Below are 241441 nucleotides of genomic sequence, written 5' to 3' on the forward strand. Positions count from 1 at the left end.
ACATCGGGCTCTCTGCTCAGCGGGGAGCCTGCTTCCCTCTCTCTCTCTGCCTGCCTCTCTGTCTACTTGTGATCTCTGTCTGTCAAATAAATAAATAAAATCTTTAAAAAAAAAAAAAGAATACTATAGGCAGATGTGCATTTCTCTTTCTTTTTATGTTCAGTTAGCCACTGTATAATACATTAGTTTTTGATGTACTGTTCAATGATTCATTAGTTACGCATAATACCCAATGCTCATCACAACACATGCCCTCCTTAACACCAACGCCCCTCCCCTCTGAAACCCTTAGTTTATTTTCTGTAGTCCACAGTCTTTCTTGGCTCATCTCCCTCCTTGATTTCTCCCCCCTTCAGATTTCCCTCCCTTTCCCCTATGGTGCTCCGTGCTATTGCCTATGTTCCACATATGCATGAAACCATATGATAATTGTCTTTCTCTGCTTGACTTACTTCACTCAGCATAATCCCCTCCAGTTTCATCCATGTCGATGCAAATGGTGGGTATTCAACCTTTCTGATGGCTGAGTAACATTCCATTGTATGTATCTACTACATGTCCATTTCTCAATATGGAAGGATCTCTCTGGGTCACAGGATTCCCAGCTTACTTGTCAGCAGGAAAGGGTCAGCAAGGCAGCACTCATTCAAATGTTGGGAGTCAGAGAAGCTTGTGTCCAGGACCCTGCCATCTACCCCTTTTTGCCCCCTTTCCTCTCAATTAGAAGCTTATCTTTCCAAGGCTCTTGCACTGTTTTTCTCCCCAGTAGTCCTTGTTCAAACATCCTCAGTTAAATCTTGGGAAAATGTTAAGATATGAAAAGATAGGATAAGCTTACCCTAGGAACAAAGCCTTAGGGTGAAATCCCAGAAGGCTGACACAGAGATGATGGGATCAGGGCTGTCCCGCTGCTCCTCTAAGTGTCCCCCCAGCCCACTTTGGACACAATGACATTAACATTCCAAATAATGCTGTTATGGGCTGAATGTTTGTGTTCTCCTCCACCCACCCAAAATTCATAGGGTAAATCCTAACCCAAGTGATGGTGTCAGGAGGTGTGGTCTTTGGGGGGTGATTAGGTCAAAAGAGCGGAGCCTCCATGATGGGATTAGAGTCCAGGTAAGAAGGGGAAGAAAGCTCACTTTCCCTCTCTGCTCTTTGCCAGGAGAGGATATGACAAGTGAGCCATCTGCAAACCAGATGGCCCTCACTGGAACCCAACCATGCTGGCACCCTGATCTTGGACTTCCATCCACCAGAACCATAAATTTCTGTGTTTATAAGCCACTCAGACTATGGTACTTTTATATAGTGACCCAAACGGACTCAGGCAAAGGCCATATAGCTACCAGCAGCCGCATCATCCCCATCATCATCATTGTCATCACCATGGCGAGGACTACAGGGAGACCAGGGAGGCACTCAGTATCCAAGTCATCTTGCACTCTCACTCAGTCCCAGCTCAGATTACTGTCATAGTGAATATTTAGGTTGCAGACCCAATTTAAGGCCTTTAGATGTTATTAGTTTAGTGAATGAAAAGAGGAAATCGAATCACAGAAATATGACCAATAGACATTCTGGCCAAGCTACATAGTTAATGAAGGGTAAAGCTTGCATTTGAATAGTTGACAATAGAGAGGTCCCCTAGGTTTTTTGTCACCACCCCAGGTTTATTGAGATACAATTGACAAATTCAAAATTGTATATATTTAAGATGTAATGTGATAATTTGACATGCCTATGCATCGTGAAGTGATTGCCACAATCAAGCCAAGGAGATGTTGGGAGACAAGGAGACTCAGGATATACACTCTATCCATTACTGAGTACAAATGCATCTCTGCAAAAACCCAATGAGTTATTTTTAATAGGAAGTTTGTGGGAGGAAGCAATGATTAAGAGTGGTAAGTTAATCAATAAGGTTTTGCCAGTGCCTAGTGGTATGACCACAAACAAGTCAATCGGCATTTGTGGACCAGTAAGGAAACTGCAAACTCACATCTTTCCAAGAGAAGTAACCAATAAAGGGATTAAGGAATATGGGTGCAGGATAATAGGAAAGCATGTGAGGTTATGGATATCAGTAAAGCTTCTGCCCCATCTGTCGGTTTTCTAATGCCACTTACTTTCAACCTATGCTGGCCAAGCCAACACGTCTGTTGGTGAAATTCAGCCACAGGTCAGGTTGCAGATCCATGAAGTGAGTGCAATTTCCAGGGTGCATCGTCGATGGCCAGAAGCTAATCCGTAACTTGGAGTAACTGAAGGCATTAACTCAACATTTTACAGTAACAGCTGATGGAGATGCCAAGCTCTCTGGCTGAGCCAAGTCATCTGTGAAATGTGGACACCGTTCAATTTAAATAATAGAACAGGAGCAGCCTGGATTTGTGATTCTGCGTGACTCCCTGCTTCATTCAAATTGGACCCACTACACCGTCTGATTTCTCAGCGGGCGGTTTAGCCTCTAGGAGACATTCCACATCCAGCAATAAATCTTATTTCCTCTCAGACTGAAGAAGACAGCAAAAGCCAGATGGCCTTCAAAAGCTGTTCACAACGCTGGATGATCCAAGATGGATGTGGCCGACTTTTGGACTTCTTCTCCTGCACCACAAGGTGGGGCTGAAACACAAGAAATGCTTCTTAAGCGGGCAGGCGTCACCAACTTCCAGAAGGCAAAGATTATTTATCTCCAATAGCTGAATAAGAAAGGAAACCACAGGCCTCAGATGGGCCCTGCGAGGAAGGCCTCCATGCACAGCGAATTCCTACTTCTTCCTAGCAAACCCACAGATGCCTGAGTTCCAGGAGCTCGAGGCTGCTGGTAAATGAGGCCTGAAAATTCAAAGGAGCTTAAAGAGCAATTAAGTCACACTTCGATCTTGGTAATGAACCCAGCACTAAGCAATGGGCTAGGTAATTAATATAATTGAGCTCAGAGCTGAAAAAGCCACCAAATCTATGTTGTAGATTCCACACCTGTTACGGGCTGTGTGTGTTTGCAGGTGAGCTAAGCAGTGAAGGAAACCCTAGGAAGATCCTGCAGGAAACTGTAAATGGCTAGTCTCCTCCCCAAAAGCCAGGGATCAAAGAGAAAGAAAAGAGGACAACCTTCCCCACAGTCCTTCTAGAACAGCTTTGTCCACTTGTGGCTGTTGGGTACTTCCTGAAGAGAGATGGGCTTAAGTTTAAAATACCCTAAGTTTAAAATTCACACTGAATTTCAAAAACAAAATGTGATCCCATTAATCACATTATATATTGACTATATGTTGAAATGACAATATTTTGGATCTACTGAGTAAAATAAAATATTAAAATTAATTTCCTGTTTCTTTCTTTTATTTGGTTCCTAGAAATTTTTAAACTATATATGTAGCTCATGTTGTTTTTCTATTGGACATTGCATCTTGGGATCTAGGTACTGGCATAACTGCACCACTTTTAAAGTATTGAAATACTTTGGGGGCACCTGGGTGACTCACTTGATTGAGTGTCCAACTCTTGATTTCGGCTCAAATCATGATCTCGAGGTCATGACATAGAGCCTGGCCCAGGGCTCCACACTGAGCATAGAGCCTGATTATGATTCTCCCTCTCCCTCTCCCTCACCTCCAACCCCCGCTAGCAGGTGTCTGTCCATGCATTCTCTAACTTTCTCTAAAAAAATAAAATAAAATAAAGTAGAGATAAAGTAAAATATTGAGATACTTCCATACCGGAGGGATGAGAACACTGCCCTAGTCCCTAAGCCCTTCCTATGTCCCCGCTACTCTGGCCTCTCAGTCCCTCGGCCCTGAGGTGCCCACCACTCCATCCGCTCAAAATTCTTCCATGGAATGTAAAATGAAAAACTGGGCATTTCTTATAACAGAAAAAAATGCATTTCTACCTCACGACCTAGCTACTCTTCTTCTAGGTATTTCTCTCAAGAGAAATAAAAACATATACCCACAAAAAGACTTGTACTAGAATATTCATAGGAGCTTTATTCATAATAACCAAAAACAACCTAAATATCACCAAACTGTGGTATACTCATACTACTGAGTACTAGTCAGCATTAAAAAAAAAAGAACTATTTTTTAAAAAGAACTATTAAAAACACAATATGGATCAAAGTTACCAGATTTAGCAAATAAAAATACAAATATTGCATGGGATATACCTTTACTAAAAATTATTTGCTGTTTCTCTGAAATTCAACTTTAGCTGGTCATCCTATCCTTTATCTGGCAAACTTAACAGGGCTTAATCCTAAAAACATAATATTAAGTAAACTAAGTCAGATGCAAAGAGTAGATCCTAAATGATTCTTTTTCTATGAAGTTCGTCAATAGGCAAAATTATTATTTGCTGGTAGAAATTAGAACAGTGGTTGCCACTGAGAGGTAGAAATTAAATGGAGTAGAGCCTCAAGGAAATTTCTAGGGTACTAGGAATGTTGATTGGGCTACATTTAGCGGAAGTGATCACTTTGGACACTTCATTTTACCTTAATTTAAACAACAACAATCTTCCACGGATTCTCAATACTTGTAATAATGGCTTACAAGGTCCTTCATTCTCTTGCCATTATTTACCCATTAACCTTCCATTATCTTTAATGAATCCTACAGGTTAAGTGTGTTAAAACTTTTACTCATTTCACCCTCTGCTTTGGCTCTGTCTCCTAGAGGCTCAAGACTTGCTAAGAGACATAGACCATTCTTTTCTGGTAAATTATACCTTGCAATCTACCTCCATGATACCATTGTCCCATTGCATTATTGCCACTGCCTACACCACACTAAACTGCAAATTCCTGGAGGGCCGGGACCTTTCCTCTGTATTCATGCAGCACAAGATAAGGCACTTAGTATCAACCATAACTGGAGGAACAAATCATCCAGTCTAATCTCTCTCCTTAATTCCCTATACCTATTATATTTTTTCCAAATACAATATTAAACACATGTGCATGTAAAAAATATTCAAATGGTCAGAAGTGAATGAATGAAGGGCACAGTTTCCCTAACCAGAAGCAACCACTATGTTTTATTCTAACTCATTCCATAAATGTTCTAGTCATAAGCAAGTGTGTGCCATTTCTGCATATATGTACATATTTATATATCCCTCCTGTTTATATAAGTGGGAGATACTGTGCACTTATTTCAAATTTGGTACTCCTATTCCCCATGTATTTTTTGTCCTATTCTTTGCCCCCGAGAGGTGGCCCCTGTATACCTCATTACCCAGCCTCCTTGGTTGGCTGGTTTCCAGTTGGGTTTACCCAGTGAGAGACAGTGGAAAGGGTTTAGAGGATAGGAGAGTGAAGTTTGGGTGTCTCTTCTTGCTGCTTTAGCCCCATATTCCTGGTGGTAACAGCACCCTTCCACACCATAGCTCCTGCATACAGCCCCTACCCCAGGCTCCAGCACCTTCAGCCCTTTCTCTAGACTAGGTTTCCTGGAGACACACTGAGACGGAGAGGTGAATGCAGATGGCTTATTGAGGAATGCTCTTTGGATACACACCTATAAGGAAAGGAGGAAAGCAGGACTGACCAGAAGGAGAAGCTAACATGAAATGCATTTCAATGAGAACTCAGATGATACTACAAAGAGCTCTGGAGTTGGGATGGCCCTTCAGAATTGTCCCAAATTGAGAAGACAGGGCTGGGCTTTTGCATCCCTATGTCAGATAGTCATTGACCATAGCTGCTCCCAAGGGGGAATATAACCTGAATGAAGTTGTCCCCTATAGAGGCTGAGGGCAATCAAACGAAGGGTCATCTGTGAGTCAACAAGGGTTGGTATTTTCAGCCCCTGTGAATGGATACCTCAGCCCTGAAAAGGAGACCTGGATGGAGACCCTTAGGTTCTGCTATAGGATCACAGCACCTTCCCACTGGTACTGGTACAGCAGCTAATGCCTCCACCCACACTTCTGTACATCACCCACTCATTTGTCCCATCAGGGGCAAAGTCTGTCTCCTGATGGGATCCTGACTAACATATTTACAATACACACACACACACACACACACACATACTCATACTTAATGTGTAGTGAAACACATTACATCTCAGTCAGTTATTGCGTATTTTTTTGCTTTTTTAAGATTTTATTTATTTATTTGACAGAGAAAGAGAGAGAGAGCACAAGCAAGGGAAGCAGCAGGCAGAGAGAGAGGGGGAAGCAGGCTCCCTGCTGAGCAGCGAGCCCAATGCAGGGCTCCATCCCAGAACCCTGAGATCATGACCCGAGCTGAAGGCAGACACTTAACCGACTGAGCCACTTAGGCACCCCAAGTTATTGTCTTTAATGGCTGCAGAACAACTCACTGTATCAATATAAATAATGTAGTTACCAAGTTCCTTTCTTAGACACTGAGGTGGTTTCTGGCTTTGTTCTTACAGACAATACTTCAATGAGCATTTATGTACATCTTTGTACACTTCTATAAGATGAAGATACATTTTAATTGTGAAATTGCTGGATCAAAGACATGCACATTTGTGATGAATGCTAACAAATTACCTGTGAACACCATGTTGAGTATGTGAGAGAGGCTACCTCCACACTTGCTGACTGGGTGCATGCTCCCTACTTTCAAAGCAGCCTGTTTGGTTCAAGTTCTCCCCAGCATGAACAGTCCTCTCATCTGTCTCTTCTGCCTTCCCCCAGCCCACCACACCCCACCACACACACACACGTACACATGCACACACACAGGCATGCACACATCTCTTTGTATACAAACTTACTGCCGGACTGGAGGAAGACCTCTCAGACCGTGTGTGGCTTCACCCCCTTATTTCCCTCACGGTCTTTCTGACTTTCCTTCACGTAGATGGTCTCATGATACTTGCCTCTGAGGGCTATAGTGGCAAGTTGATAAGTGGAAGATTGCAGATTTTCTATCCGTCCTCTCTCCCTCCTGAGTTCAGGATGTCCTTAATAATTCCATTAAGTGTCAAGAACCAGAAAACTAGAGGTTAACCTAGAAAAATGAATCCTATCATAGGTGAACGTACTTTACTGTGTAATCAGTAATCAGACCAGCGTCTTCCATTCTGCAAACATTCAGACACTAAGTATGTGTTTGCTGCTGAAAGATACTAGTAATCTGACCTTTACACCCCTTTAAAGCCATTACAACATCTCAAAGGAAGACCAATCAGATTTCAGACTAAATTCAGCTTCATCAATTTTGCCCCCTCAGCTCCAAATTCTCCCTCGAATGCCCTCCCGTCCAAGCATAACATATAGATACAGTTCATTTGTTAATTAGTATGTCAACTATACTCTCTAAAATTAGTTCTGGAACATTCTTGGAAATGGAAGAGAAGTTATATAATCTCAAGAACACAAAATGGAGGGACACCTGTCATTTCATCTAATGCCTTAATCTCTCGGTTTTAAAAGGAGCTACATTTGATTTTAATAGAAGTGGAGGTCATCCAGCATGATCTGATAGGCTTGTCACCTCCCATCACACTTTGAGGCACAACCTATGAAAAACAGACTGACTGAAAGGGCCCAGGAGAGGAGAGCAGAAGTTGCGCCACAGTCGACTTCCAGAAACTGAGGCAGGGCCAGGTGCCTCAGGCTGCAGAAGTACCATGTGAGGGCTCCATGCCATCCTGTCACCAGGAAGACATGACCCTGGGAAACAGAGCAGCTGCTGCTCTCTGGAGCCAAGTGCAGTAGGGCTGAGCTACCAGGAGAATCTGACTGAATGGGAGATAGGTGGTCAGAAGTTTTAGGTGCCCATCCCAGCTCTGTAGCCTAAAGCAGTTCCTTAGACGCTGGAATCCTCAGTTCTCTCCTCTATAAAATGGTGATAGAATCACTGCCTGGCCTACACCATGTGGCTTTTACGAGGATCAAAGGAGATATTGGATAAAAGGCACTTTGTAAGCCAAGCAGGGCTGAAGAATCAAAGGGGGTTATTATTCCCACCCTCCACCACCCCCCATAGCACCTGCCAGCCCGCAGGCCCAAGGGGAATGGCTTAACCCAGTGTGCTCAATGCAGTAGAGATAACTCCCATCGGAAATAAAGCTGGGGCTCACTGTGAGTCAGAGATCTCAAGCTCTTCTTCCAAGACCATGGATGAGCTTATAATCATCTGCCCACACTCTCGTGGGTCATCCTCAGAGGTGATTACTCCAGATTATCAAAGTCAGGAATTCATTTTTGGCCAGGAGACAAAGCAAACCAAACTGACCCTGTATTTAAACCTGACATAGAAACAGAAATAGTAATTTGGGGCTAATCAGCACAGTCCCAAGTCAGTCAACAAAGCTAATGACATTTTCATCACACAGAAGAGTAAAACTGCTTAGGAGTTGTTTGCATTCATGGTCCCCCATCACATTTCCCATTCCTTGTTGAACCCACTCTAACAAGACACTTGTTAGACAGCTCCTCCCTCCCACTTATCAAGCACCAGTTTGTCTCCACACTGGGGAATCCTCTCACCGGACCCACCTGTCAGATGGCACAGGGGACTCTCCCCTCTTCCCTGAATCACCTTCTCCCCTGGGCTTCGGGGACGCCATTCTTTGTCCTCCTATTTATCCATTTGCTTGTGCCTTTTTGGCCTCCTTTGCTGGTTCCATCTTATCTTCCAGATTCCTAAATGACTAAATGCCCAGACTCAGTCCCTGCCCCTCTTCTCTATGGACAATCACTTCCTAGTGGTCTCCCCAGACTTGAGGCTTCACTTTCTCTGACGAATCCCGAGTACGTGCACAGAACTCTGACTTCACTCCTGTGAATCCATTGTCTGCTCCATATCTCTACCTGGACATTGAATAGATATTCAAACTTAACACACCTATAGCAGAACTTCTACCTTACAACCTGCAAAATTTCTCTCATCTCAGCAAATGGCAAATCCATCCTTTCAGCAACTGAAGCCAAAAGCTTTGGAATCACCCTCGCTGCTCTCTTTAATATCCCATGTCAACCGTGTCAACGGATCTTCCTGGCTCGACCTTCAAAGTATATCCAGAATCTGGTTACGTGTCATCACCCCTGATCAGTTCCAATTCACCCTCATTTTCCAACTAAATTACTACAATAGCATCCTGCCTTGTCTCTCTACTTTTCCCCCTAGTCTTCTATAGTCCATTCTCAATACAAAACCTGGAATAATCTTCTTAAAACACTAGTCAGATCTTCTTCCCTCCCTCCCTCCCTCCTTTCCTTCGTTCCTTCCTTCTTTCCTACTTTCTTTCCTTCCTCCCTCACTTGGCCTCTCTCCCTCCTCCCCCTCATCACTAGGTGCTGTCAGCCTCATTTAGAGGAAAAGCCAACATCCTTACAATGGCATATAAAGCCCCATACATAAGCCTATAAACCCCTTCACTCTCTGATCTTATGTCCTCATCATTCTCTCCACTCCACCCACCAATGCCAAGCACAGTCCTGCCTAAGGGCCTTGGCACTTGGTTCCCCCACTTTCTTGTTTGCACCATGCCTCTACTCACAAGTCACTCCACCAGTGAAAGCTTTCCCAACAATCATAGTTTAAAAACTCCTCGTACCCTGGCACTCACATCCCTCTTACCTGCCTTTCTTCTACTGTATGTGTTTGTGTGTGTGTGTGTGTGTGTGTGTATACACACACGTACATGTGCACACATACACATGCATGCACACACGCATGTTCGTGTGTATATATGCGTGCCTATACATGCACACATACACGTGTACACACATAATAGACATATACACATATGCACATACATACACACAGTATATTTGCTGTTGTCTCTCATCCTTACTTAAAATCTAAGCTTCTACAGGATACTATGTGCCTGGCAGATAGTTGACATCTTGTTATTTTTATAATAAATAAGATATAAGTATATTTAAACATTCAACTTTCAAAATAAAAATATTACTAGCATTTCACATGACTTCTCAGCATAAGAGTCATGATTTTTAAGTTATATTCCATATAGTTATCTAGGTTTCAGATGGAGAGACAGAGAGCATCTCTGCTTTCATAGTATGGACTTGATATATGTGAGCAATGCAGTTTCAACGTTCTATCTCACAGGAGTTTATGCGACATCACAAACTTAAAAGGCTTTATCAAAAATTCCCAAGACATGAACAGATGTTTTTCCTCAATATTTCCTTTTAGAAACTCACATGAGAGAGCTGATTAAAAAGATAAAGTATTGGGGCTCCTGGGTTGCTCGGTTGGTTAAGTGTCTGCCTTTGGCTCAGGTCATAATCCCAGTGACCTGGGATCCAGCCCAGAAATGGGCTCTGCGCTCAGTGGGGAATCTGCTTCTCCCTCGGCCCCTCCCCCTACTCGTGCATGCGCACATAGGCGTGCGCACGTTTTCTCTCTCTCTTTCTCAAATAAATAAATAAAATCTTTTTTTTTAAAAGCAGGTAATACAAGTTTAAAAACATGCACGTAGCTCGTATCTAAAATATATAAATTTGTATTTAAAATCAGTAAGAAAACATTCAATAAAAAATCTGTCAAACACAAAAAGATTTCAACAGGATAAAACAGATCAAAAACCACAACGAAAAATGACAAACTGGGAAAAATCACTTTAAACTTATAGTACAAGGGGCAGATACCCCTAATATATAAAGAGTTTCTAAAAAATAGAGAATAAAAACACCATTAACCCTAGAGAAAAAGAGTTTACAAAGAATTAAATTCAAATGTCCCCTAAATATATGAAAAGATGCTTAAGCTCACACATAGTAGGAGAATGCAAATTAGAACTGCACAAATAAGCCTCAGTGAGTAGCAAGTAGGTGACTTAATCACACAGAGAGGAACTATTTCCATGGGCTAAAATACAATAATCTGAGTGCACATCCTGATAAGTGACCTTCAGATGAGAAGAACTGCAAAGTTGTGTTTCAGTAAACGTATTACCAGTAATAATAGTAATATCATTATTTTGAAAATATTAAACACAGGGCATGATAGAGCAAATGCGGTCATTAGCAAATCAGGATTTCCAACATCAAAGAAAAAAGTTTAAATATAAAATCAATGAAGTTAGGTTAAAAAATGTGATCCTCAATTTAAATTAGAATTATCAATATTAGCACATGATGCATTTTCTGTTGAAAAAATAAAAATATCTGTGTGGGTTTTTTTTAAAGATTTTATTTATTTCTTTGAGAGAGAGAAAGATCACATGTAGGCAAAGAGACAGGCAGAGAGAGGGGGAAGCAGGCACCCTGCTGAGCAGAGAGCCAGATTTGGCAGGGGCGGGGGGGGGGGGGGGTGCTGGATCCCAGGACCCTGAGATCATGACCTGAGCCAAAGGCAGAGGCTTAACCTGCTGAGCCACCCAGGCGCCCCTAAAAGTATCTGTTTTATAGAAACAATCCCAAGTGCCCAGATTGTGGTCTAAAAACCATCCCCTTGTGCTTCTTGGAGGAATAGTCAGTTCCAGATCTGGGGCAGAGAATGTACAAAATGAGTCAGGCTAAAACTTTTTGTCATAAGAAGAAGTAAAGAAACTAGCAAAGACTATGAACTTGTATCATTAGTACTTAAGAGTCAACTTGATGGAAAAATTTGGGCATCAGAAAATACCTGTAAATGCTGAAACCACCCCCTCCATGCCCCCAGCTTAAAATCCATGATTTCATGATATCTTCTCCAGAGGCCGGGGGTGGGGGAGGGTGGGGGAGGGTGGGGGGGGGGGACGACGGCGACTCATTGGTGACATCTGGAGGATGCCAGAAAAACCAACTTTTTTTCTGAAACTGATAAAGAATTAAATAAGAAAATAAGTGTCTTGCTTTTCTGTTCCTTGGGGGAAAGTGATAGTTGACAAAAGGAAATTTCTCTTTAAAGAAGTATGTCTATATGAAGGAATGATAGAATTAGAATATCACCATTTTGCACCCTCTAATGTAATAATGAGCATAGGTAATGCTAATAACTAGCTACAAAAAACATCAGGTGAAGAAAATATTATGGGGAAGTTTATAATGGATAATCATACTGGACCTACTCTTCAATCTTAACACAAAAAAAAATCAGACAACCAAACATTTAATGCATCTTGACGGAAGTACACACAACCAATGAATTTTTTCTTACCAAAACAATCACACCTGAATGTGATCAAGCTCTAGGTATAACTATGTGTTTCCAGGTAATACAGGGTACAAAGGAATATATTAAATAATACCAGGGAGTTACAATCAGCAAGAGAGGATATAGGATACAAATCTGATTTCTTTAACAAATAAATCAAAGGAAATCCTAAAAGAGAATTGAGATTCCTATCAACCAAATATAATGCATGTAAGAATTTTAAAATATATTTTTGGATAGCAATATCTACAATTGCACTGTCCAATAAGTATACAATGGGAACCATATGTAGAACCTTAAATTTTCTCATAACCACATTAAAAAAGAAAAAGAAAGAGAAGTTAATTTTAATAATATATTTGATCTAATATATCCATAGTATCTTCTAATCATTAAATGATCATGAAGTATATGATCAATATTTAAAATTATTCAGTTATTTTACTTTTTGTACTAAGCCTTTGAAATCCAGTGTATTGTACATTTTATACTTAAAATACAGCTCAATTCAGATTAGTCACATTTCAAGTGCTCAATAGCTACAATTTCTAGTGCCTACCCTGTTGGGGGTCAATAAAAAAGAACGTTTCTGCTAAAAATAAAGTTCTGCTTACATATTAAATGCCTGTTTTCAAGGGGCAGGAGTGATGTCATGAATTTCTAGATATAAATAATGATGCAGGAGAGTTCTGTTCTGAACCTGTCTCCTTCCGGCCCACAGTGTTTTCTTCTGTGAAGTCATGGGGTTGGATCAGATCATTTCCATATGCACATTCACTTCTCCATCTCCATAAAGAGGCAGGATCTGGGCCTGTGTCTGAGACACTGGCTGGGTGACTTTGAGCACATTGCATGGCTCATTTGAGTGTTTGGTCTCTTCATCTGTCCCATGGTGATGGTGGCTCCCTCCGCAAAAGCACCGTCCACCTAGACTGCCTTCTGAGCAGTAAAACAGCAATCGAGGGAGCAGGTATTGCCCAGAGGCTTTGACCGGTAGCACTAAGCTGTAACCCAATCAAAGACAGTAACACACTGGGGAGAGAACAGGGGTTGGTCAGCCGTAATCCATTTACAAGAGGACTGTCATGGAGGTAAATACTGTCTGTGCCCAAGTCCGCACTGTCTAGAGGCAATTCCTTAGAGTGGCAAAGTTTGAACCAGGCTATCTTCTCAAATGCTATTACACACACATTACTCAGTGAACTAACATGGTGCCAATCCCAGGAACCTCAAACACTTTCCAATTAGTGGTATTTGGCTTTGTGTTGGACTTAGCTACAGTTTGGAAAGGAAGACTACCAGACGAGCTGGCAGGTCCAGTCCTCTTGGCTGTTTTATTGCCCATACAAATCAGTATTTGCATTTTGGCTCCTATATCCATTCTTTTGGGAATTTTAGCATGAGTCAGAGGTGACAACTCCACTGGGACAATGCTAAGGGGCCATGCCAGCTCCAGAGCTTCCCATAGGAGCTGAGGTTTATGTTGGAACCAGCTCTGGAGCCCAGACAAGCCTCCCAGAGCCAGACTCAGCTGTGAGCTCTCAGCAGCCAATCCCAATCCCCAGGGGAATGAGAGTGCTCAGGTCCTGAAGGGTGTCTGGGTGGCACACTACAGCATCTACTATGATAGCAACCATATATGCATACGTTTCCCTCCCCCTAGGACAATCTTAGAGAGAGAAATGGCCTTAAAGCACAATTACTAGTTAGAATACTATGGGATCTAATTTTTGCTTTAAAACTCTTTGTCAACACAGGGACCCCATTTGTCTTGCTTATCGCCATCACCTCAATGCCAGGATACCTGCCACATGGTGTGTGCTACATAAAAATTAGTTGAGTGAATACATAAATTAACAAGAAAATTCTTAAAAGTAGGTTCTGAATTTATACTTAATTGGATATCAGTTGGTCCTACTGAACCATGAACTTCTCAGAGCAAGAGCCTTTCTTATTTGTTCTTGTATTTCTAGAATCTAGGACAGCCCCTGAGAGTGATACACCCCCCCACCCCCCCGCCACCATACCCCCACTAAGCAAACATTGTTTGCAGAATAGTTTGATTACATGCCCACATCATAACAGCAGTGTGGTAAGAATCTAATCTACCATATACATTGTATATCCAAATTTTACTATATACTTCCTACTTTTTTATAATACTGGGATTCACTTTATGGGAGCAGAGGTTAAAAATAATCTCTATTTTTTTTTAAGAAACTACTACACACTGGACATTTTGCAACTACTATTTCTAAATCTTCCAACAATACAGGTCACTAATAACAAAAATGAAGCTAAGAAAGTTTAACAAATGAAACTAAGTTTACTCACCTAGTAAGATGGTAGTTGGAGGAACCAGAGGGTCAAGCCTGCTCTGTTGGACTCCAGATGCCATGCTTTCTCCTGTATTCTGGTCTGTTTTCTTGTTAACATCTATCCCCAGTGTTCAACTTACCAGGCCCCAGGTAGTTACAACAGCCCTTAGTGCTCCATGGACTTCCTGGGGCACGTTCCTATTCATAGAACTGTCCTGGCTAACTATTCGCTGAGCTGCCGTCTCCTCCACTGAGAGCCCCCACCCTTCCCAAAGATTTCTTGAGGAGGGGTGGGAGAAGGGAGAAAATTCCCCTAAGGCAAAGCCAATAATCCACAAAGGAAGTTTACCTCTAACTTCCTCAAGAAGTCCAGCTAAGAGGAGACTTCCTGTTGCCTAAAAACAACCTGGGGATTTTCAATTTTCAGGTCTTTCTGGAAAGACCAGGATGCCTCAGGTCCTGAAAAAAGGTTTTCCTCTGAGATATTTCATAACTGTCGCCTCAGTGGACTTAGGCTAAGGTAATGAGGAGAATCCCTGTCTTGAACACCCACAGCTTTACAGCTCTCTCTCTTTCTCTCTCTCTCTCTCTCTCTCTCTCTCACACACACACACACACACACAACACACTTACTCTCAGATTTCTTTACAACATCGATTCCCAGTTCCATCAGAGCTGCCAGCCAAGGATCCTTGATGCTTCTGTTGAACCCTTTCCTTGGTTCACACCACTTCCCAGGGCTTTAAGAACAAAGCACAGAGACAGCTCTTATCCCAGCTCATGCCTCTCTGCTAGTGACAGCTAAAATGCCACATGGAGGAAGGTCCTGAGTCAGTCTCATAAAATGCCACTTGGAAGTCATAGCTGTTTTCAATCTTAAGCAAAGGGGGGTCCTCATATATTATCCCATTTTATCAGACAAACTGCCACTCTATAGTTGCATCCAGAAACCTTAGCTCATTCTGTCTCTGTGTGTAGCATGGCAGTCTCCTTGACTTCAACTGATTTCTCCATCAGTCCTTGTTCACACTTGACCGTCAGAGAGAACTTCCTTCAAGACATGATCCTGCCCAGGAGTTCTCAAAATGGCACCCTTCCAGCAACCATGAACACTATATGAAACTGGACAGTTGAGCCCGGCCCCTCATCTTTTAGTGGTTAATATAACCAGTTCCATCTGTTCTTCTTTGTTGTGATGTCCTAGGGTCCTTTGGGCTACACTTAGAAATGCCCTATTAAAGCTGTAGATATTGAGGGTCTTTCAGATGTAAGCTGGAGGAATAACAGCTTGTATTATCACATTAGGCATTTTCCAGGAAGGAAAAACATGCATGTCTCCATGGGTTTGTAAGTTTAAGGTGACCTACTTGACCACAATTAATTATTTGTTATAGAAAATATGCTGTTGGGGCACCTGAGTGGCTCAGTCGATTAAGTGTCCAACTCTCAGATTTTGGCTCAGGTGGTAAGTCAGAGTCATGAGAAGGAGCCCCACACCGGGCTCCATGCTGGGCTGAATGTGGAGCCTGATGGAGATTCTCTCTCTCTCTCTCCCACGTCCTCTGTCCCTCCCCCGCCTTAAAAAATTTGCTTTAAAAAAAAAGAAAGAAAATGTGCTGTTTACCAATGTTTGTAGACTATCACTTAGAAAAATTTATTAAATTCTAAATATATATTATAAATATATATTTTTTTTATTTTTGCAAAGAGAGAAAAAAAGTAAATGACTCTTTAGGACAAAGAATGCATATAGAAAGAAGGAACTAATGTGACAAACCTGCTAGGAATAGACTCCCAGAAGACCTGGCAAGGAATTACCCTCCCCCAAGAGTAAATCTGAAAGAGGTTGGGGGAAGGCAGAGGGAGGTGAGAGCCCTGAGCTGAAGCCAGTTAGTGTTCAATACACAAATGCGAGCATTTCGCTTTCTGCCGAATTTCAGGCCGGCCTTCCAAACAGCTCAGATGATGAGTTCTTAAGGAAATAAATAAAAGTTCAAATTCCCATAGCAATTCAATTTACAAAGTGAATTCTATTTGATTTGTGGAGGAACAGCTTGTGTTTTGTTTTGTGTCAGAGCCTCTGAATGGCAATTCCAGAAAAAATGTGCTGAGTCATGAATCCCTAAGGGTAAAAGATTTTGACAAGAACATGCGTGGGGAAGGGCAATATTGTGAGAGCTATTACCAGTTAGGGATAACAGAAGGCTCATTCTTCTACCAAATGAGGCCCTAGGAGACAAGCATTTACCCCACACCTGTGCCCAGGAACATTTGACACCTCCAGCAGATACTGAGAGGCCACACACTAAGGAATACAGATAGCAACAAAAATAATAATAGCTAATATTTACCAAACAGGTGCCAGGAATGTACATGGGTAATGTTATTCAATTCCCCTAACAGCCCTAGGACATGGCCCATAGATAAGGAAACTGAGGCTTTGAGAGGTTAAATGATAACGTTCACAAATCACCTAGCGCAGGACCTGGGCTGGGATTAGAACCCAGAAACCATAACCTTAACAAATATGTGTCCTGCATCTCTGAATATTATCCATGTACTCATACATCTCTGATCATTTTAACTGATTGTAGTTAAACTCTTGACTCAAAGAGGCATTTTATTAACTGCCATCCTTCAGCCACAATTGACTGCAGACCAAAAGGTCCTAAGATCGTTATTAATGAGGGAAAAATTGTATGGCCCTGCTCGTGTAAACTGTGTACTTGATGTGTTTAAAATAATACTTCTAAGTAAGAGAAAAAAATGAGGCATTCTTTCCTTCAAAGGGGGGCTTTCCTTTATTTCCCAGAACATTTCAAGTTAAGATAATCCCAGATTGATTGCTAGAAGTGGAGGCTTTCTGAGGTCAGTGGACTTTTCCAGCCAGCAGGACACAGCTGACAGCCCCCAAGGTCATGACCTCCCGAAGCGTCAACGCCTGGTTCCTGGGAACGGTTCCTCATGGGGCTTTGAAAAGTTGGTGGCTGAAACTTCTCTCTTGATGACATGGTCACCCTAGAAAAAATTGGATAGGCGACTGGCTCCCGGGAGGCTTCTCAGAGACAGTGAGGCAGAGGCTGAAAGGAGGAGGAGTTCTGCAACGTCCCCAGTACAGCTCCAGGCACTTGGAAGTTTAAAAAATACCATTTGAGTCACAAAAGAAAGATCATATTCTAATCAATGTAATTTCACTGTGTTTTTTTCTTCTTCTTTTTTTCATTAAGTGTGTTTTTAAATGTTAATTCTTGGGGCGCCTGGCAGGCTCAGTCCAAAGATCCCAAGGTTATGAGTTCAGCCCCTAACACAAACAGATACTTCAACTTTTAAAAAAATGCTAATTCGGGGCACTTGGGTGGCTCAGTGTGTTGGGCCTCTGCCTCCGGCTCAGGTCATGATCTCAGGATCCTGGGATGGAGTCCCGAGTCCGGCTCTCTGCTCAGCGGGGAGCCTGCTTCCTCCTCCTCTCTCTCGCTCTGCCTGCCTCTCTGCCTACTTGTGATCTCTCTCTGTCAAATGAATAAATAAATTCTTTTTAAAAAATAAATAAATTAATTAATTAAAAATGCTAATTCTTAGGAAATGGGCAAATCTTGAATAATTATTCACATAAACATGACTTTACTATTCACTAAAGGATTGGCTTTATAGTAACCCTCCCACTGAAGTCCCATTTCCTAGTGTGTTGGAAATCAGAGGGTTTAGTGGAAACTTTCTTCATTTTGCTTTTGGAAGCTACTTATACATGTTGTCCATATCATGATAATTATGTTTTGTAGCATATGATGAAGACTATAAAATCCCCACCTCACAAGGCTATAATGAAAGATAAATAATATAATGTGCCTAGAACTTATTAAGAAATCCATTAATGATTGCCAAGATCATTATTAAGAATCTCGAAGAGAAATCTATCCCCTTTTCCTCAAAAGGATTCTGTAGTATTGTCATGTTAGCTTTCTGGAAGGCAATGGTCAAAATAGTTTAGCAGATTGACTTGAAAATGTTGAGGCCCAATCACCCAATTCTGGGGTCTGAAGTGAACATGTGGTAATTAATTTTTCTACATTCAGTGAAATGTCACTGCAATTTGGGGGAGGAGGATGGCCAAGAAGAGAAAAAGCAACCAAACCAATGCAAAACAAGCCAAAAAAATATTTTATTTTAACATAAAATTCATTCCCTAGACAATGGAAAATGCACACACTGGATGACATTAGTAGACAAAGGGAAGATGCATTTGGACAATTATCAACACTGATGAATGCGAGGATGTCATGAAAGTTAAATTTTTTCAGGTTATAGGATTTCCTGAATGCAGTGTTGGCAAAGAGGAACTTTCAACACTAAAACGTTCAGTTTAACTTTTTAAAATGTCACTTGTTTTATTTACTAACCTTGACAGTGACTAAAGAATGAGGTACAGAAAACTTTCCAGAAGTTTGAGTATGGAGTAGAAGTCCAAAGGCACTTTGGAGCCCCATTATTGCATTATTGAGTAGGATTAACTCAGTTATGAAATTCCCCCACACTCCAGGTTTACTGCATAGAAAAGTACTATTTACCTACCTCTCTGAGGTGTGGTGGGGCTTCATGATTATAAAGTGCTTTAGGCGCCTTCCAAGAAAGGCAACATAGAAGTATAAAATCTTACATATTTCAAAAGAAATGAAAAGACAATTTTGGCAAATAGGAAGAGTCCTATTTAAAGAACCACAGTTGGCTATTTCTAAAAATCCCTCACCTCAATGGTTTATTGCTTTTTTGTGTTTTATTTAAGAGAATGACTCTTTCTCTATTGCCAGTCTTATAACAGCCATTGTCGACCCGGCTGTGTTGTAAGAATTCCTTGAAGAGTTCACTACAAATATTGATGCTTGGCCCACAGCCTAGACCTACAGAATTAAAATCTCTAAGAGTAGTTCTCAGGTAACTATATTTTTTTAAACCATCTAGAGGATTCCAACTTATAGCAAGTTTAAAAAATATATTTCTTTAGAAAAATGTCCATTTATTAAACATTGATTTTCTTCCAAAAAGTTTTTATAAGATTGAATAACGTTGGATCAGGGTATCAATTTCTTACTGCCTTTTTCTCTTCCCATATCCCACACAGACTTGGAGTACACACACACACACACACACACACACACACACACACACACACACACGTTTTAGTTCTGGCCTTGAATTAAAATTTGATAGTGGTAAAATCTGATAGTGGCAAGTAAATGCTTCGTTGAGAAGTTATGCAAGGATTTGCAGTTCATTCCCACTGTGCCCGAAGCAAATGGATGTTCCCCCTTTGCCAGAACGGAATGGTTTATGCATTTCCAATTTGCAAACAGGTAAAATGAGCACTTCCTGGGAAACACTTCCTGGGAAACATTCGTCGCGTGGATGCTGACAGAGAAGAGTGAGCATGGTTCTGGCAGCCAACCATGACACAAGGCTGTGGGGAGGGTCCCTGTTTGGAGACTGCCTGCCTCTCAGGAAACACCTTAGGAATTGAAACGATTTAAGCGATTTAAGCGCAGTGGGTCCAAACAGGGGATGCCGCCTCGAGGTAAATAAAATCAAACAGTGAAAACTAGTGACTATAATTTAAAATATCTTTGGAAAAAAAAAAAAAGATCGGCTTGCTCCACCACAATTCTTAATGCCATTGAAGTAACTGTTTTCATGTCCTAGCCGGTGTAACGTAGAGAGGAGAGTGATTTAGTCCCTAATGGCCTTCACATAGATCTCATCACGCTGCCTGCATCAGGTTTAAAACAGAAGAGCCCCCTCTGGATTCCTTGCAGGGGAACTAATGTAGCCTACAGAGAAACTATATTTCTTTACGCAGAGAAAGCCTTCCGAGGCAGGCCCAAATTTTTACAACATCAAGAATCCATGAGTCATAGTAAAACAGAATAGTCCCACTTCTTGCAAAAAGAAAAAAAGGGAAAAAATATATACAAGAGATAGAAGCTACATATACAGTACATAGAGAACGGGATTTGTTAAAAAAAAAATTTTTTTTTTTTCATTCAGAGTCAGCCACAGTGAAATCTTGCTATGAGAAAAGTCTGTAGTGCCTTCCAGCATTCCTCTAAACATTAGAGGTAACTTTGTACAGAAAGGTTGTTGGAGCCGGCTTGGGCAACAGTTTGTTGAACGTGTCCCAGGAGGGCAGGGCGGCCAGCAGCAGGACGCAGCCTCCCAGCAGGACGCAGAAGCCACTGAAATAAAATGCAGTGTCATAGGTCTGGGTCCAGTCATAAAACCAACCTGAAAAGAGAGTAAGAAAAAAGTGAATTGGATAGAAAGCGTATGAAGAGGAAGCCTCTTCCTCCACTAATTTCATCAGTCTTAGCTACAGTCTTAGCTACGCGGTAAGGACCAGGTTACATAGTACCCCATGTACTTTCTAATGGACTATTAGGAGTTAGCAGAGAAGAACCTCCCGAAAACTTTGGACAAGGATAAACAGGTATGTTGAGTTTCTCCCAAATAAAAAAAAGGAACGCAAATCCCTGAGCAAGTATGCTGACCTTTTCAACTTTATCAAAGTGATGATGAATAAATCATTACCATGAGACAACTATGCAGGTTTATTTTGTGCTAATCTGTGCTACTCTTACAATCTGGATTTCTATATCCAGGGATATTACAAAGAAGAGCAGTGAAACAGGTTGACTTTAAGAAATATCTTACCAACAATTGGTGGTCCAAGGCTATTTCCGAGTCCAGCAAAGAACATTAATATCCCATAGGCATGGGCTAATTTTTCAATTCCCACAGTCTTTGTGGTCACATATGGGAAGATGGACCAATTACCAGTCAGAAACCCTAGAATCCCAGAAAGTATTGCCAATGTGACATAACTTTTGGCAAATGGAATTGCACACAAGGCCAGGCCCATGCTTATTAAGGTAGCTACGTAAAGATATAAGGTATTAATCCACTTGAAGTCAGCTAGTATCCCCAAGAGGAGTTTACCCACTGCTGTCATAATGCCAATAATGGAAATAAGAGGCATAATAAGCTCTTCTTCTTTCACATTTGAACTTCTTGCCACATCTTCCATAAGCAATGAAGGTGGGAATCCTCCGATGTCAAAAAGAAAGATAGCAATGAAGAGCGCTGAAAATACTTTGTTTTTAAAAAGAGCCACAGTTTCTCCGCAGTAGTTTTTATATAATTGCCACTTCCTCTTGGCAAGCTGTTTGCAAAAGTATGTCTGTTCTGCAACTTTCTTTTTGTACGACTCGGCCTCTTTTGTATGCGCCCCTGTTGTTGGGTTTTTATGAAGTAGGCTCTCCTGCTTCTGGCCACCACTGGCTAAGGCGCTCTTGCAAGTTTCCTCAGCACCGTAGCTCCTTCCAGGAATGTTTGTGTTTTCTTCCAGGTCCTTTTCTTTCTCGCTGTAAATGGAGTATTGATCTGGTACACTTTCCAGAGCTGTTTTTTCAGGCAAAGGGCAATCAGAGGACTGGAGGGGTCTCATCAGGCTGCCGCAGGCTAATATATTTAAAGCTAAGGCACCCACAATCAGCAGGCATCCATCCAGCCCATAGAACTCAATCAGCAACCTCTGCAGAGCAGCATATATAAAAAGTCCGACACTTGAACCTAAAAAGGAAATGGGAGCTATTCAGTCTTAATCTCTTACAATTTGAGACTCTCAGAACAACCATTATTAATACTGGCCAAATAAGAGTAGTAAAGGGAGAAGCACGGTTATATTCCAATAAACCTTTATCTATGGACACTGAAATTTTAATTGCACATAATTTTCACATGCCCTGAAATATCCTTATTCTGATTTTTTTATTAACCAAAAAAATGTAAAAATCATTCTTCGCCCATGAGCTCTCCAAAAAGAGGCAGAAGACCAGCTCTGGACTGTGGACATTCGTTACGAACCCCTGTGCACCACGGGACAAGATCGCTTCCCTCAAATATTTGTTTCATGCACACCATGTTCCTTTTTGTTGATGAGGTCACAATATTTCACATACTTTTATTTTTGGTTTCTTTTCGATGTTTAAAAACTTCTGCTGTGATTTCTGCTTTGCTTGTCCTCTTTCACTGCATGTGGATGCTGTAGGTTGAATGTCCTTGTCCCCACCCCAGTTCATATGTTGAAATCCTAACCTCCAACATGGTGGTATTAGGAAGTGGGGCCTTTGGGAGGTGATGAGGTCATGAACCCATGGAGCACTCATGAGCGGGATTAGCACCCACAGCAAAGAGACCTCTGAGAGACCACCTCCCCTTCCACCATGTGGAGAAACAGCAAGAAAATGGCACTCTGCAGCCTGGAAGAGGTCTGTCACCAGAACCCCACCATGCTGGTATCCTGATGTCAGATTTCCAGCCTCCAGAATAGAGAAATACATTTGTGTTTTAGTCCATGGGACTTGTTATCACACTAAGTAGATCCATGATTTCTCCCTAATTTTGTCTCACTGAGCTCCCTGTGACTTGAAACTAAAAACTCCTTAATTCTGCCAATTTAGGTGTCCAGAGTTGATCCACTTTTACTTCAGTGTTCCATGGCCCAAGCCCTTAGGCCTTCCATTCTAGACTGAGTGAGAACATACAGCATATAATTTCTGCCATGGTCGGCACACATAAATTTGGACATTAAGGGAAACCTAGGTCATAATTATAAGACTCCATGCGTTAGAGCCCTTGCTGTGTATCTTACACGGATGCTCCTTTAATATTCCCAATAACTTGATGTGATGAGTACTATTATTCCCATTTTACAGTTCAGAAAACTGAGCTTAACTCAACAGTTAACTGGACAGAATGGTTAGATAACTTGTCTGTCACCAGACAGCAAATGAATGACACAGGCAGGATTCAAAACCGGGTGGTCTGGGTCCGGGGTCTGTGCTCGTTGCTACACTCTAATGCCCCTACAAAAACAGACAGCAGATAAGCCCTATTGTCCTTCAGGCTCATGCCTGCCCTCACACTCCCTCCCACCCCTGTGCAACAGCCTGTAAGGTTCTTTGAACTGCATTCCAACTGCTTTGGGTTCTCCGTCTTCTGTTTTTGCTATTTCTTCTCCCAGTTGTGCCTTAACCTTAACTGTGTCCTCAGACTCTGGCCCTGTCTCCTCTCAGACCATGATTCACATTTCTCACCTGGCAATGCTTCCTTTAACCACCTTCAGTAAATATCCCGCTCCATTTAATTCAATCTGGAATCACTTTGTTGCCACTAGGTTAGCCTCAGGAATAAAACATTCGTTTGGATTCTGTTGCCAGAAAGATCATTGAACTTACTCGGTTTCTCTGGAAATGTGACCTTCCAGGACTACGTGCTCATTAGCGAATAAGTAGCATATGTAAATGTACAACTTTTACCAAACTTGGCAGCTCTGTCTCCAAAGCAGACTCATAAAGTTTTTGGCCACAGAAAATTTGGTAAGTTCCCTAAACACTGTAGGAAAAAGTCCATCTGAAAAGTACAACATGACTTTAAAGCATCAGAGGAACTCCGGAAGGCTGTTATATTTACATCCCCCCCCTGCCCCCCAGTGATTATCTCTTGATTATTAAAGAACAAGAGTCAACAGCCTGTCCTGAGGATATGCACATGGCCAGGGAGATGCACTCATTAATCAGAACTCTTGAAAAAACTGTACACTCTGCAGTAAGTGGAGATGGCAAGATGGCGGCATCAGGCTTCCTGACAGAGCCCGGGGGTCTCCACTTTTCCTGGCAATTCTCCTACCCCTCTCAGACAGAAGGGGCCTCACCTAAGTGCTCTCTGCTTCTCTGAGTAAAGCTCTCACCAGCTTGTGTCTCTCAGTTGACTAAGCCCATCAGCTTTTCTTTCCTTCATTATATTGGTCATCAAGTTCCCCAGATTTTTGTATATGTATCCTAGGATTTTCTGGAAGCTGTACACTTATTTACAGTTGAAAATAACATTTCCTTCTTGGACTAGAGTTAAAAAATGGTGCTCCCTAAGGGGGAGCTGGGAAGGGGCTGGTTAAACATCTGTGTTTGGTAACTTTTGACTTTGATTAGAAGGATGGATGGTGATAATGCTATATTTATTTTGAAAACGTACCTGTTGAAATCAGGCCAAGGGCAAGGCCTCGATGGCTGTCAAAATACTGGCATGTAATGGTCACTGTTGCCGTGTATAATAATCCACATCCGAGTCCTAAACATAAGAAGACATTGCATAAATTCAGATGGACTACGGTTCTTCAATGAAAAAACAAAAACCGAGAAGAGTAATTAAGTATGTCCTGTAGGTTGTTCTGTTTGTGACTGGCTAAAACTCTTCGGAGCATGGACTCCCAGATCCTTTACACTTAATGAATATATTTGGGTAGGCTCAGTTCTCACTCCACACCCATCGTAAGGTTGGGTTCAAATTAAAAAAATAAATAAAAAGTCCAATTGCTAAAGCATGAATGAATAATGCAAATTTAAATCAAGACATTATGGGCAGAGAGAGAAAATGGTTACATTACCAAATAATAAAATTTTATCCAACATGCCCCTTCTATCTCTCTTCCAAGTCCTCGCCCTGAGCTCAGCATCCCTTCCTCCTCAAAGAGCTCTAAACAATTTAAGAAATTTCCCTTCACTGGTCCAAGCTATTTTAGGAGGGCTATAATTTGCACACCCCAGTCTACAAAACAAAGGCCCCCCTGCAGGTCCTCTGGGGTTCTCAGATCATCCCAACACAGTTGTGTGAGTTTTTTCCTTTCAGAGATGCAAACTACCTTATTTAGGAGTAAAATGTCTTTAGTTTAAGATATCTTTGAAAAAAAAAAGGAAGCAAATAAAATAAAATATTAACAACTGTCAAATTTAAGTGGAGCATACAGTTGCTATATGATTCTCTACTTTTCTGTAGATTTGAAATTCTTTTATAATTAAAAAGAAAATACCTTACCAAATTTCCCTTTCTTGAGATCAAAGGACAATACTTATCTCTAGATCTTCTCCAAGGCTTTTATTTATTAACTTCATCTTTTCTTCCCTATTTAGCACCTGATAAACCCAGTTTGTCTTTCATAAAATTTTCCTCTGGCTTCTAACTTATGACTTTTTGCCTTTCTTCCACAACATTATCTGCTCTTGGGGATCATTCTATAAAAAACACATAAGCCATAGTTTAAAAACTGGATTTTAACCATTGCCCATTTAATGAGTTAGATCATTTTCAGTACTTTTAATTGGTACCTAAACTATGATTAGAAAGAATACATGGGCTTTGCAAATATACTCTATGTTTTAGGAAATTAAGACTTTAAACAATCTAAGACCTTGAGGATCGTCTGGGATTCCATAAAAAGTCTTCTTAAAGAAATGAGATAAACTAAAACAATTACACTTTAAGTAAACTTTTTATAACAAAGTGCCCTTTTTATATGATTTAAGGGGAAAAATATCAACTAAAACATGAGTTGGATTGATTTACACAGTTACTACGTGTATATGGGACACTTTGCGATATGAAATAAAACTGATTCCAGACAACCAATTTCAAAACCAAAAAATATCACCCTTAACTGAAACTATATGTCAGAAAGCCTAGGGAGGGCGAATGAATTTACTTTTCTGTGATTTGCTTGTTAGGGCTCTGTCAAATGTTAGGCATTAGAGACAAGGGGAAAAAAAGACATTTCTGATTGCTAAATGTCAATGTCAGAAAAGTTGAAGCAGCAACTTTTAAACTTTTAGCCTGAAACAAAAAAAGCCGTTTTTAAAAATTATGTCACAGCCATGGGTTTCAGTTAAGTTTATTTCACTTTTTTTTTTAATGTCGCAGAAATTTGAAATGCTTTCTCCTTAAACTTTTCAAAAAGGTAGTATGATAGGGCACCTGGGTGGCTCAGTGGGTTAAAGCCTCTGCCTTCGGCTCAGGTCATGATCCCAGAGTTCTGAGATCGAGCCCCAAATGGGGCTCTCTGCTTGGTGGGGAGCCTTCTTCCCCTTCTCTCTCTCTCTGCCTACCTCTCAGCCTACTTGTGATCTCTGTCTGTCACATAAATAAATAAAATCTAAAATAAAATTGTTTAAAAAGTGCAGAACATGTCATTTGCAACGATGTAGATGGAGCTACAGAGTATTCTGCTAAGTGAAATAAGTCAGTCAGAGAAAGACAAATACCATATGATCCCTCTCATATGTGGAATTCAAGAAAGTAAACAGATGAACATATGGGAAGGGGTAAAAGAAAAAATGCAGAGAGGAAAACAAGCCATAAGAGACTCTTAACTCTGGAGAAAAAACTGAGGGTTGATGGAAGGATGTGGGTGCAGGATGGGCTAATGGGTGATTATTAAGGAGGGCACTTGTGATGAGCACTGGGTGTTGCGTAAGTGATGAATCACTGAAGAAATGAAAAAAAGAAAAAGAAAAATGCAGAATAAATAATTGGGCTTAATATAACAGAGTATGAAAAGTATGTTGATGTGGTACCAGGTTCCACATTACAATTAACGTTGAAAAACCATCCCTCATCAAGTTTTGATATAGTACCAAAGAAGAATATCTATAATTACCTGAAAAGGCTATTAAAAAATCCTCCCTTTTCTACGTACATCTTTGTATGTGACTAGATTTACTTCATACACTTCAATCAAAAAAACAGATTGCAACAGATTATGTATAGAGCCGATATGAGAATCCAGAAGTCTTCTAAGAAGCCAAACATTAAAAAGAGATTTGCAAAACTACAAAATAATGCAGCTCTTTTCACTAAATTCTGTCTTTCTTTTGAGAAAATAGGGGTATTTTTTCATAATAATTACATTATTTATGTTATCATGTACTGGATTTGTTATTCTCTTTAAATGAATTACTAACCACATATTTCAAATTCCTCAGCTTTTAATACAGTTAATTTTAACAGAATAAATATCTACAAGTATAATTTCAAAAGCTCCATGGGGTCCAACAAAAAGAATAAGACTAGAATGAGTGAAGACTATCTTAGGCATCCGCCTGCAGTATAATTTTTAAACTAAATACCTATATTAGCAATTCAAAGCACGAACATTACTGAAATATTATCATTTCCCTTTACTTAAGTAGGTAAAAACAAAATGTACTTACATGTTCTGACATTTCCTTTCCACACCTTATGTTCCATTTCACACACCTCTGGGCAAGATCACAACTTCCGAGGCCTCTTTTCCCTCATCTCCTCCCATCAAACCAGACCCGTGCTCTTTATCATACTCACTACCTAAGTTATCAGCCTTCCTCTGGGCCCCGCCACTGCCTCCATTCACCTCCTCATCTTTTCTGAGCTGAATCCTGGCTTCCTCATCACTATCTCAAACATCCAGTACTTTTTCCACCAATCTGTCTTCTTTTTTTTTTTTCTTTTTCCAACAATCTGTCTTCAAAGCTGCTGTTATACAATTATCATTACGTCACACTCCTACAGTCAAGTCTGTATAAAAACATTTTGTCGTCCTTTGGTGCATACCAGGCTTTGAGGTGCTTGCTCCTATCCACATGACTTCTGTAGTCCTTAAACAAGTATCTGTAAGAACACTCTTATCCACCCTCTATCACACCTCTGAGCATTTGCACTCCTGTAGCTTCCTCCTTCCACCACCCCCCACTCCCCTTCGAAACCCATGCCCACCTGACCGCATCCTACTTGTCTTTCCACACACCCAGCTCACACTTAAACTCCTGCATGAAGTCTGCTTCAGCACCCCCTCCCCTATAGGTACATACGACACCGGCACGGAATATTGGTTTCATCCACAAGTGGCAAAACTATAAGTTTATCCCCCCAACTAGACAATGGGCTATCTGATGGTAGGCTGTGTCTTATTCATCCAAGTATCTTGGTTCCAGGTCCAAGCCCGGCACAGAGTATTTCTAAAATCTGATGAATGGGGGCATCTGGGTGGCTCAGTGGGTTAAGCCTCTGCCTTCAGCTCAGGTCATGATCTCAGTGTCCTGTGATCGAGCCCCACATCGGGCTCTCTGCTCAGCGGGGAGTCTGCTTCCCCCTCTCTCTCTGCTTGCCTACTTGTGATCTCTCTCTCTCTCTCCTCTCTCTCTGTCAAATAAATAAATAAATCTTAAAAATCTATATATATAAATTAAATAAAATCTGTTGAATGAACTCCCCATAGAAGTTAGTCTACTACCTTTCCCCATAAATCTCATTTGAGCTCTTAAATTTTTCTCTTCTTGTCTGTGTCTCTATACATATAACAAACACAATCACTCTATATGTATGTACGTGTGTATTATATGTATTTTTTATTTTATTTTTATTTTTTTTAAGATTTTATTTATTTATTTGATAGAGTTCACAAGTAGGCAGAAAGGCAGGCAGAGAGTCTTCACCCTGGGACCATGACCTGAGCCGAAGGCAGAAGCTTAACCCACTGAGCCACCCAGGCACACCATATGTATTTTTTAAATAATTTCTTTATATCTGTTCCCCATTTCAATGATGCTGATTTTTTTTTACTTTTTATTTTAGCCAGAAACTAAATCTTAGCTTAAAAAATATTAAAGAGTTTTTCTTTTACATTAATTAATTCATTAGGAAAGCCTCATTAGAAAGACAGAATTAGAATTATATGGTTTGAAAAAAGATACAACTAATTTGCTACTTCTATGCATTAAAGGATGATGATGCTTTGGGCAAATCACACTAAACTTCCTCATTTTCTCATTTTTCTCAATCCTTACATATAAACTAAAAAAAAAAAAAAACCCACCTACATCAATTAAACTAATAAGAGAGCTATGAGGAGAAAATATAACTGAAGTAAAACACTCTGATATAAAAAAAAAACCCTCTGATATTATAAAACGCTTCAAATTTAGAATAAGTAAAGCAAGCATCTCTAAAGAACTAATATGTGAATGAAAGCATGCAAAGTGGAAGTCTCATCTATTTTAGGAAGACAGGCAATAGAACATCTGAAATCATATATGTATTTTTGAAAATGTCCATGAATTTGTTTTAAATATCCTGCCATTATATACATATTTTTGCATGTAACTGAGTGGATATCTATCAAACCCCTACATTTATATATGAAAACTTTTCCCTGCAGTATTACTTTAATGAGAAGGAAACATTTTAGTAACAGTGCACTTTAACATGGCAATCTTAAAAAACAACATGGGTGAAGCTACAGAATCTGACACTGTGTGGTCAGGGGAAGGGTCAGTGCCCAGGACATTCCCTGTTTGGCTACTAGAAGTCTCATATCCTGGAAAACCCAATAGTCCTGGGCAAACCAGGATAGTGGTCACTGTAGTGTAGGGACTTGTCTCACTTATTTGGGGAGAATTCCCCTTCTGTATGTTTTAAAGCAAGTATTTGAACCACCTCTTGGAATAGCTGAGCCAAGACGATTTATTATCCTGACCAAAGGTTAGGACAGGCAATTGCATATAGTATTCCAGAAAAATCTACTTCTAGAAATGAAACTATGGGAAGGTAACTTAAAGCACCAAAAAAGATAAATAAATTTAGCATATCCAAGTGCAGCCCCTTCTTTAAAAAATATTTTATTTATTTATTTGACAGAGAGAGAGATCCCAAGTAGGCAGAGCAGCAGGTGGGGTGGGGAGAGGAAGCAGGCTCCCCGCCAAGCAGAGAGTCCGATGCGGGGCTCGATCCCAGGACCCTGAGATCATGACCTGAGCCGAAGGCAGAGGCTTAACCCACTGAACCACCCAGGTGCCCCCAATGCAGGTACTTTTATGCTACTAGCTTTAAACATCTGCATGGAGAGCTTAAAAGTGCAAGCGGTTGGCTAGCATTTTTAATAAACCGGCTCTGATTTTTGTAGCTTAGCATGAGTACCCTTAACATGACATTGACTAGTTATGAGCACAGGCTTGGCAATCAGGTAGGCTTGGATTCCAATCCCAGCTCTAACTTTGCTGGCTGGGCGACTTGAGGACTTGAGAGTTTCCTTAATCTCTAATTCTTAGTGTCTTTATTTTTAAAACAATCTCCACAAGATAGCTGTAAAGGTTAGGAGACATAAAAAATGTAAAATATTTAGTATCTGTGCCTGGAATATAATAAGTACTAAAAAATAAACCATTGTATTGATAATATGTTTTCACTTTTCACTGAGTGTTATGGCATTATATCAATAACAGCCTCAAACTAATCAGAAAATCACAGTTCCTTATTACAACTAAGCATCCGTGAGACAAAAAAGAACATCATTAATGATATAACCATTAAAAATAAAACAAAACAAAATGACTTATTAAAACTCTAATGGCTAAAATGAACCTCAGGAAATGACCTTCATTACATTTGCCATAACTGAGCAAACGTGGTCTTTTCCCTCCTCAATCTCAATAACCTGAGCAGATTCAGGACATACACAGATATTACCATGAACACACAGGAGGAGAAAATTGAATTTTTCCAAAAACTGAGAAGGAATAGTAAGAAAACACTACCAAGGTAGCTAAATAACAATATACTCTGAAGAAAAGAGACAGAAGACATTGATTTTGAGTTGTGCTTTTCAGAAAAGCCAAAATAAATTATTGGGGAGACACTTGAACAACTCAGAAAAGCCAAAAGAAATTATTGGGGAGACACTTGAACAACTCATTCAGCACATATTTCCCACCCCCCAACCCCCACCCTGCACCCAACTTCATTTTTCCTGATTTAATAAAGTAATTGAGAAAATAGAAGCCTGAATTCCCAGGTTTGGCAGTGTGGCTTGCAGTCACTTGAAAAAGGGGAAATGGTCATTCTATGGTAGCTATTAAAAACTGGGGCACCTGGGAGGCTCAGTTGTTAAGCATCTGCCTTTGGCTCAGGTCCTAATCCCAGGGTCCTGGGATCGAGCCTTGCATCAGGCTCCCTGCTCAGCGGAGAGTCTGCTTCCTTGCTTGTATTTCCTCTCTCACTGTCTCTCTCTGTCAAATAAATAAATAAAATCTTTAAAAAAAAAAAAAAAAGAAAAGCTGAACAAGATGATACTTTTTAAAACATCAGTTAAATGGTAAAACAGAATTATGCCCATTAATACACTTTAGTATCTTTTTTGGTATTGTGTATTATAATTAAACATACTAAAAAGCTTTAATTTCTTTTTCTATCTTCTTAAATCTGTCATACAAATATTGCTGATTCAAAAAGCTTCCTCAGTAGCAAAAAAACTGCTGCTGTGGTCTTGAACTAAGTGTTCAGAAAGGAATTTAAGGGAAGGGATGTATGAAACACCTCCTCGTGCTCCTCTATATACATTATCTCATGAAAAGGTGCAATAGCTTCATGAAGTCATTCAATAAAAATAAAAAGAAAAGCTCAGAGAGATTAAATAATTTTCCAAGATCACAAAACTAATAATAACGGTTATGCTAACTAATATTTTTTGAATTACATCCTCAATTCACAAAACCTGAAGGTGGATGTCATTATTACATTGTTTTAAAAATAAGAAAATAGGGGGACCCTGGGGTAAGCTTCTGCCTTCAGCGCAGGTCATGATCTCAGGGTCCTGGGATCGAGCCCCGCATTGGGCTCTCTGCTCAGCAGGGGGCCTGCTTCCCCCTCTCTCTCTACCTGCCTCTCTGCTACTTGTGATCTCTCTCTCTCTGTGTCAAATAAATAAAATCTTTAAAAAAAAAATAAGAAAAGAGAAGTTAAGTAACTTGTCTGGAGTCACACAGCTGGCAAGTGAATAAGTTAAGTTTAACCCACATGATTGGAGTCCAGAGACTGCCTCTTGGTGTTGGCTCCTTCCCTCCCCATACTCTCGCTCTTAAGAGACCATCTAGTTCATCCTAGGCAAATGAAAATGCTTAGTATACAATTCTGCATAGAACTGGTGCTCAATGAATTATTATCATTAAAGTGAATCTTTCTGGGCACCTGGGTGGCTCGGTGGGTTAAAGCCTCTGCCTTTGTCTCAGATCATGATCCCAGGGTCCTGGGATCGATCCCCACATCGGGCTCTCTGCTCAGCAGGGAGCCTGCTTCTCCGTCTCTCTCTGCCTTCCTCTCTGCCTACTTGTGATCTCTGTCTGTCAAATAAATAAATAAAGTCTTTAAAGTGAATCTTTCTTATTTTTTCTAAGAAATTCAATACAAAAAGGAAAATGCATTTAGAACATAATAATTTCCTGTCACTTCCTTTTCAACTGGAAATTCTAAGTGATGATACAATGGAAGTATTATTCAATATTATCTCATTTATTTATCCCAGAAATATTCAATGAGCCCTGGATTATGAGCATACCGATGAAAAAAGGAAAGAAAGAAACACAAAGATGTTGACCATGGCATTAAGGATTAATTATCTGCTGGCTAGGAGTAGTTCACAGGGCCCCAATAATTACCAGTGGAAGCGATCTCTTTATTAACTGAAATCCAACCCAATTCTTTTATTTGTTTTATTTGTATTTATATTTCACTTGACTTTATTTAGTCCTCACAAAACCTGTGTGAGGTAGGTTTCCCAGCCCGCCTTCACAGATGAAGGGACGGTCATTTGTCATTTAGCTTGCTCAGGCTCACAGAATCTCAGTCTCCTAACCCTAAACCCAGCACTCTCTCCAAGAGCTGACAATTGCTTCTTAGTTTCAGGGATTCAGAACCTATTGCCAAATCAGAGTCTTCAGACATGAGCCTGTTTTCTGACCCAGAATCATTAAGTGGAAGAGAGACCAGCATTCCAGGAGGAAAGACATTACAGTAAATGCTATGATAAGTATGTAGGTAATGGTACTGTAAATGCTTCCCTAAGTTAACTATGGCCACTTATTTAGGTAATTGTACACTAGTGAAAGTGGGATACCTTTTGACCATGGTTGGACACAGAACATGAGCTGGCAATGTTAACCAGGGGCCTCAAGCATTTACATGGCCTTAGGATCATGGCCTGGGTCTGGCCCACAATGGATCCACTGAGTCCATGGACCCATCCAAGTTCCTGATATTTCATTGGCTCACCCATTCATGGTGATGGGTATAACCCTCTACATTGTTCCTTAGCCAATGGGGTATAAGTTACCATAGTGGAGAAGGCCAAATGAAAACCCTATAACGTTACCACCAGACAAGACAAATCTCAAGTCCTATCTAATTAATTGAAAATCATGGATTCACGGAGGTGGGAGTGGGGGGCACAGTTAGTTCTCAAAAGGTTCCAACAACATAAGCCAAATCAAAAATAACTTCACAGGTTGATAAAGCTCCCTCCATTGCTAGAGAAATTGAAATTTAGTTATGGGAGTTAGCAAATACTGTCTTTTTCTTTCTATGTATCATTAGATATTCTTCCAACACAATGAAATGCATATAATTCTTAGACATTGCAAACAGATTTTTTCTTCTTCGAAATTTATTTTTATCTATAGGTAATGCAAATGCTATGGTATCACTCACTGATCATCAGTTTTTGAGTCCGTAACAACTTCATATGCCTTGATTAACCTTGAAACCATGTGGAGGAGGAAAATCCCAAGAAAATTTAAATGTGGAGTCCAGAGTTTGGGGAAAATGCCCAAATCATATCAATGGCATCATCATTCAATTTTCTATGTAAAAAGGGATTTATCCTAAAAAGAACAATCCAATATTCATGCATAAACACAAATACCTACATTTTTATTTTTATGACTTTAGACAATAAAGCAAAATGATTATTCAGTGGAACTCTCAGATTTTACACAAGAGACTAATGTATTTGTACCCACAGTCCAAAACTATATTAAACACTACAGGAAATATAAAACGCCAAAAATGTACTGCATCCTTTCAAAGAACTAACATGGAATTCAGGTCTCAGCAGTATTAGAGTATGTAGTTAAATTTAAAATAGACTTCAAGGACTGGAAAAGCACCAAAAATAGTTAGAAAAATGTGAAAGAGATTGGTATCTGGCGTCAAACTGAGTGGATTCAACCCCAAATCTCCCTAGTTCTATAGCTTCAGTTAGTAATTTCCCTTCTCTGAGCTTCACTTTCCCTCTCTGTAATGTGAGTTCTTATGAAGATTAACTGAGGTCAGAGAAAGAATTCAGCACAGAGCCAGGCACATAGGAAGTACTCCGTGCATATTAGCTGTTCTTATTTCTATTATGTATTATTCAGGAAACAGTTCCAAGTGAAAAAGAGGAATATCGCTCGTCAACAAAATTAGGTTCTCTCAGACACTAAGAAAACCTTCGGCAGTTGGCATCATCTTTCCAAATTCCCTACCAACAGCCCCTAGGAATAATCTGATGAGGTTGAACATTGGATACAATTAGTATAATACATCACAAAGGCGGCTGCCCCAAACATGTCCTCGCAGGCCGCGAGCCCTCTGTTTTTCCTCTCCCGTAACCAGGATCATCATCATTTATCCCCACCATTCAGTTTTTCTTCACTCTTGTCTTATCTTTTAAAAAAATTATTAATAATAACAATAGCAGTAATAGTAATAATAATAATAATAATATGTTTTAAAATCTACTTTTTACTTCTGTGGTAACTTTGCGATACGGGCCCTGGAAGCACAGGATGTTTGGAACACAAACAACTCAACAGGGCCCTGCTGAACCAGCCAATATGAAAGGGACCACTCCCTAAGTCAGTAAGAAGTGCTGTTAGTCTCATGCTCCCGCCCCTTGCCTTTTTTGCGCAGTGCTGAAATGAAAAACCTTCTTGCGCCTTGCAAGAGAACATAATGTGCATTGATAAAACATGTTTATGCTTTCAAATATTTTGATTCACTGGGCAGACATGTTACTACGGCAGTAATTTTTAGTGACGTGTCATTGAAAGTAAATTATTTTCAATCATTTTCATGCCGCGTATTAACTGAATAAACCTGACGCTGGTAAAATGATGTTTAACTCTTGAACCTTAGAAAAATTATAGTGACCAGGTTTCTTACCTACAACAATGCCATAGGAAAAAAACAGAAAGTAGATATTGGGGGCAAAACTGCTCAACATCAGGCCTCCAGCTACCATGAAGCCACTGAAGATTGTCACAGGTCTTGCTCCAAAGGAGGAGACACAGAGGCTGCAGACAGGACCTAAAATAATAAATGAAACCTTCACTTATTTAACAATAACCTCCTTCCCACAATCATAAGATCCATCCCATCATAAATTCAAAATGATTCTTTCCATCATACAATAACAATAAAGTAAACATCTACCATGTGTTTACTACGTGCCAGACACTCTGCCAGATACTTCATATAAACAATCACATTTCATTTTAATCTCACTGCAGCCCAGGAAGGTAGATACTACCTCATTTTTTGATCAGGAAATTAAAGTTTCCGGATAGTAAGTTTCCACATAGTTAAGAAATAGGCATTCTGGAGTCAGACCTTATTCAAATTCGAGTTCTAATATTTGCTGGCAATATGATCTCAGGCAACTGTTCTGATCTCTCTGTGCCTCAGTTTCCTCATCTGATGACTGTAATGACTGTAGTGACAGTACCACCTCATAGGGTTACCATGATGACAAATGAGAGCACAGATGTCAAGCTGATCCCAAGGCCGGACACAAGGACGTCCCCAGTCACTGCCAGCTCTTCAGTGATGAGAACAGCAGCAGCCACCAGAATAGTAACAGAAGAAGACGTAAAACCCATGCAGTCTGACTCCTGAGTCCAGCATCTTATCCATCATATTATGCTGCGGATTTTGCCCCCTGCATGTTCCATGCATTTTTACTACCCAGCGCTCCTTTCCAGCGCAAGGGCGATCATACACTGATGAGGAAAACAAGCTTGATGACTGACTGAACACAACCAATCATGACCCTATAGAGGGATGCAGGGGGTGGTTATTCATTTCCTAGAGAATATTCTGGCAGGTGAGGCCAAATGGAGAAGCACCGCCCCCATATTCCAGTATGAGTCCACCAGTACCACTGTCCTACAGTCTATGTGCAACCCGGAATTTGTGAGAGGAAGTACACTGTTGAGTGACAGGTAACAGTGAGGCTACCTGGATCTTATGGAAAAGTGGGCGACATGGATAACCATGGCAAGTAATGGGACTTAAGCGATAGTGAAATTCTCTCCCACTAGAAGTGTACCTAGAAAGCACCTACAACTACAGAGCTGAGCTTATCAGAAATGAAAGGACATTAAGGATTATTCAGCCCATTAGTTTCATTTACATGGAAGGAAACCGAACCTCGGAGAGGTTGTCTAAGCCCATGGCAGAAGAGAGATCCCAGGATTTAAAAGCAAAGAAAAGCACATCTTAATTAAGTTGACAACAACCTTTCAAGATACAAATTATTATTCCCAATTTTTAAAAAATGCAGTCACCAGGATGGCTAAGGACAGACAACAGTGTTAGCAAGGATAGGAAACGATCGGACCTCTTATGAAGTGCTGGTATTGTCTCCTGAAGCTGAATATAGCATATTGTATAGCCCAGAAATTCTGCTTCTTTGTATATACTCTAAAGAAATTCCTGTACCAAAGTATATAATGTTCATAGCAGAACAATTCGGAGTTGCCTAGAAACCCAGGTGTTCATCAGCAATAGAACACAGAAGTGAATTCTGGTATCGTCATACAATGGACTATTATATGGCAATGAGAACGAATGATCTGTAGCTACACATACAGAAGTATCTCATAAACATATGTGGAGAGAAAGACAGTCAACACAAGAAGGAATACCTTGTATAATTGCATAATTTGCAAAAATAGGCAAAATTACTCTATGATTAGAAGTCAGGATAATGCTTATCTTTGGTAACGGGTAGAAAGTTTAACCAGAAGGGGGCACAGCCCCACTTCCAGGGTACTACCAGCATTCTGTTTCTTGATGTGAATGTGCTTATTACATGGGTATAATTTGTTTTGTGAAAAGTTCACCAAGCTGTACTCATGATATGCACACTTTTCTGTATATATCTTTCATTCAGTAACCTCAAACAGAGAAACAAGTTTCATTGTTAGTAAGTGACAGAGCCAGGATCCAGCCACCCCAAGTCCAACATTCCTGCCAATACCAGAGAATCTCTCAAGTGCATACTTAAGACCAGGATATGACCACTGAGATACCACAGAGCTCTCAAAATGTACAGCTCTCCCAAATTTCTCCCTGGTCATGAACTGGCCCCTGACATTTCAGGCCTTCTGTGAAAGCCGCTACGGAAGGGCAGACTGATACAGTTACACAATACACAGAAGAGAATACTCCGTGCCAGTGTTTTAAAAGGAAAACCCACTTGAAAGATCAAACTTATCCAGTAGTTGTGTTGTCTGTATACCCAATGAGAAATACTTAGACACTTCAAAAATAGAAATGATTTTAAGGGTCAAATTTCATAAATGGATGGGTAACATCATAAAAGCATGATCCTTCCATGTTGTTTACCAACCTCGTTGACACTGAGAGTTAGTGTCAACAAATTCAACAACACAAAGGAATTAAAACACAGAGATTATTATTATTGGCATACCTGAAAAGTTTCAAGTTCCATCCTCAAAGACTGTAAATCTATGCTCTTTGATACATGATAACTCCACGAGGAGATGCAAAGTATGGGAAACTAGGGGTGTGGATGAAGGGTAATAATTTTCACAGCATGTACAATTACTCTGTAACTATTACATGCTAAAAAGTACATAATTATTATCAGTTATGTGGTAAGTTCATAAATCATTTGGGTCTAAATACATGATTCTTTGAAAAAAAATTAAGCTCAGGGAAGACATGAGCAGAATTTCTTTGATGAAAAGAGCAAATTGAAAACTCTTTTTAAAAATTTCTCTACTTTCATACTGCCATCTGCTGTTTACTTAGAAAAATATCTTGGTCTCAGAGATTTAAAACAGAATTTTAGAGCTGAAAGAGGCCTTGGATAGAGTCCAAACACCACATTTTTAGAATGATAAAACTGGAACTCAGAAAGATCTTGCAATTTGACCAAGAATCCATAGCCAATCAATGAGAGGGCTAAGGCCAAAGTCAGCTTAGCATTCTTCCCAACTGAGAAGTATTTCAAGTGACACCTAAAAATCAAAATATTAGTAAAACTCTAATGTACATTTGTTAATATCTTACAGCTTAAGAGGTCCTATGAATTTATGGCAGATGAAAATGTAACATCCATGCTTGTTTTGGTGTTTAAAAGTTCAGAGCAAATTATTTTATTCTCATCCTAGAACCACAGTATTTCTAGATTCTGTTTATATGGATTTAAATCACAGTAGCCCCGTATTTCATCAATAACAATCAGGGAAAAGTATAAATGGAATTGACCACTAAGTCACATCTGCAAGACATGACACACTTACGTGTTTAGCTCTTAGTAATAGCAGGCAAGTTTCCCTAGATGAGAAACCATAGAGTACTCCTCAGTGCTGGACGAGTTTCAAGAGATAAATACAATGGAAGGACAACTCTCAGGGGAGATTACTTACAACGCTTCAGGTCTTGTACTTTACAGAAGGCGCCTTTGGAACAAAAGTTAGTTTATTCATAATATGAGCCAGTGCTTCCCTCTATGGAAAGTTGTAAAATTTTAGAAAAAAGGAAGAAGGAAGCTTCATCATCTGTGTGCCAGTTTTTAATTTTAACAAGCAAAGTCAGTTTTTAAAATGCAACAGCCTTCTATTATCTCTGCCATTTCATTTAAGAGAAAGAAGGGATCTTTTAATAAGGAAATAGTGAGAATACATCATTTGCGAATAAAATGGAAGATAGTGAGAAGATAGCGGGAAGCTAATACATACCAAGGATCAATGCCTTCATATTCATTTTGCCTTCAGTGAAAATGTTTCTCGAAACTACAATTGTGTGTATACTGGCGTTTGGGAGACATTATTACTATTACTATAGTCTGGGAGATTAATGTTGACAAGTTGGGGGAACTGAAAGTTCTTTAGTCCTTGGCTAAATGTTAAGTGACAGAGCCGCCAGTCAGCACAGAATGGTCTCAGGATGGTAGATGGCGGTGCGGGGCACTAAGAGGGGAACAGCTCTCTCCTTCCGAGTGTATGGTATTCAGGGCTCTTAAAGATATTCTATTCTCCTAGCAACATTTTTGGCACAGTGGGGACACATTCACTCAAAAAAAGTAAGAACCTGTATGTTAGGAAATAACCCTACAAACTGAGGTAAGGAGCAAAGAAAGTGAGGAAGATAAGGATGGGATTTTGAGCCCTGCAACCTCGTAAGTACAAAATGAAACCAAAAACATAAAATAATTTGTTACTAGTCATCTGCAAATCAGACTGATTGAGGTAATTTTCAGCCAATTAAGGGAATAAAAAGGGAAGTGAAAGTGAAAATTCTAACTGAAAAAGTGTTTTGTTATGATCACGGGTGAATTAAGAAAATGAGAAGAATGAATTATTCTAAGGAAGTCAGAACGATCTACAAGTAAGTGGTGAAATTGTTTCCTTCAGCCCTCAGGGTAATTTAGGAAGAAACAACAGAGCTACATTTTTGCTGGCTGTTCAAAGTAGCACGGAGGAAGAATCCATTTCTTAAAATTTTAAAGTATGTTGGTAACATTATATTTAGGTCTGCATTCATTAAACGAAAAACTAAGTATTTGCTCACTGTCTTCCCTTCACTATTTACCAAGTGTCCTCTCGAGCAACTCTACACAATAGAAATACAAGGACTCGGACACGTGAGCCACATATGGAACTCTAAACTCCCTCGGAGGCACATTAGAAAAATAAAAAGAGGTAAAATTAATTTAAGTAATACATTTTATCTCACTCAATACATCTAAAGCCTTATCATTTCAACACTGCAATATCATTAATGAGAAATTTGATATTCTTCTGTTTTGTAGTAAGGTTTTGAAATCCAGTGTGAATTTTTTACACTTAGAGTACATCTCAACTTGAACTTGCCACCTTTCAAGTGCTCAATAGCCATATGTGGTGGGTGGCTGCTGTGCTGGACAGCACAGCCCTGGAGTCTCATATCATGGCAGAAGCACAGAGAGGAGGACACACAATCTAAGACCTAACCCAGAAGACAAAATAAACACACAAGGGTTCAATTAAAATCCAAGGTCACAGACAAGAGGCACCGAAAGAAAGGCTCAAATCATGTGTTTAGGGATTTCAGAAAAGGGAGAGCGCCATGGGCCAAAAAAAAAAAAAAAAACAAAAAACTGAGCCTTGAACTGGGCCCTAAAATGTGGTTATATCCACAAAGGGATGAAAATTCTAAATGGAGGAAAACCGAAACATAATGTGGTTTTCCAATTTGTCGTTATTATAAGATAGCTTTGGGAAAGAAAGCATGCCTTTTGGGAAACAAATCACTTCCATGCACTTATTTCTCCTAAAAAGTTTCAGAATCCCAAGAGTGGTCAGATGGCGAGGCCTACCGCACTGAAGCCATAAGTAGGCTGACAGCACAGTGAGAAAAAAAAAAAAAAATAGAGCTGTAACCAGGTTGTATGCTGCCAGCAGAGCAAGCATTTCCTAAGAGAGCAGATGACGGAGCCAGGAAAGTCTTACCCCGATACCCACAATGCAGGGAGCCCAGCAAACTCTTGTAGGTTCTCACCCCTTGTTGCTGCTGAGACCAGAATTTCAAGTTCATCTCCCTAAAGGAAGAGAAAGGCACTAAGCAGCCAAACCCACTCAAATCCTTGATCATGCATACGGCTGCCTTGCTTGCTGGTTGGTTTGCTGATCTATAAAGAGCACGGAAAGCTTAAGCAAAACCTGCAGTTATTCTCACCAATCCTGGAAATGCCTAGCATCCTGGGAACTGGCCGATGCAACAGAACCCTTGCAGGAGGCAGAAATTCAGTCCTACTTGAAGGAGTAACAGTGCCTGGGAGTAAAATCGTCCAGATATCCTCTAACACCACTCTGCCAGCACTCACAACTCATTCAGCAAGGCCAATTGGCGAGTCACTATATTAAGCTGAGCATAGATTTATTGACTTATTATCAGTTTGCAGGCCTTTGGAGAAATTAAGGAGAAAAGGGAGGGGAGAGACTGTTAAATCTGCTTAGAGCACAAAAATAGAGAACAAAAGGTCTCCCTGCTGTTTCAGCAACACTGTTGTCTGAAAAACGGCCCCACCCTTCTTGAATTTGAAGAATGATGTCTAAACGAAAAGTGTTTGAGCTCATCTGAAAACAATGCAGGGCCACGATAGCCCCTGAGTTCAGTTAAGTTCCTTCCCTCCTGTATCAGTCACATTTCAACCAGAGAAACAGAACCAGAAGATGTGTGTTGGGAGATTTATTGCAAGGAACAGGTTCATGCGATTGTGAGACCCAGCGAGGCAAGTACAAAACCCATAGGGCAGGCCACCAGGAAGGGCAGCTCGACACTCTCTGGCACAGGCTGAAGCTACAGCCTGAAGACGGAATTTCTTCTGGGAAAGTTCATTTCTGCTCTTAAGTCTTTTTAAATGTACTGAGTCAAGTTCACCCAAATTATTTAGGATAATCTCCCTTACTTAAAGTCCGTTGATGGTGAACTTGAAGCACATCTGTAAAATACCTTTACAATAACACCTACACTGGTGTTTGACTAACTGGGGAATACAGGCTAGCCAGGTGGATACTGACCATCACATCTCCCAATGCAAGGCCTCCTTCTGCAGCAGGATTTACTCTACCTGGCGTACCTGCAGTGCAGGCTGCAGACCTTTGCACAGAGGGACTTGGTGTGGATGGCCTTCTCCCTGACAGCCCACCATGCACAGCCCGTCCTCCCATCTGGCCCACCTAACAACCCATCTCTATAAAACTCCAGACATTGCTTTGCCTTTGCATTTTCGAAGTCTGAAATTATCAGTAAGCCTTTTTTCTATCTCTTCCCTGAAACTAAAATCCCTGATAAGCACAGAGGATAAGCTTTGGAATCCCGAGCACGGAGGAGATACGGATGTGTGTAACGGAGGTGAGCTCGTTTACTATATAATCCCAATTCCCAGCTTTATTCAACGCAAGGATCATCTAGATAAGCAAATAATTCAGACGAGAGGAAGAAGTATTTTCCTCTCAATTGCTCGAGTTTCAAAGAGAAGGAATGAAGAATTAAGATGATGAAGAGTGTGAAGTAAAGGAGTGTATGTCTTGCATGGTTCGAATATTCTACTGTTAGCTATTGTCCAAGTCTAGGTTTGCCAGAGAAAAGGGGTGGGCCTTTACATTTGAGATGCTCAGGCACAATCTTACCAAAGTTCCAGTTCTCCCTCCAGTCCATAGCCCAGAAATATCTTTGTCTCTCATTCTGAAGGGTCCCTTTCTTTTGCGGCTTCCACAGTTTGGTCTGAATTGCTTGTTGAAGTAATTTTATTTGTGGCTGATTCTTGTCCTCTAATAGCCAATATTTGTTGAGCACCTGCATCTCAGTCATACCAAGCACCATCTCCATTATTCTACATAACAATCATAGAAGGTAATACTTTTATTGTCCCCAATTTAAAGATGAAGAAATGGGTTGAACACGTTAGCAAAACTGGAGCCTGGGGGACCACTGTTCCTCCTAGAGGATGTGCTTTGCCTTGGGCGTCATCTTTGTGTGGGCATCTTAGGCTCTATATCTTAAGGACAATAATGCCTACATCAGTGCATTGTCGGGAGAATCAACTAAGATCAAGTAAGTGGCTGGTATTGAGCCAAGCACACAAAAGGGTGCTTAGTGAACGTAAAGGACAAGCACAAGAACCACAGAATTTAGATGTTGCTTGGCAAAAGTACTTACTCTTCTGTGCCTTGCTCAGTTATAAAGCTTCAGACATTGGATCACAGAACTGAGGATGACAACTACTATGTTTTCTCTGGACAAAACTGGGTAAAGGCAATGATTCATGTTTCTCAGATATAATATGACCCGCCTGCATCATAATCATCTGGGGAGCTAGTTAAAATGAAGACGCCCAGGACCACCCCTCCTCCCCCCACCCCACTGCACTGATAGGTAGGAAATTGCCTTTTTAGACAAGCTTGAGTAATTTATATACACTCTTGAATTTAAAAGCAAATACACACACACACATACATATATGTATGTGTATAAATCCCATCTTTATCAAAAAATGTATGAATGTAAATATATATACACATATGTATACATTATATTTTATCAAAAAGATGCAACGACGTCCATTTTTGTGGGGTTTCTTTTCACCAGAATCAGAGTCAGTGGACACTATTTTTCATGTTTTATATAGCACGAACAGTGCTACAACCAAGCAGAAACCTACAGTAGCTCCATTTACAAATAAGTCAAAGCAAATCATACATTGGAGAATTCTCAAAAAGGGCAAGATTGAAATCTAAGTCAAGAGGGTCTAAGCCAATGGTAGTTCCCAATTGAAAATCACTTTTCAGGTTTACAAAAATTCATGTATGTGGGCCCCATCATAGATTGACTGAATTAGAATGTCTGAGGGTCGAAGAAAGTAAACTTGATTGACTCCTCTGCTGTTGTTGTCTCAAAATTCTTAATTTTTAACAAGGGGCCTTGCATTTTTACTCTGCAGTGGGGCCTGCAAATTATGTAGCTGATCCTGCCTACAGATGAACACCCGGGGTGCCCTTGAAGCAGAGGGAAGTTGGAGAAAGTGCAGAGCTGCAGTTCAGTTTGAGTCTCAGCCTGAGTTCTGACAACCAGGGCCCCATCCATCCCTAAGGAGCTCTCAGATTCTCTGAACCCTCAACTCCTACCTGGACAGACTTTGTGAAAAAATTTGTTCTCTGAGTATGTGCTAACTGAGGTATATATCATTTCCATCATCCTTGACCCTTGCTGGAAGATGAGTTAATGGCATTTCTGTTTAACTTAGTATCTGCTAATAGAAATGGTGACTAATTGGAGAACATTAAAAAATTCTGTCCTACCACAGACAAAGGGCTGATACCCAAGATCTATAAAGAAATCCTCAAACTCAACACCCAAAAAACAGAAAATCATGTCAAAAAATGGGCAGAAGATGTGAAGACAGACAGACAGACAGACAGAAGACTGATACTTCTCCAAAGAAGACATACAAATGGCTAATAGACACATGAAAAAATGTTCATCATTAGCCATCAGGGAAATTGATCAAAACCACATTGAGGTACCACGTTACACCAGTTAGAATGGCCAAAATTAATAAGACAGGAAACAACAAGCGTTGGAGGGGATGTGGAGAAAGGGGAACCCTCTTACAATGTTGGTGGGAATGCAAGTTGGTGCAGCCACTTTGGAAAATAGTGTTGAGATTCCTCAAAAAATTAAAAACAGAGCTACCCTATGACCCAGCAATTGCCTACTGGGTATTACCCCAAAGATACAGATCTAGAGAAAAGAAGGGCCATCTATACCCCAGTGTTCACAGCAGCAATGGTCATTGTCTCCAAACTGTGGAAAGAGCCAAGATGCCCTTCAACAGACAAATGGATAAAGAAGATGTGGTCCATATATACAATGGAATATTATGCCTCCATCAGAAAGGATGAATACCCAACTTTTTTATCAATGTGGCTGGGACTGGAGGAGATTATGCTGAGTGAAATAAGTCAAGCAGAGAGAGTCAATTATCATATGGTTTCACTTACTTGTGGAGCATAAGGAATATCATGGAGGACATTAGGAGAAGGAAAGGAAAAGTGAATTGGGGCAAATAGGAGGGGGAGACAAAGCATGAGAGGCTGTGGACTCTGAGAAACAAACAGGGTTTTGGAGGGGAGGGGGGTGAGAGGATGGGTGAACCTGGTGGTGGATATTAAGGAGGGCATGTATTGCATGGAGCCCTAGGTGTGGTGCATAAACAATGAATCTTGGAACACTGAAAAAATTAAATTTTTAAAGAATTATTTCCTCTTCATACCTGATCATTTTCGAGAAATCAGTACTTGCAAACCTGTATATTAACATATCAGTTATCATCCTTTTGTACTTTGACAGCTTTGCAAACAATCCACGTTTTGAAAAACTCTTTCAAACAAATCTTGAGCAAACTTTTCCTGTTTCTCTTGAGTTCATAATGACAGTATTATTTTCATTTGTTTAGTTATGTTTAGTTATCTTATCTGGCATGACCAGATGATCCAGGATTGTTTTTCAAGTCTTGCTTTTAATTTAACAAGGTAATACATTAATTGGAAGCAAATGTTTTTGTTTTGTTTTGAGAAATCCCTTTTAGGAGTACCTGGGTGGCTCAGTTGATTAAGCAACTGCCTTCAGCTCAGGTCATGATCCTGGAGTCTTAGGATGGAGTCCCTCATTGGGCTCCTTGCTCAGCAGGGAGTCTGCTTCTCCCTCTGACCTCTCCCCTCTCATGCTCTCTCTCTCTCATCCTCTCTCTCTCTCAAATAAATAAATAAAATCTTTTTAAAAATCCCTTTTAGAGATCAGGAAAGACAACATACTCAAAAGAAGGTATGGCTAGTGTATTTTGTTTTCATGAAATCATTTCAGAGCTGAAAATTACCTTACAAATCACCACGTTCAACGTCCTTATTTTCTCCCTATGTTCCCACAGAACAGAGATTGTGATTTGTTCAATGAACCACGTCAACTTTGTAGCAATAGGAAGAGACTCCGGGGCAACTGACCCCAAACCATCCTAGCACACCTGTGCTTAGATAGTTCCAACTAAATTACATGATCATTAAACACTGCTGCAGAGTTCAAACTATTACTTCAGAAATAGAAGTGCCATATGATTTTCATCCTTTAAAGGTAAATTAAAACCCTCTATTATTCTTTCTAAAGATGACAGGAATCACATTATATCATATATAAATGTTTATGAAGAACATTACTCTTGGAGACATTATAAAAAACCTTTGAAGACAAATATATCACATCTACGTCATGCATAACACTGCATTAGAATTCTGAATAGCATCACCATTGTGAGATGGGACAACCCCTTGCCATGTCACACTTCTCTTATGAAGGGGACACAAATGATGTTCATACAATTTCATCACAGTGTGCCTAAATTGCAGAGGACTAACTTTGAATTATACAGGATCTGCTTACTATTGCCTGACATCACGTGGTCCTCTGGTTACCAGCATTCACTGGACATGCCTGGATCTATGCCCTCATCTCCCTGTGAGTCTCTTAAGGGCCGGAACAGTGTGTTTAATGTTCATCTTTTTATATCCATGATCTATCACACTGACTGGCATATAACAGCAAATAAATGGATAAAGAGATGAATGACAATCTTCTAGATCCCTGTATTTTCACATAGATTTATTATAGTGAAAAGGTACTAAAATCTCAATGAAGGCAGGGAAATATGTTATACCTAATATATATATATATATATATATATATATATATATATATATATATCTTTCTATGCCTTGCACAGTGTTAGTGAGGCAGCAAATTTAATTCAACGATCGGGGACTGAGGAGAAGCATACATTTATCCACTTACTTGCAAGCAAGCCAACTCCACTTGCAAGGGATCCGACCCAGGCTGTTTTTCCTTTTCCTTCACCAAAGATGTCCAGCCATTCTATGTACAAGACTCCAACAGCCAACGGTGATCCATAACACAAAAACTGAGTGAAAAAGGAGACAAGCACAATCACCCAGCCCCATCCACCATCAGGTGACTTTTTAAAATCCATCGTAGGTAAGAAATCAAGGAAGTGTTCTTCTGTAGGTCCTAAGTGAAAAAAAAGGAGAAAAACATATTTAGAGTGTGGTAGGGCACAGTATTTTGGATTAAAAATATCTCCTCCTAAATTAAGTCATAAAAGTCTTTTTTAAAAATACACATGGAAAAACATAAAATTTCACTGACATATCAAGTTAACTTTAAAAAAAATTTTTTTTTAAAGATTTTACTTATCTATTTGACAGACAGAGATCACAAGTAGGCAGAGAGGCAGGCAGAGAGAGGAGGAAACAGTCTCCCTGCTGAGCAGAGAGCCCGATGCGGGGCTCGATCCCAGGACCCTGAGATCATGACCTGAGCCGAAGGCAGAGGCTTTAACCCACTGAGCCACCCAGGTGTCCCAACTTTAAAATTTTTACTCTTGATTTGAGAAAAGAATACATCCACATGATTCAAAAGAAATTTTTTAATTGCAAAAAGGCACAGTTTGAACACCTTGTCCCCATCCACCAGGTTTGGTCTCTTGCCACGTGTTGGCTCCCCCAGGAAGAAGATTCTTAGTAAGAAGAAAGTTTTTTAAAACTATTCTTTTCCATTGGAAGGTAATAGGCTGGAGAGGAAAAAGATAAGCAGCCATGTAGTGTCAAGGAAGGGGACTTCTAAAATGGGATGCCCGTCAGAGTTGCTCTGAGTTAAGCATAGAGAGTTGGCCCATCACACTCCCATGTTGGTCATTCGCCAGGTTCAGGCCATCCAGGGAGTGGGCATGACCATAGGTGACGAGGCTCCCTTCAAATGAGGCAATCATTTCTGTACGGCTGTCAGCGGAAGGCACCCTGCCAACAGTACTGTGTGCAGCTAGGGCAAGGAATCTCTCAGTCCCAAAGGGAGTCTGGAGGGGAACTGGCAGCACATCACAACACCCACCAACTTGAGTATCCTCCCAGACTTTCTTCATGAATGTACAGGAAATTTCCTCTTTTTTGACAAAAAATAGCATATTGTACATTCTATTCCAAACCTTGTCTCATGCCCTTAACATCCCCAAGATTTTTCCCTATCAACACAGAGACAGCATCCTTAGTCATTTTTTTCTTAATTAAGCACGAATTATCTCACTATATGGTTGCACACTTGTTTATTTAGTTACCAAATAGGCAAAACATTACACAGCCTTCTAGTCTCTTGAGGTGTTTGGCTATTGTTATCATATATTATCTAGTTTATTATCTAGATTATTATCTAGAACTATTATATAGTTCAAGAATGAAAAAGAGGGACCAAAGGTATATAATCCACACCTACCTATTTCTCACCTAACTCCCATATCCTCCACAGGAAACCAGTGCTTCTTGTTTCTTTCATATCCTTCTAGAGTTTGTTTATGCATATATTGCTAACTCAAATATAGCTTTCCTCTATTTTTTACACAGAAAAATAGCATGATATAGATGTACATATATACATATGTATCTGTATATGTCTCGCTTTTTTTCACTTAGAAAATATCCTGAAGATCTTTCCCATCGATGCATAGCGACCTTCCTTATTCTCTTCTTTGTGCTGCCCTGTGTTTCAGTATAGGGCTTTCTCTTAATTCAACCAGTTCCCTGTGGTTTACAATGAAAACAACACTGCAGTGAATAACCTTACATATACATATATCTTTTTGCATATATGCATATCTGTTAGGTAAAACCTAAAAGAGTAATTGCTGAGTCAAAAGCTATGTACACTGTAATTGTAACTGGTATTACAAAATCGGCTTCAAGGGATTAAACCAATTTATGTCATCCCCGGCAATTTGTCGTGTGTGCTAAAACTTTTGGATTTTTGTCAATATGGTAACTGTAGAACAGTATTTCATTATAGATTTCACTTGCATTTTTCAGCTTTCCCTGAATGTTGTGTGTCATCTCATAGATGAAAAGCCATCTGTAATTCCTATCTAGTTCTTTGGTATGTATATATGGGTGTATTTCGGGATTTTCCATTCTGCTTCATCGATGTGCCTATTCATTCACCATTACCACATTAGTTTAATTACTAAGTTTAAGGTAATTTTAAGTACTCTATTCTTTTTGCTAATATTATAATTGGGGTTATTTCTTTGTCTTTTGTTTGTGTGCGTAAAAGTTATTGATGTCTGTATGTTAATTTTGTGTCCCACTACCTTACTAAATTCTCTCGTTTGCCTTAGATGTTTGGACAATTCTCTTGGGTATATACAATATATAATACAATAAAGTTCCACAATCATCTACTAACAGTAATAGTTTTACATTTTTATTTTGAATTTTTATACTTCAAATTTCCTTCTTTTGCCTTTGCATCAAACCGGGTATACAGGATAATGTCAAATTGAGGGTATATGTCTCTGTCTGGCTCCTAACTTAGTCAGAACACCTTCAAATGCCAAGGTGCTGCCTCTGGGGCTTAAATCAATTTATTTCACAAAATTAAGAAAATATATCTATTTCCCTAACTTTGAGTGTTCTCATAAAGAATGCTTAATATGTTTTATCAAATGCATTTCTGGTGCACAGGGAGATGATTATGATCTCTTCCATAGAACTTTAAATGTAATAAAATCTGTACTCTCTTTTCTTCTCTTTTCCTTTCCTTATTTGTCAGAAAGAGAGAGAAAGCACAAGCAGGGGGGAGCAGCAGGCAGAGGGAAAAGCAGGTTCCCCACTGAGCAGGGAGGCAAATATGAAGCTCAATTCCAGGACCCCAGGATCATGAACTGGGCCGAAGGTAGACACTTAAGCCAACTGAGCCACCCAAGCACCCCTAAAATCTCTATTTTTCTACCTTGAACCATCCTTGAATTATTGGATTAAATCATCCTTGGTTCATGCACTATTTTGATTATATCAGCCTATTTGGGGGACAGGGGAAGGATTTTTAAATTGATAAGTGAGATTTTTCTTTTTGTTTTTAATTTTTACTGTTTTTTTTTATCAAAGTAATATTTTAAAAGAATGTGAAAATATAACTCCTTCCAAAGTTCTAAAACAGTTTACATGGCTATGGATTTGGAGGGCCAAATCTCGACCTCCCTGCCCCCGCAAGGCTTCCCACTTAATCTACACTTCCTATGTCCCTGTACAATGTCAGGTTTACAGTTTCAACAGAGTCTTCTTTGACCACAGGTTTTTCTAAGCCATTCCCTTGGCTGTTGTTTCATCAGATAATAGCTAAAGACAGTGGAAAATATCATTCAGCCATTCATGCATGTCCCTAATTAGACGGCGGAGCATTTGGCTATCTTAAGAGAGTCATAGTTACACCCACCAATTTATCTGGGCTTCAGTGAATGTCTTCACTCTGACATTCAGAACACTAGGCAAAAATCACATTACCACCTGCCACAGGCCTTTGTATAAATTAACTTTTAGTATTTCCTAATTGAAAACTGGAAGATGTTACAATTTGTACACAAAACTGCAGAGTCTAAAGGCCAGCCTCTCAGACCAAATGATTGTGTTAGCAAACAGAATACTGCAAACTTCCAAATATCTAAATCCTTTGAAATAACCATCAGAAATTAACTCTTTCTAGTACCTACTCTACTACAAAAGCAAATAATATAATGCTGGTCCTTCTTTTTTTTTTTTTTTTTTTAAAGATTTTATTTATTTATTTGACAGACAGAAATCACAAGTAGGCAGAGAGGAGGAAGCAGTCTCCCCGCTGAGCAGAGAGTCTGATGCGGGGCTCGATCCCAGGAGGATCATGACCTGAGCAGAAGGCAGAGGCTTTAACCCACTGAGCCACCCAGGTGCCCCTATAATGCTGGTCCTTCTAATGACAATTGGGTACTTTGCCATATTTCTTGGTCAAAATTCCTTTTAAAGAAAATATAGTCTTGATTCCCTAAACTAGATACTATATGATAGCAATAGCCAAACGGCTAGAGAGACTAAAAGGCTATATAAGAACAAATGCATATGAGACTGTTTATTTAAATCTTCAAATTACAGAACTTCAGGAAAAGTACACAATTACATAGGCAGAACACCAGAATCGCGAATAAAGCCAGTATTTTCTGGAGGGTGGGGAAAGTGAAGGGGTGAGGAGAATCTCCCTTGCCAGTGTGCACACTTCAGGAGATAGAAATACCTTTATACACAAAATACCTTGCTTTACTTTGCTTTGCCTAGGGTGACATTTCAACACACAGGACAAGAGCCAGAGAATTCTTCTCACCATAAATATTTGGGAGAACAATCTTTGAAATACAAAGCTCCCATGTATATCAACTCTGACTAGAAAGACAAGTTTTTACAACGAGTTGGCTAACAGTTTCTAATCTTTAATTGTCTCATAGTTTGATATACATGTAGTCTCAATAGAACATGCTGGAAAATACCATTTCGTGATTTCTTGTTTTCTGTCAGGGTAATGAATAACTTCCTCCTACAGGTCCCTCTATTCCTTAGGTGTTTCTCACCTGCTATTTCTCTGACATTATATATTCTGCAAGTTGATTTCACAAATAGACTAATCTTTATTCCACCACCCCCCCCCGTAATGGCTCCCAATTTCCTGTGGGAGACTTGGATCTTCTCTATAGATAGACAGTTGGTAAGACTGCTGATTAAGATTCCTTGATCTTGACCCATAGGACAGTACCTAACCCAAGCAAGGGCAACAGGACCTCTCTCCCAGGTTTCTGAATCTTAGGTGAAATGCCATAAGAAAAAAGACAGACATTTGAAGTTTATTGATTTCAAAGATAGTACACTGAAGAGATCTTCTGCCAGTTCCTACTACCTTGACTACCTAGGGGATACCCAAGATTGGTTTCTCCAGGCTTTCGTTTCACTCCATGAGCAAACCCAAAAGATTATTTGTGAAGTTAGCTGGTGTTTGTTTCTTTTACTTAGAATAGACTAAATAAATTTGAGTGTGCAATAATTTCAAATTGATTATTTTAACTTTCTATACCCTACTTGGTTCCATTTGGGCCAAAGAGCAAGTTTAGGAATATAGTCTACGGCCACATAATATAGGAAATATAGACATGTCATATTTTTTTCTGAAATTAATTATCCTCCCTTCTTCATATCTTATGATTCCATATATGATAACAATCTCTTCTCTGGCATTATTTTAAAAAAAACTTCAAAATAACTGAAATTTCCACTAAGCACACTTACACTAATATCTACAGAAATGCAGCATTATAAAAGGGATTTTTACACAATAAGTTTTTTGATCACTTACAAATTAAATTATATTGCCCTAGATACCAAGTGAACTCAGAAGAAATATGACATGGCCTTAAGATAGCGTGTGATCTCTGAGTTCCAAAGAGGTGTCCGGCTATTAAACATTTGGGAGGAAATGAAATCAGGAGTGGAAGGCCTTATGAAGTAGGTTCCTAAAGAACAATGGAGAGATTCAGGAAAGCATGGCTCTGGCAAGAAAAACAACATGCACCTGGGTGTGGAATCAGGACTGGCCTGCTACATTTGGTGGAAGGTAAAGAAGGCAGGTCTTAGAGGACTCACAGAGGAAAACAAGATTAGAAAGGTAGCACTCTCAGTTGAAATTGAAGAAGAAAGTATCTCAGGAAGCCTATACTTACAACCCCAAGATAGGATTTTTTTCATATTTTACATAATGTATGCTGGCATTATTAACCCACTTATATTATCTAAACGATGTATTTTTTGTAATAAAAAAATAATAAGTTCTGTAACATCAGAGAATGTTGTTTTATTTGGACTAGTGTGCCATGAGTATATTCAAAGTTTGGGGCTCTTACTCATATAACTGTAGGAAAGTATGCTTCTAGGAAACACACACATTGTAGCATATTCTAGTACATTCTTTGAAAATTTGGAATCTTTTTTAATCAGAGTGTTCACAAACCCAGACTTTGCATAACAAGACACTTTATAAAACTCAAAATTACAAGCCACTTTGAGAAGACCACTCTTTGTCACACTATAATCTAAGGGAACATCACAAAATTAATGTTAACTTATCATTTAAGTGCACTTCTTATTTTTAATTTAAACATTAAATATGTTCTACATATTACAAACCTTGTTTGGAGTGGAGGGAGGACAGCATGAAATAAAACTCACCATAGCAACATATTATTACTCAAGAAAATCAGATTATCATAGTATAAAGGACAGTGTATCTCTTAACTCTAGAATTTGTTTTGTCAAAGGCAAATTCCAACTGTTGATGAAAGTCTACATTTCACTCATGGTGATTAAGCTCTAATATCTTAGACTGCATTTAGTTTCTGTTCAAGTAATGCCAATTCTTTGTTATTTCCTTAAGCATCCACTGGCTGAAAATGTCTATTCTCCACATATAGGATCCCAGAACTGCATATTTGACATTTATGAACATTCACTGTTGACATAGAAGCTTTTTGTCCCTGAAATGTATACACACATACTATACTACTTTTTGCCAAATTGGGAGTGATTTACAATTGATCTTACTTTCAGTTGACGGTCCCTCTTGCCTTTGTTCCCCCTACGATAATAATTTTTAATAGCTCATTTTAAGTTTTTATACCAGAAGGCATTTTATTTATTATTCATTCATTCATTCATTTTTATTAACATATAATGTATTATTTGCTTCAGGGGTACACGTCTGTGAATCATCAGTCTTTACACAATTCACAGCACTCACCATAGCACATATGCTCCCCCATGTCCATAACCCAACCACCCTACCCCTTTTGAGTGTTACCTATATCTCAGTAAAGATTTCTAGATACATTTTTTGCTCAAATCATAGGAAGTAAAAGAGAACTTTTTTTTTCTTTTGTTCAGTCTCGATCACTGCCAAATTACCTGATGCTGAAACACTTTTTTTTTAAATTAGGAGCATAGGATCACATGACTACATCCTGGTGGGGGAAATGATTGATTCCAGGTTGGTTTTGTCTTGACCTGGTCATCCATCAGCTGTGTCAAAAGTCTAAGTCAACCTGGCCTTTGTGACTTTCCTCAGTTACATTGATGCTACTCTTGTTAAATGAAAGGCTCTAAACCAGAGGCCAGGATGAGGCAAACTGCAACCCTAGCACATCACTGTTGGGGATGAAAACATGGCAGCCACTATTGAGAAGCGTTTGACAGTGGGCATGAGCATGGACTGTCAAGGGCCCAAGGTTTCTTTCTGGGTAATGAAAACGTTTTCAAATTATTTTAAAGTATTTTAAAAATAGATTATGATACACTTTGCACAACTCCTGGTTAAAATCAACGGACCTGTACACATTAAGTAGGTGAGCTTTATCACAAAGCTCTTAGAGTAAAACACATTCGAAAGCTACTGGATATTACGTTTTGGTTCTGACTCCAACGCAAGCAACAAGTTTCATGAACTACTGCTCTGTGGGAAGCAGTTCTAGCACTGACATCGCGCTTGCCCAATGGTGACTTCTGCCTTCCCAAACATCAGTCATGGATCCTCCACCACTGCAGTTTGGTCCAGGGATGCTGGAAATTGAGGGGGAAAAAAATGGGGGGAATTCTCATAAAAAATATGAGTAAACAAATCATTCTTTGTGTTAATAAAAATGAAGACAAGGAAATAATTATTTGGGAATTCTAAAAATATATAGGTAAAAAAAAATACCCTTTAACATATATTGAGGCTCATAATTCAAATGTAAGTTAATTAAATTCCATTTAATGGGACACGAGCACAAGAGAGGCAGTTCAGAGGTACAAGTAATTATGCCTGTGGCCAGCGCTCGAGTCCGCCTCCAGCTCGCCTATGACGCCACCTCTTTCACTTTCCTATTCTCAAGTAGCTTCGTTCTACAGTGTTTGAGGAGTAAAAAGTGCAGCATGTGTACTCATCACTTGCAAAAGAGTCAACACACTTATGACTGATTTTTGGTTACTTGGGAGTAGCATAAAGATTTAAAATAGTAGAAATTCCCTCTGAGCCAATAATATAAACTTTGAAGTGAGTCTACTCCACTTGGTGATTCATATGTTAGCGAACACAGACACATTAACACCAGTGTTAGTCCTTTAAACGTTAGAGTCAGTGGATGAATTTTGTCACTTTCCAATGACATGTCATAATCAGTACAGCTTACGATTTCTCTTCTGAAGTAAAATAAACTTAGTTATATATCAAGGTCTTTTTTTTTTACATATATAAACTTTTTTTATAAACATATAATGTATTATTAGCCCCAGATCAAGGTCATTTTTAAAGGAAAAGAAAAATAATCCACCTTGTTGTCCTTCTAGAAAACTATTAAAACTCTTTGTAAAGTCATATTGAGATAGCCTTATTTTATACACACACAGACACACACAGAGATTTCTATATTTAAAATTCTGTAAGCATTTTCTACAAAATGGCAGAGCTATAAAAGAAAGCCAACTCCAAATAACAACTTTAATACCACCGTGAACTTAATTGTGGCGGCCTTAATCGGACTGTCTCAGAAGTTAAAAGAAATAAGCCATTTCAGACTTCTGGTATATTAAATATGGAAGAAAAAAAGCCAAAATGAGGTTACAGAAATCAAGATATCTGTTAGAAGTTTACACTTTAAAAATTAATGCTATCAGCCAAAAAAGTGCGAACAACCCAAATGTCCATCCACTGATGACTGGATGACTGAAGGGTCTAAAGGGGAGAAGCGCTGGTTCATGTTCCCACATGATGAACCTTAAAAATATGACACTAAATGAAAGGAGCCAAACACAAAAGACCACATATTACAGGATTCTCATTTATATGAAACTTCCAGAATAGTGAATCTAGAGACAGGAAATAGATTAGGGGTTGCCTAGGTTTAGAAGGTTTGGTAGGGGGGACAGGAAGTGACTGCTAATGGGTATGAAGTTTCTCTCTGGGGTGAAGAAAATGTTTTAGAATTAATTCTGGGGCGCCTGGGTGGCTCAGTGGGTTAAAGCCTCTGCCTTCGGCTCAAGTCATGATCCCAGGGTCCTGGGATTGAGCCCCGAGTTGGGCTCCCTGCTCAGCAGGGAGCCTGCTTCCCTTCCTCTCTGCCTGCCTCTCTGTCTACCTGTGATCTCCGTCTGTCAAATAAATAAATAAAATCTTCAAAAAAAAAAAAAAAAGAATTCTGATGATGGTTGCACAAGTCTGTGAATATACTGAAAACAATCGAACAAACTTTAAATATGCATTATAGGGTATGTGGGTTACATTTTTCATAAAGCTTTATTAAAAACTTAATGTAAACTCCAACTGTATATATTTGCCAAAATTCATTATATTACACACTTATAACCATCGAATTTTACTAAAGGTAAATTATACCTCAATAAAGCTGACTTTCTGAAGGAAAAAAAAACAATTCTATAAACACACACACAGTTACAATCACCAGATATATGATCTGACCTGGAGGTAAAATCGACAATTTTTTTTAGGTCTTCCACCCACGGGAGGCCCCTACCCCGGGGCCAATATAGTCCTTCTCCCCACACATACTCCCCCAACACACATGCCCAGACTTTTAACCTAGAAAACAGGTTATACTAAGGAAATGAAATCAGGAGATGATGTGTTGCTTATTTCAACAAAGCAAAGCTGCTTTCTGCTCAGGTGCAGGAGTGACCACACATCATAAAAGAAGAATCTAAGTGATGAAAATGAAATGTAAATTCAGGGTTTCTGGAGTACATCATGGTGTCTGGATGTTTTATGTCTATACACAAGAAGGATGTAAAGAAAATGATATGAAGCAAGTTAACATTTTCAATTGCATAACAGCTTCTCTTTATTCCTCTTAATTTTACCATAAAGATGGGGTAGAGAGGAAGAGGGAAATTTTTCCAATATGTGGTTCCAATTTCAGGAGCTTTGTTATTACACATATATATTTGGCTTCTAACCTAGTCTATGCTACTTACCATGTGTTTTTGAGCCAATTACTTAATATCTCTGAGCCCCACTTTTCTCATCTTAAAATGGGATAACAGTGAACTTCAAGTGCAAACTTCAGTGCCTAGCACGCAGTAAAAAGGTTTAATAAATGTTAGCCATTATTTTAAAAACCATAAAGGATTCCTGATCACTTGATAGCCTCTTCAAGAAGTAGTTACTAGTTACTCACCTGAGAGTTTCATAGCAACTAGTTACTGAATCATATTTAAATCTAGGATTCTAAGACTTTTTATTTTTTTTATTTTTTTTAAAGATTTTATTTATTTATTTGACAAACAGAGATCACAAGTAGGCAGAGAGGCAGGCAGAGAGAGAGAGAGGAAGGGAAGCAGGCTCCCTGCTGAGCAGAGAGCCCGATGCGGGGCTCGATCCCAGGACCCTGAGATCATGACCTGACCTGAGGTGAAGGCAGAGGCTTTAACCCACTGAGCCACCCAGGCACCCCTCTAAGACATTTTAATCTTTAGTTATCTCTTAATATTTAGAATATTTAAACCAAGATCTGGATATTACCAGATTCCAACTTGAATCATTCGAAAATCGTGTTTCCTACCAGATTTAGTTTCCTTTTATTGCAGGTTGAAGACCCAAGAATTTTTAGTGTGTTTTAGTGTATTAGAACCTCATTAACTGCATTTTTAAAAAATCACCCTGTGATTCTACGGACACACACATCCACAGACACACTCTGAAAACGGCTGCCCAACCACTGTGGTCCTTGACTGGACTCATCTAGGGAGTTTAAAATATCTGTGATGGATGGCCCCCCACACACTGCTCTGGGATAGGGTCTGACCTTCTCTGTCCTTCCATTGTGCAATCAGAGTTGAGAACCACTGTCCTACAAAAAAGAGCAACCTCTGACCAACCATCACATCTTCTTTCCCAGCAGAGAAGGAATACAGGCGAAGGAGAGAAGAGGTTGAGAGCTGGGGACGAAGTGGGAGACAGGAGCACATGCAAACTCTTACCTGAGCCTGCTGGCCCCAGTGTAGCCGCCAGTACTTTTCTGCTCTTTCAGCTCAGCCCTGTCATCTATAACATGGCCAAGGACAAAGCTTATTTACCCCCAAAGCTCCATTGACCCAAAGCAAAAATTGCTATAGGAGTGATGGCCATGACAAAGGTATTTTCTTGATTTTCTATAAAATGTTTGAGAAAGCGCAAAAGGGGATCATTATCTATGATATAAAATTTAAAAGATGATTACATCCATTTATCTGAAGGTTTGCAAAAGTTTTTTTTTTTTTTTTTTTTAATGAAAACAGGAGAACATAGCGTCCGAGAGTGTATCGACTCAAAAAGCAACCTCCAACATGTTAATGTGCCCTAGTGAATTGGAAGGCTAGAGACAAGTAAGCATCCCTCTCCAAAGAATCCTAACTTGACAAAACAAGAGAACAGAATAATTGGACCTTCTCAGGAGAGCACGGTTTTTATTTTTCAGCTACCCCAGCGTGCAGAGGGAGAACAAAGGAATGGACGGTTGCCTGCTCTCTCTTCATTTGTGACACTTGGCTCTGTCCCCACTGGTGGTGGCCTTGCTACTAACCCCACACTTTGATGTGGCAACTCCCCAAAATCTGTTGGCTGGTTTCCGGCTGGAGAATGAGCAGAGTTCCACCCTTGTGGCTCCAGAGAGACCAAGCACCCATTGCCAGCCAGAAGAGAGAAAATTTTTCCTTTCTCCCTCTGACCCAAATGGCCAAGCCCAGGCACACTACTTGTAGAGAACACTCAATCACCCATAATGCCACGCTTCTCTAGCACAGCAGCCCAGCCAAAACCTGAGGAGAAGCAGCTCCAAAAACCTCCAGGCAGTCGGTGCAGAAATGGTCACCCCACCTCTCTGGGTCCAAGTCACATGCCCCAACAGAGGGCATCTGCAGTCCCCAGCCTCTACAGTCCCCAGCAGAGCAGGCATGCGGTTGGCAGGTGAAACTCTGAGCAGATTCTAATGATGATGATGATGCCGCTGCTAGACGGTGATAATTCTAATAAATCTGCCTGCAGAATGATGGCGTCACCTAGTGCTTTGTTCACATTAGTCAAGGAATCTCTCAATTTGAGGAAGGTAGTGGGAGAGAAGCTGGGATCTTCTAGGAATGGTATTGTGAGGTCCCCAAAAGTGGTTAGTGGGATTTCCACTTTTCTGTTATGTCAATAGCAATAGCTTCATACAAGTACATACACAGATATTTATATCTAAAAATACAGGAAGATCTATAATTCTAGAAGTTTTAGCGTAAAGGATAAGAATGTGGGCTTGTTTGCACATCCCATCTCTGATACCAGCAAGTGTGACCTTTAGCAAGTTCCTGCAGTATCTCTGTGCCTCACTTTCTCCATCCATAGAGGAGGGGATGATAGTATTTACTTCACCAGACTATTACAATGATGACATGAGTTACTTTACATCAAGCACTTAGCACAGTGCCTGGCACGTAGCAATTTTAATGTACATTATTATTTCTTATCCTTTTAAACATAATCATTTGTCATAAAAACGTTCTTTTTTTATCTTGGCAGAGATCCTCTCAAAATCTGAAAGTACTATCCCTACAAATACTGCCGACCAGAACAACCACAGCTACCCCTCCTTCCCCGCCACAATAGTGCGCACGCACAAGCACACACACACACACACACACACACACTCACTCCACTACCAAATTCCTCCCTCCAGAAAAAAAAAAAAAAAAAAAAAAAATATGGAAATGACACAACATGGATAATTTCCTGACAGTAAGAAAAATTCAGCAAATGGGAAGAAGGAAGTCTCAGTGAGGAAAGAACACAAGGACAAAGACAGTCTGCTCTTAGGTCACCAACAGTCAAGAAAAGACAGAACGAGGAGGTGCTGAAATCCAAACAAGGTTTGCTTTCATCTCCTTTCTTTTGTTCTCTTTCTCCCTTTCATTTCCTTCCTTCCTTTTCTTCCCAACTCAGGAAGCCCCACAACTTTCCAGCACCTTTTCCAGCCGCTGCTGCACCTGGTAGAGTGGAGGAGAGCACTGATCACCAGAGCGGGCAAGTAACTTTTAAACTCAGCTCCTTTGCCTCTCAAAGAACTACAAGAACTCGAGCTCCTCTTTGTATTCTTCACACCCCAGTTTTCTAATCTTCCCAGTTCAAAACCCCCTTTCCTAGTCCAAAGACTCCTAAGATCTTCCTTTCTAAATCAGTTCTCAAGGAAAGGTTGTGACTCTATGTGCATCCAAGGAGCAAATGCAGAATCCTATTTTAAGGTTGTATCTGCACTTGAGCTTGTTTCTAATCATCAAACCATCCTAAGCACACTTAGTAAGAAACACATACTTACATACTAAGCACTTAGCACACTAAGACCTGCAGGACTGACTACCGGGCAGAATCACCTTGGGAGCTTAAGAATGACCCATGTCTGAGCCCACCCCCCAGCAACGAAAACAGGATCTCTGGAGGGGAGACCAGGTTGTTAGAGAGCTTCGGGTGATTTTAACATGTGATTCTGAGCAAAAGAAGGGGACAACAGCACTACCCATCTTAAATAACTGCACATCCTAACGTACAATCATAAAATGAAAGGCATGGCTGCTTTTAGTTATTTAAATTGATTTTCTTTTTTTTTTTTTTCCCACTTCAATCACAGCTATGGAAAAATATTTCAAAATGTCCTTAATCCCAAAAATGATATCATACTTTGCTAGGAAGTCCCTAAACAGTGGACTTAAGAAAGTTTTCAAAGGTTTAAATGTACTATTACTTAGCCATATCATAGAATAACTTCTAATTGCCATTTTCTATTAACACCTCCTGTATGTCAGACACAGTGCCAAGGTCTTTCAAATGTTATCTTTTTTTTTTTTTTAAAGATTTTATTTATTTATTTGTCAGAGTGAGCACAGGCAGACAGAGTGGCAGGCAGAGGCAGATGGAGAAGCAGGCTCCTGCTGAGCAAGGAGCCCGATGTGGGACTCGATCCCAGGACCCTGGGATGACCTGAGCCGAAAGCAGCGGCTTAACCAACTGAGCCACCCAGGCGTCCCATCAAATGTTATCTTTTTTAAAAAAGATTTTATTTTTTTATTTGAGAGAGGAGAAGAGGGAGAGAGAGAGAGCATGAGCACAAGAGCATGAGCAGGGGTGGGGGAGGGGTACGGGGGTGGAGAGCAGACTTCTCACTGAGCAGGAACCCTGTCATCCTTGCCGGGGTCTCTATCCCAGGACCCTGGGATCAGGACCTGAGCTGAAGGCACAGGTTTAACTGACTAAGCCACCCAGGCGCCATTCAAACGTTATCTTTTTAATCTGCATACAACTCTACATAAAGCTTAGGTACTTGTTAATAATTCCCATTCTACCCCAGCGTCCATAGGCTTTCTGTCAAATTCTATTTGAAGCCTTTCCATTCCACCTGAGGAGCTGTTGCCTAATGCAGGTTCATGAAGAATGCATGGTTGCATTCTTTTACTTTGGGAAGTTGATGGTAAACATTTTTTTAACGGATGCTCTTTGATTTTAAAACGTTTCAGTGGATGTACTTTTTTTTTTTTAAGATTTTATTTACTTTGAGAGAGAGAGAGAGAGCTGAGGGAGAGGGGCAGAGGGAGAGAAACTCAAGCCCACTCCACGCTGAGTGTGGAGCCTGACATGGGTCTCAGTCTCACGACCCTGAGATCATGACCTGAGCCAGAGCCAAGAGTTGAATGTTTAATTGACTGAGCCACCCAGGCTCCCCTTTAATGGATATACTTTAATATGACTGAATTTGCTAACATCATCCAGGGGCTTACACTGAACAAACAGATGTCTAGATAAAAATAATATTTTGACCACTTCAGGACTTTTGAGAAAAATACACAGAATATCATGGTCTTCAAATCTCCTTTGGCCTCTACTCTTAAAAGTCTTTACCAGAGACATTCGTACTCATTTCATAAAAGTTTTTTTTAATATTTTCATAGCACAGAAAACACTAGATACTACTAGTCAAATCCATACACATTTAGAGCCAGCATTAAGTGCCCTAGGCTTCCATGCGATGTTGCTTACACCACTCTTTTCTTCTTATTTCATTCTGGTGTGCATTATAGTTAGCCATTTACTGACTTTCTTCCCTTTCTCTTCACTAACAAAAATTCCTGGGCTAAGGGCACATCTTATATTCTTTACGTTCTTTCTGCTTCTATGCATACAATAGGCACTCAATCAATGTTTGTTGAATGTAACAGAAAAGAGTACTAAGCAGCAGTTTGGGAAGCCCACAAGCTGTGGGCTAGAGCAGTGTTGTCCAAACTCTGCAATGCATCTCAGGTCATGAAATCAAGTGTGGATTGTGAGTACATTTTTTTTTTTTAATTGGAACAAAACAGGTAAGAATCAAAAATGTAAGAACAGCTTCTGCATGGTGGTGAGGGCTCAGTGGCAGTATGGGAAACCGCGCCTCGGGGCGTGTGTGTGTGCGGGTGTGTGTGTGTGTGTGTGTGTGTGTGTGCAGGGCGCACAAACACATCGCACTGCGGGTCACTGTCAAACAGCCACAAGTCCCTGCGCTAGAACATGGACCCTGGAGTCATTTCTCTGGGGTTCGTGGTTGAAACCAGCCCTTAGCCCCGAGACTCACGGCAAGTTCACGATCTTCCCAGTTTCTTCATCTACAGAATGGAAAGAGCAAGAACTCCAACCTCTCAGGACTTTTAGGAGGAACACAGGACACAATCCACGAAACCCGAAGCCCGGGGCTTGGCAGAGTGAGTGCGCACAGTTCTCCTCACTGTTGTTGCGCCTTTCACAGGTTTTCTGAGAAAAACTCAAAAGAACGCGCTCCCTGTCTCCACTTTCTCACCTCCTGATGATTCCGCAACTGTTGTCTGGCTCCCACGAGTCCACACAAGAGAAATGCTCCGGCTGTGGGGCCCCCACCGCCTCAGCGCAGAGCCAGGTCGGGCTTGCCTTCCACCACCCTCCTGACAGGGTCCCACCACCGCCCCCCCACCAACTCTTCTCTGCAAACCAACGCCCCCTGGTCTTCCAGACCCACCCAACCCCACAAGCTCTCTAGCCTCACTGGGGGACCGCATATCTGCAAAGGATGGAGTCCCAAGTCTCCATCCGCAGGCCTGACCTCTCTCCAGAACTCCAAACCCACAGGTCCAACTCATTTATCATTTTCTATATCAAGATCCCCCCTGGCTGGGTTCAGGCCCCTCCCACTCCATGCAGCCATCAACCTCCTCCTCCTGAATTTCATCTGGAAAACCAACACAGCCAGGCTTTCATGGGACCAAGCAGAAAGTGCCGTCTGCATCCCGTCCCTGTTCCTCCTCCCCTGGGTCCCAGGTCAGCCAGGACCGGGCCTACCAACCAGGAGCTCTGCGGTGGACCCTCCCTCTACATCTTCTTTGCAAATCCCTTACAGCCGCCTGCTCACAGACCCTTCTGCTTCTGCTCTCTCCCTGCAGCAATGCATCTGCAGGCTGCGGCCAAACCAGGCTTCTCGTCATCTCAAATTCCGCCTCCAACTTCTCAGATCTCTCAGCCATTCCTCACCACCCACAGTGTATCCACTAGTAGGGCACAAGCTCTCTGTTTATTTCATTAGTATAAGCACATAAGAAAATCCAAGATTTTTCCTGCCCTCATGGAGCTGACAGTCCCCCATCAATGAATAAGTATTCAAAACTTAAAAATAAAAATGAAAAATTTGTTCTAGAAATCCATGTTTTGTCCATTCGTTAGATATTTACATCTTTAAATACCCAGCAAGTTACTAGATACCTTTTGTTTTCCTCTAAAAATCTGCAACAATCCAGCTCCCAACTACACCCCTTTAGGATGTCCCACAAGCCTGTGGTCCCCAAGCCATTGTTGCAGTTCAGCACATGAGCCCCGCTCCTTCTGTCCTTTAGAGAGGGGCCGTAATGCCTATCTCCAACCTGCCTACTGACAAGCTCCTGCTTTTCCTCTAAGACTTAGCCTCAAAGGTCTCCTTCTACTTAATGCCGTCCTGACTCTCCAACAGTCAATCTTCCCTCCCCTAGTATCTCACACCAATTTGGACAATCTTGCTATTACAACATTCATCCCAATAAACTGTTATTATTTGTTACTATTTGTTAACTTACAAGCCTGTCCCACATCCCAAGCACTAAGAATTGTGTCGGACACATAGTAAAAGCTCAATAAATCTTTATGAAATTAATGAATGCTAAAAAAAAAAAAAAAAAACCTACTTACCTAACTCTATTAAAATGATGAATCAAACATCTCTCACTCAACAAAATGAATTAAGTGCATTTAGAAGATAACACGCCTTTATTTAGAAGAAAATGAATTCGAAGGCATGGCGGAACCAAGACGGTGTGGTCCCTGCATCCCTGGAGATTAGAGGCTGCTTCCATCATTGAAGCTGAAGGACTAGCCAAACACGTGCGTAAAAATAAGGAAATTGTAGGGTTTTTTCTCATTCAAACTTTTTTTACCAATATAATATCAAACGCTATGTCTTTAACAGTCAGACAGTTACCTGATTCTCTCAGATTTGGTTTTAAATGTTAAACATGATTGACACACTGCAGTGCAACATGGTAGGGGGGCAGGGGCAGGGGGCACTTTGGGAGGTGGGGGTGGGCGACACATTCCTGGAGCCAGAACAAGGACAAACTGTGGCTCACAACTGTCTTCCAGAGCCTTCTGTTTGTCCTCTGTCCTCTTGAAATCAGCTCTGTCACAAGAAGGTAAGTGGTTTCTCTAAACATGCCGTTCTTGTTTTATTTATTCAAATGCTTCCGTCTCATTGTCAACATCTGCTCTGAACTTTTCAGTTAGAATCAGACTCTTTTGTTTGTAAAATAGTTCATTGACATAAAGTGAGGAACACATCCTAGCCAGTCAAATCTAATAAACTGACCTTTAAAAAAAATTTATATTAAAGAATTTTCACTGCAGAGGAACCAGAGTTATTAAAGGTAATTTGGGATTGGAATCAGACATAAATGCATTACTTTTTGTTTTCATTTTTACTTTGGGGTCCATATAAGAATGTTTAAAAAAAAAAAAAAGCCCTAAACTGCTGAATTAACACAACTCAAAAGCTACACCCTCGATTCAGTATGCAATTCAAGAACATTCCCAAATACTTCCAAGTTTAAAAGGAGAGACAGACTACAACAGTGAAACTTTGCCAGGGTAAAGACGATGAAGATTTCTTTGTCCGAGGGCCCTAAGTCAGACTACAGAGTACAAGTTGCCCAAGGGGGAGCCAGGATCAATTTCCTGACGGGTTATTATCTCACGTTGGAGTGAGAAGGAAAATGTTTAGAGAAATAGCTGTGGGCCCTCGAATTAAATCACATTAATCATCCCCAAAAGAGATAATTAACACAAGTAATTAACTGCTGGAACCTATGAATTATGAAAACAGCATGGCCATCAAAAAAGGACATTCTTTCTCTTTAAGGCCTTACAAATCGATCGCAGTCCAGCACTTAGCAAAGAGCTCCTCCAAAGCTAAGTTATCCTCCAAAGCATGACTTAGATATGGTGAGTGTTATGCTTCACCAAAGTGGAAGAAATAGGTTAGAGATAACACGGATTGAGTATAGGATCATGGAAGCCTGAAGCCAGAAGGAGCCTTAGGAATCATCTAGCAAATTGACAGCCTTCAGACCAGATCTGATCTCTAGATCTTCAGAGGCATTTTGTTGGCCTGCACAATTTTTTATTTTATTTTATTTTATTTATGTTTATTTTACTTTTGCAAATTCTGAATGAATTTAAAACTGGAAGATTTCACATAAAAATCATACTTTTTGGATTCTCTTGAAAATCCATCAGAAGACCTGGCAACACTGGGCCCTTATTCCCACATAACAGTTAGCTGGAACTGAGTAGCTTTCATCGTCACAGAATGGACATGTTCTCTCCAGTTCCTTCCACTCTCTAACATCTCTCTGACACAGGACCAAGGTTGACCTGCATTGAGAGTTTCACCTATGCTCTCCCCACTCTACCCATCATCTGCCTTGCCTGTCTCCCCTGGCTGAACCCTGTGAACTTGCTTCCACCAATCTGGGGGTAGTGTGGTTAGAGGAGAGGCCAGCACCCAGGTCCCTCACTGACTAATCCAGTGAACAGTCACCTACTTCCAGTACTGCTCTCAGGCTCAGAAGAGAAAATGGCTGAATTTGTAAACCACGCAGAGTCTGAGAAAAGATGGAAAGATCTAGATTTAACAGAGTTAAGAACAAGCAAGTGAGAGCCAGACACTTAAATTTGGTATAATCCATTTCCCGGCATCCCATACTCTTATCATGTGTCCTATGCTACTGGGATCTTGTTTCAGCTTTTCCCTGAAGTGGTAGCTACTACTTGGGCCGTGCTTTGAGTGATATGGTTCGTGCAGTGATGGTATCTACACCAGTGTGTTCTTTTGCTTAGTATATGTTTTGCATAATTTGTACATGATTATATAGAGTCCAATCTGTTGTCTGAGCACACACTTGAGTATGTCATGTATAAACCAGTATTTTTGCTGTATCACTTTCAGAATAAAAACTCAAGACACAAGGCAACATATATGGGATGCTGAAACACAAAAAGGTCTGGTGCATTCGGGAGGGTTATTGGGAATAATGAGAAGAATATTTGAAATTGACACTCTCCCAGAGAATCTGGCAGATCTGGTCTTTGTTTTTAATGTTGTCATATTTGCTAATGTTTTACTCATCCATAACCTACCTCTTCTCAAAGTGCTGAAGAGTTTCTTTTGAGTGCGTCATAAAAGCACAAGATCATAGAACAGTTTGAAGATGTGTTAAAACATTTAAATGTCTCGGGCGCCTGGATGGCTCAATCGTTAAGCGTCTGCCTTCAGCTCAGATCATGATCCCAGAGTCCTGGATGGGGTCCCACATAGATATCCCGTTCAGCCGGAAAATGGCTTCTCCCTCTCCCAATCCCCCTGCTTGTGTTCCCTCTCTCACTGTCTCTCTCTGTCAAACAAATAAACAAAATCTTTTTTTTTTTTAAAGATTTTATTTATTTATTTGACAGAGAGAGATCACAAGTAGACAAAGAGGCAGGCAGAGAGAGAGAGGGAAGCAGGCTCCCTGCTGAGCAGAGAGCCCGATGTGGGGCTCGATCCCAGGACCCTGGGATCATGACCTGAGCCGAAGGCAGCAGCCTAACCCACTGAGCCACCCAGGCGCCCTAAACAAAATCTTTAAAAAAAAAAAAAATTTAAATGTCTCATCATTAATTTGTAAAGTAAAATTAATCAGAATGATGAGTAAGGTACAATATGATGACATAGTATATCATATATTTGAAAAAGTGGACCTTAAAAGTTCTCATCACCCAAAAAACTGTATGTGTGATGATGGGCGTTAACTAAACTTACGGTCGTAATCACTTCACAATATATACATATATCGAATCATTATGCTGTACATGTAAAAGTAATACAATGCTATACGTCATTATAACAATTAAAATAATAAAATCAGAATGATGGGAATGAGGATGCAAATTTAAAAATACAGAAACACTTCTACTGGTAGCAAGCTCAATTTCTAACTTCTTTTAACAAGTTATCATGTATTATGCCCTTGTTACGTGACAGTCCAACAATAGTTCAAAGGATGGGCTTTTAAGAGACATTTCTTGGCTTCAAATTCTGGTCCCATCATCTGCTTAGCTGAGTGACCTTATTAACATTATCAGCCTAAGATCAAAATTATGCCTTCTTCCTCGACAAAATAAGGCATGTGGCTCACATGACATATCATCTTTAATAAACATTAATAATTATTATTATTGGCAGTGGAAACACAGAACAGACAGTGGCTCTACTCTGCATATTGCTCAGGAAAGTGGACGTGTCTTCCTATCCAGAGTTTTCATCAAACTAAGAGTCGGTATACCATAAGACTGCAGACTTGGAGGAAAAACTATCGGATTTATATAAAGCATTAAAAGCTACTTGAAATATATTACTCTTACAGTAATGTTTATAGGAAGCAAATACTATTGAGATTTTATCCCTTTATTTATTTTAGGATATAAACAAAACTGAGGGTGCCTGGGTGGTTCAGTGGGTTAAAGCCTCTGCTTTTGGCTCAGGTCATGATCTCAGGGTCCTGGGATCCAGCCCCACATCAGGCTCTCTGCTCAGCAGGGAGCCTGCCTCCCCTCACCCCACCCCCGCCTGCCTCTCTGCTTACTTGTGATCTCTCTCTCTGTCAAATAAATAAGTAAAATCTTTAAAAAAATAAAAAATAAACAAAACTGAACTTCAAGGTATAAACTATAGTTAAGGATGCTAACTTTGTTGGTATAAATAATAATAATAACAATAATAATGATGTTCAATCACATTTTTAATTTCTTCACATGGCTTGTCATATTCTCCCCAATCTAGCCCTATCCTACCTCCCAGCCTTATCTATCTTAAATTCCAGGCTCCAGCCACTCCAAACTACCCTGCTTCCTTCGGACACATTGGACTTCCAGAACTCTGTGCCATTCGCTTGTTCCAGCAAGGCTCCCTTCAATGGAGGAAATCCTCTTCCTTCTTCAAATACCAGCTCAAACACTACACCTGCTATGTAACTTTTTTTAGTTCTTAACCTTGAATGAACCTTCCCTTTTCTCTGCCATCAACAGCACACTAATGATGTTGCTGCCATATGACTCCATTTGTACTATCTTGTATTGTAGATATTTGTAAACATACCCATTTCCCACTAGACTAAACTCTTTGAAGGCAGGGACGGACCATGTGTTTTTTGCTTGAACTCAGTTGTTAAATACTAGCTCAATCTCATTAGCTACAAGGAATATGCTGGTATCGGCAAAGCATCTCCCAAAGAAAAGGCCAACTAGCTCAAAATACAAGTACTCTTGCGGTCAGAACAATTTCTCAGAGCTAAAACCAACCTGAATCTAAGAAACTATCAGGACATACTAAATTAACACAATTTTATGGAACAACTAAATATCCTACTGGGAGGGAGGAAGAATCCATCTGCGATCTGAACTACTACCCAGATAATTGGAGATTTAAAAAAAAAAATACACCCAAACTAATTGTGACCCAGGAAATTGGTCCCCAAAATGTTATATGAAATAACTTACTGCTTAAGTATATTGTTTCGTGTAAATCCCGCCTAAAGAGCCCGGATGGATTGACCTGTGCTGAATGAATTAGACCTGGCAACCAAAGAAGCATTGATTTGTTTTTGATGACCAAGTTTTTAAATGGTTGTCAGCTCTTTCCAGAGCCTCCCACGCTGCTGACGGCTGAGCAGGTTACCCGCCGCGAACCACAGATGGAGCGGTAAGCTCCGAGTCCACCCAAATTCCCGCCCGTGTCCAGGAGGCCGAGGTGCCGTGCCTCCCGTGGCGGTCGCCGGGACTGACCCGGTGGTGCTGAACCTGGCGCGGCGGCGTAGAAGCAGCCAGACCCGCGCGCAGCCTCCCGCCCGCCCCCGCGAGCCCTGGAACACCCGGGTGCCCCGGCCGCGACCCTCCCTGGGGCGGCAGCGTGCACCAGCGAGGTACCTGGAGTCCCCTCTGCTCTCTGAGAAAGAGGAGACCAGCCGGTCGCATTGCCCCCAACCCCCTCTCTGCCACCAGCTGCTGTCTCGGGAGTTCCGAGCCGGACCTCCTCCCTGAGCACGGTCCTTCCTCCAGGACCCCTTTCTTTCTTTCTGTGTCTCCCTCTTCCACCTCCGCGCAAAATAACGCCCTGAGATTGCTGGGAAAACTTGCCCACCGCGGAGAAGCACCTTTCCATAGGGGCGGGTATCCAGGGCTGGGCGCACGGAGGACGCTCAGTCCCCGGTACACACCCCAAACCAGAAACCTGTTCCAAAGTGCTTGGCCGCGGGTGACAGCGTCGCCGCGGCCGCCTCCCGCTCCGAGCCAGAGGAGTTTACTTCTCGCCTCTGGGAGGCAAGGCAGCGCGGGTGGCCGCCGAGCCTTGGCGCCCTCCCGCGAGCTCCAGCCCTTTACCTGGGTAGCGGCCTCGGCCGGGGCTCCGGGGCGCAGCTGCGGGCGGGTGGTGCGGTGAGAACCGCGGCCGCCGCTCTCCCCGGCTGCTCGGGGCCTACAGGCAGTATTTATCCGGGGGCCCGGGCTCGGGCCCGGCCCCGGCCCCTGCCGGAGTATTGGGCAATCGGTCCCGCTATGCGCGGCCCCGGGAGCCGCCGCCCTCTGCCCCCGCCGAGCCCCGCGCGGGCGGCGGCCGCGTGCAGGGAGAGAGGGAGCCGGCCCCCTCCTCTGGGCTCCACCTTCTCTTCCTCCTCCTCCTCCTTCCCGGGAAGTTCTTCCCCGCGGTTTGCCCCCTGCCTCTCTCCTTTGCGGGGCACCCTGGCCAGTCTGAACCGGTTGTGACTGCGCGGGTGGCTGGGGGAAGGAGGAGGAGGCGGAGGAGATGGAGGCGGAAAAGCGGGCGGTAGGGGCGCTGCTCCTGCTCTCGCGGCTCCGGCCCCCGCCCGGCCCGGGGCCACTAAGGCCTCGGGAGAGCAGGGCACCGCGGTCCAGGCGTCCTATCGGTGCGCACACGCGCGCGCCCCCCGGCGCCTCTGCGCCCCTGCCGCCCACCGCGTGCCCGCACCGGCTCGCCAAAGACCCAGCGTATTTGCGGAAGCCCGGGTCTAGCCGAGATGAGGTCGAGCCGCCTCCGGTCTCCTAGTCTCCTGGGGCCGCTGGGCGCCCTCCTGGCCAGAGCTGTATACCCAGATGGCAGCGATCCCAGAGAACCGGGCACCAGAACTTTGTGGAGTCGGTGCTCCTGGGCAGTGAGGAGTGAGGATGCCAAGTGCTGTCCTTTGTGACAGCTCCATGGGAAAGGAGGGCGACCCTGCAGTGCGCACGCCGTGCTGGGAGAGAGGGTGCATTTAAGTACAGTTCCGTCTGTGGGGCAGGTGCACTGCATTAACATTACACCTATCTGTGGCTGAAAGGTAATGGCCATGGGAGCTGAACTGGATATGTGCTGTATCCCCACAGAGAGGCACTGCAGCAGAAGGGGGACAGTTCCTAAGTACCAGGGGCTCACTGGTGAGGGGAACCCCTAAAGTGATAGGCGCTTTCGGTGTATACAGTTTTCCATGCCTTCCACCAGTTCCTCAAAGAGGCCTAGGGCCACTATTCATTACCGAGGTGAGAATTCCCCTTATACCCTGAAGCCTCTGGTTCTGACCTAGGCAAAGACTCCACACTTTGCAAAGGTTTCTTTCCTGAAATCGAGATTAAGCTGCCTCACCTTCCTGAGCCTCTGTTTTCTCATCTTGGCTGCATGGTATGGTCTCCCCGAAATGAGAGCTCCAAAAATCCTGAGGACCCTGACAGCACATACCGAGTTTTCTTACTGATAGGAAAACAGTGGTTCATCCCCTTTGCCCCCCACCATTCCTTTCGACCCAATTTACTGACTTTCAGGTTATGAGGAAGAGAATGACCAGTGCTAGTTGATACTGGGTGTTTTGTTTTGTCCTAAGAGGGCAGAAGATGGGGGGCAGGGAATGAAGTAACCGTGAGAATGAGAGGGAGGTGGTCCCAGGAATGGTTCTGGAAGGGAACACAGAGAGGTGATGCTGTCAATAAGATCATAAATGTATTCCTGAGAAGGAGAGAGGATAGAATAAGGGCTTCTCACTATGTTCTATTTTTGAGTTGGTTTGTGGTTACTCAATGGTTCACTTTATAAGAATGTATTGACCTGCACATTGATTGCATGTGTCCTTTTCTCCATATGTTTTGATAAAAGATATTTTAGAAAGTTTTTTCTTTGATTCAAATACCCTGTAACCACCAAAAAAAAGTGTCATCTTGGTAGTTAGTTGGTTGAAGAAATCCATGTATATAAAATTATATTTTGAGGACAAGGAAACCCTGCTTGAAAAATATTTGTGTTCACCAGTTGGTTTCTGAAGGTGCCTGTCCCTGTTCTCATCTCCACCGAGTTTTCCCAGATTTTTTTTTCCCTAAGATTTAATCCTTTATTTCTAGAGAGAGCAAGCCCCAGCAGGAGGGGCAGAGGGAGAGAATTCAAGCAGACCCCGTTCTGAGCATGGAGCCCGATGCGGGGCTTGATCCCAAGACCCTGAGATCACGACCTGAGTTGAAACCAAGAGGCGGTCACTTAGCCAGACTGCACTCTCCAGGTGCCCCTCCCAGATTTCTTTAACAAGAGTCTATGACCAGAACTCCCATGTCTGCTCAGGCCAGTCCATACTTATCAAGTAAGAACTGAAAATGAGCTCATTTTTACACACGGGACCATGGTTCCAATGTTAGTGTAAGACTGGATCCCAAAGACTGGGTCCAAAACTCACATGGCTGGGGGTCCAGGCTCCTACTGCAATGAACAGAGCGGTCAGAGGAAGCCCGGAGGACTTCAGGAGTTTGGAAGGTGGCTCTGGGAGCAGTGGATGCTGGCTTAGGGAATTGCTACCATTACTAGAATGTAAGAATTGCCCCTACCCACTTGTGAAGGTTCATTGTTCAGTCACACCTCAGTAGAGCAATTAGACATGCAAGAGAACTCAGAAATGTAGCCCAGCCCTGACACTTTACCCATGAGTGGAATTTAACCCAGAGAAGCTGGGGATGTTCTGATCTCACACACTCTCCCACTGCTTTCACAGTGCAGAGGGAGTGGAGAGCAGGTTGGCAGAGACAAGACCAAAACCACTCCTTATCATCCAAAATTTTCGTCCCCAGTGACTGGAAGAAGCAAGATTTGCTAGCGAGGTGAGGGTCAGATGAGTTTCAGTATTCTGTCTGGCTTTACAGCTGTGTGCAGGCCTTGCCTTTCGGGCCTTTCTTGGGCCCAGAAGCGTATGTACTTGCAAGACAGAGTAAGAGAAAAAGACAGGTCATCAAATAAGCTTTGTTTAATAAAACTCTCTTGGGAAGAAAAAAAACCTGAATGTGCATTTAAAGAAAAATTGATATAAAGGCAGTGCCCTGGACTAAGAAGTTGGTCCTTTGTCTTGCATTATTATTATAATTGTTTGGAGTACTTATTAAGAAGCTGGTGATTTGTGAGACAGCCTAAGGCCCACCCCCCACTTAGACCATTTGCTGATTTAATCTTTTAGAGAAAAGACAGAGAAATTAACCCAAAATTGTTGTGCAGACCTCACACCAGCCAGGAAGCCAGAAATGTGGAGGGTGGATGGAGGCATCGGGTGTCAGGGGAGGGTGGGACATTTGCACAACACCTGAGCCATCCGTCCAGTGCCTGCCCAGCTGAGCAGCCTTTCCTTCCTGACTTACTACAGCAGGACATATTTCTCTTCTTTTGTACATGCTGCTCTTCCCCTGTTTATGAATGATGGCATAGCTACATAGACACTACATTTGAAAATAAAAATAAAATAGAACTTAGAGTTTTTACAGCAGTTAGCTCAGATCTAGAGATCATTCTATGAATTCCATTTCATTCACTCACACTCTAACAGACAAAATATCAAAAACAAAAACAAAACCCAAAAACAAAACTAGAAGTGGATAAGCCATTCTCTCACATACTTACAGAGATTTGTTTTTAAAGACACATTTTCAAATGTTAAAAATGACCTTAAAAACATACTACATCATATTTATACTTGTAATTCTCCAAAATATTGTTTCTTCTTTTTCTTGCCTTTACTTTCATCCCATTATTGGGCTCAAATGGTTTTTAATCTTAGGGGAGGGATAAAGAGGGATAAATGCTGTTCTTTGAGTGCCTGGTAATTGCCAAGAACTATGCAATCTCATAGAGTTATGTATTGTTATCAGGTGAGAAAACTGGAATTCAGAGGCTGAGTTACTGGCTTGGTTGGTAAGTGATGAAGTAGGATTCAGGCCCGGGTCTGGCTGGTTATTAAACCTGTGCCTTTCCCACTCTACCTTATGAAAACGGTCCAAGGCTGGTGAGAGCTAACATTGTGGACCATCAGCTCACTAAACTCACTACAATCCACAGTAAACCGAAGTACGCGCTATCATAATCATCCACGTTGGCTGCTAATGAAAATGAACCAGAGAGAAGTTAAATAATTTGCCTCTAATCACACAGTGAATGACAGGAGGGCTGGAGTTTTAATCTAGGCATCCATGCTCTGAACCACTACTCTATATCCTCATGGAAGTGGAAATCAGAAATGTAAAACTACATAGAATGTGTGTCCTTCTCTGTGTGTGTGTGTGTACACATATATACACTTTCCACTCCACATCCTTCTGCCTTGCATTGCATGGTTTCAAGGCTATAAAAAAAATAATTACATTTTTATATGTACCAGTTTCCAGAGCACCCAGTTTATATCCACATATGGGACTCCAGACATCTACAATGAACTCATTGTTTGCACAGAGCAACAATAAAATCCTGAAGGCAGGTACCTGGTCTGTCCTGTTCATCACTGCTCCCTAGGGCACAGTGACAGCAGTAGGGAAGCACTTTGCTTAATGAACTTTTGCTGATGAGTGAGTAGCCAAATGAGCCGTGAATGCATGAATGCATGCTCAAACTGTTAGTGACTTTTTTGCTGCAACAGTGCCCTTACTCTGCCAAGCTCTATTCTATTACTTTTTTTAACTGAAGAACGATAGACATGCAATATTATGTTAGTTTCAGGTGTACAACACAATGATTCCGTATTTACAGACAAGTATGGGAGGGTCACCACAATAAGTCTAGTTACCATCTGTCACTATATGAAGTTGTTACAATATTGTAACAACTGTACTGTACCGTAAATCTCCATGTCTTATTTATTTTGTAACTGGAAGATTGTACCTCTGAATCCCCTTCACCTATTTCATCCACCACCTCCCTCCCCTCTGGCAACCATCAGTTTGTTCTCTGGATCTATGAGTCTATTACTGTTTTATTATTTTTTTTGTCTGTTTTGTTTTTAGATTCTACATGTAAGTGAAGTCATATGGTTATTTGTTTTTTTCTGTATAACTTCTTTCACTTAGCATGCTACCCTCTAGTTTCTTCCATGTGGTCGTAAATGGCAAGATCTCACTCTTTTTTATGGCTTGGTAATATTCCATTGTGTATATACGCCACGTCTTCTTGATCCATTCACCTATCGATGGACACTTAGGTTACTGCTATATCTTGGCTATTGTAAATAATACTGTGGTGAACACAGGGATATCTATAGATAGATGATAGATAGATATTTCTTTTCAAATTAGAGTTTCCATTTTACAGATGGGAAACTAAGGCCCCATGAGGTTCAGTGAACTGCCCAAAGTCAGAGGGCAACAAAGCAGCAGAGATGGAAGCAGACAGGCAGCGTGAATGCAGAGGCCACGCTTGTGAGATGAGGCTATATGGCTTCCGCCTTTCCCCCGTTCACAGCATTATCTCAGGATCAAGCACCGCGCTTGTGCATAGGAGAGTCTCCGAAACTGTACTGAAGGAGGGAAGGAGAAAATTCCCTCATGTGTCCAGGACAGTTTCAGACTATTTCTCACATTTTAATTCACTCACGGAATCATGTCTGTTACAAATTCAGCTCGTATGATTTATGATGTAATCTTATTGGATAATAGATCACCAGAAAAGGCTTTAATCCCAAAGGCAGGCTGTCAGGTTCAAATGTACCAATGAATTCAATGTCTTTTTTTTGAAAACACAGGTGGAATTGATTAATGTTGTTTTAAAAGAAACATAAGGCCACTGAACTGAACCTTTTTGTGAAACAGAGCCTATTTTGTTCATGGGGCTCTGCCTTGGTATCTGACTTACGTGCTGTGTGCTTCAGACAGCCGTGAACAATGTTTCAGCCCCCAAGTGGGAAGTTTTAGCCTTCCCTTCTTCACCACATGATGTAGGTGAAAATGCCTGACCTCTGCTCTGTGCACAGGGTCTATGTGGCCCAAGACCGCGGACAATCCAACTAGTTTACCACATGGTTTCAGTGAGTAAACATTTGGGTTTTTTTGGGTTTGAAAAATGGTCACCTCTTTTGGCTTGTTGAGCCTGATTTCAAACATGGTAACTAACCTATGAAACTCGAAGTTATAAAGAAAAAAATACACCCTTGAGGGACAAAAGTGTACAGTCAACCAAGTTCTGTAAGAGTTTGGGCATAGGCGGAAAAAGTGCAGGTGGGATCAGCCCAACAGTGCGAGCAGACTGCTCCCACCACCACAGGTGCGCTCACGTGGGAAGGTGTGCTTGGCTCTCGCCCTCCTAACCACACACTGGACAGCTTCTTCAACTTTCCATCTGAGTACTTGGCAGTTGTTCCAAACCACAGGCAAAATAGCCAGCGGTACAACTGAAATGTGTTTGAAGTCCTCTGCTTTATTTTAAAGGTGTGAATCCTGTTTTCTACTCAATAGCCATAAATGTTTTATTATCATAACAATATTTAATATTTACAATAATCTATTCACTGCAACTTACCTATGTTCCATTAATGGTGTTTAATATTCATTTTAAAATTTCATAATTGAACATTTAATAATAATAATTAAATATAAAAATAGTTCACATTTTTAAGCGATTTATATACATAGAGTGTATTAGTCAAGATCCAGGCAGGAAACAGAAGACATCCCAGATAATCAAGTGAAGGAATCTTAAGGGAAATAATTTTAGCACTATGGGCAGGGTTAAAGGCATAAACAAGAGGTATCCAAAGACCAGACAGTGGGACGTGATTGCTGCTGCTGGGCCTTAAGTAACAAAGAGAAGACCTAGTGTTACCAGTACCTAGGAAAGCAGAGCTTGCAAAGGACAGACCCCACCCCCTGATCCCCCCACCGAAGGGAGCTGAGAGGAGACATAGTCTGAGTGTCAGAGACAAAGTGCCAAGACGAGTGTGGAGAGAATATCCCTGCCTCTCACTGCTCTCATGCCTCTCGATGGTGCTCACCATTGGCCAAAGCCAAGCTGAAGCCATGCACCAAGAAGCCCACAAGTGGTCAGCCTCCTGGGTCCAGAGCAGGACAAAGATGGGCAGAAACTGCATTGAATGGGAGAAAGTGGCAAATGGAGATGACCAGAACCACTAGGGGCTGTGCTAAGCACTTAAGAAAATTATTTCCCCTATTTTATAGATGGAAAAAAAGAGGTAGTGGAGTTTAAATCCAGGCTGTCTAACTCTGGCATTCTGTGCTCTTAACTGCTACACTATTTAACTAAGCTGTATTTATTTATTTATTTGTTTATTTATTTGAGAGAGAGAGCATGAGCAAGGAGAAGGTCTGAGAGAGAAGCAGACTCCGCGTGGAGCTGGGAGCCTGATGTGGGACTCGATCCCGGGATTCCGGGATCATGACCTGAGCCGAAGGCAGTCGTCCAACCAACTGAGCCATCCAGGCATCCCCACTAAGCTGTATTTAAAATAATGTTTTCTAGTTAAAAAAAAAAAAAAAAGCTTAACAATAAAACAAATGCTATCTATTTGTTGTAAGACTTAGTGATCACCACCCTTATTCTGATAAATTTATCTTAATCTCATCAGCAATTTACCTGATGGTTAATCTCTTCCAATTTATGTCAATTCTATGATCTACAACTTGCAACCCGTTTTCTGAAATCTGTTGTCCATAACACAAATCCCCATGCATGAATTACAAAATATATTGTCAATTCTTATTTATTCTTATTTACTCATTCATCAAAAATTCTTAATCATTTATTTTGCGCTAGGCATTACACAAAACAAAGGGTCCTACTATCTAGGAGGGAATACTGACAGGTAAATAGTGAGGAGAATGTGCTAAGTACCTCAGTTAAGGTACCCATGCTGCATTAAGAGAACACAGAAACAGAAACACAGCTTGGGTAGAGAAGGAGGCATCCCAAGACAGAGGTAAGAGCATTTACAAGGTCTTTACATTTACAAAGTCTTAATGGCATGAAAGCTTCTTATGTTAGAGACTACACTGAGAACTACAGTGGATAATTACAAAGGATTAAGGATAAGTGTATTTGTGGGAAGTAGAAAGTAAACAGGAATAGAGCTTTTAACTGCAAGCAATAGTTCCCATCTCTTGGCAGGATTGCATAAATGGAGAACCCAAGTGGACATGAGTCCACTTAGAGATCTAGTTGGCAGGGACTCATAGTCTCATCAGCAAATGAATGGGCTCTCACTATTTTCTCCCTTCTTGCAAGATTCTGTTCAAGATTCAGAGTTCCAGAGGAAAGGTATGACTGACGTTGGCTTGGGCAAGATAACCATCTCTCAACTAGGGGCACATGAAGCACTCCATGGAGTGAGTACCCATAGGAGAAGATTCTCCAAAAGCAAATTGGATTTCTGACTAGCCAAAACACAGCAAATATCTTCTCCAATGGGTTAGACCATGTGAGTTCTTGTCTCCATATGAAGGCTTTATCTGGGAAACAAAGAGGAAGCACTGAAGGATTCTAAACAGAAGGGTGACATGGTTAGAATTGTGTTTCAACATGATCAATCTTTGAAACCACACTGAAGGGTAGACTGAGAGAGAGACTAGCTAGGAGGCTGATTAAACAGTTGAGGAAAAAAACTTATGAAGATGTAAAACCTATGAAATTATGAAACGATAAGGGGACCAACTTGAGAGATTAAGAAGTACCACATGAGGATTGGTAAAAGGAAAGGTTATTGTGGCCTCCAGGTTTCCCCTAAGAGCTTTATAGGGAATTGTTGGAAAATTAGGGACACTAATAGGAAAATAAAGGGACACCCTGAAGGACCCTCATGCAATAGGCCAAATTTCAAATATTATATTCATTGTTCCAATAAAACACGAATAGTTTCCCAAAACTCCAAATCTAAAATATGTCTCTGAGATTTATTTTGCAATTTGAAATGGTACAAAATTCTTTGATCAGATTCAAGTTTTCTAATTCTTGGTTTGGATAATGTGGTCATAGATGCGTGAACACGGGCAATAGAGACAGAGAGCAAGGAGTCTATTCAGAACCAGTCCAGTGAATAGTGGTGCCTGCAGAGAAAATGCTCAAATTTCACTAGAAATAGGCCTGACTTGAGCAAGAAGAATCAGGGTTGATTATTAGGCTAAAGAGACCTGAGAGGAAAGTCAGATCCTTTGGCAGTAACAAGCACACATCAGTCAAACCCTAGGTATCCACCTGGCTCTGAAGGAGGCATCTAGCAGTCTTGCTACCCACAAATCCAGCACCCTGTACTTAGAGAAAAATCATTACGTCTCTAAATCAAGAGCAGTGTGACCCACAGTACAAATACTTGGATTGATCACACAGACTTTGGCACCCACCAGGAAAAAGCTGAATGAACTCTCAACACTACGTACAATGATAATTATGGGCATTTCCTTCCATTGAATCCTGTTCCTCCAAACATCCTCAGAGGCTTGAAAAGGCTGCTTCTGAGAATTTTAACATTCCTAGGATACTTTGTGGCTTGACTATTTCTCTTAGCCACCCATGGTCGTAAGTCCTTCTTTTGAGACTGCTGAATCTAAACGAGTTTTAGAACTGGGAGGGGCCTTAGAGATTCACAGGTGCGACTTAACACTCACCAATCTACTCATCATTCAGATGGAGAAACAGAGGATCTAAAGGTTGAGTAATAAGAAGCAGAGGGAGTAGAAAATAGGAGCACAAGCCAAGACTCCCTGTTAGCTTTGTAACCTTGATGAGGTTCCTTATCCTTCCTGTGCCTGTTCCCTCATCTGTAAAATGAGTAGAATAATCTCATATGGTAGTTAGCCTTAAAACCAAGAAGACTTGAATCTTTCCTCAGGTGTCAACATGGGTCCATTCTCTGTCAACTATGGTCTTAATGAACTCAAGGGCTGAATCCTGGCTTAGGTGTAATTCTTGGAAAGGCTGTTAGTTGAACTTTTCTTTGGCTGGTCAAGATTATTTTTCAACAGATTCTTTAGCCAATAATGTTACAATATACCACCAGATAAGTCAAGAAATTAATATTGCTGTGGAGTGAATAAAGAAACACCTATTGGAATTCTCGTCATGCTGACAATGATAATCTGCAGTAGATCTGACTCCCTATGTGCAGCCCAAATAGTATATGTTGGAGAAAGTAAGCTAATGAATATCAAAAGCCAAAAATTCAATCTGCAAAGGGTCTGCTTATGGAAAATGAACTATAGGAATCATTTGTGGGGCGCCTGTGTGGCTCAGTCATTAAGCATCTGCCTTCAGCTCAGGTTGTCATCCGAGGGTCCTGGGATCAAGCCCACCTCGAGCTTCCTGCTCAGTGGGGAGCCTGCTTCTCCCTTTGCCCTTCCTCCCTGCCCATGATCACTGTCTTTCTCCTACGATCTATCTCTCAAATAAATAAATAAAACCTTAAAAAAAAAAAGAATCAATTACACCACACAGTATTCCTCCAACCACGTAGCTAATAAAGTGAACCTTCTGAAGTAGAAAGCAGAGAGGAAATATCCAATACCTAGAACATGCCTGGCTTAGAGTAGGTATCCAATGAATAGTAATCAAATAAATCTAACCTCCATCAATGAAAAAGTATCTCATGTTAACTTGGATTTTTTTTTAATTGGACCTAAAGTACTTAAAGGAAATGTCAGGAATTTTTTATGTAATTAATTTTTGAAATGAAATGGATAATAAGGAACACAGATAACAAGTTGTGATTGCAGATAGCATAAAATAGAGATTTAAAGAAAATTATTAAAGGTTTTAAAACTCAAATCTAGAGGAAAGGGCAGATGCTTTCATCTTTAGCCCTTATTTCATGATCTACCTATTTAATATTTGAAATCATAAGGATTATCAAGGTAACAAAAATATTCTCTAGGGGCACGTGGATGGCCTCAGTTGGTTAAGCCTCTGACTCTTGATTTTAGTTCAGGTCATGATCTCAAAGTCATGGAATTGAGCCCCACGCTTGGGATTATCTCCCCCTCTCTCTCTGTCCCTCCCTCCCCCCCCACCCCACTCACACTCTCTCCCTCAAATAGAATTTAAAAATAAATAAATAAAATTTTAAAAATATATATACATATATATATATATATATGTATAAGTATATATATCTTTTAAATGTTCTTTCTGTCCCTAGAGATCAAAAGAAAACCTTTTCAAAAACTTAGATGTGGGGCAGCTCCTTTGTGAAATAGTCTGGCAGTTCCTCAAAAATTTAAAATTTTTAAAAAGTTTAAAAGTAGAGTAATCATACAACCCAGTAATTCCACTAACTGGTAAATATACAAAATAAATGAAAACATATGCTTTCGCACACACAAAAAATGTATACATGAGTGTTCCTAAAAGTACCATTCATCATTGCCAAAAAATGGAAATAATCCAAACGTCCATCAACTGATGAGTAGATAACTAAATGGTGATGTATCCATGTAATGGATGACCATAAAGAAGCCAAATACAAAATATTATATATTGGGTGATTCTATTTATATTAAATGCCCAGAAGAGGAAATCTATAGAGACAGAGAGTGGGTCAGTAGTTGCCTGGGGCTGCTGGGGGAGGGGTCATTGGGAGCAGCTGGGAATAACTGCTGATGGGTGCTCGTGGGGTTTCTCTTTAGGGTGGTGAACATGTTCTAAAATTAATTGCGCTGATGGTTACTCAGCTTAGTAAATATACTAAAAATCACGGAATGGTACACATTGTTGATGAATTGTATGGTATGTGAATTATAATAATAAAGCTGTTATTTAAAAAACCACAGCAGATACAATTTTTGCTCTGCATGTGGTTTTTAAAAAGCTATCCTAAAAACATGGATTTTAAAGTTAACGAGTCAAGCAATGAAGCTCCCTCACATTGCAACAAGTTAGGGGCCAGATATGGTCAGCCTGGAGTAACCATGGAAAAATCACACTCCTCAGAGAGTGTCGGTTGTCTGCTCAATATTTATTGAGAGTGTGCCAATACGAAGGACACAGAACATGAGCTATGCTCCCATTCTTTCTACAGTTTGCCATGAGAAAGTTTCAGTAACCATCCAGGTTATGCAACAAATATTGAAGAAGTCATATAGAAGCTGATTTTTATCAATGCTAAAAAAAACTCCCTACTTGTTCACTAATCTGTAGTCACACTGGCCTTCCTACTGTTTTGCTGAGCTCTGCCTACCTCAGGGCCTTTGTACATACTGTTCTCTGTATCTGAAGTCCTAACCCTCAGGCTGCTCATCAGTCGAGGCTCTGCCCCAATGTTGCTTTCTCAGGAAACATTTCTTAGACCCTCTGAGCTAAAATAGTCTTACCCCACATAAACTCTCTCTCTCATTGCTTTATTTCCTTCACAGCATTTAGAACTATCCAAAATTCTCATGACTTTATCAGTCTGTTGTCTGCCTCCCCCATCAGAAGGCAAGCTCTGTGAGGACAGGGCCCGCGATCTTTCCCCGTGCCTACAGCAGCACTACCAGACAGGCAATGAGTGCTTGTTAAATATTTATTGAGCAAATGATCTCCATAGTGCAAGTTATAATCAACTTCGTAAACAACACCCAAAGGTCAGTCTCTGTGCCTTGAGAGCACACCAGTCCAGGGACACTGACCATCCAGAGAACAGTCTATAGCCAGCTCCTGGCTGAAAGAGCAGATGCCCAGGCTGGAAACCCAGTTGGCCTTCAAGGACTTCCCGTGCTCTCTCACTAATCTCTCACCGTCATTCCCGGTCAGAAGGCAGAGCACACTCAAGGGGCCTTTCCTGTAGGTTTATAAATAAGTCTGCGTTCATGGCTGATCCCAAACTGGCCTACATGGCAACACGCCCTCAGTTTGCTCAGTTAGTAGGACTGCTCCCCGTGGGGTTAGCAAATAACCGTGGCGCAGAGAACAGCCCAGAACAAAAACCTGTTCCGCGTCCTCACACAAACACCACACGTTGAAGATTCTCTCCCAAACCTCGGTCCCAGTCTCTACAGCAGCAGTCCACCCCAGTCCTGCCCCAGAGCGCTAACTCGGAGTAGCTACCTGGCTTATTTTTTTTTGTAAGTCATTTCAATCAAGTAAACACTGAAGTTAATGCGTAAACTGTAGAGTGCTTGCCACTCAAAAGATGTTAGTACTAAGCCCAAGCAATGGGCACATTTACCAAGATGTCCCTTGTGAGTTCTTTGGGGACAAATTGCTCAAAATAGTATTTGAGATTTTTCGATTATTAAGAAATGGACATGAAATAATTTTATGGACATGACTTCCATTTCTTTGTGTATCGAATGCAGCACAATAATCCAAGACTTCCTTTTTATAAAGACTGACTTCATATTTGATAACATGCAGCAATGGGACTCAATGATCGGAGAGTACATATGCCCTTTTATTATAGACAGAAGCCTTAGAAAGACCAGCGCTCGTAAGGTAGATAGTCATCACATTGCAAGGTGTCACAATACAGTAGGTTATATGCAACAGGTTGCCTTTTACTTGTTGCCTCCTTCAGCATAGGATTAGGCTGCTTCATTCAGTGCAAACTTCTTGCCCTTCCAAGCAAAGAGCCAGTGAGGAAATTAACCTCTATGACTTGATGTGAGGATAACTGAATGGTCAAGAACAGAGTTCTAGAGGCAGATCGTTTTGCGTCGAGGGTCTTGGTTCTCTCACTTTCAGCGGTGTGACCACCGTCGGGATGTCCTGTGTGAACTTGGCCATCGTACTTAATTCATCTGAGCCAGCATCTCTTCAACTACAGAGTGGAAATACCTCATAGATCTGTTAGTACAGATTAAATTGCATAATGTATGCAAAACATTTAGCACAGCCCATTCCAACTTCAGGTGTTGCCATTGATGAATTAGGAGGATTCTAGCAAGCAACTTCTGACCTCTCTCCTGAAGTTCTCCAAGGACTGCAGAACTGGGAAGGATGCAAGGACACTTGAGTTGATACCGAGATTATGAAATTGACAGCGTGTAGACATATGAGCTCAGGCATGGCCAGACGATTCATATGTATTAGTGGCAAGTTAAAAAAAAACATCACCCAGTTCAGCTGGAGCATTGACTATAACAGTGCCTGTGGATGTTAAGTTCTATGAAACTCCATAGAAATTCATCCAAGAAAACACACGTTACCTAATCCAGGCTGCAGACCTGCATCTGTGCAGTGGATATGGTTGCCATTTAGAAGAACAATCCATTTCCAGTTCTCCTAAAAGGAGTCATGGGTCCTTTACCTCCCAGAGTTACTCCTGTCTTCTTGATGTTTATGACGTCTTATTTTATATAACTGTTTTCTGTAAGGCGTTTCTGTGTGTTTCCGTTCAGTTCGTTTAAAATTCACAATATTTCTACGTGTTCTGAAAAGCAGGTAGTATTTATGCCATTTTTGGTATTTCTTCATTCTGTTCTATTTTAATTCAGGAGGAGTATGAGACCCAGAGAGGTTAAGCAACTTGCCCAGAGGTCACGTTATCTGTCCACTAGCCAGACAGTAGGAACACTTAGTCCAGTAAGCTTCCTTCCACGTAAGTGTTTCTCCAACTGTAGCATGCATATGAATCACTGGGGATCTGGTTACAGTGCAGCTTCTGAATTCAGTAGGTCTGCGGGGAAGCTAGGGTTCTGCATGTCTAACAGGATCCCTGGACTCTGCTGCTGGAGAACGTCCTCCACGACACCACACCCTCCCAGGCATATTCTGTCTACTACTCACCCCATTGCAATTGAACCCTTTGGGTATCCATTCATCCCCCCACCCACTGGACTCTGAGCTCCCTGGGAGCAGGAAAAGTATGCTTTGTTCACTACTTTGCCCAGGTTATCCAACACCATGCCTGGCAAAAAGGAATTGAATGAATATTTTTGAACAGTGAAAAAAAAAAACACACAATATATTTCTGATTATAAAGCCAAGACTCTACTTATTGCAAGAAGATATTTACCAGTGTTCCTTTGTTGTCGCAAGTCATACTGTACCTAGCTGTAATTGCCAGGTCCCAAAATAACATCCCCAAAGGAGGCCTGCACTGTCAACAGGTTTAGACCTACACCTCGCCCAGAACTCTGCTGGGCCAGTGGCAAACAGTCACACTCGCAGGGAATGGGTTAATGTGAGGTCATTCTGAGAGCAAGGGGGGCATGTAGGACAGGCAGGTGACTGAGACCCACTAACATTCAGCTTGAAGGAAGCCAAGTCACCTGTGCTTCTCCCTGAGGATGCTGATAACACCAGTCTGTCACAGTTTTCAGTTTTCCATACACCAAGAACTATGCTAAGCATTTTGCATGGTCATCTCATTTCATCCTCTCTACAAACCTGGGACACAGGCATTTGTTTTATAGGTCAGGGAGGGGAGACGCAGGGTTATTAAACTATAGGAGGCATAGCCCAGATTTGGACACACGTAATCTGGCTTCATAGTCAGTGCTTCTAACCACATTGTCTACTGCCTGGAAGCAGACAGGGGGGAAGAAAAACAATTTCTAGAAGATGGAGTGACTTTGCTCTCCTGTCAGTAACCTGATAATATAGGCCCGCAACAAATCCCAAATACAGGGAAGTGGAGAGAAACCCATTATACATCAACAGGACGTGACTCTTTTTTTTTATTTTTTAAAGATTTTATTTATTTATTTGAGAGAGAATGAGTGAGAGAGAGCATGAGAGAGGAGAAGGTCAGAGGGAGAAGCAGACTCCTTAAGGAGCTGGGATCCCGATGCGGGACTCGATCCTGGAAGTCTGGGATCATGACCTGAGCTCAAGGCAGTCGCTCAACCAACTGAGCCACCCAGGTGCCCAGGACATGACTCTTATATCCAAAAGGAAGGGTGTGAATATATAGTGTAGAAAAAGTAGGATTTTCTGTTACAGCAAGTGTGCAAGGAGTTTGACTCTGCTTGGCTTATGGTTAAATACACAACACCACTGAAAGGTTAAGTAAGAGTCGGTTAAGTAATAAGTCTCAAAGGTCCCAGATTCCTTTCACACTTCATTAGGCCTCTTATGAAATCTTGCATTAATGATTGGGCCAAATCTGAGAAAATGGTCATCACATGGAGGAAATCAGAATTTGGTGAAGCATGTGTGTCCAATGTAAAAAGTCAGAAAGTCTAAAGGACAGAGTGACCTTTGCTTTTCAGAAGCTTAAAAAGCAGAAGTTCAAGAGTTATATTTTAACACTGTCAGAAAATGAGGAAATCAAGAAAACAAGTAAAAATCAAGAAAACATCGTCAAGCAGGGTAATTGATGTCTCTTTCATAAAAGATTTTTAAATGCAGAATAAGAAAATAAATAGTGGTGATATAAAAGTACAGCCCTAAGGGGCACCTGGGTGGCTCAGTGGGTTAAAGCCTCTGCCTTCGGCTCAGGTCATGGTCTCAGGGTCCTGGGATCGTGCCCCTCATCAGGCTCTCTGCTCAGCAGGGAGCCTGCTTCCCCCTTTCTCTCTGCCTGCCTCTCTCTCTGCCTACTTGTGATCTCTGTCTGCCAAATAAATAAATAAAATCTTAAAAAAAAAAAAATACAGCCCTAATGACTTGACTAAAACATTGTGCGAAGAAGCTGAGCTCTGCAGATTGGTTTTTAATCACACTCTTCTTCTAATTATTTACCTTTGGTGGCAACATAATGTGGATTGCGAAGGCCCAAGACCTGGTTCTGTCACTTCCTCGTTTTGGTCTCAAGTTAGCATATTTCTCCCCAACATCCCATTTTTCCTTCTGTAAAATGAGGGCAACAAAGCTGCCTCCTAGAATTATTGTGAGCCTTACATTAAATGACATACTGGGAGCCTTTAGACCCAAATAGAAAATCGACACATTGCTCCTGTTTTCTCTCCTCTCTTGTAACTTCTATTTTCTTAAAAGAATCTCTTTACGGTATTTCTATTCCTAACTTTAAGTTCTTGTTGATAGAAACATAAAATCGTCCAGGGTTCGGAAAAACATACCTACCTCCACACAGATGAGATAAGTGTGTAAGAAAATGAGTATAAACTACTGGCATATCGTATGGAAAGACTGTCATATGTTAAGCTTGGTGTGTTAAAAATAGAACCATATAAAATTTCATGTAGTTATGCATCCTGAAAAAAAATCACCCATACTTACACTTACAAATTTTAGTCAATATACCAAATTACAATCATATTAAAAAGTCAAGAAGTTTTATAACTCAGTAGTGTAGATTTCTGGGAGAAAAAAATCAATTTTTATAATGTTTTATAAACCTTATAACCTAAGCAATACACGATATTGTTTTGATTGTAATGTCCTTTTGGCTTCTAGAATATTAGCAAATTAAAATCACTCAAAGAATTAAATTACAAATTTTATTCAGTGGAATTAATGTGAAATTTACATGTGAAGCAAGGGAATTCAGCTCTTTAGGAAGTTATAATGACATATATAATACACATAAAGTCAACAAAGATAACAAACAAAATTTTTAGAAGTCTTCCAAGAATTTCATCTTCTGGACTTGCAGGAATAGTAGTAGACATTAATATCCAGTTTTTACACATCATATCCAGAATGCTCTTGCTCCCTGATGGGGGAAAAGAGAAAAGTATCTTGAAATAAACATATTTATAATCCTGATTCTTTAACCTCAGTGGAATAGTTGTACTGTAAAAAATAGTGATGAGGGAATATCTGTACACATCTGTAACCCACCAATAAACTAAAATACTTTTCCCCCTAATTAATTAAAATATTTTCCACCCACTCATTTTGACCACTTTATGTCATAATCAGACATTTTTCTCCATGTCAAATATGCCTTTCTTTCTAAAAAGGGACAGCTTGGGGCACTTGGGGCTCAGTCGGTTAAGCTTCTTGCCTTAGCCTCAGGTCATGATCCCAGGGTCCTGGGATTGAGCCCTGCATAGGGCTCCCTGCTCAGCAGGGAGTCTGCTTCTTTCTCTGCCTGCTGATCCCCCTGTTTGTGTGCTCTCACTCTATCTCTCTTTGCCAAATAAATGTACAAAATCTTAAAAAAAAAGAAAGAAAGAAAGAAAAAGAAACAGTTCAAGGAACTAGCAGAATGACCACTCTCTTGTCATGTTATCGTGTAATTAGTTTTTTATGAAATCTTATCTACAAAGTTATTTACCATCATTTCTACTGGCATCCGTGAAATTGCCATTCTTCCCACCTGTATGGGTGGCATCACCAGGAAATGAGAATTAGAAGACACAGAAAAAGGCAGGTGACAAAATTTTTTTTAATTAAACAACAAAAGGTCTTTTTCATTGTCCTGATCTTTCCTCAAGATCCTCTCTCTCATTATTTTGGTCACTTAATAAGATATCAATTTCAAAAAATATTACGGAATTTTAAAAGGTATTAATGTGAGTTCTGTGCAGCACACTGCTGGAACATTTTACCAAATGAACGCCTGTCAGGGAGGGAGTTTAGAACCGTTTTGAACTCCTTTTTCAGGAATGCAAGGTCAAATAAATCAAGCAGTTTTCAAAGACTTGCATCAGAGTTCCTTTTATACACTCAAAAGAAGTGTCAATACTTTTTAAAAGTGGCAATGTTGGAGTAGAAGAATACTTTTTGCTATTTTCACTCAAAAACCAAAAAGGCAGGTTGAGTTGTAAGAGAGAGGACTAGATGAGGTTTCTACGGTATTGTTTTCTCCCATTTCAGCAATCTGGTTTAAGTTCTGTAATAACTAGCCCCGTTCCTGGAGGAGGGAATGACATGACCCAAACTACGCAGCAGTCACTGGCAAAGTAAACACCTAGAATTTCCCTGACATTCAAAGATTCCTTTCGCCTATGTTTTGGAAGCAATGGGTGAGAAGAATATACAAGTTTGTAAAGTGATTTCTTTCATTCCTACGGCCTCCAGCTTGTGTTTCTTTCATCTGTGCTCTGAAGGGCACTTTTACTTTCCTTCAACAACAGCAAGAGGCTGAGATGGGAAGTGTGGGAAAGACCAGGTAGCGGGTGGGGACTAATGAGTGAGTAGAAACCCATTTCTCACCTGACTTAATCCCAGGTAATGGTAGATAACCCCACTCCCGGGGTTCACTCCGCAAGCTCTTGCTAGAACAAAGTGCATTCGGCGCAGGTGGTCTCTTAGCAACCTTGGTCCCTGTGTCAAAGCATATTGAAAGGTTTTAGTGGATAGTGAGGTAGTGTACAAAGTAGAGGGGCAGGGAGCCTGCTTGGAGAAACCTCTAAAAGAAGTCAGGAAGATGTCAAAGGGCAGACTTCGGAAAATATGACACTTTAATTTTAATTTATCACAGATTTGTGCAGCTAAACAGTGAAACTTTAACAGAAAGGTTAAGCTGAATTTTAAGGCTTTCCTGGCAGGGAAAACATTCACCATGTCTTTTAAACATTTCTCTCTCTGATTAAACATTTCTCTCTCTGAGAAATGTTTAAAGATACATACATTTGCAACTAGTAAGTAAATTCTAAAGACTTAATACCCATTACAGTGATTATAGATAATAAAACTGTATTATAAACATTAAACTTGTTAAAGACTAGGTTTTAATTGTTTTCAACACAAGAAGAGATGATAATTATGTGGTATGATATAGGTATTGGCTAATATTACTATGGCAGTCATACCGTACAACTCAACCAAAAAATTCCCTAAGAGTTATTTTAAATATATTTGCTTCAGTACCTTCTATGACAATGAACAAAACACCACTGTCTACATAAGACCATAGTTCATGTGACTGTATGTCTGCTATAAATTCTATAAGTTTTAGGACTTTGTATCACTTTTATGAACAAATTAGAAAGTGCAGGAGTAAATCTGTTACAAAAGACCAGGCTACAAAATTTAGGCACCAATGGAAGATTATTTATCCAAAAAAATGATGGTTATTATAACTACAAAATAATAAAAACACTACTTAGAAAATTATGTTTAGGGGCACCTGGGTGGCTCAGCGGGCTGAGGCTCTGCCTTCGGCTCAGGTCATGATCTCAGGGTCCTGGGATTGAGCCCCACATCAGGCTCTCTGCTCAGCAGGGAGCCTGCTTCCCCCACTCTCTCTCCCTGCCTCTCTGCCTGCTTGTGATCTCTCTCTCTGTGTTAAATAAATAAATAAAATCTTAAAAAAAAAAAAGAAAATTATGTTTAGTATTTAAATATGATTGAAACCCATACCTTATGACCACCCGTTACACTCCAAAGTACATACGAGATGCATGAATATCCGCATCAGGGCACCCACTGTTCATCATACTCTCCACTCAGCAACAACCCACATGCCCATTAGCAGATAAATAGATAAATTCATATAACGGAACACTACACAATAATGAACATTAAGCTACAGCTACATACAAAAGCAGGGGTAAATTTTATGATCATAATATCGAAGTCTTAAAAAGCAAGGCCCCAAAAGGGCTCCTGGCTTGGCACAGTTGGGTAAAGTGTCCAACTTGTGGTTTTGGCTCAGGTCATGATCTCAGGGTCACGAGATCGTGCCCCACCTCAGGCTCTGCACTCAGTATGGAGTCTGCTTGAGATTCTCTCCCTCTGCCCCTCCCACTGCACACACACTCTCTCTCTCAAATAAATAAAATAAATCTTTTTTGAAGAGTGTGCAATTAAGGGATGCATATGTGAATGGCAACTGTGTAGGAGGTAAATTTATCAAGGAAAGCAAGGGATTGGCTACCATGTCAGGATGGGTGACTTCAGTGAGGGTAAGGGAAGGGATAAGTAGGATGAGGAGCTCCCAGCACTGTTTAATTTCTTGTTCTGGGCAGTGGTTGCACTGGCAATCACTTTTTTTTTTTTTTTTAAGAGTTTATTCATTCATTTGACAGAGATCACAAGTAGGCAGAGAGAGGAGGAAGCAGGCTTCCCGCTGAGCAGAGAGCCTGATGTGGGGCTCGAACCCAGGACCCCGGGACCATGACCCGAGCTGAAGGCAGAGGCTTTAACCCACTGAGCCACCCAGGCGCCCCACACTGGCAATCACTTTTTAACCATTTGTTAAACTGTACCTATATGTTTTATGCACTTTTCTGTATGTATGTTAAACTTCACAACCAAACTACGAGAAAAAAAAAAAAGGAAAGGAAAGAAAAGAACACCAAGAAATACCTACAAATGATCATAGTGGTCAATTTTGGAAGGAAGGACAGTATGTGATTTTTTTATCCTTCTGTTTCCATTTCTCCCATTTTCATTTAAAGGGACATCGCTTGTTTATACAACTTGAGAAAATAAGGAAATTAGTTTCAAAACTGCCAGTCCTCTTCTTTCTCCATATATAGAAAAGTAACGTATACTAATTTTATTTTGTCAAACCGATCATTTAAGCAAGTATGAACTTGGGAAAATTAGATTTATCCATGAAACATTTTAATTGAAAACATATCGGTACAAATGATATATTTTCAATTAAAATGTTTCACTGATAAACTTAACTTTCCTTGAGTTCATTTTAAGTCTCTTTTGCTAAAGAACATGTTCTTGTCTCATCCAAAACACTCATGATCAATAGGAATATGGGTGGTTCCTGTTTGGTTCTTTTGCTTGATGATAGATCTGCTTTTAGATTTCAGTCACTGGAAGGACACAGACTTGTATCATCACAAGCTTACTAATGTGCTCAGATTTTACTGTGGATTAAAATTATGAGTGTCATGCACCTTGATTTATGTTTTGTCTAATTCTTACATGGCTAGAAGGTTTATAATCGGGTGTTTTTTTCTTTGGGATCGTAGGGACATTTTTTTTGGGGGGGAAGCTATTTAGCAACAGCAGTTCTAAGGGGAAAAAAGATTCCTAGTGTTTTTTTATTGGGTACAACATGCACCAAAAATACAAATTTCAGGGGCACCTGGGTGGTTCAGTGGGTTAAAGCCTCTGCCTTCGGCTTGGGTCATGATCCCAAGATCCTGGGACTCTCTGCTCAGCGGGGAGCCTTCTTCCTCCTCTCCCTCTCTCTCTCTCTCTCTCTCTCTGCCTGCCTTTCTGCCTACTAGTGATCTCTGTCTGTCAAATAAATAAATAAAATCTTTAAAAAAAAATTTTCAAATAAATTGGGACACTTTTAAGAGTATGATAGACCATATTGAGTATGACTATTTCGAGACCACAGGCTTATCTTGAATATAGTATTTAAAAGTCATAACTAAAATAATCTCCAATTTCTAATCTAAGACATCCCTGATTATTTTGGGCCTTCGTGTTGAAATTTCAGAAGATTGCGAATAATTTATCATCTCATTCGCAATGCTTCTACCTACCTTTCTTTTCCCTATTTCAGAAGGTACTGGGAATCAAATTATTATTTTTTAGAATGTTGTACTGCAAATACTCTTATCTGTTTTTTAAAATTTGTATTTATTTTATCTTTTGACTCCAGAAAGAGTCCAAATAGTCTAATTCAAAGTGACCTGTTCATTGTTTATCAGTGGTTGAAAAGTGGTATCCCACAAAGTTGGACAAATGGAGAGTAGCAATAAACTTTGGTCTCTGGGAATGGAATTTCACTGTATGCCCTGTTCTTCCTCCTGCCATCAGTTTGTAGGCTCTTGCCTTTTTTTTTTTTTTTTTAAGATTTTATTTATTTATTTGACAGAGAGAGAGACAGCAAGAGAAGGAACACAAGCAGGGGGAGTGGGAGAAGTAGAATCAAGCTTCCCATGGAGCAGGGAGCCGGATGTGGGGCTTGATCCTGACCCCAGGATCATGACCTGAGCCTAAGGCAAACACTTAACGACTGAACCACCCAGGTGGCCCTAGGCTCTTGCCTTTAAAACCTTTATGAACTTGTTTTTATATAAAATGGGGCTTCTCAAATCAACTCTGACTTCTGCAACCATAAGAAGAGTGGATTTGCTAAATGGCTTGCACCTCCCCCACCCACCAAGTAAGACCTCACCATTTTCTCAATTTCTCTCAACCTCTACTATTTCCCCTTACTGGGCATGGATTCTTGGTCAAGACAAAGAACAGAACATACTTTGGAAAGTCTCTTTTCAGTCAAAAGAAAAACAATTTTCATTGGATTCAAGTTTATAGTCTTAAACTCTTGAGTCATAGTTCAAAAATATTTTCTTTTTTGACAAGAATTTGTTCACCCTACTCCTGTTTCCATCAGTATCTAATGGTCAAGATAATACCGAGCAAAGTTGCCTAAAGACACATGTTGAAAAATGACATGTAATTGAAATCTGTCCATTTTTACCTAACAGGTCACTCCAGTAAAGTACAGTAATTCCCATTTATTGAGGAGCTAGCCTGTGCCAGGCTGTGGCCACATGCCATGAGAACATGGAGCAACTACCCAGGGCCACTCAGTATTCTGTGCTGGGTCCTAGATTCTCCTAGCCCAGGGCTCCAGATGGCACCATCTTTCAAATACATAGATTTACTAATATTTTCAAACAAGAAGTTACTTTTGAAAAGATCTGTTTTACAATGGAAATTGACCATACTGAAGTGGAAATACCCGCATGTAATTGTTAATGGCCACTCTTCCTCTTCGGTCCCAACTCCTTTCTGTGTATGTGAACTGTTGGTCAAATAATGCGATGTACTGTCTTGCAATGGCTCTTCTGGGAGAGAGAACCCTGAATCTGCCGGGATATCTCTACAACAGTCAGCTGTCTGTTCACTCACATCAAAATACCCTGCTCTTTGTGAATGGGACAGTCACAGACCACCAGTGTGACCTTATTCTAGCAACCAGGTTTGTTGAAAGTACAGGTTTTAAAATATATTTATTAGCTTTTTTATTTGCAATTTTCTTCTGGTTTATTATTACCTTGTTATCGATCCACTTATCAACCTTTGACTGACAGGTTTTTTTCCCCCTTGACCTCCTTAAACTTAACTAGACAAAGAAATAACAAGAATGTTTTCTGCACATGATGGTTGAGCGATGGGTGTAGAATCAGACTGATAGAGTTTCCCTCAGATCTGTTACTTACCATGAAACCTTGGACGATCCCTCTGTGCCTTCATTAGTGCTTCTAGAAAATGGAGATGAAAATAAAGTACCTATTTCTTAGGGCAGAATGAGCATGAAATGAGATGATTCTTGTGCCGGGCAAGTACACATCATAAGTTATGGTAAATATTATCATAATTATAATCTAGCATATTACCTCCTAGAGGGTATCCTTGAATGAGTCATTCTTCTCGGGCTCTCTTTAAACACCTAAACACACAGAACTGTCACACACCTTTGAAACCCAATGGTACCTCCTCTGTGATCTATCCTGGCTTCAATTCTGCCGGAGGAAGACTTCCGGAAGGACTTCCTCCGGCAGAATTGAAGCCAGCTTGTCTATCCCACATTTCAACTCACTACATTATGATTATTGGTTTGCATACAGCACCGCATAGACTGCGATGAGGATGGCTTTACCCACCTTGGGTCCCAGTGCCTCACAGTATCTGACACCAATCCATTTTCAACAAATATTGATTTAATAGCTGCATGTCAAGTAGAAGTGTTTTCAGGAGACTGGAAGGCCATTTTGTTTAAAGGACAATTGCAACAAGAAAAACATATGTATTAAGTCTACCTTTTTCAGCCAATATTTGAAAAGTAAAATCCCAAAGTTGGGTGCTTTCTACATGGAAAATGTCTCTTTTCAAGTTTATGTTTAATAAAATTATCTTTTAGACACTTCAGAAATCATATGGGACTTATATCTTGTTGGTGTTTTTGCTTCTGTATTTGTGTTTTGCTTGTAATTAGGGAACCAAGTCTAGTTGCTGGAAGGCAACCAAAATTTGGCAGCTGCCATAGGGAATTTTAGGATAGGAACGTCCTGTTAGGATGGCTACCGTTTCTAAGGCATCATGGAGATCTGTCCCCTGTGGTCTCTAGAAATGGCCACTGGTTGTGGCAGGGCAGGAGACCTTCAAATTTGAGTCATTTAGAAGTTAACTAAAAACTCAGACCTATTCAACAGTATTGTGCGTTACATAAGTTTCTAAAATTTGAGTTCAAATTGCATTTTTTGAACTAACAAGCCTCCCTTAGATTCTGCCCAAAGCCGAATTATGTGAGAAAGGAAATTTAACACACATCTGAAAAATTAATTCATCAATGATACGAGTCTTGTATGAGAGAAATCTTGTTGAATGAGAATCATAATAAATAGCATATGGCTTTACACTTAAATGACTGCCGGCATGATCGTTGTACCTTGTTTCCTGCTTGAGATAGGATTTCAAAGAGATTTTTCTCTTTCCAGCTAAGAAAAACAATAGTAGTGAAAGGTCTGAAATATGACAGAAATGTTGGCTCTGGGAAAGGTATTTGAGATTTTGACACTTCCCATCGGACCAATGAGGCCCAGAGAAGGACGGGAATTCCAGAGACTTGTCCGAGGCTCCTTCCACAGCTACTGTCTTTCACAAAGACCATCACGATGGCCTCAGCCACGTTTTGATGTTTGAGATAAATCGTTTCTGCATTTCACTCGCCTATTTGGAGACACTCTACCTTCCTCACCTCCCAACTTCTCTGATTCTGGCCAGGGTCAGACCAGAGAGTCCAAAACCAAGGAAGTTGCAAGCAAAGACTGGAACACTTTTGGCAGGTCACAACTTGACAAAGTAGACTTCCTCTGAGGACAAAAACTGTGTGCTTGGTCACAGACGGTCGGTCAGCAAAGTGCAACGAGGAGAGAACATAGATTTTAGAGCCAGACCAGACTGGTTTTAGATCCCGGTTCTAGCTGGTATGACCCTGTAGCCTCAGACCCTGCCCTTAACCTCACCTGCTACTCAGAGATGCTATTGGTCCTGCAGGGGATTGAAAGGATTTTATTCGTCACTATCATTAGGAAGAGCCTATGAATGCTTTGATTGTCATCGCATAAAGCCCGAAACCATGAGTAATTAGCACTCCTATTTCCTTAGTTCTAGAAACTGAAGAGCAGAGAGGTTAAATAATCCACTTCACATAACACACCAGGGATAAACGGGGATCTGAATGAAGGTCTGTCTGGCCCCACAGCCTTTGCCGCTGCTGCTGTATCTCAGGATCAGGAAGAAGGGAAGCCAGGAGCCCAGCATGCTGCCTGGTGCTCGAGCAAACAGTGGCTGTTGCAGTGAAGCCGAGGAATCAGAAACATGGTCACTTCCCCGCCGCCCAGCACCATGGAAAGCGTAGTGACTCCGATGGAGGAGAGGAAACAAGTGGATCTAGAGATGGAAAGGGGAGGTGGAGACAGGCATGCAGATATGTGGGCTGGATTGCCTGGCAGCACTCCCGAGGGTCCCCCTGACCCTTAGGGAGCTGGGGGGCTCCCCAACCTGGGTGGATCTACTCTCTTCAACTCTCCCTCTCATGCTTTCTTTCTGTTGATCCTGTGCAGTTGGGGCCTTCCCAGGCCATCCTGACCATGCCTCGAATTTTGTTAAGTAAATATCTTGGCCCTAAAATGAGCTATTTTTCGACACATGAACAAACGTCTCTTAATCATCCATTACCAAGACTTCTGAAGGTTAAGATATCTCACTGGCACATTCCTGCCCCAAATAGGAGATTGTGCATTGCCCCCAAGTTACGGGCACTTAACATGAAGAAGTCTTCTGGAACCACAATAATCAAAATGTTATCAGTCTTCTCCCTGACAAGTTCCCCGACCTTCTCCATGAATCACAGCTATAGTGTCCTCTTACAAGGCCAGATGAACTGCCCCGAGTCTGGGTGGGGATCAGCTCTGCAAGGTTTTAGGAGGAAGCCCCGGCACATATTTGTCTGGCCGTGGTGTGAGGAAGCAGGAGTGAGACAGAGGGTGTTGTTTGTGAGGTCTGCGTTTTTTATCTGCAGAATTCATACAGCCACACAATGGCCCTTCCAGGCTGGGGGCTGGTGAGTGGAGGAGAGTGGAGGCCTGTCTGGAGGTCTTTTGGAGCTCTAAAAAGCATCTGGCAGAACCTTTCAAACTACTTTCTGCAACACACACGCTGCATAAATTCTGTGGTGGCAATTTTGGATTCATTAAGGCACAGATTTGATTTCTGAAACCATTTAAGTGTTTTTTGGAGTCAAGTTTAGCTGAGAAGGTAGGTGGCTGGGGGGAGAACAGAATTTCAAGTTAAATGAAAATCTGTGAGTCTTTAAAGGCAGAATTATACTTCCAGCATTTAGCACAGGCCTTAGAAGAAACTATGTGTTTAATAAAAAGTAAGTGGGGGCACCTGGGTGGCTCAGTTGTTTCAGTGTCTGTCTTCAGCTCAGGTCATGATCTCAGAGTCCTGGGATCAGGGCCCAAGTCAGGCTCTCCACTCAGTGGGGAGTCTGCTTCTCCCTTACCTGCTGGCCCTCTCCCTGCTCGTGTGTGCTATCCCATGCACGGGCTCTCTCGCTCTCTTGCAAATAAGTAAATAAAATCTTTTAAAAAAGTAATTGGTGAAGTGGGAAGTCGAGGGGTAAGGATGAGGCGCCGGTTTAAGGTGCTGTCCTTTTATGCCTCACCAGCTCATTACTTAGAAGGTGAATCTTAGGAGGAACCCTGAAAATTCCTGAATCATATTCCAAGAATTTACAGCCTTCCAAGGGGAAGTCTAACCAACAATGCCTGTTTTTGGTGGGTCAATTTTGGATGCGAAGGCCTGTGGAATCCGGGCCCTGTCTGTCTTCTGTCTGAACTTCTCAAGTACCACGGAAAAAGCCCGTTCTGACTTGTGCCTGAGTTACTCACAAAATGACTCCTTTCTCCTACTGTATAGATACAGAGTTCACTGATGCCTTGCTAACCTTGCACACAGTAGGAATTAAATAAATGTGTGCATGATGAAAGCTTGTAGAGGAAAGCAAGAATCTCATCTCCTGTTTCCTCCAGGCACAGAATCGATCTGGCAATGGGGGGGAAGCAGTCCCTTCTAGCCATAGAAACACATAACCGAAAGACAAATGTTAGAATACGGGTAAAGCTGGTAAGTTTATGAAAATACCAGCTTACACTTTGAAATTGTTTTGGGAGCTTTGGCGTCTGCCTTGATGCCAAAGCTATAGCCTAACGTCCCGAACTGCCAACCGTATGCCCCAGCCTCGACCTCCACAAAGCTTGCCCATCCTAAGAGGAAACCAATTATTGTCTCTCTACCATTTATTTTTTTCTTCATCCTCCTTGTTTTTTCCTTCCAAGATTTAATTTAAATTCAAGCTAGCTAACAAAATAGGGTAGTTTTGGTTTAGAAGTAGGATTTAGTGATTCATCACTTACATATGACACCCAGTGCTCATCACAACACGTGCCCTCCTTAATGTCCATCAACCATTTACCCCACCCCCTGTCCACCTGCCTCCTTCGTCTCTACCATTTCGATTAATACTTTCTGTCAAAGACCACCCTGGAGTGTCTAGATTTGGATCTGAAACAAACAAGAGATGATTAAGAAGATTCAGGAGACATTCAAATGAGGGATTTCATAAATAACGTTAGTATATTTGGCCACTTATATACATTATGAGAAAACCCCACTCCGCTCAGAGACCTTAGGACTTGCTTGAACTTGCACAGTTGGTTAGCGCTCCAGGCCAGGGCTCCACACCAGGCCACACCGGCCTCCTTCCAGTTCGCTGCAATGCCTCCCTCACACATGTCACTTAGAAGCCTGATGCCCACGTTCAAGAGCACCAAATACATGTAGCCAAAGCAGGAAGCTGCATGCGTCCCCCGTCCGGAAGAATGACTGGATTGTCTGGTTTCAGCTGAGCTCGCGAGGACCAAGCAGGCCCTCGTTTTCCAGACAGAAAACACGGTGACCTACTTTTCAGGACTCTCAGAAGCAACCATTATAAAGGAGGCTGCAAAGACAAAGCCTTAGGCTAAAGGAAAACAAGAAGGCGATGAATCGCTGGAACGAGGCAGGTGCCGTGTCTGAATGGAGACTCCAGCACGGAGGAACGACAAGACCCACATCTCCTGGGCAGCCCTCCGTGCGTACACTCTCCCTGGGTGAGACTTCCTTTCGCAGTCACTGGAGCGGCGGGAATACCAAGCATACCACCAGGTGTGGGCAAGTCATTTAAGGATTTATTACTCCCTTGCTTCTCCTCCTACCTTTACTTAGCCAGAAGGAAATGAGAAGAAGCGAATTCTAATTCATTCGTCTGTCGTGCAAACAGCCTCATACACATTGAAGGGAGGTTGAAATAGAGTGAGAGAAATCAGCTTTAGGAGCCTAAGTTTTGGCTTACTGTATTCTCCCCCTACCAGAAGCAAACAGGAGTTACATAAACTTCCCTCCCACATCCACATTGCAAAACGTCCTAGAGTTTAAAAACCCAAACTTACTGCTCAGGGGCTCGGTAAGTGAAGTCCAAAGCCAAGGAGAATGATGTCTCTTCTCTTTTGTGAAAAACACCATATGCTCTTAGGTGGGTCAGGAGATGCGCTGGGCTGTTATTAATAACTGGCTTAGAGCTTCATGAAGAAACATGAGCCAGGCTGTCATGGGAGGAGGCAAGTGGAAAGGAACTGACAGGCACAGGTGGGATAAATTACAACCAAAATATGCTTGGACCCACACAGGGGCTCAAACAGCCCATGAGGAGGGGAACCGCTCCCCCGCCCCAGTAATCAATAGACCCTTCTGTCAGATGTTCTAAGAATCAAACCATAACTTACAAGAATACCGTTTTATTCTCTTGGAGAACACCATGACTCATTTAACGTCATACTACCCTTTGTTCTTCTGAGCGATCCTTTTCCACGGATAGCTGAATATCTTTTCACATGTATCCATTTTGCCTTGTTTACCCTGACTTCCTCCTGTTTTTAAAATATATAAACAAATGGATTTTCAAAAAAGAAAGAAACACTTAACAAATGGATTTTCAAACGCACGTTATCATTTTGAGATCTAGTTACCTGTGAGCGTATCCCTGTCTTCCCCTTAAGGAACCCAAAAGAATTCCAGGCAAAGTGTATGTATGTGAGTGTGTCGGGGGAGGGGAGCAGGCCTCGGGATAGTATCACACAAGGGAAGCTGCAGCTTTGAAGTCCGAATTCGAGAAGCAGAGTCACAACCTGGCTACTGGTTACAGTGTGTCTCCTTTTGAAAAACTGTATCTCACAAAAAGCCCAAAAAAGATACGCCTCCCTGGTCCCCAACAACTGATGTTAAACAGTTGTTTAAACTGATGTTAAATTGTTTGGATCATTAACAGCATGTCTTCAGACCTAAATTAAATTAAACACTAGCTATCCCTGTCTGTCTGGGAGTTGAAAAGGAAACTGACCATTAGACAAAGTTATTGAAATACATAAGGATACAAACCGAAGGGAAAAAAATCTCATCAAATCTCCTCATTCTTAAGGTTCTAGCCATCTGTCACCTTGGCTCAGGCCTGGTGACTGTCCTTTTTCCAAACTAAACCCTTTTCAACCAAATCCTGGGGGTGAGGGGAACTCAAAACCCCTCACTACAAATAGTGGCCCCTCACTACAAATAGTGGAGTGCTACTTTGCTGAGGCAACTGTTAAAAAGAGAAAGTAAGGGGCGCCTGGGTGGCTCAGTGGGTTAAGCCTCTGCCTTCGGCTCAGGTCATGATCCCGGGGTCCTGGGATCGAGCCCCGCATCGGGCTCTCTGCTCAGCGGGGAGCCTGCTTCCTCCTCTCTCTCTCTGCCTGCCTCTCTGTCTACTTGTGATCTCTGTCTGTCAAATAAATAAATAAAAATCTTAAAAAAAAAAAAAGAGAGAGAAAGTAATATACCAGTGACCACCTGTTTAAGAGATGGGTAGGAGGGAACAGAGTAGGTACAAGGCCTTAATTTTCTTTTTTATTCACTGATCAGTTACAATTCTTGAGTACCCACTGAATATATGTACCTTTATAGAACACATTCATGTACTATTGTGAATACATGACGTACATCATAAAACACAAATGGAATTTTCTTAAAGATGAAATTTAAAAATAGACATTCTGATATCGTCTTAACACCCCCTCAAGGGTCATTTTGACCAGTGCCTGCGGCCCGAGATCCCACTCTGCAGATGACTGGGGAGTGGTTCCAAGCCCTAGCTCTCACTTACTACCTGCTATGGGTTGAATTGTGTCCCTCAAAAAGATATGTTCAAGACCTCCTTCCCAGGACCTGTGACTGTGGCCTTATTTGGAAATAGGACCTTATATAATCCTCGTATAATCCATTTAAGATGAGCTCTTACTGGATTAAGATTGGTAATACTGGGTCCTAACCCAGTGACTGCTGTCCTTAGAAGAGAGAGCAATTTGGACCCAGAGAGGACACCATGTGACAAAGGAAACAGAGACAGAATGGTAGGTCCACGAGCCAGGAACACCGAGGGCTGCTGGCAGCCACTTCAGCTATGACAACACAAGGAAGAATCCTCCCCGGGTCACTTCAGAGAAAGGAGGGCCTTGTGGACACCTGGATCTTGGGACTTTCAGTTTCCAAAACGGAGACAATACATTTCTGTTGTTTTAAGCCACCAAGTTTGCCGTCATTTGTCCCGCAGCCCTAGGAAACGAATATATTAATTATGTGATATTAGCAATGTGACGTTAGTAATGTGACATATTCTTCTTGTGCCTCAGTTTCTTCATCTGTAAAATGGCAATCGAAAAGGGATCAGGTTGTTTCAAGAAATGAGTGACATAAGACATGCCCTGTCCTCAGCATGGCGCCAGGAACACTCAAAAAATAGCTTGCACTTTGGGAAGCTTTACAAGCAAGGACAGGGGCTGGCCAACTTTGGTGGAGCACTCCTTCAAAAACTCGCCACTCGGCAACTTGTGTGGGGGCGGTGGGGGCGGGGTGGTTGGAAAAGGGGCAGTGGCGTGATACTGCTGGGCTCTACCTGAATCCTGTTCCCCTGAAATTGTTCACCACTTTGTGTTCTAGGAAGAGGTTTACCACAAATAACCACCCTTCTACAAATGACTTCGACAAGACTGGTGGGTAACTCCCTTGTTCACGGCAGCAAGCCCAGACACAAACCCTCTCCATTGCCCTCTGTCTCAGAAACGGTCAGCTGAGCCTTTTGCCCCCACTGACTAATCTGAACAAAATACCTGCTAACGATCCTTGACCGAACTCTACTCAGGCTTCTCTCTCCACGGTCCCCTGAACTTTGACCCACCTGCATCAGAATACAGAACAGCCCTTCCTTAGCATGTTTTCCAAAAATAAGTTGACCACAGACATTCTCTGATCAGTTGTCTAATCATACACCCTCTCACCTAATTGTGGACACCCAGTCCTTTCAGCTTTGTTTACTCCTCTTTATTTAAAAAAAAAAAAAAAAGCCATTTTCTTTTTCCTTTTTTTAAAGATTTTATTTATTTGACAAAGAGAGAGAGACAGCGAGAAAAAGAGCACAAGCAGGGGGAGCAGCAGAGGCAGAGGGAGAAGCAGACTCCCCGCTGAGCAGGGAGCCCCACATGGGGCTGGATCCCAAGACCCTGAGATCATGACCTGAGCCGAAGGCAGATGCTTAACAACTGAGCCTCCCAGGTGTCCCAAAAAAGCCATTTTCTGCCTGAAATTTGAGATGCTTATAGAACTTTTGATCACTGTTTTCTGAATTTTAATGGGTCCCTGCCATATTATGTCTCTTCTTTTTAATATTTTAAAATGTCTTTAATTGTGGTAAAATACACATATCATAATCTTTACCATCTTAATCATTTTTTTAAAGATTTTATTTATTTATTTATCAGAGAGAGATACAATATAAGCAGTAGGGGGTGGCAGGCAGAGGGAGAATCAGGATCCCAGCTGAGCAAGGAGCCCGAAGCCGGACTCAATCCCAAGACCCAGGGATCATGACCCGAGTTGAAGGCAGACCCTTACCTGACTGAGCCACCCAGGCGCCTCTCATCTTAATTACTTTTAAGTTTCCATTCAGCAATGTTAAGTATATTTACACTGTTGGGCAACAGAGGTTCAGAACTTTTTCATCTTGCAAAACTGAAACTCCATACCCGCTAAACGGCAACTCTCCCCTCCCCCTTCCCCCCAGCCCCAGCCCCTGTCAACCACCTACAACAGTCTTTTCAAATAAAGTCTCTCCTTTCCTGAATCTAGATTTGTTTTTCTTGGACGGTTTTCTGGTGCCTTGTCTTACATAGAGTGCCGACCACCCCCCAGACCCCTCGGTCTTCACCCCGGTGATCATGCTGGCTTCTCAGACTCTTTGCGTCCTGGGGGTGTGGCATCCATGATGGTGAGTGGATCCAGGGCTCTGGACATTTGTGTATTGTAACACTCTAAGGAGCTACACTGATTCTTTCAGGCAAGGAGAATTTTCTCTGTCTCTTCTGCGAGGCTTCTTCCATTCTTCCTCTGCTTCTCTAATGGTTTGTTTTGTAAGGAAGTACCCTCAGCTCCTCCACTGAGGTCTGAACAAGGGGTGATTGGGATTGTGTAAGGAGAACTAGAGGAATAAAACAAGTAGTATCTTTTCTGTCTTCTTTAAGGTCTTATGTCTGATTAAATCATCTAATCCCCTGGGTTACTGGATATATTAGTTTCCCTGGGCTGTCATCATAAAATACCAGATCTAGAGGCCTCAAGTCTGAAATCAAGGGTCCGGGGCAAGGGAGGGAGGTGTCCTCCTCTGGAGGCTATAGGGGAAGAGCCCTCCTTGCCCCTCCCTGGCTCTGCACAGTCACCTTCTCCCTGTGTGTCTCTATCTTCTCTTCTTATAAGGACACCAGTCATATTGGATTATGGCCCACCCCAATGACCTCCTCCTAACTTGTTTATCCCTATAAACACCCTATTTCCATGTAAAGCCACATTTATAGGTACCAGAGTTAGGACATTGACATGTCTTTAGAGGGGACACAATTTGATCCAGGACAATAATTCTCTCTCTGGCACTGCCCTCCTCTTCTCCCTCCCTCTACTTTGCCACAGTGACACTGATTCAGTTCAATATCTTAAGTAATGGCCAAATTTTCCTGAAGACCCCTTGGTACTCGAGTGACTTCTTGAGGAAACGAGACAACTCCTCAGTCTGGTCCTCACCTAAAATCTTCCTTCCTATCATTCCCTGTCCCTCATGGCTCCTTCTTCCTCCTTTTTACTAAGTCTGACCTTCCTTTAAATTCCCTTGAATTGTTTGATCTGTTCCCCTTCAAAACCCTTCCGTCTTCCATCTCTCTATCTACCCTACCCTTCCCCGCTGGCCACTCAGCTCCTATAGTCACTGGAGCTAGAGGTGGCCCTCCCCTTGTCAGGGTCCTCAAGGGGTTCAAGGACCCTAAGAGCAATCACCCGAGGTTGAAAAATGAACTGGACACAGATGGGATATTTAAGACACTTAGACGGGCTTTGGACACACACAGAGGACCACTTGGTCCCTCTCAGCCCTTTGTCTAAAATTTCATTCACAGTTCAGAAGATGACATATCTCTCCCTCTCTCTCTCTTTCTCAAGTAAAAAAAAAAAAAGTTACCCTTGAATGAAACTCTCTGGGACACACAATTGCAGAAAGAAGTAATACAAGATAACCAGGATGCACCCTTGTTAAGGGAAAGGAGAGTAGATTTGTCCTAAAGTAATGACTGGGTGTTTAAGAACGAGGAAGAGAAACATGTAGGACAAAATCTGAATGGATAGAGAAAGTTGTAGAAGTTTCATAGAAAGATAATTTCATTTGTCATGGTCAATGCTGGTGAAAGTTTGATGGGCTTATTTATAAGTTTTTCTTTAAAAGAGCTTTAGTATCAGGGCACTTGGGTGGCTCAGTCGATTAAGTGTCTGCCTTCGGCTCAGGTCATGATCCTGGGGTGCTGGGATCCAGCCATACGTTGGGCTTCCTGCTCAGCGGGAAGGCTGTTTCTCACTCTCCTCCCCACTTGTGCTCTCTCTCATTATCTCTGTCTTTCTCTCTCTCAAATAAATAAATAAAACCTTAAAAAAAGAGAAGAGTTTTAGTATCAAATATTATACTGATGCAAAACTAAACTTTTGTCTTTGCTAAATGAATGAAATCTTCCTATTTGGGAAATAGCTAAAGTTCTTTACGATCATGTCTTATTTATTTATTGATTGATTTGCAGGGTAGGGAGGGGCAGAGGGAGAGAGAGAGAGAGAGAGAGAATCTTAAGTAGGTTCCATGCCCAGCACAGAGCCTGATGTGGGGCTCCATCTCACAACCCTGAGATCATGACTGGAGTCAAGGCTCAAGAAAGCTTTTAAAAGTCCATTCTGAGATTTCTTATGAAAGCTTCCAACAAAGCAAACTTGAAAGGCCTGCACATTAAATCATCATTCTTGCTGCACCTCTGCCAATAATCAAGTCATATCTAATGAGACTAGCTTTATTTTATGATTCAGAATGATCTTTCCTTGTGATCATCTTTGATCAAAAGGGAGATAACTCTCGAGAGAATTTTGTGTTTCAGTGGAAAACAGTAGCACAACCTGTGGGTTATCAGATTCTGGCCCTGTTCATTGTTTCTGAGCTAGCCTGGGCGTCTTTGTAATTGCCTGTAACTGAGGGATATGCACTCCTGTAAACTGAACTCGATCCTATCATCTTGCACACATTGTCAAAACTTGTTAAATTTTCACTTCTGTTATTTTCCTTCAGTATCTGTGTACAACCATCCAAACTAATATTTCCAATTTTTCTCCCCCTCCCCACCTTGTCTTGGCATCACTAAGAACGAAAATATGACTTAGCAGATCCTCCTTGGGACTTTAGTTTGCCTTGTCATTGGCTTCTTCCCCAGCATCTGAGGCAGCAGTGCAACCTAAAACCTCTGTAGGGCCGCCTGGGTGGCCCAGTCGTTAAGCATCTGCCTTTGGCTCAGGTCATGATCCCAGGGTCCTGGGATCGAGCCCTGCATGGGCTCCCCGTTCAGCAGTGAGCCTGTTTCTCCCTCTCCCACTCCCCTTGCTTGTGTTCCCTCTCTCACTATGTCTCTCCCTGTCAAAGAAACAAAATCTTTTAAAAAATAAATAAATAAATAAAACCTCTATAGACCTCAAAAGACTTCCCCGCAGCGGCCCATGCACAGACCAGATTTCTCCCTGGAAAGGGCATTGTCTGGTCTAGCAAAGAAACCTGGTGAAATGCTCAGGTCATGTGTGCCTTTATATACAAGGCAACCATGACCACGGACAGCATTTCCAAGAGCACTGACATCTTAGCTTCGACAAGTGCAATGACCAGTGCTGGATTACCATCTGCCTCTCGGAACCTACTGGAATACACAGCCCCAAGGCAACTCCTGGCTATTTACCTAAAATAACTATTTATTTTTAATATTTCTCTATTTCACTCCAGTCAACTTTCTCTTCAAATGCCTGATCAGTGGGATTCTTAGTCAACCGATCTTATCTACTACCTCTCAGTAGACAACTGTCTGATGTTTCAGAAACAACACCAATGAGAGTCTTCCGGAGACTATTTTTTTAGATGGTTTTTCCACTCTGGAGATTTAAGACTGCCTCTGAGTTGTTAGTGATAAATGATATCTATTCATCTTGAACAAAAGAAGGACTGACATGGGGGTACCTGAATGGTTCAGTCGGTCAAGCATCTGTCTTTGGCTCAGGTCCTGATCCCAGGGGCCTAGAATCGAGGCCCCAGTCGGGTTCCCTGATCAGTGGGGAGTTTGTTTCTCCCTCTGCTTCTGCACCTTCCCCCTTGCTTGTACTCTTCCTCTCCTCTCTCTCTCTCAAATAAATACATAAAATCTTTAAAAAAAAAAAAAAAGGGACTGACAATGCTGAATTTCTAAAAATTTTTGAGTGTAGTAAAAGACACAGGACATTAAATCTACCATCTTAACCATTTTCCGGTGTATGGTTCAGTGGTGTTAAATGCATCCACATTGTTGTACAACCAATCTCCAGAACTCTTTCTGTCTTGCAAAACTGAAATTTTTTGTCCCTTCAAAAATAACTCCCCATTCTCCCCTCTTCCTAACCTCTGGTAAACCACTGTGCTACTTTCTGTTTCTATGATTTTTTTTATGATTTTATTTGTTTATTTGACAGAGATCACAAGTAGGTGGAGAGTCAGGCAGGGCAGGGGGTGGGGGAAAGTAGGCTCCCCACTGTGCAGAGATGCCAGGCTCCATCCCAGGACCCTGAGCCCTGATCATGACCTGAGCCCAAGGCAGAGACTTTAACCCACTGAGCCACCCAGGCACCCCTGTTTCTATGATTTTGACCACTCTAGAGACCTGGTGTGAGTGGACTTGTACAGCATTTGTCTTTTGGCCACTGGTTTATTTCATTTACACAATGTCCTCAAGATTCATGGGTGTTGTAGCATGTCAGAGTTTCCTTCCTTTTCAAGGCTGAATCATATTCTATTAAATGCATTTACCATGTGCTGTTTATCCATTCATCCATCAGCGGATGATAATGTTGAACTTTACCTGAGCCTTATGTTCCTAGAAAACAGTAGTCAAGAAATCCTCTCACACTTTTGTGCTTCAAAATGGCTTTCTAAAAAGAACCACAGTTGTTTTATGACTTAGGTAAGACCCATGGATGGCCAACTACTTATCTAAGACAAGACCAGACACATACACTCCAACTTCCCCTTCTTTGTCTCATAAAATGGTTAGCTGAATTGTTTGCTCCTACCAACCAATCTGGATAGAATACTGGCTAAACTTTAGTCAAGCTTCTCCCCTTCCCACAGGCCCTTGAACTCTGACCCCCAGATTAGAACGCAGAACAGACTTTCCTCACCACCCCAGTCTGCAGAAACTTGTGAGACGCTTGCTGATCTTCCGTTCAGAATGTTCTCACCATTGCAATAGTCCCATCTACCTATTGCAATCGTCTTCGCAAATAAAATTTCTCCATACCTTAGTCTGGATTTGTTTTTATTTGACCGGGGTTAATGAGAAAATGCTGAGAGGTGTACTGCTAGACACAGACTGAGAACCATGGATGTGGTCCCAGACTTTAGGCGATAATAATTTCTTTTTTTTTTTAGAGTTTTTTTTTAAAGATTTTATTTATTTATTTGACAGAGGGATCACAAGTAGGCAAAGAGGCAGGCAGAGAGAGAGGGGGGAAGCAGGCTCCCTGCTGAGCAGAGAGCCCCATGTGGGGCTCAATCCCGGGACCCTGAGATCATGACCTGAGCCAAAGGCAGAGGTTTAACCCACAGAGTCACCCCAGATAATAATTTCTTAATCCCATTTTCTAGGTAAGGAGGTGGAACTATAAGAAGGCCAAAGGACAGGCTGACAGTCCCAGCACCATGACAGAGTGGGAATCGGGTGCTATTGCTGATCTCATACAAAACAATGGCCTTTCCAGCGTGAACGTGCCTAATCTTGGTCAATATTTGTAGTTGATGAAAACTTTCTCCAGTATTCTAAGAAAAGGGAAATGGATCCAAGAGTGGAAAAAAAATGAACAGAATACCCAGAGCTTATAGGAACATCGTTCCATCCATGGAAATGAATGAAAACATCCAAATGAGAACCACCAAGTCTGTTTATTCAGAGGCTGCTCCAGCAAGGGAGCTGGCCACCATCACATACACTGGGTGGAGACTCAAAGGCAGGCAGAACACTGGGAATGCTTTACAGTGCATAAAAAAGAATTCCCCAAGTGTGGCCTGACTGGAGGCTGGAGGCATGGGGCTGCCGTACATAGGCTAACTAAAGTTGGGGAAACCTATGTGACTGGTTAGGAAATACATGTTGGCCTTCCTCCCGTGGGTCCTAAATGAGAAGTGGGTGCAAACTGGAGGCAAGCTGTCGGTACAGAGCCCCGGCCGTCTGCAGCCGTTGGCCGCGGGGGTTATGAGCTGGCTTCCGGGACTGCTTACGGTTCTGGCCGGCTGGCATTCTGGGCCGACTGCAGCAGGCTGCAGGTCAGAGTACGATGTTTTTAAGTAGCCTGATCCTTGTATAGTCATCCTCTCAGGTCTCTCAAGGACTCTGCATTCACAAGAGGCCTTCATGCCAGCCCCGCTAGTGATCCCACACTCAGAGCAGGGATGGCGGCAAGAGGCTTGCAGAGGAGAGAAAGCATGTAGAGGCTAAGTGTGTTTCAATGGTCCTCACCCCCACCCCCACATTGTCTTTTTTTTTTTTTTTTTTTTTTTTTTTTTTTTTTAATTAAAAGGTGAAAATCAGAACCTGAGCATCATCTTGGCTTTCCAGGGCTCTCGGACAATTCACAGACTAAGACCCACCTGCTTGCCTTCCATGGCTTCTCGGTTCACAGAATCTCAGAAAATCCAAAGGACTTCAGCAGCCTCCTCACATGGCCCTCATAGTTAGCAGGCTGGGAGAGAGAGTTCCAGAGATTACAGTGCTTAGGTTCTAGTCTAATTCTGCTGAGACCTCCTTGAGGCAGCAGGGGGGACTAGATGTCCTCAAGGAGCTCAGCCAGTGAGATAAGTGAGTACACACACTACACACATTCCCAGACCTACCATGCACGGTCTCAGCTCTGAGATCCTAAATGCTATTCCTTATGTCTAAAAAACCTATCCTTTCCCTAATTTCTCACTGTGAATTCCCTTTTGCCCCTCAGTTCCTCGTTGCAGCATTACCTCTAGGAATACTTTCCCACACCCCAGACTCCTCAACACACACATATGCCCCCACAGAGTGCCTTGAGCTCACCTTTCCTGGAGGGCGTATTCTGTTCTGCTCCAGATCTTTTAGCCTCTTTGCCCCAAATAATCATAAGATCCTGAAGACCACCCCCTCGACTTAGTGCCTATTGTCTGTCTCATTCCTAACACTAAGCAGCCCCTCAGACATGTGGAGGTGTGCAACACAGAGGGGAAGTGCGTTAGAAAGACTTGACTGATGAAGGAGGTGTGCCAGGGCCAAGTCCAAAAGAAGAGGTGGGACCTTGTCCAAGAGTCAATGGGGAAGGCATTTGGGGCAGAGCTATGAAGAGGAGCAAAAGCCTGGGGAGGGCAAGGGGTGGATATGGGGAGGGTGAGAATGGCCTGCAGCTTGCATTGTTGAAGGAAAGGGACAAGGCAGAGGCGACCATAGATGGAACTGAGACGTGTGGGGTCCAGGGGGATGGGCATAATGGGTGAAGGGGAGTGGGAGGCACAGGCTTCCAGCTCCAGAATGAACGAGTCATGGGGACGACTGGCCGGCATAGGGAATAGAATCAGTGGTATCATCTAGCATTGTATGGTGACCCATGGTAGTCACCCCCATGGGGAGCACAGCACAGCACTTAGGTGTTGTCAGCCTGAGACTAATGCAACTTTGTGTCTCAACTGTACTCAAGTTTTTACAAAATGGGACTAAGTAGGGCTCTGTAAAAACCTTCATGTTCTGCTTCATCGCGTACTAGCAGTTTAACTCCAAGTAAGTGATTTAAGCTCTCTATGCGTCAAGTTCCCCCCTCATAAACTGAAGATCATAGTAGTCATCCGCCTGTAAAGTTGTTGCAAGGATCAAGTGGGCTTACATGCGTGGAATACTTACAAGAGCCCAGAGTAAGAACTAGGAACATGCTTGCCAGTCTTATATTATGTTAAGCACATCATCCCATGGGCAGGAGGAGGCTAACACTTCTCTTCTCAGCAAGGGTGAGATAGGGTCAGCTTTGTCCAGAAAGACAAAAGGAGGAGAGGATGGTGGATCGGGACCTGAGGCCAGACAAGGAGCTGGGAAACCATTTCTTACAACAGCCCAATGGGCGCTGAGGACAGACCTGACCTGGGGCAGGAGTGGAACAGGGAAGAAGGGTAGAGTTGCCTGCAGCGGGTATACAGTTGGAAAGATTTAGTGCCTCACTCAGACTGGGTGGAGAGAGACCGCAAGAAGTCCAGAACACGTAGGCAGCTGGGTGAGTGAGGTACAGAAATTCAAAGAGTCTCTGAGCCCTTCCTATGTATCAGGCCTAGAGCTGGGCTTGGAAGCAAAGATGCAGAGGAATTGGTCCAGGGACACAGCAAGCCAGCCTGTGGCCACAGGAGACTTGAAGTTCAGTCTCCCAGGTTATGCACTTTTCCAACACATCCTCATGCAATCCGAGACATGGGTCCTTCCCAGGGATAAGACTTCTGACCCGCACATCACAGCTCTGCACCCTGGAGGAGCCACGGGGAACGCTCCAGCATGGAGGGAGGTGGGGTGGGGAGCGCTATGGACTGGCGAGGGCAGTTCATACCAAAACAAAAATAGCGCCTGACCTCTAGCCCCCCTCCTTCTGGCAAATTTCTCTTATCCCATTCATTCTGATGCAAAAATCTTACATACACTTTGCCTCCAATTCCCATTTTTATCAGATCTCTACTGTTTGTTTTCTAAATTTCAAAAAGGGTTATAGTTTAAAACTGCTATTGAGGTGACATAATGAAAAAAAAATCCTATTGGAATTATATATTAAAGCAGTTTTTCAAGCACTTTTCCCAAATTTCATCTCAAGAAGCTGTTTGGGCTCTTGTTAGTAAGGGGAACCCAGCTTGATAAATCTGCGTTGAACGAAGAAGTCAGTGAAAAGCAAAAATCCTGAAACAGTAAACTTCAAGAACCAATGTGTCCCTTCTCACAAGCCCATGGCCCCTCCAAGCGCCCTCAGCGCAGCAGAAGGAAGTGTTCATCCAACTCAGGTTCCGAACATCCCTGCACAATCCCGTTAGAGTCACAGAGAGCCTGTGCGTGTTTTTACGTGGCGGAATGCGCAGGGTCCCATGTGAGCACAGCTTTGTTTGAAGAAGGCAGACCGGCTTCTAACAGGAAGCTTCAGCCAAAGGGAAGGTAGCTGGCAACTTGCAACTGGCCCTCAGTCCTTGATAATATTTGTCAGGAAGCTAACTTCCTGTCCTTAATCAGCCCAGTATTTTTTAAAGCGATGAGAATGGCCTGGGCATGGTGGGGGGCAGTGGGGAGGAAGTGACAAAGAACAGTAATCAAAAGTTTTTGCCCATTGTCTCTGCCCTGTCAGCTCCATTTGGCCCCATTTCTTTTCTTTTTTCTTTTTCTTTTTTTTGGCCCAGTTTCAATTTCTGGACACACTGGGGGAGAGTGACGTGGCTGATACAGCAAGGCAAGCCACGGAGAGTTCTGCTCAGTGTTCCGAACTGATATATCACTGCATTTTGAAGACGGGAACTTCGTAAGAATCAAGCACCTAACGAATTCGTTAAGAAAGCACAGGGGAGGAGATTATAAATGACTCAGAAAAATCCTGAAAGGAATCTTACATATTTCAGATGCGGTATTCACACGACGATGCTACTGCCAACAGAAAATAAGTGGCTTTGGAAGGAAGCCATTGTCTTTTTTTAACTGCATGTTCAGAAAGGAAAAACTTAAGAGAGATGACAAGCTAGATGGACAGCTATCATCAGAATTTAGGATCATGATGATCCTGGTGTGATGAAGTGAACAGAGGAATACATCATAACAGTTCTCGTATCTTGAGAGCTTGCTTGTTGTAAGTGCCAGGTCCCTGCCCTGAGAGCTACATATAGAGGAACATACCTGTCCCACACACTCTAAGAGGAAGTCTCGAGAATGGATGCCGAGTGGTTATGCAATTCACCCCAGGATCTAAGTGTCCACAGATGCTCGCACTCGTGCTTTCAAGATATACAGGAGTAGCTGAAACAAAAGTATGTTCTGATGCAAAAGGCAAAAAAAAAAGGAGGCACACCTCATATCAACTGAATTGTTTATTCTGGTCTCTCTGTTGCCAGATTTGATGAGATGTTACCTCCCAGAGAAGGAAAATTCTCAGACACTGATTAACCTCGAGAGGTCAAGATGGATGAGTTGCTAGAGCCCTCTTTCAGGTGGGCTCAACTTTCCTTTAGAAACGCAAAGGGGCTGAGCCAAGCTTATAGAAAATTCCACTTACCATGCAAAAAAACAAAACAAAACAAAACAAAAAACCCAAAATGCAACTCAGGGTATGGGTTTATAGGTATTTTGGTCAACCTGGCTCAGGGTTGAAGTGTAGGTATTTCCCCCCTCACCTTTGGAGGGATTCTCAATGCATAAAAAAGGCCAATAACATGAGTAACCTGCACTTTGTCTAAATGGTAGGAAAATCCATTTAATCATTGAACATCTTGATGCTAAGTGAAGGCACTTTGTTTTCCTAAAGTACACAGAGAATAAGTAACATAAAAAAGAACTTGGTTTTTAAATGCTTTAGAAAGAAAACCACTCCTCTTTTCCTCCAGGCTGTTGTAATTCCCATCTCAGTAATGCAACTACAGATAACTGAGCCAGACTGGTTTCTGAAGTATTTTCTTTAGGACCAAGGAAACCTAGGACGTCTTCAGATGAGGGGATAGAATTTGAAGACGGGGTTCTTCAGATTAGGAAAATGACTGGAAGTCTGAGTGCCAGTAGAATCTAATCCAACTTTTGCTGATTCATGGCTCAGTTGTCACTGTCCTAGACTCCAACCCAGCCAAATAAGCAATTTCTACCCTTGTGGAGAAATTAGGAGGAGAATAGAGAATATTAGAGGTTTCCTCCACCCTACATTTCTTTTTTTTTTAAGATTTTATCTCTTTATTTATTTGACAGAGACAGCAAGAGCAAGAACACAGGTAGAGGGGGTGGGAGAAGGAAAAGCAGGCTTTCCGCTGAACAGACCCCACATTTCTTTACATTTAGTTTTAGTAAACCATTTGGTCTCACAGCCAAGACTAATAGGTGATGATCCCTTGGAGCTCAGAGTATCAGAAATGTGCTGCCCACATCCGTGTGGCCATTTAAAGTTCTTTAAAATTACCATTTTTTTTTAATTTTATTTTTTTCAGTGTTCCAAGATTCATTGTTTATGCACCACACCCTGTGCTCCATGCAATACATGCCCTCCTTAATACCCACCCCCAGGCTCACCCATCCCCCCATGCCCCTCCCCTCTAAAAAGTACTGACCTAGGGCTAGTGAGACAAGCAAGTCAGAAGCTTCTGCAAAGCTCTGACATTGTTAAACTGGGTATGAAGCCCACCAGAGAGCCGGATGCTCAGAGAATTCTGCACGTCACACCTTGATTTACACCCCATCATGCTACCCAGCCTGGGGTTATACATTGCATAACCTGATGGGCTTATCCAATGAGTCATGAACACTCACCACAGAGAAAGGCCAGCAATTTTAAAAACACCCCAAAGTTGAGCCTCATATTTCCAAAAAGAGATTGAAAAGCCAAAATGAAACAAAGCCTAGTGATTTCCTCTCTCTTGTGTCATTCTTGAGCTCGGGGGTCTCTCTCGATACTTGGTGAGTGTCTTGATACTTGACTGATTCTTCGGAAGCCTCATCACTGATGGACCTTGGTCAGGACTCTCAGGCCTCTTATGGTCCCAGAGTTCCATAAGGTCATCTTAAACCATGACAACAAACACCACATCTCAACTAAAAAATTTGAACACCCTGGGACAGCTGCAAGCTGTCCTTTCCCAAGCCAAGGGGACGCCCCACCAGGTGAGCCCCATTGTCTGCTGAAATGTGCACATGGGAACAAAAAGAGAATAAAGGAGAGAACATGTCCTTGTGTTTCACTTTACCAGGATATCAGTTCACTTGCTCGGAGTCCGCAGTTCACAAAGCCATAAACTTGTTTTCACCACAGAGCAACTTCTCGACATTGTTCGCATTTTGGGCGGTGGTGAATGAAATACTTACACCTTCTTGCAAAAATTAGAATTTCCTATGGTGACATCTCTAGCACTGTCCTTCTCAAAACTCCCTTCTTCCTTTTCATCCTTAAAATCTCTTGATCCCCTCCCCCTCCTTTATTTTTGAAAAATGTATTATGAAAATCTTAAACATACCCAAGTAGAGAAAAATCTATCATGTAATTTAGGCAATCAGCATAGGGCCCATCTTGTTTTATCTACACTCACACCCTCTTCTTCATTCTCCCCCACTAAATTATTTTAAAGCAAACCCCAAACATCTTATCATCGCATTTGTAAATATTTTATTTATGAACTCTCAAAGATGCAGATCTTTTAGAAATAATGTTTTTATTTACAGATAAAAAATAGGCTGAATGTATCACACACATCAATAAGAAGAAGAAAACATAACAAAGCAAGACTGGAGAGATTTAGAAACTCTGTGAAGTCATGAGTCAGGCAAGAGTTAGTTCACCTCAAACCTGCATCTTCTGCTGCTTCAGGCTTTGCCCTTTCCAGCTGTACTCTGTGACCTCTCTGGCAACCTGTCCCTCCCATGGGGTTGCTCTGCAGAGTAAGCCTTTGGACTCAGATTTAAGGAGAAAGCTCCACGGGTACATAATCTGTCTAAAGCCCTCGAGAAAGGTCTCATGGTAGACCCAGAATCTTGGCCAGTTGGGTTTCTGTTCCTATGGCCTTCCCTGACACCTTCATTCCAGGGTCCTGACAATTCTCAAGGATTGGGGCCCCAAGTTCTCAGGGAAATAGCCACTGACTAAGAAAAAAAAAAGAGAGAGAGAGAGAGAGAAAAGAAAAAAGGAACTAGCCATAATATCATTATCATAGCTGGAAGGAATTCACAGTACATCTTTCACACAGCTAAGCAGGGAGAGTTCAATCCATTTCCCCTTTGATCCAAACATCCTGGACTCTCAGATGCCGGACTGAGCCTGGAGAGAGACAGGCCTTGCTTCCAAGAGCAGTCTCCTGACAGACACACAAATAGGTCAAAAACCTCACCAAATGGGGAACCTGCGTGGCTCAGTCGTTAAGCCTTCAGCTCAGGTCACGATTCCAGGGTCCTGGGATTGAGCCCTCCATCGGGCTCCCTGCTCAGTGGGAAGCCTGCTTCTCGCTCTCCCACTCCCCCTGCTTGTGTTCACTCTCCAGCTGTCTCTCTCTCCGTCAAATAATAAATAAAATCTTTTTTTTTAAGTTTTTTAAAAAATTTATTTATTCAACAGAGAGAGATCACAAGTAGGCAGAGAGGCAGGCAGAGAGAGAGAGGAGGAAGCAGGCTCCCCGCCAAGCAGAGAGCCCCATGCAGGACTCGATCCCAGGATCCTGAGATCATGACCTGAGCCGAAGGCAGAGGCCTAACCCATTGAGCCACCCAGGTGCCCCAAAAAAAAAAATTTTAAAAAAAAAAAAAAAAAAAAAGGACCTCACCAAATGAAGTTTGCAGCTTCCCCTTCCCCTCAGTCTGAGTCCCATGCCCTCCACATTTTTTGCCACTATATCCCCAACAGCTTCCCAAGGATTTTGTGGCAGCTTCCAAGGGCCACAGCTCTGGAACTCCTTGTCTGTGAGGCATGCCTCCCAACAATCCATTCATTTTGTCCCCACATTTCTTTTCCATCAACAGATCCCATGTTATGGAGCCCGATGATTTACTGTTTGACTTGCTCCAAGGTCATTAACGGTGTCAGTTTATAGTCCAACAAAGGGGGGTGAGATATGGGACAGCCTCTCTAGTCTGGACTGATTTCCAAAAAGTCGGGTGAAGACGAGTTCCCCGCTGAGCCCTCAGGCCTACCCCCAACCCCCGCACCCCACGTGATGGGTCTGCTTCCCTGGAGGGAAGTCCTGGCCCCCTGTCAAGGCTGTAGACTGGGGTGTTAAGGGAGGTAAAGGCGGAGTTGGGGGGAGGGGACGGGAAGATCCCTGCTGCCAGAGATCCTGTGTGCTGAGGCTCCTGAAAGGAGCGCACCAGGTCTAAGGCATGGTCTTGCACCTGACACATGGGAGCCTTCCCACCAGAGTGGCTGCCTCACCGTCCTGAGATTCCCAAGAGAGCCTCACCACCTTTTGTCCTCTGCTAAGTCCAGACCCAAACTTGCTGTCAGCCTGCAGCTGGGCTCGGGGCTTGAGGTCCCCCCAATAAATGACTTTCCCCACTGTCACTATGTCCTCCTTTGCAACAGGATACAGACACAGCCGAGGCCTTGCCTCCTCTGACCTCCTGCCGCCCCACTGCACCCTGCTCCCAGCCAGAGGCACCTAGAACAGGATCAGGCTCTCTGCAGATTACTGTTAAATGTCCAGGAATTCTGTCAGCTGGCTGTTGAACACGGACACTACTAAAAATTACATTACATAAATTTATGATTTAAAAGGTTATAGTACAAACAGCTAATAAATACTGAAAACATTATATATCTTAGTTGATTTACTACATTTTACTATTATTGTGCTTCTAAGGCTATTTACAGCAAACCTGTCTCTATGGTGAAAATACAACAGAAATGGTGCCCGGCAGCCTAGTGATCCCCAAGTTTGGGGACTTCACACGGAGGCCCGAAATCACATTGCTGGGGAGCATTTACACTACAAAAATTGACACGCGAGAAGAAGAAAGGCTTATAGTCTCTCGAGAGCAGAAAGTAAACACTTACCAGCACACCCCTGTCTGATTGATCTCCAGGATTCTAGACGCCCAGGGACATCCTCAGCCCAGCTTGTGGAAAGCGCACTGTATACTAAATTTAAAGAGAACAAGGGGCATAGTAGTACCACGGCGAAGGGAACCCAGGAGCGCTTTAATCCTAACTATCTCCAGTTTGGGCCAACCTTCCCTGTGAGGCTCACCGGACCGACCCACTGACCGCAGGCCCTTGGGTACTGATGTCCCGCTTCAGTGTTCTGGGCTGGACACGTGCCGGGACCTGCTGGTGGAGGCCTCTCTCCACAGCCGCTTCAGGGCTCACCTCCCGCTGCCCTGCTCCTCACCCTTCTGTCTTTCTTCTCCGCACACACAGTTCTGGCCATCTCAAACTTCGTTCATTCCTCAAATACCCTATGCCAGGGGTTTGCAAACTCGGAAGCCTGCAGGGACCGTGTGGTAGCAGCTTGGTGCCAGACTCTGAGGAGGGCATGCTGTTCCCTGCCCTCCTCCCTTCTGCCTGCGCCGTGGAGGGAGGAGGCCCTGCCGTGATCTTATTTGCCAAGAGAAATCAGGACTCTGTATCTTTGTAAAAGAAGAATTTCCCTCCTTTGAAGGTAGAAAGTACTAGAAATTTCCAGAAATTGTAACTACGTGAGGTGGATATGCTCACCTCCCTTACCCTGGCAATCATTCTACAGCATAGACGCATTACCAAATCAGTACGCTGTGCGTGTGACACACACTGTGTGTGTTGATCGTTTCTCCATAAAGCTGGAGGAAAAGAAGGTAAATAAAACACATTGCATTTCTTAACTCCTGGGACATCCACACCCCCCCTTTTTTTTCGTGTGTATTCCGGGCTAAACCAGCCCACAGTGACAGGTGTTGTACTCAGAGGCCACCAATGCGAGGCCCCCCAGCCTCTCAGCCCGCCTAGTTTCACCACATTCATGCACCTTGACAGCAGCCCTCATTAAACATGAGGGGTCCCTTACACCTCAGCCTTTTGAGAAAGCCTCGGGCACAACCCAGAAAACTCAAATGTGGGGGTGGTTCTCCCCCAGGGCACCTTTAGCCAACAGATGAAAGGAGTTGGTGAATCCAAGTCCCTGCATTCCTGCTCTCTGGTGGGACAATTCTGAGGCACCTCTAAATGACTCCTCAGGGACACCCACGGGGTTGAACTCCAGGTGGCCACAAGGCCAACAGGCTTACCTGCACACCGTTAAGTGGTCAACTTTGAGTTCTCATTCCCCACTCTGGAGTCACCCCAAGCAAGCTTCCTGTGCTTACCCAAGTGCTTGTCTCGGTTGGCTTTCGGGGAAACCAAACCGTCCACGTGGATGGACGCTCTCACTGCGGGTTTTCGCATGTGCTGTCCCCTCGTCGTGAACACTCCTGATCCGCTCTGCAAGAATCTGTTCAAGATCAGATCCTCTGGAAGTCGTCTCCGACCCTCCTCTCTTCCAATGCTGTGCGATCCCACTGCGCCATTTCCCTAAGCACATCACTCCCGCACGTGCAAACTCTTATGAAGCTACAATACAAAGAACCTTACACTCTCTTTTAAGTTTTAAGGACATGTCCATTGGATCCTAAGGCCCCATCCCCATTCCTGTTTTACCAGGTGCAGAAAGGGAAGCTCAGGAAACCAAATGTAGGCTGGACGTGAACTCACGGGACAGCTTCCAGGACGCTGACTACCTTAAACCTGAAGTTCGGTGCCTAACATTGCAGTGACTAATGGGAGGAGCTGAGGACTTCCAGCAGCGGCTCCCCAGCACCCCAGCAAAGCAAACCTCAGGGGAGGGGAGGGAGGAAGGTAGCTCAACTAGGCTGAACTTCAATTTCAGGAGTTGCCTTTTAAAGGAATATTTAGAGAGCACAGAGATCCACAGAAGACGTAAGTTGCAAGTTTTTTGTTGTTTTAAATTTCAAACCTTAGATTTTTTTTGTCTCTAGATGTTCAATCTGGGTCTATTTTATATTTTACGTTTTTCTCATCATGCTCACACCTTCTTCTGCCTTCTTGAACACATGGAGGAAGTTTTCACATCGCTGTCTACTAATTCTGTCATCCATTTCACTTCTGAGTCTGCCTTTTCCTTTTTAAGAAGAAAAAAATTGGGGGGCTGCCTGGGTGGCTCGGTAGGTTGGGCGTCTGCCATTGGCTTGGGTCGTGGTTTTGGGGTGCTGGGATGGAGCCCTGCATGGGGTTCCCTGCTCAGCGGCGAGTCTGTTTCTCCCTCTCCCTCTGCCCCTCCCCCCGCTCTTAAGTGTGCTCTTTCTCTCCAATAAATGGAGAAAATCTTTTAAAAAAATTTTTTTTAATTTTTAAAAAAAAATTAAAAAAAAATCTTTAAAAAATTTTAAGTAATCTTCTGGGGATAATTAGTAATCTTAAAGTTGCACTAAATCATCCATAGGGTATCAGAAAATACAATCTTCAGAAAAAGCTCTCAATCTATTTAGTTCAATAGCATTCATTGTAATATGGAATTAGGGATGATATCAGAAGTTTGAGGGTCAGGAATCCAATCTCTCATGTTGTAATAAAAATTAGACACAAAACCTTAGAAATCAGACATGAAAAATTAGACACACACTGCCTTCTTCCTCTATTTCTAGAGAATGTTACAAAGTTTAGGTCTGGCTTAGATATCAGTGACTGAATACAACTGTATTTCCATGCGTTTTTAACTTAAATAAACATTAAAACAAAGCCCCTGGGAGCACCTGGGTGGCTCAGTTGGTTAAAGCGTCTGCCTTTGGCCTTGGTCATGATCTCAGGGTCCTGGGATCGAACATGCTCAGAAGGGAGCCTGACGCTCCCCCCCTCTCTCCCCCCTCTCTCCCCCTCTGCCCCTGTTTGTGCTCTCTTGCTCTCTCTCAAATAAATAAATAAAACCTTCAAAAGAAAAAAAAAGACCCAGATTTACATAGAGTTTTATTTACATAAACACAAAATTTCCATTAACAGTTTCGATTTTAGATAGACTTGGTGGACACACTGCCTCTAAAAGGTATTAAAAGAAGAAAAGAAGTACACAGGTAGTGTAGACTTTACTTGTTGTTAAAGCACTTTGTTTCAATCTTGTTTTCATCACACTCTGCCTGAAATTAAAATGGCTATCCCCACTATACAGGTTAGAACACTGAGGCTGGCCAAAGGGGCCAAGACTTGAATTCCGAGATCCTGGGCCATTACTTGGGCCACATTTTCCACTAATACCTAGTAGCTGTCAGGAGTAGAGAGGCCTTGATCGAAAGTCAAACTAAAATCTTTCATTAACTCATAGTGAACATGGAATCTGGCTGAAGCCTGAGTGAGGTCAAGGGTCAAAGTCCATTTAATGCTTTTATACAGAAAAGGGCCTAGATTCAACATCTGCCCCCATGAGACTGTATCACAATCAGGTTCTTGAAGACGATGCTCCAAAGACGGGATCCTGCTCAGTACCATGCTCCTGCCCACTGAATGCTAGGGGCTTACGAAGGTGCAGCTGACCGATGATACAGCCCCCAAACGTGCATAACACGTCTCCCCAAATACCCATTGTGTTTCTTCCCAAATGAACGCACGTAGGAGGAGTGTGTACCTTCCCGTGTGAAGGGCTGCACTGGAGGCTTCCATCTCCAGGTTTGTCATTTTAGCAAGGCAGATAACCTGTCTCGCAGGGAAGGAACTGGATTTCCAGATGGACTAAGGAACCAGCTCATTTAAAGAGCTGGTGCACAAATCTGGAAGTGATTCTGGAGCCGTGCTTCCTACAAAGGAGAGGGGGAAACCACAGAGATGGGCATCAAGAGTAAGCCCACAAATATAGTGGAGGTCAGACCCAAAGCCCAAGTATGTGTGTGCACGAGCGTGTGTATGCACATGTGTGTAAACACGCACACTTGTTTATATGTAATATACTTTGGGGAATGTCAGTTTTCATAATCTCCTAGGTTTATGGTTTTAAATTGAAATACAACACGGATTTGGAACAGCGCACAAATTATAAACACATGGCTCAGTGACTTTTCTCAAAAATTCAATACATCCGGGTAACCGGCACCCTGTTTATGAGACAGAACAGTCCTAGCCCCTTCTGCTACGTTTACTTTCTAAGTCCTTACGTTTACTTTCTAAGGCAGCCTTTAGGATTAGAATCAAAGTCAGATGTCCATCAGAAGCAACAGGGAAACAATGTTTAATTTTCCGACCCAAAGACCAGAAAGAGAGGTTTTAAGGCTCAAGAGGTGCATTTTAAAAAATTATCTTTATTTGGGTTTCTGATTCAGCACATGTATCAAAGACTAATCAACATAAAGAAGTAAATAAGACATTAATTGGAAGTCTTACATCTCTCTAAACTCTGACCAAGAATGTCAAGATTGCCACTATTACCAGAACTCCAACCTAGTCAAGTTGTAAACAAGCTACCATGAACATACAGTGTGCACAGAGATGCAGAGGCAAAGACATGCTAGCACTTGGCTCTCCTCTCTTCCTTGTTGATGTCTTTCCACTTGACAGTCCACTTTTGCTTTCCATGCTGAGTTCCAAATAAAGTCCAACGGCTCAGGGTCGACCTGATCCAAACCTCTTCCAGAGGAATGCATTCTTTTAAACTGATGTGCCTGCAACTTTGTTTTTGCCAAGATGAAGTTCAGATCAAGATGTACGCTACAATCTCGATGACGGTGCAGACCAAGTCAAGAAGTGAAGTTGAGCAATAACCCGAGTTAAGGCATGAATGCACACATACACGCACACACACGGCACGCACGCTATCCTGAACTTAGGCTTCCTCCCACTGCCTCGTGAGAGGCATCCAGGGCCTGGCCGTTAACCAGGATGCCAAGCATTCTGGAAAATGCTCCCCATAGTGTCATGCTAACAGCTGTGTGTGTGTGTGTGTTTAAGAAAAAGGTAGAAAAGAGAAAACAAGAAACCAGAAACGAAAAACCTAAAAACCCCTTAATCTCACAATGGCTCTCGAGCATGGAACTCGCGTAGCAGCGTCAATGGCTGGCTCTTTAATAAATTTGGAAATCAAAGGTTGTTTTTACTATGTATTTCTTTGGTAGTTACCACTACAAAGTTTTCAGTGTTGGTTACCTATAAGACAAGTACTAGACAGAAGATCAAGTTACATAGAAACGATTCTTCCGTACTGGTAAGATAAAAAGATTGCACTCTTGAAGCACAAGTTACTACGCTTTTACTTGCCTTATTGGGCTTCCTCTATAAGCAAGGCTTCGTGCAGGAGAAGTTCATGTCTACCTAACAGAGGGCGATACATAGTCTATTTTCCTACAATTGAACAGTTAACAAAAATTCACATTATCAATGATCTCTGGTCAAATCAGTTAGAAGCCAATTACCAAGGGACAGCAGCATTCGGTGCCAAAGCCACATTCTGGTCACACACTCATCCCATGGTTGTGCTCACTATCTCAGGAGCTCAGAATTTAAAACTCCTTTCAATTAACAAGGAGCAAGTTAAATTAAATCTTCCAATACTTCCACCATCTGCCAAATTTCTAGAATTCTGTCCAGAATGCCAGCACGCTTGATGAGAGAAAGCAGTTCAGAGCCCAGAGGTGTCAGGTATTAGAGAAGTTAATTTGGTTTCATATAAAAGGCATGGTAATCTGGCAACAGAGTACTTATCCTATTAGCAGCACAGTGGTAGCCAAGGGTCTCTGTCCACAAGACAGGGTAAGGAAGCTCCTAGAAGCTCCTGGTGCGCCCGCCTGCCCTCGGGCCAGGTCCTGACTGGACAGAGGCCTTCAGGGAATCACTCCAGGGTGCCCCTGGGCACGTGGGCCACAGGAATGGCAGGAACCATATTCAGCCCCCACCGAGAAGCACCCGTGGTAAGTCAGCTTCCCATGGGTGAGGGGACTCCTGCCTCCATGGGCTGGGGGTCTGAATCTGATGGGTCCCTGGCACGTGTACTGCCCGTGCGTTGACGGGTGGCACCCGGGGTCAGAAACCACTTGAGAAGGACCTGAAACAGCATAGATTCTAAAGAGTAGTGTTTGTTCTATCAATTCTGAATGTCTGCAGGGAGAGGCAACTCATTTATGTTGACAAAGTGCTGTCTGAAGGAGCTGTATTTTATTTTGAAATGAAATGACGAGTCTGGGGGAACCAGCACTCCATTTCTGCAAAGTCTGAAAGTCAAGAACCTGTTTCTAAAAGGCATTTGTCAGCAACGGTTTGCTCACGCCAAGTGCTTTTTCATTCACCATACGGCAATGTTGCGACTTTTGTGCTTTCAGGAGGTAACAACACTATTGGCAGGAAGCGAAGGGAAGCTTGTTACATTATGGACATTCTCGGCTGTGTGCAAGCCACTATCCAACAGCACTGAATTCTATCAGCTAGCGAAAGAGTCTTGTAAACATAGACCGTACTTCTCCTATGAAAAAAACCAAGAACTGTACCATGAAGGCAAAATGGGTTTGCCTCCTCTCAGAATTCCTCGGAATGGCAATGTACCAGGAGGGGCAACGGGCTGTTGGTGAGGTCCCTGGGTTTGCCAGGACCCCATCTGATCAAATTAAAAACCTAAAGCCTCGATAATGAAAGGCCAAACTTCTTCCCCTTATTTGAGAACTGTACTATGATTATGTATATTACATACAGATTATAAATAAAATTTAGATCGACCAATTGGGGAGTTAGGGGTGGAAGCAGGAAGAGGTGAAAAATCCTATTGTTGCTTTTACTCTCAAGTTCTTAAAATGCTAGTCAAACACTATTTTCCGACAAGACTTGCTTCATTCTGTAATTTTTAAATATGCATTCGAAGGCAAGTTTCTATACTGTACACTATCAAATATCTACAATGTCACGGTTCCTTATTTTTAGGAGTGTATTCAATAAAGAGCTAGCTATTAGAGATGGGTGTCACAAAACATGGACTCTTAAAAATTACTGATAAATTAATTTTCAGTTCTCTGATTATATCCAACAGATACACATTCTCATCATAAAATATACATTCTCTAGTAAGTTATTTTCGTCCACAGCATATATAAATATGCAAACACAGGTGGTAAAAATCACTTTACTACCAAAGTACAAAACAGTTACTGCTGAAAAGCAAAAATAAAGATGTTGCAAGTATTAAGAAAAGAGTGACTCACAGTGTTCCACTTCCAAGTGAAACCAAATGATTTATTTGTGCTAAATGAATGGAAATGATGTATTCAGAGTATACTTGTTTGTACACCGCACTTGCTGATACTGGGCAGCATGAGCGCTTGGGCTAAGGGGCTCCTTTCCGTTCACCTCTGGTCTTTTCTGCCAAGCAATAAAGGATTCTGTGGCCATTAGGCCATGATATTCCTATAACGTTCATTTCAAATAGTACTTTCTAATAGTATTTTGCACCTTTAAAATATTTGTTCAAACTCTATCTTAGGGGAACATGAAGAATGGAAAGGGGAAAATAGCTGTTTTTGTTACAATCACGTTGCTTTCTGCAGCAGATATCAAAGAGTGTGTTCTAATCCACCATCAAAACCACTGGTGGGCAGGACAACATTTACTGACTCGTGTTGGAGGGCCCGTCTGGGTAGGTTAACACTAAAGATAAGGAATCACACCTTAATATACACTAATTATCCATCCCACGTGTATGTGGAAAAGGTACAGCCATGTGACCCATTACTTTTAGTCTGTTTCACAAGAGACATGGATGTTGACAGATACTGAAAGTAACCTATAAAAAGTGTATCTATAGAAAGCTCTATTAAAGAGTATATTGTCTTGGGCACTGACGCATCTAACTTTCCATTCTACACCGAAAGCTAGATTTTCAAAGGTCTGAATTGTAGTGCTGAATTATTGGTATGTTTGGTAAACACCATTATAATGGGGACGGGGAGGAGAGGTAACAGCTCAGTAATTTTCTGCAAATTCATGAAAAAAAAATATAAAAAAGATATCCCTTTTTATTTTACAAACCTAAAAGCCAGGAAAATGAAGCTCTGGGGCCAAGCAAAAATTGCACACTGCTGCTGAATTACCAAATATTGAATAGCAAATGTTCCAGCCAGGGAATGGACGTACATGTAGATTCAAGTAAAACACTGATGGAAAAAGTCGTCTGTTTAGTGTTGTAGACCCACAACACTGGCTGCGTTTCCGACAAACACTTACAACACAATTAATAGTGAAGCCTAGATAACCTCAGTGCAAATCAGTCAGATCCAAAAATGCCAGGGGAGGAAGCCTTTGGCGTTGAGTAGACGGCTCCGCTGTACGAGTCCCAACATGAGATGCGGACTAAGCACATGCATTAAGGCTGGGAGGAGGGGTGCGCCGGGTGTTGCGAAGGGGCGGGCTGCGAGGTGGCTGCTGACGGGGCCGCGGGCTGCATGGGGGGCGGAGGTGGAGGCGGAGGGGGCTGGACCGGGGTCTGTGTGTTGGGAGACGGAGGCGGTGTGGGCCGCTTGAATTTGTCAGGACTGTTGCTTCTCCGCGGTGAAGGCCTCTGTAGACGGGACAGAAGAGCAGGTCAGTCTGGGTCCAGACGGCTCATTTCTAACAGCCTGATAAGCCAGGGGAGGTGAGAAAGGGGAGCGACAGAGACAAGAAACTAGCGAGCTCCTTGTCTACCCCTATTGGTTTCTGAACTACTAATGAAAACTTCCACAAGGTGGAGTTTGCACCTACACCTTTGAAAAAGCCATGCAAGATTACCCCGAAACGTGCACTGACCAAACTAGTGGACTTGGCCCTTCGATGGGACAGTCCTAGAATTAAGAAATAGCTGTCTCATCCTCCACTCTAATCTTTTCTGTCCACTGTATGTCCCGAGGTTCCTTCCACCACTCAGGTAAGTTGTCAACATCCTGAAAGATGTAGCTCAACCAAACGTGTCTTTTACATAAAATCCAGCAAACCAACAAAACCCAGAATCTGGATACCTCCTGCTTTCGTTGAATAAGAGGCTTCTTTTAAGGATTCCGTTATCAGAAATACCCTCACTTCTCTCCTGTTCTCAAACCCATGTTAGCTACATTTCTAACTGTTCTATTAGTCAACCTACTAACCAGCTCTAAAGAAAAAACTCCCCTGAGTGAAGTCTGAACCAAACACACTTAAGGCTCCTTCTAATTCCAGGAGAGAAAATTTGGAGTGAAATCAGAAATAAGGCTAGTCTCAAGAAGAATACTGAGGATCAGTGAACTGTGAAGATGCGGACAATAAATATTTTAGACATTGTGGCAACCAGCAACGATTCATTATGGCAAAGAGCTGGCCGGGGTTTAATTAAGGCACTGGGCAGAGTTCAAATTACATTTCACAAAGCGTCATTTTTCACAGAAAGTGAAGCTGAAGTTTTGTCTCCCGGGAAGGATTTTAGTTTCCAAACCAGAATTTGGTATCAAATTGAAGGAAGTCTCTATAGTTTGAAGGTGAACTAATGGTGGGAGGGAGAAGAAAGGGCAAGGTCTAAGGGCATCACCCCTGGTCTCTTGAGGAGGAGCTGCTGCCACCACCAACAGAGTCAAGTGTGGCTTCCTCCCCTCTGGATACTTACTGTGATGCCATGGGATGCTCCCATATGCTGTACATGAAGACCCGGGGAATTGTAGTAAGACATTCCGGCTCTAGTCAGTGAAGTTGGTGGCGTGAAACCAACTGTGTGACTTGCGTATGATAGACCTGAAATATAACCATGACAAGTATGATGTCAAACTCCATTCTCTGGTGTCTCCAACCATTCAGAAGACTTTAAAATGCAGAAGTTCTCAGTCACCAACAAAAATGAACACAGATAAGACTGGTGAGCTCACCAAATGGTCTCCTGGATAAAAGGGGATATAAAAGTCAAGTCCTAGAACAGAACAGAGAGCCCAGAAATAGGTCCACACATAAACAGTCAAGTAATCTTCAACAAAGGTGCCAAGAATACATAATGGGGAAAGGGCAGCCTCTTCAACAAACAGTACTGAGAAAAGTGGATATCCACATGCAAAAGAATGTGGACCCCTGTCTTATACCCTATACAGAATCAACTCAAATGGATTAAAGACTCAAATGTAAGACCTACAACTATAAGCCCTTAGAAGAAAACACAGAGGAAAAGTTTCATGACATTGGTCTTAGCAATGATTTTTCAGATGTGACACCAAATGCAGTCACAAAAGCAGAAAATAGACAAATGGAACTCTGTCAAACTCAAAAGCTTCCATAGCAAGGGAAATAATCAACAAAAACATAACCCAGGGAATATGAAAAAATATTTACAAACCATACATCAGATAAGGGATTAGTATTCAAAATATATAAGGAACTCCTCCTACAGTTCAGTAACAAATAAATAACCCAATTAAAAAGTGGGCAAAGGACTTGAACAGACATCTCTCCAAAGACCTACAAATAGTCAACAGGAGTAAGAAAAGATGCTCAACATCATGCAACATAATCCAAAATAGACAAGATGTATAAACCACCTAAATTGAACTCAACACCCAAAAAACCCCCCAAAAAAATCCAAAAAAGGGCAGAAGACATGAACAGACATTTTTCCTAAGAAGACATACAAATGGGGCGCCTGGGTGGCTCAGTGGGTTAAAGCCTCTGCCTTTGGCTCAGGTCATGGTCCCAGGGTCCTGGGATCGAGGCCCGCATCGGGCTCTCTGCTCAGCAGGGAGCCTGCTTCCTCCTCTCTCTCTACTTGTGATCTCTCTGTCAAATAAATAAATAAAATCTTAAAAAAAAAAAAAAGACATACAAATGGCCAGCAGACACATGAAAAAAAGCTCAACATCACTCGGAATCAGGGAGATAAAAATCAAAACTACAATGAGATACCACCCCACACTGGTCAGAATGGCTAAAACTGACAACTCAGGAAACAATGGACGTTGGCGAGAATATGGAGGAAGGAGAACCCTGTAACACTGTTCCTGGAAATGCAAACTGGGAATGTACTCTGGAAAACAGTATGGAGGTTCCTCAAGAAGTTAAAAATAGAGCTACATTACGACCCAGCAACCGCACTACCAGGTATTTATCCAACAGATACAAACACGGTGATTTGAAGGCGCACAGGCACCCAAATGTTCATAAGACCATTATCAACAGTAGTCCAACTATGGAAAGAGCCCAGATGTCCATCAACAAATGAATAGATAAAAAGATGTGGTACACACACATACACACAAATATTACTAAGCCATCAAAAAGAATGAAATCTTGCTTTTTGCAACAATATGGATGGAACTAGAGGTTATCATGCTAAGTGAAATAAATCAGTCCACAAAAGACAAATAAACATGATTTCATGCATATGTGGAATATGAGAAACAAAACAGATGAACACAGGGGAAGGGAAGGAAAAATAAGACAAAAACAAAACAGAGAGGGAGACAAACCATAAGAGACTCTAACCATAGGAAACAAATTGAGGGCTGCTGGAGAAGAGGTGAGTGGGGGGATGGGAAAACAGGGATTAAGGAGGGCACTTGAAGTAATGAGCACAATTCTTTAAGCTATTAAGGATACTTTTCTTTTGGCTTCCATGGCTGAAACTTGCAGCCACCAAGCCTAGCTTTATGTGTCATGTCCCAGAATTTGTCTGTGTCCTCAACATCTAAAGTCAAGAATTTATTTCATTTCTTGATTTGACTATCAAATAGTGCTTTCTATTTGGCATGCTTCCATTTCAATTGTGGATGTGGGGTTCCCATTTACAAAAAATGAAGGTTTGGAGTAAAGTCTAAGTCCAACTAAGTGGCTGTGTTTGTTTTGACCACAAGCACTTCATTCAGCCGGAGGAGGAAAGAAGAGGTTTTATTAATATAGCTCTGATGAATACAACCCTAATTCTGTTTCTTATGAAAGTGATGAAATTTAAGAGAAAGGGTATGAAAGTGGATTCTTATCCCAAGACAGAGAAGTTCATGATAATAAAAAAAGATGCAGCCTATTTTGTATTACAAGGTTAACTATTGGTATGTTAAACATGAATCAAGAATCTTCAAAGACTCCTTACTATCTACCTAAACTGAAGAAAAAAAAAAAATTCTCTTCTCTATTATAAAGGCCTCTGCACTTGGCTCCAAACTATCTCTTATACTGTAGGTCAGTGGTTCTCAACACACAGTATCAAAGCCCTCACTCAGGCCCAAATCAAATGATATCAGAATCTATGGGAACAGGGCCTCAGGGCAGCCCGTGGTAAGAACCATAGTGACCCCTACCACTCTTGATCCTGACCTCTACACTTCACTTCATACCATGCCCTTTGCCTGGGGTGGCTTCTCTGTACTTTCTCCCCTGTCAATCAGGACCTCAATCAGCCTCTGAAGAGGCAAACAGCCTAGACCCTAGAGCCGACGGCCATATTAGCTCTAGTTCTGTGACTTGGCACTGAGTGACAGTGGACTTCAGATCCATCAACTATAAAATGAGATTACTGAAGTGGCCTCACAAGGTTGCTGTGGGGATGAAATGAGTAAATGTCACAAAATGCTCAGAGTGCCTGGCCAACGATGGCCTCATTAAGCTTTGGCTCATGAAGCTCCTTTACGGCGGATCTCAAAAGTGCTCTAAGCTGGTAGCTCTCTCTTTTCTTTGAATCTCTTCTTAAACTATTGAGATTTTTTTTCAATTACAACTTTTCATTTTGAAACCATTCACCACTCGCATGAAATTGCAAACACACTACAGGTTCCACCAAAGAGTTCTTCCAGAAGCACAGCACAGTGTCAACCCCAGGAGACTGACATAGGTCCCCAACTAGTGACAAAGGCACAGGCTCAAGGTGGACTTCACCAGTGTTTACTGCACTGTTCCCATGTGCACGTGTGTACACAGCCCAAAGTAATCTGATCACATGGGTAGATTCGAGTAACTCTCATCACAACCAGCCGCAAAACTGCTCCATCACCACACACAAAAAAAGAACCCGAGTCAGTCCTTCCATGTGTCACACCTTCCCTCTCACCCTGTGCGCCAGCAATGACTGACCCATTCCCTGTCACTATAATGTTGTCACTTTGAGAATGTTCTAGAAATGAAATAGTACAGTATATAACCCTCCATGGAGTGGATGTCCTGCAATTCGGCTATTTCATCTTCTGCATGAAATTATTACACTTGGCCTTGCAAAGTTTCTTAAAAAGAGTCTCTTGTATTTTCCCTCCCAGCCCCTTCCCCAGGCCCTATGGTTGATGATAAGCTCTTAGAGGCCAGACCGTATCTTAGTACTTTTTGTTTTCCCTTAAGTTCTAATCATCATACATCTGACCCTCCGGCCCACAAACACAATACAGGATGAGAATCCAAAAATACCTGGGTTGAAAATGCCAAACCCCAAACACCAGTCCACTAATAAATCAAGTAGTATGGTTCTTCGAAGCTATTGCTACAATAAATTTCTCTTGCTCTCATAGAGAAAGGCATTAACTAAAGTGAAAATGGTAAGACTTGTTCTGCTGTCCACAAGCTCAAGGCTGCAACTTTAAAAGATGGTTAATGAAAAGCAATTCATGACAAAAACCACTCAGCAAAATGAAGCAAGTACAAAAGGTATAATCTGGTATGAAACCAACTATCTAAAGGAACATTGCAGGAGGAGCGGGTAGGAAAATGAGGCATCTGGAAACACTAAAATATTACCACTACCTTTGGATAGGAGGATTCTGGATGATTTTATTTCTGCTTCTACCCTTCTGACTGTCCCCAAATTCTCTTTATATCTTTTTGCCAGTGAAAAAAAAAAATATAGAGCCAAACTAAAGACAGATACATTTTCTTCCTTTTAAGAGTTTTAATTTTAGATTATAATTTTAAGGTATTTTAGTTCTGTAAGTTACACCTAAGACCCTGGTCTTTGCAAAACTTTAACTATAGACACAATTTCCTCTTTAAATCTCCCTAATCCAGCTCTGTCCCAATGACTCCATCAGCACCGCTCTTGCAAGGTCAGCGGTGCTTCTGAGCTGCGGGCTGTGACAACCATTCTCCAGCCCTCATTGTACTTGACCCTGGAGAGCCTTGGACAAAGCTGACTCTCCTCTGGGTGAAAGGTGTTGTCTTAACTTCAATGAGATCATATTCCGATTTTCCTTCCACTTCTCGGTCTCCTTCGCCAGGTTTTCTTCCTGTACTTGACCTCCAAATATCGCAGTTGCTTCGGGATCAGACAGGAGGGCTTTGCTCTGCTCCCTTTATCTACTAGGACGAGGTAGTGTCTCACCTATTTCTGTGGTTTTCTTCAAAAATAAACTTTTAATTTTAGAATACTGTTAGGTTTACAGAAAAGTGGCAAAAGTAATAAAGAGGGTTCCTGTATGGCCCACGGTCAGATTCCCTTATTATTAACATCTTATGAGAGTATAATACATTTGTCACAATTAATAAACCAAGGGGCGCCTGGGTGGCTCAGTTGGGTAAGCGTCTGCCTTCGGTTCAGGTCATGATCTGGGATCCTGGGGTCGAGTTCCCCATCGGGCTCCCTGCTCAGTGGGGAGCCTGCTTCTCCCTCTGCCTGTCACTCCCCCTGCTTGTGCTCTCTCTCTCTCTGACAAATAAATAAATAAAATCGTAAAAAAAAAACAACAACAACAACTAATAAAGCAATACTGATACGTTATTATTAACTCAGGTCCAAACTTCTCTGGATTTCCTGAAGTCTTACCTAATGTCCCTTTTTGTTCCAGGATCCCATTTGGATGCCACTTACTATTTCATCATCAGGCCTCCTTAGGTACCTCTTGGCTGAGGCAGTTCCTCATTTTTTTCTTGTTTCTGATGAGCTTATCATATATGGGGTGTATCAGTCAGGTTTTCTGCAGCCAGACTATCCCTCAATTGCGATCTGTCTGACGTTTCCACATGGTTAGGCAGGGTTATGGGTTTTTTGGAAGAAGTCCACAGAGGCAAAGTGCCATTTTCATCACACTGAGGGTACGTGCTACTGACAGGGCTCCCCATTGTTGACGTGGACCCTGATGGCCTGGCTGCGGCCATGTCTGTCAATTTCCTCCATTGTAAAGTTACTCTTTTAACCCTTTTCTACACTTCTCTTTGGAAGGAAGACCCCATGTCCTCCCACACTGACAGAATGAGGGGTTATTTCTACTTCCTTGAGAGCAGAGTATCCACGTAAGTTCTCTGGAATTCTTTCAAAGGAGAGATCTGTCTCTTCTCCCTCGTTTATTTATTCCATCATTTACTTATATTCATATGAACTCACGGATATTTATTTTTTGTTTGGGTTATAATCTAACATGACATCATTTCTTCTGTTGCTCAGATTGTTCCAGCTTTGGCCTTTGGGAGCTCTTTTGGTTGGCACCTCTGTGCAAGACACCCGTGTCTCTCTCGCATCCCTTCATCTTGCTGTTTTCTTAGCACCGCCTTACCCTGCAACATCCCCAGATTTCCCAGGCTCATCCTGTCCCCTGCCTGCTCTGTGCCCTAGAAACAGCCATTTCTCCAAAGAGTTCCCAGTTCTCTTCACTGGAGAAGGGAATTAGAAACCAAGATCTGGGCAGTGGGTACACTCGGATGTGGCTAGTGGGGTGCAGACCCTTTTTCGAACTTCATTTTTCCGCATCTGTGATTTGGGCACATCAAAATAGGCTAACTGAAAAGTATTAGCATCAAAATATGCTAATAGGCTGCTTAGAACAACGGACAACCTGAAAGGTAACTGTTGACAAGTAACTCTCTCCCTGTGTGTAATCCACACACATAAGTCCACACATTATTAAGAGGAGGATCTTTGATAAGTTCTTGGAAATATGTCTTTCAATTCAACTGAAGGAGAACTTAAAGTATTTCAACAACTTGATGAAATGCAAGACTGCCAATGTTAATCAGAAACGGCAAGGGAAGGAATGAGCCAAAATGATTAAAATGGAAATGAAAACTATATATATAATATATATATACACACACAACATAATTCCACTAAGAAAGTGATTAGATATTCTTAATACTGAGCACTTCTTCCAATAAAAACTGAATTGAAAAGCAAATTTGAAAATTCAGGTTTTGCTCATGTACTATGTATAGGACTACAAGGGACTAGATTAGGAGTAATTCTGCTGCCAAATAAGAGATAAAATCTACTTTGATGATATTATAGAACTTAAAATAAGACACAAATGTTCTTCTCACTTAGGCTGGCTGAAAGAAAAAAAAAAAAAAGAATCTAGGTGTTACTTATTTCTTAGTTTAAGGAAAAACAAACAGGTTGTCTAACAGGCAAGTCCCCAATACAGGGACAGAGACAGTGAGAGTTCAAATTATGTACACAGAGTAAGATATTTTTGTAGAATACCTGTAACAATAGAAGTTAATATTCCCAACCAGGGTTTGACTCTTGCTTTTTCTCTATTCAAAGACCTTAACATTAGACTTAATGAATTGGAAAACAGATGCCTCTAAGGACCTCTTTAGGGTTAGATAAATCAAACAGAAGGCTAAATAAATTATACTGAATATGAATCAGTACCATCATTTCCATATTGCTTCTTCCTAATGCATGCCTTCCTTTACATCAATAATTCAGAAGGCCAAGAAGACCTTTATCACGATAATGGACCCTGAGTGCTATTTGGGGGAAACTGAGGCAGAAGGGAAAAGAGCTTTCAGAGAGATGTAAAGGCCACCAGAGAACAGGAGACACAGATGTAAGAGCATCCTTGGGGCAAGAACAAGGGGAGATCATGTACTGATCCAGGATATGAAGCCCTTTCGGTTTGCAAACAGCTCCTCTTTACCCTGCCTGAACTGGACAGAAGTTGCCCTGCTTTGTGCTGGGCTCTTTTGATTTCTCCTCTTAGAAAAAAAGAAAGAAAGGTCACAGCAGCATAGCACTGGGCAGGAGCCTAACCTCAGTGTGTCTGTGGCAACGTGCACTGCTGCAGCATTTCCCCTTGGCCCCCTGAAGGGTCTTCCATACTTTCCACAGTTCCAACAGCCCAAGTGAGAGGGTCCCCAACACGCAGCTGTTCTACTCTCCAAAACCACAGAGCCTTTTCTGCCGCCATCCCTCCAAGCAGGCACCTTGCTTTATTCTGCTATGAAACTCTCTCTCTCTCTCACACACACACACACACACACACACACTCTCTCTCTCTCTCTCTCGCCAGCTCTGTTTAAAATCTGTTTACCAGCAAGCACAAGAAACTTAGACTTGTCCCTTCAGTCACAAGATGCGATCCTTTGGCTCGCTACCTTTTCTTTTCCTCCCTCCACTCTGCTCTCCAGTCCCCCGCCCCTGCTTCCTCTTTCTTCCTTGCTGGATCATTTACTTGCCCTCCTGGCCTGAAAGCCCCATGCTGCGCTGGTTCTGAGCCAGAGACCCTGAGGGGGAGGGAGCTTTCAGGTCAGATGAAGACAAGCACGCCTTTGAGGGAAAGGCTTGAAGACCAAAGCCAGATGCAGGAGCAAAGCCAAAAGCGAGGCCAGCTCCTTCTTGCAGGGCCTGCCTACTGGGCCCCAGTCCTGCTCACCAGTCACCAGGAATGTCAGGGGGCAGCTTGTGCTGCAAAGAACCCAAGCTTGGGAAGCAAGAACCGGTCCACCTTGCCACCTCCTGGACCTGTGACCAGAGTCACTGAACTTCTGAATCACTGCCTCCTCAGTGGGGAAGATGATGCCTACGTTAATATTCTGACGGCAAAAATGAAAAGATGTATGTAAAACATAATAACAGAACCCACAGCAGATGGGTTACGATCCATCTTAGACATCTGTCCAAGGCTTTGTCAATCCACTGGAACTTAAAATCAGTCAAAGACGGTCTTTTTTAAAAAGAATCTTTGGAGTTAAATTCCTTTTCAACAACAACAAAAAATTTTTAAAAACACCAGCTGGCACTGTAACATTTATGCCTAAAAATTTCAGGCTAAAACTCAGGCTTGATGGTGATTTGTTTTTGATGTTTCTGAAAAACACATGACTGTTCTTCCTCTGCTTACAAGATTTTTATATGCTAAAAGGGAACATATTTGGGGAGGCTTATTAAATGTACCAGAGATCACTCAGAGGGAAACTGAGACCGTGTACTCACCGGGTGATATGGGCCTGCTTGAACTCGGAGACGGTGTGTAAGGGATCGGGCTGGACACAGTGCGAGGTCTTAATCCTTGGGCAGACATCTCGTTAAAATACCTAAGAGGAAAGGGGGGAAGTATCAGAATTGCGTGCATTTCAATAGTTCTTAAGGGAGCTCCTATGAGATAATGTTCGGGGTTCAAATCTTAGGTCAAATCCCAGGGTATTTGGAGAGTGATACTATAAGCTAAGAGACAAGTATAAAGCAGACTCCGGGGTCACAAAGCTCCACTGCTTGGCAAGCCCCTCTCCCCATTGGTACAGGTTAGGGAAATCTGGAATGTCCTAGCTCCAGGGGGAGGCCTCCTAACAGAACTGTGTCATATGACAGAGAGGGCTGGGCTTTTCTTTATCACACGACAGCTATGTAGAAATCTACCTCCACTGTGCCGAAGATTAGACACATCCATGTTTTGATGGCTATATTTAAATTGTTATTTGAGCCACAAACCCACTCAAGCCCTCTAAGATTTATGTCATCAAATTAAAGTGTACAGGTAATGGGAAAAAATAAATTAATTAAAGAATTAAAAACAAATCCCAAAAATTAAAAATTAAAGCTTAAAGGTCACGGTATTCCCGAGAACTGGAAGTCAATCATTTACCAGGTAAGCCTCGCTTAGCGGACAGCCACACATGAGAACAGTCAAAGACCCAGCACCCCACACCTACGGGAGTCGCACTTGGCCACGTCATGCTGGCTCGGACTTCTTTCTGGACGTGGAAGTCACACCAGACCCAAGGAGCCTCAGGCCTGATGGTCAGGAATGTCAGCCTTCACTCTGTGAACGAGCACAGAACGCTGACAAGCAGAAATCTCTGCTCGAGAGACTTCCCCCATCAGCTACCCTCCACAGGCCTTGCAGCCAAAGGAAGCACCACGCGTGCAGGCCGCTCTGTCCCGGGGAAGATCACCGCCCCAAAGGTCCTCCGGCAGTTTGCAAGAACGTTACCACGGCTACTTCCATGCTGGGTCGTTTGGCTCACAGAAAACCAGGCTCCCCAACCTGCCACAAAGCTGTCAGCCAGACAGCCACCTGCAACCTCTGCCTGCCCTCTTGAACAGCCCAGCACGGCGGCCCCAGGCACTGACTCTCCCCACGTCCCGTAGGCAGCGAAGACCACCTCTTGCTCTTTAAGAAATAAACACATTTTAGACAACTTAAGTTTCCAACTATTTTCTTTCTCCCCAAGGTGACATCATCACTCCTAACATAGAGAGGAGAAATCTCATTTGGGCAGCAGTACTCTAGCTGGGATAATGTGACCTATGAAAGATAAGGCAAATCTTCTGGAGTTGATACCAGTTCTGGAAAATATCTATGTATCTATCTATCTATCTAGAAGCCTGAAGTAGCTCCAGTATTTTCACCACAGTCGGAAGATACTGTCCCTCAGAGTGCGTCCTTCAAAACCAAGTACAGGGCACTGTGTACTGTTAATAACTGGTCCTCTCCGTGTCTTAAGGTGGTTAATAAAATAGTTATCTGGTATTCAAGCTTATGTTTTTAGTCAAATGGCTGTCAGAGGCCAAGGATTACAGAGAGAAGGGAACACTGTCAGAAAGAAATCAGTGAAATTCAAGGTCAGAATAACAGTTTTATGATGTAAACTTTTGAGAAAGAATCATCTTTCCAAATGAGGACGCACATAGATATTTTAAATATAACCCATTTTCTGTTTTTATAATTTTTTTATTATAAAAATATAGACCTTCATTATAGAAAATCTCAGGTTTTTCTTAAAATGATAATACCACTATCTAAAGCAAGTTGATCAAAAGCTTTGTTAGTAACTCTCTGGAGCTATCCATGGAAAGAGAAAGGAAGTGATTTTGATGTGTTTTGGTGTCGACAGTCAAGATGATTCATCATGGTCATCCGCAGACTCTGCTCTCAGACACTGACTGCCCAGTCCTGTTGGAGGGAACGCTCAAGGAGGCTCGGTCTCACCCCTCACTCTGACACCAACACATAAGGCTAAGGCAACCCTGATCCAGAACATAGAATTTCCCTGCAGAAATGATCTGGTTCAGAGAAAGCCCAATTTCCCAAATGCTGGGTTTCTCTGATGATTGAATAATTTTAGTTTTTTCAAGTTGGATTTGCTGCTGATTCTAACAATTGCCTCACTCCCAAGTACGAGGGGTCTGTGGGAGTTGGGGGGAAAGACTGTGGATGAGACAAATGCTGGGGCCATTTCCTCTAGTCAACCACAGATTACCCTCTTACTTCAGCCCATTTCTCAGTGGGACAATGAGAGGGCTTGGCACAGACTCCTGAGCAGAGACAGGGGACTCACTGGTTTTAGTTTTTTAAAGTAGCTCCAACAAGGCCCAGAAGTTTCCAAGTTGTTAAGGCAAGGCCTCTGCCTTTCAGCAACCCCCACCTGCCTCCTGCTGATCCTTCAACCCAAGCACAGTGCGTTACCTCAGGCCGCAGAAGCCTGCTCATCCACATCGGGGCGTAAGATGCTCCCGTCCTTTAAACAGACACAGGGCAGGAGGAGACAAACCCAGCAACTAGGAAACTCTGTCTCTCTATACGTAACCCCCCATTTCTCTCTCGACCACGTAATTTTGGAAAGGCAACTTCTCGGTCTTTCTGTGTTTCAGGAAAACGGTCCTCTCCTCCCTTTCCCAGGCTCAGCCCCGGCTTTCACGCGCGGGTGTCTGTCACCACCACGCAGAAGCGTGGGAGCCACCTCCTTCCACATCTGACCGGATGTGAAGGGAGAACCCCTGGAGCCTGGTTTGGTCTGGCTTCCTCACGAGGCCCGTAAGACGCACGCGCACCTTTCGTCATCCATTTCCAGGCTGGACTCGCTCTCGGAGAGCTGCCGGCACAGGGCTTCCCTCCGCTCCATCTCCCGCTGCAGCTTCCTCTGCAGCCGCAGATTCTCCTCCCGCATGTGGCGCTCCTCCTCCAGGTACTGGGCCATTTTCTCAGAATCTGAAAGGCCAGAATTCTCCATTCAGCCGTGTTCCGTGCGGTCACACTCACACCTGAGCTAAGAACACTGCAGTCAGGCTCCCGTGCCGCAAAGAATCGCGGGCCCTCTCCCACGTGCGAGGGGATCCGGACTTAAAGGCTACCCCACGCACGCCAGTTCCCCAACAAGCTGCATGTACAAGAAATGTAAGAAGTGCCATGGCACTGGGAGGTTGGTTATCTTCACGCCCACTTGGGTGCCTTCTACAGTGAAGCGTGGGGAAGAGGAAATGGTGGAGTGGCAGCGCCCGGAGCTTTCCCCGCTGCTGGAGCCCACAGAGGCGGGGGTCCAGCCAGGGGGCCCGACTCAGCCCTGGGCTCCCCTCAGGGAGGCATCAGCTCTGCTGCTCCTCAGCTCCAGACACAGAGGGAGCCCGTCACACCCACCAGCACGCCGGCGAAGACTGCTGCACTAGAACCCACTTGGTAAGTCAGAATTCTGTTTATGAAAATAGGAACAGATGCAGTAAACAACTCTAGGTGAGTATGTCAGGTCGAACTTCTGGAGTGTCTGTGAGACTATTTTCCTGACCCAGGCCCTGCCTCTCTGAGGTTCCTCAGGCACCGCCCTGTGTGATAAGGACACAGCCACAATACTGGTTTCCTAGCCCAGAGCCGATTAGTCCCAGCATGAGACACTGGAAGCTGCGGAGCCCCTTGGATTCACTCTACAGGAATCTGAAATGTGGGGCTGCCATCTTCATGAGGTTCTAGAATCTCCTTGTGCCAAGTTCCCTGGAGCTTTCACCAGACCTGCCCTCCTGAGGGGACTCTGTGCCGGACTGTGGGGTACCTGCCGGCACCATTCCAGTGAATGGTTAAAACCTGTCCCCACCTCTGACAGAATATGTGAAGTCACCAAAATAATATCGATATACAATTCAGTATCAGCCCATCTTCTTGCTTCCTTCCTTTTCCCTCCTCTCAGCCAGTGAACTTGGGAAAAGTAAACTCTCCATCTACTTCTCTTTTCTGAAAAATAGCTACGAACTCAAGAGCGGTCACAATCATGTTTAAGAGAGAGTCCCACAGGTTACTGCTCCGAATTATCAGCCCACTCCAAATTCTTTCAAGAAGGAAGGAGGAGTGAGAGTTCCACACTAATCATTTCTTTCCCACAAAGTGACCCTACTTCGACTCCTAAGTCTATCCAATTAGTTTCAGTTTTAAGCACCTCTATGAAGGTCTGGTGTTTTAGCAAATAATGACTTTTGATGGTAAGAATTCCGTGATTTCCAAGACAGCATCATTACAGAAACTATAAAACCTCTTGAATATCCTTACTTTAGAAATTCAAATAAAAGTACCAAAAACACTAAGTTATTAAACACTATTATGTGCACAAAACACTAAATCCCTCAGTTGTTTTCAATATAACCAGAAACCCTGCTGTCTAATCCAGATGCAAAAGTCTCTTTAATTGAGGCAAGCTGGGAAAATATTTACAAAGTACACGTTTAATATAAACGATTTAAATTATTTCATCCCAAATATGCAAGCCGGCAGAATTTTTCACTAGCTCTACAGGAAGCACTAGATTGGGCCCTTGGAGTATTATTGTTTCTAGAACAAGAGGGGCGGCTGTTGGAGCAAGCTGCCTTTCTTTTCCATAAATAGGAAAGCTTCAGAGAACTGAGGATTTATGAGGCTTCAAGAATAATCGTTTAAGAGGAAACACTGTCTTTGTCTCTCAGATGCAACCCTTCAGCATCTGGGGATATCAGCAGGGGAATCCTTAAGCAATAATCTATACACAAGAACATCAGTCAGCAGGAGTGACGGCTGGGGGACTTTCCTGGCATCTGGGCAATTAACCCAGAAGCCAGAGGACAGAAGGCACCAGGCCCATCACCTCTGGGTGGCACAGACCAGCCTCAGCTGCTGACACCATGGTATGCCTTGGGTGCCCTCTGCTGGCACATCACCACACCTGACTTCAAGACTGGATTTACTCCATTGAGTCACCCTGTCACCTTCTCTCACACAGAGCTCCCTAAGACTTAGGGGCCACAGCTGATGCTTCCACCATCTTTAGCCATCTTGGAACACTCAGTCAAAGACGACATCAACAGAGGGTGACTTCACAGACTCCAAACAGCTGGGTCTCCTATGATCCAAAGGTGGCCTGTACATTTTGTATCCCCTTTCAAGTTTACGGTTAGAAAATGCTGGTGCCCAGGCTGCACCACAAACAGATCAGAACCCTGTGGGTGAAGCCTCTCCACTGCTGTACTGAACAGTCCCCAAGGGATTCTTATGTTCACCCCGAGCTGAGACCCGCAGGGAGACAAGTTCAAGTTCTGATACAGCAGACCTGGAGGGTGAAGAGCCAAGAACCCAGCAGTAGCCCGGGGAGGCAGGCTACCTGACCTCGGTCACTAACTCATCCTCTAAACCAATCCAGACCAGCTGTGAGCCAGCCACGTGCCATATGTCCCTCCTTCCATTCAGCCTTCTCTGCCCTCACAAAATCAAAATGGCACTTATGGATGCCTCTGTCCGCATCGGCAGGCTCTTCAAATACCAGATATTGCCACAGGAACAAAGTAAAGGGAGTGAAAAATTCTTCCTCAATTTCTTCTAAAGGTTTTGCCTGGGGCACAAGAAAGAAAAATGTAAGCCGGTGGCACAAAAGACCTCTGTCTGTCCGGCAAACCAAAACTCAAAAAATATCCCAACATATCTATTATTTGAGAACTCGCTGATTTGTTTTCATAAAATGTATTTCATGGTTCTCAACTCAAGGGTACACATCAGAATTCCTTGTATTAAAAAAAGATGGAGGGCTGGTTTCTACTAGCGTGAGCCCAGAAACTATGAGGTTAGACAGAATAATGGACCCCCAAAGATGTCCACATCCTAATTCCTGAGGCCCGTGACGATGTTACTTTAGGCGGCAAAAGGGACTTTGCAGATATGATTAAGTTAAGGATCCTGAGATGGGAACTTATCCTGGATTATCTGGCTGGACAAATGTCAGGCCGGCGTTTCGTACGAAGGAAGCAGGGGGTCAGAGTGAAAAGGTACACCCATGGGTGCAGGCAGGAATGCTGCTCAGGCAGGGAAGGGGCTATGAGCCAAACTCGCAGGCAGCCTCTGAATGCTGGAAAAAGCAAGGAAACACAGTCTCCCTTAGGGCCTTTTACAAGAAACCAGACCTGCTGACACCTTGATTTTAGGCCACTGAGACCTATTCTGGACCATAGACCTTCAGAATTGCCTTAAGCAACTAAGGTTGTGGTCATTTATTATGGCAACAAGAGCAAATGAACACCATTTCTTACAGTTCCAAGGATGATCCTGAGTCACCAACCCACCAGATGCACTACCAGACTAGAACTTGCAATGAACTTTAGAGAAGGAAACAGGAAGGTAACTATCACCGAAAATTTAAATACATAGTCACTGGACTCTGTAATTCCACTTCTAGAGTTTATCCTGAAGTGTTCTTGCTCAGGTGTCAAATGTGGGGACACAGATGTTCACTGTGGTTGCAGCATGACAACCAGAACGGGCCCATTGACACAGGACATATAGCATCCATGGGCGATGCCTTCTAAGACTCCCAGTGGGTGCCCAAAACTAAGGATGACCCCAAACCCTGCATATACTATGTATTTTCCTAAATATACACACTATGACAAAGTTTAATTTTTTAAATCAGGCACAGGAAAAGGTTAACAAAGTAATAATAAACTAGGACAATTTTAACAATATAGGATACTATATGTTATATGAAGTGGTCCCAGTCTCTCTTGTGGGGGACCCAGGGCAGGCCACTCCACGATGGGCCACTTTGGCAGGAACAGTATTTTGAGGTAAAGCAATCCACACCCATCAGATTCAAGAAAAGCTCTTTATTCCCCCCCAACTGCCTGCCTTTATCAGGAAGAGAATTACCGCTACAGATTCTTCTTTATCTACAAAACTTATCCACATAATAGGGCAACCTTTGTTTTCTAAGCATCTCCTCTCACCTTCCTGCTAAGGGTCTGTCTCCCTTTGTACTGTCAGCACACCACCCCTTTCTTTAGCTCAGGTTAGCTTCCCGGTGCCTGACTGTCCTTGGAATTTCCACATCTGTGTGGAGTCCCCGTACATATGCTATTAGATTTGATTTTCTCCTGTTAATCTGTCTCATTTCAATTTGATTCGTAGTCCAGCTACAAGAACCTTGAAGGGCAGAGAAAGATCTTCCTCCCCAACACTCTCAAAATATCCTACCGGGCTGTACTTGCCCTCCTTGTGATGATGTAACATGATACGATGTCTGTGTGAGATGAAGTGAGGGGAATGACACAGGCATTGTGACATATCATCAGGCTTCTACTGCTCTTCTGAGGGTAAGGCAGGAGGGTCACCTGCCTCCCGACTGGGCTGACACTATGGAAAGTGAAGCTGTGTGGTAAGAAGGTACTGGCGTATCCCCAGAACCAAATATGAACCAGCCTTTTAGAAAGGGAATCAGAGAGCTCTCTATATGTATTGGCAAGGAAAAACTTGCAAGATACAGTAAGTAAAAATAGATAAATACAAAAGAGTGTGCTCGCTGTGCTGCTTTTAGTATAAAGTAAGTTTATCCAGACACATACATGTATCTGGAAGAAAAGATAAAAAAGTGTCTAACCACGAGACATGGGCGGCTGGGGTCAGGGGCGAGAGGGAGAGCCCCTCCTCCCCTGCGCACCCAGCTTGGCACTGTCTGTTCAAATGCCTCTGAGCAGCCTGCACATGGAAATGGGGAAGACCCAAGCAAATGCACGGTGACCTCATCAAGTGTTCAGAAATCTAGTTCCCCTGATTTCCAACTCAACAACTGGACATTTTCCCAAACAATAAGGATACGTTTTTAAAGCATTTATTCTTCAAGTGCGACAAATGTTAGCTGACCCTAAAATTTAGTAGTAAGGATGATACACGCTCTGGTCTCTGCCTTTGTTCCCCCAAAGTACATTTGTGAACACAGGGAGAAGCATAAAAATAGTACCCCGATTCTGGACCCTCCCACAATTATTTGATTTTCTAGAAGTACTCGAAACTATCTGCCTGTCCTACTGCAATATTTTCAAAAATAATCCATTCCAGGATAGAAGGGTTTCTATACGCATGTATTGGTAACGGACTACAGGATGGATCTGACCTATGCAAATCCAACGGTCAATACTGGTAAAAGCCTGTGCTTGGTAATTGGGTTGCCTGTGCACACAGAAGACCGGGGAGAGAAACCAGGGGCTACGTACGCTGTAACTGAGCGGCTCTCAGCTGCTTCTTCAGCCTTTCCACTTCATTCTTTAAAAACCTGATGTGGCGCATCATGTTTTCTGGAGAGTCTATCTCCATGGAGATGTCTCTAGGCGACGGGGGAGCAGAGACCGGCTGGTCTAATTTCTCCTGCAGGATTCTTCGGTGAAAAGAAAAATTCCAACAATGAAAAACAGTTTCCCTTAAAAGACAAAACATACTAGCTGGAGGGTTTGTTTCCACAGCAAGCTCCTGTGAGTCACCAGAATTCACAGGGTTGACAAACTCAGGCTCTGCCATTTTATACCCACTTTGGGTCTCCCTTACTTAGTATCCACGTCAAGGTCAAAGGGCAGAGCTGAAGGATCCACTGTCCTTTTTCTCTTTTAAATGATCGCTGATAATTAAGCATTAGTGAAAAAGTCATCAGCATTTGCTTCTGATTATTATGCCTGGCATACAGTAGGCACTCAGAATTATCTGCTGACTCAATGCATCACATCGGCTTGTGGGAACAGAGATACTAAAGAAATTTCACTCTCAACGCTTTCTGGTAAATGCTTCTGAACTCCGTACTAGGGTCCCCTTGGAAGGAGACACCACACAGACTCCACTTCAAAAATTCCCTCCTAAAAAACCAGTCCTAAGTCTGGGGCAAACTGGGCTGACGGCCCTTTGCTTCTATTCAGAGCACAGGTGAAAAGATAAAGAACAAAACCAAGCTACAATCCTTGGGTTAATAATTGGTGGTCCCACCTTCTCTAGCAATTACCACTAGTTTGAGGCACAAGGAATGTCAATATTCAACAGCTTTTCACTGACCAAATGATACATCATATTGTTTAACACAATACTTTGACACTTACACATATAAAACCTCCAACCTCCTTACTCTCTTCTGTAAAGGAAGAGAGATTGGCAATGGACCTCTAGGCTCCCCTTTCATAAGCTGCTAGGCTCTTGGTTTGGTTTGGCTTTTAACTTTTACCTTTAAGTTTGCCCAACTGTAAATTGTGAATTACCTTCAGGCCTGCCCTTGTTGAGAAAACTGGCATGTTAAACATTATAATGGTCCTGCATTTACTGTATTAAATACCCTTTCGTAATTCAATTTATTAGCACTACTACAATAATGCAAAACACACCCAATTCAACATCAGCTTGAGTATTTCCCTAGAGATACAGCTCTAATTTTCACTTCTCTTAAAGCCTGTGATAGGACTGTATTTTGCAAATTTAGAGATGAACTCAAAATAACTTATGGATGTTCATCCAAACCAAATACTTATGGCAAAAGGACTCTGGTTAGCAAACAAAAGATCCTAGTGAAGTAGATTAAGGAACATTTTTAAAAATCCCTTTCTACACCCCCACACACATCCCACATACAGAACACCCTGCCATTCTTCAAGTCCTGCTCCATCACCCAACGGATGCAGCACTTAAAAATCAGGACACAAAGTGGTTCAAGAAACGTCTGCTGTTGAATGACATGTAACACCCATGTACACACATTTAGCACAACGATTCCTAACCTTAACTATGTAAAAGTATTTACAGTAAGTCTTCACGCCAATAGATAATAATTTTCCTATTAAAATCTCAGCCTTCCTGTTGAAATACATTCTAGAGATGTGTAATAATTAGCTGTACACCATACACAACCGAAGCACTTGAAAAAAATGGGGGAAGCCAGTTCAATAAGGTAAGATGCTGAAATTGCAACGATCTTTCCTGAACAATTTAAGGGGAAGCAATAGCACCTTGACTAATGTCTTCATAGACTTTGTCCCAAATGAAAGGAAATTTTACTGGGACTAGAAGAGAGAAATAGAAAGATGCAACATGAGAAGAGTTCAGGAGGCTTTCAACTTTTTTTTGGTTTGGCAAGTTAAAACAATGTGCATCACCCAAGGAATTAAAACTCCCCTTTCTCTCCATCAACCACACCCAGAGCAGCGCTCTTGCCGTGCACATGCCCCACACTGAACAGCAAGACTAAACAAACCGCTTTTCAGCTTCAAGTTTGTCCATCCTTTTCCAGAGACGATTAACTAGCGCTTCTTGTTCTTGTTCCAAAGTATTTTCAAGGTCAATCTTCTCTCGTCTCAACTAAAGGAAGGAAAAAAGTTTTACTGAGAATAGAAAGCCATTTAAACTTTTGTTAATGAGATTTTTTTTTGATTGGACCATGAGGACCCCCTTACTTGGAGAAAACTGCAAAGAAATGGCCAATTTCCTGGCACAGTCACATTAAGTGCATCTAGTTCTTAACCTTTAGTTGAGAGAACTGAGACAGGTTCATTCTCTGCTGTGAACGCTTCCCTGCTGTCTGGTACACGAGTCACACGGCTTGTTTCAGCATTCACTCAAGGCACAGGGAAAGTCTTCCTCAGAGAGGGTTGAGAGAGCTCAGCTTACTACTCTTACCAGGACTTCTCCGGGTTTGTCCCCCGACCCCAGTGCTGCATGTAGTTCAGGGCTAAACCAGAAAGGTTTTATTACCATTTATATAAAGAGCTCAACACCTGAAGACAATTCTTTATACTGATTAACGGCTGCACAATGCCAGTTACCTCTGAGGAGGTAAGGAAGAGAGGTCTGATTTGGGAGAAAGTATACAGCGGCAAGGAAGCCCCAAAATGCATTCTACTTCATGAAAAGAGCACACGTGGGAAAATTCATTTACTCCATCAATACTGGGCAATATGAAAATACTATGAACGATGCCAGTCACTGGCTAATAAGGGTGTATCAGGGAATCAAAGTCAGAATTTTCGGCCTTCATGACAGTTATATTTTAGTGGGGTCAAGAGAGTAAATGAAATAGATTTTGTACTTTGGTGGAGAGTGAAAGAGCTATGAAGAAAGAGGGCTGGCAAGAAGGATAAAAAGTGCAATGATCCATTTCACAGCTATGTGCAGAGGGAATGTGTTATATCATTCTTTATATTTCTCTACCTGTTTGAGATATTAAATAATTTTAACAATTTTTTTTTTTTTTTTTAAGAAAAGAAAGGTTATGGTACTGCCCCTATACTGTCTCTTAGAATAGCAACTCACCTTTTCAATCACCGAGTCAACAAATTATTTTTGATTGCACAGCTACAAAGATTGCCTTAGCAGGTCACAGAGGCAAGCTCCTCACTGATTAAAGATCCCTGTACAGGGCCATCTGGGTGGCTCAGTCAGTTAAGCGGCCATCTCTTGATTTCTGCTCAGGTCCTGATCTCCGGGTCCTTGGATCAAGCCCTGCATTGAGCTCCCTGCTTGGCAGGGAGTCTGCTTGTCTCCCTCTCTATCTGCCACACCCTCTGCTTTCTTCTTCTCTAGGATAAATAAATCAATCTTAAAAAGAAAAAAAAAATCCCTACATATACAGTAAGATGAGACCAGCACAATGTACAAACTGCAGTCTTTTAAAGCAACCAAAGCAGACCTTATTATCAGTCAATAAGCCGAGGTCACATCACATGGTCAAGTGAAAACACAGCCTGGAAACGCGTGCGCCAGCAGGTGGAGGGGCGGGGCAGGGGGAGAGGAACAAGCGGATGCCACACTGACTGCAGAGCCCAACTTGGGGCTCGAGTTGGACACTCAACGGAGCCACACAGGCACTCCGAACCCAAGTCCCTTCTGACTGCTTATTCTGCGAGCGCCCAGCCCAGTGGGTATCACCAACTTGTGTAATATTCATTTAAAAGCCTGCTTTATAATTAAATCAGTCCAATGGACTGCCAAATTCTTTTCTTCTCTTCAGTAGCTCTCCTTCCCGTTGCAAGTTAATTAACGTCAGACCAGGAGTTCTTACTACGTTCCCAAAATAAATACAGAAACTTCATTAGATAAAATTAAGTGCATAAAAGTCTAGCTGGTTCATGTGACTTCACAGCCCCTCCTAGCTCCATCTTCTCACTGGGCAGATACTAACCTATCATCAAAAAAGCCAAAGGTGGGGGGTGGCTGAGAGATGGCTCCCAGCACCACCACACTTCTTTCTCCCTGTAGCGTTTTCCCATTTAAAGAGAACTGAGACACTGGGGTGGGGGGTAGAGGTGTAGGAAAGAAATGGTTGGCCAAAAAACCTGGTGAGAACTTCAGCCTCACCGCTGTGCTCAACTACAGAATTTGGAACGTCTTAATGAATTTTTTTCAATCTACATTGAAAAGTTTTACTCTAACCACATTATCATGGGAATCATGTATCACATGCACAATTTTTTCCCCAAGGATTTACTTTTTTTAATTTTTTTAAAAGATTTTATTTATTTATTTGACAGAGAGAGAGAGATCCCAAGTAGGCAGAGAGGCAAGCAGAGGTTGGGGGGTGGGGGGGAGAGCAGACCCCCTGCTGAACAGAGAGCCTGATGAGGGGCTCGATCCCAGTACCCTAGGACCATGATCAGAGCTGAAGGCAGAGGCTTAACCCACTGAGCCACCCAGGTGCCTCTCAAAGTTTTATTGGAGAGTGTGTGTGAGTTGGGGGAAGGAGATGGTTTGCGCAGAGGGAGAGAGAGAGAGACAGAATCCTCAAGCAGACTCCCAACTGAGTGCAGAGCCCGTTGCAGGGCTCAATCCCAGGACCCTGACATCATGACCTGAGCCAAAATCAAAAGCTGGACATTTAAGTGACTGACCCACCCAGATGTCCCACTTCTACTGGAGAATATATTCTGAACCCCAAACCTCTGGCTTAAAAAACAAATTTTGAAGGCAGCCCCTTACAACTAATCCAAGATAATAAAAGAGAGGGAAAAGCCCATGAAATAAGGGCTACCATAAAAACAGAACAAAGACACAAAGTTGTTACAACACACAGTAGAGGGCACTTAGATGGTGATGATGTAAGAACAGGACCCAATGTTTAAAAAAGAAATCAGAGTCCTCTAACACCCACATTAACCAAACTCTAAGTTGGCTAGATTTTTCTTTCCCAAGAGAAAGAGATAAATTCCAAGATAACAAGTAGGTGCTGGGGATTAACATGACAATCCCCCAAAACCTTCCAGGTCAGGTAGTATCTGAAGGCTATCAATAGTTTCGCCCAATTTCCTATCAATTTGTTATGTAACACTATTAGATTTCAAAGTGGTTAACCTGGAGATACAGAATACCTGGGAAAGTAAAAGCACCGTATTTTAAAAATGACTAAATTACAGACAGAAAAATGAACGTTTTCGCAATGGCTGAATGTGTCCCCCAAAATTCCTATGTTGAAGCCCTAACCTCCAGTGTGATGCTATACAGAGGTGGGGCCTTTGGGAGGTACTTAGGCTTAGCTGATGTCATGAGGTTGGGGGCCCCGATGGTGATGGGACTTGTGTCCTTTCTAAGAGTCACGAGAGACCTTGCAGCTTGCTCTCCCCACATGAGGACACAAGGAGAAGTTGGCAGTCTGCAACCTGGAAGACAGTTCTCATCAGAACTCCACGATGCCAGCGCGTGGGGATCTTAGAATTCCAACCTCCAGAGCCATGAGAAATGGGAAATAAATTTCTGTTGTTTATCAGCCAGTCTTTGTTGTTGCAGAAGCCCCAATGGAAGAAGTTAATTTTTATTTTTACTATAAAAGTAGAGCCAATAAAAGATCTTAACCTCCTTCCAGCCTACTTTGCGAATATATCAAGGTTTTCCATATCCACGGGAAAGAACAGGATTCATGGAGGGGTGGGGGGTGTCTGAAAACAGATCATGAGCAACTGACATGAAAAGAGCTGAGTACAAGGCACCATGGTCCTTGCTCCATGGCAAAGCCTTACTCACCAATTAAAGCGGCAGACACAGAGCTGGTCAAAAGCGGATGCTTCTGCCAGTGTCTGTCCAGGCAGTCAGTGGAATTTTGCTCAGCCCTAACAACTCCCCTCCTAGGCTGGAAGACATCTGACCTCTGCCTTCGAAAACAAGTTTTTTTTGTTTTTTGGTTTTTTTTTTAAAGAAATTCAACAGCCAATTTGTATCACAGATGAGTTAAGACAGGTGTTCACAGGCCACAGAACCCCTGAGGTATCTGATTAACCAAGCTGCGGCTGGTTTCAAAATTTAAACCAAGTTCTAGGTCATCACCACGGCCCGCGCAATACTAAGCACAGAAGGAGCCGGCAGAGTCAGTGAAGAGTGAGAGGAAAGGAGAGGAAGGATGCTCCCCTTTGAGTCCAGAAGGTCAACAATTTAGGTGAAAAACTCATCTGTGTACATCAGAAATATGCTGATAGAGGGGGAAAAAGGGAAAAAGATTTTTTAAAAAACCCATAAAAGAATATATAGCAAGATAATTAGGGTTGGCTCTGCAGTGAAAGGAATGCTGGTGATAATTTCTCTTCCTGCCTTTTCCTTCCCGCACCCAATTTTGTAATGAACATTTGTTTTTGTAACAAAATATTTAAAGACATCGAATCTTAAAAACTGACAATTTCCGGGGTGCCTGGGTAGCTTAGTTGGTTAAGGGTCCTGGGATTGAGCCCCGCGTCGGGCTCCCTGCTCAGTGGGGAGCCTGCTTCTCCCTGTGCCACTCCCCCTGCTTGTGTTCCCTCTCTCGCGGTTGGTCTCTCTGTGTCAAATAAATAAAATCTTTTAAAAAATAAAAAAACTGACAATTTCCAATACAATTTAACAGTACATCCATTAATTTAGGATGTTAATTTACATATACAAAATCCTGAATAAGCCAATAAACTCTCAGAGGATAAAATGTTAGCTATTTGAAATATTCTGAGAATTTTCCAGATAACCCAGAGTCAACCTTCTTTACCACAGTTTCCAAATATTTTTTCTCAAAGACCATCTTCCTATAAAAATTAGATTTGTTCTTTGAAATGAACATAACTTCAGGACAATATTAATACCCCGTCAATATTAACACATGAAAATGACAATATTTCATTATTTACCAGTTGAATAAATTTTAGTTTTGTTCAGTCATGTTGAGAAACGAAGGTCTTTTATGAAAAAAACACATATAATTACTCCGATTTCTATGGTTTTTGGACTCAAGTGTTCATCACTTAACATCGGCCTAACAGCATATAAACCTGCATAGTGGTTTCCTAATTCGAGGGGACTTTTACCATTTGAGTACCATCAGTGGAACTGGGTGTACATCCTTTTGCTACATCGAGAGTGCTATGGAGAAGTCCATGGGAAAGAGGTCCCCTCAAAGCCATGTTAGAAATATGGTATCACATCAGTGGCTATCACCAGTCCATTACCTAAAATGAGCTTAAGAAAATAACACGAGGAAAACTTTTCTTGAAATGCTTTCTCCAAAATGGAAGTTTCTGTGATCAATCATTACTGCCTCCATCCCAATGCCTCACACAGAGATGTTGGATTTACTTAGCCATTCATTCTTAGCCATGCACACTGAGCTAAGAAGAAGGCCCTTTCTTAAGTCATCAACTAAATTATTGTTCTGGTCATAAACAAACAGATTTCATGTATTTCAAAAATCACAAAGTCTGAGTACAGTGTCTTTGGATTTTACTGCCCTTACTGTAGCATACCAACGGCCTTCAATTTAACAGGCAAACTCTTTACCTCCGGGGCATGACCAGAAACACACCCTGTTGGGATGTGATGAGGTGCCTCTCTTTTACACAGGAAACACGTTTTGAATTTTCCCCCTGCCACTGCGTAACATCTGTACCAACCTTTCCACACAGCAAATGTTAATCCGATGCTTCAAAATAAAGTCTGACAAGATGGAAGACAGTGAGTTTTTCTATTTAATTGAAATGAGATCTAGCGAAGGAATTCTGAGGGACTGTTTCCCCCGCATCCCGTAGACAGACTGACTTATCTGTGTCCCAGATGGAGTTCAGAGTATCCTTTCCCAGGTCTGGAGTAGGGACCTCTCTCAGCTGCTTCATGACATCCCGACAGCTTATGGATTACAAAACAAATCCGCCAGAAAGAGAGCCTGCTAAAGCTTGCTCGGAGCGCTGAGGATTGCCTCTAGCTTGCCTCCTTCCCAGGAGATCCAGCTCATGCTTCAGCTCTGCTCTGAGGCGTTTTTCTACCTGTCCCAAATAAGCAGTTGGTAAAATGCTTATAACCAAGATTCTCAAGCGACCTAAACATCCTCAAAGATTTGCTACAATTGGGGCGCTTGGGTGGCTCAGTGGGTTAAGCCTCTGCCTTTGGCTCAGGTCATGATCCCAGGGTCCTGGAATCGAGCCCCGCATCAGGCTCTCTGCTCGGCAGGGAGCCTGCTTCCTCCTCTCTCTCTGCCTGCCTTTCTGCCTACTTGTGACCTCTGTCTGTCAAATAAATAAATAAAATCTTTAAAAAAAAAAAAAAAAGATTTGCTGCAATCAAATTGCCACAAGCAAACTTCAGGAATTACCCTGATTATTATTCTGGCTGTGCCCCAATGCAGCTTGCCTACACGTGCAGGCACAGGTTACAATGCTTTATTTAAAACAAATTAAAGCAGGCAGCAAATTATAATACCCTGTTGTTTCTTGGGGGGGGGGAGGTGTGTGTGTGTGTGTGTGTTTTAAAGGTAAGAAGAAAGAGGAAAAGGAGGAAAGATAAAGAAAAATATGAATAGCAGTTGTTTGGGGGGGTGGACTATAGTCTAGGTAATTTTTTTTCATATCTGTACTTCTGTGTTTTCCAAGTTTTCTTGAAAAAGCAATGGATCGCTTTTCTAATACAAACATTTAATTAGAAACTCCCAAGTTCCGTAACTTGACATTAGCATTTGAAATCAAGTTTCAAAGCATGCAGTGGTCACTAAATTTCATGTCCTTAATGGAAGTGAACCCTCCAGTCACAGCGTCTTTCTTTGGGGCAAAATGGCACACAGAAGCTGGCAGGGACACCCAGAGCCACTGCAGCAGGGTCCTCATGGCCAGACCCTGCAAGGGCAGCAGGCAGCAGAATGGAACTATAACAAAACCATCAGGGCCACACTCCCTGTGAACTTTAAAAATACCCTGTTCCACAGCAATTAAAAAGATCAACCAAAGATGCAAAACTGGTTTGTATCTTGAACGAATCACTGTGTTCACAAGGAAGGCAGAAAGGTCATCCTGTAAGAACTGTTCTAAGAGTTGGAAACCTAAAACCTTCTTTTCTTCTTAATAGCACTTAAAAATATACTAAGTGTTTCCTTGTTTCAACTACAAAAAAAAAAAAAAAAAAAAGAACAAAATTAAATCTTATAAGGCTTGAAGAGTGTCACTCAAACCCCAGCCCTGTGATTTGCTGCAGTCACAGAGGGTGAGAGCCGACCCTGGGGTTAAGTGGGTGTCACCTCTGCAGCGCTCCTGACACTGCGGTCTTGTCAGGCCTCTGTAGTCACCTGACGTTGCCAGGTGGCTGAAGGTAAGCCCCCAGCACCGATCTACACGGAGGCCTACATTAGACAAAATGCTGCCTGGAAAGACAAGCTTATGCCCTCAAAGACACCATGGAGGCAGACCACCTCAACACTTCTTCCTTATCCAGGAACAAAGTGGAGGGGTTCAACTTCATATCCTCTTCACCAGCTCTGTTCTGTTTCCAGCGTCTCTGCTCCATGCAGGCCCTGCACCCACTTTTTACTGCATGTCTTCTCTCCCATTTATCTCCTCCCACCTCCCTGCTCCCCTGCAACAAGGCTGGACTTAGATCTATCCAACCATGTGTGTCAATTAACAAAGAATTAAACCAGGTGCCAAGGAGCTTCAGGGCATCTCCCGCAGTTGGGGGCGGGGGCAGGGGGGAGGGCACGCTGCTGCAGGAGCGTCACCGCTCCCCTCCCCCACAGCCATGCACACAGCGTCCCTCCTCACAGTCCACAGATCCACTGGCCTTGCCAGACCGGGAGACCAGCCTTCATGAGGCCAGATACCTAACATCATCTTTCTTAGCAGAGTCTGAGCAGACAGCAGGCACATGAACTGAGTGAATATAGGCTCTGTGCCATACAAATGGGCTAACTGCGCATGGACACAAGAGAAAGACAGAGGGGCTGGGTCACACAGGACATGTGAGCCCATACTGGTTCGTCAACTGAAGAGAACAGGTCAAGGAAGGTGGTGAGACATCTGAGGTTCAGATAACACGCATGCTCATTTTCCTGGAAAATGGGCAGGGCAAAGTACCATAGAAATTAGATGAAACTTACGTTATTAACAGCAATAGCTACAGTTTTTGGAGAGCTTACTAGATGTGAGTCACCGGGATTTGGTGGTTAGGTCAACATTATGCCTTTCCTCTTTTAGCTTACTAGAAAATTTATAGGGAAGAAACACTTTAATTGTTTGCTAATTGCTGTTTGTGTAGCAAGTGTTAGGGGTGCAGTACTGATCGTTCTGTGAACACGGGGCAGCACGCCCCTGCCTGCCTGGAGAGACGGACCCATGCAGATCTGGAGGCAAGCGAGCATGGCGCACAGCACAGCATGGTTTTCCAACTGCAGGCCGTGGACCATTACTGGAGTGTGAAATCAGACGACTGTAACCTACATTTTGCTAAAAATGAAACAGAATTCAATAGAAAATCAGTGCAAAGCACAAGAAACGCTATTTTAGGAAACTTGTCTCCGTCACATACATGGTAACAAACATGGTAGTGTCCGGGGTCGCCATGTTAACTTCTCTCTCGTCCACACTGGAACGATCTGGGTAGAGGGATGAGAGAACTTCGCCATGGTGGAGTGTGAGGAGAGGCAGGATTCAAGAGTAATCCTCTCAACAAAGCCACTAATTTAGGTATTCATGTCTGTTTCACAAAACAGTTCAAACTGTGGGCTGGTATCACACGGGTTCTTCAGATGGAAGGAAGATTGGGACCCAAGACAGTTCTCCTATGCTACATGGGCTAAGATATTGTCATTTGTAAATGGACGCTAATGAATGAAATTACCATTCAATTCCGAATCCAACTTTAGACAAGAGTGTCTCTGCTTTTGGGATTCGGGGTTATCTCAGATAAAAGAAGACTCCTCACATTCTAGAAATTACAGCTAGAGGAGAACAGAGAAAGGGCGTCTGGTACGTGGCAAATGAGCCTGTTCGTAACGCGAATGTCAGCTGAGTTAAGGGACTAATTCATTCCACTTTTCCTGTTGTACTTCCTAACAATGGTTAAGTACTCAGTCCACCTGCTAACAGCCACTGTCTCCACCTTTTCCACAGTTTTCTATGCCAAGTGCACAGAGGGCTCGCCGTAGCTGCTGACTTGAACTTCACTTAATAAATAAGCCAGTGCTGCCTGCCTTTTAATGCTAGTTCTCCTTCTCCAGAGAAGAAAAATCCTTCCTGGTTGGGAGAAAACATTCAAGGTCAAGATTTCCTGACACGAAGAGAATATTCCAAGTTCTAAATGTTCTTACTGTCACCTAAGAAAATGTGAATACCAATTAAGAGACTAACAATGACCATGTTTGAACAAAAATTTTCAAATAAGGCTTTTGCAGGCAGTGACCACCAGTTCAAAAAAAAGCCTGTAACAACACTGAATTTATGTTGGTTAGACTAATCCTAGTCTACAGTGAGGGCCTCCTGGCATGTGAGCTGCAAATGATATATCCTGATAAGGGAAATATATCTAGAACATATAAGGAATTCTTACAATCCAATAATAAGATGATCTTGAATGGACATTTTTACAAAAGATACAAAAATGGCCAAGTAGCACCTAAAAGATTCTCAAAATCATCAGCCATCAGGGAAATACAAAACCACAATGAGATATCACTACACATTGACCAAGATGGCTTTAATCAACATGGTACAACCACCTTGAAAAAACAGTCCAGGGGTGCCTGGGTGGCTCGGTCAGTTGAGTGACTCGTGATTTCAGCTCAGGTCATGGTCTTAGGGTCTTGAGACTGAGGCCCACAGTGGGCTCCACACTCAGCACAGAGTCTGCTTCTCTCCCTCTCCTTCTGTCCCTCCCCCCACCCCAGCTCACAGGCGCTCTCTCTCTAAAATAAATAAATCTTTAAAGAAAGAAAAACAAAGATAAACAGCCTAGCAACCCCCCCGGAAAGGTAGACATGGAGTTACCATCGAATCCAGCATATGTCTTCCTAGATATGTACCCAAGAAAAATGAAAACACAAATCCATGTGAAAAACTGTTCAGGAGGGGGACCGCATGGCTCAGCTGGTTTCAGCTCCAGTCATGACCTCAGGGTCATGAGATCAGGGTCCATGGTGGGCTCTGCACTCAGCAAGGTGTCTGCTCGAGATTCTCTCCTTGTCTGTCCCTCTCCTCCTGCCCCACACTCCTGCTCTCTCAAGTGCATTCTCTAAAATAAATAAAATCTTAAAAAAAAAAAAAATGTACAGGGATATTCATGGCAGCATTATTCATAATAAGAAAAAACGTTGAAACAATCCAAATGTCCACCAAATGATGAATGGATATATGAAATATGACACAGCCACGCAGTGAAACGTTATTCAGTCAGGAAAAGGGGTCAAGTATTGATACAGGCTACAGATGGATAAAAGCCTTATACCTAGTGAAAGGAGCCACTCGCAAAAGGGGACACACCGTACGATTCCATTTTTCCTTCCATTCAGAATGGGCTCATACAGAGACAGGAAGTAGAATAGTAGCTGCTTCAGGGGAATGGGAAATTCAGAGTGACAGCAGAAGGGCACAGGGTTTCCTTCTGAGCTGATGAAAATGCTCTAAAATTGATCATGGTTACAGTTACACAACAACTCTGAATAGACTAAAAACCAATAAAGTGTACATTTTAAATGGAGGATTTTTATGGTATGTGAGTTTATCTCAATAAAGCTGCTACCATCACCATTACTGCTGAAAAGAAAGTGACCTAGGATATTAAGCAGAAGAACTAGATTCACATCCAGTTCCTCTGGAATCCAGTGCCCAGGCTCTGAACACTACACTGTATCTCCTTCCAAAACAAAAATGACCACTTTCCAGTTACTTGGCCAAATCTACACTTAAACTCTTCCAACAGAGCAGTGGTAGACCATGAAACACATGGGATAATTGCCTTCAAATAGCTTACAGTTTAAAAAATACGTTTATTGTCAGATAGATGAGCAAAGGCATGTACCACAGACAAATCATTGTAATATGGAATGTAGTACATGCCTTTGCTCGTGATAATGATCTACAGTAGAGGATATATTCTGTAACACAAACTGTGACCTACAGTATATCATACGGAGGATAATCACCAAGAGAGGATCAGATCACATTCATGAAGAACAAAAGACATTTATTCCTGCTGGAGGGAAAAAAACATTCCCCCAAAGCACTAAAGTTATTTATAGCTAAACAAAATACAGAACAAGATCCCCAACATTTAATCATCCCAGACATACCCAAAACAAAGGGGGGAAGTTTCATGATGATGTTAAATTTCTCCATCTTAATTAAAATAGGACCTTGATATTCCAGATCTGAGGTTTATTTCCAGGATAGGGCTTTGCAGTACATGTACTCCATTGTGGAACGCCATTTCTTTATTACTGAGGTCTGAAATAACCCTGAAAGTGCACCGTGTCATTAACTTGGTGAGAACGTATGCCTTGGACATCATTTTACAGGGTTTCAGTTACTAAAGTCCCCAGAGAGTCTTAAGACAGTGCAGCAATCCATTCTCTCTCCCCCATGGACTCTAAGATCAGACTGTCCCCTAAGATCAGATGCCAGGCCACTACCTCCACCTTGTGGCCACAGCTAAACCCTGAGGGTCACAGCCCCAGTCCCAAAGTCTCCTCAGCTTCGGAACAAATGCAAGAGAGAAGCTGTTCCAATTCCTGACAGCCAGCAATGAAGGCTGTGACCAAGTGAAGCTCTCACAACACCCACCCCTGTGAGAACTTCACTTGGTCACTTGGTCAGCTCTTGATTAATAAATTCCAATAACAAGTATTTGGTGTGTCAGGGACTTAAACAAGAATCTTCAACGTTTTCACTTGAAGGAACTTGTTATTGCCTATCTTAGGAATTAAAGAGGTGAACTTGGAATAAAATGTTTTTAAACTGTGTGTGGTAGGCGTTTTCTAAATTGAGATATTACATCTGAATTCTGAAGACAAATGTTAAGTCTACATTACTCTGGATATGTATAAAATAAATAACCAACCTTTGCAAACAGAACTTTTTTTCCCCTTTCCCTGGAAGGGATAGAGAAATGTTTTTAGGACCATTATTCACAGTCTTAGAAAACACAGTGACATTCCTCCCTTTGATACAGGGAGATTCAAGAATAACACAGAAAACAGATGCCAGTTAGAGTAAAACTGACTTCCTCTCAAAGCTGACATTCCCGTCACCATTTCATTCTCAGGGACGATAATGAAACTAGAGCGGCCCTGGGGGTGATTTCAGAACCAGTCAGCATGAACCGGGACACACAGAAAGACCCTAAAGTTGGGATATATCTGGTAACTTTGCCTGAACGGCCAAGCCAAACCATCAAATTAGCAATCAGGGTTGAAATTACAAAGAGCTAGAAGATTTTCATCAATACACTGAATTTTACACAGAAACCAGATCGCAGTACACTATGGTCAGCCTCTTATAATTTCTCTTAGGGAAAGTAAAATCTCAGGACATCAGATCGGGGGAAAAGCATCAGGGAGCACCGAGGCTAGGGATAACAAGTACTTTTATCTGACATGCCAACTTGGATGGGCTGATAATGGCTGTCCCCAGTTTTGTGTATCGAAGAGCATAAAGACCAGACTGGACTCCCCAGGCAAGGTCCACGTTCTAAAACCAATGTCTGCCAAGGGCAATGGACAAAGGGACTATACACAATTACTTTCCACCTTTTGTACCTCTTTAAGCTTGCCATTCCGGATTTTAGTTTGTCCTTCTCTGCTTACAAATGGAAAACTTGGGCCCAGAAAAGTGAGTAAAGTCAATGCAAGGTCATACAACTAGTTAGTGGTTGAGCCAGGATAAACAACCAAGTCTATCAACAAATCAAGCTGGGAAAAGATAGGGTTCAAATAATACCGTTAATGATTGCTAATAATATTGCTACTAACTTGAAGAAAAATGCTGTTTATGCTGAAAAACCCCTAAAAGAAAAGTTTTAGTTCCACAGCCACACTGTCTCAAGAACTTTCACAGAAACTATCCTGTGGTTAAAAACACATTGTTTCCCCTCAGTAAAAGGAACCTAACATTTCCTGCCTATAAATCAGTACATCACAACATATCTCCAGAAGCTTTATAAACTGCAGTTTAAAAAAAGAGAAAGTGTGTGAGAGAGAGAGCAGGTGCTATGCAGCTCTGTCAATGCTTACTTCAGAAATGAAGTCTCCACTGTGGGAAGAAACAGCTGAAAAATACTTTTCACTTACATTCCTTAGGGTATCTGAAGGCCTGAAGGAACAAGCTGATAACAGGGGAAAAAGTTATATGGAGAGAACTACATCTTACCTGTTCTAATGTAAGCTGCTTAGAAATGGTATCATTCTCCAGTTTTTTAATTTTCTTCATCAGTTTGTTGACCTGGAATTCCTGCTCCTGTTCAAGATGCTGTTCTAGTTCAGCTTTCTCATGTTGCAACTAGAAAATGGGAAAAACACAGACGTGAAAATCAAGACACCCAAAAGCCAGGGTGAACATGGGCTCTAAAAGCTGGTTCCACTGAGTAAGAGGTATCATCACAGAAATTACAACCATCATGTCTGCCAACATCCCAAGTGTACAGCTACGAGGAACCTGCTCCCAGGTTCCTCTAACTTGCAACCAAAAATTACAGCGCATGTACACAGGCATCTGGCCTGAGCAAAAGGCTGAAAATGACAAGACAGATACACCCAAGCACCAAACTATGAGTAAACCCAGATTTGTTTTTTAAAAACACGTAAGTGGTTGCCTTTGCAGGGAGGAATTGGGAGGCTACAGAATGAGGTAAGGAAGGAAGCTTATGCGCACATGCGCACACATACACACACACCCCACTTTGGGACTTTTCGAATTTTATACGATAAAAATTAAATTAAAAATGGAAATTTTACACTGTCAATTTTTCTTAAATGAATGTGTTTACTCAGGCTTACAGAAATGTGTGTAAAGATGTCACAATCACAAAGCTTACTTAGTAAATTATTCCGAATGCTATTTCCCAATACACTAACGAGCATCCTTTGGCAAAAATCAGTACAATTAATTATCTTTCTATAATGAGAACATACATCACACCTCCTACATCTTTCCTAAAAACCAATGGGGGGAAGCCTCTCATTTATGCAATTAAAAGATAAAGTTATGGTGTCACTGAAAAGTTTTTTTAAGAATGTACTCCAACCATCAAAATCGACAGGGAATAAAGGGAATCCATCAGACATCTGACTACTGGGGTTCTCATTAAGAGCTATGCACTATTTCTAACATTCCCAACTGGGAGGTTGTGCTGATCCACAGCAGGGGTTAGAGAGAACGATAGCAACAGGGTCTGGTATTTTCAAAATCAAGGGGACATGAAGCAGAAGCTATTCAAAGCAATGAAACACACAAAGTTTTATGCATGTATCTATGAGGACACTGCTTCCTACTTTTACCTTCAAAACCATTTCTTCGGGGAGCATGGTGTACCAGGTTCTTCATGGGCATCAGGCAGGCATGACCACCCCCATTTTATATGTAACAAAGGAGGCGACCAAGGTAATTCAGTAGGACGGTGGCAGAGTCTGGGACCCACATCCTGCGCTGACCCCCAGGCCAGCATTCTCCCACTGGATCCTGAGCAAACCTAAGAGGAATCAACTTCAGACTCCTCTAAAGTCTAGTGCATTCTCGGTGCTTAAAAAGTCACGTGATCGACCGGAGATACCAAGCCGCCCTGCATGCTCCCCTGGAGGATGGGACGTCTCCCTGTAAACCCTGCATGCAGCGTGATTAGCCGGCCCTGAACAGCCTGCACACGGGTGCACCCAACCCTCTCCACACTGAACACAACCGTCACTGCTCTGCAAGCAAGCACATTCCTAGCTAAAAAAAAAAAAAAAAAAAGTTTAAAATCTGACATAGTGTTCTAACACTGGAAATGTTGACTAAACAGATGCTGGTTTTCCTCCAACTGTTTTTGATGTGCAACGCCAAAACAAGCTGGTCAACCTTGCAGGGACCCAGAAAAAAAGCAGATGTGAGGAGCTGCTTACAGTGACAAGTCTATTTTTAGCTCACTCTTTAAAACTCAGGTTCTGCAAGATCAAGCAGTAATTAAAAGAAACAAGAGAACTGGACAGAGAACAAGGAGAGCTCCTGCATTTCAGACACAAAGACCCTGATGGGGCAATTACCACTCGTGAAGAAAAAAACAGCAAAGCGTGCACATCTCCACCTAATATTTTTATTCATAAACATTATCTGTAGGTCCTACCTCAGGCATAGGTGACATCTCTAGTGAAGATACCATCCTTGCCCTGAAGCAGTTTATCTACACTAAGCTTAAATGATAGCTACTGGTTTTAGAAAAATGAACTTTAGTCTTAAAACCTTTAAACCCTTTACAAAGTCTTTTTTTATATTAGTTTTTTTGTTTTCTTTTGTTTTGTAAAGCATTATTCTTCCGCCCTGTGGTAAATGAAAACACTAAAGGATGCAATCTAACGTTGACAAATGTCTGGCCCACAAAACGGCATTTGTCACAGAATGTTAATCTGAGAAAAGGTAAGGCTGTCTTTGGCTTACAGGAAAACATTCCTGTTTAGACAGATGGTCTATACTGTCAATACCTGATTAGGTATTCCTTTTAAGAATACAGATTAAACTAGTAATAAAAACCATAAAAGCTCTCAATTTTAAGAGGGTTTTTCCTCTCAAGAGCTATACCCTAAGGAGAACTTGGTGGTTAAAGCTGCTGTTGCTATAACTCAAGTAAGGTCCCTGGGTTACGCTAATCCATTTGGAAAAGATCAAGCCATCCTGAGATCTGCTGGCCGAAGATTCACAAGGTTCATCGTCCCCAGGAGACAGAGCTGGAACAAACAGCTTTGCTGCCTGCTTTGTTCTGCCATCTCTCAGGGGACAGGCAATTTCGGAGCAGAGCATGGCGTTTCTGAACAGAACACGAGAAGCAGAAAACGGGGTTCTTCCTTGGAACAAAGAAACCACCAATACAAAGAGAAACACAGAAATACAGAACCCCTCCCTTCAAATCATTAGAGAATGAAGATGAGCAAGAGGGAGGGGGCAGAGCAAAGAAGGGATCTTGAGAAACTAACCACCACAGAGTTGACCCGAGGAAAATTCAGAAATTGTTTTAAACAGATACCATAGAAATTCAAGCCACTCAGCCCTAATGGGGCTGGAACCGACATCCTGAATCCACCTGCCTGTGTTAAAGCCATAGTTCATGACACCACAAACAAAAACCCTAAAGGGAGCATGGCTTGGGCTGATGAAAGACCAGCTATCAGAAATAAACCCCACTTTCAGTGGCATCTTCGAAGTAGGCACAAAACTCAAGGCATGATTTTAAATTTCTAATCAAAGGTCTTAACAATTTATAAGCAATTTTATTTTTTAAAAAGATTTTATTTACTTGACAGACACAGAGAGAGATAGAGAGATCACAAGTAGGCAGAGCGGCAGAGAGGGAGAGGGGGGAAGCAGGCCCCCAGCTGAGCAGGGAGCCCCATGCGGGGCTTGATCCCAGAACTCTGGGATCATGACCTGAGCTAAAGGCAGATGCTTAACTGACTGAGCCACCCAGGAGCTCCTTTATGCTCAATTTTAAATCTTCCAAGAAGGTCTGTGATCCTGAACTAGAACAAAAAAATAATTGAAACTGAGAAGTAAATAGTCAAGCAAATTCTATTAATGTGTTTGAAAAAAACTCATGTATTCTCCTTAAATATATCTAAAGCAAAATGCTTAGGCAGATTAAAATTTTTTTTATCAGAATTTTCTATAAATACACTTTATAAAGTCAATCACAAAGATTATGAAACCGAGTTTTATAACTCCTACTTGTGCAATATATTATTAACATTAACAAAAAAACCCCTGTAGAATGGAAATTATGTTATGTAACAGCAGATCCACTGGTAGCATATTTTTGATGGAATTAGGGTTATATGAACAAGGGTTTACTCCTTAGGATTTGGCATAAAAATAAATAAATAAATAAAAAATAAACATAACTGAGAAAGCGATAAGCAAAGATACAAAGTATAAACCTATAAAAATCTAAGTACTAAAGCTTGAGCATTTTGTCACTATATCCACTCATTACATACTGAGCCCAAAAGCAAACTTCCAGCCCATTACAAAATGCAAGTATAACATTATTTTGATCTAAAACAGGCTAGGCTTACGCATCATTCAATCACTTATAACTACCACCTTTTTTATAATTTACAATGGCTTCCTGGAGCCACTTCTGTGAACCGGGCCTCTTACATAATAGATTCAAGACCTCTTCACTGAAGAGTTCACTCTCTAGCACGTAGAGACGCTGAAAACCGTTCAGCTGCGAGAACCACCACAGGTGCACCTGTAGGCTCCCGAGCCAGGCCTCCTACCCAGCATGCGGCAGGTCTGCCAAATTCCAGTCTGGGCGAAATGTGTGTGTGCAAGTCTGGGATTGCTGTCAGTTCAGCCAATGCCAAGTGAGGCAAGCCTTCCAGCCACTGGCCCCAGCACCCAGGTTTTCATGCAACTTCTGAATAAGCTCAAGCTGCTCTCACCTCGGTTCTCGTTAGTCCACGCTAGTATTTCTCTCTGGGTACTTACCACCCCGCCCTGCAGCCGACAGCCTTGGTTTACTGACAACCACCAAGGACTAGAGCTACCTGCCCCAAGTAGAGACCCCCAGAGGACAATAACTAGATTAAGTCATTGGGTTGTTAAAAACAATTATCAATGTTATTCATAGAAGCTTTGCAAAAAAGTTCAAAAAGATCTCTCACAACACTGAGTTTTTTATGAACCAACTTTTCAACTGCTCCACTGAGCAGCCTGAGCAGAAAGACAGCCTCCCACTTCAAATCCATTATATCACCACTAAATGCCTCTGGGGCCCACACTTATTCCCACCTCCAAACCCCTTCTGTTACTGGTACCATTATTCTCAATCAACACCTCACATCTCATCAGTTACCAATTGGCAGTAAGTCAGCCTCCATAACAGCTGTCAAACCACCCTCTTCTTCCTGTGCTCACGGCCCCAATCTCGTCCAACTCTTTCATTCTTCTTCTCTGGGCCATAGCCAAAGCCTCCTAACGGATCTCCCCAGATCCAGGGTAGGTCATCCTGGCAAACAAAGCCTAATACTTAAATACTTCACTCAAAACCCTTCACTGGCTCCCTACGAACTGCAAAGGTGTAACATGCCAAAGCCTGACATTCAAGTCCTTCCACGATCCAATCCCTCTGTAAGTTTCCCTCGCTTTCCTGATGCTATTTCACACTCTCAAATGACATCCTAAGGTTTGCAAACCTAAATGCCTTCAGGGTCCAGACATCTAGCAAAGAGGGATGAGCCTCAGCACAGAGAGTGGTTTTAACTGTGGTTAAAGGCAAAGTTCAAAACTCTTCCTAAAACATAAAATTAAAAAAAAACCGAAACCCATCATACTGGGCAAACACTTCTGGAGACCACTCCGGTCCAGGCTTACAGACTACAAGCTCTGCGAGTCATGTGGGACCATGGTACCACGAGCTGTGCCCCCATGCCCCCACAACTCCAATCACACTGTGCCCTCTGGTACAGTGCCTAAATCCCTCCCTCCAACCTACCGCACGAGTGGGCCGGCTCAGAAAACACCTTCCACAGAGCCTTCCCACATGCCTTCCTTCCTTCTTCAAGCTGCGAGGAGCACACTGTTCTTGTGTGTGACATTATAATGTCTAGTTCATGGTGTGTTTCCTATCCTATGAGTTCCTTCCAAAAGCAGCCAACGCATCAAGGCTCCAGGTATTCTGTCCCAAGCATTTTACGTCCATAATGGTGGATACTATTATCTGCATTTTACGAAGGATAAAACCACAGTGAGGAGAGGTCAAGTACCCGCCCAAAGTCACACAGCTGGGGGAAGGGGGTCAATCTAGGGTTAAAAGCAAGGTCTCTGCCTTTGCAACCTTTGTCTCTTCCCCAGACATATACAACCGCCCTCAAGCTCCGGCATACATCCTTGATCACCCTGATAGGACTGCAAGCTCCGCAAACAGCAGTGGCCAGCACGTACGAATTCCATTCCAGATCATGCAGAAAATGCCTTGTCTGGGCAAATACTGACTGGAGAGATGATAAAAGTCTCACTTCCTTTAGACTGTTTCCCCTAGAAGAAGCATCAGGATGAATGAAACCACTAGGCAAGCATCAAGGGTGCCATTACTACATACATAGTACTCTCAGGTGACCAGCACTAAACTCAAGAAATGAAACATTGCCGGCTCCCCCGAAGCCTGCTATGTCCCTTCCAGACCAGAGCCCCCCATCCCTGAGAGGTCATCACTCTCCTGATTCTCACTCAGGGTAAGAATTCCTTGCATTTCTTAAAAAAACAAAACAAAAAAAAAAAACAAAACTTTATTGCCTATGTATTTCTAAACATTAGTTTTGCATTCTTTTTGTCTAGCTTCTTCTGCTAAATAAACTTGTGATTTCATTCACCCACGTTACTGATTCTAATGGTATTTTTATTGCCTTATAATATCCCAATGATATTATCCACACAATTTATCCACTCATGGATAATGGGTATTTGGGTCATTTCTGTTTTTTTACTCTGGTGAACAATGCCACAAAGAACATTCTTCTATACATCTGGTACACATGTGCACACACTGGGAAATATATCCAGGAGTGAAAGTGCTGAGTCACACACAGTGAATATTTCCAGTATCATTAGGTAATGCCAAATCGCTCTGAAAGCAGTTGCAACCACGTCAACGTCCTGACAGCATTCAGAGGGCTTCTCTAGTAAGATCGTGTGGTTTATTCTGCCTTTCTTGATTACTAATGTGTACTTGTTCCTTCACTGCTCATTTGGCTATCTGCCTATGTGAATAGTCTGTTCAAGTCTCTGTCCATTTTTCTTTGGGACTGTCCATTTTTCTTACTAATCTGTAGTTTTTTGTTGGTTATATAAGGTAGCAAATATCTATTCCCACCCTGTAGCTTGTCTTTGCATTCACTTTACATGATTGCCAATGGTATGTCTTTGTTCTTCTCTAAGCAAAATGTCTCTGTTGGGGGAATCTGTCCTGCTGCTGATCTGTAATCTCCATGTGGATGTCTAGACATCTTAAATGAATTCCTGAGCTTAGTAAGCATCTTCTTTTCTCTAGCTTACTTTACTGTAAAAATATGGTATATAATACAAATGTGTTGACTGTTTATGTGATCCATTAAGGCCTCCAGTCAATTCATGGTTAAGTTTTAGGGGAGCTAGAAGTGATATACAGATTCTGATTGAGTGATAAGGAGGAGGAGTTGGACCCCTAACCCCTGTGCTATTCAAGGATCACCTGCATTTCATCCTTGAATGTCTGGTACCACCCTCAGTGAAATCGTTTGGGCCTACACTTCTTTCACTAGGAAGGGCTGTTTCTCAGACTGAATTTCTCCAATGACTAGAAAGCTCACGTGTTCTAGTTCTTCCTCATCCAGTTGTAGAAAGCTATGTTTTTCTAAGAATTTGTCCATTTCATGTAAAATTCCAAATGTACTGCCACATAAAATTATTCTTGAGTTATTCACTCTCCTTTTGAATGTCTGCAAGAAAAGTTGTGATGTGATTCCTGTTTCCTAACAAAGATTTCAAGCTTGGTTTTTTTTTTTTTTTTTTTAATTTCTTTGAACATAGTAAGCATGGTTGCTTTGGAGTCTATGTCTGATAAGTCTAATAGCTACAGTATCTGTGAAGTCCACTTCTGTTCTTTTGTTTCCACTGGTTTACATCCATGAAGTCTCCCACCCCCATGTGCCTGGTTCTCCTTGTGTGCTGGGCAAGGTATTGAACTTATATTTTAGGCAAAAACCTGTAGCCTAGGATGATGGTATCTTCCTCCAAAAAATTCCATCTTCTTCTGCCAGGAACAAGAAGCCTGGGTCTATTATAATCCACAACAAAAGCTTCACAATCTTTTCGTGACCAAGTGCTGCAGAACTGGTTAGTTCTTATCCTGAGATGGAGCGCTTCAGGATTCTAGCTTCAACTGGGCTTCAGTTATCAAGGCCCCCATCTCTGGCCAGCCCCGAGCTCCAACTTCTGTAACCTCAGTAAGCTTTTGCCTATCCTCAGTGAGGTTTGTCTGGGTTACCTCATCTGTCATTTCCTAAGGGGGGAGGCACATGTAACTTTTGCAAGGGAGTGGCTAGATCTCTCCAGAAAATCGTTTTTTAGATGTTATTTTCTTGTCAGCATCCTCAACCCCAAGGACAGGTCCTCGCTTCAGAGCAGAGGCTCCAGGAGAGTTCAGGCTTCCCATCCACCCAGAATGCCTAACAGGCCATGTTTGAGCTTCTTGCATCCCCCAGAACATGACGGTTCTGAAAGCCGTTAGAGAAATTAATGTCTTTAGAGAAATCTGGTTAGGAGGAAAATTTTTAAAAGATGCTCCACAAATAAAGAAATCCTTTCGGCCCTACAGTCGGCCACCTGCACTGAAAACCCATTCTGTCAAAACTAGTACTTTCTTCATCTGAGGACTAGAGAGTGTTCAGCCCAAAGAAAGAACTTACTAAAACTTGAAACATTACTGTGAATTAAAAGGCCACACCTTTATGAATAAGGATGAAAAAAGGAAAGTAAAGGTAGTTAGCAGCAGGATGTAGCTCTGAATTTTAAGTTAATCACTGACTGGGAGGACTATAAACGGTTTTGAAATGAAAAGAGAACCTACCCAAGAAATGCCGAACATTTCTAAGTGCAAAGTCTTAAAATCATTTAAAGTGTTTCCAGTGATGGTTAACGGCTATCTCCACTGCAGCCACCAGTCCTTTACTAACATTCATCTTTTCAACTAGAAATAACAATGCCGACTCCTACCCTGGTGAACAAAGCAAGCTCTACTCCAGCTTCATCCAGTTATTTTTAATGTCATTTTCCTTCTACTTTTCTTTCCCCTCCGCCTGTGTTTTCCCTGACTTTTTTCAGGAAGTCAGCATGGGAGGCTTGAAAGCCTTTCCTCTTGCCCCCACATTCCTGGGAGTCTGTACTGGTACATCCAAGCTAGCCCTGATGTCAACACACATATGCGCACTTGGAAAGAAATTCCATGATTTCTTAAGACTGAACAACTGCATCAAGTTTATTGTGTTTTCTAATCACAATGCAAATTGTGTTGGACTGAGATTTTTGGCAGGCTACTAAACAGGAAAATTCTGGCTCGTAATTCGGCCTCTGGAAGCTGCATCATTTAAAATGCATTGAAAACATCCCAGGAGCCCTTTTGCGGATGTATCGGGAACACAATGTATAAGCCCCTTGCTCCATGAAAAGAAACAAAGAACAGACAAAGCTGAGGTTCAGATACTTTGTAATAAAAACAAAACACACACACACACACACACTCCTCTGATCCAACTGTTCTGTAAGCTATAGGTAATAGCAAATTTTTCAGACCAGCATTAACAACCCTGAAAAAAGCCCAGAGGGCCCAAATGCCCGGGCCACCTTAATGGAGAATGTATTTCAAGGTCTCTTCTCTTCTGCCATGGGGAGGCAGGAACAGTTTTCCTTTGAATGGAGGCAATGGCATCCTAGGTTAGGTATCTTTAAAATTAACTAGAGAGTTTCATCCATATTTGTTACCCCAACAGGTGGTTTTGCTACCAGCACCGCCCTCCTAGTGCCCTGGCAAACTCCAGGTCAAAGGCAGCCCCAGACGCTGGTGCATACACTGACACTCTGTGCTCATCCCTGTGCCTGAGGGCCTGGCAGACACACAGCCCTTCTGGGGTTGCAGAAGCATCCACTCCAGAAAGCCATGGGGCTGGAAGGAGAAACTACTTCTCCAGAACTGAGGGGAGGAGAAGAAAAGGGCGAATGAAGTTGGTACGCCTCTGTCTACATGAACAGGCAGATTCAGGGATTCACTCCAATTTCACCTCTAGGTTTCCTGTCTGTGCAAACCGAGGTGGAAGAGTAACACTGCTGCACGCCATCCTGCAGCACCGCACGGCGGGATGTCCTCTGGTAGCGTCAGCTTCCGCAGCGGCATCTGCCCTCCCTCCCCTGCTCTCTGTCCGTCACCTTTCCACGGATGCGAGGAAACATCAACTATGTGCATTCCGGGAGGCATTCTGACCTCAGCGACCAAGTCAGTAACAAGAAAGCCATGCCACTGAACAAGACCTCCGGAAGACTTTTACTCTCAAGTACTCTGAATCATCAACATTCGGAATATCCCTTCCCATAAGGGCACAATAATTTCTGTTAGAGCTATAGTGGCGTTATTTTCCAAGGACCAGATCCAATTTCAAATGTGAATCACAAGTCCAGAACTATTAACCTATTTGTTATTTTAAGGTCTAAAATTTAAAAGTTGGATTAGACGGAAAAGATTCAGAGATACAGTACCCTTCTTATCTCAGTCCTGTTCCAAGGTTTTAAAAACAGAGAAAGCATTGACTCTCAGCAGCAGTGCTGGCTGAGAGAAGACTACGGACGAGAACAGGTCTTCCCAGGGAGCAGGAAGTAAACTTGATGCATCGGGCTTACATAAAAACCAAGTGGAAAAAAAATCCATGACTGCTAAAACCACGACCAGTCTCAGCGATGTCAGGCCTTCCAGGTGGCACTGGTGATTGGTAGTTCACAGGGGAGTTAGGCATTTATTTAAAAAAAAAAAAAAGTTTGAAGGCTGAGGACCAGTGGAATAAATCATATCAAGACTGACAAGACAGTTAAGCTATTCATTAGAGCATTCTGAGAACACTAGTTCTTAATGATCGCAGCATTCCAGAATCTTCTAGCACCTGCAAATGCACCCAAGTGTACAGTGGGCTTCAGTGCACTGAGCTCGGTGACAAACAGACACAACTATGACAGAACTCTGCTCTCACAGCCAGTGACACAGAAGGTTCCAAAAGGTAAGGACAAAAAAGGCCTAAGAATTTTTAAATTTCCTTTTTAGGAAATAAGACATTTTCTAATTACAAAAGTAATGCATGTTGCTTTTACAAAAGGAGAAGGAAAGGGATATAAGAAAGTTAACATAACCCATAAGCTCGGCACCCCAGTATAACTAAAACTAACATTTTGGAAAATAGTCTTTTAGACATATTTCCTAACATACGCGTTATATATCAAAAACTGATGAAGAGGTTGCTTACAAAACATTTTTCATAAATTTTAATTATAAATTATGGTTAAATACAACTTGTCTTTGAGGCATTCCAGAGCTGAATTTAGTTCTGATGTAGGCTTGTGCTGGGCTTACAAAAGTACTAGAAGGCTCTTTTTAGGACAGTTCTCAATCAGATAATCCCATGGCTCAAAAAGATACAGATTTTTCAGACAAGTTTTCATAAAATGAAAGTATAATTTTCTGGCTACCCAGTGGATATATACAAAAACAAGAGAAAAAGCATGCTTTTAGTGTGTTTGTTTCAGTGATTTTAACATATTTGAAAATATTTGAGCCATCTCCCAAACTTGATCTTCTAGGACAGAAGGATTTCCTCTCACCCACGCTTAAACAAATTTCCGTTTTTAAAGGCATTAGATACCAGTTCCATCATGGCAAATGGGAAAGGAAGTGCTTCCTCCACAGCAATAATCTCAATTTGTCCTCAGACCCAAATAATTCCTTTGAAATGCACACAGAAGCTCTGTCCAATCACTCTCAGAGACAACAGTCAAAGTGTGGTGACAAAACCAAAACTGTTCTACCAACAGCCTCTCAGTGGCCTTTGGGTGAAAAATGCTAAGCAAACACTTTCCTGGTGAACACGTCCATGGCCTCATTTGTCAACCAGGGACACCTGCATGAGGTGTCTCTTGCAAGCTTTTCAAAAAAAGGTCTCTCTAGAAGCACCATCCTAGAGAGCCATATTAAAGTAATTACACAATTAGAAAAGTCTATTGGTACCAATTACTCTAAAAGCCTCCAGATGGAGATCCATTCTTCTACACTGGGTGGCAGAAAATGTGAGCCTTCCACAAAGGACTGGCTAAAGTCCCTGAGGCAAGCCTAGCGGGAGGGCACCACAGTGGGATGGGCGCCACAGGGGGGCGGCCTTCTTCCCTTGCAGCTGTCCCAGCTCTATCCAACCAGCCAAAACCGGAGGAGGCCTTCAGGGATATTCACCACAAAATGGTATACTGTGACACCTGATGTCTAAAGTGAGAGATGACCTATCACTCCACAGAACAGACATAACGCTAGAATGTGCCAGAGACCTCAACCTCAAACTCCCCGACACCCATCTCCTTTCAAGAGCCCAAGAACCAGGAGGGGAGTGATGAGTCACTGTTCAATGGGTACGGAGTCTGGTTTTCAAGAAGTTCTGGGGATGAACAGTGGTGATGGCTGCACAAATGGCTGAAATGGTAAATTCTGTGTTGTGTTTATCTTGCTACAATGTATGCGTGTGTGTGTATGCGTGCGTGTGTGTGTGTGTGTGTGTGTGTGTGTGTGTGTGTGTGTGTGTATAAATACAGATTGCCCAAGAACCACACTGGGATTCTTGGGAGGCTGTCTCAGAGACATGCTGATCATTCATTTGTCCAGATCCTACAAGTCAGACCCCAAATAAGCCAGTCTCACCAAGAGTTCCCCCAACAACAGAATCACACCTTCATAGGAAATCCTTTATTTTGACAAAAGGCCAACTAAGACTTGGCCACATGGAAACTATTGGTACATGTTATACTACTCCCAGCAAAAACAATTTATTGCCCTGTTCAGGTCGTACCTTCTTCAATCTCTTGAGAAAAGATCCATCATGCCCCTCAGTTTTTAATATATGAAAAAATTTTTTCTCCTGACCAAGTAAAACTTTTTTTTTAGATATAAGAATTATGAAAAAAAAAATCACTATATTTCTGCAGGTTATAGCTTTATTTATAGGATGTTCAGAACTTAAACTTTAAGTTCAAACCTTCTTACGCCAAATGTATTATTATAACTAATTCCCTTTCCTGCTGTGCATGGCTCTTTTGTTCTCACTCTTACTTAGTGTCTTATTTTAAGAGACATCAATGTCTTTGGGGGAAAGGTAGTTTATGATAACAAACTACATATCACAGAACCACTCACAAAGAAGAGGAGTAGAGCATGATGACCTTGCTAGCTTTGGGCAGCCTTATAAATAATTTGATACAAGACTATAAATACTAACAACTATTCAAGTTGAAAACAAAATATGTTTCTTGTAGGGTTAAAAATTAGGGCACGTGGTTATATACTAAACTCAGAAGAAAAGACCATAATTGCATCCCTACAGTTCTAGAAGTAACATGCGAAGTAAGTTGTCTGATGTTGCCCCCGTGAGAGCGCGCCAAAGGTCAGACTAACCTCCTCCCCTTCTCTTCCTCTAAATCAAAAGGCACATGAGTCCATAGAGTTTCCACACAGAAATTCTGTCATAAATCTCTGCTGGACAATAATTCCTGGCTACCTCTCTTCTTCACATTTCAACAGCCACCAGCTAAATCAAATTTTGTGCAAGAGAGTAACAGTATCTTTATTCAGCAAATAGGAAGAAAAATGAGAATGAAATAAAGATTCTGTTGTCTGGACCACTGTATGGTCCTAACACTAGAGCTTCCAGCCTTCTCTTACAGGAATGTCTACATTGGAAGCTTAGAAAAGGATTTAGGACATTATTTTAAAAGCCTCAAGTATCCTTTTATTATAACCTCCCTAAAATGTATTCTTCAACCATATCAACGAATGGAGTGGTTAGCGATGTCCCTGAATGGAAGATACGAGGAAATGCATCTACCTCTCTTAGTCACCTGAAAAAGTGGAATTACTTGTCCTCCTGGCATAATTCTACACCTGCCCATGATCTTGGACAAGCTGTGGTATATAATGAAAACTTAATATTCCACTTATTCTTAAGTTCATATTAAGTGAACCACAAAATAAACTGTCCTAAAACAAATTTTACTTTGTGTAATTTACTAGTAAGCTTTGAGGGGGAAAAAATGAGCCTCTGAATTGGGGGGGGGGATCAAACCTTCCTACATGTTTTGTGTTGTGTCTTCTATAAACTATTAGTGATTAATGTTAAGTTATAATAGCTGTCTGATATCTGTTCAGGAACATACTACTCACCCATCTGAACACACCTGATTGCATGTAATTTTAACAACATACCACAGATATCTTATATTTTCCCCCTAAATTGACATTTCACTTTATATACTCATATTCTGGTGCAAAAGACCCATTCCTGTTGAAAAATGTTTATGTATTCGTTATAGATTCAATGTATAAGGAGGAAGAAGTCCTCCTTATACATTAGTGTTGATCCTCGTATTTCCAAAACACCACATATAGCAATTACTCCTGTGCTAAGGCTTCAGGCTCATCAGCAACTTTGAGAGGTGCTCAAAATATAAAATATCGTCCCTTACCTAAGCAGATGGGTCACAGAGCCAGAGTCTTGAGTATTACATCGCTGCCATCTTTACCTGGTATTTTTAATCTCCAAAGAACTTTAGCTACAACCTCATCAGGAAACGTTTCAAGCCAAGTGCTCCATCAAAGTCATTTCTTCCTAGAGAGGAATACAGGCAGGGAAAGATGTAAAGGGAGAAAAGATAAATTTACCTGCATCAATTTTCTGGAGAGCTCATTAGTGAGGAACTCTTCTTCCTTCTCATAATTTACAGCAAGGGTTTCTTTCTCCTTCTGCAAAGCCTGGATTTTCTTGAATAAAGTGTTACTGATGAATTCTTCCTCTTGCTCAGCCCTGGCTTGCTGTTTAAAAAAAAGCGGGGGGGGGATAGATGAAAAGAGAGCAACAACAACAACAAAAATACATTAAGGAAATGGGAAATTTACTAATTAAAATACAGTTCTTATTTGCAGAGATGGCACCCATTTTAAGGAGATTTCTGTTTTTAACTGTGAACCAATGCACCCCAAGATGCATAAACCAGAGGGGCTGAGTCACAACCCCAAAAGCAAATCTGGCTATTCCCCCAAAGGGCCTTCCTGTCTATGTACGGCCTCTCTTCTTAAAGTGGTATTTCAAAGGCATTAATAAAGACTGTTCTATTACAGTTTTTAGAATCAATCCCAAGTCAATCACTAGACTACATAGAGCTCTGCAGATGGCAGACAGGTCCAGTTGTGGGGTATACGCCAGCCATTCCTGCTAACTCCCTGCAGGTCACTACATCTCAGAGGGTTATAGTTAAAATATCTAGGGAACAAGTTTTATTGAAGCAGAGAAGTTCAACTTGCTTGAAAGTAAAATCCTGTCACCTCTTTAGGATGTTACTGAAAGGCTTTGGATATGCACTTTTAAAAGCAATGAAGGTCCACATGAATTCGATGACACGCTCAACGAAGGGTAATTGTAAGGAAACACCCAAGTGGCTAGAAAGTCTTACTGAAGAAGCAGGAATCCAACCAGTGAAAAGTAAGGGTGGATGAAAGGGGTTTTATTTTTTACTTTATTAATTTCCCACTGGGAATTTTTTGGAGGTGAGGGCAAGGACAGGCATATTTTAAAAACAGAATTTTAAAAACAGAAGAAAAGAGGGTCCAGATAATTCAATGGGGATGAAAATATTATTCTGTAGCATCCCCCCAGCCCATGCTATGTTTTACCAGAATAAACAGAAAAACTTAACCATCCTTAAAGGAAATTCATCTTTTCAGAAAAACCTGTTTCAAGTGAACTCAACTCTACTCAAAACACTTTTTAAGCCACATCATTGTTGATGCCTTAATCCCAAATAATGCGTTCCTGTTTTATCAGCCAAGTGGAGGCAGAAAGAGCTCCATCAATTCAAGCTGCCAGCTCCTGTCACTTACAATAACACAAAAGCCAGGGGCAGGAGACAAAAGGGCTGCAGCACTAAATAATTACCACCTTTTACTGTAAAACCTCCAACAACCACCTCCAAGTCTGATCTCTGTACATATATGCTCGCCTCCCCAGCGCCCGTGCCCTAACAGCCACGGTTTCCGGGGAGCCGGTACTCTGTGCTCCCCACCCCTGTGGCCAAAAGGAAGCACCCCAGTCCCCAGAACTGCCTGTCGCGGAATTCTACAAGAGAGCCACCTGGAGTACTTCAACTGAAAAATAGAGCTACACAAAGAATGGGAACTTTGGGTGAAGGTCCAGTAGAAACCACCTGGGATAGGTCAGGAGAACTGAGCCCCTAAGGGCACGTCTCAGCTAATAAATGTTTCTTTCCATCCAAGAGCACCCAGGGAGAGGTCCCTAGGTTCCAGAGGGCTCCCTCACACCTGATATTCTATAAGCCCTTCCAAGTGCCGTGCTCTCCACCACCGCCCAGAAAATCTCCTGAGGACTGGCGCTTCCCCTCCCTGCCTTGAAACGACTCTCCACTCCTCTTTAAAACTCACATACGTCCAGGTGTCAATACCAGTGCAACGGGCAGGAACCCAAAGTATTTACGGAAGCACACTTGACACGTAGATCCAAGCCCGCAATCTGTCCAAGCTACTTGTTTCTCTGGTTTTGACTGACAACGTCCTACATGATTTGATTCCTGAGAATTCTGAAAGTTACAGAACAGAAAGGTAGAGAGAACTACAATACTGCGATTCTGCCCTTAATTTTTCGAAAGGGTGTTGGCCATACATTATTGTCATTATCAGGTCAGACTCAACCTCTTACATGTTGCCACACGCCCAGTATTTTAGACACCTGGTGTATTTGATCACCAGCAGGGAGAGGGCCAGACTCTCCCCAGGTTCCAGGGACACCCCTCCCCTTCGCACTGGGGCCTGGAAGTAAGAAGCTAGAAAAAAGGCACAAGCCCTAAGTGTTTGTCCATGGAGCTTGCTCCCCTGCCTCCCCCTTCATCTAACCATTAAGTTTCAGGGACAACAGACTTCAGTATAATATAAAACAGAACTCGGCGATGAAAAGCAGATTTGTGTTTGCCAGGGGCTGGGGGGCAGGGGCGTGCGTGTAAGATGGGAAGCGACTGCTAATGAGCACAGGACAAATTCTTTCTGGGGCGATGAAAATGTTCTGAAATCAGTACTAACGGTTTACACAACCTTGTGAATATACTAAAAATCAATGAGGTGTATACACTTTGAAAGGGTGGATTTTATCGTACGTGAATTATATCTCGATTAAGAAAAAGCGCTCTGAATAATTAGCAGGGTCTGTATTTCACGGAGCACCTGGCTTCCTTTGCAGTTCTTCCCAGAGAAAGCAGCAAAATTTTAAAAGGATGGGGGCGGGGAGGCGTTGAAGAGCCCCAGATCTGCTGTAAAGTGCCTTCCCAAGTAAGTGACACAACGCCGGTCGTGAGGCTGAGGCTTTAGCTAACAAAATTATTCACCATTTCAGAATAGCCACTTAATTCTAGGCAAAGCCCATTCACGGAAAATGCCACTCTCAGGACCCCTGAATAACATGCGGAACTGCTCTGGGGAGGCTTGTTGAAGCCTAACTTCACGGGGGCTGGACAGGCCCTCACAGACTCCATCAAAGGCCTCCTTTAAGCTCAGTTTTTGCTACGTTTTCATCCGAACCCGGGTTGGTGGTTAGTCTGCCTCCCGTGGCATCTGACATCCAGAGGAAAACCACTGGGAGGACAAGTTTCCAAGTCCCCAAAAATGTAAAACCAAGTCCACCCTCTTTCTAACTGGTCACAACCATTGTAGGAATGAACACATAAACGAGGACAAAAGGCAATGTGTTGTATCCAACAGAGCCTCAGAGAAAATTGTTTAGAAGATCAGACAGAGTGGACGGACAACCAGGGGTGAACTTGATGCCCAGAGTCTGCGCGGAGAGCCACACAAAGCAGCCAGCATCCACCACTTCCCCTGCAGCTGTCTCCCATGCCATGGGCTGCGTCTGCCCAATGTCAGTCTGGGGCCTGGCTCCTTTTTCCCCTAACTCCAAAACAAGCCTTTTATTTAAGCTGTAAGCAAATTAACCTTCCAACTTATCTCCCCTCCACCACCACCACCAAAGACAAGTGCCTGGGAGACAGTGGCCTCGGAGCAAAGAAGCAAGGCCCAGGCACCATTCACCAGGGGGACAAGATAAAACAAGCTACTGCTCCCCTTTTTATTCGAAATGCTTGACAATTTCAGCATACCTAAAGACATCCAAATTCGAAAATAAAACTGTATTTCAAAAGCTAAATATAAGAATCATGGTTCACCTGTAACTCCATAAACTCCCAAAAGAAAATGTGAACATAAAATTAGGAATGCTCTGAAGGAGGAAACTTTACTCTGTGTTCTGCCTATGTCTGTAGAGTTGAAGACGGGGAAAATTTTTTCAATATCTGTGATTATAGCTGCATGTTCAATATGGCTCTAGATGTTGTGTTTAGAAACTGAGTGGCTCTGGTGTAACCATACTCACTTATTCCCCTAGCAATAATCATCTGAGGTCTGTAAACACAAGGAACACAGCTCTCACCGTCACTCACTCTTTCCCCTGCCTATCAAAAATCCAACACTAAAAAAGAGGGAAATAGTTAAGAAATAGGGGAGGAAGGAGAACAGGAGAAATTTACGAAGTACTCTGGCAAAAAAAAATACCAACAAAATTCTTAGAAGAATTATTTTCTCCCGAGTCACCAAATATTTAGGCAACCATACTCTGAGCACAATTTTCTGTGAAGAAGGAAAACAGCCCATTCCGACCCACTGCTAGGATGGCCACCAGGGCACAAATCTGATAGGAGTTTCCAGTGTGATTGTTTAGGGTTTCTGTTCTTTATCGCAGCACTTTGGAGATCAAGGGCGGGTGGAGAAAGGAGAATTCAAAAATATCAACAGCAGCATTCACTGCTGATGAGAAAAATCCGAGTGCCAAAACCAAACTCATGTAGGATGATGCAATTCCTGATCTGTCAAGCATGAGAAAAAGAACAATTTTCCAAAGCAGGCAATCAATATGTGATAGCAGCCATAGGTAGAGGGTATAATCAAGAGAAGATACGAGTGACTACCAAGGTAGCACATTAGCATTTGTTTTTAAAAATTACTTTTAAATTGATTGCTGACTTGTCTTAATGACAGAAAATCATAAAGGTAAGATTACCTTGAAGCTCAAATGCTTAAGAATCCAGGCAGGCTCTATTTATTATTTTAATTATCTAAATTTAGGAATCTATTTGAATATATTATTTAAATTCACTCTTCTGTTGCCTAGTCACTTACAATCCGTATTTTAATGATCTTAACATCTCAGTTTGAAATAGCATCGGAAACCAAATTGTTAAAATCGCAGGAGCCACCCAACACAAAGCCAGGCAAGTGACTGAAACCCTGTGCTGTCTCCACTGTCATTTACTAGGTTCACCACAGCACAGTCCAGGGAGATGCTGAGTTCAACAGAACCCATGCCGGATGGCTGGTGCCTCTCAGAGGATTCGTTTGAATATCAGCCGTACCGCTGGGTTTATCCACAACAAACCAATGTCCTGCCGCGGTCCTGCTGGGTCTGTTTAACACTGAAGTACCAGTACCACAGGGGTGGGTGGCAGGCGACACAGAAGATAAGTCCATTAAGTACCTTCACTTCTTCGATTAGAAGAACTAGAGAGATGATTTCACACATCAGATGTGTGAGCATCAGAATTTCCCACTTGGTCTGTGGAAGCACTAGGTCGTTTTGTCTTTCCTCCACATACTGCACACTACCTAGGCTTATAGTAAGAACAGTTAATAATCAGTAAATTCAAGCACTTACTTATTGCATTCCGGTATTGCCAGCAAGTCACTAAGTACACAGGGATCAGAGCAGAATCACTGTCAGCCTTGCCACTAGGCTATTCTACCCCAGATACTATGCCCAGGCCATCTGCAGGACTGCAGGGCAAGAGAGAAAGAGCAAGAAAGGGTGACTTGCAAGACAAGAAGAACTCAGAGAATCTCAAGGTTAAGAAGGACTCCAATAGCTACTAGGTTTTATCAACCTGCTGTGCCTCTCAGATCAGCTTCAGTGAACACCAGGCCTCACCACTCTGTTGTCAGACTGCCTACTTCACAAGATGTCCACCTCCAGCTGAGTGACCCCAGACAAGCCATGTGACCCCTTGGGACCACGGCTTTCTCCTCCGTGAAGTGAAAAGAACGGCACCCCCTTCTAGGTTGGTGTGAAGATAAATTCATATACTTCAAAGAAAGAGCTCAGCATAGTATCTTGCCTAAGGAAGCACTCAAAAGACAGTTACCAAAAAGCCTGGGAAGAAACATGTACAAGAAGATTAATGAGAAAACAATGAAGTCTTATGGAGTTCCCTTCATTCAATGAAAAGTTGAAATGGACATAATTATGGCACATCCATAGAAAAACATTGAGGAACCATCAAAAAATATATATATATATATATGGTTTGCGCTTACTATCATGAAAAGATGTCCAACAACAAATGGTTAAGTGAAATATCAAAATGGAATGTTTATATCTGAAGTAGAAGGACCCTCGGCTGAGTTCCCAAAGAAAAACCACACATCAAGGACACAATGCACTGTGAATAAATTAATAGAAACAATCTATTTATAGTACTGCACATACACACTAACTCAGATCAGATATTCAAGTTCTCAGAAACTATAAAATAGTTTTATCTGAAACATTACAAAGAAAGAAAATATGGTGAATGAGCAGCAAGAGAATAGATCAGGCAGGTTTGAAAAAGAAAAGAGAATTTCTTGAAATAAATGTTTAAATTCCTCTTGCATTTTGTATTTCAATACCAAATTTGACAGAGCTGAATAGCAAACACTGAAAGACATAAAATTAATACAGAATGTAGCACAAAGAAAAAGAAAATGGGAAATGGGGAGGATATCAGTAGATACAAGGAGGAAATGAAAAATCTGACACATTATCTCACTAAAGATTAAGAGGGAGAGAACACTTGAAGAGATGATGGTTTCAGATGGTGTATCTCAGAAATACCATCTGAGAATGCCCCTGAACTAATGAAAGACATGAATCTATAGATATAGAAAAGTACCAAGAATTGGTACCTAGACACATTTTAATCCAACTATACCACATTAAGACAAAAATCTTAAAAACAGTCTAAAGAAAAGACAGATGATCCATAAAGAAAAAGCAGACTGACAATCACTTCTCAACATCAACAGGGAAAGGAGACAACAGAATATTCTCAAAATGCTAAGACAGAACAATCAGCAAACTGTACTGGGATATCAAGACAAACTGTTTTTTAACAAACAAAACTCCCATTTCTAATATAAACCAACACTGAGTTTATCACCAGTAGATCTACACTAAGAAAGCTTCTACAGGATGGACTTATCCCAGAACTGTCTACAATGCACAAAGAACTGAGGACCTAACAAACTAGTAAAAATGAAGAATAATCTCAACAAAGACAACATCTAGTCTGTGAGGTGAAACTGTCAGTGAGCCCTCTTGCTCAACTACAGACCCCAATAGTTAAAACCAGAAAGAGACAAGTCGGCTTAGCTCATGCTCTAACTATAACCCACTGGACTTAATTCTTACCACACTTTCTGGAGGCACTGGAGATGTTCTGTCGTGACCAGAACATTCCAACTGTCAAGACCAGAAGTGTGTACCTAGAAGACCACACACCACCAAATCCCCTTTCTTGCCCATGATTACGGGCTGCATATATACCAACCCCACCCATGACCATGTGTCCCCTACCTGCTTTCTTGCAGGACCCCTCGGAACCTCTCCATAAAACCACCAGGGGTCAACCTTGTGGGAAGTCAGTTGTTAAGTCTTATTGAGCCTGACTGCATCCAAAATAAATTTCTCCCCTTCTCTTTTCCAAATCCCTCTTGATACTTACTGGCTTCTCCTGCAACAAGTTTATCCGGCAACAGTGTTGGCAAACCCAGCCAGGGGCTGTGCTCTTAATTTGTCCAGTCCCCTTGGTACCACCCAGACGGAGTGGGTGGTGACAGCAGGATACCAAGACTCCCCTCGTTCCTTCTGGCATTTTGGGCTGTGCTAGGTCATTCAGAAACAAAAATACTGAAGCAGCACCCAAATACTGAATAGTAATAGTGTCAGTCAAAAGGGATGGTGAGAATTAACACATTTTAAGGTCCTCATATTTCCTAAAGATCTAACATATTTCTTTTAAATGTGCACAGTAGAATTTCAAGGATAACTAGTAAATGAATAGAAATAGAGAACTCCTAAACCAGCAGAAAAATATTTTAAGTTAAAAGGTACAAAAAGAAAGAAAAAAATGGTAGAAAGAAGGAAACTACCTCAGTAATCATAACAAACACAAGCAGACTAAACGAGACAGATAGTGAGATGGGAGGGGGAGAGCAACACTGAGAAGGTATTAGATGAAAGTTTTAAGTACAGAGATGAAAAAAAGATATATCACACAAACAATAACCTAACCCCGGGGATACAGGATTATATTAGTATCTGTCTTAAACAAATTTTACAACAAAACACATTTTTGGGATGTTCTATCAAGCACAGAAAAATAAATAAGAAAAAATTCAAAGTATGACGGCTGGTAAAGAAAAAACAAAACTATCATTATTGGCAGCATTATTTAAAAACTATAAAACTCAGAGGCATGGATGGCTCAGTGGGTTAAGCATCTGATTCTTGATTTCAGCTCAGGTCGTGATCTCAGTGTCCTGGGATCTAGCCCTGCATTGGGTTCAGGGCTCAGCGGGGAGTCTGCTTAAAGATTCTTTCTCCCCTTCTGCCTCTGCCCCTCCCCCTGCTCCCATGCTGGCTCTCTCTCAAATACACAAATCTTAAAAAAAAAAAAAAAAAAAAACCTATAAAACTCTCCTGAAAATTCAAATAATTAGAAGACAGACAAGACCATGGCATTTTGTACATACCAGCCATAAACAGAACACACTTTTCAAAAAGATATTATCTAATGTAGTCATGAAAATTTTAAGGCACCTAAGAAGAGATCAGCCAAAAGATATCCAAGATCTCTATGAAGAAAGTAAGTCTGAACTGAAATACACTTAATAAAGAAAAATGCAAGATCTACAAATTTACTACTGTAGATGTGCCGATTCTTCCCCAAACCGCCCATGAATTCAATGCAATTTAATCAAAATATCAACAGGGTTTTCTGAGAAGCCTGAGGAGCTAATTCTAAAATCTTTGTTAAAGCACAAGGGCCAAAAGAGGCAGACCTCCCGAAGAAGAGTATGAGAAAGAAACCTGCCCTACTGGAGAGAGACTTCCTATAAACCTACAGCTATTCCCTAGTGCTGCCAGCCTTCTGCATACAGTCTGGATGATTCTCCAAGTTAACCATCAAGTCACTGTATGACTCAAGCCATTCTTGCGTATATGCCAAAGAACACCAAAAACCTTTCTTCATGCAAGAATGTGTATACAAATGTTCCAAGAAGCATTATCATTATAGCCAAAAAACGGGAAGAGCCCAAATGCTCATCAACTGATGAAAAGATAGATAAAACATGGTATAGCCATAAAAAAAAAAATAAAGTCCTGACCTTACAACATGGATGATGCTTAAAAATATCTTCTTGGTAAAAGAGACCAGACAAAAAAGACCACAGAACATATAATTTCATTTACATTAAATGTCCAAATTGGGCAAATCCAATGGGATAGAAAGTATGTTAGTGGGTGATTAGGATTGAATGTGGGGTGAAGTAAGAAATGGCCACTAAAAAGTATGGGCTTGTTTTTGGGGGTGACAAAAATGCTCTGTAATTAAACAGTGGTGATGGTTACATAACTTCACTAAAAATGACTTAATTGTACATTTTTTAAAAATATTTTATTTATTTAACAGAGAGAGACAGAGATCACAAGTAGGCAAAGAGGCAGGCAGAGAGAGGGGGAAGCAGGCTCCCCGCTGAGCAGAGAGCCCGAAGTGGGGCTCTATCCCAGGACCCTGAGATCATGATCTGAGCTGAAGGCAGAGGTTTAACCCATTAAGCCACCCAGGTGCCCCTGAATTGTACATTTTTAAAGAGTGAATGTTACAGTATGTGAATTAGATCTCAATTTAAAATGAAGTAGGGGGCTTAAGCTACTCTGGGAGATACAACAAACTCTTTACTCCCCACTGCCCTGGGCCAAGAGTGGACCAAGGGTTGTGGGGGTGGAGAGTCCTCCCCCGCTCCCAGTTCTCAAGCAAAGACCCACTGCCTCTGGGAAAAAGGCAGGGAAACTCTGTCCCTAAGACGCCCACCAGATTCAAGTCAGAGGCTGTCTACAGAAAAGTGGTGGTGGGAACACTGCGTCTCCATGGCCCAGGCACACAAACCGAAGACTAGACCAGACGAACAGAGAATCACCCCTTCCTCTACAAGGAGCCTTGCTTGTGAGAAACCACCCCAGTGGTCTAAGCTCAAGAAGGGGCAAAGGCATGGAGATTATTGTAGCCAAGGCATTCGAGAACCTCTAAAAGCAGAGCAGCAGAGCAAGAACATGAGGAAAATGGGGTACCAGAGGCCCCACTCTATGTATAAGGTACTGGAGCAATTTGAAGCTTTTGGTACAATGACAGAAGTACAACCACCAGCAAAACTCAAATCCAGTTCAATTACTGATTAGACTGACTCAATCTCACATTGATGGCCCAACAGAAGAGACATGCTCATTTCCAGGTATAAATATTAATATTATTATCTCAGTCTTTGACATACAATGTCTGTAGTCAATCAAAAGTTACAAAAAAAAAAAAAAAAATTAGGGGTACCAGGCTGGCTCAGTTGGAAGAGTGTAAGACTCTTGAACTCAGGGTTGTGAGCTCGAGACCCACACTGGGTATAGAGATTACTTTAAAAATAACAAAAAATACGGACATTGGGGAGGGTATGTGCTATGGTGAGTGCTGTGAAGTGCGTAAACCAGGAGATTCACAGACCTGTACCCCTGTGGCTATTAACACATTATATGTTAATAAAAAAATTTTAAAAATTTTTAAAAATTAAAAAAATTAAAATAATAAAAGCAAAAACATCCTATACAAATAGGAGAAAGGAGAAGGGCTTTTTTCCCCCTGTTTAAGTATGCAACCAACGCAAGGCACAATTTTGTTTCTTTGTTTGTATTTCTTTGAAATACAAGCTTCTTTGATATTTTCTCATTTTCCCTCAAAGAATTATCTATTTCTTATTGGTACACTTACCAGATTGGTAGTACATTCAAAGTGCTCCATAGACCCTACCCCAATATACCGTAATTCTCAAACAATCCTTCCCCTAAAGGAATCATGGCCCCAAATCAGCTACCTCCCTTTCCTTATAAAAACAAAGTTGTGAGCATCTAGAAGCTCTTTCAACTGGGAAATTGAGAAGCAATCAGACTGACCGAAATTATACTAAAATGTGAAAGACTGTTTTCTCCAACCCTGATGATTTCTTATGAGAGGACAGGAGGGTATAATAGGATCGCTGGCTGAGTATCTTTGTTCTACCAGTTATCTACTTCTATGTAACAAACCGTCCCAAAATGTAATGCTCACGAACAACAATATGTCATTTGTCATCATTCTACAGGCATTCCCTTGGCTGGTTTCACTGAGCTCACTCATGTTCCTGCACTCAGCTGGAAGTACAGGTGAGCTAGGATGATCTAAGATCAAGGGAGTAGGAAAAAGTTTTCATCTCTTAGTGAGAGAAGCAGTAAAATACTACTCAATCAGGATACTTCCCTTTTTCAAAGTTTCTTCTTTTGAAGACACAGATTTCCTAAAATCTCTCAAGGTTTTTCTATAAATGATCGGCATGAGAGAGGAGCAACTCTAGAATTTGGTTAGTACTTTAGGTTGGTATTAGTAGGAGGACGACCTGCATTGTTAATGACCATATTAAGTATGGTCAGAAGCTTTTTTTTGGGGGGGGGGGGGAATAATACCATGATCAATTCCTACTGCTAAAACTCATTTCCTTGCTTCCTGATAGCACTAGAGGATGTAGAGTCTCCCAGTCGAATAACAACACATTTTCCCAATTATAAACACAGGAACTGGTCCTACAAGATCATGATGGGTAATCTCCTCAGATGTATAAGCAATATGTAAAAAGAGACCAGACCAAAAAAAAGAGAATCAGACCAAAACTCATAGTCTGCGCTTATGAGTCTCAAGGCACACACACCTGTAAGAACAACGGTCATAAACTGGATGGACCAGAGATACAAAGACAGAAATAAGCACATCAGGATTCTGTGTTTGTGATTCCTATCACTCATTAACTTCAACCCATCACCTTCTTCACCTTGAAGCTATTACTATCTCCAGGATACATCTCGGCTCAGAAGACCTGGGGGAAGTTATCCACTGCTCTGGGAAGATGTGCTCTTAAAATGGAGGCTTCTAGGGGGTACCTGGCTGGCTTTGTCAAGTAGGCTGTGTGACTCTTGATCGTGGGTTATAAGTTCAAACCCCACACTGGGGACAGTGATTACTTAAAAAGTAAAAACTGAGGCCTCTACCATTTTTTTTTCCACAAGAAAACCACGAATGCCACACCCTTTATACCCTTACCTATCCCCAAACACCTCAAGGTTTCCAAACTTGGTGTCAGGGCAGTAACTGAGACCCACAGAACAGGAACATGGAATCGCTACAGCTCAACAGGCTTGGGAAACGGGCTTGACGACTCAGCGGCCAACCCAGCAGAGCAAGGAATCCAGTGAGCACGTCCTACTCCGAAGGATCAACAGGGGGAGCTGTGGTACAGGGACCCCAGTGAACGAGGAAGGCAGCTCAATCGGCGGAAAGACAGGAATCCTTTCTCCCAGAAGGTACATTCTCATCGACAGAGGCATCATGAAGAAGATTAGAAACAACAAAACAACCGAGCCAAGAATAAGCTCACTGGTGGTCACCTTCACCCTAGAGGGAGAGTGGAGACTGCGATCCATTACTGTTCCAGACTGAATGCTGGTCATTCATTCATCAGGAACCCTGCATTAGGAACCACGTCCCCGCTGGGTCTGACATGGGCAGGGGCGAGCCCCAGCACTACTGCCAGGAGGCATCCCTCGTCAACAGCAGGCTTCCCTCCATAAGTTTCCCAACCAGAAGGGCTGACACGTAGAAGCAGCAACTACAGCGATCAGATTTTTACAATACACTTCAGTACATGAGAATCTCCTACATGGCAAGCATTGTACGGATATGGCAGTGAGGAGCACTGACCCTGTCCCTGCCCTGAAGGGGTATATAATCCTAGCAATTAGGTGAAAGTAACATCATTAATCTATACCCTTAGCAGCTGGCCTTGGAGTCATCTTGGCTGCATAAAATAGCCTGAACAACCGAGGGATTTAAAACGCGAGTAAGCTGCACAGAAAAGGGAAGTATTTAACCCACGGCAGTAACAGAAGAAAGGCCCAGCACAGAAGCAGTCCAACAAATCCCGAAGGAGGGGTAAAAACGTAAACAAATATACAAACTTAATGTTATAGACATGCATGCATACGTATGTGTGTATCCATAAATGAATCATTAACTCTGTGGACGATTACAAGCCCCACACTGCCGGAGGCCCCTTCTATATATCTCTATACATCTCATTTGACTGATACATGGGCTTCCCGTATTTCAGCCCCACATAAAAACAAGAGCTGAGAGAGGTCAAGCTACTTGCTCAAGGGTCCCAGCTACTAAGGATCATGGCTACAGTTCAAACCTAAGCCCTGGACTGGTTCCAAAGATCCTAGTCCTTTTATGGCTTACTCCACTGTTCCAGTAACAGTGTCTCCCCTAGGGCAGGGAAGGTAGCATGATGCTCCAGAAAGCAGCAGAACCTCTGAGCTCAGTCTTAAAGCCAACGTGGGCCGTGGCACCATGCCTGGGCTTCACAAAGCAGCTCGTCTTGGAGAGGAGCTACCCTGTAATTTCCTTTCCCAAACAAACTAGCTAAATGGAAGGTGACTGACAGGTAACCTTTCAGAAGCGCCCAAGAACCACTTTCTGCTACTGCTACCAATTTCCTGATGGTACCCACACTGGTGTTCCCAGGCTGACAGCACGCTCTGGAAGTTAGCGTTACGCCACACGCCCTTCTCCCCTGCTCCTGCAGAGTGAATGAAGATGTATCTGTCGGGTTGAGGGAAGACAGGTCACAGGAACATGGGAACAGGTCGGCCACAAGCAGGCAAGTGAGGATCTAGATTCAAGTCTAATAGGAAACTGTAGGATAAGAAAAGTCACACTCTCTGTGTGTATAAAACAGCTCACGTATAGCAGGCCTAACCACTATTCTCTGAAAGGCTGCTTACAAAGCTTAGCCCTTACCTGGCGACTGAGAACTTGAATTGGGAAGGGTTCCCACCATCCTGATTAAAGGGGCTCATTGTGTCAAAACTCTACAAACGTTATGATTTGTGATGAACTCCTGCTTTCCTTTGGGTAACTGGGATTTGGGGACACACTAAGCAGAGGGGCTCATGTGATCAGTCCCAGTGAAAGCATGGGAGCTCAGTCTCTACTGATCTTCCCTGATAGACAACATTTTGAATGTGTTGTCACACCTGCAGCTGGGGGGGAAGTAAGTACATCCTGTAGGACTACTGCGAGCGAACTCTTACAAGCTCATGCCTGGCTTCCTCCAGACTTCGCTCTGCGAACTTCTGCCCTGTGTTCATTTTGCTTTGTAGCCTCTGGCTGTAATAAATCTTAGCCATGATCATGACTGCATACTGAGTCCTGGGAGTTCTCCCGGCAAATCCACAAACCTGGGGGTGGTCTTGGCAACCAGGGCTCACCTTGTATCTAAAAAGAATGCCCTTTCATCTAGCTTTCCAAAACCATGGGAGCCACAGAGTGCATATGGGAGCACACATCACACCCATCACATTGTAATGATTTCGGCGTGGTGGTTTAAGCTATAACCCAAAGTCTGAATGTAAGTGCACCCTGACTAAAAAAGCCATGAGACTCCTTAGCCAGAGAAACCTCCCCAGATCTCCAGACTCTTAACCAACTACCTACTTACCAGCTTCAACTGGAGATCATGAAGGAACCTCAAACACAACCAACATCAAACACATCTTGAGTAAACATCTTGTGTAAACACTTCCTTGTGTCCAATTCAATCCATCGGAACACCTTGTTTATAACTGAAATAGATCTATTTCTTTCTATTCTTCCCCTTGCCTCTGTTCCAGCCACCACCATCTTTTACCCAGCTGACCACAGCCGCTGAGCCAGCCCTGCAGATTCTTCCCCTCTCGCTCTCATATAATCTATGCTCCATTCTGCATCCAAAGTGATTTGGCAGAAGACTGACCACTCCATTGCCCTACATCAAATCAAGCCCTCCAGTGCCTTCCCAGATACTCAGAAATTGTGACTCCTTCCGGTAATAATCTAGCCCTCCACCATGGAGTTCCTGCCTGCCTCTCCCCACCATGCTCACAGCGTTCCAGCTACACCAGCACATCCCACACATGCCAAGCTCATGATCCCTGTGAGGCACTCGGGCACTAGCTAGATCCTCTGCCGCATGGCAGGCTGATCACCTGTCATTCCACATCTCCCCAAAGAGGCTGCCCCCGCCACCAAACCTAAAGTCAGCCCACAGTCACACACCCCATTATACAGCTTTATGCTTCTGTTGGTTTTATTTCTCTGTTTCACTCTCAGGCATCACCAGAATGTTGGCTTATGAAGCACAGCAGGTCTGCTGGTGACTGCTGCAACTCCAGAGTCTAGAACCGTGCCTGGCACCTGGCAAGCACTCAAATACTGGATATGTGGGCACTCGGTGAAATGCAGGAAAAGCCTTCTCCCAGTCTCTGAGCCTTCCTCCCTTCACTCGCTGGTTAGCAGATGCTCAAAGCAGTGTCAGGTTCTTGTGACAAAAAGATGAGTAGTACTGTCACTGCTCTTGGCATTGCTAGTCCAGTAATTCCAAATCCATCACAGCCTTTCCCAGCCTCCATCAGCTTCCACGGATGCCGCCAACACCACAGCACAGGCCTGTACTTGGTAGCTCTGACTTCCATTCTTATCACCTTCCGATCACCACTGCCACATCATGGTCGGGGTAGCCAAGGATGGCAACTAACCCCCAGCCTGAACCCTCCTCCTCCTTTCCACAACAGGATCCCCTCATGCTCTACTTGGACCCATGACCATCAAGCCAGACTGCATCTTCCTGCCTCCCTGTCAGTGAGGGGAGCCCTGAGGCCCAACTAGTCTATAGGAGATGGACAGAAGGAAGCAGCAGCATCTTTAAAAAGGAAGCATCGTCACCCACTTTCCTCCTTCCCACAGCCTGGAATCAGCTGAGGGTTATAAGGCACAGAGGCAGGCTAACCTCTCACAAAATGGCGGAGCAGTGATACAGAAGACCCCAGGCCCACGAACAGCACAGAGCAGGGGGCTGGTGAGGGACAGTTAGAGACTCAGAGCCACATTTTGGATCTCCCTTTCAGCAGTTTAGCTTCTGCCGTAGTAAAATTCCTTAGATGAAAACTCATCAGTGTGAGAGGAAAGTCAGATCTAAGTTTAGAAATTAAAAGCTCCCCCAAGATATAGTAAATTAAAGTGGCAGAATGTATGTGTATTATGATCCCACGAGTAAAGTTCAATTTAATAGGGATATATAAAATGCAGTCATCTAATAAAAAATTGTAAGTTTATTACATATGCATATAAATATCATGCATATAAATCATTGTAAATATTTTAAAAATTAATAGAACTGCACCTAAGAAATGTTAGTAGTGCCTCTGGAGTCACACAATACCCACAGAGCTGAGAACACTACTTTGCCCATACTAAGCACTAAGTTTTGCAAATTTGAACATTCACTTGGCATTTGTATGTGCAGACACACACACCCAGGAGGGAATGTCCTGCCTACAAGCCCAATATCAAAGTTACATTAGCAACACCTAATATTCATTAAGATAAACCACCCATGCCAGGCCCCTCTCCTAACAAAGTGGGTCGGCACTGGGGTGTGGGGCCCCGGGGTTCTGACCAGGCTGGCTGGTGAACCAGAAGCAGAGGAAAGGACAGTGTGCTGGCATTCCATAGACCTGGGCTCTGGTCCTGGCTGTGCTGTGAACCCCTATTTAGCCTTGGCAAGCTTCCTTCTACCCTAAACCTACATTTCTTTCTCCATAAAACATGATACAGGGCGTCTGGGTGGCTCAGTCACTGAAGCATCTGCCTTCAGCTCAGGTCAAGATCTCAGGGTCCTGGGATCCAGCCCTGCTTGGTGCCCTCTCTCTCTCAAATAAATAAAATCTTTAAATAAAAATAAACAAAATAAAAGGTGAGATAATCAAAGTCCCTTACAACACAGCAACTGAAAAAAATCAGTTACGTTCTCCAGAAGAACTCGAGAAAACCTTGTCATCAGAGGACACTAAGGACAAGGAAGATGGCTAGTCAGCAGGAAGTGGGAACGAGAACCCAAATATCACTCTTCCCCATTCAGTGATCTTCCCACATCCTCCTCCTCCTGCCCTTGGAGACAGTGGGGACGTTACCTTGGAGACGTTACCCTGGTCTGTACAGCAACTCTTACATAGTATCCTCCAAACTCGGTGGGTCATTAGCAGCAAGAGAGCAAAGCACTCTGATTAAACAGAAGGAAATACAATTCCCCCCCCAAAGTAAAAGGCCTCTGGATCAAGAGACTTAGAAGGGAGAAAGTCCTGAGGGGAAGCAAGAGAAAAAAAGAAACATTACAAGAGTAGTTCTCCCACGAAAGTAAGTAGTCTGCTAGGGAAAACACAGCTAACACTGTTATCCGTCCCCTCTAGACTCCCTGCCTACACATATGATAAAACGGCTCACAGTAGAGGCAGGCCGTATCCATTCACCACACTTATTCTATTCGAAGTACTCTCTGTGATTACACGTTCCTCCAGTGATTTTTGATGTAGGAAATATCCGATCTCACTGATGTGCCCCATCTCCCTGATGTTCCAGATGTTTCCAATACTTCCACTGTAAGAACTGTTCCAGTGAACGTGACAGGGTCGGACATCCTCCTAGCCAGATGCTCCTTCCAGCAGATGCCCCAACTCTGGGTTTCAGGGTGGAGTTAGGATACAGGGATTTAAAGCAAACTGCTTCCGACATTCTTCGAAGCTCCTAGCTCTGTCTGCTTCCCGTGAGCTGCAGGTGAGAGAGCTGTAGCCAATTCCCTCCCCCGCTCATCATCTGCTTGCTCCTACAGATGCATCTGGGGTTTGGCATCTACACTGACTTTCTAAGGAAGCCAACTTCTCTGAAGAGGGGAAAGGCATGATGCTTTGGTTCAACTGCAAGACCGGCTTTGATGTGGGGGCTGATGGATGAAGGTTCTCTGAGGGAGGAGAGAGGGATGGTTTAACTCCTGGCAAGGGTTTACTGTTCAACATATCATTCCTATTCCGGTTGCACATGAAGATGCAGAGGTCAAACTACATTACCTCCTGGATATCCACGCTTGAGTCTGTTTCAACCAAAGAGAACTCTTTAGCACAGAAGGAGTAACTTTCCCCTGATACAACTTCCAACAAAGTTCACTAACCTGCTATTGGGAATTAAGGTGAAAACCCAGCACAGGTCCCCCACTCCAAAATCCAGAAGACTGCAAGCCAAAAGCTGCAGCCATGGGACAGGAAGCCAGGTCGCATGAACTGCATTCGCTGGGTGGCACAGCCTGATCTAAACTGACACGAGGCAGTGTGACACTTTATCATCACACCTAGTGTGACTGATTACATGTCTGGCCAATGTGTTTGCTGACGGAGTGCTGTTCAACCCATCTGGAGGTGTTACATGTGGCATGGGCCCAGCACTGCCTTCCCATGCCCCACCTCGTCAGGAGCTGACCTGTGTCCTCCACCCCCAAAGGGGTGTTGAAGTCCTTTCTCCAAGTACCTGTAAACATGACGTATTTGGAAATAGGGTCTTTGCAGATATAATCAGATTAAGAGGAGGTCATCAGGGAGGGCCCTAATCCAATATCACTAGAATCCTCATAAGAAGGGAGAACACAAAGACAGAACAAGGATGTGCCATGTTGACTGCAGAGGCAGAGACAGAAGCACAGCAGCTACAGCTGAGAACTGCCAGGAGCTTCTAGAAGCCGGCAGAGGCAGGGAAGGACCCTCTCCTGCAGGATTCCCCAGGAGCATGGCCTGGCAACACCTTGGGTTTCAGACTTTCAGCCTCTGGAACTGTGAGAGAATAAACTTCTGGGTTTTTTGTTTTGTTTTGTTTTTTAAGATTTTATTTATTTATTTGACAGAGAGAGATCACAAGTAGGCAGAGAGGAAGGGAAGGGAGCAGAGAGCCTGATGTGAGACTTGATCCCAGGACCCTGGGATCATGACCTGTGCTGAGGGCAGAGGCTTTAACCCACTGAGCCACCCAGATGCCCCTAAACTTCTGTTGTTTTAAGCAACCAAGTTTGTGGCACTTTGTTATGGCAGACTTAGGAAACGGATATACCTCTGTCCTCGCCACTGAAAACCTTAATTCTGAAACACACCGCACTCCATGGACAAGAGACGGGGGGACTGTATTTTAATGTGCCAGTTTATTCTGCCCATTTCAAAGTAACTCCTGGTTTCATTCACTGTTTCTGGAGACTGGTATTTATATAAATATGTGAAGATTTATAATAAACTGTTTTTGTATTAAAGGGGGAGAGGAAGAAGAAGAGAGAATACAAAGGACATATATTTAGCCTTCAAAATTAGCAAGACGGAACAGTTAAAAGTGCCACCACTTTTCGTGGCAAATAAATGTTCCCCATTTCAGTGATACTGAGGCAGTATTACATTTAAACCCAAAAGAGCCGTCAACATCCAAAATGCTGCAAAATTAACCCTGGTTAGTAATTCAGAGTACCTACCGATACTTAATACTAGGGAAACAAGGAAAAAGAAGGAGTTTAACAGTGAAGTGTGTGTGCGTGCATGAATGTATGTGTGACAAGTGTATATACTCATTTCCTTATTCATTTATCTAGCAAATATATGCCAATAAACATGTATGACACGTGCCAGAAGGCACAGGGAATGTAATAAAGCTATAATGAGAGACAGAACCTTACACTAGAAAAGAAATGCAACAAAGGAACAAATTGGTCTCCTCCCAGTTCTGAAAATTTCTCTTTGGCTCTAAACTTAAACTTGCCTTCTGTTCTCCTATAGCTCAAGACTGAAAATTTCAGTAATTTGGTAATTTTTGTCAAACATATTAAAAACAATCACTTTGAAATAGTCCATGTACAGAAAGGTGATCCATGGATCAACCAGAGACACACAGAGACTGATGTCTGCAGGAGTTCACTGAGCTGTCATTCAGACACAAGCTAACCACCAACGCACCAACAAGAGGAGACCGGGACAGGCAGAATCATGCCCTCCCCCACCAAAAAAAAAAAAAAAAAAAGGTGTCCCTGTCCCAAATCCAAGAACCTGTGCCTATATTACATGACAAACTGGAATTGAGGAAAGAGATGAAATTCAGGTTGCTAATCAACTAACTTAAAATAAGGAGGCTATCCTGGGACACCTGGGTGGGCTCAATATCCTCCCAGAGGTCCTTGTAAGTGGGGGCAGAGGTCAGAGTGATACCATATGAGAAGGATTCATACTGCCATTGCTGGCTTGAAAGATGGCAGAAGGGACCAACAGCCAAGAAGTCCAGGTGGCCTCGAGACCCTGGAGGGGGCAAGAGAACGGGTTCTCCTCTATGGCCTCCAGAATGGAAGGTAGCTCTGCCACACCTTGATCCGAGTCCAGTGAGACCCAAGCCGGACTTCTCACCTATGGAACAGGAAGATAATAAATCTGCGTCATTCCCAGTCTCTCGGTCATTTGCGGTGACTGGTTATGGCAGAAACAGGAAATACAGGCACTGATAAATGGTTGTTGACCCTAACAATGGAATAATTATGCTGCCATAATTAAGAACAAGGGACGACTGCTGTGATATGTGTTCACAAGAAAGAACCAGCTGGGAGCCGCAACATGACCCCGGTTTTGCTTAAAAAATTCACCCCAACCCTCAGATGTGTTAGAGAGAACCAGAAGCACAAGCGATTTAGGGGGCTTTGAGGACCAGCACTGAGGACAGTCTTTGTACAGTAAACCTGTTTTCAAAGTTTCTGCAATGAACAGTTATTTGTCATCAGCAGAAAATATTTAAAGTCCGGCAGAGATGTGTTCAACTAAGGTAGCTGTGACAGGCTCCTTGGCGACTAAACCAGGAAGACCTGGGAAGGACACACTCCGAGGGATGAGGAAGGTGATGGAGGAAAAGGAGGTTCAAAGAGCACAGAAGTTCAAGGATTCTCATCCAGGTGAACCTGAGGAGCAAAGATCTTTATTTCGTCTGTCCGCGTCCCGAGCACACAGCCTATGCTTCCCGCACCGCTAGTACCTCCGGAAGACACTGGCCTGCCCACCGCGACTCGGCAGGTCGGAACTCCATCTCCCCGGGCACAAAACCACCTGGGCAGTTCTGCCGTGACAACGCCGTGCAGTCTGAGCGGGTGCTCTGCCCCAACACTACCCCCCAGCTTCAAACCTTCGTATTTGTAGTGATTTTGCAGGATGCCAAGGTTTTGAGGAACACATAGATCACGTTAGGGCCGAAACCCCTGTACTCACTTGGATGTTTTAAGAACTATCTTGGCACCAAACTGGCTGAAGCAGGCCAAGACAAAAGCTCTGACCATCCAGTGCCTGCCACATGGCTTTCTCAACGTGTGTGAGGATATTATGCAAAGAACACTGGCGTTTGGGCTTAATGTCATACTACGTACTACTACGAAAATACTAACGTAAATTCTGCAATCCTGAAAATGAAATGGCCACTGAAAACTCCAAGAGCAGTTTCACAATCGCAAGCCTGCCTGTGAGCCACGTGCAGGACAGACACGAATGTGTGTGCACGCCTGGCAACTGGTTCGGAGCATCACCCCTGAAGGGCGACATGCCCAGCTGCCACACAAAACAGGCTACTTGCCACCACTACTTTCCCAACAGGAAAGCTTCTGCCATTTTTTTTAAAAGCCTCCCCCGGGGTGTCTAGGTGGCTCAGATGGTCAGGTGTCCTGGGATCTCAGTGTCCTAGGATTGAGTCCCAAGTTGGGCTCCCTTCTCAGTGGGCAGCCTGCTTCTACTTCTCCCTCTGCTACTCCCTCTGCTTGTGCTCTCTCGCTCTAGGTCTCTGTCGAATAAATAAATAAAATCTTTAAATAATAGTAATAATAGGAATTAATAACAGTAATATAATATATAATAATAATAATAATATATATATATATAATAATAATAATATATAATATAATAATAACAGTAATAATAATAATAATAAATAAAAGCCTCTCCCATCTAGACAGGATACCAACTCCAGATGTTTCTGACTGGTAAGTTCCACCACACTTTTGAGATGAAGATAACTGCCATGTTATACACACTATACATATTAAAAAAAAAAAATCTAAGAAAACTACCCCTAAGTGATCCTGCTTCCAAAACTGTACAACAAAAAGCTAAAGGCCACTCTTACATAATATGTGTACAGAAATCTTGAATGAAGTATTAGCAGAATGAACATGAATACAGTAATGTACTAAAATTTTAAAAATTACTAGTAGGGCTTATCTCAGGAATGAGGCGAGTTCAACATAAAATGATGTATTATCGTATTTCATTACCTTAAGATTTTAGGTATCATCTCAACAGACGCAAAACATTTGACAAAACTCCACTCACTCGTGAGAACAAACAAAACAAAGCAAACATCCTGTGTCTAAGCCTCTCCCAAAAGCTTTCATCAGACAACATATTTAAGACTAAAGCACGAGACGCTCTCCCACTAAAGTTGGGAACCAGTAAAGGACACCTGCTATCATCAGTATCATTCAAGGTTTTACAGAATGTCCTGACTAATGCAATAAACCGAAAGGAAACAGGGTCAAGGTGCTTCTTACATTCAGGCTAACTTCCGAGGCCAGCGTGCAAGTGGGAAATGGCATAAAGTCAGTTTTCCTTTGATTATGATATGGTTGGGGTGGGTCTAGAGAACCCTATTCTGTTAGAAAAACAAAACAAAACAACAGAAAACATGCATCTGTGGGAAGGTACAAGGAGAGATCTAGAGCCAACTGGCGGAAGGAGAGACGGACCAGGGCCCACAAACGCTCGCGGCCTGAGAGTAAAGGAGCCAGCACTGTTTAAATTAGTACTCTCTTCTGTTTACTAGGTATAAATAGCCAAACATGTTAAGTTAAATATGAGTATGACCTGATTCTCTGGTAAGAGATCAAAAGATGCTAGAAAGGAAGAAAAGAGAAATCTGTCATTTCAGATGTCATCCACCTAGAAAGTGCAAGAGAACCAACCAATAAATAACTGTTCAGCAGGTAACCAGAGGCTAAGCAACATTTAAAAAACACAAAGCAAAATCATGCCTAAATATGAGAAAGTCAAACAGAAAAAGTCCTGCTCACACGGGCAAGACAAAGGTCCCTAAGAAAAAAGGCTGACAGCTGCCAGTGCTAAATGAAGTCTTTTTAAAAGCCTCACCAGAGGGTTGAAATAAAGAAACACAAACTTTTAACAAGCAGATAAACAGGAGATTTATCAGATATAAATGTTCCCCGACCTCGACTCCCCACAAGACTTCAGGGACGTGACACGCAGGAGGAGAGCCGTCACAGCCATGGCAGCCTTGAACACACAGTGTCAGAACCAGCCATATGGCAGAGTAAAACCTACTATGAAGTTGTAATCATCCAAACAGTTATTAACACAGGAATATAGAGATGATGGAATCAAAAAAGATTGTCCACAACTAAATCTGGGTATTTAGGGAATTTAGATGCCATTTCAAAGCATTTCAATGGGATAAATGGCCACATATTTAGTCAAAAATGAAATCAGACAGTACCCCCAAAATATGCACAAGAAGCACTACCCTTGACAGCAAGGCTGTCTACTTTCTAGCTCCTCTCTTCTTGTTGTTGTTTTCCGCCCACTCGCACTGGTCTGAAGCTCTTATTCAATTAATCCAAACACTCGTCCTCCTCTGTGTCCCCACCCCCCCTTTCTCAAGGTCTGTCAGGCTGGATGGTGCGAGGTGAAACTCACCATCCTCACCAGCCAGTTCCACCTTCTGTTCTGGGACCTCGGATGAGCCCTCACACACTGCTGCAGCTCACAGATAAGGCTACGTTTACAAGCATTCAAGTAGCAAGAAAGAAGGTGCCAGAAATCAGAAGTTTAACGCTCCGTTAGACAAGAAAATGAGAAAAGCATGTGCCAGTTAAGTCCCATGTGACAGGATCAGGAGCCTAAGGTGACCCAAAATGCGACACCCCAGCCCCTCACTCTTCATAATCAGAATGCTGGGCTCACCAAAGTGCAAGTCTCCTGCTCAAGAGCCGTGCTCTGATGGGGCACCCAAGTGGTTCAGTCATTAAGCGGCTGCCTTCGGCTCAGGTCATGATCTCAGGGTTCTGGGATCATGCCCCACATTGGGCTCCCTGCTTGGCAGGAAGCCTGCTTCTCCCTCTCCCACTCCCCCTGCTTGTGTTCCCTCTCTCGCTGTGTCTCTGTCAAATAAATAAAATCTTAAAAAAACAAAACAAACAAACAAACAAACAAACAAAACCTGCTTTGAAAAGCAATCACAATGAGATATTTCCTTCCTTTGGTACCTACACAGAGCATCCCTAGATGAAATTTTCTTAGATGAAGACCACCCTCTCTCAGAAAATGTTTTTCTTTGCGGGGAGGGGTGGGGAGGAAAGGAGAAGATGTGGCTGGAGCGCTCGGCAGAGAAAAGGCACATCATCTTGGCCACCTTGAAGTCTTTTCAGAAGCAGGTACTGTATAAATTAGCAGATTCCATCTCACAGTGAGATCAAACCCTGACATCACAGGGGGCCATTAAGAAATGCGGGTCACTGTTATAATTACCCTCACTCAACAGGTAAGGAAAGAAGAGTCAAGTGTGACTAAGCAATCGCCAAAGGCCCATGTGACTTCACTAGGATTACCTAAAAGCTCTAAAAACCAGTCCACATAGGGCAACCCTAGTCACCTAAGAAGCCTGAAAACAAGAACCTGCAGGATAATGTTCTAAATATACTTTCTGTTCAGAATTCATATATAGTATCTTAAGTATCTGTTGAAGGTTAATCCTGTTTTAAGAACACCTGTATTATAATGTGTAGACTCATGAAAAACAAAAAAACCTAGGAACTTTCCTTGAGAAAGGAAAAAAAAAAAAAAAAAAGACAGCCTCTGACATCCAGGAGCTGATGTGATGCTCACAGCTAAACCTCAATATTATTACAAACCTACCGGCCGGTTACAGCTAAGTCACATTGCTCTGGAGGACAAAAACAATCTCACAGGACATCCACATCAAACAAGGTCACTCTGCGACCATGACAAAATGAGACAAAACAAGATCCCCGTGAAACCCACAAAATACCAAACATCCCCCCTCAGCTAAAATGAGTGACTACAGCGTCTTTAAAAATTACAGCTTTCAGTATTGTAATCCGCCCTCTCTATAGGTAAGATGTACTGAGATACCCAATCATAGACCTGCCCCTGCTTTTTGAAAACACCTGATCTAGAATGAACCTGTGTTTTTGTAGACCTTCCTAGGATTACCCAATCAAAACCCAAATAGGTTCTTTCTAACACCATCCTACTCCCCAAGGAGTGTTCTCCCGCACTACGATGAGGAATGTCTTCAACCTGTTTCCTGGCAGGTGCATTCCTGATGGTCTTTGGCGAAAGAGCACAAACTTCACTTTGCAAATTTCCACTTTCTTTCCAATCAAGATCCCACATATGCTTACATTTTGTTAAACCCAAATTTAACTTCATTAACAAACTTCTCAGAATCCTAGCTACTGCATAAAAGCACATTACATCTATAAGACAAAATGTCTCTGGCAGAGACTCTAAATTGATCAAGACTTTTGCTCCATTCTTTTAAAAATATGGAAATGCATTTCGCTATTAATACAGAAAATCCTTCATACCAAGGACTTTGAAAATTCAGACAGCTTTTTCTTCTCAAGTTCAAAGCAAGGCAAACTCTGAGCATACCTCATAGACGACATTTTCCAAATTTGCAGGTTTTGAGAATACCAACTGTACACTCAGGGGACCGCGTAACCCTGGAGTAGAAATGGTTTCTCTAGACACCCTAGATCCTGAGACCCAATTTCAAGAAGGAAGAGATCAACAACACAGACGAACCTCACAGACATCACTGGGGGAGAAAGGAGTCAAACACTAAGGAGTACATATTGTATGAGTCCAGCTAAAAACAGAGTTCCAACTCAGGACAGGAGTTACTCTTATAGGGATGGAGACTACAGGGGTAAAGGAGGGTCCAGGATGGTAGTAACATTCCGTTTCTTGATCTAGGTACAAGTTATCCAAGTGCCTTCCACCTGCGAAAATTCGCCAAGCTGTACATTCAGCCTACATGCAGTTAAAGAAGTTATGCTTCGGGGCGCCTGGGTGGCTCAGCGGGCTAATTCTCTGCCTTCGGCTCAGGTCATGATCTCAGGGTCCTGGGATCGAGCCCCGCATTGGGCTCTCTGCTCAGCAGGAAGCCTGCTTCCCCTTCTCTCTCTGCCTGCCTCTCTGCCTACTTGTGATCTGTCAAATAAATAAAAATCTTAAAAAAAAAAAAGAAGTTATGCTTCAAAAAGTTTTTTAAAGAAGGGCAGGATGACATGTCATTATATCACAGAGCAAACCCACTTAACTGAGACTCTGAAGACAGCACATGTCCACCACTAAGGCCAGTTTCCCAACCTCCCCGAGCCCCTCTGTCCAGCTGTAAATGAGATTAACCACTCATTCTCCACAGAGCTCTTCTGAGGGCTGCCGGAGATCATGCTTGTCATTGGCCTGGTGCCTGTGCCCAGAATATGCAGTTTCCACCAGACGGACATCCTGTCTCCCAGTCTCTGTCCAGCGGCGTCTCTGTACAACTTGGGGAGAAGCGGTCATCTAACATGTCCTGGGGAGACGGCAGACAGCAGATCCACGTCCGGCTGACCCCTTCCACACTCCCTTTATCTACGTTTTCCTTCCCCATCCTGGGCCTTCTAGGCCCGCTCAGGTCTCACCAGACTCTTCCCGCCACCCCTGCCCTCTGACCCTCTCCACTACATCTACCGTCTCAGAGAGCATCCGTTTCCACTCTCAACCCTCCAATAGCACTGTACCATTCAGTCCATTTCCTCCTGTCTTCCCGTTGTTCTCACAGACGCAACCATGGCAGGGGTGCACACTTCCCAGCGATGTCACTGGCCCCTGGTACCAAAAGTCATGCTTGGTCAGAGCAGGCAGAGCTGCCCCATGAAAACGTGAGGCCAGGGCGCTGGGTGAGTAGTAGGCATGCAGTGGGGGGTGACATGGCCATAAGGGTGAAGGTGAGATGTCTTTAAGATGAACCTAAGGCAGCATATTCAAAAGACAAAGGAAAGTATTGGGGCTTTAGGTGGGGGAATTTCCACCCGCTTTGTCTGGGTGTCCCAGGAGGGCATAAGGAGGTCACACTCCCCTGAGCCATTCTTCCCTGCAGGGTCAGCCGAGGGCTTCCTGCAACTGCAGATTCACCCTGAGCTCATTTTTATACACCGATTCATTCTAAAATTCACCAGGGTTCTTTGCATAAATATGTTAAAATTTTAAAAGAGAAGGAAGCATGGATGGCCAGAGGGAAAAAAGACAAAGTCTAGCGGCCAAGTAAAACTAAAAGTTCCACGGACGCTTATCAACAGGTCCTACACATTTTGAAATTTTAGTTCTGAGTGTCCTGGCAGCCTAGCAGTTTTGTTGCCCAAAAACTGAGGAGCTTTACTTGGTATTAAGACCCAAGAAAATTTCTTCTGTGAGTCCTCATAAAAGGGACACAGTGTGGCAGGTAGACGGCACTCAAAAATCCTCTCACCCCACATCCCTGTTCCCAAGACGAACACTGAATACTTCAGAATTGAGTGACCCGATATCTGAAACCTACTTTCAGATGGTTGGTTGGGCAACAGGGAACGGGGCGGGGCGGGGGGGAGGAAGGGAGGGGTGTGTGGGATATGGGCGTCATATGATGCTAAAAATTGGTGAATTTAGGTGAGGGGTATGAGGGTGTTCATTCATCTGCCTACGTTTTAACCAAATAATTAATAATTCAGAGGAAAAAGAAAAAAGGGGGGAGAATATATTGTTACCCCCAAAGCATAGTAAAAGGGATTCAGCGGGGTCCCATCAACTTAAGTAACCAGCTGGGTTCACTGCCCACTAGGACCTCTCGCCTCTCCTTTCTCTGTACTAGCAACAGCCCTCAGCACCCTAGCCTTTGAGTTAAACACCATGTGTCTTTACAACCACCATATAGTCTATCAGTTCTGCTGAAGACGAAACTATAGAGTCCAAAGTGATACTGGAAGTTGGGGACCACGGAACTAGGAAAGGAAATAAACTCTCCCTTTTGTGGCTTCAACTGAGATGATGGCATCAATAGCTTGTGAAGGATGAAACGGTCAAACACTAAAATGTCCTCAGATGCAGCAGAGGACCCAAGTAGAAGCAGCATCAGCTTTGACAGGGGCCATAGGCTCCCCTGAGGCTCTGTATTTAGAAACACAGGCTCAGGGGACCAGTGTGGCCCTGTCGGTGAAGGTCATGTCTCCAAATCCCGAGATGGAGCCCAGCATCGAGCTCCTTACTCAATGGGAGTGTTGCTTCTTCCTCTCCCTCTGCCCCACCCCAGCCCCCCACCCAACTCGCACTCTCTCTCTCAAATAAATAAAATCTTAGAAAGAAAAGAGAAGAGAAGAGAAAAAAAAGAAAAAAGAAACGAAACAAAACAAAACCCAGGCTCCTCTTTTTCTTCTCTTTGCTCTTCCCTATTCTATCAGCTGAAACCATGTAAGCACAGGTAAGTGATAGAAAAAACCTAATTAGTACGCTTTATTGCAAGGTTGCTCAAATTATAAATCCTGTCCAACAGGACCATAATATTAAAAGCTTGTGTTCCTTTTACTGGTTCCACTTACATAATTTGGAGTGAACTCAATTGATTATGTACTTAATGGGGAAATCTACTTTACTCTTAAACTCCTAAAATATATTTGAGAACGTGGGCTAGGACTCCAGTCATGGGAACCGATGGTGACTGGAGTACAGCCTTGTCTTAAGAAACTGGATCTGCAGACTCTGAACACAGTCAATGCCAGAAAAAGTTCCATGTGCTGTTGTAAGGGTTCAAAACCCTCAACAGAGAGGCCCAAACTTTGAACAAACATCATAACATGTCCTAGCATTTTACAAAGACTGTCACCTTCTTATGTGACCCAGGGGAGTGACCCATGCTAGCCAAAGACAGGTCTCTAGTGCTACTCCAAAAAAACAGTTTTGAATTCCCAATACCTATCAATTTGCAGATTCTACTGAAAGGAGAGTTTAGTAATAAAAGCCATGTATCTTTGTTCTCTCACTGCCTTCTAAGTTATTTAGGCAAAAAGAAGAGTTTGCAATGCTAATAAAGTTGACTAAGTTCCAGGAAAAATATACATATAAGCAACATGGCACTTATTTCTGAAAGGAAAGCCAATCCCTTCAAAACTCAAGAATGAAACTCAAATACTTCATTAAGTGAAAAAGGCAAGATAGAGAAGAGCACATGCAATGAGCTCCCATTTCTGTGTATTTTCTTAAGGGCACAATATAGGCCCACAATTGTATCTGCATAAAATATACCCAGGAAAACAGTTTGGAAAATGACTAAGAAACCAATAATAGCAGTTATGCCTATGAAGACAAACCAGGGTCAAGGATAAGACATTACCTTTCATTTTTATATAGCTCCAATTCCAAATGCACCAATTACATAATTTTTTAAACGTATCTTTCCTAAATATATAAAACTCTGTCTTCTTTCAGTTTTAACATGGAGCCTATGTACTTTGTATTGGTGGAACAGGAGTCTCAGACAATCTCCACAAAGAGGGGAAAGAGATGAGCAGTTAATAATATTTGATGACTGAATGCATTTTGGGGAAAATGCCAATAGGATATTCCTGCTTGTTTTCACCTACAGACTTAAACCCACCAATATGCAAAGAGATAGAACAGCCTTGGGCAGGGAAATACAGAAGAGCTCTCTCTCTACCTTACAAACTTGGGCGGTAAGAAAGCCCTGTGGGGTGGGGTTCCCTGTATCCTCTGCAGACCCAAACCACACCCTAGAGAACCCAATTATTCTCCACTCCCCCAGGCACCAAATCCATACATAAGGAATTTTACCTACATCTGACCCTTGCCAAGACCCCAACCAAGATTCTAATATTAATGGATTACGGCTGACCAACCCCTGTTCTCTCCCCAGTGTGTTACTGTCTTTGATTGGGTTACAGCTTAGTGCTACCGGTCAAAGCCTCTGGGCAATACCTGCTCCCTCGATTGCTGTTTTACTGCTCAGAAGGCAGTCTAAGTGGACGGTGCTTTTGCGGAGGGAGCCACCATCACCATGGGACAGATGAAGAGACCAAACACTCAAATGAGCCATGCAATGTGCTCAAAGTCACCCAGCCAGTGTCTCAGACACAGGCCCAGATCCTGCCTCTTTATGGAGATGGAGAAGTGAATGTGCATATGGAAATGATCTGATCCAACCCCATGACTTCACAGAAGAAAACACTGTGGGCCGGAAGGAGACAGGTTCAGAACAGAACTCTCCTGCATCATTATTTATATCTAGAAATTCATGACATCACTCCTGCCCCTTGAAAACAGGCATTTAATATGTAAGCAGAACTTTATTTTTAGCTATAACCACTATAACCTCCCCTCTGGCCCCACTATAACCTCCCCTCTGGCCCCAGCCTCTAGCCTACTTCAACGGTAGTACCAGTGAATCCACCTTTTCCTCCAGGCTCCCTTTCCATCCCCCACATAAGCAGTCAAGATCTGAAATGCACATGAGACATTTTGGAGTTAGCTGTAACACAAAAATGCACAGGCTCCAATAAAGGAAGGTCTAAAGTCTCTGACTCACTCACTGTGCAGGTTAAAAGGCTCCTCTCCTTAACACACTACTAAGATGCCAAGAAATCCCACTAAGGACATGCAAAGAGTCTACCAGGGGCGCCTGGGTGGCACAGTCTTTAAGCGTCTGCCTTCAGCTCAGGTCATGATCCCAGGATCCTGGGATAGAGCCCTGTATCAGGCTCCCTTCTCAGCGGGATGTCTACTTCTCCCTCTCACAGTTTCCCTGCTTGGGTTTTTTCTCTCTCTCTCTCTCTCATGCTCTCTCCCTATCCAATAAATAAATAAAATCTTAAAAAAAAAAAAAAAGTCTATCACATGAGGATCTAAGACTCTAATAAATGTGAGAAGAACATATCCCCTGTCATCTCCCTCTTTTCTCTTCCCTTGTACAAAGAAAGCAAAGAACAGGCTACTTACTTACTTACCTTTTAACTAGAATGAGCACAGAAGGGGAGGTCCATTTTGGATACATTTACTCCTCTATCTACAGACTCTCCAACTTCATTCTTTCTCCAATCCCCCAACCAAGTCAGAAAGTTTGCATAACAAGCAGTAAATCTTTTTGCCACGTTTGGATTTTAAAATATGAAGACTATTGGCAAAAACACATCCTAATGAAAAACTAAAAAAGAATGGATTAAAATGCTATTTTTGCAAGCCAAATTTATTCATCTGAAGAAAGTTCTAGAATGGCATAGTCACTGGAATCAAAACTATACCTAATTTAAAAAGCACATATGCCAGCAGTGCTCCTTGAAGTAGATGATCTAGATACTAAAAGTTGTATTGAAGCTGTAGCATTAGAAGCATGGACATGACATCAGCAGAGCCCACATTCTAGAAGACAGTCTCCTCTTCTGTGAGACAATAAACACTACTCAACAAAATTCTTAAGTGATTTAATTTTTATACCTTAAGATTTCTCATATAAATCAGAATAAAACCACACATAAGAACAAATTTCAATTTTTAGTCAGAATGCATGTTTTCTTATATGTTTATAAAAAATAAAATTAAAAAAAAAAAGAATGCATGTTTTCTGAGGGAAGAGAAAGTGCAGAGTACAAAGAACAGTTTATTAAGAGACGTGGGTTCCAGTTCTGACACTCCTGGCCACCAGTGTCATTTCCCTGGTCTATCCTTTGTAAAAATAAGCATTAGACTGGCAATAAAGGACACTTAGGGTATTCTCAGCTCCAGAATTTGAAGACCACAAGAGTTAAAGCTAAAAAGTCTCTTCCCTTCAAATGGATGTCTTCCATATTTTACCACTGGTTCAGGTTTTATTCACAGCAGCCATCAGAAGACAGACTATGAACCCTGTCAAAACTGGCCCCACCTACTTCCAGATCCTTCCTCGGGCCACATCCAGATCACACTCTGACCACATTTATCTCTCAGTTCCTCAAACCTGCCATGCTTCTGTTGCTTTCAGGATTTTTGCATGGCCTGTTCCCTTGGCCCACAACATGTTTTTACCAGTCCTCTCCACGGTGACTTTTATCATTCAGATGATAGCAGCCTAAATGCACCTCAGGAAAGCTCTCCCTGGCTGCCCCAAACTAGCTGAGTTCCTGATTGTATCCTCTGAAAACCATATCTTTGAAAGCATCTATCATAATCTTTAAAAAAAAAAAAAAAAGATTTTATTTGAGAGAGAGAGAGAGAGAGAGCAGGAGCAGGGGGAGGGGCAGAAGAAGAGGGAGAAGCAGACTCCTGCTGATATTATGATGTGAGCCAACATCAGACACTTAACTGAGTCACCCAGGTACCCCTTCTTCTTTCACAATCTTAACTCTACAATTTAAAACTAGTTGTCAGATATCTATTCCTCCCCTCCTCCCAGCCAGAACATAAGCCCTAAGAGGCAGGAATGTCCACTAGACCCTACCATGGTGCCTGACAAACAATGGCCTCAGAAATACTTCAGAGATGAAGAAAAATAACTGGCTAAGTGGTAAGAAGGTTCAATTTAATTTAAGGTCCAGAGCTTTCAACCTATCTTTAAACAGGGGAAATGGAAAATACTGTAGAGTAAAATAAAACCACCAGATAAGAGAGTCTGAAACTGACCAGGAGAGAAATAATGCCAATTAACTTCAAGTCCATTTAAGAAGGTTCTGGAGAGAGGAAAAGGTTACACTAATAGTATCCAAGATGCAAATAATGCAGTAATCAATTCATCACAGAAGATTTATCCTAACTTAGGATTGTACATGAAATATGAAGTGATAGTATAAAGAAAGATGAGGGAGACTCTAAAAGACACCAGGAGATGTGCTCTAATATTCAGCCATAAATTTAAGTCATTTAGCAGTTTAAAATAATATCTAACATGACTGCTTCTACGATTTCTTCTGAATCTCTCTTAAATACACTGTGAATCGTTTAAACAAAAACCCAATAGGTAGCCATCCTACATTTTTTTCCAAAGCAGTAAATACACAGTAAATTTTTACCTAACATCATAATACTATTTCCTGAGATTATAAATGATGTAAGAAAGCGTGGAGAAAAAAAACATTGTGGGGGGAAAAAAACAAAAAATCAAAAAGCCAAATCAAAAAATAAGTGACAGTGGGAAACTGTTTTCCAACTCAAAATTAGAAAAAAGGGCAAGTCTCTGAAATATACAGAGTGCTGAGAAAATGGCTAAGAGAAAGACCAACATCCCAATAGACAATCAATAAGACTACGAAGTGGGCATTTGCTGAAAAGGAAACACAAATGCTCTTTACAAACATGGGAGAAAATGTTTGCCCATCCCCTTGAGAGAAATGCCCATCACACCAAGATGCCATTTCTTATCTACCAGATTGACAAAATCCCAACTGCATAAAAGTGTGGTCCAGAGCCACCATACTCTCTCTCCCATCCTGCTAATGGAAATGTAAATTAGCACTAGCCCCACTGAGGACAACTGGGCAACATCTATTCAAATCACAGCATACATAGTGCATCTGACCCAGCAATGTCACTCCTGGGAATTTACCTAGAAATGGAGTATTTCAAAGTAAAGAAATGTCTCTGGAGTCAACCTGTCCAGGTGTGAAATCTGGTTCTGCCTCTCTCTGGGGCGTGACTTTGGGCTAGTTACCCAAACCTTAGTGAGTCTCAGTTTTTTCATCTGTAAAATGGAAATACTGGTTACCTCACAGGCCTGATGGGAGGACTTATAAGGACTTATGAGGTCAATATAAGGAAAAGGTTGAAGGGAGTGGCCCGTATACATGGTATATAGATAGGCACTACCAAATGTAATGTGTCCTCCCAGATAGATTCACCCGCATGCGAAACGATCCATGTTCAAGATTACTGTAACAATGTGAGACCAAAAACTGACAGCAAACTGGCTCCCCAATGCTAAGAGACAGCCATACAGCGGATTACCATGCAACTGCACAAAAGAATGGGGACGTAATGAATGTACTGTTAAGGAAAAATCTCCAAGGCATAACTAAGTGGAAGAGAAAAAAGGCATACAAGGAGTCATCTACACCACTCTTGGTGTAATAGGGAAAGGGAGCGCATATCATGAGATGCCTTTCTATTCAAAGAATGCCAATTAAGAAATCAGAATTTTTTAGGTAATTACGTGACTTGACGCAGGTGTTAGCTAATGCCACAGGGGTAATTATTTCACAATATATAAGAATATCAAATCGACACGTACATCTTAAACTTACACAGTGCTCCATGTCAATTATAAGCTCAAGAAAGCTGGAAAAAAGTAACTAGTGGGGAAAAAAACAAAAAAAACATTTTTAATGGCAGCATCTTTTTCAAGCCTCAGATGAAATTAGTATGTACTTACAAATGTACAGATCAGTGGTTCCAAAATGTTGTTGCTGTAATTTTGGAATTACCAGGGAATCTTTAAAAAGTTCCAATGCCAGGGGCTCCCATCCTCAGACACTGAAGGATGTGACCCCAGGTATAATGACTTTTGAAGTTCTCCAGGTGCTTCGGATGGACAGGAACGTCTGGACCCACAGACTGAAAGCTGAGCCGCTATTAGCTATAAGGCCAAATTAATCCCATCAAAGAGCAACTGCTCTGAAAATAAGCCAAATCCCAAACCCCTAGTCAGCCACCCACTTTAAAGCCTGGTTGACTTGGGCAAGAGAGCAAAGTAACATTGTCTAGACCATCCCTCCGCACATTTCTTTTCCTAGGCTCAGGGCTTGGCCAGCCGGCACCAACCTCCACTGAAGCTTCATCACCACCTGGACTGGTCCCTCTTGCTGAGGTCCAGCCAAGATTTGGAGAACTTCTGGTAAAAGGAGTCTCGCCAGCTCCTACCCCACTTCAGCCAAGGAGCTGACAGATTGGAAGAACCCTGGCCATCTACCTTGTACTCTCAACTGTCCCATTTATCAGCACTGTTCCATGGCCAATAACTTATACCCATTTCACCTGGTCTTTTTTCAGTCAAGACTCCCACGACCCACCCCACAGACTTCCTGTGAGACTCATGAAATAACCAAGTTGAAATCATTCTGAATCTATGTGCTGCACAAGCCGCAGATTTCAGAGCTGCAGATTCTGGGCAAAGATGCTCATTTTTCTACCTGTCCAGGAGACATCCGTCTGCCCACACTGCCCACAGCTTCCTGTCTGCTGCTCGCCAGCCCCGCATGGCTTCACATACAACACCACGCCAGACTTTCTAGAAGCTCTAGATGCCAGCCCGTCTTCCTAAGGTGTAATTCGTCCACAATGCTCAGACATTTCGCAGCTAAAAGCTCCAGGCAAAGACTGCAAAGGACGCCTCACTTGAGATTTCTCTGCAGCACAACTGCAGGAGCCAAGATTCTTGCCCCGCGTGCCGGAGCCAGTGACCTGAGAGCCATCCCACCGTACGGCATGAGGGCAGGGAGGCCAGACTGCATACCTTCCTGAGGGCAGAACCAGCGTGACTAGGATGCTGGGGGGGACTAGTACCAAGAAGCAGAGCAGCAGGTAAAAGGTCCCCATACCAGCTGCCACCACACTAAGCAGGAAGAGATTTATTTAGATCTGGGGCCAGCAGCCTCCCGGCACAGAGGTAAAGGCTTAAAGCAGAGAAGAAAGGATAACACATTTGAGTCCAGAAAAGACTCTCCTGTTTACCTTTCCAACACAAAGTTACTAGAGGAAATATTACTTTTTTTAAATGTGGTATGTAATGGTATGTGGTTATAAATCCTTATCAGTGATGCAAACTGAACTATTTATAGGTGAAACAATTTTGAGACTGACCACGTGTTGATAATTGGTCAAGCCCAGTGGTTTATAAATTCACTTTCCTTTTGCGTATGCAGAAAATTTTCCATAATAAAAAAAGTTTAAACAAAATCCTCTAGCATCATAAAAACAAATTTCACAGTAGGAGAATGTGAGAAATGTATTCTAACAGCGTGATCAAGTGCCAGACATTCCAGGAGGAGACAAGGCCACGAAGCCACCAACTTGTGCAGCCGGTTTTCCTCTCAAGGCAGCAGCATCGTCGCCGGAGCCCTGGGGCCCAAGTCGGGCCACAGGCACCAAACAGAAATGGCAGCGGCCAGGACCTCCCCTCGCTGGCGCGGCAGCCGGAGCTGTCCGATGCGGCTGCACTCGTGGGTATGCAGGGTGCTGAGCTCCCCACCTGGCTCTCCCCCGAGAGAAAATTCCTGTCAGCCATAAATGACAACGCAGACACACAAGACAGCCATCTACGAAAGGGGCCTGGAGGCTGAAGAAAGAGCTTGAGATGGATGGAGCCGCTCAGAGCTGCAGGCGTCCTTCGAGTGGGGCCTGTGGCTTCAAGCTGCCATGAGTCTGCCCATGCAGATCCCTCTCCCTGGAATGTCCTTCACTCACATCCTCCAGGGGAAATAAAAACCTACAAGTTCGCCAACATTCTGTCATCTGTAAAGTGTTCAACACTGCCCGGGCCAAACATAGCCCTTCCATTTCCATTTGTTCCTGAGCCAGTCCCAGGTCTGTCCGGCCCAGGATCCTCCACTGTCCTTCTCCTGCTCTGCAAGGTGGGGGTGACCTCTAAGGGCTGCAACTCCCAGGTCCCTGAAGCCAACTCACTTCCACGGGACTTGGCCAGTAAGAAGCACTGGCAAGAGACTGGAGGGTGGGAGAAGGGAGAATCAGGGTGTCTCTTCCCTTCTTTCTCCACCTCCTGCAGCATTCCTGTCTCTAGGCCCACCTGGGCCCCTGGGCTCTCATAACACCTCCTCCCACTTTGCCCTCTAGGAGGAGGATGGGAGGCAACCCCGAGGTCTGCTTGGGCTTCTGACACCCTGAGCCCGGGGCAGGGGCATGTAGTTATTCATGAGGCTGCCTTGCTCCTGAAAGGACATCTCAAGTGTAGAGCTGGCACTTGGCAGGTATCCAAAAGCTACTGAGTTAAATAAACACAAGGATACCTCATAATCTTTTCAAAGTTAGAAGAAGGAGCACCTGGGTGGCTCTTGAGCGTCCAACTTCTGGTTTCAGCTCAGGTCATAATCTCAGGGTGCTGAGATGGAGCCCCACATCAGGCTCCCCACTCATCCGGAAGTCTGCTTGACATTCTCTCCCCCCTCTGTCTGCCCCTCCCCGTGGTTTAGGCTCTCTCTCTCTCTCTCTAAAACGAATAAATAAATCTTTAAAAATAAATAAAAATAAATAAAAGTTAGAAGAAGGCCACAGGAAGAGAAAACTCTTGCAAACATCTTTAAGGGACAGAAGAAGGATGCTTCGGAGGGGAAACTGATTCTACGGATTCTCCGCCCATGAATTATAGCAATTTCCCAGACAGTAGGGCAAAGACTTACATTACAAATTTAAATAAAACTGTGCTAGATTTCCAGCTCCTACAAGGAATTTCATAGAACCTTGCAGCGGCGCAAAGACACAGTGGTTACAGAGAGGGCCTCCAGGGGCGGGCTGCCAAATCCCAGCCCCCCCACCTACCAGCCGCAAGACCTGGCAAGTTACCTTCCCCATACCTAGGCGCTCGCAGTCTGGAAAGCTGGAACAATTGTGCCTGTGGTTTGGTTTCAAAAGCTAACTCAGTACACACTGCCACCATTAGTCACGATCTGCAGCATAGCTCCAGGGGTCCCCAATTCAACTGCCATCAGAACAGGAAGAAAACAAGCATGTGCAGCCACAGGCGTGAGAAGCGGGAGGGGTGATGCCCAAGACCAACCAGCGCACCCGTCTCTACACTCTCTTGCAGGAGTCTTTCTTTTTTCTTTTTTTAATCAAGATTTTATTTATTAATTTATTTGACAGAGAGAGAGAGAGAGATCGCAAGTAGGCAGAGGAGCAGGTAGAGATAGAGGGGGAAGCAGGCTCCCCGCTGAGCGGACAGCCTGATGCAGGGCTCAATCCCAGGACCCTGAGACCATGACCTGAGCCGAAGGCAGAGGCTTAACCCACTGAGCCACCCAGGCACCCCCTGCAGGAGTCTTTCAAAACTCTGACGCAAAACCACCTGCTATGGGCCAAATGCAAGCCTAACATCCCTGATCTCTAAACAAGTCCTCCCAGTGAGCAGCGAAACCAGAGGCCCCAAAATGATGTGTGACTGTCGCCTGGTCCCACAAACAGTAAGAGGCCCCATTCCCTCTGTGCCATTTGAGGCTCAGAAGGAAAGGAGAAATGAAACAAGAAGGCTGGTCACATGTGGCCAAATAAAAGGGACACCTGAGGCATACAGTCAAAGATAGCTTCCAGAGAGGAAGAAATAAGGAAGTTGGTGGTAGATGGGCAGAAAAAGTGAAAGCAAACTGACAGCAGCTTGAGGAAGAAGAGGAGCTGATGTCCTGAAAACCCAAAAAAGCCCCACTAAGGGGGCGCCTGGATGGCTGAGTCGTTGGACATCTTCCTTCGGCTCAGGTCATGACCCCAGGGTCCTGGGATCGAGCCCCGCATCAGGCTCCCTGCTCAGCGGGAGGCCTGCTTCTCCCTCTCCCACTGCTCATGCTTGTGTGTCCTCTCTCACAATCTCTCTCTCTGTCAAATAAATAAATAAAATCTTAGAAAAATAAAATAAGATCTTAAAAAAATAATGTCCTTTGGTTCACAAAGGTTTAAAAAAAAAAAAAAGAGCCCCACTAAGGAAAGGACACTAGGTAGCTTCACGGGAGAGAGAAAAAGAAGATGGGCAAATCCATAATCACTGAACAAAGAGAAGAAAAAACATGGGCTCCCTCACACCAGAGAGGTAAGAGACTATGACCCATTTTTAAAGACATGGTGTCTTGGGGTCAGGTAAACTGCCATAGGATCAAAGACTAGAAGAAGCAGAGCTGAGATTTTTTTTTTTAAGTCCTATGGGCTTTAAGATGGCCAGATAAAATACAGGATGCCCTGTTAATTTGCACTTCAGATCATTTCTTAGTATATGTATGTTCCATGCAACATTTGGATCATACATGTACTAAAAAACTACTCGTTGTTTATCTGGACTTTAAATATGGCTCCTCATCCTGCTTCTATTTGCTAACTCTGGCAACCCTATCTGGTTTCCAAATCTCTCTCCATTACACCAAGTTCACTCAAAGAATCCTGGGGTGGAAAAACAGTAAGGAGCTAATGAATAAACCTAAAAGGAGGGACAATTCACACAGATGGCCTAATGGAGAATGCTAATCTGCAACACATAAAATTCAGAGCATAAAAACAAAGGTGAGCAGTGGGACCCACAGGAATGTGAGAGCGGAAGAAAGGGTACACTGTACTTATGGAAAGCAGCAAAGCCTAATGGTTTTCATTTGTGGGCTAACAAGCGAATTCCAATTGCCTTTTCACATCGCCCAACAGAGATTCCAATGACCCAGAGCTGCCAGGCTCTGGGCCAAGTTAAGAACCAACCAAATAAGGGATTAAAGTCATTAGTGCTAATCTCCCTTACCTGAAAAAGAACGGGAAGGCATTCAAAGTAGTTTGGGAGGCAGACTGCAGAGAGACCAAAAGACTCAAATAGTTTTGGCTTACAGCCACACCTCCTCAGCGACAGAGCTAAGGGCTTTCCTGGGTTCAAGAAGGCTTACTTTACCTTATTTACAATGCCAGCTGAGCTCCTGAATTATACAAACTGTCCTCCTTGCCCCCTTCCATCATCCCAAAAACCTCCACACCAGGGCAATAAAAGCACATCCGTGCTCCAGTGAAAAGCGTGTTCCTTCGACCTTCCAAAGTCCTGAGGCGACCACTACTACTGCTAGAGAGAGACCCAGAGGCAACAGAAAGAAAAGAGGTCACTAGAGGAGTCCCCTGCAAACAGAAGACTACTGGCCTCCCACAGACCTGTCCCTGGCTCACAAGCTGTGGCTGTCCTTCCACCAAGTGGGTACTGCAAACCTGCAAAGTCAGTCAGCTTCAAAGACATTCACATTTGGCTTCTGTTCTTTAGACCAGGAGTTCTTTAGATGAGAGTGGCACTCTCCTCTCAGCCATCCATCAAAGCCCACCCTCTGGAATCCATGCTCCTTGAGAAAGGGGTGAAAAGTCACGGGACTGAGAAGCAGGCTGACTGTCTATTGCCAGTGCTAAAGACAGAAAACTGGGAAAATGCATGTTGGCCTTTTTTCCCTAGAAATAACGGAAAGAGCCTTAGAACCAACCTGCAAGAAAAACATGGATCTTTTAGAAATACGCATCTGCCTTCTGACACCACCGGAGAGGCTGGCTTAATCTTGGCTCACCAAACCCCAGGGTATGGGCCAAGGTTCCAGGCATCCCCCCACCAAGTGCCAGAGAACCGCAGGCCCTAAGAAGCCAGGACACAGAGCTCCCCAGGCTCAGGTCTCCAGAGCTCAGGGCCTGCTGCCTCGACTTCCTCCCGTCAGCTTTCCAGACATTATTTTGATACCGTCATCTTACAGAAGTATCAAGAACAGTTTTGATTTTGAAATACATTTTGGAAAATATCAGAAAGTATTAGGGGGGCACTAATTATCTTAAATACCATTTTACACAGGAATAATAATACACAACCCACCAAAACACTCTGATGTGTATTGTCTCATTTTACCCTTAAAGACAACAGTGGGATGCAAGTGACACTGGTATTAGCCCTAAAAACTATAGTTTTACCAGGTTAAGTCCACCAAGGTCCAACGGCTCTCAGTGCAATATAACTTACCTAGTAAAGCACCAAGAACCTCCACTAACTGGAACCCGCGTCCTGCAGGCCTGGTATCCTCTGGCGGGTCACACTCCTTTCACACAGTGAGCAAAAGGGTACAGGGGGTGGGGTGCCTCCGAGGGCACACACCAAAACAATTCCACAGATACGCATATGGTGGAAGACTGCCCCACAGTAAAAAAAAAAAAAAAAAAAAAAAAAAAAAAACAACCAGCTCTGCACGCAACGACACACTGTTTCATATAAGTAAATGGATGAACTAGGGCAACAAATCAAAGCATCCAGTGCACAATGAATACACTCTGCATAAAACCACTTACATTAAGTTTAAAAGTAAGCAAAGCAAATCTACAGTGACAGAAGTCAGTACAAGGTGACTTTTTGGGGGCGCGGTGACCGGAACAGAGTACAGGGCAGCTTGGCAGAGGAAATGCTGATAATAGCATGTATCTTAAGCGGGTGAGGAGTACACTGGTGAATTCATCTGTAAGTTCATTCAGCATAAATGTGTGCATTCAAATCTTGTGCCCTTCATTGTAATCATATCCTACTCCCATCAGTTTACAAAAAGAAAACCTGGGCACTCCACAAAACAGATTCCACAAAGTCCGCCGAGCATCTACTGAGCGTCATGAGCACTGACTGAGCGTCAAGGATGTGGAAAACTGCAAATGATCCTTCAAAGCCAGAGCTTTAATGCACCAGTCACCATACGAGGTACCCTCAGGTTGCCTGTGTTCAAACCCCGATCCCAGCAGTTACTGTGACCTTCCAGAGGTTGCTGACACTCCCACACCTCATTGCTTCACCCAGGACACAGAGATGGCAGAGGGTTGCTGCGAGTCCCTAACTCAAGTGTTTGGAACTGTACCAGCCACACAGTTAAGACCGTACCATGCAGCTACGGTCATCATGGAGTAAGGGAGATCGTCTCACAGGTGAGGAGAGCCAAAGTACCTGCCTTCAAGTAGAAGGAAAACACAAATGTCTGCACCGAGCAGCCAGAGCAGATGATGAAAACAGAAATGCTCCTATTTTTCCCCCATTCTCCTTCCCTCCCCACCTCTTCTGCAGTTAGCCCCTGGATGGAACCCAGGAACAGAGCCCACCAGGGTCCTGCTCTCCTCCCCAGGTTGCCTTCTGCTCCCATGTTCAGTTTTCAGAGTCAGGGGGGTGTGTCCCTCCTGACAACACCCCTGCCCCCATCTTCCTCTAGACGAACTGCCATTTATCCTTCAGGTTTTTGCTTAAAAATCACCTCCTGAGAGAGCTGAAGCCCTCCTTGCCTATGGTCCCCACTTCCAGATCGAGTCAGGGCCCCTCCCCAACTTCCCACGTGCTGTCTCATCCCAGTTGTTACATATGGAACATTGCCTATATACCGCAGGTGATCGATACATTAAAAAATAAAATAAAATCCACTATGACTGTGCTAGTCAGACTATTTTTTTTTTAAATTTTATTTATTTATTTGACAGAGAGAAATCACAAGTAGGCTGAGAGGCAGGCAGAGAGAGAGGAGGAAGCAGGCTCCCCGCTGAGCAGAAAGCCCGATGTGGGGCTTGAACCCAGGACCTGGGATCATGACCTGAGCTGAAGGCAGCGGCTTAACCCACTGAGCCACCCAGGTGCCCCTAGTCAGACTATTTTTAAGTAAAGGTTATAAATAAGTACAAAGAGATTGATTCCAGATTGGGACAGGGCGAAGGGAGGGAGAAGAGCGAGCCCAGATGGCTGTGCTGTAAGCAGAGGGGCAACCTCCTAGGGTGCTCTGGGCAGGGCACAGGGGTGGACTCGCTAAGGCCCACCACTGGAGTGTGACCAAGCCAAAAATGCGAGCAGGGGCTGCCCCCACCTCCATGAACAGGAAGCACCCTTCCATCACTGCTTCTTTTCCAAGGGAGTCTGCTATCCTGGAAACACTCCCTTAGGCCTGGCATCCTGGGAATGTGCTGGAGCAATGGGGTAGCCCAGACCAGTCTCACTGAAGAAACAACTAGGAGGAAAATGCCCACGACAAAATAAAGATAAAACTTATCATAAGCTGATTTATAGCCAACCCTCCCATGGGCTGTACAGCCTGGCACTTAGCCTCTGAGGCCAGGCCTGCGTTCAAATCTCTGCTCCACCTGGCTGACCTGGACGGGCTGCCAAGTGACAGAACCTCTCTGAGCCTCACCACGCCCGACAGCAGCCTTGATCCCACAGAAGGGCAGCGAGGGTTCCAGAAGCAGCTCTAAGCAAAGCCTTCTCCACAGTAAGCACTTCATGAACATGAGCAGTCACCACAGCAACACAACAGGATTTGGAAACACAGCAATGCTGGTAAATAAGAATTGTTATTCATTTCTTCAACCTTTGTTCGAACTTTCTTAAATTACGGTTTATTTGAAATGCTACCAAGGAAATTAAATGCTTACAACACATTTCATTTAAAAAAAAAAAAAAGGGAGGGGAGCCTGGGTGGCTCAGTCGGTCAAGCATCTGCCTTTGGCTCAGGCCGTGATCCCAGGGTCCCGGGATGGGGCTCCCGGCTCCGCCAGAAGTCTGCTGCTCTCTCTGCCCTGCTCCTGCTGTTTCTCTCGCTCTCAAGTAAATAAATAAAATCTTTAAAAAAAAAAAAGAGGGGCTTCTGGCTGCAGTCAGTGGAGGGCGGAGCATGTGACTTCTGATGTCAGGGCTGTGGGTTTGAGTTGCACAATAGATGCAGAGATTACTAAAAAATAAAATCTTTTATTATGCTAAGTGAAATAAGTCAATCAGAAAAAGACAATTATATGATTTCACTCATATGAGGAATTTAAGAAACAAAACAGACAATCATAGAGGAAGGGAAGGAAAAATAAAGTAAGAGGAAATCAGAGAGGGAGACAAACCATAAGACACTCTGAACTCCAGGAAACAAACTGAGGGCTGCTGGAGGGAAGGCGGGTGAATGAGGTAACTGGGTGATGGACATTAAGGAGGGCACATGATATAAAGAGCACTGGGTGTTATATGCAACTGATGAGTCACTAAACACTACATCTGAAACTAACAATACACTATGTTAATTTAATTTAAATAAAGTTTTAAAAATTAAAAAAAATTAAAAATAAGACCTTTAAAAATTATTTTTTAAAAATAAAGAATAAGAAATTTTTTTTAAAGAAGCCATTATTTATGAGGTGTCAGGACAAAGTCCTTTCCTTTCCTAGAGGACAAATCTTCGAAGCAAATTATTCCCTCCCAAGGTCCTCCACCGTTGGGTGCTTACTCTAAGTACAAAAGGACCAAAGCATTGAGCCCAAGTATGGGCTCAGTCTATTATCTATGTTTGCTGAAGGACAGAAAAGAACCAGATGTGGGAGAGACAACAAATAACAGCGAATGAAAATGGAGCAAGATATCAACCTCACTTTAATTAAAACGTTTTTAGGTCCAAAGGTGCCTGGGTGGCTCGGTGGGTTAAGCATCTGCATTCCACTCAGGGCATGATCTCAGGGTCCTGGGATGGAGCCCTACATCGGGCTCCCTGCTCAGTGGGGAGCCTGCTTCTCCCTCTCCCTCTGCCTGCCACTCCCCCTGCCTGTGCGCTGACAAATAAATAAAATCTTTAAAAATAAAAAATAAAATTAAATGTTTTTAGGTGCAGGGGTGACTGGGTGGCTCAGTCGGATGAGTGGCCAACTCTTGGGTTTCCACAGCTCAAGTCATAACCTCAGGGTTGGGGATAGAGCCTCTCCTCTGGTTCCTTCTCACTCAGTGGGCAGTCTGCTTCAGGAGTCTCTCTCCCTCTGCAACCCGCCCCCCTTACTTGTGCTATCTAAAATAAATAAATCTTTCAAAAAATAAATGTTTTTAGGACCAAATTCATAACTTCAACATGAGGACCACAAACAAACAAAAACCAGCTAGCTGCTTTTGGGGATCAGTGCACACTTTTTCCTTTAAAAAAAAGAAGGTTTTTAAGTCGCTCAGAATAGAGGTTATCAGGGGCTAGAGGTAAGGGAAAATGGAGTTTTTGTTTAATAACTGTCCAGAGACAGTTTCTGTCTAGGATAATAAAGTTCTGGAGATGGGTGAGGCCATGACTACAAAACACTGTGAATGTACTTAATGCCTCTGAACTGTACCCTTAAAAATGGTTAAATTGGTAACTTAATGTTATATATTTTACCATAATTTTTGTTTTTTAAAATCACACAAAAGTCACTGGCCCTCTTTACTGGGTATGTATTTCTCAATAATAAGGCTACAGGGGCACCTGGCTGGCTTAGGCAGTTGGGCATCTGACTTTGGTTTAGGTCAAAATGTCAGGACTCCTGGGATTGAGCCCCACTTGGGTGGGGGGGCCCACTCAGCAAGAAGTCTGCTTCTCCCTCTCCACCCCCACCCCACTCATGCTTGCGCTCTCTCTCATATAAATAAAAAAAATCTTAAAAAAGAAAAAAAGGCTACATGCATTCAAGGTGCAAAATGATGTGAAATAATTTATACTTAACAAAAGAAATGGCACCTTAGCAGTTAATGATCTGTACCTGATTCAGTCCAAGCCTCTACTTAATGGTATATATATTTAAACTGAACTCTTTCGTTAACAAAGATGTTAAAATCATCTAACCAATTTTTTCCCCCTCAAATTTTAGTGTTTCTATAATCAGGAGCTACTAAATGAAGCAGAGACACAATGTTTTGACTTTATCTAAACAAATGTCTTTGTTTAGATAAATTAAGGCCTGTCTAGTGAAAACCAAAAAAAAAAAAAAGTCCTCAATAGAATAAAAGTTATTATTTGAGTTGGTGTATTAGGATAACAGGAAAGAAAAATCACCACTTACGTGCAAATAATGTCACAAGTCGAGAAGCTCTTTCTTTAATTAAACACCAAATAAATTATTTTTCTCAAGACTATTTTAGCCTTTCTAACTCCATCTCAAAAATGCTGTTAGCACAGAGAAGACTTCTGGTTTAGAAGAGCAACGCATAGCTGTGTTTAATCTAGTGCAGGTACTAGATTTCTAAGAATTTCCTTTAGCTCAGGCACACTCCATGTTTTCATTCTTTCACTTTCCTCTTTCCTTCTATGGAAAACTTTTTTGAATCATGACCAACATCTGACTGAATATCCCAGCTCCATTTCTCAGTACCAAAGTGGCCTTATTTGATCCCAAGTGCCCTGAGATGCCCTGGAGGGTATTAAGTAGATCACTCTGGACACACACCTGGCACCCACAGGAGGCTGGTTTGATCTGAACAGATGCCTGGAAGATTATCCTGTCAATCAACACTGCTTTTTTAAAAAACTGGAATTTGGAATTGCACATAAACTAGTATCTCTAATTAACTTTAACGAACGAAGTCTTTACTTTCACATAGCTCTGGATTAAAAAGACTTAGGAAATTCGATCTGTCCAACAATATTCCCTGAAAGGAATGTGGGTCGGCCTCAGGGCGTAATAGGATACAGGCAAAACCACCTAGATAATTTCGATCTACCGGTAGATGCAAATTATGAAATTAAAACATCAATGACATTTCTTTTCGATCATCACCACATAAAAAAGAAAATTAAAAACAAACAGAAAGCCTCCCGGTGCCACCTTGACACAGACAAATTGAATAACAGCTCTCCCCATCTCTCTGCCTTACAAAATAAACTATGGGCTAATTAAACTGTGAGTGAAAATGACACATTGTTTCTCTTCAAGGTACTCAACAAAACAGAGAGGGTAGCACAGCCCTCCCAGGAACCCAGACAAGAGTCTGAACTTCCTTTCTTGCTCCCCCGGCCGCATGCAGGCGATTCCTGCACCTCCCAAGTCTTCGGACTGCAAAGTGCTGGAGAGGGAAGAAGGACCATTCCCTCTGCTCTTAATTCTCTACAGCACCAAGCCAGAGCCAAGCTGGACGAAAGTCAAGTGCGCCCCTTGGCTGGCTGCTAGAGAGGCCCTTCCATTCCTTCTGGATATTTCAGAGTCCTGGCACACAGCAGGCTGTTCATAAGTACCTGCAGCTGTACTGAGGAGGCAAAGGGGGGAAGAAATCACAGACTATTTCCCATCATTAAGTAAGTATTATAAAACCGAGTTGCCTGGGTGGCTCAGTTGGTTAAGCATCTGCCTTCAGCTCAGGTCATGATCCTGGGGTCCTGGGGTTGAGCCCCATGCTGGGCTCCCTGCTCAGCAGGGAGTCTGCTTCTCCCTTGCCCCCCCGCACTTTGTGCTCTCTAACAAGAGAATATGTTTTTTAAAAACTTTATAATTAATTTTAATCACTAAACTGCACCCCATACATCAGATCTAGAAACCAATAGTAAGTAAGGGGGTGAGTTATTTCTAAATAACCATGAATCAAACTATTAACCCTTTTACGCATTCTTCTCCATAAAAAAGAACACTTCCACAAAGCGAGATTTATAATTTACTAGAATGAGCATTGGAATAAAATTCCTAGCTGTAAACTTGACAGCCAAAAAAGGTAAGAACATTTGACAGTTTGGGGGAAGAATGAAGAGTCTGCAAGTTAACACCCCTCCAAGATCCTGACAATTAGAAACATTTTCCCAAGCATTAGTTTCCCTGTCAAGAAAGCTTCAACCACCACCAAGCAAGAACACCCTGAACCTATGAACACTTAATTCACCACCTTTGACAATAATTCAATTTATCTAACAGCAGCAGCATTGTGGTTGAAAACAAAAAACAACTCCTACCCACTGAGGGAAGAGGTATGGGAGAAAAAGAGGAAGAGAACTGTTACTCCTTGTTCGGCCTGGCTGGGGTTTAAAAGCTCAGATTAGCATTTCTAGGTGTAAATGCAATTATCTCTGCAAGGAAGGATTTAAGAAAAAAAGAATGCAAGTACACTGTGTGGGACACTATTATCAACCCCCTGGAACTCCACTCTGTAAGCCACACGTGGTCATCCACAAGGATTCAGCAAGTCTCCCAATCCTGTCTGCAGATACTTCCCCAACTGAAGCTTCGGGTTACTGGTACCTGCATAGATGCGTTACAGCCCAAAGCTGCTTCCCAGAGGAAGCTGTGGGGCATTTTACCATTAACAAGTTACGAGAAACCCTAGAGTGATCGATCGATCACCATCACCAAAAGTGAAGGGGTGAATCTGAACACTTCCAACTGAGCCACTTTTCCCCCCTAAAAGCCTGGCTCAAAAATCCTTGGAAAGGTGAACCTAAAGACACTTTGTCCCCCTTTCAGAGGTGAAATGTATCGGGAACATGTAGATGTATGCTACAAGGTAGCCTACAACATCACCCATGGTTAGAGGGCAAGGGCTTCGGAGGCCCCTTGATTGTAGTAGTCTCCCAAAGTATACAGTGTATCCATTCATCCATCTGCTCTGTTTAACCAACCAGGGCAAAGACAGTGTCTCATGACACAGGCAGGAGAGTGGCCCTATTAGTGCACAGTCAGGAGACAGTATGGGCACCCTCACCCAATTAAAAACAAAAACAAAAACCTCCACCACCCAATGCCTCCAGAGTCACGCCAACATACCCTTGAGTATCTACCACATGCCCCGCACTGAATGGGAGTAAACAAAGCAAATTCTGCCCCCCCAAAAGGAATTTACACATCTGCTGGGGGAGACCTATGTGATGGGGATGTAGAAGGAGCAACAGATGGGTCCTGTGGGACCACACGAATGGGCACATAATCCACTGTGTGCCTGGCAAAGAGGCAATGCCATGCACACTGGGGTGGGGGTGGAAAAGGCAATCTAGTCTACTTGCATTTATGAGGTAGAAGGGAAGGGAGGAGGAAGGAATAAGAGTAAGGGTGGGAAGTACATCCTAGAGGAGTCAGAGAAATCTATTAAAATTCCAGGAAACCAGCAGTTCAACCAAGTGAGGGGTATGAACATGACGAGTACCTCTGGGAAGCACACAAGGGCCAGACCAAGCAGAGCCTGGGAAACAACCAGAAAGTCTACCTGGATTCAGAGGGTAATGGGGGACCATGAAAAGTTTTTAAATAAGCAATAACTCTTTCAGGTTTTTGCTATAGGCCAGTCTTTCTGGTCTTGAACTAGAGTCATCACAAACCAGGTCCTGGTGATTCTCTGAACTATTCCTCATCCCCAGCAAAACAAATAAGGAGAACACAGAAAAAGACTGACATAATCTCCTCCAATGTTTTGTGTTTCTTTAATCAAATACAAATACAGTATATGAAATACATTGAAGGGAACTATGAACATGAAGGACTTTAACTGCAGAAGAAATCTAACAATACAGCCTTTTTAAGAAGCCTAAACTTGTGTACAATTAGGTCATACATTTCTCAAAGTTGCATCTCAAGTTGGGTGTTTCCATTAAGAATCTAAGGGGAAAAAAAAATTTTTAACAGGGGGAAAAAAAAAAAAAAGACACACTACACCTCTTTACAAGGGCAATGTTAATCCGACAGCATCAGAGTCTGCCAAAATGAAGTCTTAAAAATGGAAAATAGTGTATGAGGCTTCCAGAGTAAATAATCCCATATCCACAACATTTACTATATGGTGGCTTTTACTGGTTAATGAGATCATTACACTGTTGATCTTTAAAATAGCCAGGTTTTCTAATTGTGCCATACCAACCTGTTTTTCTACCATAACCTCAAAATGCACTTTTATTTCTGTAACCCTAAACTTCTATAATAAAGTACTAATTTTATAGTTAGAGAAAGATCTTTCAATACTAGTGACTTATTTCAGGCCTTGATTTTCAAGCCAGACACATGCTGAAGGTCTGAACTGGTCTCAGAAAAGCCCACACCTTGGAGAACTAGCCATGCCAGGTGTGAAGCTCTGCTTATACTGAGAAGCCCAGCAACTAACCAGTCTAGAACTGTGAAGCCATCCAGTGACTGCCCACTAACGCACTTCCTCATCTGCTCGGACACCACCACCCATGGACCCCTCTCATGACAATGAATCAGATCACCTCCAATTACATTTTTCATCCACAATACAAGCTGAAGGATCTAGCCTAACATCTAAAAGCTACTCAAGAGTTACTGAGCATTTGTTTTTTGTTTATTTTCTCCACTCCAAAGAAGAAATTATGATCTATAATCAACAACCTGGTTCCACTACTGATTTACCGGAAGAAACTGGATAACCACTCAAAACATTCCATCTCGCCCCTAAGCCCCAGGGCCAAGCTTGTAACTCCCAGATGCTTCAGGCGCTTGGACACATGAAGGGCCTCATACAGAGGATTCTTCTCTGCACATAATGCTTACCTCTATCATATATGTGCTGGGAACACACAGACCCATGAAACCAGCCCTTTATTAAATGGAAAGCTTGATCCAAACAAGTACTTATATACCAAAAGAGACAGACAGAAATTACCACAGTTAAGAGTTCTACTAGCCTTTGGACTGTTTTTAAAAGAGGGCGCATGGGAGGTGGAGGGGGGTGTCAGTCAGTTGAGTGGCCAACTCTTGGTTTCAGCTTGATCACAATTTCGGGGTCCTGGGATAGAGCCCTATACTGGGCTCCACACTCAGTGGGGAGTCTGCTTAAGGATATTCTTTCGGGGGGCGGGGGGGAGCTGGGTGGCTCAGTCATTAAGCATCTGCCTTCAGCTCAGCTCATGATCCCAGGGTCCTGGGATCCTGCATAGGAATAGGGCTCCCTGATGCGTGGGAAGCCTGCTTCTCTCTCTCCCACTCCCCTGCTTGTGTTCCCTCTCCAGATGTGTCTCTGTCAAATAAATAAAATCTTTAAAAAGAAAAAGATATTCTCTCTCCACTACTCCCCCCACTTACACACACACTCTCTAAAATAAATAAATCTTAAAAAAAAAAAAAAAAAAGAGGGCTCAACACTGAGGTATCATTACACATTTGTCAGAATGAGCAAAATCTAAAAGACTGACAACGCCAAATGCTGGCAAGGATGTGGAGCAACAGGAACTCTTCATTCTCTGCCAGCAGGAATGCAAAACCGTACGGCTACTTTGGAAAGGAAATTTGGCAGTGTTTTAACAAAATCAAAAATACTCTTACCATAAAATCCAGTAACTTCTCTCCTTGGCATTTACCCAAAGGAGCAGAAATCTTTTGTCCACACAAAACCCTGCACACAGATGTTTGTTGCAGCTCTAATCAAAAATGCCAAAAGTTGGAAGCAACCCAGTCCTTCAGTAGGTTAATGGATAACTATGAAGACAGTAAAAAAGATCAGCGGTTGCCAGGTTAGTGAGGGATAAAAAGGCAGAGCATAGAGGATTTTTAAGGCACTTGGTCTACTCTGTGTGATGCTATAATGGTAAATCCACAGAATGTACAAACAGCAAGAGTGAACCCTAATGTAAACTATGGACTTTGGTGATGATGATGATGTGTCAAAGTTGGTTCATCAGTTGTAACAAATGTCCACTCTGGAGGGGAATGTTGATAATGGGGGAGGGGAAGCAGGACAAGGAGTTTAAGAGAAATCTCTGCAACTTCTCTTCAATTTTGCTGCAAACCTAAAACTGCTCTGAAAAATAAACTGTTTAAAGAGAGAGACAGATTAAGAGGGTACCTCTCCTCCAGCGTGTGGCTAATGAGCAATGTATCTTTCTGAACATGTTCAGGGGAGAGGAAAGACATCCATAATTATCTTTAGTGCCCAAGAACATTAAAGTTAACATTATAGGTAGAGGAAATAATAAAAGGCAGGAAGGCGAGTAATAGGATTATGGTGCCATTTTCCCTTCAGATTAACTAAAATAGTGAAAAATCGAGCGAGGCCTTTATTTAATTGAATACAAGCCTTTCTAGGCAGCTACTAACAAGGGTTACGTTTAAGTTAGGGTTGTTACAGGTTGTGCAGCTTAACCACAACAATAAATTACGATACGGTATTGTTCAATGGACCCCTTACACCCACAGACCCATTTCATGTAATCACACACATTTCTCAACCCAAATTACATACCTAAGAGGTCAAAACCACTTCAACACAATCTGGGTCCCAGACCAGTTACCGAAACTCTCAAAAGCTTAAAGGGATCTCTTCTCTGCGTTTGCTTTAATAACACCTGCCAAGTCCTAGGGAACCAGGTAAACCACAGGCATTTTTATTTGTCTCCCTGAATCTATGAATCAGAGATTAAAGAAGAACTGAGCGGCTTTTCGTACTTGTAGGCTGTCATCCCCAACAATTTTAAAACTCTACTCAATAAGGCCACAGAACATTTCACAAAGTGGATTTGGTTGGACGTCAGTTTTAGCTGAGGGTAAATGCTAAGAAATAAAGCCACCACCTCACACACTCTTCAAACCAAGGGTTCAGAAGGTCTCTATCTTATACACCAGGAATGAACATGTTTGTCCGTGCAAAGCCAACATGTTTGTGTACAATTTACAGACCTACTTATAATATGGTCAAGTGTCAAACAGATACCCTTTCATAGTACCTCCACCCCCTAATCCTCTCCCAAACAAACAAAAACAGCCTGAATTGCTCACTGAATACAAGAAGCTAGGGATTCCGTTTCATAGAGTTTTACTACTTTCCGTCGTTCACGTTCTCCAAGAGACTAACCCTCATTTACTAACTCGAACCTTAAATAAACTGCTTCCACCAACTTCCCCCTCTTCTCAAGCCCCCACTCAGAAGAGACATCTCTCTCGTCCAAGAAAGCTCCAGAGGAGGCTTGGAAGTGGCTGCCTCTGCAAATTCCTCCCTCTTCCTACCGAAAGGGCACTTCAAGAACTTGACAGTCTGGAAACACATGAATGTTGCTCCAATTCCATTCACCAGGACTGGATTTGAGCATGCAAAGTGTCTTTCTACAATCGATTTCTATTTAGGCTGCCAATTACACTGAAACTTTGGTGGAAATCTGCTTCCTAAGCAAATTCAGAATGCCATCCAGGTCCCACGTATAAGCTAGCACTGGGGGAGCATACACACCCCCACACACATACACACTCACTCCTCCGCTGAAGACTTTTGCTGGCACAGGGGCATCCTAAACTTGCCCCATTTCATTCCCAGACTGTCATCTTTGATCCACTCCCAGATTCATGCCTTTTTCTCCATCTGAAGATTCAGGCTAATCAGCTATTGTGCAGCAACTATGGTAATTTATCCCCTTGATTTCTTGACATTTTCCTCTCTGCTCCTGGCTGGGAAACTGTTTTGATCTGAATAGAATTGTCTGTATGGGGATTCTGCATGTTAATGATGTGGCTAGCTGGCAGGGATATTAGGTGAGAGCACACGGTGTACTTTTGCCAGTTATGTTTCGCCTCATCACGGCTATAGTGGCCTTTCTAACGCCTGCTACAGCAGCAAGGAGAAGACAACACCTAATCTTACCCTCTTCGGGGGAGCCTCGGGGGCTAGGTGGAAACAGAACAGACAGCCTGTTCTTTCATCAAGAATCTGGACTCAGACAAAATACCCCCAGGCACTCCACCACCAATGAAGCAAACACACGTACATCTTGCTTCGCAAGGGAAAAGGAGTCGGTCAATACCATGGTTTGAGCCCGTCCAAGCTTCATACCCTTCACTCTATCCAGTATAGTACAAGATGCTGCATTCGCCCGGCTGTATAATGCCGCTGCCACCCCTCACCCCAACCCCTACCAAGGAAAGGACTTCCAACGGAGGTGGGAGCCTCAGCTCGGGTACCCGCCCTTCCCTCTCAATCCTGGCCAGAAAACTCCACTTCCCGGATTCCCAGCCACTCTCTCCCGCCCCCTCCCCGGGCGATCAAGCTAGCGCCTTCCAGATGCCAGCGAAGTGCCGAGCCCAACTACGCACCCCCCAGCACCCCCAGTCAGGCCCCTGGAACTGACTCCGGGTTCCTCCCTCTCCCACAGCCTAGGGAGCCCCAGATTCTGGACTCACCCCTTAGGCTTGCTAGGACTGAAAAAAGTCCCACCCCGCCCCCCCAGCCACGCCACCAGCCTCCAGCACTTCCCGGGAGGGGCCTCCTCCCCAGAGGCGAAACGGGAACGTGGGTGGTTGTCCAGCAGCGTTCTCCCACACCCCGCGAGGAGTCTGACCCCCCAGGGGAGGCCAGACTCGCGTGGCCTCGGAGGGACACCTCCCTCCCCCACACCCCCCGGGGGCCAGCAGTTCTTGGCAGAGAGTGTGCTTGCTGCGGGCTCTCGGGAGCCTCGGGGAGTTCGGGGGCTGCCGGGTCCAGGTGCAGCCTCTCCCGGAGGCGGGCGGAGGTCGGCGCCGCGGCGCGCCCCCGGGGGGCACTCACGATGGTCACGCTGGCTTTGCGCAGGTCGCGGTTCTCCTCCTGCAGCGCCTTGCACTTGAGTTTGTAGGTCTCCAGCTCGATCTTCAGCACCTTGTTCTCCTGCTGCAGCGAGGCCAGGCGGTTGGTGAGCTCCTCCAGGCGGAACGGCGAGATGACAATGCCCCCCGACTTCCCACCGCCACCGCCTCCTCCGCCGCTGCCGCCGCCACCCGAGGTCGACGAGCAGGACGACTGCATGGCGGCCGAGCTGCTGCTGTTGCCCCCCGCCCCGTCCGTGTCGCTCTCGCTGGCGCTGTCCGCCATGGCCGCGGCGGGCTGGGGAAAGGAGGAGGAGGAGGAGCAGGGAGGCGGCGGCGGCGAAGGCTGGGCTGCGAATGAGTGGGCGCCGGGCGAGCACAGGGGAGCGCCGAGCTGGGCGCCTGGCAGCAGGGCGCAGACTCCGAGCGGCGGCGAGAGAAAGAGAGGGAGCTTCCCGCTGCCAAGGGACCTCCTCTGCCAGAGAACAGAGACCCCGCCCGGGCTCGGGCAGTACTGCACTGGGGCTCGCTCCAGCCGGGCCTGGCGCGCACGCTAGGCCGCCCTACAAAGCTGGCCGAGAGCTCCAGGACCCGCCCGCCGCCGCCGCCGCCGCCGCCGCCGCCGCCGCCGCCGCGACCCGCCTCCCGGCGCCGGCCCCTGGTCCTAGGACGCGCGGGCCCTGCGGGTGCTGCAACGCCGGGCCAGTCCCCGCACCAGCTGCGCGCCCGCCGCACGTGTTCCGAGGGAGGGCCTTCTTGCCCCCAGACCTAAGCCCCCCGCCGCCCAGCCTCTTCCGGGCTCGCGCCGGCTCCCGGGAAAAGAAAACCGAGTGCCCCGCTAGTCTCGCAGGTGCTGGGGACACGTGGAAAGGTCACGCCGGCTCCCGCATCCAGCCCTGAACGAGTCGGGGCCCCATCTTCCGCCGACTGCGTGTGCTCCTGTCTCCCTCTGTCTCTTTCAAACATAGACGCAGCCCTTTCAGTTTTATCTTCTCGGTGAGCTTCACGGGGAAGCCTAGGATAGCTCTAAGAGAACAGAAAGTTCCCCCGCCAGGAGCCCAGAGGGGGAAAACAACAACAGCCGCCACAGGTTAACCTTGTTAAGAAAGAATTTACTGAAGAGACACGCCGCTCTCTTTACTCCTCCTCCTAATAATCTCATAAACCTTACTGCGCTCAATTGTTCAAACAAGGTGCAACTTATTTTTTTCTTTTCCTCTTTGCATCTTGAGAACAGTGCCAGGACGTGTCACGCAATAGGACTGAGATACTAACACTTGTCTAATCCACGAAGAAAAAAAGAAACACTTTCTATGGATTAAAGCCCAATTCTTTAAGTGCCAGTTTTCCGAAGACATAGCATTTGCTATACAAATAATGATCAAGTGGGAATACGGCGTAACCATCAAAACTTTTACTAGGTTAAAAATAAAACATTAATTAGTATAATGTGATCTAATTCAGGGTTCTAGTTGTGAAGTATAAAAAATTTGAAATCTAAACTTTGATTCCCCCTCTTCCCTCCCAAAGAAAGTCTTGCAGGAAATCCGCCCAGCAGGTGAGATGATTCTAAACATCTTTAAACTATTGACACAAAACAGCTTTCACTTATGTATAAAAATTGGAAAGTGAAACTGACCAGACTAGTTATTATCTGAGCTTAGTCAAGGAAAGAACAAACACTTGGAAGCAGAAAATAGAAGAAAAAAAAAAGTGTGAAAATTTTCTATTGCTTTGAACTTTTGGAAACCATTATAATGTGTCAGGGAGGATAAAGAGGGGGACTTAAGTATTTTTTACTCTCGCTCCTCCCCTTATCTTTAAACCTAAACTTGATCTAATGATTAAACTCATTCAGTGGCTAATGGAAACTGGTACCTCGGAACAAACTACAACTCCAAGTGTTCCAAATGACATCATCTCTTACCAAGATGGCTGCTTCTAGCTGACAGCTGAGAAATGCCAACTGCAATTAACCCCCAAATTTCTCCTAGTTATTTTTTGGTGCTAAAGGACTTCTGAACTTAATCACGGTTGGTGTGGCAGGAGACAACAACAACAACAACAAAGAACGGGTTTGGCTCTTCAGAAGCATGTATCCAATGTAAATTGTTAGAAGTGATCCAGTGTAATTTTCCCTGAAACTTACTTCTCTTTCTTTTCCGGACTTTTCTTTTTGGGGTCTGGTACCTGAGACAAGCAGCTCGTTAAAGTAGAAACGGCTTCTGGGAAACTCACTTGCTGGGTGAAATGGGGAGAGTAAACCTAGCAAGGAGCGGCAGCCCCGGGAGAAACTCAGATTTAACTGCATTCTTTCCACTTTATTCAGCTCCGTGATAGAATCTTAGAGCCAGTCTGGCTTCCATACTTCACAAGTTTCTATTGTTCCCTACCCCACAGTATCTTAAAGCTTCCACTTTTAGAGCTTATTGCAACGGAAACATTCCTTCCAGGCAGAGCAACGGGCAAGTTGGCTCTCTCTTCGCTCTATCACCAACTACCTCAGAAAGACTGACTCCAAGTCAGCACGGGGGTGGGGTTTAAAGCGCCTGACTTTCTTAAAGGGCCCATGTTATAGGAAGCTTAAACATGTATTAGTCTTTAATAGAATCTGGAGGAAAACTGCATTTTGACATGGTATTTGTAGGCAGTAATTGTGTTTAGAAGACTTTGGGGGAAAAGCCATCTTCTAAAGCTTCCCTGCTGATACAGATGGGAATAAACCGGGGAATATTTTTTTCACTGTGGTTTTTATTGTTATTGCAAAGCAGAAGCGTGTCTAATTTTCAACTTCTTGTAAAAGTGATTCCCCTTATAAACAGACCATTTATCACAACATTGGTTCAGTAATAACATTACAATGGAAACACTAGTTACAAAACCAATAATATCATTATAAAACTCCTTCTCAGCTTTCTAGGGGAAATGAATCAGGATAGGTGGCAGTGTGTGCTGCCTGGAGGAAGAAGACGTATTTAGATAATCACTTCCATGGGAGAAATAATGAAATTTACCTTTGCCCTAAAGTCGAGCTGCAAAATATAAGGACAAAGGAAAAGAATACCTTATAATCTAATTACAAGGCACAACATCACAATCTTTCTTTGTCTAATGCCCTTTGTGCAGCTGATTTACTCTATGTCCTTGAACCTTCCAATTGGAAAATTAAAATAATGCCATAAATCATAGGGAAGTTTTGTTTATTTTTTATGGCTATATATATATTGCTGTACATGCCTAGTTACATTAATGCCACATACTAGTGATTTCATTCAAACTCGGAATGGGTTCTGTGGGTGGTGGCAAGACCCGTTGTTGCAGTTTTGAAAAGAATAGGAATGAGCCAATATGAGCTGGCTATCAGAGTGCCAGAATTCAGATAGAATCATAGAAGAACGGGCCACTTAGTGTTATCATTTTCTTGAAAAATAGTTGATTTCGAAATATATCCATCCATCCTACTATTGCTTATCTCCAACCACCCCATTTCTTTAACATGTTTTTTTTTTTCAATATTTTACACTTATTGATGTCAAACTAATCTTGCATACCCTGCATCCCACCCTGGCAAAAGATCATGACGACAAGATTAATTACATATCTCACCTCTATCCTCCTGTTTGTGTTCACTCATCATTGGTTCAAAGAGATCAAAACTGTCTCTACAAATGACAGACAAAAGAGATATGTCATCAGCTAAATTAGATGAGAATCAAGTAAGAATTTCAAAAATAAAAAACAAAAAATGAAACATATGACTTACATGTCTGGAGATTTGGCAACCTAGAAAATCTAAAATTTGTCTTGACACAGAACTTACTGAATTCCTGATCCAGAAATGCTTTTTTAAATGATACTAAAGGCACAGCAGAACTTGAAACAAAGTAAAGGGAAATCCCAGGCTCCAAAGCAAAGAGGAAAACTAGAAACGACCCAAATGTTCACCTACAATATAAATCCTGTTATATTCATGGAATGGAATAATATACAGCAACATGAATGAGCAAACTACAGCTTCATGAAGCAACATGAGTGAACCTCACAAATATATTAATAAGCAAAGAAAGACAGACACAAAAGAGTATATATTGTATGATAGCATTTATATAAAGTTCAAAAATAGGCAAAATTAACCTATGAGGTTAGACATCAGAATAATGATAGTCTTTTGGAGGAGATAGTGTTTGGGGTACTAGAAGATTTCTAATAACATTTTTTTTTTCTTGTCAGGGTTATTTGTTACATAGATATGTTCACTTGTGAAAAGATATCGGGCTATAGATTTATGATCTATGTACTTTACTATATGTATCTTGCACTTCAACAAAATGTATAAATCAAAAAAGGGGAGAACGCGGGCCCCTGGGTGGCTCAGTGGGTTAAAGCCTCTGCCTTCGGCTCAGGTCATGATCCCAGTGTCCTGGGATGGAGCCCCGCATCAGGCTTTCTGCTTGGCAGGGAGCCTGCTTCCTCCCCTCCCCCCCACCTGCCTCTCTGCCTATTTTTGATCTCTGCCAAATAAATAAATAAAATCTTTTAAAAGAAGGGCCGGGGAGGGGGGGCGAGGAGTGAGTCACTAAAACCACAGTAATGACCTGGCTGCTGAGACTGGAGCAGCAGCATTGTAGGGTTTGTTAATCATGAGTTTAATGCCCATCAAGGACAGAATTTGGGACTTGGGGCCATACAGGCAGGAAGATGTAACTAAGGAACCTACAAAATGCTAGTCAAAAAGCCACACCATGCCAAAAGTTTCTTACCTGCAAACAGGAAGGCAACAAGGAAGCTTGTTTGCCTTAAACTGGTTTCAGAGTTAAAAAAAAAAAAAAAAAGTCTTTGGAAAAGTTATCATCTAAACCTAAGCCTCATGGAGTTAGGGATTTCACGTATATACTTCATACTACCTGCATGGTCCAAAAATCCCCAACCTGACATAGTATCTTAAAAGTCAGTTTGGTTTGGGAAATTTGGGAATGATGGAAATGTTCTAGAGTTTCACTGTGGTAGTGGTTACACAAATGTATACATTTGTCAAATCTCATGAAACATACTTAAAAAGGGTATTTGCACCCTATGTAAAATCCAACCAAGAAAATAAGCTAACAAAAATATTTGGCATAAAGATGGTAGTATTTCTATTTTACCTGGAAGAAATAAGCAAAACTTTCCTCTGGAGACAGTCTCAAAATGAAAATGGGATTACAATTGGAGATTATAAAACACACAGAGAAATAATCCCTTTCAAATAAAAATTAACAAACAATAAAGAACAGGAAGGGTGGTGGGGCACCTGGGTGGCTCAGTGGGTTGGGCCTCTTCCTTCAGCTCGGGTCATGATCTCAGGGTCCTGGGATTGAGCTCCACATCTGGGCTCTCTGCTCAGCGGGGAGCCTGCATCCCCCACTCTCCCTGCCTTCCTCTCTGCCTACTTGTGATCTCCCTTGTCAAATAAATAAATAAAATCTTTGAAAAAAAAAAAAGAAGAAGAACAGGAAGGGTGGTATCTCTAGAATTTCAGTTAAGACAAGTGTTGGAGAGAGTTGGATTAGATAAAATTAAGTATGTTTAAAATAAAAGCCATAAAAGAAGGAATAGAAAGCATAAGATAGAAAAACACACAAACGGACTTGAAAACAGGACAGTACAAATTACAAAGCAACCAAAGAAAATATTTGGAACTTAAAATATATAGTAGGCTAAAAATCAATTAACCAAAGACCAGTAACACACTTGCAGCCACAAAAGCTAACTTTCTTTAGCTTGCAACAATAAAGGAGAATGTACACCACAGAAATTGTGGGAGGGGTTTGTTATAGGATTTATGCTTGAACTGGGTGATTCTAAGCAAGATTTAAGAGGGCAAGGGTTAGTTCTGAATTAGATATTGTCAAAAAGTGGAGGAAATTTGGTGACTTGAATATCTTGGTTATTTTTATCTAAGAAGCAGGAGCATAAGGGCAGGGCTTTTATTCTATTAGAATTATCTTATTTCAGTTGGGAACACCTGAACTGCCACCTGAGCAGTTTTTCATTTCATTAAGTGAATAATTTTTAAAAAACCCTCCAGGAGTAAATTAATGAGCAGACTGGACACAGCTGAAGAGAGAATTAGCAAATTAGACGATAGAGCTGAGGAAATTAGAATGCAGCACAGAGATATACAGAGATATAAGAGCAAGGTTAGAAAAGCAAGATCCCACATATATCTAGTAGGTATTCAGAATTAGAGAACAAAGTGGAATAATCGAGGCAATATTTTAAGTAATAATGGCTACGAACTTTAAATAATTGATAGAAAAATATGAATGGTCATATTCAAGAGGTAAAATAAGAATGGAATAGGATAGCAGCACCAGGTTGACTCAGTCAGTAGACTGTGTAACTCTCGATCTCAGGGTCATGAGTTCATGCCCCACATTGAGCATGGAGCATATTAAAAAAAAAAAAAAAGAATAGAATAAGACAAAAATAAAATAAAATATAATAAAAAAATAATATATATAAATATAAAAAATATATATATATATAATAATATATATAAATATAAAAAATATAAAAAATATAAAAATAAAATATAAAATATATATAAATATAAATATAAAATATAAATATAAATATAAATATAAATATATAAAATATAAAAAATATAAAAATATAAAAAAAATAAAAAAAAATAAAAATAGAACTATATCAAGAGGAATTCAAACATATATTGGTAAAAACTGAAGAACAAGTACAAAAAAATTAAAACAATCCTATATAAAACCAGAGAGAAAACCAAAACCAGAGACTACTTCAAAAGACAATTATCTATAATTAGAGTGTTAATAGATATCTTAATGGCAACAATGGAAGCCAGAAGACAATACAATAATAACATCAAAGTGCTAAGAAAAAATGACTATACTGGGAATTTATGCACAGCTATGGTACTCTTTAAGAATAAGACTAAATAATGGGCACCTGGGTTGCTCAGTCATTAAGCGTCTGCCTTCTGCTAAGGTAATGATCTCAGGGTTCTGGGATCGAACCCCATATCAGGCTCCCCACTCAGCAGGAAGCCTACTTCTTCCTCTACAGCTCCCCTTATATTCCCTCTCTATCTCTCTCTGTCATAAATAAAGAAAATCTTTTTTTAAAAAAAGAATAAGACTAAATTAAAGACATTTTAAGACAAATACATTACCACAAACAGTCCAGCTCAGAGACTTTCTAGATGTTCTTCTAGAAGCAGCAAGATATAAGAAAGAACCATGAGCAAAGTAACTTGGAAGGAAGTGTCTAAATTTAAACAAATACTGACTACATAAGTATAAAAAATATAAAAAATAACGGTGATCAATATGGGAGTTTAAAAACCAACAATAATAATTACCACTTTAGGGAGAAATAAAATACTGGAAAATAACAACAAATGGGAGAGAGGAATTGGAGTTAAGGCATTCTAAAGCCTTTGTGATGTTCAAAAGGAGAGTAAAGATAATGATTCACTTGTTGTTTTTCTTTTTTTGAGTAATGCATGTTAAAATTTTAAAGTAAACGATTGAAGGTATAGAAATGAAATTTTTAACATTTGAATCAGTTAAGGGAGTAAAGGAGAACCAGCAAATACTTGTTCAATCCACTGGGAAGTTTTAAAAAAATAAAAGAAGAAAAGAGCCAGAGAAAATCAGAATAAATAAAAATCACACACATACACCCAAAGATTGTAGAAATTTGTACATACATATCAGAAAGCATAAGAACTATAATTGAACCTATCTATAGAGGCACAGAGATAACCAGAATGGGGGGGGGGGGAAATCTAGCCATCTTTCTCACAAGACTGTCAAGACTTAAAAATTTGAAAATAAAAGATTGAAAAAAGATGTATTATACAGATACCTATCAAAAAAAAACTGAAGAAGTCAGATTAAGCCCCTTAAAGAAATCAAAAGTGCTATAAGATATAAAAGAAAGGAAGCATCCAATAATTAAAGGAACAAATAACCATGAAAATTTAAAAAAAAAATTTATGTATCCAGTAGTAATATAGCCTCACATATATGTACTAAAAATTAACAGAATCATGTGGAAAATTGACAAATCCATAATCATCATAGGTGATCATAGCACATCTCTCTATTGAAAGATTAAGCAAATGAAAAAAAGAATGAAAGATTTGAACACAATAAACTTAACAGGCTTGATCAAGTGTGTGTGTATGTGTGTGTATGTATCTTTATAACCCAACAATTATGAAACAAGCACTCTATTCAGGCACATAATTTACCAAAAGTGGTAATGAACTAAGCTACAGAGCAGGTCTCAGCGCACAAAATCCCATATTTACTAGGTGCTTGCCCTGTGCCAGGTGCTGGCTAAATGCTTTAGTGCTTCACATGTGTTCATTTGTTTAATCCTCAGAACAACCCTACTTGAGTATGTAACTATTTTTATCCCTGTTTTTAAGATGAGGAAACTCAGGCTAAAAAAAAATTTAGAAAATTGCCCCAGCTCCTCAAATGACAAATTGGAGGACTGGAGTACAAAATAATGCGGTCTGTAAACATGCACATTTTTTCCTTTAGAGAGAAAATTTTATAAGATACACACAAGCACACATTCTCAACACCCCAAATTACTAAGTTTTGCAATTTGGTCATATTTCTTTTATTATTTTCCTTTTTTTCTAAAAAGGACAGTATACTTAAACAGTTAGTCTCCTTCAACAACAACTCAGTTTGGGACGCCCGGGTGGCTCAGTCAATTAAGCACTGACTCGGGTCAAGATCTCAGCATCTTGATCTCAGGGTTATGAGTTCAAACCCTGCGTTGGGTCCCATGCTGGGTGTGGAGCCTACTTAACACGTAATAATAATAAAATAAATAAAAGAACAATAACAACTCAGTTTGATTCCCTGCCTCTTTTCCACGATAGACAGGTTTCCTTCCAGTTTATATTTTACATATTCATGATGGCCAATACTTGTGATCATTAAAAATGTTTTGTTTTGGTGAGGATGCATATGCAAAAGTGCACATATACATGGGAATCCTTTTTAATAGTTATTTGGAGAAGGAAGGAAAAGGCATTTTGTTTGTATGTGTGCATGTGTGTGTGTTTATGTGTGTGTGTGTGTGTGTGTTTAGATTTTATTTATTTGTTTGAGAGTGAGAAAGCTTGAGTGGGGGGAGGGACAAAGGGAGATGGAGAGGTAGAAACAGACTCCCTACCAAGCAGGGAGCCTGACACGGGACTTGATCACCAGGACCCCAGGATCATGACCTGAGCTGAAAGCAGATGCCCACCTGACTGAGCCACCCAGGCGCACAGGAAAGGGCATTTTGATGAGGAAACAATGGCTAATGGCAAACCAAAAACAATGAAAAACTTAATGAGGCCAGAACATGAGCCATAAGAGAGAAAGTGACTAAAGATGTAAATTGTGACCAGCTTTGAAACATTTTTTTTTATGCCATAGCAATGAATTTGGATTTCATCCTGTAGGAAATAAATCAGAACAGTTGTCTTTTTCTTTCCAAAGAAGAAAGTGGTAGGCTTAGATATTCTAAAGTAAAATAGAGACATTACAATGTTTCCCTCCAAATAATTTTCCTGCATGACCCCAATACAGTTATTGTTACCAATAAAAATTAATAGTAATTCCCTTACTATCAGTGAAGACTCCATACTGTAACAGTACTCTATTTTTTAAGTAAGTTCTATGGCCAATGTGGGGCTCAAACCCACAACCCCAAGATCAAAAGTCACATGCATTACTGCCTGAGCCAGCCAGGAACCCCTTAGTACCCTACTGATAGCATCATTTTCCTGATTGTCACCAGTAGGTCTTTTACAATTGCTTATTCAAACCAAGATCTAACCAAAGACCACACATCACTGCATTGCATTTTCTGGGTCTCTTTAGTCTCTAATTTTAATAAAGCCCTTTCATCACTTTTCTCATGTCATTAAAATGCTGAAGACACTTATGCAATACCCCACTTCTAGATTTGCCCAATTCTTCCTTTTAATATGGTTTTTAACTTTTCCTTCTGCCCTTTGTATTTCCTAAAAACCAGAATTTAGGTGTAAAACTTGTTCAGATTCAGGTTAAATATTCTTGGCAAGAATATTTCATAGGTGATGCTGTGCTTCACATCGTAACACATAGAGGAAGAACATAATGTCTGGGTGTTGACTAAAAATGGACACTAAGGGGCGCCTGGGTGGCTCAGTGGGTTAAAGCCTCTGCCTTCGGCTCAGGTCATGATCTCAGGGTCCTGGAATCGAGCCCCACATCAGGCTCTCTGCTCGGCAGGGAGCCTCCTTCCCCCTTCCCTCTCTGCTTGCCTCTCTGCGTACTTGTGATCTCTGTCAAATAAATAAATAAATAAATAAATCTTTAAAAAAATAAATAAATAAAATAAAAATGGACACTAAGATTAATCCCTGAGTTAAAGGGATGATATTCAGTTTTCACTCTTGCAATACTATGGTTTACCTTTTTCTACCAACAAATAATAGACAGGGTGACATCATGGCAACGGATACATTGTCATCTTGTCTCCTATCATCACTTGACCTAATGATTTCAACATCCATGGATGATCCTAGTTTCAATCAGTAATTTCAGCTGTCATTCTTTTGTAAAGAAGAGTTTTTTCTCAGTAGCTAGGATTACGTAGTTGCCCTGATATATACGATTCTTACTGAAAATGGCTTCATTATAGGACATGTACTCTTACCAACCATGATTCCTTGCCTTGCCATAAAATCAATATCAAGCTTTCTGATAATAATGCAATTAAATGTTAAATCATTAATAAGATATAACTAAAATAATATATATTATGTATATTAAGGAATTTAAAATAGTTTCTAAATAAATTGTGGGTCAGAAGTGAATTAAATATGAAAATTAACAGACATTTATAACAATGATCGTTTAAAAATCTACTAATCAAACACGAGGGATGCTGCTAAAGTAGCAAAATGCCAGATAAACAACTAGTAGGAGACAGCAAGGAAAAACAGGTAAGGTGAAACACCTGTACCAATTTTAAGGCAAGAAACAAAAAATGTAGTTAAAATATACAATTTTTGTACGAAAAACATTATTTGCCAAGAACAAATAGAAAACCTAGATGTAACCATCGAACAAATTGAAGCAGAGGTTTAAAATGTTCCTCCAAAAAATACTCTCCTCCGAGCTCTGAAAGATTTATAAGAGAGTGCTCCCAAACAATCTGAGAACAAATAATCCCTGTCTTATACAAACTGTTCCAGAAAATAGAAAACAAGGAAATAACTCACAACTATTTTATGAGGACAATAAACTTTATCCTAAAACCAGAAAATGGCAGTGTAGAAAGAAGAAAGAAAGAGAAAGAAAGAAAGAAAGAAATTAATTTAAAGGTATTAGATTGCTAAGTATCCACCAAAACTATTCTTTCCTTTTTTAGGCACTCAGACAGACAAGATCTCCCAATGTCACTAGCATTTGGGCATGGGAATACAATCGTGTTCCCCAGAGTGGAATCTAAATGGAAGTGATGTATGCCACTGCCACACATGAAGAATAAAAAATCTTAAGCATAGTCCTCCTTACTCTTTTCTTTTGTGGCTAACTGTAATGGTAACCCTCAGGGCCCCTGTAGGGAGCACAAACTCAAGATGGCAGAACCCCTGTCAGCCTGGACCCCTAAGAGACTGCATATAGCAGGTAAGATGTTTGCATCTCTTATAACTGACAAAGTATTAGTGTCCAGAATATATAAACAACCCCTATATGTGAATGAGAAAAAAAAAAACAAAACAAAACAGTCCATTAGAGGGAAAAAAGGCAAGGATAGTGATCAGACAATTTGACAGAAGCAGAAAACCAGACTGCCAATGAACAGGTGACAAAATGCTCACTCTTACTACTAGTAAGTGAAATCCAAATTAATACCACAATAAAATACCTTTGCATAGCCTTCATATGGCCAACAAAATTTAAATCTAGATGTTGGTGAGAACATGAAGCAACGAGAACACTCTTGTCTTACTCATTGCTGATAGAATGGTAAGCTGGAGAACAGTTTAGTAATACTAAATAATAGTAATAAATAGTAATAAAATAGTAATAAAAGTAATAATAAAGTTGAAAATGCATGTTTCTTATAATCCAGCGATTCCTTAGTATGCATTCTGGAAAACAATCACACAAGTACACAAGAAAACATTAACAAGAATCTTTGCACAATTGCGTGAAGTAGCAAAATCTGGGGACAAAGAAATGTTCATCGGTAAGAGAGTTTATAGATAAACTCATTCTGCATAGCAAGAAAAATACATTCTCTAGAGCAATATGTATCCATATAGATAATTCTCAAAAACATGTTAAGGAACAACAAAACAAGCAGCAGAAACATAGTACATATAATGATTTAAACGTAGGCAAACCAATCATCATTGGTGAGTACTTACATATGCTGTGTATATATGAAGTCGTGTATTGATAAACACCAATTTCAAGATCGTGGTTACCTCTAGGAAAGAGGAGAAGATAATAGCGGGCTTCAGCCGTGTTTGTAATGTTTTATTTCTTTTAAAAATAAGTATGTAAAAAATTGGATGCCAATGTAACAAAATGTTAAGATTTGACAAGGCTGGAGGATGCATGGCAAGCTGTTTTAATACTTTTCTGTGTGTTTCAAATACAATCGGTCATTACTATTTGCGGATTCCATATTTGTGAATTTCCCTCCTCCCTAAAATGTATTTTTCACCCCCAGATCAATATACGTAGTGCTGCTGTGGTATTTTGCAGACACGTGCAGTGTTGCAAAATTGGAGTCACCTGGTACACACATTCCCAAGGTAGAACAGGGGAACACTCAACCTGTTTGTTTCAGCTTTTATACAGTAAGAAGCGTCGCTTTCATGGTCTGTCTAGTGCCTCCTGTTTTGCATCTTTATGCTTTCTGTTGATACTTCCACTGTTTAAAATGGCCCTCAGATGGACTACTGAATACTGTCCAGTATCCTAAGCTGGCTAAGACTGTGACAGGTCTTAGGGAGAAAGAGGGCATGTGTTACAGAAGCTGCCTTCAGTCATGAGTTACAGTGCTGCTGGTCATGAGCTCAGTGTTAATGGATGAACAGTAGATATTAAATAAGGAGTCATTAGAGAGATACATACATAAAGCAAGATTATATATTGATGGGTTGGTGAAAACTCTGTGACCAAAAGCTCGGAGGAAACTAAATCTGGATTTCTCCTGGAAGGAATGGCTCCTACTTCAGTGTTTGCTAATTCAATAATTCACTAAAACACTAATTTAATATTTGCAGATACAGTACAGACAATAACTACCACGAATAATAAGAATCAACTGTATTTAATTGAAAATATAATATGTATTTCTAAGAAAGGTGCAGGCTGTGGTATCTCCCTAATAAATTTGAAAAAAAAGGAAAAAGAAAAAAATGTCAACGTTAGAAAGAAGACAGTGTTTAGAATGGACCTAATTTAACTATGGAATGATCTGGACTATGTTATTCATAGCCCTTTCTCTTGTTCTAAGATACATTTTTATATTGCACTTTTTACACTTTTGAAACTGGGATGCACCTTATTGTCTATGTGTTTATGTGGAACTATGCTTTTGATACCCAAGCACGGGGAGAGGCAGAGGGAGAAGCAGGCGCCTCACTGAGCAGGGAGCCCCACGCAGGGCTCAGTCCCAGGACTCTGGGATCATGACCTGAGCGGAATGCAGATGCTTAATGACTGAGCCACCCAGGTGCCCAGTGATGTTTTATAGTATAGTAAATATGGTGCATTTAAGTAATTCTGATAAACTTTATTGATATCCAGTGATTTCAAGGAGAGGTGGGTATGTGGCTGGTGGTCATGGACACACCCTGTATGTTCCATCTGAAACCTCTACCAGCCTCTGCCCTATTTAGGTGGTGGATATCACTAACCTTTATCATTGTATTTCCCCCTCTACTGATGGAAGACATGGGAGGAAAGAGGAAACAACCTTGAAGAATAACCATCTCAGGTAAGAGAGGCTGAGGGATGTAACAGCAATGGGGAGTGTTGGCAGATGAGAGGAAGGTGGAGTTCTTAAAGGTAAGAAAAAGAACAGGAAGGAGAGATGGTGTGAAAACCAAATCTTGCAACGTACCTAGTTAATAATTTTTTATTTTGGAACCATGTAAATGCTTTGCATAACTAAAAACAAAGCAAAAGGTTTTAATATTTAATAAAAGAATTCCTAAAAATCAAAAACTAACTCACACAAAGGAATACAGGAATCCTCTGTACTCCCTTTACAACTCTTCTGTAAGTCTAAAATTATTTTGAAACAAAATTTTTTAAAAAAGATGAACTGAAGCAAATAATCTTAATTATATATCAAGTTGGTGGCACAATGATAGGAGAAATTTCCAATGTCTATATGGTAGGCAAAACAGCAGCCCCTCAAAGATGTCCTCACTCAAACATCTGAAACCTTCAGGATGTTACATTGAAATGGCAAAAGAGATTTTGAGGGTGTGATGAAGATTATGGACCTTATACTCGGGACATTTTCCTGGATTATTTGGTGGGTCCAGTCTAATCACACAAACCCTTAAAAGCAGAGAACTTTCTCTGCTGGAAAGCAGAAAGGATGTCAGAGACTCTTGCAAGCATGACAAAGATTCAACATATTTTGGGGGGAACCGACACGGAA

General features: G+C 42.4%; 3 protein-coding genes across 3 annotated transcripts; all 3 read right to left on the minus strand.

Moving 5' to 3' along the window:
- Positions 1–20360: 20360 nt before the first annotated feature.
- On the minus strand, positions 20361–69680 carry LOC111145412 (solute carrier family 16 member 9). Its single transcript, XM_022500290.1, has 6 exons — positions 69651–69680; positions 46768–47001; positions 35296–35439; positions 24493–24588; positions 21115–22032; positions 20361–20688 (listed from the first exon to the last, which is right to left on the minus strand). The coding sequence occupies exons 2-6, from the start codon at positions 46961–46963 to the stop codon at positions 20510–20512; spliced, it is 1533 nt and encodes a 510-aa protein (XP_022355998.1). The 5' UTR covers positions 46964–47001; positions 69651–69680; the 3' UTR covers positions 20361–20509.
- A 17467-nt stretch (positions 69681–87147) lies between these two features.
- LOC111144707 (myoregulin) lies at positions 87148–87291 on the minus strand. Its single transcript, XM_022499143.1, has one exon. It carries the CDS (start codon positions 87286–87288, stop codon positions 87148–87150), a length of 141 nt encoding a protein of 46 aa, XP_022354851.1. The 5' UTR covers positions 87289–87291.
- Positions 87292–119971: 32680 nt separating this feature from the next.
- On the minus strand, positions 119972–227325 carry LOC111144710 (coiled-coil domain containing 6). The gene is made up of 9 exons (XM_022499146.1): positions 226713–227325; positions 172987–173136; positions 158682–158810; positions 145319–145422; positions 143310–143470; positions 137874–138030; positions 135036–135136; positions 126540–126664; positions 119972–125486 (listed from the first exon to the last, which is right to left on the minus strand). Exons 1-9 carry the CDS (start codon positions 227013–227015, stop codon positions 125292–125294), a joined length of 1425 nt encoding a protein of 474 aa, XP_022354854.1. The 5' UTR covers positions 227016–227325; the 3' UTR covers positions 119972–125291.
- Between the last annotated feature and the right edge of the window lie 14116 nt (positions 227326–241441).

Source organism: Enhydra lutris, unplaced genomic scaffold, assembly GCF_002288905.1.
Source record: "Enhydra lutris kenyoni isolate GAN:26980312 unplaced genomic scaffold, ASM228890v2 scaffoldscaffold12, whole genome shotgun sequence".
Taxonomy (NCBI): Eukaryota; Metazoa; Chordata; class Mammalia; order Carnivora; family Mustelidae; genus Enhydra; species Enhydra lutris.

Bases quoted from the DNA above. Each gene is read 5' to 3' on its own strand.
- LOC111145412 (XM_022500290.1), bottom strand. From the start codon at position 46,963: ATGGATTTTAAAAAGTCACCTGATGGTGGATGGGGCTGGGTGATTGTG. The intron at 35,440-46,767 runs GTAAGTGGATAA...TTATTATTTTAG, and splicing joins TGGAGTTGGCTTGCTTGCAA to GTCCTGTCTGCAGCCTCTGT. The intron at 22,033-24,492 runs GTACGTTTTCAA...TTTCCTTTTTAG, and splicing joins CCTTGGCCTGATTTCAACAG to GTTCAAGTGTCGGACTTTTT.
- LOC111144707 (XM_022499143.1), bottom strand. From the start codon at position 87,288: ATGATGTGTAAAAACTGGATATTAATGTCTACTACTATTCCTGCAAGT.
- LOC111144710 (XM_022499146.1), bottom strand. From the start codon at position 227,015: ATGGCGGACAGCGCCAGCGAGAGCGACACGGACGGGGCGGGGGGCAAC. The intron at 135,137-137,873 runs GTGCGCGTGCGT...CTTTCCTCTTAG, and splicing joins CTGGAAATGGATGACGAAAG to GTATTTTAACGAGATGTCTG. The intron at 125,487-126,539 runs GTAAGTATCCAG...TCCCGTCTACAG, and splicing joins GAGCATCCCATGGCATCACA to AGGCCTTCACCGCGGAGAAG.